Raw genomic sequence first — 220,057 nt, 5'->3', positions numbered from 1 at the left:
TTAATGAACTAAATATTTTGAATAGTTTTTTCTGTTTATATTTCGGGACATTTTAGTTTGAACTTCGTTATGTGTGTTTCTACTGTAAACTTTTTTCCAAATTTCTTTTTTGTTTTCTAAAATCTATTTGCCTGCGGGCGCCAACCCCTCCCTTCAATTTTTTTTTTTTCGTATTGTAACTAGTTGAATATTTTGTATTGACTTGAAAATAACTTGGTGCCCCATGAATTCTTTAATGAACTAAATATTTTGAATAGTTTTTTCTGTTTATGTTTCGGGACATTTTAGTTTGAACTTCGTTATGTGTGTTGCTACTGTAAACTTTTTTCCAAATTTCTTTTTTGTTTTCTAAAATCAATTTGCATGCGGGCGCCAACACCTCCCTTCAATTTTTTTTTTTTTAATACTGTAACTCTAGTTGAATATTTTGTATTGACTTGAAAATTGATAGCTTGGTGCCCCGTGAATAATAATATTCTTTAATGAACTTAATATTTTGAATAGTTTTTTCTAAATTTTTTTCCAAATTTTTTTTTTGTTTTCTAAAATCTATTTGCTTGCGGGCGCCAACCCCTCCCTTCAATTTTTTTTTTATGAATTTAAATCTAGCCAATTTTTTTAATCATTGTCAATCTGGTGCCCCATGAATAATCATTCTTTAATGAACTAAATATTTTAAATAGTTTTTTCTGTTTATGTTTCGGGACATTTTGGTTTGAACTTCGTTATGTGTGTTGCTACTGTAAACTTTTTTCCAAATTTCATTAATGTTTTCTAAAATCAATTTGCCCCAACACCTCCCTTCAATTTTTTTTTTTAGTACTGTCACTCTAGTTGAATATTTTGTATTGACTTGAAAATTGATAACTTGGTGCCCAAGAATAATCATTCTTTAATGAACTTAATATTTTGAATAGTTTTTTCAAAATTTTTTTCCAAATTTCTTTTTTGTTTTCTAAAATCAATTTGCCTGCAGGCGCCAACACCTCCCTTCAATTTTTTTTTTAGTTCTGTAACTCTAGTTGAATATTTTGTATTCACTTGAAAATTGATAACTTGGTGCCCCATGAATAATCATTCTTTTATGAACTTAATATTTTGAATAGTTTTTTCTAAATTATTTTCCAAATTTTTTTCCAAATTTTTTTTTTGTTTTCTAAAATCTATTTGCCTGCGGGCGCCAACCCCTCCCTTCAATTTTTTTTTTTTTGTATTGTAACTCTAGTTGAATATTTTGTATTGACTTGAAAATGTATAACTTGGTGCCCCATGAATTCTTTAATGAACTAAATATTTTGAATAGTTTTTTCTGTTTATATTTCGGGACATTTTAGTTTGAACTTCGTTATGTGTGTTGCTACTGTAAACTTTTTTCCAAATTTATTTCCAATTTTTTTTTTTTTTTTTCTAAAATCAATTTGCATGCGGGCGCCAACACCTCCCTTAAATTTTTTTTTTTTTTAGTACTGTAACTCTAGTTAAATATTTTGTATTGACTTGAAAATTGATAGCTTGGGGCCCCGTGAATAATAATATTCTTTAATGAACTAAATATTTTGAATAGTTTTTTCTAAATAAATTTATTTCCAATTTTTTTTTTTGTTTTCTAAAATCTATTTGCCTGCGGGCGCCAACCCCTCCCTTCAATTTTTTTTTTATGAATTTAACTCTAGCCAATTTTTTTAATCATTGTCAATCTGGTGCCCCATGAATAATCATTCTTTTATGAACTTAATATTTTGAATAGTTTTTTCTAAATTATTTTCCAAATTTTTTTCCAAATTTTTTTTTTGTTTTCTAAAATCTATTTGCCTGCGGGCGCCAACCCCTCCCTTCAATTTTTTTTTTTTGTATTGTAACTCTAGTTGAATATTTTGTATTGACTTGAAAATAATTTGGTGCCCCATGAATTCTTTAATGAACTAAATATTTTGAATAGTTTTTTCTGTTTATGTTTCGGGACATTTTAGTTTGAACTTCGTTATGTGTGTTGCTACTGTAAACTATTTTCCAAATTTCTTTTTTGTTTTCTAAAATCAATTTGCCTGCGGGCGCCAACCCCTCCCTTCAATTTTTTTTTTTTTGTATTGTAACTCTAGTTGAATATTTTGTATTGACTTGAAAATTGATAACTTGGTGCCCCATGAATTCTTTAATGAACTAAATATTTTGAATAGTTTTTTCTGTTTATATTTCGGGACATTTTAGTTTGAACTTCGTTATGTGTGTTGCTACTGTAAACTTTTTTCCAAATTTCTTTTTTGTTTTCTAAAATCAATTTGCATAAGGGCGCCAACACCTCCCTTCAATTTTTTTTTTTTTTAGTACTGTAACTCTAGTTAAATATTTTGTATTGACTTGAAAATTGATAGCTTGGGGCCCCGTGAATAATAATATTCTTTAATGAACTAAATATTTTGAATAGTTTTTTCTAAATAAATTTATTTCCAATTTTTTTTTTTGTTTTCTAAAATCTATTTGCCTGCGGGCGCCAACCCCTCCCTTCAATTTTTTTTTATGAATTTAACTCTAGCCAATTTTTTTAATCATTGTCAATCTGGTGCCCCATGAATAATCATTCTTTTATGAACTTAATATTTTGAATAGTTTTTTCTAAATTATTTTCCAAATTTTTTTCCAAATTTTTTTTTGTTTTCTAAAATCTATTTGCCTGTGGGCGGCAACCCCCCCCCCTTCAATTTTTTTTTTTTGTATTGTAACTCTAGTTGAATATTTTGTATTGACTTGAAAATAATTTGGTGCCCCATGAATTCTTTAATGAACTAAATATTTTGAATAGTTTTTTCTGTTTATGTTTCGGGACATTTTAGTTTGAACTTCGTTATGTGTGTTGCTACTGTAAACTATTTTCCAAATTTCTTTTTTGTTTTCTAAAATCAATTTGCCTGCGGGCGCCAACCCCTCCCTTCAATTTTTTTTTTTTTGTATTGTAACTCTAGTTGAATATTTTGTATTGACTTGAAAATTTATAACTTGGTGCCCCATGAATTCTTTAATGAACTAAATATTTTGAATAGTTTTTTCTGTTTATATTTCGGGACATTTTAGTTTGAACTTCGTTATGTGTGTTGCTACTGTAAACTTTTTTCCAAATTTATTTCCAATTTTTTTTTTTTGTTTTCTAAAATCTATTTGCCTGCGGGCGCCAACACCTCCCTTCAATTTTTTTTTTATGATTTTAACTCTAGCCAATTTTTTTAAACATTGTCAATCTGGTGCCCCATGAATTATCATTCTTTAATGAACTAAATATTTTAAATAGTTTTTTCTGTTTATATTTCGGGACATTTTAGTTTGAACTTCGTTATGTGTGTTGCTACTGTAAACTTTTTTCCAAATTTCTTTTTTGTTTTCTAAAATCAATTTGCATGCGGGCGCCAACACCTCCCTTCAATTTTTTTTTCAGTACTGTAATTCTAGTTGAATATTTTGTATTGACTTGAAAATTGATAGCTTGGGGCCCCGTGAATAATAATATTCTTTAATGAACTAAATATTTTGAATAGTTTTTTCTAAAGAAATTTATTTCCAATTTTTTTTTTTGTTTTCTAAAATCTATTTGCCTGCGGGCGCCAACCCCTCCCTTCAATTTTTTTTTTATGAATTTAACTCTAGCCAATTTTTTTAATCATTGTCAATCTGGTGCCCCATGAATAATCATTCTTTTATGAACTTAATATTTTGAATAGTTTTTTCTAAATTATTTTCCAAATTTTTTTCCAAATTTTTTTTTTGTTTTCTAAAATCTATTTGCCTGCGGGCGCCAACCCCTCCCTTCAATTTTTTTTTTTTTGTATTGTAACTCTAGTTGAATATTTTGTATTGACTTGAAAATTTATAACTTGGTGCCCCATGAATTCTTTAATGAACTAAATATTTTGAATAGTTTTTTCTGTTTATATTTCGGGACATTTTAGTTTGAACTTCGTTATGTGTGTTGCTACTGTAAACTTTTTTCCAAATTTCTTTTTTGTTTTCTAAAATCAATTTGCATGCGGGCGCCAACACCTCCCTTCAATTTTTTTTTTTTTTAGTACTGTAACTCTAGTTGAATATTTTGTATTGACTTGAAAATTGATAGCTTGGGGCCCCGTGAATAATAATATTCTTTAATGAACTAAATATTTTGAATAGTTTTTTCTAAATAAATTTATTTCCAATTTTTTTTTTTGTTTTCTAAAATCTATTTGCCTGCGGGCGCCAACCCCTCCCTTCAATTTTTTTTTTATGAATTTAACTCTAGTCAATTTTTTTAATCATTGTCAATCTGGTGCCCCATGAATAATCATTCTTTTATGAACTTAATATTTTGAATAGTTTTTTCTAAATTATTTTCCAAATTTTTTTCCAAATTTTTTTTTTGTTTTCTAAAATCTATTTGCCTGCGGGCGCCAACCCCGCCCTTCAATTTTTTTTTTTTGTATTGTAACTCTAGTTGAATATTTTGTATTGACTTGAAAATAATTTGGTGCCCCATGAATTCTTTAATGAACTAAATATTTTGAATAGTTTTTTCTGTTTATGTTTCGGGACATTTTAGTTTGAACTTCGTTATGTGTGTTGCTACTGTAAACTTTTTTCCAAATTTCTTTTTTGTTTTCTAAAATCAATTTGCCTGCGGGCGCTAACACCTCCCTTCAATTTTTTTTTTTATTTTAGTACTGTAACTCTAGTTGAATATTTTGTATTGACTTGAAAATTGATAACTTGGTGCCCCATGAATAATCATTCTTTTATGAACTTAATATTTTGAATAGTTTTTTCTAAATTTTTTTCCAAATTTTTTTTTTTGTTTTCTTAAATCTATTTGCCTGCGGGTGCCAACCCCTCCCTTCAATTTTTTTTTTTAGTACTGTAACTCTAGTTGAATATTTTGTATTGACTTGAAAATTGATAACTTGGTGCCCCATGAATAATCATTATTTTATGAACTTAATATTTTGAATAGTTTTTTCTAAATTTTTTTCCAAAATTTTTTTTGTTTTCTATAATCTATTTGCCTGCGGGCGCCTACCCCTCCCTTCAATTTTTTTTTTATGAATTTAACTCTAGCCAATTTTTTTAATCATTGTCAATCTGGTGCCCCATGAATAATCATTCTTTAATGAACTAAGTATTTTGAATTGTTTTTTCTGTTTATGTTTCGGGACATTTTAGTTTGAACTTCATTATGTGTGTTGCTACTGTAAACTTTTTTCCAAATTTCTTTTTTGTTTTCTAAAATCAATTTGCCTGCAGGCGCCAACACCTCCCTTCAATTTTTTTTTTAGTACTGTAACTCTAGTTGAATATTTTGTATTCACTTGAAAATTGATAACTTGGTGCCCCATGAATAATCATTCTTTTATGAACTTAATATTTTGAATAGTTTTTTCTAAATTATTTTCCAAATTTTCTTTTTGTTTTCTAAAATTAATTTGCCTGCGGGCGCCAACACCTCCCTTCAATTTTTTTTTCAGTACTGTAATTCTAGTTGAATATTTTGTATTGACTTGAAAATTGATAACTTGGTGCCCCATGAATAATCTTTCTTTTATGAACCTTATATTTTGAATAGTTTATTCTGTTTGTGTTTCGGGACATTTTAGTTTGAACTTCGTTATGTGTGTTGCTACTGTAAACTTTTTTCCAAATTTCTTTTTTGCTTTCTAAAATTAATTTGCCTGCGGGCGCCAACACCTCTCTTCAATTTTTTTTTTTAGTACTGTAACTCTAGTTGAATATTTTGTATTGACTTGAAAATTGATAACTTGGTGCCCCATGAATAATAATTATTTTATGAACTAAATAATTTGAATAGTTTTTTCTAAATTTTTTTCCAATTTTTTTTTTTGTTTTCTAAAATCTCTTTGCCTGCGGGTGCCAACCCCTCCCTTCAATTTTTTTTTTTAGTACTGTATCTCTAGTTGAATATTTTGTATTGACTTGAAAATTGATTACTTGGTGCCCCATGAATAATAATTCTTTAATGAACTAAATATTTTGAATAGTTTTTTCTAAATTTATTTCCAATTTTTTTTTTTGTTTTCTAAAATCTATTTGCCTGCGGGCGCCAACACCTCCCTTCAATTTTTTTTTTATGATTTTAACTCTAGCCAAATTTTTTAAACATTGGCAATCTGGTACCCTTTGATTAATTCTTTATTGAACTAAATATTTTGAATAATTTTTTCTAAATTTTTTTCCAAATTTTTTTTTTGGTTTTATAAAATACATTGGCCTGTAGGCTCCAACACCCTCCTTCAATTTTTTTTGTTAGTTATGTAACTTTAGTTGAATATTTTGTATTGACTTGAATATTGATAACCTGGTGCCCTATGAATCAATCATTAATAATTAATCCTATCCTTCTTTAATGAACTAAATATTTTGAATAGTTTTTTCTGTTTAAGATTCTGAGCATTTTAGTTTGTATTTCGTAATGTGTATTCATACAGTAAAATTTTTATAAATATCCCGTATAGGTACTGAGTATAATACTATAATATATAAGTTCTATGGATTTATCATAGTAAATAATATATTTTATAATATATATGGCAATCGTCAATAAATGTCGAAATTCGTCGGCGACGGTTAACAATTCTAATAGTTTCAGCAAATAGTATTGTATTATAAATATTTAATTTCAGTGAACTAAAAAATAATAAGCCACCAATATAAACGGACTGTTTGTTAAACAGTATATATTGTAATGTAAGTTTTAACACAAACTCGCAAATTTCGTTATGATCAGGTTGTTTTCATAAAATATTTCGATACTTTCAAGTTTCAGCTCATCGGTGTATCTGAGTGAGATGATTAGATGAAGATAGCTGTTTCTTCGGCGATGGCGGCACTCTAGCGCGGTTTCACCGGAAGAGTCGATGCTTACGTGTAAGTTTGTTTTCATATTATTACCAACTATTTTACATTTACTTTTTAGACTTAAATTAAATATTTATTTCCACGGAAAATCTGTTAACTATGTGACGTATAGAAGCATTTATAAGTTTAATCCCAAAAGCGCAATGCATAAAATACGCGAGACCGTCTTCGTTTCACCACGCCAAGTTTAATACGCAATTTATAAATATGCCAATTGTATAAAATATTTAATTTATTGCAGATTTGAATTATAGTTTATTTGTATATGTTTGTTCTAGCTTCCCAATGTTTTGACTTCATGAGAAAGGTTCAAAAAGTAGGTCCACTAGTGAAGTCAGAGTTATATCCCGGTTGGTTAACTCATTGGCAAGAATCAGAATCTAAAATGAAAGTAATGTTGGCAATGAATGCTTCGTTTAGCTTTTATATATTTCACGGAGGTACAAATTTTGGATTCACATCGGCATATTTGAAAAGGTTGCTCAACGTATTAAACCAGTGATCAGTGATGTTCCTTTACCGTTTGAGGACTTAGATATTAACTGTGGTTTTGTAATATATGAAACAACATTAACAGATGATCAAAAAAATGTTGAAAATCCAGTAAACCTAACTGTGAACACGGTTAGAGATCGAGCAATCATTACCTGGATCAAGTAGAGTTACATTGCAGTTATATTTTTAGAAACATGGGTATTCAAATTTTTTTTTTAGGTACAAGTGGGTACTATGAATCGGTTGAAAGCTAATACTACAATAAGTTAAAATTCTTCGCCAACTCGGGGGGTTTGAGGGTCTCCCCCAGCGACGCTCGGAGAGCTAGTATTATATAAAATGTATGTAATATATTATAAGTTGAAATAAATAAATAAAAAAAAAAGCTCTATTTAAAGCCGTGGTTGACAGAGAAAACTTATATACCTAAGCCCAAAGTGGATTTATAAATTTATAGGCCATTTATGACTATCGAAAACTATCGATTCTGATATTTAAACTATCGATAGTAAACTATAGTAACAATAGTTGTTGGCATGAACTAAGATAGTAGAAAATTCGTCGGCTACCCAGCAAAACCTCGTAAGTCGTAATTTGAAAATTGTTTTTCTTTTATTGGATGCACTGTACATTTCCGCGCGTTTTGATACATTATATCATTGTTTTTCCCGCTATTTTCATAAGATAATACACAAAAACAAAAACTCGTAACAACAGTATCAATAACAAAACCTCGTAAATCTGAAATCAACTGACTGTTAATACTTAATACTTAATAGGTACTATTATGATTAATCATTATTGGCATACATTATTTACATATCTACGGTTACGGCTTATGAGTTATTATATTATTTTAAACATTTGAAATAATTATAATACATTATTGTATTCAAAATGTTCTGGATAATAACAACTTTTTTTGATAATTTACCTGCACTACCATCACATTACTGCCGATCAAATTCAGACAAAATGTATTTAGAAGCATTTTTTGAAACAAAATTATCTTTGTTTAATGCCTACAATACACCAAAAATTAAAAAAAGTGAAATTTGTATTATTTATACTAGGCATTGTGTATTCCATTATTTAATGTTAATTATTTTTAATTTGTTCATGACGTTTTAATAGTTAAATCAACTTTTTTTTATTTGTTCATGTTTTGATAGTTAAATCATTTTTAATTTGTTCATGTTTTAATAATTAAATCAACATTGTTTTTATGATATTTCTATGGTTATTATAAATAAAAGAATTTTAAAGTTAAATCAAAAACTCATAAGTCAAATTTACTTAAAATCAAAACCTCTTAAGTACATTTAATAAATTACAAAAACTCGTAAGTCGAGTTTTTTAAAAATCAAAAACTTGTAAGTCAAATTATTTACACAATTATATTAAAATGTTGATTTTTTTGTCTTTCACCAATGTGGAGTAATCATAAAAGGAGTTAAAAGTTATAATAGTTTATAATTGTCAAATATTAATACGTGTCACAGTTTTTCGCTTCTCCTGATCAATTTGATAAAAGTGACTTACGAGGTTTTGCTGGGTAGCCGACGAAATGTAGAATCTTAGTCCATGGTGTAAGGCACGATGTAGAGAAGAGATGTCAACTTCTAGGCAGTTGAATAAAGTTAATCATAAGGCAATAAATGATTTGCAATATGAATACCATACGTTAAAATTAACTTATTGAAATACCAATAAATAAACGTTGGTACACACACAGGTATTTTCCATGATAAATACAATATTTATAATATTTAATATTTTTGATTCATTGCAATAAAACACAATACACATGTGTCTAAAATATATAGTGTCTAATGATATTTTCCCGACCACGGCCATACTAATTATTAGTAACTAATATATTATATAATAAAATATTCTAGCTAAAATGTGCATAAAATCAAATTAATAACTAACCTACATGTATACTATATGACTTAATGAGGATCTATTTATTTATTAATATATATTATATAGTAACTATAGCAGTATTTGTATGCTACATTAAATTATTAATTACCAAAATCAGAAAGTGGCTATTTGATTACCTTCATTACATGTGTCTAAAATATATAGTGTCTAATGATATTCCCGACCACGGCCATACTAATTATTAGTAACTAATATAATAAATTATATTAATTGTTGAAAATCTCAAGTCTATAGTTTGGTATTCTTATCTGAATTACCTACAACATAAATACAAAAATAACATTTTGTCAAAAACCTGATTTGCGTTTTTTTTTTTAGATTCTGAACGGAGTGATATTGATGAATGTATTGATTTAACAATGATGAGTTTTTTATTTTTTATTTGTGTCTGTGTACACGATAAGTAGTCAAAATAATGCTTCGATTTTCAACTTCAGTATCTTGTTCGATGGGAAAGGGAATTTAGTTGGTGCGTTGAAGGCGTCAATACTTAAAATGGCCAGTAGTTTTCAAAAGAGCAGGGGAAAAAATATTGAACTATTATATTATATTATATTGAATTATTGAATAATGAATATTATAATATTGTACATTAATACTTGGGTATGATTCCAAGAAATTAATTTTGCAACACTATAATCTATTAATATCTGTTATGTTTCAATAAACTGTACAAATTCCAGAAATAAGTAGAATATCATAAAATATAACTTATAAAAACAATTTGACAGGACAACCCACAGAGTTTATGAAAGTACCTAATGACACCAGTAATTTCCTATTATTATTAAAAGTAGCACATAAGTACATATTTTTATGTTCATTCAATTAGAAGTTTGGTATCCCTAATAAAAATCCGTCTGTTTGATTCAGTAATAAGATAAATTAACAGTGGTATTTAACTTTTCTAGATTGCTATAGAAGAATAGTATGAGATAAAAGTATAATTTAAGAGAAATGTACATTTAATGAATCATACTTAAAGAAGTAGTGAAACTTATAACATTAATTATTTTAATGATTTCTTTTCTTTTTATTTATTAATGGATTACACCATTTTAAACTGTAAGTAATTAAACAAAATGGCAAACACAGTAATTTATTGTTATTTCTTGCAAATGATTTATAGCAAAAATCTAAATTTATTAATTGTATAATGATATCATTTTATCATTATTTTCTTCGGTTAAAACTTTTAGGATTGAAAGTTCTTTAAAAAGGTAATTTTTCAGTATTCTGAAGATTCTTTAAATTATATTGTGACATGAGGATAAATGAATGGCAAGAAACACATCGTAAAACCGTTTGAAAGAATTCTTAGTGGTATGACTATTAGTTTGGTAGCATCCAAATTGAATAAAATTACAATTATATATATATATATATATATATATATATATATATAAATTTTATTTATATATATAATATTATAAATTATAATCCATATATCCATATATTTTCTAATTATGCAAATTAAAATTAAGTTTTGGTAAAGTTATTTAGGTAACATATAAGTCTTGACACACCACTCATTATACGAGTATAATACTACTTAAAAATACATCAAATTCAACAAATTATTAAGAGCCACACAAAAATTTAGAATGGTGATGAAAATGTTGTTCTATAAAAGTTGATATGAAATAAAATCCGTGATCGTATCCTTCTTCTATATTTACAGAAATTTCAATCCCTGCCTTTTCACAAGCGCTTACAAAATTTTCCAATTTTAATTGTTCGGTGTATTTATCATTATTCCCCTACAAAAAAAAAAACACAAATGTATTCAAGATGTATTATAGGTATTTAAAACTATATGCTTTTAAATTGCTTAAAAAAATTAATTAAAACATTTTTAATATAATATTTTATTTAACTTTACTTTATGTATGAGGACATTCAACTCTGGTCCTTTATAATCAGCTACTAAGCAGGTAGCATCCCATTCCTCCATAGTTTTTGTATCATCTCCAAAATAACACTTAAATATAAATTGTATATCGGGTGTTTTAGATGGATTGCAAACCGGAGCTAAAGCCGAGACTGAACGAAACTTGCCAGGATTTTTAAGTGCGCTTATTAATGCACCATGACCTCCCATACTAAAATATTATTATTTATTACATTTTAATACATAAACATCATTTAATAAAATATGAATCTTAATAATGAAAATATAATAGGTACTAATACTGATAACAGTGATAACTGATAAATAGGTAGGTAGTAGATACCTACACTTATATATTATAAATTTATAAATAACCAAATAATTAGTGTTTAAACTTAATTGATCTTTATTTTTCTTAAATTAGGTACCTACATGATTAGCAATAATATATTATTATGCATCTAATTTCCCTTTTTAATATAGTACATAATGCATAGACATTAGAGTTCTATACAAGTGGGGTTTATAGGGGATCAAACCTCTCCACTTACAATATGGGAAGTATATAAATGTATTGGCATACATTTAAAACTAAAAACATACTTTAAAGTATTTTTTTTTTTTTTAACAATGATTGACATAAAAAATATATTTATATTTATAAATATACCTGTGACCCATGATTGACTGTCTGTCTTTGTTGACATTAAAGTTCTCCTGAATAATACTAGGTAGCTCTTCATTCACATATGAATACATTTGATAATTCCTGTTCCACGGTTTTTTCACAGCATTTACATAAAATGACAAGCCTTTAGCTTCAATTTCATTCTTTTCAACACCAAAAGTAACCCCTGAAAACACAAGTCAATATTTGTGATAACAGTTTCTTTATTATTACATTATTGCAATAGTCAATAAGTTAGATATTCTTACTAGGGCAGACATCTGGTGACACTACGATTATTCCATAATGTGCTGCCCATCGTTGAAACCCTGACTTCTGTATAAAAGTTTGTTCAGAACATGACATGCCCCCCAAAATATATAAGACTGGAGCAGGGCCTTCCAAATTGTCTGGTACATACACAGCAAATTTCATACGGAAATTTAACACGGCACTAAAAATAATAAGAGCACATTTTAGTTAATTAAATAAGTAGATATTATCTTGGTCAGAGGATTCCAGGCGTGGGAGTATAATGCTTGGCAACGAAAATAGCACAGTCAAAGCAGTAATGTCCTCAAAACTATCAGGAAAGAGGCCACGAGGACGACTAAGAAAAAGGTGGTTGGATGTGGTCGAGAATGATTTGGAAATAATAAGAGTTGAGTGGAGAAACATAATTCAGGATAGGGAAAAGTGGCGCGAATTTGTGATGGCGTCAAAAACTCCAATAGAGACATAGATTAGTATAATAAGCCAATAGAAGATCAAGAATACTACTAGAAACTTTTTGCTTTTGAATCGATCCACTCAGAATCTAAAATATTTATCGTTACTGACAAAAAAAAAGGTAAAAAGTATTATTAAAAAAGAAGCCAATTAAAAACACGATGTGGAATAAATTGAAAAATAGATTAAATAAATTGTAACGCGAGTAAAAATTATAATATTGTATAAGTAATAGAAAATTAAGGTTTTAAAATAATCAAAATTGTGTCTAATTGTACCATCACTATTTATAATACTTGGTAAATTATAAATTATTATATACAAAATAGTATTCTTACATTTTTATTTGTTAGCAAATTATTTGAAATTTATAAAAATATTTATAACATAATATAGTAATTAGCAGTGTGCACAGACACTTTTAGAAGTGTTATAAATAGTTTCGCCAATTATCATTTATCTGTGTAATAACTAACAACTAATAATTATAATGACGATAATATAAATTTACTTCCGCTATACCTAGCCCAACAATTAATTAATATTTCTCGAAGAAATGCAACTAGAATTGTAAATAATCTAACTAAATCAGTTATACCTACGTATACGGTGTAGGTATAGGCGAGGGTATACTGGTATAGTAGGTAATAATTTATTATATCATGCGTGGCTATACGTATACCACTATATTATTCATCAATAATATAAGCAATTCACGATCAGTTGATGATAATAAACTCGGTTTATCATCAGATTTTGGACATATTTCCTCATCATTGTTCAGCACTATTGTATGAATAGGTAATGAAATTAATATTGGTGGCTGATAATATAAAAGATCCTAAATATGTAATTACAATGAACAAACAAACGAATATGTTCATTTTTTGATTGACACTTTGAATACTGGTTAGATGTCAGTGTTCCTCTTAAAATCTAAAAGTGCAAGAACCGTGCGCTTTTTTTCTAAAACTATATAAATGTCATTACTCATTATCCATCCAGGACGTCTTAATATATTGTTATAACAATACACTCGGTAGTAGGTAACTTTTCAAAAATAGATTTACACATTGTTAAAAATAGTTACTTAAATTATAAGATAAATTACCTATAATATATATTACATTCACTGTGTACATATTATATATATAGGTAACGTTTAAGTGAATTTATTAAATTTTACAAATAAATAGAGACATAATACTTTTTATTTTTTAATATTTTCTTACGTATAGTTATAGCTGATATAATCAGCCAAAAATGTATACTTTCTATCATTAGGTTTAGGTATATGATGTTTTCTATTTTACCAACGAATGTGGAATTGTAAAGTCATATACATTATGCAAGTATGTAAATATGCAACTCAATATTGAGTCATCCACATCAATTAAGTCATTGTTTTATTTTAAGAGAAATCACTAGAACTTAACACATTAGTTAATGAATGACAAATTACGTTTCATTTGGCTTAATTATAGGCAGCTACGACCAATATTATTACCAAGTCAGACAAAAAATGTTAAATGTATGAAACTCGGTTATTTATTTATTACAAAAAGCTGTAAGTATTTTGTATTCAATCAATATTATAAGATCTAAGCGGGATGCTAAAGGTACGAACTACGAACGCCATCTCGTATATATAGGCATAAATAGAGCGGAAATGCGTGCCACATTTTCCCCTTCGATTACAGATGTTTAAACTACAATATTCTGACGTGCATTCAGTTGTGATTCAGTACACCTCTCATATACGATGAAATCGTGCCTCTCACGTGGCCTCGAACACGGATAATAAAGATATGGATAGGTAATCATTATCTATGCCATACAACGGCCTTACGATAAGACTCTTTTTTCCACTTTCCACTTTCCAGAGATCAATCCATTCTGTCTTAGTCCGTGGTCAGTGGTAAATGGTAATAACCAACCATAGTAGTTAGATGTTATAAATGTTAATTTGTGATTGAGAGACAATATTAAGACGGTTCCAGTCGGAATTTTCTGTCTTTGTCTAACACACGCTCATCATAGGATTATAGACGTGTTCTATTGACAACGTACCAATCTAGTGAAGCGATAAAATACCTGAAAACAACTTTGAATTCAGCATAAATTCTACAATGGAATCTACGTACCACTTTTTGGAATTTATCTTTGGTTTTTTTATAATGATTAATTAAATTTTCAAAAATTTTGAATTTTTTTTAAAGTTTTCACTAGATGTGAATTGATTAATCAATACGTTGTCAATAGAACACGTCAAAAATATATATTGCGCATGTGTTGGACAAAGACAGATAATTTCGACTGGGACAGCCTAAGTATATAATTTTCGCCACGGCTATGCTATTTTACGTTATTAGGTACGTTAAAAACACAAATCAACGATCATAAACAGAGTTTATATATGTATATATTTTATTTTTTATTTAAATTTGTTTTAACGGAATTTTATGGACCCATAAAAACATGTTCGTGTGGGGCCCCGCATAAAGACTTATCTAACAATGTTTTTCTAATTATTCCGCTGGGTATTTACATCGATTTTGTTAAGGGGATTCCATACCGTGATTTTCTGTTTTTGTCTAACACACGCGCGACATAGGATTTTAGACGGATTCTTTGCCAAACATATCAATTGATCTAATGAAGTGATAAAAATTCTGAAAACAGATTTGAATTCGTCGTCAAGTCTACTTGAAATCAACTTTCCCACAATTTTGATTTTTTGATTTTAGCTTCTCCAAAAATTGAAATACAAAAATGTTTAAATACTCTTTTTTAATATGACGTTTTCTGGAATTTGGGGGACAATTTCAAAAATGTGGGAAAGTTAATTTCAATTAGACTTGACGACAAATTCAAGTCTGTTTTCAGAATTCTTATCGCTTCGATAGATCAATTGGAATGTTTGGCAAAAAACACGTCTAAAATACTATGTCGCGAGTGTGCTAGACAAAAACAGAAAATCACGGTATCAAATCCCCTTAACATAATACGTATAAGTACCTAGGTACTTTTAATAATATGTTAAGAGTATATAATATTTAATTATAGAATAATAAACAAAATGATATTATTACGCCGGGTTGTATAAACAATTTATAAACATTAAATTATACATTTTTTTAAATTTTTATGCAGCCTGTATCATTAGAGACCATCAGACCATTACAATGATAGAATTTTCATTAAATCCACTAATCCGCATAGCATAGATAAAGAAGGAAGGGTGATAGAGAGGGAAAGCGTGAAGAGATAAAAAAAAAAGCGAGAGTGAAAGTGATAATAGGAACCGACGTTCTGTAATCTTGATGAGGATAATAGGTGTTCGTATATTATCGTAATGTCACTTTGATAAGAAAATATCAACACATTAATATTATTGTCGTTTCCTACGTTGGATGGATCCTAATTTATTACAAAATGAATGTACAATAAACGGCGAAGAGTTTTTCCGTCATCCGATCCATTCGCCAATGGGAAATGTCAGAGATACGCGATACGTGCCAAAAACAAAATATTCCGTCGACCACATACCTAGGTTGGTGCCTATTATTACCTACCTACCTATTATAATTTAAAATAATGATACTACTGCAGCACAGGCGCAAGACAAAATATACTAATAGTGTGCAGTACATTGATAGTAATAATACGACGCAGAGCGTTGCCACCGACCTGTCGTGTTCGTAGACCTTTTGCTGTCCGCCGAAACAGCGGTTGTCCGACACCACGTCCAATTGCTGCTTCATGTTGTTGGACACCGCCGGCGTGACGCGCGCAACTGACGAAAATTCCGGTCCCGTCGCGGCCGTGTGCGCCGGTCGCTGGTCCTTGACTGAGCCGACTGCGCGAACTGAACCGCCGCCTGGCGCCTGCCGGACCCGATGGTGGGTGGACCGCGGACAGCCGATGTCGGCGTCGTCGGGCGGCACCGGCGCGCTGAATCGTCGACTGCCGAGGTCGTGCGAAAAATTATGACGTCGTAGAATCGTAGTTGGGTGACTTAATAATATCGTACCAGCGCGCGCTACCGCCGATCGGTTATTAACGCGATAATGACGTAAGGCCGACGTAGATTAAACCAATAACCGTTAAAAATGAAAAAAAAATCGGCACGCCACTAAAACCACAATAAATATTCAGTAATCGTTTTAACACTTCCGCCGTTATATGACACACAGGCAGCGCAAATTAATTTATCTTATCTGCGGAGCAGCGTGAACGATCCGTGTAACGACATTATTATTATTGTGCAATGTGCATCGTTATAAACTATTATCATTTATCAACGAACGTCGCCGAGTGTCGACCCGCCACGTTGGCCCACGGGGGTTGCGGACGGAGCGGCGGTGCCACGACGATGTTTTCCGGTGACAGACGGCGGGGCCCGACTTTACGGCCTAATTTCTGAGTCCCGCGGTGCACTTTGTAGGATATGTTTTGCCGAATGGCGATATCGCATCGTTCATCGGTGTCGCGGTCTCGCGGGATGCAAAGTCAACGGTATTACCGCCGCCGCCGCCGCCTGTGACCTATAATTTATAATAATAAGACGGCCCAGTTGACCTAGTAGCGTGGTCAGCGGAATACACGATCGATACGACTTTTATGATATTACAAAATAGTTTAATTATATTAATTGTTGTGTCGACGATCGATCATCGTTTTTAAATAACTCACACGTCACTTCGTACGAACGTTTGCAGCCGATATACTTTCACATATTGATATGTTATTATACTTGCATAGCTCCCGTGTATGTTTAAGTAGAGCGGGAGAAACGATGTAAAAATTGATTATTTTTTCGAAATTAATCATAGGAAAATCGTAATGATAGAATAGTTGGTGAAATGTATGTGCATTTTAGAGACTATATTATACTCCTAAAGGTCCGTGGTAACGGTGGAGGTAGTGGTTACGGCAAAATAAGCACGGACACAATTTTACCGCCACCGCTGCAGTGTGTGGCGTCCTTAAACTAGCCATTACTCTATGTTTCTGTATAGATACTTTAATATTACTTCAATACTTTAACTTAATTTCTGGAACGGTTCAGAGGAGGGAGGGGGGCTAAAGACAACAGCGCAAATACCAGATAATATGGTAAGTGTTTGTTTTAATTACAATATATCAATTATTGTACATCTGGTAAACCAATCGTTTGAAAACTGAAAGCCATTTTATTATTTTTATAGTCTCGTAAAGTCATCTCTATGATTTTCTATTATATAATATCCAGCCATCATGTAGCCGTACGGTACCTATAAGGTCTTCCTGGAAGCAACCTATATACTAAGTATATAATATATCCATATAGACGGTGGATTATATTCGGTAAATTCATATTCGTCAACCATATACACCATTTATTGACCTTTGACTAAATACTAATTATCACCATGGCTAAATTCGTCCCGTGATTTGTCCTAACAGTTACCAACAACAATTGAACTACAGAAAGTTTAAATTTAGTTTGCCCTTCAAAAAAAAAATATACTAGCATTAAACCACCACCACCTTACGAAAAAATTCTAGCCATGTGCATGCTTATTTTTTCCCTGCCTGGACGTGTGAACTTTTTATATAGTAGCTATTCAGGTTATTAGGTTATCTCGCCGGCCGCCGCCATCCATATTAATAAATATATCGGAAGAACGGTCCAATAAATAAATAATAATAATAATAACAAATAGTAGGTATATAAGTAAAAATAATTAATTTTGTAATATATGTATACTGTATAGTTATTATAATAATATATTTAAAACAGAGTAGGTATACGCACTGTGTGCATAAAGAAGAACTTACTGTCTATGTGCCGTCTGTTTTTATTCTCAAAAGTGACGGTACATTGTAACTTATATGTACCTTCAAATATATGTATAAGAATAAAATGTCATTATGTTACCGATATATAACTTCTTGCCGTAGCTGTATATGAGAATTTCATTTGTAATATCATATAGAAGTTACTATTGAGAAGTTAAAATTATTGATGATATGTGACATAACCGAGAAGTTACAATAGTTACGTATAAATAATTGTTATATACATTGGCGCAACTAGAGGGGTGGGCTAGGGGGCTTAGTTCTCCCCGACTAAGATTTAGCCCCCCTAAAAATATCCCTTATTGATTTAGATGTAAGCCTCATATGGGTTATTTTAAATAAATAGTTTTGTTAGCCCCCCTCCCCCCCAGGATTTTAACCCTAGTTGCGCCTATGGTTATATATAAATACATGATGATACACCCGATTGTGGTTTTTGGACTTTTAAATATAGGTATTATACATAATATATAATACTAATCAATATATTATCGCACTCATACAAATTATTATATTAATATACTATATCATTTTATTATCTTTTTTAATGTTTTTATTTTTTTACGCTGCATATACCTACGTCCTACATAATATTATTATTTCTACATGACTACATTCATTAATTTTAGGTATAAACATTGTGTAATATCAAATGTTTGCAATTAATCATAGTATAATATGCATTTTAGTCTGTTTTCATTTATTCTTAAACATAATATCGGGCCAAATTATAGTATTGATGTTTTTAAAAAAAATTTTTTACATAGTTTCAAATTGTTGAAAAAAACAACGTTTTTATTAAAAATCTATATTTTTTAATATTTTTACTTTTTACTTTTTTGAAGGACTACATTGATAATTAATTTTATATTTCAAAGCGGAATATTTTTCTAATTATTTTGATTCATAAAAATCGAATTTAGGGCAAGTAGTTTATGAGTTATAAGTATTTAAAGTTTTGGTGGGTGGTGAGGAGTGGTAAGGGGTTACCCCGCAAAATGTTTGTCCACTACTCCGCTTGTATAAACTTTAAATACTTATAACTCATAAACTATTCGTCCTAAATACAATTTTTATGTATCAAAATACTTAGAAAAATATTCTGCTTTGGAATATAAATTTAAAACTCTATGTTGTCATTCAAAAAAGTAAAAAATTTAAAAAAATATTTAAAAATATGAATTTGTAATAAAAACATTGTTTTTTAACAACTTGAAACTATGTAAAAAAATATCTTCTAAAACATTAATACTTTTAATAACGAGTGTTTCATGATAAAAGAATCACCTTGTATATAGGTACAATCGTACAATCCTTATTAGTTTTAGCTGTGGGTACCACAAAATGGGGGGGGGGGGATACGTGAAGTTTGCGATAATGCGAAAAAGTTACCTACTATCACTGTTATATACCTTCTGACTGTTTATGTATTTTATATACACAATATTAAAATCCTCAATTCATCTTGATAGGTATAGTGTCACAATAGGTTTGACGTAGGTCTATAATTGTATAGGGGTAGCTGGTTCGAATCTTTGTGGATTAATCGGCGCACAAGTTACAGTGAATATAATTTTATGCTTTTTTTCCCCTGGAATTTGTGCACTTTATGCGAAGTCTATGCGATATCTCAAATTGATTTCTCATGGAAGTTACAATGTGATGAAACATAGATGATTATTTTGCGACATCTCATGCACTAACTTCGCAAAACCGGGCATTAAGCGTCACGGTATAGTGTCTCAGAGTAGTCTCTGAGTCATAATTATTGACTTCGCATGTCTCAATGTGACTAATATGTAATGTCTATGAGAAAATGTTTTCCACACAGGTGTACGTATACCTATATATTAATGTACGATGAAAGATTAAAATTAGTCAATGACGTCATTGACCAAAATGATCAGATTATTTAATAAGTAAATGTTGTAACAAAACACATTTTAAACTCAACTTTCACCGGCCATTGACGTCATTTACTAAAAATGGTATGGTAAATCGTAAATGATAAAAAATCTCAATTAATGTTGATTGTTTTAGTAAATTAGTGTATTGGTACTGTTTAAAAATTATTCATTGTTGGTGGGTGATCATTTTGTTCATCAGTTTTACAATGATGTGTTTTTTTTTTTTTTGTGTTTGTGTACACGATAAGTAGGTATATAGTCAAAATAATACTTCGATTTTCAACTTCAGTATATCTGGTTCGATAGGAAAGTGAATATTGTTGGTGCATTATTGTGGAGGTCAAAATTTAAAATTCCCAGTAATTTTCAAAAGCGCTGTGAAAAACAAAAGAAAAATTAAGAAAAAACGGGAATTTTTTATACACGATAAAATTTTCAAGATTTTCAAAATATTTTGATTTGTTTTGAACTGTTTAGGGACATTTTCAGTTTCCAATTTTAAAAGTTTTTTTTCTATGAATGTCAATAAAACTTTATTTGTTTTGTGAGTAAAAATGTTTGAAAATTTAATACAAGGCTCTTACTATATTGTTACAATGACATTTGATAAATATTTAGAATCTTTTGTTACAGTGTTTTATAAGCATTTAAACTTTAAAGTTCAAATCTTGACAAAATACGGAAAAATCACGAAAATTATCAAATTATTTCGAGTTGAGAATTCATAAAAATGTTTGTTTTTAAATCTAAGAATTGAAAATGTAATACAAGTTTATTCTTAAGTTTGTCTAACTTTATAAAAAAAAAAAACTATCAAATTTAAAATGTATAAATGATTTTGTAGTTAAAAATGTATAAAATGTTCAACTTTTATAGCTAAGGATTGAAAATTTAAAACAAGGTTCCACGTAAATATGTTATATATAAATTACTTTATTCACTGCAATAATATCATCAAATATACTTAGTAATATCATAGGCTGACTGAACGTTTTCGCTCAGAATTGTTTTTCTTATACAATGATATTATATCATTGAATTCATATTTAACACCATCCATTACGGTGACCCACTTGTAACCTACTGTACAACAGAGCGACATCCACTTGCCCACATTTTTAATAATACAAATAGAGTGTTTAATACATATCAATATAAATTACAGTTTCCGGTATTTACATCGGGCACTTGTCTTGACACACATTTTAAATTCATTTTAATAATATATATATGAAATATAATAATATAAATAATATAAATCTGTAAATCGAGTGTTGTTTTCGAAATATTTTTATTTTATTTTTATTAAATTTATGAACTTATATAGGTACCTAATTATTATTATTATTTGTTATTCATCATTATATTATTAAATTATAATATTTAGTTATGTACCTAATTGGAATTGGTAATAATATAAATAAAATAATAATTAGATAGCCGTCGGTATAATGAAGGTTTTGGACGGTAGTTGAGATAAACAACAAGTATCCAAAAAACTACCTAAAAGCACTCGGCGAAGATCTGAAGAACCTCGAACGAAGACAGTGTTATATGAGAGAGTTATTATAATAATTGTTTGCATTTAACTATTTAGCTTTTCTTGATACACAAAAGCTGAAAAAAAAACTGTAATCGAGTATTTTTGAGAGGCCCTTTGAAGAATTTGACTCTAGGCCCTTTAGATCCCAGGCCGATAGTGGTTTATACTATTTAATAGTTATTTAAACTCATAATTTATTCTTCCTGGCTTAGCGGCTTTTATAGTTTTAAGAGAACTCTTCATAGTCGTCGTTTTACATATTTTATATTTTATATGACGGTATGACATTATACTAACAAAATAAATCAATATGCATAGTAAAGAGGCAAGAACGGAGTGCGGAATCAGCGGAACCCAGAGGGGGGGGGGAGCAAACGAGGAATTCACCCCCACCCCCAAACACCGTATAGTTGCGTAGTATATTTTAGCCTGTGCTTTGCACTGTAATGCCATAGTGGATGTAAACCGATGTCGAAGATATGATATTTCCATAGAGTTTCGTAATTCAGTTTCTGTACAAATGTTTACTGTAAATTTGTAAATTTACTATTTTCAGAATAAAGTTTATATAATTTAATACAGTTAATCATTGCTAGACTACTTTGCATATGAGCATAAACGTGCAAGTTTAGAATTTGTCATATAAAATATAAATATTTGTGTCTGCTAAATTGTGTTAATTTAAATATATATATAGGTATAGGTACCTAACCTAACCTATACCTACCAGGTTTCATATTAGTATGATCTTTTAATTTACCTACTATATATATATGATAAATCGTAATGTGTATATAGAAATGTATCCATTAATTTAAGTGATGTTATTAAACTTTTATAACATAAAATCAATACCTACTCCTACATAGTGTTGTATATTATTATTTCCATATATTACTGTTAGTCAAAATCAATTTTAGTTTTTGGTTCTTTTAGTTCCGGAATAGCTTTAACCTGGTCCGTGTCGTATGTACACAATATATAACACATATAGTAATTGACAATATTGTACTATTAACTGCACTGGTATTATACTGGTATAAATGATTGTTTTGTCTTTTTGCAGGGGGCAAATTTGAGCACTGGATCCGCCACTGCAGGTTGAAATGCTTACTTGTCATCCTTTAATTTATATACCAACAGGATAATTTCAAAAAAAGCTAAAAAAAATAGAGCCTTTGCAAAAACTACAATTACCACTGACCACTGTATAGGTATTGACGCACTATATATATATAGCTACCTACTGCTCAATCATTTACAGGAAAATCGTTTTCAACACTTCGTAAAATAAAAACACATTTAATATAATAACATCTATAGAGCCATAAAGGTCTACAATATCATGAGAAAGACTAAATAGTCCTCCATCGTTAAAAGTTTGATATAGGCGGTAATATAAACGACACATGTGTTTGCATTTGTTGGTACCCAGGTTGGTAGTTGGTACTCAAGGAAACCAAATTAGAACTTTATTTAAGTTAACTATAAATTAGTTAATATTATGTACATAGATTATAGGTACTAATTAGTAATTACTAGCTGTATAACATGTTTATTTTTTATATTTGTTTGTACTTGTCGAGCATAGCGAGAAAAACGTTTTTGCAATAAAAATATAATATAGGTAGGTAAGTATAGTACAAAAATGTATTATACATTTATACCTGTTACCTGTCACTTACCTTAATATTGTAGAGCCCGCAATTACCGTAAATAATATTTATCCTTACAATAAATATTATAAGTATCTATAATATAAGTATAATATAATATATCGTATATGATTTTATTTTTAAAAACTTTTCCTAGTTGGTGTTAATTTGCATCGGTATAAGCATTTCTGAAGGTCCCAATTCTGAATTACCATTTTACATTTATTATTAACATGTTTTATCACGTCATAAACTTGCGTAAACATAATATTATGTACAGAGCCGCATTTAACGGGGGGCAAGGGGGGGCAATTGCCCCGGGGCGGCAATTTTAAGGTGATTTGAGGGGCGGCAGATTTTTAGAAAATATATCATATTATAATATTATACGTTCTCCGTTACGAATTTCGTATTAAATTTTTAAAATAATTATTATTATATTAAAAATATTAATACCAATAATAATTTTATCTATCAACGATTCAATAATAACTAAATGGATCACAGTTGTGTGTCTGTGTTATTTATAGCTTTTAATTTTCGGCGAGTGACTCAATCACATCGAAGAGCTGTCGCCTGTTTGCAGTTGCGGGCAATGCGGGCTGTATGATCTAATAATAATCGCAAAAATACGTATTTGAGGATCATTTTAGTAATCTTATCATCGACTGTCGTCTGTTGACGACCACACTACCACAGTATCGATGCAATTTCGGTAGACAACAGTGTTGTGTTTGTTAAATTTATGTTATTGAGTACTATACCATGTCTGGTAAGCGAATTAAATTAAATGGTGCAGCTTACCAAAAAGCAGCAAAAGATAAAAAGGTGGATAAGTGGAAGTCGCTCTACTGTACAGTAGGTTACAAGTGGGTCACTGTAATGGATGGTGTTAAATTTGAATTCAATGATATAATATCATTGTATAAGAAAAACGATTCTGAGCGAAAACGGTCAGTCAGCCTATGATATTACCAAGTATATTTGATGATATTATTGTGAATAAAGTAATTTATATATAACCTATTTACGTGGAGCCTTGTTTTAAATTTTCAATCCTTAGCCATAAAAGTTAAACATTTTATATATTTTTAACTACAAAATAGTTAATAAATTATAAATTTGATAAATGTTGTCAAAATTTGAACTTTAAATGCTTATAAACAAAATGTTGCCTATGTATTTTTAATATTTTTCAACTGCTATTATATATCAGGAGCTTTATATTAAATATTCACACTTTTTTACCCAACAAATAAAATTTTATTGATATTTATAGAAAAAAAAACTAAAAAATTGAAAACTGACAATGTCTGTAAACAGCTCAAAAAGAGTCAAAATATTTTTAAAATTTTATGGTGTATAGAAAATGCTAATATAAACATTTAGTGAAATTTCCAAGTATCTACAGTCATTCGTTTTTTAATTACAATAAAATAAGAAAATTGTTACATGAGAAATCGAGAAATTATCAAATGTTGTAAAAATATAAATTTCAGACGCTCATAAAAATTTAATTTAAGTTTCTTGTAAACATTTTTTTTTTTGATAAAGTTAGACAAACTTATGAGTAATCTTATATTACATTTTCAAATCTTAGATTTAAAAAGAAAAATCTTTTAAATTCTCAACTCAAAAAAATTTGCTAATTTTCTTAATTTTTCCGTATTTTGTCAAAATTTGAACTTTAAATGCTTATAAATAAAAACTGTGACTAAAGATTTTTAATTTTTTTCATCTGCCTTTGAAACAATAACCTAGGAGCCTTCTATTAAATTTTCAAGATATTTATAGAAAAAAAAACTAAAAATTATTTAAATATTTTTCACTTATAGTAGACTTGACTCCTGATGTAACAACACGAGATCAACTCACAGTGTTTATGATAGCGAATAAAGAGAGGTGAAAATCATATGATATTTTTTTTAAATATATTATAGAGGCGGCAAATTTTATATTGCCCCGGGGCGGCAATTTGGCTTAATGCGGCACTGATTATGTATAATGGTTTTAACTTTTAAAGTCTATACGAGTATGGCTATAAGTACTTATAACATGTTATTATTCAAATCCAAATGACAAATATTAAATTATGTTAATATTCAGGTAAATGTAAACCATATAGTCGAGACCATAGTGTATTAGTGCAGTACACTATAGTGTCTATACTCTATAGTACCTATAAGTATACTTATCTACCTATAGGTATACACTGTACACAACATAATAACATTAGCATAACATAACTTCTATTTACTTCTAGGCGTAATTTTCGGTATGAAACTATTATGAAAGGTGTGCATTTAAATCTCATTGATACCTATTATACTACTCTATCTATTTTACAGATTTTTTATTGAAATTCATAGACGAATATTAAAGTAGGTACCTACTTAAAGTATTTAGGTAGTAAATATATTAGTTATTTATAATATATCTATTATAGCTAGTAGCTGTTTATAATTGATAACTATATTTTATCATACTAATATCCAAAACCACCAAAACGCGTTAGTGACACTAATAATATTTGTGTTAGGATTGCATCTATGGGTGGTTTTGGATATTTGTATGATAAAATAGAGTGATCAATTTATTATAAGTACTAAGTAGGTAGCTATAATAGATATATTATAATTTATAAATAATAAATATATTTACTAGGTACTTAAATACTTTAAGTAGGTAGCCAGGTAGGTATACCTACCTACTTTAATATTAACTATCTAAAACCCTACTTATATTAAATTATCTTATGAATTCTTTTTTGTTTTATCATATTTAATAATTAATTGAAAAAAAGTGGGCAAGTGGGCACAGTTCTGCTGTAAAGTAAGTAGGTATATGTCGAGTGGGTCACTGTAATGAATGTGTTAAATTCGAATTCAATGATATAAAACCATTGTATACCTACGAAAAAAATTAATGTCTTAACGAAAACCGTCTATCAGCCTATATTATTAAGTATGTATACCTAGTAACTATATAATCAATTTCTATTAATGTAATTTATATTACTAGGTATTAGTAAAACAGTAGTCAGTAGGTTGAATTAATTTTTGCCAAAAATATTGCATTTGAAAATGTCATTGTGTAGGTATATAATTATATAAAATATAGTAATATACTTATAATTTAGTGATCAGCCAAAGTACCATTTCTGAATCTCCGACCACTCCCTCTATACAGGGGCGACGTAAAACTTACATACCTACCTAATAATATTATACTTTCGTGTATTTTGATATTATTAGTAGGTAAATCACACCAAACAGTTGTAATTGTCAAATGTGTGCATGTTGCGAACTATAATTTAAATTTTAAAATATTAGAACCTCATTCCATACAAAGTACAAACTGATTTTTAGATTCTGCGCGGAGCGAATTTTTCTATAAATATCAATAACATTTTATCTGTTGGGTAAAAAAGCTTGAAAATTTAATACAAGGCTCATAATATATTGTTACAATAACATTTGAAAATTATTAAGAATCCAGTCACAATTTATTTTTATAAGCATTTAAAGTTCAAATATTGAGAAACCACGTAAAAATCACAAAAATGTGCAAATTATTTTAAGTTAAAAATTCATAAAAATGTTTATTTTTAAATCTAAGATTTTAAAATATAATACAAGATTCCTCATAAGTTTATCAACCTTTATCAAAAAAAAATGTCTACAAGAAAGTCAAATTACATTTTTATAAGCGTTAACTACAAATTTGAAGTTCATATTTTTACAACAATTTTCACTCGAATTGTCATGTAGGTAGCGATTATCTTATTTTGTTGTTATTGAAAATCGAATAACTGTAGATACATGAAAATTTCTCTTAATGTTTATAAATATCTTAAAATCGCTTTGTGCTGTTTACGGTCAATTCCAAATTTCAATTTTTTTAGTTTTTTTTTTTCTATAAATATCAATAAAATATTTGTTGAGCCAAAAAGCGTTAAAATTCAATACAAGGCTCCTGATATATTGCTTGAATAGCAGTTAAAAAATATTAAAAATACATAGGCACAATTTTGTATTATAGGCATTTATAGTTTGAATGCTGACAGCATTTATCAAATTTAAAATGTATAGATGATTTTGTAGTTAAAAATTTATAAAATATTAACCTTTTATAGCTAAGGATTGTCAACTTACAACAAGGTTCCACGTAAGTAGGCTATTCTGTAACCAAAAAATCTCAAAAATATAAAACACAATTATTTTTTATATTATTTTATGTTCTGCAAATTTGGAGGAAATTACGTATTAAATAACCAAGAATAACGATTTTAGTCATTTGTTGTAATTTTAGAATATTAATTCAAATTACCGGCTACCGTATTAATAATAATAATAGTAACAACATTGATTAAATATACAAATATATATAGGTGTATATAATATGTAACTGTATATTTAATTAATGGTAATAAGTAATAATAATATAAATATAATATAAGATATCCACATTGACAAACCGTCAGAATAGTTTTTCATATACAAATATACAATATTATTATATCATTGAATTCAAATTTAATACCATCCATTATACATAATGACCTACTCGTAACCTACTGTACAGCAGAACGACATCCACTGGGCGGTCATCGTTTCCGCCAAAACAAAAAGGTTCGATTTTCATTTCCGCCAAATCTATTTCTACCTATATTATTGAGATGTAGTTTGAGAAACCCGTTTGTATCTGGAGTCTGCAGTGCTATCGACCATCGATGCACCTATGTCGATAAACGATTTAATATTGAAGATAATATCATAAAGAGATAATTGATTTTAAACGTAGAAATACCTACATAATATAAATAATTAATATAAATCGACAAAACCTATATCACGTGTAGATATATCTATAGTGTATGTGAAGATTTTATGTCAATAATACCAGAAGGGTCAGCATATTTACAATATGCTGATTTTTAACTAACATCTATATCTCTGAAAATAGTGTGTTTCCACCAACAATATGGTCAAATTTTAGAGCAAGTAGGTATATCCAAAACAACAAATAATTGTGAATCTTTTCACGCACATTTTAATGAACAATTCTATAAATCCCATACGCATATAAATATATTTTTAAAAATTTTAATTTCGAATTTTTAAAACAACGTATACATTCAAATCAACAGTTGCGACTTAGGTATGTAAAAACCTGTAAGATGTAATATAAAAAACGATTGATGTGTGCAACAAACGCCATAGACGAATACAAAAATAAAACAATTTCAAAAATGACATTTTTAAAAAAGGTATGCCACAATTATTCGAAATAATAAATAACAATTTATAGAATTGTCAGAAATATTTGTTTTACTACCTATGTATATACATTATACATATAAGGTAACACATATTAAATTATAATTAACTTAAACTTCATATTAAAATTTTTATACTTAAATCTGAAAAATAAGTCAAACAATTTTTTGGGGGCCAATGAGAACCACCTCCTCATGGTGGCCCCTGGGTAACTCTAAATGGTTCTCAAACTATAATTTAGACAGGTAGGTAGATATAGATTTGGAGGAAATAAAAATCAAATCTTTTTGGCTGCCCACCTTTTTATTTTTATTGAATATGATAAATATTGTGAAATCATATTGTAACAAAATAATATATGTAAATATTATTTGCTCCGCTCATAATCTAAATCTATTTAGTTCTGATATAATTTGTTATAAGTAATCAAATATGTATTTATTGCATTTTAAAACATGATTCGTTTAATAATTTAAATGCTCATCATGTTAGTTCTTTTTTAGTGATAGTTGCACCACAAGAGTGAATTTTTATTTAACAAGGATTATAAATAGAAACAAATTAAAAATTAATAGAATAAAAAAAAAGTAAGTATTCAATAATAAAAAAAGTATTTAAAATGAAATTCAAGTAAGTACTTCAAAATAAAAAGTATTTAAAAAAATATTCAATACGGTAAAAGGCATTTGAATACTATTACTCAAATACTTTACAACACTGGTGATTTTAATTTAACAGTGAACCACGGTAATATTAATAAATACTTAACATTAAACACTACTCTATACTTCTACAATAGTACAAATGTACAATATACATTTATCTATTTTAAAACAAAGCTTTTAAAAGTTAAAAAAATTAACATATCAAATAATAAAGTATGTAGATACCTAATATAATGTGTATTGACTGTATTGTGTATCAACTACCTACTAATGCAAATCCTATACGTATTAAATTGCCTAGTCTTACTTTTAAAAATTGAACATTTTATAAATTTTAAACAACAAAAACAATAAGAAAGTTTTCGTGAATTTTTCGAATGAGGCAGTATAAACATTTGTTAAAAATTAAAAGTATCTAGAAGTTGCTCGATTTTGAATTAGGTACACAAAAAATAAAATTATTCGTCAAACTAAGTTTGACTAAAATTTGATGTTGTTCCTCATTTTTACTATTTTTCTTTTGTTTTAGCTGACACTTTTGAACTATTAGGTATTTTTTACTTCTGACCTCCCAGTTTGCATAGTATCAACTAGATTACCTTTCCTACCAGAAAAGGTGCCGAAGTTGAATATTGAAGGATTCTTTCTACTGTAAAGTGTACTTTTTTATTGACACAAAAAACATTTTAAACACAAAAATAATACAAAACTAATTATTTATATTTTACACTTGATTTTCTTATAGACTTCTAAATTTCAGATTTGGACAGGAATAAAAAGTTTTATTCTTATTTAATATTGATAAATAAAACAGAGTTTTAAACGAATAAAACGTCAACATTTATACAAGCTATTTTTTACATACACACAATATCTTAATATTATTATACAACTGTCCTATATAGTCATATACATTATACAAGACTATAATGTATCTACACAATAAAATCTAAACTATAAAACTGAATTTTATTTTCATTTATTATGATTAGTATTTCGGAAAAAAGGTACAATCTTTCAATCTACAGTTATAATTAATATGTATACATTATACAATTTATTAATTTTAGTAGAGTTGCTAATACTTGCTATCTACTTATAGGTACAAAAACCTTCTGGATATGATATTATTTTCATTGATAACGTAAACTGCAGACAATATTAGAAGGTTTTGATAACGAATTAGAAAATATCCGTAGCTTTTCGGTAAGATTTCTATAATGCCGTAACAAAATTATCATTTTATGTTTATTGTTCATGAGCTTTGGGTCATAACGGTATTAATAGTAACGAATTTAAAAACATTTTATATGTAATCTCTCAGTATGAGATTTAAGATTAGAATTTTTTATAAACTTTTTTCACACTGATCGTACTCGAATTTTTTTTTGTCTGTGTGCGATCTAAAATGTATAACCAAATTTCCATGCTGCGAAAATGATCGGCCACAAACGTTGCAAGAATATGGTTTCTCACCGGTGTGCGTTCTTTTATGTGTAACCAAACTTCCTTTTTGCGGAAATGATTGGTCACAAACGTTGCAAGCATATGGTTTATACCCAGTGTGCGTTCTTTCATGTATAACAAGATGTTCTTTCCTCGAAAATAAATTTCCACAAATGTTGCACACATATGGTTTCTCACCGTTGTGCGTGCTTATAATATGTCTAACCAGATGTTCTTTCCTCGAAAATGAATTTTCACAAACATTGCACGCATACAGTTTCTTACCAGTGTGGGTTCTTTCATGTGTAACCAAAATTCCTTCTTGCGAAAATGATTGGTCACAAACGTTGCAAGCATATGGTCTCTCTCCAGTGTGCGTTCTTTTATGTCGTGTCAAATTTTCTTTTTGCGAAAATGATTGGCCACAAACGTTGCAAGCATATGGTTTCTCCCCAGTGTGTATTCTTTTATGTCGTGTCAAATTTCCTGCATTCGACAATGGTCGGCCACAAACGTTGCAAACGTAAAATTTCTTATAAGTGTGCGTTCTTTTATGTACATATAAATCATATTCTCTGATAAACGATTTAATGCAAACATCGCACTGGAGAAGAGATTTTTCATGCATAATTATGTCGGTCATATTCTGATATTCCGACGTATGATCGTCCGGAGAATCAAAAAGTTCTAATTTCTTTCCACAATCTTCACCAATATAATTATTACTATCATAATATGTTTCCACGTTCATGTCCACTGATTGAGGGGAATCGTTTTTCAAATATTCTTTATCAGTAGTTTGTCGTTTACGTTTATTCAATTTTTTCGGTGACATTACTTCGTTACGAGTTACCACCTATCAGAAAATAAATCAAAAAAATATATTAGATATTTTTAAATTACATACACGCAATACAAGGTAAAGTTAGGAAAAACTTCTTAAAAGTTATGAATTTTTAACTACAAAGTAATTTACAAATTTTTAAAATTGTGAACCTTAAACGCTATAAAAAAGAAATTGTGATCATTTTGGTATATTTTTAGTTGTAAGAATAAATAGAAAAAGAACTGTTTACCACATTAACATGTTGTTTAATTAATAAGCAGTAAATTTATCATATAGAATTCCAAATATCTATAAACAGCACAAAGTATAGAAAATTTGAATTTAAATATTCCACAGAAAGTTCCAAAAGATTCAAATTTCCTACCACAAAACATAAAGTTGAAAATTTTCACTATTCTAAAAGGATGACAAGTGTTAATAACCATATTAAATTTGATCAGAATCAATAAAGATATGTATACATACATTAATGTAGTAGTTTAAAATAAAGCCATCTATTTTTAAGTTTTGGGAGTAGTTAGTACGAATAATAATAATAATAGATAAATGTATAAGTATTAATGGGTTTAATTGTACCTTGGTACTAATTACTATTGACAAAATAACAAATACTTTACATCGATCGGAGCACTTTTTCAATTTTAGAAAACTCTTAGGGATAAATATTTTAAATTTTAGATTCTAAGTGATGAATGCATTGATTTTACAATAGGTTTTTTTTGTGTCTGTCATCACATTTTAGGTCAGTAAAATTTATTAGATTATCTTCAACAGTATTTTTTCTGATAAGAAAGCAAATCTAGTAAGTACTTACGGGAGTCAAAAGTAAAAATTCCTAATAGTTTTCGAAAGCGAAAGGAAAAAGAAAAGAAAATTAAGGAAAAACAAATTAAGGGAAAACGGGAATTTTTACGCAAAATCGGTTTTCAACAAAATCCGGTTTTGGTTTTAGGTGTAACTCTAAAACAAATGACCGTATATACATGCATTTTTCACTGGTTGTTTATACTGGCATTTACTATACACGATACAATTTCAAAATATTTTGATGTATTTTGAACTGTATACGGACATTAACAGTTTCCAATTTTTTTAGTTTTTTTTTCTATGAATAATATAAGTAGGTACTAGAGAATACCAAGAATAACGATTTCAGTTATTTTATTGTAATTTTATAATATTAATTCAACTTACCGGCTACTGTATTAATAATAAGTAATAACTACTAATAAGTAATAACACATAAATATAATATAAAATATCCACACTGACAAACCATCACTGCTCAGATTCATTAATGTTATTATATTGTTGAATTCAAATTTAATAAAATCCATTATACAGTGAACCACTTATAACCTACTGTACAGTAGAGCAACATCCACTTACCCACCTTATTTTATATTAAATATATTAAAAATTTAAAAATATTGAATATATGCTCCGAAACCTGCAAAATGAACTTCTTTATCAAATCAAAAATTATTACAACCAAAATCATTAGAAGTACCTTAATTTTTGTCGGTTGTAAGGTAGTTTTGATGACATATTAGTAGAGATAGCAGGTTCCTAATTATTCTAATGTGTAAAAAATAATAATAAAATATTAAAAAACTAATACAAACCTTAATAGCATTTTTCTGTTCCTTTTTTTTATTTTTGAATAACTTTTTAACTCTACAAAAGAATAGACCAATTAATTTTTAATACTGCAATACAATTATGTAAAATATATAATTAGATAAGTAGATATATTCATTATACAAGTATACACAAATGAGAATTTTAGTCAAAAATGATTTACTAATTTTACTCAATTTTCATACTCACAATTCAGGGTACTCCGCGTCGTGGACTTTTGAAATTTTTGAATTATAAATAGTGTTAACCATATCAGAATCTGTTTAAATAAAAACAATGAAACATTTCAACACAACATAATACATTTATGAATGTATTGATTTAACAATATGTGTGTTTGTTTTTTGTCTATTTGTCTGTCTTATTTTTGATGCAGTGTAAATGCTCCAATTTTCTACTTCAGCATCTTGTTTGATATACCAAAAATTACATTATTTATCTTATGAGCGTTTAAATTATACATTTTAACGATAAACAAAATATGAATTCCAATCAATCGATTATTGATAATTTGTTGTAATTTAAAAATGAATAATCGTGAGACTTGGACATTTTCACCAAAGATTGTACTAGTACTTTCCATATGTGATAATATTTTCAAAATATATTGATACTTTTTGAGCTATAAACATAAAAATATTCTATCGATATTTAAACAAAGAATAACGATTTTAGTTAATTTGTTGTAATTTAAAGTACATAATATATCTAATGAAATGTATTTGGAAAAAATAATTCAATACTATTAGTATAAATTAATTTTATAGTTATAATAATATCATAAAATACATTTATAGTAGTTTGGGCTGAAAACTGTTTACGCTTAATATCGTTTTTTGTATACAATGATTTTATATCATTAAATTCAAATTGAACACGCCCATAAAAGTGACCCACACATACGACACCATACTAACCGGAGCGGTATGTACTTGTCTTTTTTTTTTTATTAATCAATAGCATATAAACAACTTCTGAGGAACATTATTTTTTTTTTTGTTTTTCAAGACATGAGTTATGACTGAGTAAGAACTTATGTATTGAAAATAAATTGGAAAATATCTCATGCTAATAAATATCTCAAAAATGTCAAAATATTTTAAAAATTATCATGTATAGAAAACGGAAATTTAAATATTTACAGTTATTTGTTTTTTAATCACGCCAATGAAAAGTGGGTTATTAAAAAAATTCTGGTTTTAGTAATATTTTTTTTCCTGGATGATTTTAAACACTAGGTATTACGAATATTTTTACTTTTGACCCGAAATAGTACCAATTAAATTCATTTTTCTACAAGTTGAAAATTGAATCATTTATTGATCCATAAAAAGTGATTAAAAATTGCATACACAAACACACATAATTCATTGTAAAATCAATACGTTCAAAAAATTCAAAAAAAATGTTAAACCAAAAACTGTAGAACTTTTAACTGTTATTATTCTACTATCATCTATAGATAAAATGATAAAATAAATGTAGAGGATAAAAGCATAATTCTAACTGAATATCGTTTATTATTATTATCTACCTATTACGAAATCAAATTGAACTACAGTCTACAGTAATAATGATTGCAACAAAAAAAACAGACCTTTGTTGAAATTAGAGTCCATTGTTTCGTCTTTATACAAATGCTTATCATTGTCATTGCAGGTCTCATTATGAAACTTATCTACCTTCAATGTAACTATATGGTTATTCATATTTTCATAATTTTTTACCTAAAGACAACATAACAGTCTATTAGTTAATAGGTATCTAATTAGTTTTATTTTAATATCAAAACAAACCATTTTTTTATCTTTTTTCTTTTTCTTCTTCTTTTTTTGAAATCTACAATGTGCATAACAATAAAATACAATACCACGTATGAAAAATATTTTAATAAATAGGAACCAAATACATACATTATATGTTTATAAATTTGTTAAGAATTAATTTAAACGTGCTCAAGAGCAGCCACAAGATTAAAATCAGAGAAGGCACACCAATAAATAATGTTTAATGTAAATAAGGCACAAAATTAATTATGTAACTTATCATTAAATGTACAAGAAATAAAAATATGATTGTATAAATAAATTTAATCTTTCATTGATAGATACTTACAACAAGTCACCTTCTGAATCATTAGCAATAGGAATGCTTCTTGTTAATTCAACTAAAAATATAAATAATTATATTAAAACATAATTAAATAATTAAATAATAGTATAATATTGTATAGATCATAAACATCATCGCAACAAAAAAACAGACCTTTGTTTAAATAAGAATTTATTGATTTATCTTCACACAAATGCTTGTCATTGTCATCACAGGTACCATTATAAAACTTCTCTACTTTCAATGTAACTATATCGTTATTCATATTTTCATCATTTTGTACCTAAAGACAACATAACAAGCTTATAGGTAAGTTAATTTTTTTTTTTTATTTTAATGTCAAAACAAACCATTTTTTTGTCTTCTTTTTTTTTCTTCTTCTTTTTTTTAAGACTACAATGAAAATAACATTAAAATACAGTTGCATTCTAGTTGCCTCCTTAAGGGCTGTTTTTACAATGTACAGTTAAAGTTAACTGACACTTAACTGTCGACTTCTGCCAGTAATAAAATCTGTTATGTCGGTTAGTGTTAACCGACACTTTACCGGACATTGTAAGAACGGCCCTAAGTCAATAATGTTGATAATTATACAAATGTCCTCCAAAGTACATAAAAGTTTTCTCTCAACAAGGTACCATATATTTTATCGTAAATTAAAAAGATCTAGTGCTAGTTGCCTCCCAATGGCCAAGTAATATATATATTTATAATTTAAATTTTCCTATTACCAATTGTTTTTATTCATTGACTCATTATATTTTAATTTGTAATAGTTGTGTATTATTTGTAAAAATTAATATAATATTAAGTATATATATTATATAAGACAAATATTTTTAAGAGGACGCCTCACCCGCATATGTTGTCTCCGTCTTACAAGTGCGTAACATAGCAAATTGTACGCTAAGCAAAGCACGTGTAGCTACATTAGTTTGAAAATTTAGAGTGAATTGATCTCTTGTAAAATATAAAGGTAAGATTATTATCTAGTCAATCTCATGGGCTTTTTATTATATTTTGATTTTAAAGCGAGTTTTAAGTATTTTAAGATGAACAAACAATTTACAATTTTAAAACACTCATAAGTCATAATTCGCTTTAAAATTAAAATATAATAATCTTAGCTTCAAATTTTATAAGAGGTCAATTCACTCTAATTTTTAAACTAACGGAGCTACACGTGTTTTGCTGAGCGTACAATTTGCTATGTTACACACTTGTACGACGGAGACAACATATACGGGTGAGGCGTCCTCTTAAATTGTAGATATTACATAATTCTTAATATCTAAAAAAGAATATGTTTAATAATATTACATTATTCTCAATGATTTTAGTAGTAAATTCTTTTTAGACTTAGAACAAAACCACAATCCCTTAATAAAATAGAATAATTATTTCTATATACCCTACAAGACTAATTTTGTTCACTATTATATTATATTTATTTCAAAATAAATATGTTAATAAAAATTTAATTTTTATAACTAGTTATTATAGATTTATTATAGATTATAATATATTATTATAGATTTATAATAGATTTATTATCTATATACATAAAATCACCTATTTACATGGTAGGTATATTCTAGTGAAATGTACGAACTACTACTTAATGCTACATGAACTGCAATTCGTTTATAATTATGAACTACCTGATCATCAGAAGCAATTTTTAGATTTTAGTATATGCTGTAAAAATAATATGATTTAATTGAAAATGACAAAAATTATTTATTTGAAAATTTTCTTTTTACTATTTAATTATTTATTAATCATCTTCAAGAACATAATAAACCCGATTAACAAGTAATTATTAGTTATAAATACAGAGAGGATTTTGAGGTTTTTACATATATTTATTGACTTAATGCATCTCTTACTTTAACAATCAGTTCATAACAGAACTCATAGAAGAAAATTATTTTACACATCAGAACATATTTTTGAGTTACAAAATATTCGGCATATATTTCAAGTTAGAGTATATTATATTATTGTTCTTATAAAATTCATACTTGTGCAAGTTGAGAGTATTTCATGGCAGTAAAAATATATTTATATCTAAAATTGATAGAAATAGTTTAATTAATTGGAAATTGTTTGGTTATATAATTTGTATAATTGTTTCATATGTGACTGAATTTAAATAATTTATCAGAGAAAATGTGTGCAATTATTATGATTAAGTAAATAATAAATATGAATTAATCGAATTAAAAAAAAGCATATTTTCAGTATATTTATAAAACTTAAAGATTATTAAGAAAATATTTTAAGCTGTTTTAAAGTATATTAGAATCATATTTTATACTTTTAACTTTTAAGAACCTAAAAATCCGCTATTAAGTTATAAATAATGGTAAAACAAGTTTTAATGTTACATGGACTTTTAATGTATAGCTGAGGTAGATATTTATATGTTTAAAATAAATTTTAAATTATCTCATGAGGAAAATAGTTATAAAATAATCACAAAACAATAAAAAAAATATGATCATATTATAATAATATAATAATAACAAAAAAGGCGGGCAAGTGGTTGTCACTCTGCTGTACATTAGGCTACAAGTGGGTCACTGTAATGGATGAGGTTAAATTTGAATTCAATAATACAATACCATTGTTTACGAAAACCGTTTCCGAGTGAAGGCGGTCAGTAAATTAGACTATGATATTCCTAAGTAAATTTTATGATATTATTGAGAATAAAAGAAAATTATAAACCTATTTACTTTGAGCCTTGTTTTAAGTTTTTAATCCTTAACTATAAAAGTTGAACATTTTATAAATTTTTAGCAACAAAATCAATTATAAATTTTAAATTTGATAAATGTTGTCAAAAATTGAACTTAAAAAGATTATAAAAAAAACTGTATTTTAATATTTTTCAACTACTATAGCTTTTTATTAAATGTTCATGCTTTTTAACCCAACAAATTTACAGAAAATAAAAAAATTCCCGTTTTTCCTTAATTTCCTTTTTGATTTTCCCGGCACTTTTAAAAACTACTGGGATTTTTTTAGTTTTGATCCCCTAAGTACCAACTACATTCACTTTCCTATCAGAAAAGATGCTGTTGAAGAAAATCTAAACATTTTTACTGTTTTAATAAGAGTTGATAGACACAAAAAAAAACACATCATTATAAAATGAATACATTCATCGCTCAGAGTTAAAATAATATTAAGATATTTATCATTATTTGTAAATTACCTATAGATCATTCAATAAGTTATGAAGATAATATTTATTTCATATTAACATTAAAAAATACTTACAATGGCAGTTCTTTTTCATCTTCTGAAGCATTAAAAATAGGAATACAACTTATCAATTCATCTAAACATTGACACATTATAAACCTATTAGATAATTTATTAATCATATAATAACATTATAACAATAAAAACAACAGACTTTTGTTTAACTCAGTATCCTCTGTTTTGACTTTATTCAAATACTTGTCATTGTCATCACAAATCGTACCAAGCTTCTTCGCCTTCTTGTTATGTAATTTGGTGGTTAACTGAGTTGATGTCTATAATTATAATTTAAAATATAGTTGGAAAGTAGAAACAATGCCTAAAATACATTTATATGTAAATTATTATAAAAATTCAATATAATACACATACGAGGTCTGTTCAAAAATTACCATGATAAATGTTATTGCAGCTAATCTATGCATGATGACGTTTTAGATTATAAATAGATGTATTCCTAACGTATTAGAAAATATTTTGAACAAAACCTGAAGTCGCTATCTTATCTCAGTTAATCGTGGCTAAACCAGTTTGTTTCAATCGCTGCTTTGTCAAAAGGAAAATTGTTTAACGATTTGCAACAGAACTCAAAGCTACAACTTTAGAACAGTTACTTAGGACTTTTGAAAAATGGCAAGATCGCTGGAACCACTGCATATCGTCTGGAGGAGAGTATTTTGAAGGCGATATCTTTAAATAATATGTAACTTAATTTTTGTAATTAATAAAAATAAAATCCTGGTACTTTTTGAATAGACCTTGTACATTCCATTTTCCTGTATAATCTTCAAGATAAGTAAAAGAAATTGTATTTCTTGTTGATAGCTTAAGTAAAATATAAATAATAATTATATGAATGAATATTAGATTTAAGAATATTTGTTCTTATTAATTAAGTCACCTTTTTTTTCTTCATTTTTTTTTCAATCTTTTTTAATCTACAAAATGAAAATTTATTAATTTATTATATCATTTACATAGTATATATAATGAAATAGTTATTCTATAATACATAAGCGTAATTATTTATTTTTTGAAAACTCAACTTTGTAGGGATTAGTTAATTTTTCATACAATAGTACCATAGTCTATTATTATACAATATTATAAAAAAAATATAGTTTATTACATTATGTCATTACTGTGTATAATATTGAATTATATGTGCCTGTGGACAATAGAATTTTTAAAACAATTGTATACTTACAATGAGATATTATCCTCTTCAACATCTTTTGAAATTTCTGAAATAATAGTTGAAGCATTAGCAACATCAATAAAAATCAATTTGAGTAAAAATAGAATTAACATTATATTTTATATAATTAAAATATTAATATAATACCTAGCAGTTATTTATGCAGTTAGTAGTAGTTAGGTGCATTACTATGTAAAGTAAGTTAATCATAATTTATTTTACAATTTAAGTATGAATAAAAGCCTATAAAATGCCATAGATAATGTTCTAACCTTTAAATTTGACAAGAGATCAATTCTATTTAAAATTTAAATGAATGACATAATGTGATTCTGCTGAACACAAATTGTATACTTTATAGCTTCAAGTAAGAGACAAAACATGATTGTATTGCATCTTCTTTCGAATCAATATTCTCTTAGATATTACTTTTAAGTGTTAACATTTTCTTTTGTTTAAGTAACATTTAATATTATACAATCACATAATTAGGTAACACAATGATTGTTTAAATTTTTAAGCAACAAACTAAGGAAACGGAATCTATTAATATAAGTTTGCCTAATTGTAGAATAGATTAACTATTAGGTATCTATTAATATCTATTATCTAATAATAGTAATTATTGTAAAAAAGAAAAATATATAAGAAATTCAAATGATAATATTCGTTATAACACCAGACACCAACAATTACAACTACCTATAGCGGCTATAGGAACAATCAATGGGTAAAAAAATTAAAATATACCTTTGGATTTTTTTTGTTTCTTGCGTTTGTGGATTTCATGTTTAATAATGTTTGCTATAGTTACAAAATCTTCTGTGATTGTAGCCATTATTCCTCATTCTATAAAACATAATCATAAAAAAAATTACTTATAGGTAGGACTGGTAGGTAGGTATTTACTGCTTCTACTAAATAATAAAGAACATTCTAAATTATGACTTATGAAGTACCTACCTACATGAACATTGAACAACATATATAATACATTTTTGTTTACCCAGGTCATAATAACTTGTAATGAGCTGTGCATCGATTTGATTTTTGGTACTAAACTACTAAATAACGAAACTATGAATTCTCAACTCTAAACTTAATATTTCTACACGATATAACAATTACATAAACGTTGTAAACTTGTAACAGTAAACAGAAATACAGAATAATTAGGTACCTACGCTTATATTACAAAATCCAGATAGAAGTTTCGAACATAGTAACATTATTTAGTAATGACAGACGGACGGTGGGTTGATCATTCAATGGGAAACATTTGGAGCCAAATTTAAAAAATATAATTTTATCATAGACTGATAGACTACAACACTGTTTGCTATGCCGGGATTGTACCATAGTCCATGGAGTCCATAGTCCACTCTATGGATTGTAGTATTGTACCCAGGTATTATTCAAGACCACGGTCTTATCATCTTATCGCCTCCGGTGACGAAACAACTTTCAAAACACTTTCGTCCTCACAAAGTCGCAAACAAGCTTGTTCGATTAATGTATCCTATTGGCTATTATGAATTCACTTATTCTGTATTCACAATTCACTATGACCGACCTACCTAGTGGTGAACCTCGCATAGTCACATTGAGTAGATATCCGAGTATAGATAATATGAGTTCAATAATAAATCATTGCATACGAAAAACAATTCTGAGCGGCGACTGTCAGCATCCATTTAACATTTCGGAAAATGCACTTTACCAACCCCCTCACGATTTTTAATTTTTTTTTACAAACGACTTGTTTTTTATGCTTAAAACGGTGGTGTAATTTTTTTTCACCGGAAACTATTATTTTAGAAGTTATAGCCTTCTAAAGTTTGCGATTTTACGTTTAAGCGCTTGCGCGCAACGCTACTTGTCTGCCACGCGCAGCGCCTATTGCTTATAACAAATTTTAATTTTTTTTTTTACGTAATCTTACATATTGTAGGACATTTTGGGGGGGGGGGGGGGGGGGCGAAATGTTTTATTTTGTTGAAATAATATTGTATTCGTATCTTCGTAAAGTTGTACCTATTTAATAAGATAGTAAAATTAAATGCATGGTTTTTTTTTTATGATAACTGATAATAATAGTTATAAGTAATTGAAAAAAGACGCGTAACGTAATTGGGCCAGTATCATTTGAATTGCCTATCTTATATGTGTTAAAAGTTTCTCGCTTCATACAACGATTTACCAACCAAAATTTAATTTACGTCTATATGTATGGTTTTATGTGTTTAAGACGATGCCAGTATCAGAATTTCAATACAACGTTTAGTTTTTTAATATTAAAAATCTTAAGAGATATTTTTTAATTTTAATTTTATATTTAAATCGCAAAACCGCGCCGTTTAACAAAAATATTACTTTTAAGATTTTTAATACCTATTCAGAAAACTAAACGTTATATTGAAATTCTGATACGTTTTATCTACTTAAACACTTAAAACCACTCATTTATCCTTAAATTTAATTATTTATTTTTTTATTCATTATGTGAACAATAATTAACATTTAGAAAAAAATTAAGGAACATTTTTTTTTTTGTGTTTCCTTTAAATCTTAATTTACATTGAACTTATATTTTTGTAATTGTAATTATATTTCTCATATGTTTCTGTTTGATAATGGATCCAAACAGTAAGCCCATTATTGTTCTTTAAAGTATTAAGAATAATACTGAAGTGAGCCACACTTGTGATCAATTATGGGTGTGACTTAAAAATTTAAAATCTAAAATAAATATAATGAATTTTTAATTTTTCTAGAATATCTTATCGGCTTGTTTTTGTAGTACATTCAAAACTATTATTTTAATAAAGTGGAAAATAACGCGATAGTGCGTTACTTCATAGAAATTACTTTTAAAAAGTAATATCGTTGCAATTGCGTTACTTTAAGTAAAATGAAATGAAATTAATGCTGCATTACTGAAAAAGTAATTACGTTACAGTAATTTGTAATTTGCGTTACGTTACTACCCTGCAACACTGAGTATATTGAATTTAAGTAAACTTATTTTGTTTCAATATTTATTTACTTGGAGAGAAATTATTTAGAATAGTATATAAATATTAATAATAAAATTTTTAAAATAATAATAAGTTATATTTTAATAGTCCTTCGCCATTTAATTATTTTGTTCATCATATTTGTCATTTTGTTTCTTTTAAGTAATAATTCCTCGCCAAGTAAATAAATTATTGAAACAACATAAGTTTACTTAAATTCAATATACTAAGCATTTATTAATGATATCATATCTTATTGTAGTGCTTATAAATATCTTATATTTTTTTTACTTAGCCATTTTTACACGTAGCTTACGAAGGGTTTTTGTTGTGATAATATTATCTTTAATTCATACATTTATTATAATGTATTTTTTTATTTTATACAAATTGAATTTTGCAGAGAAGAAAATCGTAAATGTTTCTTGAGTCCCTTTAGCTCAACATTTACAAGATAGGTATAAATGAGTACTTATAACTGTTATTGTGTAACCCGTTTATTCAACGAAAAAAAATTAACCATAGATATACGTAGTTAGGTAGGTATCTAAATAAAAAAAAATATAATAAAATATTTTCTTCATTTACAACTTTAGAACCAACCAAAAGTATATAACGTGGCAGAACACGAACGTTTTACACAACGCCAATGAACCTCACATGTATTTACGTTATTTGAACCGAAATTGTATTTATAATTATTAAACATTACCATATCTTTGTCTCTTTTACTTTTTAAAAACACAGCCACTTTAGTAAAATTCGTGATATGTTTACGCGTCGACGTTGCATATAAACACTACGCTGGTAATCTTTTTTGTTCATTACTTTTATAAGTTTTAAGTATGTAATTTGTTTTATGGTTAGGTACCTTTTTAAATTAGATAAGATAAGCTTCGGTGATGATGCAGCACATCGATAAATTCGCTTTATAGATTTTGATCGATTTCAATTCGATAACGACTGGATTATTACTATATAGGTTTTATAACGTTTCCTAAAATATAATATTTGACTGAACTATTGCCAACTTAATTTTAAATTGGTCTAAACTACTCTAGGCGAAACGGGAATCATATAAAAACAAAATTTGGGCAAAACGGGTACGGTCATTTTTGGGCAAAACGGGCTTCGCCCAAACTTTTGGTTTTTTGTCAGCGTCTTCTAAGCATTGTTTCAAAATCAAGTGCAAACCGTACACTGATATTTTAATTTTTCAATTTTAAGGAAATTTTTTTGCAAACAAGAATTCCTTCAGCGTCACGACAAGTATATAAAAATATGATCCGCAGTAAACGTATTAAATTCCCAAATTTAATACAATTATTAGTTGTTATAACAATTGTTTTCCATTTCTGCATTATGATCTAATTAGAACACTTTCAGTAATGACAATGTCGCAATTTAATATTTAATGAACTTACTATTTTTCAAAAACATTTCCATTTGTATTATAAAACATATTTTTCGGGGTAAAAGAGGACAATCAAATTTGTTAATATGTTATCTGTGGGGTCATTTCAAAATATTTGTATATAAAAAAAATAGTATATATATAGTAGTTTATAGTACTCATATTTTCTTTTCCCCCTTAAGGGCCAAGGGGATAATGAGAATTTTATCATTTTTTTATGTGATATTATGACGCTATGACGTGTTGGTAAAAACTATAGATAAGAATAAACCATATTGTAAATTTGTAAAGATAGTTAGATTCATTCTGAATTTACATTTATGTTTATAAGTATTGCTTTTTCAAAAATCCATTTATTATTTTTTATTCACTATTTGTATGGATTCAAATTGACCAAATTGGGGTGCGTTGCAGTGCCACAACTAGGTTTTGTGGGGCCGTTGATGCGAAATATTTTATGGGCCCCCCTCGCCCCTATAGCCTATAGTCTATAGTCTATTTATATCTTTTACTCCAATATAATAAAAAAAAGGTGGATAAGTGGATGTCGCTCTGCTGTACAGTAGCTGGTTACAAGTGGGTCACTGTAATGGATGGTGTTAAATTTGAATTCAATGATATAATATCATTGTATAAGAAAAATGATTCTGAGCGAAAACGGTCAGTCAGCCCATGATATTACCAAATATATTTGATGATATTATTGTGAATAAAGTAATTTATATATAACCTATTAACGTGGAGCTTTGTTTAAAATTTTCAATCCTTAGCCATAAAAGTTAAACATTTTATACATTTTCAACTACAAAATAATTAAAAAATTATAAATTTGATAAATGTTGTCAACATTTGAACTTTAAATGCTTATAAAAAAAAATTGTGCCTATGTATTTTTAATATTTTTTAACTGCTATTAGAACGATATATCAGGAGCCTTATATTATGTGTATAGAAAATACTAATATCAACATTCTGTGAAATTTTCAAGTATCTACAGTCATTCGTTTTTTAATTACAATAAAATAAGAAAATTGTTACATGACAAATCGAGTGAATATCAAATGTTGTAAAAATATAAATTTCAAACGCTCATAAAAATTGAATTTAAGTTTCTTGTAGACATTTTTTTTTTGATAAAGGTAGGAAAACTTATGAGTAATCTTATATTACATTTTCAAATCTTAGATTTAAAAAGAAAAATTTTTATGAATTCTCAACTCAAATAGGTCCATTTCAATGGCCCCCCAACTTTAACCTAGTAACTATTAGTTGTTACATCTTATATAATACGTATTTTGGGTATAACATTTAATTTTACACTTTTAATTTAATTCTAAATTGAAAATGTATCCATCATACAGTTTTTTACTGTTACTAAAATAAACATTATTATTTATATGTAATATTATACCCACTCAGCACTCAATATTTTTATAATTGGCAAGAAAACATACATTTGCACCAATAAACACATTATCTTTCTTGAATTACTATTAAAAGCAATCATAATAAAATATACAGCAAGTTTATAATTTAAGTTAATTTTTTTAAAAAATATTAAAAATATTATCGATTTCTTGTGTTAAATTAACAAAATTGTTTTAATACTATATTATTTAAACAAACAAATCTGAATTCTTTCAGTACACACTATACCAGTGGTCGGCAACCGGCCTATTATTCATAGGCCACCAAGTTATCAATTTTCAAGTCAATACAAAATATTCAACTAGAATTACATTAATAAAAAAAAAAAATTGAAGGAGGGTGTTGGCGCCCGCAGGCAAATGCATTTTAGGAAACCAAAAAAAAATATTGAAAAAAATTAACTGTAGGAATACACTTTACGATGTACAAACTAAAATGCCCATATTCTTAAACAAAAAAAACCATTTAAAATATTTAGTTCATTAAAGATAAGGATTATTCAAGGGTACCCGATTGTCAATGTTTAAAAAATTTGAGTAGAGGTTAAATCCTAAAAAAAAAATTGATGGAGGGTGTTGGCACCTGCAGGCAAATGCATTTTAGGAAACCAAAAAAAAACTTTGAAAAAATTAAACTGTCGGACTACACATTACAAAGTACAAACTAAAATGCCCAGAATCTTAAACAGAAAAAACTATTTAAAATATATATTTCATTAAACAAGGATTATTCAAGAGGTACCAGATTGTCAATGTTTAAAATATTAGGCTAGAGGTTAAATCTTAAAAAAAAATTTTGGTTTCCTAATTTTACAGAAGAAAAATACATTTCAAAGTTCAAACTAAAATGCCCATATTCTTAAACAGAAAAAACTATTTAAAATATTTATTTCATTAAACAAGGATTATTCAAGAGGTACCCCAGATTGTCAATATTTTAAATATTTGGCTAGAGGTTAAATCCTAAAAAAAAAATTGAAGGAGGGTGTTGGCGCCCGCAGGAAAATGCATTTTAAAAAACAAAAAAAAAAAAATTTGGAAAAAATTTTACAGAAGAAAAATACAATTCATAGTTCAAACTGAAATGCCCATATTCTTAAACAGAAAAAACTATTTAAAATATTTATTTCATTAAACAAGGATTATTCAAGAGGTACACCAGATTGTCAATGTTTAAAGTATTTAGCTAGAGGTTAAATCCTAAAAAAAAAATTGAAGGAGGGTGTTGGCGCCCGCAGGCAAATGCATTTTAGGAAACCAAAAAAAAATTTTAAAAAAATTTAACTTTAGGACTCTACATTACAAAGTACAAACTAAAATGCCCAGAATCCTAAACAGAAAAAACTATTCAAAATATTTAGTTCACTAAAGAATGATTATTCATAGGGCACCAAGTTATCAATTTTCAAGTCAATACAAAATATTCAACTAGAGTTACATTACTAAAAAAAAAAATTAAAGGAGGGTGTTGGCGCCCGCAGGCAAATGCATTTTAAAAAACAAAAAAAAAATTTTAGAAAAAATTTTACAGAAGAAAAATACAATTCATAGTTCAAACTAAAATGCCCATATTCTTAAACAGAAAAAACTATTTAAAATATTTATTTCATTAAACAAGGATTATTCAAGAGGTACCCCAGATTGTCAATATTTTAAATATTTGGCTAGAGGTTAAATCCTAAAAAAAAAAATTGAAGGAGGGTGTTGGCGCCCGCAGGCAAATGCATTTTAAAAAACAAAAAAAAAAATGTTGAAAAAATTTTACAGAAGAAAAATACAATTCATAGTTCAAACTGAAATGCCCATATTCTTAAACAGAAAAAACTATTTAAAATATTTATTTCATTAAACAAGGATTATTCAAGAGGTACCCTAGATTGTCAATGTTTAAAATATTTAGCTAGAGGTTAAATCCTAAAAAAAAAATTGAAGGAGGGTGTTGGCGCCCGCAGGCAAATGCATTTTAGGAAACTAAAAAAAAATTTTGAAAAAATTTAACTGTAGGACTCTACATTACAAAGTACAAACTAAAATGCCCAGAATTTAAACAGAAAAAACTATTTAAAATATTTATTTCATTAAACAAGGATTATTCAAGAGGTACCCCAGATTGTCAAAGTTTAAAATATTTAGCTAGAGGTAAAATCCTAAAAAAAAAATTGAAGGAGGGTGTTGGCGCCCGCAGGCAAATGCATTTTAGGCAACCAAAAAAAAATTTTGAAAAAATTTAACTGTAGGACTATTCATTACAAAGAACAAACTAAAATGCCCAGAATCCTTAACAGAAAAAACAATTTAAAATATTTTTTTCATTAAACAAGGATTATTCAAGAGGTACCCCAGATTGTCAATATTTTAAATATTTGGCTAGAGGTTAAATCCTAAAAAAAAAATTGAAGGAGGGTGTTAGCGCCCGCAGGCAAATGCATTTTAAAAAACAAAAAAAAAAAAATTTGGAAAAAATTTTACAGAAGAAAAATACAATTCATAGTTCAAACTGAAATGCCCATATTCTTAAACAGAAAAAACTATTTAAAATATTTATTTCATTAAACAAGGATTATTCAAGAGGTACCCTAGATTGTCAATGTTTAAAATATTTAGCTAGAGGTTAAATCCTAAAAAAAAAATTGAAGGAGGGTGTTGGCGCCCGCAGGCAAATGCATTTTAGGAAACCAAAAAAAAATTTTGAAAAAATTTAACTGTAGGACTCTACATTACAAAGTACAAACTAAAATGCCCATAATTTAAACAGAAAAAACTATTTAAAATATTTATTTCATTAAACAAGGATTATTCAAGAGGTACCCCAGATTGTCAATATTTTAAATATTTGGCTAGAGGTTAAATCCTAAAAAAAAAATTGAAGGAGGGTGTTGGCGCCCGCAGGCAAATGCATTTTAAAAAACAAAAAAAAAAAATTTGGAAAAAATTTTACAGAAGAAAAATACAATTCATAGTTCAAACTGAAATGCCCATATTCTTAAACAGAAAAAACTATTTAAAATATTTATTTCATTAAACAAGGATTATTCAAGAGGTACCCCAGATTGTCAATATTTTAAATATTTGGCTAGAGGTTAAATCCTAAAAAAAAAATTGAAGGAGGGTGTTGGCGCCCGCAGGCAAATGCATTTTAAAAAACAAAAAAAAAAATGTTGAAAAAATTTAACTGTAGGACTACACATTACAAAGAACAAACTAAAATGCCCAGAATCTTAAACAGAAAAAACTATTTAAAATATTTATTTCATTAAACAAGGATTATTCAATAGAGTAACCCCAGATTGTCAATGTTTTAAATATTTAGCTAGTGGTTAAATCCTTAAAAAAAATTGAAGGAGGGTGAATGAATTGAAAAAAGAATTGTTTGAGAAATCTGTGTGAAATAACACTAAACAAAAGAATACGCTGGAAGCTAAATACTGCAATACATATTAACTACAATCCAAAAACTAGGTATTGTTTACATTATAATAATACGAACAGTTATTATGATCAGAGGTGTATCACCGTAATATATGTATTAGAAAATGTATAAAAACGAATGTAATTTATAAAGGATGCAAAAAAATTAAATCAGAAAAAGGTCCTGCGCGGACTCTATTAAGTGATTGTAATTTATGAAGGACATAAAATAATGTTTAATTTAAAATAATATTGTGTTTGGCTGGGTCTACAGTCAATATTAAATAACAAACTATAAAGTCTAAATGCAAATAAAAACATAGTCAGATATCTGTTTTAGTCTTTGTAAATATGTGCGGAAAAAAATGAGATATAGTACAATGTAAAAAAATGTGGAAAGAAAACCCTGAGAATTCTTTGACAGTAGGATAATAAAACACAAAACTATATATTAAATTAAAACTATTGATTTTATACATTTTCTATTTACAAAAGCTCATAAGTATTGAAAACCTTATAAAATCCTAAAAAAATTATATTTTGTTATATTTTAAAATACATTTTATAATTTGTTGTGTTAAAAAAATCATTATTTAATGTTGGCTGTATTTAAGTTTTTAATAACTATACTGGTACAACTCTAGCTGACAGTCTTTAAGACCGTGTTAAAAACTATAATAATTAGTTAACGTCTAATTTACTGTCCTATCCTAACCTAACCTAACATAACCAAATTAATAATATTTAAATATTTTCTTTCATTGTTATGTTTACAATATCGAATACCACCTTTATAGTTAGTAGGAAAAGATCATCGCAAAGCTCTCGACTAGTGATTGTAGTCGTCTATCATCACCATAGCTTCAACTAATCTTAGGTTTACCAAACTAGCCTTCTTATAGTATTAGGACACTTTGAATAAAATGATCCTGAATTGCAGGTTGCCGAACTTATAAGTGATTGATTATCAAGTTGATCCTTAGATTGTTGACACCTTAATCCATGCTATGGATGAAGCCCATAGATGATAAAGATATGGATAGTCCACGCCTATGTTGAATACACTTGAGGCCGCGTTCCCGGATTGAGGCTCATTTATATTGATAGTCGATATAGGTATACTTTATTTGGCATCAATTGTTCCCCTCGAAGACCGCTGATAAGACCATTATGTTATATCTTTATTATCTATGATGGAGCCATACCCAGCTCACTCGTGTAAACAATTTGAAGTTCATAACCTTGAGGCATTTCCTTTTAGGAAATTAATTAAATCCTCAAACATAACTCTTAATTCAAGAGCTTGTAACTAATACAATCATAATATAATATGAGTATAGTACATTCGTAATATTTTTTTATAATATTTACTGTTAGTGAAATATTAAGTTTGTATTTCTAATATAATATATGTTATGATACGACACTTGCACCATCCCAATCGGGAAATTGTGACTTACGCCGACACTCACGAAGGGCGCAGTACTATGACTTTACTGGAAGCCAACAGTTGGTTGGCCCTTACGGGTACAGTACTGGCCATAATTTTATCCAGTACTGGTGTAGTACTGGAAAACCAGCACTGGTAGTTTAGTGCTGATTTAGTACTGGCATTTTACTGGCTCTGTTTCAATGGCGAGCAAGGGCCAGCCAGTGTTTGTCGTAGTTATGCCTACATTGGCAGAATACGGGCATATTACGGGCTTCAATCGATATGCTAGTAAAGGCTAGCCACTGTTCCTCGTAGTTGAGCCTAGGTTGACTGAGTACTGGCATTTTACGGGCTTTGTTTCAATGGCGAGCAAGGGCCAGCTAGTGTTTGTCGTAGTTGTGTCTATAACTATTATTGTATATAGTTGACCCATCCTAGTCCGTAACTCGTTCTTCGGTTTTGGCGGCGACGCTGTCACGGTCGGTGTCGGTCAATGGTTTCGACGGTGAAAATATAGCTTCTCGTCCCACAGCCAGTGGATGATTTTTTTTTTGGGGGGGGGGGATACCCATTCAAGTCGAGTACCAGATAATGATTAGCGGCAATTAACTATAGAAGTAAATATAATGGCAGATCAACATTAACTTGATACTTGATACTGACAGTATATAAGTATAGAATATTACGGGCTCTGTTTGAAGTTTTGAACTTATAATACTTAATTTATATTTTTTATGAATAAAATGCTTTTTGGCACTTTTTCTGATTTCGTAGGTATTTAATATTACAGGACAAATATCCAGGACACTAATAAAACCAACCATCCACAATGATAAACTTTTTTCAAGCTGTTTAAATTTTCTAAATTGATATCATACATTTTATCAGTATACCTATTCCCATGCCAATGTTCGGCATAGCGCTTAGGCCTTAGGGGTAGGTATAATATAGCTGTGCAAATAATATAAATATACCGGCGTATTCAGACATCCTAAATATATAGGTATCATGTACAGCTGTTTTTTACTTACTGTGTTATAAAGGGTAATCGTTTAAGACTGAGTAGTCTGAATATCTAATTGTGTGGGTATATTACGAGTTACGATATAATATTGGTAGGTACATATTTTTGTAAAGGTTTGTTCTAGTTCTACTCTATAATGGTAGCTATTTTATAGTTTTATAGGGGTACCTTCTGATTTTAATTTTATTGTTTTTAAAACAGTATTTTGCCTTGTCTTTGTGTCAGTGTATCAAAGGTATTTCGTATACTCGTATTTGACTATAATGATTTACAATTAACTTGGTTAATATTTAAAAGCGATTTGAACCACATTTGTTTTATTTAAATGTATGTGTAACAAAATACTATTACCTAAGTATTATATTTGTATTAGCCACGATTCACTAAGTCGTACAAATTATAATATTAGTATATTCCAATACAAATATTCAAATTTCAGTTACACAGTTTCATGAAGATGACAGTTTAATAAACAAATATATTATAATATAGTATTGTATTATTAATTATTATATTGTTTAGTATAATGATTTCTGCTGTTGTTAATCAGCCAATTTTCGGAGAAAACCATAATATAACGGCTGTATGCCCCCGCCGTACGCCGCACTGCCAATGTATTATCGTTCGATCATTTCACGGCGTTCACACACTCACACGATATATACGAATACGATACACACATACGTACTACAGCGTTCACTGAACAGTGACTATAAAAAAAAAATAGTTACTATTCTCTATTTTATTATACCGTCTACGCCTGTGTAAGTGTTATAGCGCAATACGTCTTGTTAATGTTTATGAATATTGTTAAATTATGTAAACTATATTGTGTCGTCGGTTTTTAAATTTTTTTACTAACCACCCAGCTACGACGCACGTGTTGACGTAACGTACCACGTACCTACATCAAAAAAGTTAAGTTGTGCAGGTGCATTTTCGGTAAGTACATACCTATCTACTTTTTTAATTATTATCGTTCTCATTATTGTTATTAATATTATAAATTGTAACTTCGTACTAAAACTCACTGTTTACATGAATCAGAATTAATATAAAAATAATAGGTTACCTATGCTATAATATAAAAAATAGGTATTCAATTTTGTATACGCATATTGATTATTTTCATTCAATGTAATAGCCAATAGGTTTGTATAATTGTAATTAATATTTAATTCGTAGGCGTGCGCAGTCCTTGGCAGGAGGGGCAGTCATATGGTAGTTAAATCATTTTTTAAAATTAACATTTGTAATTCTTTATAATTTGACTTTATTAGAGCAAAAATTGGATTCGTAGGAGGGGCAGCTGCACACGCCTATGTTTATACCAAAATAAAAAATATTTATAAGAGTAAAGCATAATAGTTTTTTAAATTACATCAACAATTAATGTGCAGTAGGTAATTGAAGACTAAAAAAAGTTGAGACCCCCCAACCCCCTTTAATGGGTTTTAACTTTTGGTATACATGGGCATACATTGGTATGCATTTTTATATTATGTCGTCCAGTCACATATGTTAGCATGCTACTTCTAATTATATTTTAATCAATAAGATTAAGTATCATTGCATGTATGCTCATTATTTTTTCACTTTAGTATCTCTTCACATTTTTACAATACCAAGCACATTATAAAATATTACTTTATAAGTATACTTTTTAGTGATTATCTACAAAAAAAAAATAAATATTTGTTATGCCACTTACCAATTTCACCTAATGTATTTTTTTAAAATTAGGTATGCCACCTTCAGAAACTTATGTTTCAAAAGCAAATTTAGAATCGGTCAAAAGAAGCTTAGAATATAAAATCACAGAAGAGGCCAAACAAACAAGGCACTTATTTGCATCCCACAATAATATAGGAGATATTAACAAAATCATGCAAGAAGAAAACTTAGATGACATGCCCAAATTAAACTTAGAAGATTTCCAACAGTTTGATAATGAATTAAAACATAACTTGGAGTTAATAAAAAAGCTGGTAGAATTACTACTGAAACTGCACAGTTTTATTTGATTTGTAAATCTATTTTTTTATTTTTTAGAAATGTTTTATGTTGATCACCATTAAAAGTGGAGATAAATTATCTGAAAGTTTAAAAGCAGTTATTCCGAGAATAATTTCGAAGGAAGTACAATTATTATAATAATTATAATGCTTTTGGAAGGGAAACAAATGGAAGCAAGAAACTGAACTTTTCTGGGACACAATCATACTTATTAGGTATATAATATTGTTCATATTTTGTATTTTATTTTTTTAAGTGTTATTTATTTTTGATTTCAGAAACCATTACTACCAAAGACCCTAATTTAAAACTAAAGGATATTTCAAGCCAACTAAGCCGTTGGTTTTCGGGTGCTAAGGATCGTGAAGGTGGGAAGAAAGAAAGGATTTTTAAGAAAATGAAACACAGCCTTAGTAGAGAAGATAAAAGTGATTAAAATGTATTAATTGTATTTTAAAAAGGTGTTGTTTAATAAAGATTTTGAACAACTAAATTGAATTATATTTTATAAATTATTTATATCTTAGAAATACTAAAGATTGATCACTATAAGAACATTTTATTTTTTGAACTAGGCATAAACATGCTAAGTTATGTATTAATTTGGAAATTGTATTCAACTTTTTTATAGTTACCTACTATATTCTACTCATTTTATAACATATTTTTTTATATTTATACATACATAGGAATAGATATTAATATATTTATCATTGTTACATTGCATGTTGGCACAATACATAAACTGACAATTATAGATCATTAAAAATATATTATAAAATATTTATATAAGTTTTATTAGTAAGGGCATGCCAGCACAGAACCAGCAATGGTAGACCAGTCACCAGTACAGAATATTATTGCGCCAGTAATATTACTTAGTACTGCACCAATAATGTTATTCAGTACTGGTCTAAATCTGCCTGCCAGTAATATGCCAGCATTAGCCAGTACTGGCGGAATGCTGCGCCTGTTGTGGATTTCCGATTGGAATGGTCCCTTGATATAGTAATGTGGCGACCCGGCACATCTCTTTTAGATAAATGATTAAATACTTAATCAAGTCTTCCAATTATCTCCCTATTATTACAACACCGTTACCAATATGCGTTTTTTTTTTGGGGGTTAGTTAATATAATTGCATGTTTTCATGATTTCGTATTTATGCTTATTTTCTTAAAATGTTTTTATATTTTCGGTTCATCCGTTACCTACCTACATACCTACCTACCAAATGTGTAAATAAAGAATTTTTTTTGTAGACCAATTTGAATTATAATTTATTAATTTAAAAAATGTTTAATAAAAACGTTTTCATTCAGTATTTTTTTTGAATTTCAAGTGCATATTTTTGAATATTTCAGTGCATATATTTGACTGTTTTTAGTGCATACATACAGGCAAATATTTAACGCTTTTTCATTGCATTAAATTCACAGCCCTGCTAATTACTTTTACTTCCAATCATAATACCTACCACAGTTAATGTTAAATGTCAAATTGTCAACAATCAACTGCTTCTTCAACTTGATAACACTAAGAGGATGTCAGATTTTTAGCGCACCATTTATTTCTCTCTCTGACCCAATCATTTTAGTGTTTTCTTAATCGTACATTTGGTATGCTACGCGTGGGTCAAAGATGGAAAACAAATAGTGCGCTGACATCCCAACCGGCAACAAGTTTACACGAGTGAGCTGGGTATGGCTCCATCATAGATAATAAAGATATGGATAGGACGGTTGCACCCAAAAACCGTACACTTTTGATTTTAGCCAAAAACCGCACAGCTTAACGGTCATTGTATAACAAATTACCGTACATTTATAGTGGGTTAAAACGGCACGCTATTTTTAGTAAAAATAGTGAAAAGATAAGATTATATGATATGTACTATTGTTTCAATTTTGGGAAGAATTTTTACGTGACGGAGATCGTATAAAGTTTTTAAAAAACGTCGGCAGTCGGTTTCAGCCAATCAAACTTTGAAAGTTTTAATTTTTTTTAAAATTAATATTTAAAATTTTTTAATATACCTATACATTTTTTGTTTTACATTTTTTTTAAATTAATATTTTAAATTATTGAATTTATACATTTTTAAGTTGACATTTTTTTAAAATTTTTAAATAAAATTTAAAAAAAAATAGAACAAATTATTAATTGTACATATACACGTGCGTTTTTTGTTTATCGATCTTTTTGGGGTCAAAATCATAACTGTGCGGTTTTTAGATACGACAATTTCTAAAATTGTGCGGTTTTGACCTATTAAATGTGTGCGGTTTTAACCTACCAAAAGTGTGCGGTTTTGACCTGTATTTTATCAAAAGTGTGCGGTTTTTGCAGTCAACGGATAGGACATAATGGTCTTATCAGCGGTCTTCGAGGGGAACAATAAATTGAGGCCAAATAAAGTATACTTATATCGAGTATCGACTATCGACTATCAATATAAAGGGGGCCTCAATTGCCTTCCCCTCCGGGAACGCAGCCTCAAATGTATTTAACATAGGCGTGGACTATCCATATCTTTATTATCTATGGGCTTCATCCATAGCATGGATTAAGGTGTCAACAATCAAAGGATCAACTTGATAATCAAACACTTAAGTTCGGCAACCTGCAACTCAGGATCTTTTTATTCAAAGTGTCCTAATGAGTCATAAGAAGGTTAGTTAGGTAAACCTATGGTTAGTTGAAGCCAAAGAGTCAATAGGGCCTTTGCAATTCAAGATCTTTTCCTACGTAGTCGGCATTGTTAACATAACTATTCTACCTTTAAACTTTTTCGTCCCCCGTCTATCACAGCTATATACAGGTTCAGCCACTCTCATTCCACACCTCCATATGATCGGTATTCTGTCTATCAATCTCTTCTTCAGTCTTCTCGTCCATCATTTCTCCCCTAAATTAACTTCTATAGCCACTCTCACTATCTCTTATCATACAGTGGCCGAACCACCTAAACCTATTCTCTCTTGTTTTCACTACAATATGTACACTAACCTACACTACCCTTAATTAATTAATTTCTTATTCTATCCTCTTTTATACCTTAACACCTTACTTATTATTCTCATATCTGTTACTCTCACTCCACTTACCTACCCTAACCTTACATTTCTTTTTCATCTTTCCCTTTCATACACCAAACATTCTGAAATCCTGTTGACCCATTTCCTTATCTTCGCCATATCACACACTTCCTAATTCCTATTCACTCAGTCTCTAGTTACCTACAAGTCATCGTACTTGATTATCGGTGAAAATATTTAAATATCATTGAGCGAATTCCCTACTCGAAAGAATTGCTTAAAAAAATATCATACCTCACCAATTTTCTAATTTTGAACACGACTTTATTGATAGCCCGAATAGTGTTATACCAGTATAGTTACAATACAAATATTGAAAATTTTCGGGCAATACATCCCCTGATCAATTAACTATAATAAAAAAAAAACCTACTGAGAAATAAGAAAATACATACCCCGTGACGGAATCGAAATCTGCTACGAAACTTAGTCTTCGAAACACTGAAACGTTCACACATTTCAATCTGCTTATGATATATTATTCCCAGTTTGAAAATGTTCACTGACGAATACCATTTCTGAAATAACACGCATCTTGCAGTAAAATGTTCTACAATATTCTAATGACCTATGCGTTACAGTTTACAGATATTATATAAACCTACCAATAAATACCTAATATTAATTTTTATTACACAGAGTTTGTATTTTTAAATGTTGTATTCAAGGATTTATTAGTTTTATTTTTATACCTAACAAAAATTACATTTATTCACAAGTCAGTTATCAACTAGAACTCGACTACGAGTAAGACAGTGTTTGGATTGTTCGGACTGGCGTATAATTTATTATTATTATACATTGCGCCTTTGGTAGGCAGTAGTAAACGTATATGCTTCTACGTTACTTAGTTAACAGATTTTTCGCGACAATAAATATTTAATTCAAGTCTAAAAAGTAAATGTAAGACCAAAATAATATAAAAACAAACTTATGCATAAACATCGACTCTTCCAGTGAAACCTAGCTGTACTGCAGCACACACTGTCGTCGAAGAAACAGCTATCTTCATTCGTCTACATCTCGCTCCATCTCCATCTCTCTCTACATCTCGCTAATTGAAACCTATCTAGTATACAATACTAGTATCTTTATGATCTGTAATATATTCTGGTGTTCGATGAAAAAGATTGAAATAAGATAAAAATACATATTTTTTTGGTTTTGAATATGAAAGTTGTGAGATGATCGATATGAATTTTGTGAGAAATCTAGAGGTACTAGAAAACTGAGACGAGTGTGTTGAATTAAATAAATTTAAAAATTGATTAATACAACAATCGCTTAAAAATTAATTTAATTCAAATAATGAGATGAACCTTATTAGATCATTTAAATTTTCCAGAACAAGCCCCCAGTTGTTGGTCGCATGCCAATTTTAACCATATACTAGACCACAAGTTTATAGACATTCTATAATGCATTCTGCTGCCGGTGGCCCTGGGCCTAGACACTGTTGGGGAAATTATATTTCTTTAGTAATTAAATTACGATACGAATTATAAGTTACGTAGGTCCTTGTCCAATACTCGACTACCAGAATTTAAATTAAAGAATGTGATGATATACCTAGGTAACATATCGATCGATTCTAAAACAGAAACTTAACCTAGGTACAAATAATATCACAATATCAAATAGTGAAATGTGAAAATTTGAAGAAAATTTCCTATAGGTATATCCCGTAAAACCCCCAAAATAAAACGTACGTTTGAGGTGTTCTCTTAAAACCCAAATATTTAATGCCCGTATCCCGTATGCATAGAAAATGTATGTTTCACATTTAACGAAAACTAAAACTATCGTAACGGAACTGAATTACGAAGAACGTATAAAACAAAAATAATCGTCACCAAGTGATAGGTATAATCTGCTATGTACTTACAAATCATATTAAATAACATTAATCGTTATATATTTTCTTATTTTGTTAGGTAGGTATAAAAACCTACCTTCCTACTTATAAAAGCATTACCTAATCATTAATAAATAAATTAATAATTTTTAAAACATTGTGTTCAAAAAAATAAAAAAAAAAATGTGATTTTAATTAGAGTCTTATAATGTACCTACCTATATTTAAAAAATAAATAAATATAATAATAACTGTTGAACTTTTAGGGACATAATAGGTAACACATTCGTGTATGTAGTATTACACTATTTATATAGGTATATTATAGAGTATATGAGTAGGTATATTATTCATAAGTGCGCACACGTCAGGATAGGCAGTTGACCATTCCGTGAATATACTTTTATGTGTACATGGTTATACATCCCTAATCCCTATGATATAGAATATAGATATTAGGTGAACAATAGAAGTTAAGTATGTGACACTAAATTAATAGTTACCTATAACTTATAACGTTGTATTTTAATAACCTATTAATTAATATGTATTACCTAAATAACAAAATAACTAAATTAATTCGTGTTTTTTTTAAACATTTTCACGTCCCCTCCCCTTACGAAATTGTGTCACTCCTCCTTAGAGTGGTGCGCCCCTTAGGTTAAGAGCCCTTGAAATAGTGCATGTTAAAAAATCAGCCATATCCTCCCCCCCCACCCCTTGACAAAATCATTTGACTCATTTAGCTACTTTATGAATTAAGAACGATACATTGAACGTACAAAACTGTACCTACCTACATAATAGTTATCAACCTATTAACCCATCAATAATATTATATTTTTTATTGTGTACACTAATCGATTGGTATATACAAAATAACGTTAAATTATAAATAGGACGTGGATTTAAATGCATTAAAAATAAGAAAAATGCCTTAAAAATACGAATTAATGCACTTATATTACAAAGCATAATAAAATGGCCAGAAAAATTAAAAGTCCAATTTAAACGAATATAAAATAGAATTTAGATAAGTGTATAGGTAGTGTATTCGTTATATTTTGAGTTTCATTATAGCACATCAGTCGATCAGATGCTATTTAATATTTTAAAATAAAAAAATTCGACAGTAATTCCATATTGGCAAGTGTTGTTTTCTATAACTGAAGACTGAAGTTATAGTATCAAACATAATGGGTACGTAAAAAAATAGAAATATAAGAAAAAAAATTACCTTTATTTAATTGTATTTAATTTTTTTCTAATAAGTTTTTTATAAATTGACTTTATCCCATATAAATGTTCTAATTTCATTTTTCAATTCGTTGATAATATATGAAACGAATTCTTTGCTTGGAAAGCAATGTTTTAGAAAATGCCGTTTATATTTAAATAATAAATAATAATTTCTGATGCATTGATGCGGAAGAGTGAGGGGGTGGACAATCAGCCGAACCGAAATCTAACATCTTAAACACTTAATATAAACAATTTTTCACACACGCGTCATGGTATGAAAATAAAAAAATATTTATAATTCATATTTATACCGATTTTCTACCGAAAAAATAAATTACTTTAATCTCAATATTATTTATTAGTTAACGATATATTTGCTCAGAATCGTTTTTCGTTTGTTCGTTTTGTATTTTAATAATTTAACTTTTAGGGACATAATAGGTAACACATTCGTGTATGTAGTATTACACTATTTATATACCTATACGAGTATAAGTGCGCACACGTCAGGTTAGGCAGTTGACCATTCCGTGAATATTACTTTTATGTGTGCATGGTTATACGGCCCTAATCCCTATGATATAGAATATAGATATTAGGTGAATAATAGAAGTTAAGTATGTGACACTAAATTAATAGTTACCTATAACTTATAACGTTGTATTTGGAAAAAAAATTACCAGTTATTAATTAAAATTGTATCTTATGACTATTATCAGTTATAAGTCATAACATATATTTCTATAAATTAAACCAAAATATTTATATATTTATATTAAGTACCCTGTATAGGTATGCACCTATTAATTATAGTTATTCTACAAACAGGGACTGGAAAAACGACGACGGCGTTTATATCTCGCGTATTTTATACATTTCTAGTCCGGAACTAAAATATGCGCCTACAACACATGGATAGCACATTTTTCGTGACATTAAATATTTGTTAAGTCTTAAAAGTAAATGTAAGCCCCAAAAGAATATAAAAACAAACTTACTTTAATTATCGACTCCTTCGGCGGAATCCGTGACGTGTGTGAACTGCGACGCCCAAGAGGAAACGCTCCATAATACAGCCAGAACTTAGAATATTGTGATTTATGAAAAATAAAATTATACGAAATGCACTAAGTTTTTTGCTCATATCTTCTTTGCTTATTGAAATTTTAGAATTTTTAAGCGACTGTGTCTTCTGCAACGACTTTGAGATTTGCCATAGATTAAATAAATAAATGATAGATATCATACTAGGTACGTCAATATGATGAATCCACGGATATAATATAATGCAACTTTTTAGAATATTTTTATAAGAGCATATTATTGTATTTAATGAATTATTAAATAAAAATGTGATTACTGGATTTTAGAGTTAACATAAAGCCATAAGCGTATACAGTAAATTCATCAAATACTATAATACCAACTATATTTTTACAATGATGTGTGTTTTTTTTTATTAATATTTTTAATTATTTTTTCTTGTGGTCTGTGTAAACGATAAGTATTTGTAATAAAGATTCAATTTTCATATATAATATTATATTATAGGCACTCAGTATGTAATCATATGTTAATTTTTAGCTTAATTTAATTGTAGGTATTTAGTAAATAATAATAGTTACCTATATGAAATTGTGTTTTCGAATAGCAATTTATTGTTTGTATTAATACCTACACCATAATAGGGAACTAAAATTTTGTAAATGATGTACAAATGTATTTTTGGTGTTTTAAGGCTGCTGTAAGATCAATTTATGAGAATCCTTGCATTAAATTGTTATGAGGTGTATAATGTATTTATGTATATAAAAATATAAAATATAAAGATTAATAACATTATATTGTTTTAAATACTTCGCGCAAACCTAAGGTGATACCCGGCGTATAGTATAACATGCAAAAAGGTGCGTATTAAACTTGGCGTGGTGAAACGAAGACGGTCTCGCGTATTTTATACATTGCGCTATTGGGATTAAACTTATAAATGCTTCTACGTCACGTAGTTAACAGATTGTCCGTGGCAATAAATATTTAATTTAAGTCTAAAAAGTAAATGTAAAATAGTAGGTAATAATATGAAAACAAACTTACTCGTAAACATCTACTCTTCCGGTGAAACGCAGCTGGAGTGCCGCCATCGCCGAAGAAACAGCTATCTTCATCCATCTTTATCTAATCATCTCACTCCGATGAGCTGAAACTTGAAAGTATCGAAATATTTTATGAAAATAACCTGATCAAACGAAATTTGCGAGTTTGTGTTACAACTTATATCCTGTTTAACGAACTGTTCGTTTATATTTGTGGCCTATTATTTTTTTGTTCACTGAAATCAAAATATACAATATATTATATTTATAATACAATAGTATTGCTGAAATTATTAGAATTCTTAACCGTCGCCGACGAATTTCGACAATTGACGATTGCCATAGATATCATAAAATATATTATTTACTATGATAAATCCAAAGAACTTATATATTATTATATAAATACTCAGTAAACCTATACGGTATATTTATAAATCGTATGTTCTTTTACAGAAATCTTTGTCATCTGCAATGCACCTATTCTGGTTTTCTATTTCAATTATAGTTCGCATGCCAAATTTAACTATACAAACTGGTCCGCAAGTTTATAGACTTTCTAATACATTCTCCCGCCAGTGCAAATAGACAAAGTGTTTGAGAAGTTATATTTTTTTGGTACCTAATTAATTTACAATATGAATTATTATAAGTTACCTATGTAGGTACTTGTCCAAAACTCGACTACCTGCAAATCATTGGTTTTTATGGTATAGCCTTACGAAGTTCACGATTTTCGGTGTTTTACGCACCCGTACAACGCTTAAAGTTTACCGAGCTTAAGTATTACAAATTAATTTTTTTTTAATCTAGGTAAATCAACGTTTTAAAATTGATAGTGCAAAAATAATTCTGACACCCACCCATGGTGGTTTTACATAACAAGTCGAGGGATGTTTTTGATTTTAATTGTTCGAGCAAATACAGTGTGGTATACCGGGTACATATGAAAATACCAAAAATTTCAATTAGTTATAAAACATATAACTTAAAAATAAGATTGACCGCCAAGTTCAGACTTCCCTGTCGTTTTCAGTTAAAAACTAATGATTTCCGGCAATTATTTTTTGCAATATCGATCTTAATTCGTTGTAACTTGTAATTTATATACCTATTTTAAAAATATTATTCGTGGGTAATTGAAACGTCTAAAATATATTATCATATACAAATACGATAATAAACAAATAATAATAATTCAACTTAACCGGCTACGGTATTAATAATATTTAATAATATCAATATAAATATAGTATACAATATCCTAGGCTGACAAATCGTCTCCACTTAAAATCGTTTTTCGTATACTATGATATTATATCATTGAATTCAAATTTAACACTATCCATAACAGTCACCCACTTGTAACCTACTGTTCAGCAGAGTCACTTCCAATTTTTTTTTTTAGATTCTGAGGGAAGCGATGAATGTATTAATTTTACAATGATGTGTGTTTTTTTTTATTTTTTTTTTTTGTGTCTGTCATTACCTTTTAGGACAGTAAAAGTGCTTGAATTTTCTTTAACAGTAACTTTTCTGATAGTGAATCTAGTTGGTACTATGGGGGGTCAAAAGTAAAATTTTCCCAGTAGTTTTCAAAAGCGAACGTGAAAAACAAAGGAAAAACGGGAATTTTTTACGCAAAGTCCGTTTTCGAGAAAATCGATTTTGGTTTTAGGTGCAACTCTAAAACAAATGACCGTAGGTACATTAAATTTTGACTGAATGCTTATATTAGCATTTTCTATAAACCATAACATTTTCCAAATATTTTGACTATTTTGAGCTGTTTACGGACATTGTCAGTTTTCAATTTTTTTAGTTTTTTTTTTCTATAAATATCAATAAAATTTTATCTGTTGAGTAAAAAAGCTTGAAAATTTAATAGAAGGCTCCTAAGTTATTGTTTCAAAGGCAGATGAAAAAAATTAAAAATCCTTAGTCACAGTTTTTATTTATAAGCATTTAAAGTTCAAATTTTGATAAAATACTGAAACATCACGAAAAATAGCAAATTATTTTGAGTTGAGAATTCATAAAAATTTTTCTTTTTAAATCTAAGATTTGAAAATGTAATATAAGATTACTCATAAGTTTGTCTACCTTTATCAAAAAAAAAAATGTCTACAAGAAAGTCAAATTAAATTTTTATGAACGTTTGAAATTCATATTTTTACAACATTTGATATTCACTCGATTTCTCATGTAACGATTTTCCTTTTTTGTTGTAATTAAAAAACGTATGACTGTAGATACTTGAAAATTTCACTGAATGTTTATATTAGCATTTTCTATACACCATAAAATGTTGAAAATATTTTGACTCTTTTTGAGCTGTTTACGGACATAGTCAGTTTTCAATTATTTTAGTTTTTTTTTCTATAAATATCAATAAAATTTTATTTGTCGGGTAAAAAAGCGTGAAAAATTAATGCAAGGCTTCTGATATATTGGTACAATAGTAGTTGAAAAATATTAAAAATACATAGGCTCAATTTTTATTTATAAGCATTTAAAGTTAAAATTTTGACAACATTTATCAAATTTATAATTTAATAATTATTTTGTAGTTAAAAATTTATAAAATGTTCAACTTTTGTAGCTGAGGATTAAAAATTAAAACAAGGTTCCACGTAAATAGGTTATATATAAATTACTTTATTCAATATAATATCATCAAATATACTTGGTAATATCATAGGCTGACGGACCGTTTTCGCTCAGAATCGTTTTTCTTATACAATGATATTATATCATTGAATTCAAATTTAACACCATCCATTACAGTGACCCACTTGTAACCTACTGTACAGCAGAGCGACATCCACTTACCCACCTTTTTTTAATTGACCTCCCTTTTTATTTAATTCCTGATAAACGAGTTTTGGATAAGTACCTATACCTACATAATAGGTAGGTACCTGTCCTACCTATAACCTATATTAATTAAAAACTATTTTTAACACGACGTATTTACTTATTATTTTTGTCTTTTAGTTTATCTAATTTTGTATGATTAAAATATGTTTCCTTTATACCCAAATAATTTTTAAGTACCTACAAATAATATAGAACTCAATTTTATTTTAACAATAAATACTTTTATTAATACAGTGTTGACTTTGTAGATGGGTAGTAATAAATTAACTGTACATTCAGGATTACATGCATTCAGGTGAATAATTATAAGATTGCAATGATAGATGTAAGATGTTAGATGTATTGTTGATTCATCAATACGATGCTGGGTGGACTTGAGGACTTCCCATGTTCAGCGACCGGCGTCGACCCGTTTTGTGGCACAGCGGAAACTTCGTACAGCTGACTGTTCGACAAAGACACTGTAATATTATTTGAAAAATATTATTTCTACTTAATCGTAATAACTGGGTATAATGAGTTTAATATTATATTATATTACAATAAATATTAAGTACCTATATTATTAGCTTCTAATAATTGGGACGTCATTTTTGTAGATATTGATCCGGACAAAATGATCGCTAGACGCGCTAGGCCACGGTTTATGGCGTACCTATCCGATGAAATTGTTGGAGACTCTTTCAAACTGGGCAATCTGATAAACGGTGACGTGATCGTTACTTCGCCATCATAGGGTAGACCAGAATACACAAAAATGTAGGTCATCGGGCTGTCGGCTGTATGTATGATAAAGTCCTGGAAGTGGGAATTACAATAGCCCCTAAAATGCTGTTACACCTCAACCTTAATAAAAACAAAGAATGATTAAAAAATGGCAACGGAATTGGCCTACAAATCTGAAAATAAGTTTATGGACAGATAACTTCTCAACGTAATATTATGACCGATCCAATAATAACTTTCCATAGGTACATCAGACCTATGTGCGACGGCTGCTCACCAACGTATCGACATCCACCAGATAACTTTGGTAAGTTTTCAAACTATACCGCTCATTCTTGCGGAATGCTAAAGAAAATTCATTTATTAGATAAATATTATACTATAACAATTTTTAAATATAGACGTTTTCAACTCACAGTTATGCAGATGGATGTCGACCGGTTTGGGAGCGACGTCTGATACGCCACTGTTCTAATGAATTCTAACATAAATAATATATTATTATAATATTTTTATATTTTTATATAGGTACGGTTAGGTATATTAAATTAATTAAGTAGGTACTATATTAATATAGTCTATTAATTATTTTTTTACTATGCTTTTATTGTATTAAAATATACACAATGAATTATAACTTACATTATTGGACTGGACATACAGCAACGTCGAGTTGAGGTACCTGTCCATAAACACATTTTCATCAGCAAAATATAATATAAAATATAAAGTAAGGAAATGCATAAAGAAAAAACTGTATTTATTCATACAATTTTGAAATCAAAAACATTAGAACAAGATAATGCTTTCTTGATAAATTAAAAATATTTGAAGATTTTATTTGTCATACGTTTACATGGCAATAGTAAAATTCTATTAAACCTATTAGGTACGTAAACAACATTTATTAATATGACAAATATTTAAAATTTCAAAAAATGGGGACCCTTGTGTAACCCCTCACTTTGTTTTTTTGGTTAGCGCTGGGAGTTTTTGTGCAAAAACGTCGGGACCGGGTGCACATTTCTGCACAAACGATGCACAAACGTTTGGCACATTAAAAATTTCAATTTTCCAAAAAGAGGGTGTATCGTTTCAATGGCCCCCCCACTTTGTTTTTTGGATGGCGCTGGGAGTTTTTATGCACAAACGTCGGGACCTGGTGCACATTTCTGCACAAACTATGCACAAACGTTTGGCACATTCAAAAATCCAAATATTCAATGTGGGGGGGGGCTGCCGTTTCAATGCCCCCCCAGATTTTGTTTTAGGGATAGAGCTTTCAGTTTTTGTGCACAAACGATTGGACTTGGTGCACATTTCTGCCCAAACGATGCACAAACGTTTGTCGTGGTCAGAAGTTCAAATTTCGAAAGTGGGGGGGGGGGGCATTGAAATGGACCTACTCAAAATAATTTGTTAATTTTCGTGAGTTTTCCGTATTTTGTCAACATTTGAACTTTAAATGCTTATAAATAAAAAATGTGACTAAGGATTTTTAATTTTTTTCATCTGCCTTTGAAACAATAACCTAGGAGCCTTCTATTAAATTTTCAATCTTTTTTACTCAACAGATAAAATTTTATTGATATTTATAGAAAAAAAAACTAAAAAAATTTAAAATGACAATGTTCGTAAGCAGCTCAAAAAGAGTCAAAATTGTATGGTGTATATAAAATGCTAATATAAACATTCGGTGAAATTTCATGTACCTACGGCCATTTGTTTTAAAGTTACACCAAAAACCAAAATCGATTTTCTCGAAAACAGATTTTGCGTAAAAATTCCCGTTTTTCCTTAATTTTTCTTTTGTTTTTCACGTAGCTTTTGAAAACTACTAGGACTACTTTTTATTTTTGACCCCCCAAAGTACCAACTAGATTCACTTTCCTATCAGAAAAGTTACTGTTGAAGAAAATCCAAGCACTGTCCTAAAAGGTGATGACAGACACAAAAATAAAAAAAAAACACACATTATTGTAAAATCAATACATTCATCGCTTCGCTCAGAATCTAAGATAAATAAAAAATAAAAAATGAAAAAAAAACACAAATCATTATAAAATCAATACATTCGCCGCTCCGCTAGAATCTAAAAATGTCAATTATTTAATTGTTTGATTTTTTGTTTTTCGAATAATATCAAAATAATAAAACATATATCTAAAATAATATCAATATATTATAGAAGGTATATTTTCCATTTTTTTTTCGAATAATAACTTATTTAATTTTTTTTTCTTGTTGATGGGCCCCTCATTTGAACATAAAATCTAGCAAGGGAATGCAATGCATACCTTGCTTACCCTATTGTTGCGGCACTGGTGCGTTGTAAAAAATGGTTGAGAAACCAGAAACACTGCACTAGGCAATGTAATTTTACATTTTTATAATCTTCATGCATATTCTAAATGGTATAGGTATGCTAAATTAATTTTAAAACCACAAGCAATTAAATGCAGTTTTGTATAATAATATAATCAAATTTGGTTTATATATCTTGGACCCCCTATATTAGATCTTTAGATCCTTTATATTTAGTTCTGTCCAGGTACTTAAATTGCATATGTATAAATGGTTAAAAAAAATTGTAAAAATCGTCTTTTGATGTTTAAAAATGGGTATATAATTTTATACTTATAGGCTATATTTAATAATTTATTATATTCCATTATTTGAATTAAACAAAATATAACCTTGCTTATGGTTAACAATGCATTTTATAAATAAATTTCAAATAAATAAATTTTACCAGGTAAGTACGTATATGAATAATTTTTTTAATATGCAGGAAAAATATTTAATAATTTTGTAAAAAGTTTGTCTACTTGGTAAATAAATTAGTACGTGGAACATATGAATAGTATTTTTTCCTACCTTTCCATACCGATAATGGCGTATTTTCAACTGTCGTAAATGGACATCATTGCCAAATGTTAAGTCTATTTCTAATAAGAATAAGAAATCGTAAATTTTACATTATGAATTTGCCCCTAGTTCAGTGGCACAACTAGAGTTCAAATCTTGGGGGTGCTACAATTATGAACCTCACTTAAAGTAGTGGCATACGCGTAAGGTGGTCAAATTTTTTGGGGGGCTTTAGCCCTTTTAGGGGCAGACATGTAACGACTTGTGTGCCCCCACACCCTCCAATCAGCGTACAACTGCAAATATACATCATAAAATACAAATAACGTGTGACAGTCTAAGGTTTTATTAAAATATTCTATTTTTTTTTTTACTTATAAAATTAAACGTCTATTTTTTTTAGAGATTTTAAAAGCGTTTTGAAAAACAAAAGAAAAATTACAGAAAACAATTTTTACGCAACATACATTTTTGACTAAATCGATTTTGGTTTTTGGTGTAACTCTAAAACAAATAACCGTAGATACATGAAATGTTAACTGAATGTTTATATTAGAATTTTCTATACACTATAACATTTTAAAAATATTTTGACTTATTTTGAGCTGTTTACGAACATTGTCAGTTTTCAATTTTTTAGTTTTTTTTTTAATAAATATCAATAAAATTTTATTTGTTGGGTAAAAATGCGTGAAAATTTAATGCAAGGCTCCTGATATATTGTTACAGTAGCAATTGTAAAATATTAAAAATATATAGGCACACAATTTTTTCATAAGCATTTGAAGTTCGAATTTTGACAAAATTTATCAAAATCTCGAAAATTGTCAATCACTGTAATTAAAAAATTATAAAATGTTCAGTTTTTATAACTAAGGATTGAAAATTTAAAACAAAGATTCTCATAAATAGTTCATACTGTAACCAAAAAATCTAAAATATACATTAACACAGTTATTTTTTATAGACATTTTAAATTCAAATTTGGACGAAATTACATATTAAAATCAATATTAACAATTTTGGTTTTTGTTGTAATTTAAAAATATTATTCGGGGATATATGAAACTGAAAAATCAAAAAATTAAAATATGTCTTATCCATACAATCTAGTAAGGATTGAAACAAGGTTTAAAACAAGGCTCCACGTAAATATGTTATGTAAAAATTACTTTATTCACAATAATATCATCAAATATACTTGGCAATGTCATAGGCTGACTGTCCTTAAAAAAATAAACACCATTGTAAAACCATAAAAAATAAATAAAAATAACGATTTTAGTTATTTTGTTGTAATTTATAATATTAAATCAACATATAGGCTATAATAAAATATAATAGCAATATAAAATATCCAGACCGATGAACCGTCCCCGCTCAGAATCGATTTTCTTATACAATGATATTATATCATTGAATTCAAATTTAACACCATCCATTACAGTGATCCACTTGTAACCTACTATACAGCAGAGCGACATCCACTTACCTACCTTTTTTTAGTTTTTTTTTTCTACAAATATCAATAAAATGTTATTTGTTGGTTAAAAAAGCGTGAAAATTTAAGATAAGGCTCCTGGTATATCGTTCTAATAGCAATTTAAAAATATTAAAAATACATAGGCACAAATTTTTTTATAAGCATTTAAAGTTCAAATATTGACAAAATACGTAAAATTCACAAAAATAATGTGAAAATTATTTTGAGTTCGAAATTTATAAAAATTTTTCTTTTTAAATCTAAGATTTGAAAATGTAACATAAGATTCCTCATAAGTTTGTTTATTTTATTAAAAGAAAAAATAAATATTTACAAGCAAATCAATTTAAATTTTTATGAGCGTTTGAAGTTCATATTTTTACAAGATTGGATATTCACTCGATTTCTCATGAAGCAATTTTGTTATTTTGTTGCAATTCAAAAACGATTAACTTACAATACATGAAAATTTCACTGAATGTATATATTTTCATTTTCTACAGACATTGTCAGTTTTTCACTCACTAACCGTCTTCACTCAGAATCATTTTTCTTATAGAATGATATTATGTCATTGAATTCAAATTTAATACCATCCATTACAGTGACCCACTTGTAATCTACTGTACAGTAGAGCGACACCCACTTGCCCATCTTTTTTGATATGAACTTATTTGATTATTAGTTTCTGAACCCCTGTCTTTAATAATTTATTAGTAATAGGTATTCGGTACATTTCGTTTCTACCACACTACCACGTGCACATAGCGCTTAGTTAACACTATTGAATTTTACAACATAATAATAATAACACAATAAAATAATAAATAGATGACGTATTTCAATGAAATAAGCACAATTTAACCTTAACGACATAATATCGACAGATGAAAACAACGCACTATTGTATATTTGTATAATATTATAACTTATAAGAAATGTGATGGATATAAAGTCGCATATAAAACATTATTTTTATCGATATTTAAATATCGCAAAAATTATTGATTTGAATATTTTTTTAATTTAGATGGCTCATAGTTTTTAGGGGCTGAGCCCCCCCCCCCAAAAAAAAAACTACGCCTATGCCATCGTGTGATTTATCCATGAGGACCTAATCGTTTGCATAAGCCAATAATGTCATGGAGGACACTTGATATATAACTAAGTATATTTTGTCAAAATTCGAACTATAAAATGCTTATAAAAAAATGTTGTGCCTATGTATTTTTAATATTTTTCAACTCCTATTGTAGCAATATATCAGGAGCATTATTAGTTATTGTATTAAATTTTAACGCTTTTTAACCAATTACATTTTATTACCATTAATAGAAAAAAAAAACTAAAAAATGTTTAAATTAAAAATATCTGTAAACAGCTGTCAAAATATTTTGAAAATTTTATTACAGAATTTATTCTGTGTTTTTATCAAGTATAGGAATTTATTGATAAAATAAACATAATATGGTATATATTTCAATTGTATACAGTTATTCGTTTCTGAATTACAACAAAATAAGAAAACGAGTGAATATCCAATAGATATTGCAAACATTTGAACTTCGAACTCATTAAAACTTAATTTGACTATCCGTCGACCGTAGACATTTTTCTTTTGATAAAGTTAAATAAACTTATGAGAAATCTTATATTACATTTTCAAATCTTAGATTTAAAAAGAAAAATTTTTATGAATTTTTAACTAAAAATAATTTGCAAATTTTTGTGATTTTTACGTATTTTGTCAAAATTCAAACTTTAAAAACTTATAAAAAAAACATACGTGAAATTTTATTTTTAATATTTTTCAACTGCCATTGTAACAATATATTAAGAGTCTTGCATTAAATTGTCTAGCTATTTGATCCAACCAATAACATTTTATTGACATCTATAAAAAAAAAACTAAAAAAATTGGAAACTGAGTAGGTTTATACTGTATACACTCCATGATATTTTTCTGTGTGCGTTGTGTTTGTAATTAGTAATTATCAGTTAGCTATTAAAAAATTATCAAATATAGGCAATAAATTTGAGTATATGTCCAGATATTACACACTACTATGATTATTTCTTTTTAAGTAAAGTTTAAGAGACCTAATGTTTACGGTTAACGTCCTCATTATATCTAACAAAACATCAAGCTTTCATAGTTTCATTTCAAAATATGGTTCAATGTATTGGACCGCTAGAAAATAAAATTTAAAATATAATTAATGCAGATACATTGGTGATTTGTAACTGAATGGAGATTTTTGTTTTTTATTGTCTAAGAGGTACTCTTGTCGTATATATTTTAGAATTACCTGATTAAAATATAATATAACAAACTGCACAGTACAGAAAACCCACTACAGGACTACACTTGTTTCACAAAAATTACAATTTGAATTTTATTTAAACTGAACATGTTCATACAACACACATTATATAATATTTTTTATGAATACAATATATTGGACAGCACATGTGAAAAGAAAAACACACACTGCAAGTATTGAGCACCTGATGTTTTAATACAATATTAGGTATTGTAATATATATAATATATAATGTCTAGGTAATACAAGGTAATAATAAATTATAATATATAATAATAATATTCATAAAATATTTTTGTCATCTGTATGAAACAACAGTGCATTCTAAAAGATTAATCATACATATCATGTTTAATGTAATTTATAACAATTGTTTATGGGTAACTTGAATGGTGTAAACATTATTATTTTTTACAATTAAAATGACACAAGTTCAATACAAAATTATTAAATAAATATAATGCTGAGAAATATAATCTAACATATGTATATTAATAATTTATATATACACAGTTGTCATGGAATTTTAGACTGTTTTGAGTGTAATTTTGTTTGCATGCACTCTTTTACCATCTACTTTATTATGAATAAATTGCTTTAATATTTGCACACTGGACAGTAATATTGTACTGTTCATTATATTAGGACAATCAAATAAATAACTATGTACAAAGTTCACATAACATTTTCTGTATAAGGTTAAAGTTATTCTATTTATAATTACATAAGTAATTATGTTTAAGTAAATAGCGCACAGAAAGACTAAAATAAGATTTGCAAATATTTTATATAGGTATTAGTATATATATATTAGTCAGAGCCACGAGAAGGGAGCAGTGACCAATGGGGTCCTAGTTTACACCAGGTCCAGATTCAAATATCAATAATGGGTACTAAAAATCTTGCAATTTATAAAGACATGTGCACTTGACACTACAAGCACATGCCAGATTAACATGTTGAAAACTCATGGCTACAAATGGAATAAGGGTTGTGGTATGGCGTCAATCACCGAATACTTTTTGTGGCCGCCACTAACCATTATAATTATAGTGAATGTTATATTTTCAAAAAGTATTGAATCAAATAATCTTAGACTAGTGTAGAATGATAGTGAAGTATTATTTTCTTATTTTTTTTTACATTATTATTATTGTTATTAATATTCCTTTTTAAAGTTATTTATGAAAATTATAAGAATATTACCCAAATCTTAATCTTTACAATATAATAAACTTAATAAATTTTTTAAAAGCAACAATTTTAATACTTAACAAATTATATCATATTGTAGAGTTACCTATTACAATTGTACTAATAAAAATAAAAAAATGAAATATTTATAAAATAATATATAATAAACATAATAATAATTAAAATAAAAAAATGTAGATGCAGTTAATGTACATAATTAATGATGGTATAATAATAACTTTGTCATTATGGTAGTATGGTATATAAAATGTCAAAATTGTATTTCTATATTTTAATCAAGTTTGATTAATAAATTATTTACAATGTTTTGCTACCTAAATTAAACAAATTATATGTAAACCCATCACAGCCAAATAAAGCATATTTTTTTCATACAACCATTGTTTGCACATATTATACCCATTACCCACACTGCAATATGTTAGATATTATTAATTTAATTTATAACATAATATAAGAAATGAATAGCATTATACTATGATACTAACACAGCAAGATAAAAAATGTAACTTTATAATATACACTTGGATTACACAGTTTTAAACTGACGTCAAAACATAAAAAAGTTTATCAAGTGTAAATAGCCAAAGCTTAGTTGATCAATACAAAATTTTAGTAATGTCTTCAAACAAAATTAAATAACAAATGTTTGATAGTGCATGATATTGTAAAATTTTTAACTTTAAACTTATCTTTATAATGATTTTAATGGTGTAAAATGTGTTATTTAAATATAGTTTTATCAATGCTTAGTTTATGATTGTAAATACTTTTTTTTGTGACATTTTCACTACTAAAATATAAACCAAAAAACACTGGAAATCTAATTATTTTGATAAGTATGAGTATGACTATTGAATAATGATAACAATTTAACAAATTTATGGTTTTAAAAAGGAATAATATATTTTATATTTATAAAATAAAATAATCTTAAATTTCAACATAAAAATTTAATTATAAATACATTTTCAATAACAATAGCTGATTTAAGAATAAAAATGGCACTAAAATTGTAGCTATGCAATCAGTATTATTACTGAACTATAAGATGTAAGTATGTCTTTTAGTTTTTATAAGTGTATTATATAAATTTACTACTCACAATTTTAGTTTAACTCATAATGACCAAAAGTAATATTAGGTATTACAAAATAAATAATACATTTATATTACAAAGCATTCACATTTGATATTTAACCATTATTTTTTGTACAACAGTCTGCTGACGACTTTCTAGTTATTTACATTTTTGCAAATACATTAGGTTTACCTAGTCAATGCATATTAAATAAAAAATATAATTTCATTAAGAAAATCAATAAAATGTAAAATGGCAAATGATTACACAATATTATTTATTACATATTTATATTCTCCCCCAGAAATTTATTAAGAATGTTGGTTAACTATTTGGTCTTAAATAAACTTATTTATTGAAATTGGCAAATACAGCCCAAATTACGTCATTAGTAGAACCTTTCATTGACTCAACTTCTAAATCCATGTCTGATAATTCTCGTAATCTTCTAGTGGCTAATTCATAATCTTCATCATTTAGAGGAGAAAATGCACTTTCCAGTACATCTGATGCTTGAGCCAACAATAATAAAGCCAACAGTCGTTTATCCATTCTATGTGGATCATTAATCCACCGAGACAAAACAGCATCTTGCACCTAATATTTTATATCATAAAATCATAATAAGTAAATTAATATGTCAATAAATTAACAAAGGAAAAAATTGTTATGTAAAATGCAGAATACAAAAAACAATGCAATACTGAATTTATTACCTTTTTAACTAGCCTAACTTTAGCTTCATTATCTGTTAATGGATGCGTAGTCATATCAAATAAAAGAAAGTTTTGTTTTTCAGTGGTGAGAACACCTTTTTCTACTAAGTTTTTTGCTAATCGTTCTCTCACATTTTTCAGTTGATATTTGATTTTCAAAGGATTCCACGTTTCACCTGTAAATAAAAATTAAGTTAATTATGCTGCTATACTAGTTATAAATGCTGATTTTTAAAAAAAAACTTTTATATTATAACATACCACTCAAATATTCAATCCAACTTTGTATTGTTTCAGGAGGATTGGTCTCTTTGATATGTTTAAGAGCTTCATCTAACAGAACATCACCTGTAGGTGTCTCATTTTTTATAATTACTTTCCTCATTTGTAGGCTTTTTCTTCGCATTCCAGCTTTTTCTAGTTCAATTCTTTGACGAAGTGCGAGTTCAACAAGTATACATCCACGTAAGCCAGATGAAATTGAATCATTCCAAAATGATGTATACCCCTACAATATAATTATAAAAGTGAATAACATTTTGTAAATATGTAATAGTAAGCTAAATAATTTAAATTATAATTTATAATAGGTATTTAACAAAAGTGTCACTGGAATAGTTGTACTCTAATGATAATATTATTAATAATGTGCCTATGTTTGAATGGGTAAATATAATAGATTAGAAATAATGATAGGTACCCCGAAAGGTACTTAAAACTAGAGATGGGCTAAACACTTTTAATATAATATGTAAGCATAGACTTTTTGAAGTAAAAATTATGAATTTTTAAATTTAAAAATGATTTTTGTGCAGGTATCACTTTAATTTATTTTATTACTCTCTTTATCATAAATTACAGTTATGTATTAATATTTGATATATGTAAGATTATCACAAAATATTAATAATGTTGTTAAGTACTCTTGTTACAGCTAATAGAATGTCGACTGGAAGGTTAAAGATATTTATTATATCTATTACTTACACTTATCATATTAATAATGTTTAATAATTTCTTTGAACATTATTATACTTAAACTACTAATATGAAAATTTTTTCAAAAAGTGGTTGATTTAAGATTTCAGTGATATTTGAGTACTTGACAATTGTAAGATTTAAAGTTCTAGGCTACGTATAAATTTAAAAATTATCTGTGTAATTATTGTGTCTTAGACTTGTATAGTAAATATTACAGTAAAATGACATAAATTTACAATACAATGTAAAAAAATGTATTATTTATTTTGTTAATCTAGCAATTAGTACTTGTATTCAAAAGGTTAGGTAAGGTCCTTTAAATTAAAATGATCAATAGGTTAGGTCATTATTTTCCAAGTAAACAACTGTAATCAGTCTACCACTGTCAACAATACTTAAAGCCAATAAAAATATTATCATTATTAATTCATAATAATAATTTACCCATTTGATTAGAAGGAAATGTTTTTAAAAATATAATTAAATCTAACTATATAAATGTGAAATGAAAATCTTTGTACAGGGTAAACTTTGGAACTACTTATCAGATCTTCTTGATTTTTTTTTTAAACGAAAGAGTATATTACGGAGAAGGTTTCTATGACAGAAAATTTTAGGAAAATCCAAAATGTCAAAAATACAACAGTGGTGCCATCCGTCTAGAAACAAATAAACTAAATAATAAAATAAAAATTTAGTTTATTGTTGCAGATTAAAATAATAATAGTGTATTATATATTGGTTGCTATTGGTTAATCAGGCCCGGGGTATTGCACAGGGTAGATTGCCTACCTGATAATATACTGGTGCAAATCAGGATTTTTATTCAGGGCAACAGAAAAGTTAAGATAAATTTTGAACACCAAACACCGAATAGTAAAACGAATTGAACAAAGTTTGAGTCATATAGAGTTGGTACATTTAACGGGCAACTAAGTGCACGGGATCAGCTAGTATAATATAAATATCAAATATAAGTAGTGTATTGAATTATGAATTACTGAAATATCTAGAATATAGTGTACCAACATCAATATTCAACGAATATGGTGATTAAATAAGCCATACAGAATACTATGTTTGTACAACTGTTTGTAACTGGCCATTAGTAATAAATGTATGTTAAAAAGTATATAATATTGAAATGGTCATAACTCATAAGTTATGTCACATAACAAATAAAGTTATTTTTTTTTAGTACCTAAGCCTATTTGCACCAGTATTACAATATTATTATTTAAGTTAATCCTTGAGTAAATCTTTTTATTTATGGGACTACTGCCTACTTACTTTGATTGTTAAACTTAAAATAGTTTTTATCCTAGAAACAAATTGAAGTAGTATAAAACATATTAATTCTTAGCAGCATTAATTCAGTAATGAAAAGAATAGGTACTTTTATTTTGTATTCAGAATACATATTCAAATATATAAGCACATTAGTAATATTATTATTTATTACTATTAGGTAGGTACAATACTTTTTAAATAATGTAAAATAATTATTACAGTTAAGTTATAAACATTTCAATTTTATTCTGAAAAAAGTAGATAATCTAATATACAAATCTACCTAAATAAAAAAGATTATATATTCAGAATATGTATTTAAAAAATATTTTTCTAAAGTATTTAGAATTGCATTTAAGTATAAAAAAGTATTTACCTACCTAAATAGGCTTTATGCAAATACTGTACAGATTGTCTAAAATAATAATAATTAAAGAATAAGTACCTAATAAAAGTTTTAACACACATTATTGGGTACATTATTACCTATACAAATAATTCTGTATAAAATGTCACTTAATATATTTTTATTTATTGTATAAAAATAAATTCATAAAAAAAACCATTTATATAAACATTAAATAATATGCGAAAGTTATAAAATAAAATAAGTATATACCTTAGATTTTTTATTTAAATGAAATATTTTCTTTAGAAAAATATTACTATGCTAAATATTTACATAGTATAAAATGATCACAATGAATATTATGCTACCTAATAAGTACCCAACTCGACCCAACTACAATAAGCAAATATTATCTAAATTTAATGTTTTTCTTTTTTATTGTTTATGGTATTTTGAGCAAGGTAGCTATAAAAAAATACTGAGAATTATAACCATAGAAATGTGAAAGAAATTATTAGTAAATACATAAAATAAATATAAGGTATACCTATGCCTAATCTTATGCAAGTAACTAGTAAGCATAGGTGGTAATTTTGTGAAATTTTAACTGCAGAAAAAATAAAAATTGATGGTTGCAAGCTTATAATTAACTTAGAAAGTATCAATCAATAAAATCAATTGCTTTATCTGCAATTGTAAGTAATTTCTTCACAAGATATTTTTATCAATATGGGGCTACCAACCATTTAATATTTTCTATAATTGCATAAAACACGTGATATTAACTTTGATTAGTTTAAAACAAATACCTACCTAATAGAATTTTAATTTTTAGGTCTAAACTAACCAGCTGACTTGTGGCTGTTGGGCTGTAGTCGATTTATGTTGATTCATGTTGGAAAAACTTATCATAGTATCTACAACCTACAACTAATAAAAAATGATTTGGGTCAACATTGAAGCAAAATAACACATTACATCGCCTAAAAAAAATGTACTTAGACCATGCAATTTACAAAATTGGATCCATGTAACGGGATCTTAGCACAAAAGGATAAGAGTCAAAAAAAAGATATAGTTTCAAAAAAAAAATATTTGATTATTAGGAGGTACTTATCAAAAAATAAAATAAAATGGACGACAATGTTTTTGTAGGTATATACTATCGATGATTGCTTACTAATCATTTTTTTAATAGTAATACAATGTTCAATAGTGATTAGAAAAAGAGTATAAGTTCTTAGTCTATTTGATTTTTCTGGGTAGATGATACTTCATCTATTACCTTTTTGCTTGAAACAGTATTATGACTTTGGTACTCCTAGCCGGGTATTCTTATAAACATTTCAGATATATACACCTGACGAGGACTGTGAATCTTAATAGAAGTGAATGTACACCTACAAGTGCTACAACATACTAATTTGTCGTCAGTTGTCTAGCCGGGTATTATTCGTGTAAACATTTCAGACGTATACACCTGACGGGGACCACGAATCTTAATAGAAGTGAACGTACACCTACAATATACCTCTTTGTCTTTGAGACCAAGCAGCAGCACTTCTTCCATTAACGTGAGACGTGTCTCTTTAGAGTCACCGTCGTCGATGTCTTCCTCGTAGTCGAGTTTGTCGGCCGCCGACTGGCCGTTCTCCTTGGAAACGCCGTCCGCGCTGTCTCTGTTGACGTTGCGCCTTTGCACCAGACCGTCGGCGCGGCTCATCATCTTGGCGGACCGTTTGTGGGTACTCGTCTGCGGTCACCCGGAAATCACGTCGGAAACGAAATTTCCGCGATAAAAAAACCCAAACCCAACGTCCCGAAAAACGTACGTCGCCGTGCAAAAGTGTTAGACTATATCGTGCGTTTTCACTTTTCGACGCGAATGCGAATTCCGCGAGGGCGAGAGCGCACAATTATTGATAAGGAATAGTTGGATTTTTTTGTTGACGTCTACACAATTGCAGCAATGGCATATAAATTATAATAATAATAATAATATCGTACGGTGATATCACAATAATATAATACGTTTTTTCACCGCCCCTTCCCCTGCGCACAAATACCAAAACTGAAAACTACAGTCGTAGACGGACGGTTGTTGTTAGATCGTTCTGTGCTTCTGTTTCTGTGGTTCAAGCGAGATGATAACACATTAACACGGCGTGGAAGACGTCTGTTATCACAATATCGCATTATCGCGTCGTGCAAACTGCAAACGACTTCGAATGTCCAGACTGCCGCGGTCGCGGAACGTTTATTATTATTATAGCTGTTATTTTATCATTATTTACAGTAGAATTTTCGCGGACTACGCGATCTGTGATCGATCATTTTCCACGAACATGGCATGGAATACAATTATGAATGTAATCTCACGCGTGATTATAATTAAATTAAATAATACAGTATTATATAATCAATCAGGCCTCAGGGTATTATTGTGGTATTATAAACGTTCAGATATTTATATTGCTGACACCAAGGCTGGGCATTGGTTTTTTTTTTAACTCAGTTAAGTTAAGGTAATATGTAACAATAACAAAAAGTTAAAAGTTAAAGTTAATTTAACTATAGATTAACTCAGTTAAGTTAAAAGTTAATACACACTTTTTGTTAACTTTTTATAAAGTTAAAAAAAAGTTAATTTGTTTATACAACGCTTGGGTACTTAATTTTTTTCCTATACAAAACTAAATTATAGACTATAGTGTTTATACTTTATACAGTATCATATAAGTTAGATTAGATTTTAACTTTAAACAATTTATGGTAAATTTTTTTTGACATGAAAACAAAATAAATTAACTTCACTTATTTCTTAAAATGAAAAAATAACTCGTTAATTAAAAAAGAAATTTAATAAATTAACAGTTAAATTAATGAAAAGCCAAAAGTAACTAGTTAGGTTAAAAAGTAAAAATAAAATTAACTCTTTAACTTAACTTTAACTTTTTACTCGTTTATGCCCAGCTTTGGCTGACACCATGGTCACGACGAAATAAAGTATAAACAGATATAATTATAATTTACTATATTATTGAATTATTGTTGTTTATTGTATATACAGATTACGGGCACAAAACAGCTGCGTCCGTGTGATATTATGGAATAGAAATGACATGGTGGGCGGGTGACGGCCCGCAAAAGGTTCCACTGTTATCATAAACACTCATAATTTAATGTTTTCAGCGCTACCAGTGGTTTTATTTAGCGTCACATTTTGTATCTCAGTCCAAGTTTTATACAGATGGCGCTGTAAACTCTTAATTATGATGGCGACCCCCCGCATTTGCCTCTTGCACGGTCTTAGAAGATATCTAAGACCGTGGCCTCTTGTAAATACTTTCCAGGCCACTGATAAGCTGGCAAGCTGCTCGTTTACACTTTACAGTCCATTATATTATCTTAGTCCGTGGTGTGCAGCTGCAGGCTGCGACCCACAGTTATAGATAATAAAGTTTACTTTAAATATTTATTATCTTCAGCCAGTGGCGTACGCAGGATTTTTCAATGGGGGGGGGGGGGGGGGCTTCAAAATTAGTTACAATTTTATTTTTATTTTGTCCAGTCTAATAATTTCAGACGTATATTCGAGGTATTTTAAAATGTTTGTAATTTCTCAACTTTTCTGGTAGAAAAAATGCTCTGATCATAAATTTTGATGCTTGATGTATCTTTTTGGAAGCTCTGCAGTGTTTTTCAAAATAATTGGAGAAAAAAAAATGAAAATTTATTAAAATTGTTTGGTAACCAGCTTGGTTATACCGTCCTCACTTGGATTATATTTGATTTATTAAAATTTTTTTTTTCTAACAATGTCAATAAAAAATTATTTATCCGGTCAAAAAGCTTAAAAATGTTATACGTAAGTTTTTATTAAAGCTAAAATATTAACATAGGCATTATGGTTATTTTTTATAAGCATTTAAAGTTCGAATTTCGTCAAAACCACAGTTAATTTGTAGTTCAAAACTTATAAAATATTAAATGTTTATAGCTAAGGCTAAACAATTTAATACAGTCTTTCATACAAGTAGTTCATACTTTTACCGAAAAATTGCAGATCATTTTAGGAAATTTGGTATGCAAATACAATGTTTTTCAAAAATGAATTCATTCTGGTAAGACGTATATGAAATTTACGTCTTTCTTACTATAGTTGACAGTTGAAACTTGATAAATATTTATTTTTTTAAGTAATAATAATACCGGCAATGGGGAGGGCTTCAGCTTGTTAGCCCCCCCCCCCCCCCCGCGGACGCCACTGTCTTCAGCCGAGGACACAACTTACTACTAAGTAATGACAATATTACTGAGTACAGACCTTAGATCATATACATTGTATATGATCTAAGGTACAGACAGTACAGTGACCAGTGATAACTGACAAGTCGAAAAACTTGAGTCTTAAATCGGCATTGATAACACATTATGCATTTATGCCCGATCCAAGCTGGTGTATCAATACACCTTGGCCCGATCCACGCACATAGATGCCACTTGAGGCTGGATCAGTGTGACCACGTGCACCATCGACAGTCCTCCTCCCAACATACAGGCACACACATAGTTTTTTTTCGAAATTATGGAGAAGAAAAAAAAACAGAACGAACAATAAATAATAATCAAAATCAAATAGCAAAAATATTTTAATACAATTATGCAGTGATAAATGATAATTCCGGGATGATAATAATGATATTATAATGTTTTTGTAATCCTACTAGAAAATACTCAATACTCCTCCAGTAATCCGAATATAATTATCGCCTTACGTTTTTTCTTACAATTGCGTTGACTGACACCCTATAAAAAGACTTCTTAAAAATATAATAATAAAATTAACGTGTAATAATGCATGCAATAATGAATCATTATTTTAGTAAATAAGGTGAGTTGCATACATCTCAATCATCTCGTATTGGTTCATTACCGATTTGTCATGCGTCATTATTATTGACTCTTTTGTTTCTAATTTTATTTTGTTGCTTTACATGGCCTTCCAGGATAAAGTCGCGAAGTAGGGGACGTTTAATAATTATCATTATGGTGTGAACAGTCATTACAAAGCAATTCATAATGGTGTGTGAAAATCCGGCTTTTAATTTCGATTTTTGGAATGAGATCAACCATGATTCTGTTGTGGAAGTCACTTGTTTAATGCCCAATAGTATTTCAATACCATTAACAGTTTCAACAAGCACATCTTTGCACGAGTTAAAAGAGGTTTGTTAGTCACTATACACATTTAAGTATTTAAGTGTCACAACACACACTACAATGTCATTTTATAGGAATTATGGGAAGAGGCAGTCAAATATCCCTTGCACGGTATGTTGCACGACTCAAGCAGTTACAGTATATCTTATGTCAATGCTATGGCCCAACGAGAAATGCTTGTGGATGAGAATAAGAGACTGTGTGATGTACGACCATTTTTAGCAGTCCTCAACATTGTAGAACGTCAAGAAGATAAAGCAGACAATGTACTTAATGCCCAAATAAGTAATCTCATTGGGAAAGGTATGTGTCACTATCATTTTACCATGATACAAGTACAATGTATAAATCTATAGCATTTTATTATTTATGTAGGTCTAATGGAATTTGATTCATTGAAAAGTTCAGAAGTAAATCAGTTTCGTGGAAAAATGAAAGCATTAGCTGATCAAATGCAAGCTAATCGAAGACGACAAAGTTGGTTAGAACGACTTTTGTATCAATTTGCACCACGCTTAGCTGCTTCTACTTTATCTTCTAATGTCTTGCCTACTACAGTAACAAGGAGGCTAAGAGATGATAATTTTTCAGTTGTAATAAAATTTGATAACACGGAGGTATATTTAAAAATTAAATGTGTATTTTAGTGTTACATAAATCAAAATATTTTTGTTATTTTTAGACTACATTTACATTTAATGTGGGTCTTACAACGACACCTGACCAACTGATGATGCAAATACTAAATAAACGTGCAATGACATTAAAAACTAGAAATGAAAAGTGTTCAGATTTTACTCTTAAAGTTTGTGGCCGAGAAGAATACATTGTTGGTCTACATCCTTTAATAGATTTTGCCTATATACAAGATAGCCTGTCTCAAGATCTCAACCCAATTTTGATTGCTGTTTCTAAGTTTAATGTTCCAGGTAGTTAACTATTATTATTGTTACTGTTGTTGTTAATCATAACAGATAAAATATTTTAGTTCCAGAAGAAGTTAACAAAGACCAGACTGAATACATTGAGCAAAATAAGACTCGTACTACATTAACATTACGTAAAAAGACTAAACACAAATTGTCATTTGATATTGATGAGCAATTTAAGTTCAAAGTGAACTATATTAGTAAATTAAACTGTGATGTTACCAGAACTGTTGAAGTTGGAATCGAAGCGGCTTTGTTTCATGGGGGTAAAGCGTTGTGCGAGTGTGTTAGGACGTCTGAAAAGATTGTTAACAACGGTGACTGTACATGGGACGAAGAACTAGAATTTGATATGAGTATAGCTGACATACCACGGATGGCTCGTTTATGTTTAGTAGTATATGAAGTCTCCAAAACATCGAAAGGACTAAGAACTAGACGCATTAAAGAATCCAAACAAGTAAATCTAAATTATAATAAATAAATGCTTGAACATTTTTATTTAAATTATGATTTGAAGGAAATGTTTGTAACACCAATGGACTGGGTCAACACAACTGTATATGACTTTAAAAATCAGCTAAAAAGTGGGTCAATTACGTTGTATATGTGGACATATGCTGATGATTTGCAAAATGAAGACTTGTTACACCCACTTGGTACTGTTGTGTCTAATCCAAATGTTGAACAAACAACAGCATTAACTATAACTTTTCATAGGTTTGAAATTATTTTTTAATATTTAATCTCAAAAACTAATGTGGCTTTAATCATTTTTAGTTATCAACCAGCTGAGCACGTAATAGTGTATCCAAGTTTGGATAAATTACGAGAGTTAGCTGATAAAAAAGGGAAAGATGACTTAAAAGATCAAGCAGTTGGAGATTCACAATCACTAAAAACTTATTTAGATCAAATAAAGTAAGATAAAACCTTAAATGTTATTATACTCTGTCCAACGAGAAAGTGCAACTCGCTCGCACATCCATATGAACGCGCTTCACAGTCTCGAGATCTAATTTCCCCCACCATGCGGTCACTGCTGCCGCCTGTCGTGTGTCGTAACATGTTTACTAAATATACCATGTGCGGCGGTGGAGCGTGCTCGTTGACAGATCAACAGCTTGTAGGTGGCACTACGTGAGTCTGGTGGTGGAAGATGAGCGGACTACAACGAGTTTTGGTCGCCGCCTAGTTGCGCTCTCTCGTTAGACAGAGTATAGTAGTTAATAAAATAATATTCATTATACTATTTTAAATTAATTTTTAGGACAATGGCCGAGCGTGGGGAACCTTTAGATGAAATGCATGAACAGGATCGAAAGAAACTGTGGCGGCATAGGTATCATATATTGCAATCAGTACCTGGACTTTTAGCTAAACTTTTAGACTGTGTGGAATGGGGTATACGGTGGGAAGTAGCTGAAGCTACCTCATTGGTCTCCAGGTGGCCTCTTTTAGGACCACAGCAGGCTTTGGAATTGCTAGACTATGCTTATGCTGACCAAGTAGTTCGAAGTTTTGCCGTTAAATGCTTACAAATACTAAGGTAAGTAGATATTCCCTAAAAATTAATAGTAAATCAATAATACTGTTATTTTAGTGATGAAGATCTTTCATTGTTTCTTTTACAACTGGTCCAAGCTCTGAAACATGAATCTTATTTATGCTGTGACCTAGTAGAATTTTTGCTTACAAGAGCATTACAAAATCAAAAAATTGGCCATTACTTATTTTGGCATCTCAGGTATATAAATTATGAACATTTTTATTGATGGCGTGACACTAGCATTATTATTTTATTTATTAGATCAGAAATGCAAGTGGCGTCTGTGTCTGTACGCTTCGGTTTAATGTTGGAAGCATATTGCCGAGGATCCATTGAACATATGAAAACATTAATTAGACAAATGGATTTTTTGGAAAAACTGAAAAAGACCACAGAGTTAGTAAGGCAGCGTCGCGACAAAGAAAAAGCTCGGTCTTTTTTACAAGAATATTTTCAAGAAGGACATTGCATTGAAGCTATGTCATCTGTGCATAGTCCTTTAGATCCCAGTTATAAGTGCAAAAGAGTTAGGTATGTTGAATTTGTACAGTTAATGGCTATAAATTATAGTATAAAATAATTGTCTTATCTAATGTCATAATATAGAACTGAAAAGTGTCGCGTGATGGATAGCAAAATGAAACCTTTATGGATAGTTTTTGAAAATGTTGATTCACATGGCGATGACATTTACGTTATATTTAAAAATGGTGACGATTTGAGGCAAGATATGCTTGCTTTACAGATGATACGTATTATGGACAAACTATGGAAAAATGAAGGGTTGGATTTGAGGTAAGTTCTCAGCTGTGTAAGAACAGGTTAAAATATTAAAATTTTAGGAAACGTTTTTTTTTTTTAAATTCCACTAGTATATATAATAATAATAATAATTATAATTAATATTAATTATAATATGGAACAGACATTTTAAAATATAGTTATAGATTATACTTATTTTATTATAAGCTAATGGAGATTAAAATATAGGGAATATCCCTAATACCATCGTTGTAATATTTATTTACACAGGTGTTTTAATTAATTGTTTTGTCCATGTCAAAACTTTTGCTGCTAGTTACATCACACCAATAGTATTTTATGTAAACATTTTAAAGTTCCCATGTGATTAGAATTAAAATAAAAAACTAACAAAATATTACATATTATTCAATTAAAAATGTACACATAATTAATCACAATTGTCAGATTTTAAATATACTCATTTCTTACAAATATGTGTTACAGAAAGTTCTGAGCCCTGGACTTTATACGTACTATTCTATATTACTACATTTTATTTAATACTTTGTGAACTGAACTTGATGATATTTAATTATATTATTAATTAATAATTTATATATATATGTATAAATGGAGCGTGAAAAATGTCGTTACCTCATCAACCGAGTCCAATTTGGCTCAAATTTTTCTTAAGATATTTGTAAATGCCAGGAGAAGGTTTTTACGAAAGAAAATTTTAGGAAATCTGGATGTAAAAAATACAACAGTTGGTTAATGGGGCATGTTTGTTGATTTGTATTATTATATTTTGTCAATATATATATATTTAAATAAATGTTTGTGTGTAGATTAGACCTCTGAGAACACAGGCTAATTTAAAAATGGTTAAATTTGGTTTTTTAGTTTGGATATTTTATTCATAAATATTTTAACAAAATACCATATTACATTAATCTTCATTTATCAATTTACCTACAATTTAATTTATTTCAGGATGAATCCATATCAATGTATATCGACAGATAACCGTGTGGGTATGATTGAAGTGGTGTTGAATGCAGAAACCATAGCTAATATTCAAAAAGAAAAAGGAATGTTTTCAGCAACATCTGCTTTTAAAAAGGGATCGTTATTAGGTAAGATTGTATAGTAAAATGTAATTACCAAAAATGTAAACAATTTTTTCAATGCAAATATTATCAGCATGGTTAAAAGACTACAATCAAACAGAACAGTCATTGCAAAAGGCAATTGAAGAATTTACCTTTTCATGTGCTGGCTACTGTGTGGCTACCTATGTATTGGGTGTTGCTGATCGCCATTCCGATAATATTATGGTCAAAAAAACAGGCCAAGTATGTATATTTAAATATCATAACTTAACAAATATTTCTTAATATGTTTTATTGTACTTTTTCTAGCTATTTCACATTGATTTTGGTCACATTCTTGGTCATTTCAAAGAGAAATTTGGTTTCCGTCGCGAACGTGTACCATTTGTGTTGACCCATGACTTTGTGCATGTTATTAATAAAGGCCAGACTAGAAAAGAGGCCCTCGAATTCCAAATGTTCCAGAATTACTGTGAAAAGGTAAATTTAGTACCTAATAAGTCATTTTCAAACTATATAACTAAAGCTATATTGGTCATAAAATGTGTTTTATACATTTTTTTGTTTCAGGCCTTTCTAATATTAAGGAGACATGGCTCATTAATACTTTCTCTTTTCGCAATGATGATTTCAACTGGTCTGCCTGAATTGGGTTCCGAAAAAGATCTCAATTATTTACGCGAGACACTTGTAATGGACCTATCAGAAAATGATGCTAAAATGCATTTCCGATCCAAGTTTGAAGAAGCATTAGGCAATTCGTGGAAGACATCACTTAATTGGGCATCTCATAATTTAGCAAAAAACAACAAACAATGACAAAAGTTTCTAATTGGCTTGGAGCTGGCCATACTGCCGTAATTTCAGTTTGAGCTTATTAATACTGTGTTTTCCTATATAATAGTAGACAAATTGTATTTAAATTTTAAAACAAATGTTTAATTTGTAAATGGGAGAGAAAGACGTAATTGATATTATTATGGTTACCTCAGTACGATTTTTTTCTAAGTACATAAGTGTATAAATTATTTTTAATACATTTAAAAACATGCAATATTAATATATTATTATCAATTATTATAATAGAACTATACCAATATAGGTAAACATAATTTATTTAATTTGTGTAATATATTCAACATTGAACATTGTTGGAATTAGATTGAAGTAAATTACAACTGTCCACTGGACTGTTTTTCTTGATAGTATTATTCATATTACCACAGATTATAAAATCTGTGATATTACCATAAGTCCATAACTTACAGGTTAGGCAGGTCTGCAAATCTGTATGGATTTCAGATCTACTCACCGTGTTAATAAAACTAAATAAAAGCATACATACTAATTACTAATATGTCTTAATTAAAAACAAAAAGAAATTTAATTAAAATATTGTAATATTTTACAAAATATAATAGTATTAAAATGATAAATCTTTAAATTTTCTAGTTGTTTAATAATACTTTTATTCTGTATATTTGTCTAACTTTTGTGGTTGATTAATTTTGTTTTCAAATTGAAGGTTAAAATTAATTTGAAATTTACTTTTTTATTAATATTTTATTTTTACAATAATATTTTTACGTGAACAGATACCATTGATGTTTTAAGTATAAACAACTAAAGGGTTCGTCCCGCACTGTAAATAAAAATAAAACGAATACAAAATATTTCCTACTACCACTTTTATCACAAATTGCATCTTCTAGGCTATAATATATGAGAGTCAATAACCATAATATTTGTTAAAAGAAATAATTCAAATTATTAATATTTATTATAACTTAACTACTCTTCTTTAAATAGTTTAAATCAACTCCCTCACATGAATCCATATAAAAATACTAATTTTTGTAAGCCAGTAAAATGGGTCGGTTGCCGTCCCATTATTAATTTTATAGAATTGAAACTTTGAATAACAATTAACATATTTAATATACCTACAAGATACAAGGCTACAGTGGGGATGGTGATTATACCATGATAATATACAGATTTTTAAGTTTGAACTTTGATTAATATCTTTTGTATCAGTTATTGAATATTGTTTAAAAATGTTTGGACATAGCTGAAATCTTAGAACCAGTACCTATCAATTTGGAAGTCAATAGATTAATTCATGACTTTATTACTAAATTTAATGTAATGATTACTAAAATTTAGGTTTGGTGAATTTAAAGTTGAATAATCTAAATATTATTACAATTTAAATCATTTACCTGTTCCAAACTGTTTATATTTAATTTTACTTTATACACGCTCTTCATTTTTATGATGGCATATTTTTAGCAAGCTAAAGATTTGAAACTTACAATATTATTAGGATTGGTGGTTTGAGGTAACTAGTGCAGCACAGCATAAAAATAATTTTAATCTAAAAATCCTATATCTTTTTTCATAGATGCATTGTAATTTTATCTTGTAAAACCTTCACATTTTTTCATTTTCCCCTCCCTGTTGGTACCGGTTTTACTATTTTATGCTTTTTAGGCCCTTGATTCTAGTTGATCTAGTAATAAATTGGCAAGTTCAATTTATTAGTTATAATATATTAGTTACCTACACAGCAAACATTATTCTCATTTTCAAATCTTTTAATTTTCGTTTTGAAATATAAAATCAATATTATTTTGAGCGATTTTTAAATGGAAATACTCATTGTTCGTGTGGTACTGCAGCTCATGATATTATACTAATTAATTAAGTTTATTATGTTATGCTAAAGGCTATAGATGACGACCGCGATTAGGAAGTCAACAACTGTCAAAAAGTACTTTTTATAATTGTGCTGACGACGGACAAGTTACGAGTTTACGCTTCGATCTTATTAAATAATTAACAATATTGTTCGCTGCAGTGCTACACTGTATTCTTATCAAAGCGATAATAATATTATTGTTTTACATTTTTTACCTACTTTGTCTGATAACTGATACCGAAAATTTGAATAATAATATATTATATTATTTTCAATTTTGCAAGTGAAACCGCGTAATTTTACTGACTACTGTTTCCATCGTTTAGAATCCAAAATTTCCAAATAACGCGAACCACCTATATGTTTACGTAACATCAACATGGGTGATGTCCAATGGCCGTGGCAATACAGCTTCCCACCATTCTTCACGTAAGTTCGTTCGATAAGTGTCCAAATACGACAATATTTATGTAATGTTTGATGTATTTGTAATTACTACTGGTCGGTTATCGTTAACAGTATCCAGCCAAACGCGGAGACAAGACAGAAGCAATTAGACGCTTGGAGGACATTGCTATTGGATTATTGTCGCACGCAGAAAGTGTGTGTTATTGATGTACGCGAAGGAGACCTATTGCCTGTTTTCAACAATACTACCATATCCAGTAGGTGTATATTTCACATATTGTCACTATAAAATTCCAAGAGCAGATCTGAATCTAGACCCAATGGCCAATAAGGAATGGTGATTGATTTCATCCGTTTTTTACAGTTAATACTGCTTGTTATATTAGGATCCAGTTAAACACTTGCATAGCTGTATCCCATTCTTTTGACAAATGTTAAAAAACAGTTACAATTGCATTGAATTTGAAACAAATGAAAAAAGAAATTCAAATGTTTCTTATATTCACAATGATTTTAAAGTTTTATAATAAAATAATGATCAATAACATTATCAACATCCATTACTTATAAATTATAAGTCATATCAGCTAGTGTCAACTTAAGTAAATACTAAATACATCTTGACATGAATTAATCGGCTCTTAAATCATATATAAATATGTAATACAACAATATAAGATATCGCAGCGGCTTGCGCTTCTTGTTTTTACCTAACTACCTAAGTAATTTTAATTTTCATGTTTTGTTTTGGTTTTCTCAAAAAAATTATCATTAATTCATTGAATACAAGTTTATCCGCGTTGGATCATTAAATACTCGTTAATATACTCGTACCTATAAATTATAACCTATATAATACAATAATGTTCATACACTCTTTATTTCATAATTAATTAATTTGTAGTTCTTGCGTTATATCAGTTTTCCATACACCTACCTATGGAAAGTAGATAATAACCATTATTTTAAGTGTATACATTAAATTTCAATTAGTGTTTTGATTTTATCTTTTCGTATGTTATTAATTTTTGTTATACGTTATACTGTTACTCAGCACTCAGCACTCATTATAAAATTATTTGGTATATATATAATATATATATATAGGTATGCTTGAAAACGATCACGTTTACCTGCATAGTGCATATAGCTTTCGTCTCGTAGGAATTTGCTTAAGTTTTCACCAACTATTTTTTCAACAGTAAGTAATATACTAACTAAAGAAAATTGTTGCCCGTTGTACAATGTATTTTGTACTTTACAAAAAACATGATATTATGTTTTATATGATACATATCTAAATTATCATCATGCGTTTATTTGACACTGACTTAGGTATAAAAATAGAAGGAAATTGATTTTGAGTGTAATTCAGCTTGTTGTTTTATTATTATATATGAAAAAGATTCTCTTCACACAGTTGAAAAATATATTATAACAGTAGGTATTATGTTTTAATGAATTTATGTTTGTGTTTATATTTCTACAGCACGCTTTTTTCGTTAAGTGTATATCATATACATTATATTATATCAAAGCTCTTAAATCTGATTGAAATCATTGGCTGCACTCTGCATTAGGCAATTAACTCTGTTGACTCAATTTTGAATTTTGTAATAGAAAATATTTATCAAGTTAATGTTGTTTCAAACCAATAGCTATATAATTAATTGTAAGTACACCATTTTATTCATATTTTTATACGAAAATATAAATCAATTAAAAATATTTTCAAATTGCTACTCATTATATAATATTTCTATCCATCCGTTCGAATGAGTCGTATTACTAACAAACCTCGGTTGTGTACGATGTAGGTACCTCGTTAAAATATGCGACAAAAGTATTGTAATATTATATTTCAGTAACGCCCATAATATTCTTTACCATAATTTGCTGGCCTTTTATTTTATCTTCGCCAGTTTATAACAAATTTGTCAAAAATGTTTTACTTTTTATCTTTAATACCTAACACTAATAACGGAAATAACGATATGATCGCGTGGAAGGCTATAAAATGTTGGAAAATCATAAAGCTGAATTAGTATAATAATATAATATTAATGAAAAGTATTTTTCGTCTTCAGGAAAACTGTCACCTGATGCGATCATGACGGTTTTAGGCGTTCTACAGAAGACGGGAAATGCCGAACCGCTTGACAAGACTAGAACAAGGTACAAAGATTTTAATATTAACATTGATTAAGTATACTTAATAAATTATATTACACAGTATGGTGATGCCTACGCACTTGTGCCTACAAACAAGTTAGAAAAGCTTTTAGAATGACGTCTTGCTTTTTTTTTGAGAACGAATCGGTTTATCGTGCACAACTTTCCATCCATTCCGAGTCCATATATTAGTAATAGATTAATTCGCTGGTTTGCTTGATTCATACTGTGTATTTATATGCATACGCGTAAAATCTACGAGTGTGTGACTAAGTGACTCTAATGACTCTAATATACTCTATATGTATATTGGTCTACTAATATGTTATATATTTACTCTACGGTAGGTATTACCTGCCCATGGCTTATGTCGAGAAAGTTTGACGAAAATAAAATCCGAAATGATCCTTTTGAGAATTCGACTATTCGAGCGTCATGCGTTAGAATGTTTTGGCCGGTCTCTCGGCGAGTCGTTATACGAAATTTTTGAGATTTCAAATCATTGTGACACGATAACACACGCGTTGGAATTTCACGCTCGCAGCAATACAAATGCCTGCTGTTTAGACTTTTTGGAGTCGAAAGTCAAATTATCGGACCAGTATTGCCTATATCCATATAAGTACCTATACTAAATATACTCACATTTTATTAAATTATAGTCAGTGTTGATACTTTGCGGAGTGAATATGTTGTTTGTTTAAAATAAAACATTTCATTTTTAGGTGGAATGTTTATTGGCACACGTTGGACGAATGGGCGTCGATAGTGTACAAATGGGCTCAGGACAACGCCATGCTCAACACGGTGTGTACGTTCTACGAGATAGCCAGCGACAGTGGTGGTAATATAATATTATAATCAAACTATCTGTTTTTAAAATTTAGGGAAGCGCGGGATTATAGTCTGAACTTTAAATCAAATCTGAGATAATATTATAAACTATGATATATTATATTATAACGCCGGGGGCGTAATTAAGAGGATGATGATTGTGATATATTCCCCCCTCCAGAGCCTTCATAATATATACAAACCACTGTACTTGAAAATTTAGTATTTTGTGTAAAAAATGTATCACATGACAAATTCCTAATTAACGCTAAGTTTAAGACTTTTTTGCACGTATGCAATATACACGTATGGAAATATAGATATATATTATACAGTGGCGAAACAAAATTAAAATGTCTCAGTCTCACAATCAAACGTAATATTTACCCGCGTGTAGACACCTTAGACAGTTGGATCTGTTATAGTATTTTACAATTTACATGCGGTTGTTCGTTGTCCGTCAAAGTATTCAGTTTTAATTTTTTTTTTTTGTGTCGACAATTTTATAGATCTGAACGGTATTGATGACGGTGTACTGACCAAAGCTTTGCGGGTGTTGGAGCGACGTCAACAGGCGGAAATACTTACGCTGGACGGAGGATCGGGCGTGAAATTTTTCTCATAGACGTGAAACTCCGGGATCAGCTGCCATGTATCACACAGTACCGGCTATATTATACCTGAACAATATGCCGTATATGTATCTGTGTGCGACGATAATATAAGTACCTATATAGCGTATGCGGTGGAGCATATTGTGTTGTATAGATATATAATAGGTATGTTTACGATGATAATAAGATAATAATATAATATAAGACTATACGCTGTATAATAATCGATCATGTTTATTTAGTTTTTTTTGTTTATCCATCGATTAATTAAAAAAAAAAAAAATTAACAAACCACTTTTCACTATGTGTTTGAGTTTACAAAATGGTACTCACTAATATGTTATGTATATTATGTAATCGTATAATAATTAATTAAATATATTTAAAAACAAAAAAATCACAGTTAAATAATAAAAACTATATTTATCTAACGAAATGTTACACATACATATAATGTTTATCATATTTTTACAACCATGATGACAAATTAATGGTAATTGGTTTTCATAACATATATTTTTAAACCGAGACGCGAGTGTGTGTTTGTGTACACATTCGTTAGAAGAATGTGCGTTTTTTTAGCGAAAAAACAATATACAGTTTTCGAATGAAACAAATCCAATACGCTTATCACTATCTGCTAAGCTTATAACTGGTTCCTTTATATGTACATATATAATTAATTATATTTTATATAATATCCAATTAAAAACACGATTTGTTTGATATATAATAAGACGTTAAGCTTACAAAATATCTTCAATATATATAACGGAACTATAGTATATATAATTAAATATAATTAGCTGCTAAATTGACTACTCAACAGTAATGGCGCTAAAATAAATATATATATTTACATATATTGTAAATTCCTTATAATTACAATAATTATATCATATTACTTTTCCAAACAAACCAGAAGGGACAATAATTTACCGATTAAAATAATTGAACAACGAGCGAACTGATGCAGATCAAAGGATTCCTACTTTTGAGCAACAAACAATAATAATTTAAAACAACTCAATTCATAATTTTTGGCACGTACACCTCAGTCGTTAAAGGCAAACCGCAGAGCTTAAATAAAATATTATTATTTTCTTTTTTACACAAACATTAATAATATAACTTAAAAAAAAAAATATACAATAGGAACTGTTTCGTTTAAATATTGGCGTGAGGAATAATTAAATTATTACATGTATACGAAAAACACTGGGAAGACTCTGAACAAAGTTATACAACATGAAATTAATAATAATAATAAAAATAATAATAAAGAAAGAAAAAACACGGGGAAGATATTATATTAAGTCGTTCGGTAAGTTGAACACTATTTGAGCGCATTTGCGCATGAAATTGGTAACTCGCCAGACATTTCGTCGTGTGCTGCGCACAAATTGCGCTCCGTCGTGAACAACGCGATTTGTAATTTGTTTATTTTTATTTTTTCATTGACTAGTGTTGTGTGCAGAGAAACTATAAACGGTCTATGCTTTAGACGTACTCGTTGGTGCCAGGACGAGTCAACGGCTCTTCGGCCTGAAAAAAAAATAATACACAAATCAGATAAACAACGCGTAGGTAGCGTATGTTATGTAAATATAAAAATTGCACGTGTGAGTCGACACTATTACTATACTACTACTACTACTACTACTACTATAATATAGTACTATAACTTGAATGAATGCGTCGTGTATACATTTATAACATCACATTTTAATATTATTGTTCGGTGGACTTACCGAGTTGTCGTTAAAGAACTAACACGCAGCGTGTAAAAATGCAAAAAAAATTAAGAGCAGAAAAGATCGAATCGTAGCTTAACGGCGTTGCATCGACGATAGTACATAATAATATTATATAGGTATTTGGCTGGGATTTTCTGGCGGTAGTGGTTGTGTGGGGTCCATTGTGGGGAGGGGGGTGATGGGTTGTGACTGACGGGGAGGTGTTTTCGGGTCTTTAAATGATAACGTTGAAGTTTACCTCCTCGCCGACGGACGTGGGGTATACCCTCGCCGGCTGGTACTGACTCTTCTCCAGCGTGAACTGGTCTTCGGTTGTTTTCCTGTAGATGGGGTTGTCGAAGTTCATGCTGGTCACGTTGCGGTGCAAGTAGTGCCGGTACAACAGGAAAGCGCCCTGGAACAAAATTTGCAAACCGAGCATACATTAGAGCGGTATTAGACGTTACGTCACGTGATGACGTGCGGCGCGTATACCGCGATATCCGTATGTAGCCGAAGTATCGCGATACACCACCTGATGGTCCTAGGGGGAGGGGGAGGGGTTATTGGGCGGGATGTAGGCTCACTCACCAGGGCTGCGAGAGTGATCAATAGCGAACCGGAGAATATTATTATGGCGGCTATGAGTCCACTGTCCTCAGGTTCGTTGTGGTCGTTGACGTTTATCTCCGTCATCGTTCTGTTCGTATCTGCAACGAGAGCGAACGGGCGTTAGGACGTATTTCCAATGGATGTACGGGGAATCGCAAACATGATGATATTATAATACATGTATAGTGTATATAAATACATATATATATATAAGTCAGTAAATATATCGTAAAATATATTATATGACCTGCACCGCCACCAAAAGAAACGCATAAATAATAATAGAAATATTATAAGTATAATATTAAATAGTGCACTAAAGCAGCCGCGAAGACGACGGACACGTATAGGAACATAATATAAATAATTATAACAGATCGAAGTAAATTAATATAATTTACTGGTCTATATCGTCGGCAGTCGTATATTATAAGAGACAGGAATTGCATAAAACTGATTGCATTTGTATATTATAATAAAACAATAAGATCAGCATAAAATTAATCGCATTCGCATTATAAAAATAAAATATTATATTAATGAAACAATATGTTCTATAAGGCCATAAACAATGATATGTATATTTAATACAATAGGTAAGTGTATGGTGTATAGTATACGACATGCGAGAAATCTCTGGTGGGCATCATATTATAGAAAATTTCCGATGACGGGACTCGCGCGTTTTTGTGAAAAAAAATTGTACAAAATGCCTCGCAAGGACACGCAGGCCTAGCGTCTCGACGTATAAAACACAAAATACTTAAACAAATACCATATTATACGTACAGCCGACGACGATGAAAAGCCGCCTGTATAAAGGACGAGACTCGTTGCGTACAAAAGCACTCAGGTACTTACCTTTTTTTTTGTTTTTTCGCCGCAAACGGCGGAAACAGTGTACCAATGCAAAAAAAAAAATCTTTATGCCTAATATTATATCCTAAGATATAATAATAATTTATTATACTATCGAAGTTATATTACAATGTTGTTATTGTTTTAGTGTTATTGCTGTCGTTACTATACGCGCGGGTATATCACTCAAAAACCAAACGAAATAGATCTCCCGACGGATTATTATAATATTACAATGTATAGCAATAATATATTGTTGACGATGATTTCGTTATGCGCACACCGCGACTCGGACGGAAAGAATACACCAACTGCGGGCGAGGCTCGCGTATATATAACGCGTAAGACACGACAATATTCATATAATAATATCGCATAATATACTGCACACGAGCGCGCCGCATCAGCCTCGTCAAGGACTCCCGCGCGAGCGTTCGATTTTTATTTTTTTACTTCCCGATGCTGATTCCAAGGGCAAATAATAATGTAATATTATACTAATATAGCCGATACGTGTTTCTCTCTCTCTCACTGTGTTGTTGATCTTTTTGAGCAGGTAACGCATAAAGCCTCTACCTATTCCGAATAAATTATATATTATACCGTCGCGGCCGGTACGCGCACAAATTATGTACGTAGGAAATAAGTATATTATATTATATTATTATTGAAATATATTATATACGACTGTGGACGTCTGCGGTTACACACGATATTATAATAATATTATACTATGCATCATACATCTACGCGTATTGTTATTATGCTTAGCTCTACTAGTGCGCCACCACCACCACCACCACCACCACCTGCAGAAACGCGTAAGCGTAATTATATAATATAATATAATAAATATTATTTTTGACATAATATTATCCATCGTGTATACAGCGAACGATTTAACGAAATGTAACGCACAGTAATAATATTATTATGTCATATATTATATATATATTATCTATACAGTGTCTCTTGGTGGACCGTTTTGAGAGCGGCGCGACGCTCGGACAAATGACATCGCAGAGGCGCCGTTCGGTTTCTATTTCGGTACAATGCGTGCGACGTGTATTATAACTTATGCATATTGGTACTGTGCGTGCTCGTGCATTTTCAGAAGTGCGTATACTATGGTCTGTGACGTCGTATTATACTATACGTTATGCATTATAATATATATGTTGTTATTATTTTTTAAAGAGTATAATATTATTTATACAATATTTTGTACACAGGGCGCGCGGAATAGAGCCGAACGACGCCAGATTCGATATCTACACAGCAGTGACGCAAATAGGTGGGGAGTTTGGGGGAGAGGCTTAGCCCCCACAAAAAAAAAAAAAAATATTTATTTTATAATTTAAAAACATTTTTTTTTTCGAGCTTGAGCCACCCTAAATATTTTTCCTATTCGCGCCACTGTTACACAGACTCCCGTCGAGTATAGATGATACCTAAGTATGATCAAAATAATAATACAATATAACAAAAATTTATTTTGAATCTCTACAAATAATATGTAGGTACCACAGTGAATAAACATATGGTTAATTATACTTAATCAACTTGATTGCAAAGTCATAGTGATTGTTATTAGCTTATAATATTAATTATATAAAAAATTATTGGTCAAACTGTTATTATTATTTTGACTGTCCCGTACCGTCACGTCCTGTATATTGTACATAATAATATTATATATTGCGTGTTCGATTCTGTTCGCACGATAGTATCTATATATAGTTACATGACCATTGTAGTAAAGTTATATTACAATATAACATTATTATAATTATTGTGTGAACCTAAGAATTATAACATGTACGTGGTAAATACAACTAAATACGACGTATTAAAATAGCGTGTTAACTGTGTGCATGTGAGTTTCGTCCTTGCTGCAGCCTGCTGGTTCAATTTATAGTAGGTAGTACACTAGTACCATAATATAATATTATTATATTAAAATATTTAATATGTGCGCAGAGCAAGGAGATATTTCGTGGTCCACGTGGTAATTAATAATTATATTAATTCTTAATTATCGTATTTTGGTGCGTGCGTGCGGACAGCGAAATGATTTTCTCGGTAGGTTTTCAAAAAAATTGTACCTACCTACAGGCCCCCCTATATAGGTACAGTATTTCCCATTTTCCCAGCCATTCGATCCTAAATGTTTTTTTTGTTTTTCAACGGTCGCCGAGCAGATGAAACCTATACATAAATAGCGTACCTACGATCCAACCCAATCAATCAAAATTCGATTCACATATAAGTATATAGGTGTATCGTAGGAGAATTCTTTATGCCCAATGAAGAATAATGAAATCCTTTACGGTTGATGTTTTATTTTATCCTACATTTCAATAAATCCGCTTATATTTTTGTAATTGGATATCATATTGGGTTTTTGACTTAAAAGTTGAAATAAATTATTTTTGAATTGTGGCGAATCATATTATTATAATAATATTATAATAATATGAAACGCGATTTCTTTTTATGAAAGCCAAAGTCAGTCGCAATGGGAAAAAAATATCGATGCTAATAACATGTAAATTATTGAACAACAAATCATCCAGATGAAATTCACTTATTTAACATCCTAAATTATAATATATTACTGTACAATAAGCATATACTTTTCTAATATTTAAAAGTTATCTTTCTAAAGTGCAAAGTTTTAAGTGAATTCTTTAAATGCGAAAAGAATTTATAGTTTCTTTTTTATCTTAACGGAAAAATAAAGTGACCCTCAGGGTGATGAAAATAAATAAGGCTTAACGGTGAGAGAGATCACGAGATCTTAACACGCATTTATTACTTTCTCGCGACTCCGCAAAGTTTTCTGATTGTTAGGGAAGGTGTGTACCGACAGAGAGCTAAATAGGTATAATATATATCCTATGAAACTCATAAAACAAAACCCACAGCAATATTGCCGCATATTGATCAGTTTAATAATATATAGTAGGTACTATGGTGTATAGTCTGCAGTTATTATTGTCACGTATTTGGTTAGGAGGAAAATATAAAGTTTTTTTTTCACAATTGCATTGATGTGGCAAACTTTTAGCAGCTGCGAAAAAGCGTATACAAAACACTTTTGGCCGTTCAATTTCCGATTTAAAATTTATTGAGAAAACCCAAACCCACCGGCGCGGCGCGACGTGACGTTATATTATAATATTATATAATATATGTATACGAATTTATTTCGAACCGCGGTCTTCCTCAATGCCATCGGTTTTGTTTTAACCGGACAGTAAACACATTATAGGTAATAAAAATGTAATATTTTTAAGTGGTAAACGAGAAAAACGACGTGATACGCGTATATTATAATGTATAGAGACAGGCGAAGAGAACACAAAAATGTACAAGGTATAACCAACCACCGCAAGCGTGTGTATATTATAACATATAATATGTATATATAGTATATATTATACAGGGATGAGCAAGTACAGTATTTTGAATACATTTTATACATTTAAGGCGTACATTTACATTTAACAAATTTTCATTTTTTTTTTAAAAAAATGTTACAATACCTACTTAATAATGTGTATCTATACATAATTTCTTTACTGTTTTAGTCCATTATGGTAGCATATACAATTAATAAATACAATGTTTTCAAATTAAATCTTTTCTTAGAAGCTGTAATGGTAAACTTTTTTATTTTGTTAAAAACTATGTGATATGTTTATTTTGCAACTGTTAGTAGAATTATGTTTGTTTTATGTTTAAAAAAGGCACCTATCTTATAAAAACATAAATTATTATTTATTTAATTGAGTATACGTAGGTAGTTATTTAATCTTTTTTTGGAAATATGTATTTGTAAAATTTTAAACACATGGAATAATATGTAATAATTTTATATTTTATGTATGAATAGTAAAATATTTTGCTCATTCCTGTAGTATAATATAGGTATACATATTATATTATTATAACAGAAGTTTTGCACAGAAGAAAGAAGAAGATATACATAAATATGTACACAGGTTTCGTCCACGGATATTGATATATGTACTCACTTAATAGCGTAATATTGAATTTTTTATAATGTCTGTGTTTGTTGTGTTTCGCTAAAACCGTTGAGTTCTTAGCTGTAAAATTATTCAACCAAAAAAAACAAAAGACGGTGAAAAACAAAGACAAAAAATAAAAAACGATCAAAATACAAAACGTAATAATAACTAATAGGTAATATAGGTAATTATCATCACAACAATGTCCACTCGGAAGAAAAAATCAATCAAGTATTATTAAAATTTGATTAGGTATAGTGTTGCAAAAAAGGTATAAAATATAATAAAAATGTATGGTTGAAAAAAAACATTACCGTAACCGCGCTCTGGGCGGCCGCAGACCTGCATGGTCCGACGAATAATATATATAGAGGTACTCATGTCGCATCGCGAGTAGTACAAATTATGTTAAAAAATATTATGTAATCATATAGAAGTTGCGGTGCTTACCTTCTTCGGCGCACATCAAACCGTCGGACATCAGCATCAGGCCGTTGGGACAAGCGCACGAGATTTTCGGCGACTTGCTGTTGATTTGCGGTGCCGGCAGGCACAGATGGGAACAGTGGCCGTTAACGGCGGCGCAGTAGTTCACGCCGTCGGGTTGCCTGTACGGGTGGTAAACGTGCACCACCATCGGGTTCTGAGTCTGAAACGGCCAAAATGTTTGTAGTATTATTGTTAGCAGTCACATTACGCACACATGATATTGCCACCGTCGTTTTAATACGTCAAAGGTCACCGCGGCGGTCGTACCTATATATATAATAATACGCGCATGCGATTCGAGGTCGCGACATTTGCAAGAGAGTATACCTCCGAGGACTTTTGAGCAGCGATCGTGACACGTTTATACATGTATCTATATGGTATAAAATATATATAATACCGATGCGGAAGAGGAGGGCGTGCGGTAAGAGAGGAACTCTGCCCACCACCATCCCCACCAAAGATATTCGTCGAGAAGTGTTCGGCTTTGACGGCTATTTTAAATTCACCACGCCATCGAGTAAAAACGCAGTTATCGGAGGATCAAAAAAAAAAAAAACACGCCATCACTGAAGTTAACACATCTATCGGCCGCTGTGGTGAAAAACAAAACAATATCAACACAACCTCAATAACAATATTATTTGATGATTGAGTCGATCTCAACTATATTTTGCGATGATCAAATCTCAAACTCATACCACTTGTTCTATTATAGTCTATAGTTCCTGTCATATTACCGACTATAATATCGTACGTTAGTCTATAGCGGGCTCTTGTTTGGGAAAACTTTGCACACATTTCCTCGTAGCGGGTTTCAGTCAAGAAAATCAAAGCAACTATACGCTGCAGCGACAGATCGTCGTATGCTGGTTTTGACTTGTTTCGATGTCGTAAAAATAACGATTATTTTCAAATGTCAACGATACAATGTTATGCAATAATATTGTTTGTGTACCATGTGCAGGGCGGTGACCGTGGTGATGTTGGAACCGTTAAACTTGTTGGCCTTGATTATCGCCTTCTGGTTCCAATCGGACCAGTACAGCGAGTCCTCGAACGTGGATATGCTGAACGGGTGCGGTAGCCAGACGGGGCTGAACAGGACCAGACGCCGTTGGCTGCCATCGAAGTTGCACGACGAGATGGTGTGGAGCTTGGCGTCCACCCAGTACAGCCGCTTGGACACCAGGTCCAGGGTGATGCCGTTCGGCCATTTAACGTCGAACGAGGCGATCACCTCGCGGTGCGTGCCGTCCATGCCGGCCCGTTCGATCTTCGCGTTGCTGCCCCAGTCACTCCAATACAACCACCTGTCAACGGACGCGCGTTTGTTGCGCATTAATAATAATAATATTATGACATTATTGACCATAGATATCTGCAGTCGATATGATATTATGACGGGAAAACGGGCGGCGTTAGGGTTTTTTTTATTTTGTAGATGGGGTGTGTGTGGGGGGGGGGGGGGGTGTTGTTGTCGCAGTAAATTACCCGTTGAGTGGGTCCACGGCTATCGACCTGGGTTCCTTCAGTTCCGATTTGAAAAGCGTTTTTTGCATGTTGCCCTCGAAGTTGGCCAATTCGATTGAGTCCTTGTCCGCGTTCGTCCAATAAATGTGTCCGTAAATCCAGTCCACAGCCAAACCGTCGGCCGACGACAAGCCGCTTTCCACTACAATTGTCCGTTGTCGGCCTTCATCGATCGGCGCTCTGCAGGGAAAACAATACAAATTAAATCCGCGCATAGACGCTCAAAACAATAAATTATTACTACCTATATGTCATACACTACATCGTTTTTGCAGTGATACTCCGACCGCAGGGTCAATCATAAATCTCAAAAAACTGTATTTAAAAACTTAATTTATACGCCGGTGCAGTATATAGGTATTATTTTCTATACATTTCAAACCGGTTTATTTGAAAATAGGTTTAAGAATATCGTGAAAGTATGCACCTATATATTATAGTACTATATTACTTACTTGTAAATTTTCTTTTCGGATACGTCTCCCCAGTATATCATTCCGGTGCGGAATACGAAATCGATGGCCGTGGCCGATTTCGTGCTGTTGATGATAGCGGACATCTCGTGATGATCCAACGAAATCTTCCGTATGTTGTGTTGCATGGAAAATAAGAGTGACGCGTGTCCTTCCATCGCCTTGCACCTGGTGTGATCCTGAGGGTCCCGCAGGTATCCCGGTTCGCATTCGCATTTGTACGTGCCCTTTTCGTTAATACATATTTGCGAACAGCTGCCTTCGATCTCGCATTCATTTACATCTGAAAATTTTAATATTGCGCACGATTAATAATGAACAAAGCACTCCAGTAAATAGCTTTTTTATGGATTGATATAAAAATATTTAGCGTTGCACCTCGCACACTGCAGCAGCTTAAAAATATGATCATGAAGCCCCTACCGTTTAGACTAATAAATTATGTGCATAGGTTCGACTTTACCACTTTGATATACTATAAAACATATTGTATCGGATCTATAAACCCCAGTATCATCATAATATTGCATATGGTTATTATTTTTGCTTTTACAGTAAAAAATGAAATTGTGGTCTAGAGTTTAAATTTATTATAATGAATTCCGATTTTCCATTTTTTTGCATATTTGAGACAAGAATTAGTCATTTATTTTCATTTTATCTTCATATGACCTCTATATAAATTAATAATTAATATTATGAATATATATTATTTCACGTCACGCAAATTCATTTACAAAAATAGAGATAACCCAGTTTCGCTTGATGTTCAAATCAATATCTCGGACATGAAAAAAAAAAAATTGAGTCTGTAAAAAAACCAAACATCAATCTAACGGGTATCGTCAGCGCTATCATAACGAGCACATAACGTATGCTTGGACGATATCACAAATTATGTATATTATGTTATTTATTAGGTACTTTTTTCCGTTATAAACCTATAATATCACTCATATTGACACGCATGAACATGAACCTATATACATAAGGGCCCGATACAACATTATCGACTCCCATTGCCGCAATCAAAATATTGAGGGCCCTGCAGTGTCTAAATATTTAGGTGATATAAATAATATTCTACATTTCTATAAATTCGTATAAAATTTGATTTTTTCAGACTACGTTTACTCGTACAGTATATACTTACCAACTTATATTCAATACTCTTATAATATCTAATATAGCTAATAATTTTAAAGGAATTGTTGTAAAGTGAACTAACTAGGTATACAATTTTTTAAAACGTCATAGTAAAATAATATTATTTTATGTATTGTATTTTATTTTATTTAAAAAAATGTATATGATCCGATACTAAATCGAACCGCAGCAAAGGCAAATGTAGTTGTGGCACATTTATTAGATAAACGAAAGTACCTACGCGATTATTTTATTATTATCCTAGTATCTATGATGTACCTATATCGATAGGTAACCGTTTTAATTAATTTTATTGTCATTGGGTGTTTTTATATTCCAGATAATAAAACCGATGTTGTTAACAATATGAGATTTCATCCCTCGTTTTCTTCTCCGGCTTGCAAGTTCCCGAAATCGTGAAATCTACCTATATTTGGAACGAATACAAAATCGAAATAAATGAAAACGGCACCGCCGAAACGCGATAGCCGTTGCCCACGTCTGACGCCGTTCGTGCTGGCCATCAGATTTCTTGCGGCAATGCTTCTGTGTAAAAAACCGATGTCGTTCGGCCGCATCGAGTATTAACGCGTAATTTAGGAGTGGCCACCTGTCGATTGCACTCACGCTGGGTAGGGAAAATAAATAGGTATAGGGATAAGTACCTACTGTGGAAAATATCGGATGAGCGTATTATATAATTAAATTATACCCCACTCGAGGTATAAATAAATAAGCCGACGATTATACCCGAGGGGTGAACTTATATTCACCATTCACGTTATACCATAGGACGACGACGATAATAATAATAATAATAATAATAATAATAATAACAATAATAATACGATAATTATTGCTATGATAAAAAAAAATCACGATACAGACCGTCACACGTGTTGTTGCTGATGAGCTTGTAGCCGGGCTTGCAGGCGCAGCGGAAAGTGTGCGGCAAATCGACGCAGATCTGCGTACAGCCTCCGTTGTTGATCAGACACTCGTTCACGTTGCACGACTCCTGTTCCTCGTCCTCGAACCCGGGACAGTCCATGTTCTTGTCGCACACCTTTTCCATGGGTATGCATATGCCACCCGTCTCGTCGGTGCCGCAGTCGAACTCCGTGTACGGGTCGCACTTGTGCACCGGTTCTTCTGAAAACGACGAAGGCCGTTTGATGTGATTATGTGTTTTAGTAAAGCGTTATCAGCCCGCAGGTGGTTGTGAGCAGCGTACACGACGTGATGGACCTTCGATTTGACCTACACATAATTTTCCTCGCAGCGAATACCCAAACTATTGTTATAGATATCGGCCGATTCCGTTTAGGCTTTTTTTTCAAGCGCATTACGCGCGTTTTGGGTTATGATATTATTATTCAGCCAGTGCGGTTGTTTAAAATTATTTAACTGATAATAAAATAAATTATATAATTTCATTTAACGAAAAATTATTTCTAAAACTATTTTTGAGAGATTAGTTAATAAAATATTTTTTTTTCAAATCATTTGTGTGCATCGATTTCAGGTAAAGTGATGACGGAAAAAAAATAGTTTGCATATATCAATTTCAAACCATTCATATACTGAGAAACCAAGTTTTTAAATTGGTTTATTATTTTTTAAATGAATACGATAAATAATTTTTTGATAGAATGGTTTATAAAAATTACTTTGATTAAAGTACCTCGTAAAAATCAGTTTGAATTATTTGCTCAAACTAATTGTAATCCCTGTTATTAGATAAATATTCTCTATATATTATTTTATCGTCCGATTCAGCGCATACAATATATTTATACGAATCATAGGTTGTCATTTTTGAAACGAACAAAACGTTTCATCAATAGCATATCCGCTGCACAAAGCGATCTTTATACAATTTAATATTTTAATGTGCATCATAGGTAGTAGTTTTTTTTATGTTCACTTTGTTCATCTCGAACAGAAGATGACATATAAAATAAAAATATTTTGTACCTATTGTATTATCCTATTGTTGTATCCTCGTGCATGTCGAGTTATAAGTTACTTGCAAGTGGTGCAGGTATTGTATAGAATATATTATTATTTTCATCAAAAGTGAATTTCATAGTTTTTGAAATAGTAAAATATAAAATCTGAACAAAAAAGTTAAAAGAAGCAATATACGGCGCACTCTACGTATACGAAACTCCAGTAACTATAGTTAAATTTAAATTATGACGTCTTTACACATTTTTCATATTTTAGGCAACAGGGCGGATTTTCAAAGTGGTTATCGGAATCCAAATTCGTAATAATTGGACCAGGACAATATTATGTCCATTGAAACGATTTATAAATATTTTATAATGGAGTTTGACTGTATCCACCAAACCGGTACGGAGGTTCGGTTCTTTGTGGAGCGTGTCGTTGGAAATATAACACGGAGGGAGGTGCGTGGCGAGGACAGTATTGACCAGACCTGCGACGCGACGCGATTTAAATGTTATTTTATAACGTGACTTACTGCAGTTTTCTTCGTCGCTACCGTCGGCGCAGTCGGGCGTACCGGAACAATGGAGGAATCCGGGAATGCACGTGTTGTCCCGACAACGGAACTGGTCGGACCGACACGTGGTGTTGTGGCACCGGTGCGGCGCTTCGTCGGATCCGTCGGCGCAGTCTACGCTGCCGTCGCATACCCACGACTGTATGACGCAGTGGCTGTGGTCGTCGCACTCAAACTCGGAAGAACGGCACTGCGACGATCTGGTAGATTCGGCGCAACCCTATATATCATAATATATATTATATTTAAGTATTATACTATTAAGTATATGCATGTACACCGGGACCGATCGTGACGCAATACGTGCATCGTAATAGTATAGCGGTGTATCAGTAGTACAGTGATGTGATTTATATGCATGCATTAGACATGCATACACACAATGCACTTAACCTAATCAGATGGGGGAGTTCAAGAGTTTAAAAAAATAAAAATAATCTTAAACGGTGATGTCGAGCAAAAAATATTTATTGAAAACATTTCAGAGGGAGTTTGAACTTTAAACCTCTGTATACACATGGATGAGTTGAATCGGCAAAAATATACATATATTTTTCACTGTTTAAATGGTATACTCACTCCCCCGCAACACTCACACTACAGCTTACATTTTAATTTTCAATAAATCTATTTTGGTCCGCGATTGTTTAAAAATTAATACTTAAAAATATTGATTAAATAAAAATATTTTTGTCCCAAGTTTTAGTAATTTATTGACACTTCTAAATAACATTTATAAAAACCCTCATTATTTATTAGATCGTAACATATTGCTAAAAATTGTAATGAGATTAAAAAATGATTATAAATCGCACAAAAATACATAACATATGTAAGTTATTTTAGTTATTATAAAAAATATTTTTTTAAGTTCAAAGCTTTGAAAAAAAGTGTAATTATAATATATTCTAATGTTTTTAATACTTCAAAATAAAATACAAACGTTTAAGGTATAAACTATGTTACGGTAAAAGTTTTATTTAAGATTTCATATAAATTGTGTGTAACATAAAAAATAAAATTAAACCATAATACGAATATGTTTTTTTTAAACCTTACATTATTTATATTAAAATCCTAAGGACTCCTAAGGGAGTTTTTTCGAATTGTTAAAGTTTAGATATCGCGAATTCGGTATGTTAACATAATATTATGATTAATTATGATAATATTCTATAGTTATTAAACACATGACATGACAATAATATCGTATTGTTCAAATAATCTAATTGCATTTCATGGTATTTGCATCTACATTAAGGTCGTGGGATGCACTCACTTTCCGGTACCTCATAATTTATTATGATACTACAGTTGTAGGTAATAACATTAATTATACCATGTCATTAATCATTAATCAATGGTAATAGGTATCTAATTTATTGTATCAATATTCAATTATGAGATACCGAATGATGCACCCACGACACCGGTGTAGCGAAATAGCCTATCCAGAACACCGTTTTATCATAATAATAATATTACGATTTTTTGAAATGCATACCGCCGGCGTACTTTCATATTATTATTTTAACAGCATATTCTATTATATTCCCAGACGTTTCGTAAATCGGAATCGCCGTTATTGTGATTGGGTTGCATTATTACGTGATGAACAAATATCACACGATCGTAATTATATACCTACTAAAAACAAGATTTTAGTCAATAAATCTTGTGTGAACAGCGTACCACTCAATTTATCGTCTACGAAATGCGAAGCGTCTTTATTAATAGAAACAGTCTTCGAGAAATAATTATTGTACGTTCTTTGAAGTTTGAACTCTCGCATTTACGATCATTAGAACTTATGCACACATCAAAAGAACAGCACCTACCTACTTCACATACCTACACAATAATTTAAAATATGAACTTGGGCCGAATGCTGTGACTTGCGGTCGGAAATCATTGTAACGAAAATGTACATATCCTAAATTTATAGTACGTAGAATTTTCATAATGTTAATATTTAATTAACACTCAAATAAGCATAACAATTGCGTTCACTCTCGCTAATATGATAATATTTATACCTGGCCGTAATTCTCTACAAAATTGTTTTTAGGTTTTAAAATAATAATGAATACAAATTATTCATTCCGTTCCATCATAATAATTATTGTTGTACCCCCGCCATCGTAATGAATATTAAAACAAACTCTTGTGTCAAATTACAATTTTTTTACAGTTTTTCACATAACTCGTAGTAAAGCGGGTAGGTATAGGTACGAAATGTTTGTATAGAAAATGAATTTGTTATTTAAACATTTCAATGAATATAATATAGTTTTTATATATATATTTTTTTTATTGAGCTTAAGCCCGGCAACTATGGCCAATGTCCATTAGTTGTTTTTTTGTTACCTGTAGGGGGAGGGTGGAGTAACGGTTGGAGCGGTTGGTTGAAACACGTTTGTATGTGTGGCAAGGATTTGTAGCTAAAAATCCTGGGTGGTCACCCATCCGGGAGCTAGTAACACCGGCCCCGGCCGATTCGTACACTCAGAGCATTTACGCAGTTGAGTGTACGGACCGCGTCACACCAAGCAACTCCGTTTTTATAATTATGTTGAGAATTATAGTTATAGTTATTAAAAAGTCAAATCCTCAAACAAATAATAATAATACTTAATAAAAAACCTATAATATAATATCTTATATGACGATTACGATTGTAGATATCGTATGATTATTGACTACCTATCTATTCTAAATTATATTATACATATTATTGATTGACTTCTCGGTCGAGCTGCAACTATATACGGCCACCTACCAGCACACCAATATTGGTAGTTAATAGTTATTTTAGGAAAACATTTTTTTGGCAACCATATTACAAATGTGAGTACACTCATGACTTACGATTTCGTCAGTCTGGTCGGTACAGTCGAAGTCGCCGTCGCAACGCCAGTTCAACGTTATGCAAGTGTTGTCTTTCACGCAAGCGAATTCGGACTCGGAACATGTGATGTTGGGACAGTTGAGCTCGTCCGTGCCGTCTTGACAGTCGTCGTCTCTGTCGCACACCCAAATCTTTTGAATACACTTTCCGTTGCCGCACGTGAACTCATCGTCTCTACATGTTTCGTCTGCAGTGGACGGACGAACGTGAAATAATAATAATAAAAAAAAAACCAACGATCAGCGGCGGCGATTATAATATGATATACACGCTCGGTAGGCATATATTATATTCTGGTATTATACAATACGAATATATTATTATAATTATTATTATGATATAATAGACAATAATATTATATCGATATAGTTAGCAGATATTAATAGCAAATAACAAACTGGTATATCCAACCGACACCGAGAAGAAAAACTAATATCGACAGTGTTACTATATTATAATAATATTATATTCGTACAATGGAATACAAACATAAACATAATGATGGTATAATATATATTAAATAGGCAGTGATGAGTATGTGATATGATATGTAAAAACGAATCGTCCTATATAAGAGGGGAGGAGAACGAAAAATAAAATCAACCAAAGAGTCGCTTACTGCACTCTTTTTCGTCGGAGCCATCCGAACAGTCGGGATTGCCGTCGCACATCCATGTCAGCGGGATGCATTCGCCTTTGGCCTTTCGGCAAGTGAACTCATCCGTGTTGCACACTCGTTTCTCTGAAATCACAATAGAACAAGACTTTCGTATACAGATTCATGCAAATAATGATGATGGTAAATGATGGACGCCGATGACGATTCGATAACTACAAGACTATAATATGATTATATTATTGTCGAATGATTTATTCGACTATGCATGCGTGTGTTATGCGTGTGTGTAGGTGTGTGTGTGTGTGTTATTGCGTTACTTTGATTTAGTAGGTATATATTGTACATAAATGTTTTTATATTCAATAAAATATATTATATCATTATAAGAGTGCAATGTGACGAATGAAATTTATAATACAACTATACATTCACATTGGATATATTTTAATTGTGTAGGTACCTACGTAACAATAATAATAATAATGCACAATATTGTTACATAAAATCGAAGTGTTTTGTCGGGATGTCATTATATTATTTTATAGGTTGATTATTTACGTGTGTTTTTGTACGTAGTATTATAGGTAGAACTCACCTCACTATTATAATACGTATATTTTTTTTGTATGTCGGTAATGTTTTGTAAACTATCAAACAACTCAACTCTGGTTCACATTGGAGTTTTTAACGCGAATTATTGTCTGTAAAATGTGATTCATAGAGTTTCTCATTTCTGACCGAATAAAATAAAATAAAAAAATATAATATGTGGTAAATATACCTTAATATAGCTAAATGTTGAAAACGATTAACCGCGGTCGATACCTTATATCTATCTACCAATAATATATATGGCTTTAAGACAGCGCAAACGGTTTGTTTAATAAGCACTGCCATTTTACAGATGATTTACGATAAAACTTTTTTTTATTAACAAAATTAGTAAGAACATAAATTATATTTTATCTCTGAAAGGTTTTTTTTTTAAATTTTTACAAAAATTACGAATATTTTTTAGGTAAATAAACTGTACATAATTTTTCACCTGATTAGCGTTTAAAGAATGCCGTGTATACCTACCTATATTGTAAGAATTAAGAACAAAGATAAAAAAAGTTCATCGTTTACATTATTACTCCTGCTTATTATGCTTAAAAGATAATAATTACATTTATAACTATTAAATTAAAAAAAAATATGGCATAATAATATTGCGCTTGTTTTTAAAACTTAAGCCTTGTTAGGTAATACAATTTAACAGGAATGATATATTATACAAAAAATAATATAAGACTTATTTGTGGAATATTTCCAGGTCTGAACGGGAAACATCGTACAAAATAAGATTCGAAAAAGATAAATTGACAAGAAACAGTATAATAAGGTCGACGTTTTTTGAGAAAAAGAAAATAGTTTATTGCTGTGTTAACAGGGACATACCTAGACATATTTTTTTTATACAATTTCGAACTTTCTGACTATATACACCTATATTCTCCCTTCGGAGAATAATGTGGCTATAGGTATAGGTTGTTTTGGTGGGGTACGACGAGTTTTGGTTTGTGCAATTCAAACTTCTATGGACGATCGAAGAATATACGATTGAAAAATAATACGGTTAAATTGTAGTTATTCCTAAGTTTTTGTTGACAAACATTTTAAGATGTGTCGTTTTGTCGAAATATTTAAAGTGTATAAAAGTATAAAACCATATGTTTGTGTAGTTATTTAATTACATTTCGATAATCATATACCTATACCATCCCTAAAATTATTAGATGAGAATTGTTTACACAGAGTATAGATAGTAAATAACTACGCATAATGAATTATTGTATTGAGATTAAAATTAAAAAATATGGTTCTTAAATGCATACGCATATGCTAATAATTTACAGTTTCAATTAAAAGTCCAGGGTCCAGCTAGAGGGACCAGGTAAGCGAAAAATGTTTGGGGAATAGTTATGCACAATGGGAAAATACACCTGTGCATTACAATTAATACGACCCATTAAATTAACTAATATTAATATTATTATACATAGGTATGGTTTGGATTAATAGAACTTTATACTCAAGTGGTAGAATGAAATTGAATTCTAAACTTTCCAGTAGTGTTGTGGGGAAATTTGAGTAGCAAAAATATCAGTAACCAACCAGCACAAAAGAAAAGTTTTATTATTATAAAGGCTTTTTGTTTGCAACAATTATATCGTTGTTGAGGAAAACAATTGGAAATTGCCGTATTAGGTTTCAATTGGAAAATAAAGCGACGTGTAAGCACAAGAAAAAAAAAACTCAATATTTTAGGTAGGTCCTCTCCAAAACATTCGATTCTTATACAGTTCACCTATACAGTCACGAACGCGGTGAAGGACGCTTTGAGAATAACGTATAAAAACAAAAGTAAATAAAACCTGTCATAATTTCATCAACCATTGCGATGAAAGGTAAAACGTGTTTGGAGTCACAAACTTACAAACTACAATAGTTTCAAATTATAAAAATGTTTTTGGGGGAAAAAAATATATCTTTTTTATCTACATTTTCACACATTGATAAATGGTTAAGTTGTGATAAATGTAGCTAAAATAAACAATCATGATAAATGCAGTGTAAAGATAGAGCAACACATTACACATTACATTACTTACAATAAAACATTACAAATTAGAATTAATAAAAACCATTAAAAATAATACGAGATTTAACTCTTTAGTGCGCATAAAAAATTATGTCCAATAAAAAATAATAATTTGGTTAAAATCGTGTGTATTTGGAAATGCATATAGGTCGGTAGTTGAAATGAACGTTTAACGATAAAGCTGGTAATAAAATAAACCTAAGAATTGTTTTCAATGGAGCATTAAAAAAGAAAAATTATAATCACACACGCAACTACCCGGTTATTGTTTAATATTTTTGTGATTACGTTTGAAATTTATATCTCAGAAAAATATCAACGAAATACGGTAAAATATTATAAAAGAAGGGCTTAATGGCTTAATGGATTTTTCATTGCAAAAACGTTAGGTATTTCAAAGGAAAAAATATAAATTTTTAGAAAAAAGGTAGATTATTTTGGTGTTCAGAAATATAATATAATATTAAAATATGTACTTAATATATATATAACATCCAGATAAGATTTAATAATAAAAAGTAGTTAAAATTATTTTGAAATTCAATTAAAAACGAGGTGAGTTGTGAGAAGAAAATACAGAATAGTTATAATGTAATACTATGTATTATGATAGGCCAATAATGAGTAATTACTATATTATTATAGTGGGCAATAGCGGGTAAGAAATAAATAGAATAATCATTATAATAAATATATAGGTACCTAAATAAATTATGAAGTCTATAAAATATATATTTAAAAAATTTTATTGTGAATGGAAATATATTACAATTACCTATATTGACTACTTTAATATTGTCTAATTGTATTATATCTATATTTTTTGTACGCAGTAATAAGCTATATACTGTCCAACAACTCGATGACAATGTAAAAGCACTCATACGACTTTACGTCGTTACTGGTATAACAATGTCATAGTCCATGTAAATATAGTGTTTTTAAATTCTGTGTACGATGCAAAAAAAATTAGTTAAGACTATAAGAGTAGGTATGTATTTTTTACGTCAATTGCTATTACGTTTTTACCAATATTAAGGCAATATTATGTTACAGTATATAGGTACTGACATTCCAATTAAATTATATCATGAATTTATAAGGTATTCGTTTAGATCCTACACCGGTTGAAATAGAATATATTATTTATAAATAGATGTATTTGCATTTAAAACAATTTATACACCTAATATTATTTATTTATTAATAAGTCATCATCTCGTTTGAAATAAAAACTTTACATTTCATAATTATAACTATACTAGTTATAATTATATATTACCTAATATGATGTGTTATTTCGAATAAACTTATTAGGACATTACAAATTTACAAATTACATTTTATAAATATGAGGAATAGATTATATTAATATGTATTCTTCTTTTGACGATATAAAAACCTAACCTGACTATGGTATATGTTAAGGTTTTCAAAGTAATTTTTGAAAAAAACTGCTAAAATATAATTGTACGTACAAAAATTAAGGATTTATAAGCCTTAAACAATAACAGATGAAGGAAAAAATTAAAAAATTCCAATGCACCTACACAATATCCTAGTCTGTGATGAGGTGAACGAACTCAGTAGACGAGTGCCCAGTATAGGAATGGGTAGAGTTGTCAACATTTAAAACGTATAATTGGTTTTATGTAGATTTATACGATATACATAATAATAACTTAATTTATATACAGAAGCGTTGATTATAAATGGTGATTTGTAATTTATTTATAATCAATGATAACACTATGGAAAGTTAAACGATCAGAGAGATACCTATAGATTTTCGTCAGCGTAATAAATTATTTTGTTCGTCCAGAATAAATTAAAATTGAAACGATTTTTTGTGGTTTCTGCAGTATTTTTTCTCCGTCTAAACATCTGCAGATAGGTACATAATATTATAGTACCCCTAACCCCTGTAGTCGTTGATGCGTTATAGTATCGTTATTATAGTGTTGTGAATTAATATTATTTTAATAACGTCATAATAATATTATTGGTGAGTAATGGGTACAGGTACTTACGGCATATTTTGGGGTCTTCGTCGCTACCGTCTTTGCAATCTGATTCGTTATCGCATTGCCAGTGGAGCGCTATACAGTGTCCGTTTCTACATTGAAATTCGTTTTCCGAACACGTGACGTTTGCCTTTCCTGCGAAAAATATAAACCATTAATATCTACTCGATGTAAAGGCGTCGACGAATCACTCAAACGATAGTAAATTTAAACCGACATTTGACCTGGTGCACTTTTTCGGGGAAACACAAAGTGCGCGCGCTAAATCCGTCATAACCGTAATAATATGTGCGTTCTATGTAATACGCGTTTCGTATGTTTTATGTACAGTTTTTCAAATCGATTCCATTCATAAAATAGTAAATTATAATATACACGGACGTCGAACACTGCGTTGTCCGCAGGTTTTATAAATAATATACCTATGTCCTATATATATAGGATGTATCTCATATAGATGTATACAGATATCTTAATATCTCTATATGGTGTAGGTATATACTATATAGGTTCCTATACAATATTCTGTTTGAGCTGATGTTTCATTTAGGAACAACCGTACAGCACGTATATTGTATATTTATATTGTATATTTATACTATACAGTGTGATTTACCGAGCATGCTCATCTATAATATTATGATTTCAAAACTATGCTAATTAATATGACTATTGAAGATTATTCAACCAATCTATATTAACATTTTATGATTTTATATTGTCCTAGTTTAATAACCACTACCAGCGGCGTGTATCAAAAAAAAAACTAGTGTTGTTCAAATAATTTTAGGCGACCTACTCCTCATAATACTGCTATACCTACCGATAAAATTTCCTATTTTCCTTTTACCCAATCCACTAATACCCATCCACTAATACCCATCCACTAATATTTAAGGCGTTGCCTGCAGAGTAATACTTAAACTCCACTGCATCACCACATTAAATAGGTTAGGTATATATCATATTTTTATATTGTTGTTAAATGATTTATAAGAACTATTATCTTTGATACACCTATACATTTTAATAACTTAGAAACTACTATTTTATAAAATATTTAAGTTAAGTTGAATAAATTCATTATTAAAGAGAATTTTGGGGGTGAGCATGATTGGCGAGGGACAGTATTTATCATCAATAGGGGGTCGTATGAGAAATACGTTTTTATCGGTAATCGTCAACGGTTTTGTCACACACTATTTGAATGGTCCCGTAGACAGGTACATTCTATATAATAACACAGAATATAACAATAGAATGTCTATTATAGGTGGACCCAAATTTTTCGTCACGAGCCATTTTTATATACTATAATATTATTAAGTAGGTATTAGTAAGCCTACAACGTATAGACTATAGGTAGTACCTACTTGTAGCTATGCAGCAGCATGGAAATCGTATTCCTACCGTTCGGCCGTTTTAAAAATCGATTCGCCCGAACGAATAAAAAAGAAAATATAGTATTATCGTTGGTATAGAAAAACAATAATTAAACGGTGTCGGCGGCCATAACACAACAACAATAACAATATATATACGTATGCAGGTATACGCTATTATCGTATATATATACCTAGGTACCGGGCGTCCGAAACGAATTCTGGAAAACTCTGCAGCACACACACACAATTTTCGACCACCTCCTCTGCCTTGCCCAGCCACCCCCTCCACTAACGTGGTCCGTAATCTCGTTTACCTCATTTCGCGGCACCTGATTTCCCCAGGGAACCGCGGGCGCAGTCGATTGAGCGCGCACACTCGCACATCACACACACTCACGCACGCACGCGAATAAAAATAAAATAACCTCCGCGGACTTCGTTCGACCGCGGCGGAGGCGGCGAGAGAGGAGGGTTTTAAGTTTGTGACTTTTGCGCGAGGCAGTGTTTGTAGCAGCTGGTAGTGGTATACTATAGCTGGTAGCGGTATACTCGCGACGGTGAATTTATGGCGGAAAGGAAAAAAACACCGCGGGGACCGAGTCACCCGTTATGTTTAGGTAGGTACACCTGTGTGTGGCTGTGTTGTTCCGCGTATAGGTAATAAATCATATTATTATCATAATAATATATTATTTTATTCCCATCACAATAATATTACGATATAATTAGCCATTGTTACAGGCATGCCTATAAAATATGAACATGTTTAGTAATATTAGTATAAGAATATGGTTAATACCTATACAAATACCATTAATATTTGTCAATTTTTGGTGTGACTCAGTGGCGTATATAGGGGAGTGGCCCCCTAGGCCCCCAGAGCCCATAGTGAAATTGCAAGTTCGATCAAACCATTGCATGTATAGTGTATACCTACACTGTTTTTACAGTTTTTCACCATGATTAATTTAGCCGGTTGATTAATTAATATCGTTTTTGAGGAATCATAAAGGAAATTATAGATTGTCAGGACTTGCTTTGATGACTGATGTTAAACTCGTAATAAGATAACATTAAAATATATATACCTATATGAAACTGTCAATATTTTTTAAAAAAGAATTAAAAAATTAATTTTACATAATAATTATAAAATTAAATTGCGCAATTTTTATTTGTATTGTATATTATGTCAAAATTATGACAACCACGCTCCCTAAAAAATGTAAAGTTATGGCTATGTTAGTCGTGCTATGCTTGACTAGTGATAAATCGGCCAATACTGAAAATAATTTGTATATACGCCACTGGCACTGTGACTTCCATAATTCCATACAGCCTAACGTGTATAATATATAGTCAAATTGGTACACCTATTTTTATTTTTTGTATTTTTATACTTCGTGAGCACCACGCCATTAATATTTTCATTAAAACGGCGATATATGGTACAAACTTTTTTTACAAATACCTATTACCTATATACTTTTTAACGCTAATTATTTTTCTAATTTTCACTTCATAAAATACTATTGAATATAAGATATTCAAAAATGTTTTGATGAATTGATCATCTTTTAATATTATTGTGATACCGCAATGCAGCTAATTCGATTTTTTGCTACCGAAATACTATATTGTATAGGTAATGGTAGAAGGCACGGATCCAGAACAAATATCTAGGGGGAGCAATAATTTTTTTACAACTCAAATACAATTACAAATTACAATATACACTTTATTCTAAATTAAAAATGTTTTGCCGATACCTAAAAGTATAATCTTCTAAATGTAATAAATCAATTAATGATTATAATATATTCGGTAAGTAACAAAATACAAACGTCTTTTCATATTGCTTTTCCAAAACAGTAAATTATTAGGTCAATGTTTATGTAAATTTCCCTATGAAAATTGTAGAAATAATATCTTTGGGGGGCTGGGCCCCTAACACTGGCCCCCTGGACCCGTCACTGATAGGTACATACCACAAATTAAAATATATTTTAATTCGTGGTACATACATAGTACGGCATTGTCGTATTGATATATCAAATTATTTTTCAATTCCAACATATTCTCTACTCTCGTCAATATAAAATGTCATCGAAACAATAAATATTTGTCGACTTAAAATATAACCTATGCTATAAAAAGGGTAGGTAGAAGGTACCTAATATCGTTACACTCGTGCCAGCAGCGATCTATCATAGTGTAATATAATATACATCCTATATTCCTATTACATTTTGAGAAAAATTGAAGAATGTTATCCTCGATAGAAGGATGTTTATTGTGTAATTGAACGATCGTTACGATATTATATTATTGAAATATATTTGGATTCGACATGTCGACGACACACATGCACACAACATCCATATATTATTATTAAATTACACGTCGGAAGTTTCTTTTTTCGGCGTGCAAAACTGTCGGTACACACGCACACGCCGGAAATCAAATCGAATTTCGATGACTTCCGCTATGATTGTCCACGCATTCATATTATATTATGACATTTGTGTGCGTTGTATATATTATTATAATATTATACCTATATGTACTTACGACAGAAATGCTGCTGTCGCCTTTGTCGATCCCATCTAAAGCGTGGTAATAATTGTATTGTTGTGTTGCATAATATATCTATACATATTATATTATAATAATACCTATTTATAATATACGCGCGTGCGATAACCAATGGCGATAATTTATTACAGCAATAACTTTGGCGGTAACTGCAGTATATGGAACAGGAAGAGCCGTTTAAACGAAAAATCGGAAACACCAGCGAACACAACACACATATATATAAATCTATACAGACGGATATAACGTCGCGGTCCGACATTTCCCCGGCCTTTTTACAATAATTATGATCATAATTTCAGGTAAGTATGTATACACAACAGGTATGTGCAATAACGACCGCGGCTATATATAGCTGTAGACCTAAGTTCAGTTTGCCCGCGAGTGGCTATCGATGAGCCCTCGTCACGCGTATATAACTTATATGCGACCGAGAGTAGGTAACGTCCGGAGCTACTAGCTTCCGGATGGGTGACCACTGACCACTCCACATTGGCGCAACTAGTCATTTGAACTAGGGGGTGCTTAAGCTCCAGGTTTTTTTGTGACTCAATGGGACCTAACACCTAACGATTTTTTAGGGGGTGCTAAGGACCCAGAGCACCTCCCTCCCTAGTTGCGCCAATGGACCACTCGGGTGTTCGTAGAAGTTAAAACCTTACCACACGGCACACGTGTTGCTTACGTACCGTTACAACACTTTACCGTATACCAACCTTACCAACCACAGATCATAACCCCTACAATAGCTAATGGCCATAGTAGCTGATAGACTTGAGTTCAATTAAAAAAAAAATATATAATATCACGCTTTGTTACAAAATGCAATCATTTACGTATTAGGGTGAGTATTTAATAAACAACAAAAATAATAATATAGGTCATCGGATAGGTAGTAACAATTTTAGTTTTTATTTTTATCATATCCCTACCTATACTTACACAACAATAATATAGACGCTCTCCATCAAACTTTGTTTGAAGCGCAGTTTCCTCGAAAATAATAACATCATAAAAATTAAAAAGAACGCGCCGGTAAGTACAAGACGAAGTATGACTATGTATAATACATTTTATGAATACAAACCTACTATTATATACTTCATACCCCATAGGTACTTACTATATATATATATTTATTTTGTTCCTGCTGAATTTAATTATTTTCATCCATTCATTAGCATCTTAATGAACATTTTATTATGCGAAAAAGGAGTGAACTTTCTTCTTATACTTCTCTCTTTCTAAATATATATATATATATCTTTTTTTTTTTCTGGAGGGTAACGTACGTCTTAAATAAGAAATTAATGTCTTAGGTCATTAGGGAAATGTCTGTTACGCGAAGTAATTGTATTTAAACGCAACGACTTTTATAGTTTACATTATATTATTATACGCACGGCGAACTAATAACGATTCGAATTCGGACCATAATTTTAATTAAACAGAATGGAAAAAAGCAGCAGATTATACTGCCGTAATAATTCTAAACGGTCGGTCGATTTTGATTATTCTTTAAAGAACAATAACAGACAGGCAGATACATGGCGGTACATGTAGCAATTGGGTGTTTTTTTTTTTTTTAGAGCTAAACTTCGAAACTTTAATGTAGTTCAGAATTTTTTGCTATCTAATAAAAAAAAAAAAAAACGTAGAATAAATCAACCCCGAATAAGAAGAATAGGACCTACTGTCCGGGTAAATTGACCAAAATGGAAGCGCGTTGGTGGTGGACGGGCTGGGGACCGATGTTTAGAGAAAACGTTTAAAAAAAAAAAATAACGGTGACTTCGATGTCTAAAAGTAAGTGACTGGGACGGCGAAGGGACTAAACTTTTAACGTTTCTCTAGGGATTGCGTTTGACAAGTGTTTATACTGCCTAAAAAAAGTTTTTCGAGCTCGGCTATACGTTTCGAATGATAATTATAAAATACTTTCGTCCTTTATTGCCATAGTATTCAAAATATATCCCAAAACTAGTAATTTTTTTTAAAAACAAAGCACAACTTAAGTGAGTTAATACTGATGATATATTTTATAATCTTTAGATAAATAGATGGGTCAATTGTGAAAATTGTCATATAATTTTGAAAGGTTAATGAAATACAGCAAGCAAAAAAAAAAAACTGAGCATTTTACTTGTAAATAAAAATAGTACTGTAAACATGAACAAATTATTTTTAATTACTAATTGGTATGTGCTTAACACCTAAGTAGTATAATTCATGTTTACATATTATATTACATTTGAAGTATTTTTTTTTTATACGATTTTGCAAGTTTGTTTTTATTTTATTAAGTTTGCAATTTGAATCTTGGAATATGTATTACCTAAATACTAATAATTGTTAAAATATATAATTTTAATATCTTATTATAATTTAGGAAAAGACCAACATTACAAATTCTGAAAAATTAGCATGACATTTATAAAATTTACAAAATATGTAATTTTATCTTCATATTTTTTTTTAATTCAATGTTACTATTATGATATTCGATAGTGTACTTAATTGATAGGGTACATTTTAGAATCCTTATAGACACATCTTATTATGAGATACTAGCACTTAATATTCTTCTCTTAGAAGTGATATTCTTACTTTTACATTTTACAATAGGTCATTTCACTTGTATGTTTAAAATGACTGAGTAAATTATGTCATATTTTAGTCATGTCATTGATTATTCTTGAACTTAAAGTTTGCTGTTATGCATTAGTAAGACAGAGACAACACATGTAAGTGTAATACATCCTCATAACACCAATGACTAAACATTATTTGATTTCTGAAGCAATGTAAAGTTTTTATTTATTCACTATTTGTAAGTTAGATTGAAACACAAGTAGTTCAGACTAAAGACAGTAACATGCGTTTACTTTACTTGTTATCATACCAAAACTTGAATAATGCATATGTTAATGTGACCAAATTGTATTTCCATTTTGTCAAAGTACCATTATTAAACATAATAATGAATATTTGATTCTACCAGTATAATACATATAATTTTAACCTATGTCATTAGTGAGCCTTCCAAATCCACAGACACAATTGTAAGCGGAAGTTTGTCACAATACAATTTGTGTATTGTGATTCTATAGAAGCAAACAGAAGTTTACATTTTATGACATTCATTTGTACACAAGACACATTTACCAACATTCTTCATCGTTAGATGTTTTAAGTAATTAAAAAAGCAGTAATAATAATTACATAAAAATTTAATTAGATAGTAATTATTTTACACTAAAATAAATAACAATATATTGTTAAGTTTATCCCTTTATTATAACTCATAGATAATTTGAATACTAATATAATATCTAAGACTCTATTAGATATCTACATTTATTATGTTAACCAGTTTAGAACAATATAAAATAAACAATTTAATCTAGCTCAACTATTCAATCTGACTTACAATCAATTAGATCTTATACTTAAGAAATTTAAATACATTTTTTTTTCCATAATAGTATGAGCTTCACTAAAAATAGTACTATGTATATAATTATTTGGCATTAAAATCAAGTCTTAAATTTTTGCCGACATTTTCATGCATTTGGAAATATTTGACAATGCATCGATCCAAACATACACTTTCTCCTTTATTCAGTTCACCCGCCTTATGTTCTGGCTTGACACATTTCTTTCGGCATGTTTCGGTCATACGACCATACATATCAGCCATCATGTCTAATTCTACTTGTTGCAAGGTAGTGAGGTTCTGTGGTATTTGTACTTGTGTTCCAGCCATGATTGTATAGGTATTTTTTCAGAAAAATGTAATTAGAATTTCCTCGAACTCGGATCGTATTCTCCTATATTTGATAGTCGTATACGTTCTCTAGCTTTCATACTATCATAACGTTTGGAATCGACATATCGCTTTGATAGGACAAATGAATAAAGACCACCAGTAATAACAATTGACCTAGAAAAAAAAAAATATATAACTTCCACAACATTAATGATTTAATATTATATTTGATTAAATAAAGAGGGTATAGGTACAATTGTCACAATAAAATATTGTGGTATCTAACAGTTTAAGTTTTAATTAATAGGTACCATAATGAATAAGAGGCAATCTAACACAATGGTATATTTTTTCTATACTAATAAAAATGACCGAGCACAGCAATTATTACAGAATTTTATTTTATAGATTTTAAAATGTAATGTTGAATGTAATTTACTTTAAAATATTATTCATATTTTTGTTTTAATTAATATTTTCTACATTTTTAGCATCATTACTTGTTACTATTAACATAAGCCAATCACGTTTTTATTAATTTCAGTAAGTAATACAATATTATCTTGAAATTAAAATAAATAACCCACTTTAGATTATTTTTTTATTTTATTTATACCCGCATAAATATAATAAAATTAGGTGAAATAATAGTTTGCTATTAAAAACATAGGTTTACAAATAGAGTTTGGAATTTTATAAATGAATAAACTGTTTTACACATAGTAGCCAGTAGGTAAATGATCCAAGATGTAATTATATAAATTAACTATTAAAAATTAAGAAATAATTCATATTTAATTAGAATTTGTGTGGGTTATAAGTATGTATATCAATATAATATTCTTATGTTATCACTGTATCTTAACTTTGATATTGATAACAATCGTATTATTCAAAATTGATTAAAAATATGTGCGAAAGACAATCACATCCCACATAATTAACTTATTTTATAAATACAATGCAATATGTGTACATAATCGAACTACCTATACAATAATATGATTATAGACCATGATAATAATAATATAATTTAATACTATATTCAGGTACTTAGGTAATGTTAAATAAAGTATAAACGACTTACCATCCAATGAAGACTTTCTGAAAGTGATTCAATTTCATGCTTTCCGAATCAACATATTATCACTGACCGCTTCGATGAAAGAACTGTTTTTATAAAATAATGTATTAAAGTTATAACCAAAAACAGTAAGAAAAAAATTGTAAGCTTTTAACACGTGTTTAAGGAGTAAGGACCGTACGAATCGGGACGATAAGGTTATCTGTGTCAGTGGCTATCCGGAATTCCGTACAAGCGGCACCGCCCGGTTACGTCGACTATCGATTTCTCTTACAGTGTGACCATGCACCGCAATATTTACCGTACAACACAATATAACAGTGACGGCACCAATTTTATTCCACCATAATAATAATATAGGTAATACTAATAATACGATAGGACGTACTACCACGATGTAGAGTAGATATCATAATCTTCTCTATATCGTGGATACTGCCTACAATAAAATATAATTATGATAGTGTGGAATACGGGAGTCGGGAGAAGATGTTATGAATGTCAAAGAATAATGTAGAACTCAACGTATTGTGCACACCTACTGGCTACTTATAGAATATTAAAAAAAAAAAATAATAATAACGAGCCCTTCATATACAATTTTAGTTTCACTTTCACAAGTTCTAAATCTGGCAAACGCACTATTCCACAACGTCGACACGTTATTATTATTAAACGTACATTACGTACATACTGGCACGAATGATCAAAAATTATTTGTTCACGTGAAGTTGTTCCAAGGCAACCCATTGAAATTAGTGTATTGGGTGCCTATATACTTATTAAATTATTATTTATTAGGACCTGCTGTATATATTTAATGTTTTATGAAAAACTGGTAAAACTGTAGAAAGTTTAATTTATAACACAAAACATAAATGTGCAATACTTAAATAACTGAATTCCATGTATATGGGACAGGGGTGTTTGTGCTTACTTAGTGAGTCGTTTCCTTTTCACTACAGTGAGGGTGGATTTATATACACCTACATACACATTGAAATATTGTATTTAGGATTTTGGCATCCAGAAGCAGCACAAGTTATAACTTATATTTTTCCGACTTCGGGTATGATAAATTATTACCATTTGCCCATGTACTTATTCCTATATAGAAATTTATGATCTTCATAAAGGCCTCTCTTCGAATAGACATAGATACAACCGCTATTAAAATGTATTAAAAATTATTTAGGTCTGTGTAAAAATATCATTTTTTTTTTTGTTTTTAAATTAATTTGTATTTCACAATTCTATGATGTTAAATCATAGAAACACAATATTACATAATATTAAATATCTATCAAATAAAGGTATATTGTCAGAGTCTAGTAAGTTGGTAGGTAGGTCGTATAGGTAGCTACCAAGTAATAGCTACCTATTATTAATTTTTAAAAATTAACCATAAACATGAAAGTTATATCTTTAGAATAGTATAATATACCTATCTAAGTTTTTAAGGTTCTAAGAGGCAGTGGTTCTTCAACTTTATCCCTCTCCATACGTCTCCCGCCTTTCCGCGGGCGCTCAAAGAGTCTGGTCATCGACAGCTTCAGTAGCTTGAGTCCGCCCGTCCTATTATACCTATTATATTAGGTAATACCTACGTATAACGAGTTATTATCAAATACGTGATATTATATTAATCCGATAAGCTACCGAACACCAAGCCTCCCATCGTGAACTCGCCACCGCCTGCACCTATATATAGCTATAACCACATTGTGTATATTATATATATATGACATAATTTATTACACGAGCAGATCGCACGGTGTATATACTATACAATATATAGTACCTACACATACATATGATGTAATACAGCTTCAAAAATTCAATATCGAAAATACACGTACGTCATATGTATTCAATACATATATTGCTCGTATACACATCGCTCGATCGACGTCGTACCATTAGTCGAGCGATATCTCTATTTTTCCTCTGTATAATAGGTATACGTATACTGCTGTTATTGTTGTATACACACGCGCACCCACTCACACTCACACATATATATATTATATATACTTACATATATATATATATAGTTGGCAGCAGCATCAGCTCCTCCTAATATTTATATATATATATAGTATATTATAGCTTACATATACGCAGAGATATCGATTCCCTCGCTGTGCAATGTACACGCTGCAGCCGCGTATTCGAATAATTGTGTTATCAAAACGTTATCAAACTTTGGACACGACCGTGCAGCCGCGGTCTCTAATTTACGACGAGGGACGCCACCGCCACGCGATTTATTGTTGCCGGTTTATAGATAAACTCGACCGCCGCCGCCGTCGCTCGTTCAAAAAGCAAACAACCGCAGCCGCGCATCCATTACTCTTTCGCGGGCCACCCTTCCGTCCGTCCGTCTTCCGCTCCGCGTCGCTATCGTTCTCCGCGGCGGTCCACTTTTCGGTTTCGTGGGTGGGGCGGGTGGGGGGGGGAAGATGAGGGGGTTGTATTTGAAAAAAAATATACAGACCTATATATTATTATATATGTGCGGTAAAAAGGGTAACTGCGTTATACTGCAGGCGCACAAAAACTGGATAAAAATACACACGGAACGGGGTTGATGGATGTGCTCGCGCGTGCGCCCGCAGACCGAATACACCACCGCCGCACAGAGATGGCAAACAAAACGAATGCGCCGCGAGCGTATTATACCCAAACACACGTCCATAATATCGCCCCCGCGGTCATGATTCGGGTCCGATAGCCAAGGAGAATATAACAGTGTATTCGGAAAATGCGATAGAACATATAGCGATTCGGAGGGCAGAGGTGCCTTTGTACAATATTGTACTCACCTACATAATATTATATATAGTACGTATATACGTCGTATATATATATATATAGTCTACAAAAGAACGAGCGAGAAAACTCATTGATTAGAATTTCGATCGAAATCTTTTCTATGGATTGTTATTATAATACGTAATTTATCGCTTTGCTGCCAACGATATTATACATACATGTATACTTATATATTACCTCAAGTATCGTATCACGTATACATATCGTATTATTGTACGAAGTTTAAAATACACCGTAATGTTAATGCTCGTAGGTATTGCAGTATTATTTGGCATAATTTGTCGTTTGAATTTTTAAATTTCGTGTATAATATTATATAGATTTCAAGGTTTCAGATCCATATAACTGCAGTAGCGCGTCCTATATGGTTTCACAAACCTTACACGCTAACCATACTAAAATTGCAGTAGATAACTTACAGAGTTATACCAAAATACGATATTATAAATTTGTGTTTGCATAATATAATATAATTAGTAATTACTCACATATAATATAATAATTAGTTATAAATTATAATAGTTGTACCTACTAATTCCAATTCAGACTACTTATAAGTATAAAATTAGAAAACAATAACATTACTTATTATTTATTATTAAATATACGATTTTCTAAATTATAATTAAAACATTTCAAAGCACTATACAATAATGTTTGTGTTCATGCGGACAGATGGAAGAATACAATTTACAAATCTAATTAAATTTCGTACTTGCGAGGATGCTAAAACTCCCTTATTTGCCTGCTAGCACTTAGTTAATGGCCCTTAGTTGCACCTATGATAAAATTGGTTTCCTTTTAGTAGGTACTCCTTATGGTTTATAGTTTTCCTATATTCAATTAGGAGCTATAATAATTACTAGTTGCAGACTTACACTTAGTACCTACGAGCTACGATTGGTGTAAGAAGAAATCAATGACGAAAATTCCGTGATTGAACGTCTGCTACACCGATGTTAACCGACCTGCAATTACTCGTCTGTTGTGGAAATCAGTAAATATGGTCGTAGAGAAATTGAAAACAATTATAGATATATATATATATATATTAGTATATTACATAGGTATATATACGATTCCGGTGAAGCTATATTAGCTACATAACCTTTCGATACTGTGCTATGTACCTATATATAGTCTCCTTGATCTGAGACGTTCCTTCACTGACAGTCACCATTGCGGTAGTACGATGGCTATATTGCTATAATAGGTAGGTATATAAGATATATAATATATAATATAATACTATATTACTATATGTCTATAATATCTATGAGTATAACGATACATACCTACGACGACAAACGTTTACAGAATAAGAAAGTAGGGGTTGGTCAGCGACCATGAATTTTTAATTACATCCTTTTGTACCTAAGTACCTATACAGTAGATTTTTTATAATAAACTCGTTTGCAGGACATATTTTATTTTTTTTTACAATGAGTGGTGATGATAAGAAATTTCAGTTTAATTTTATTTGTTTTTATACATTCCATAAATAATAATATAATAATATGAGTTAGGTACGTTTTAATTAAAATATTAAATTATAAATAATAAAATATTACGTATTTAGGTTTATTAAAATTATCAAATTCTAAGTATTCCAAAAGTCTCTATGGATAACATGTGTAGATTTAATACTATAAACTTTCTGGTAGACCTAAACTTTTTAGTAAGAATAGTTTTAAACAACAAAGACACAAATATTTATTAAACTAAACTGATATTATAAGTACGCTGCTTATCACAATGCTCAAAGTTCATGCTTAAATGATTTGCACACAAGGTAAATAATTTTTCCCGTGTATTTATATCAGGTTGTACGAGCGTATAACGTGTTGTAATTTAGTTATTTCTATAAATGGTTTTTAATATTTTTAAAAGAAATGTGCGGGATTAATTTATCAAAAAAAAAAAAAAATTAAAAATCAGAATATTAAACTGTCAGTCATGTAATAATACGCGAGTCACAAAAACATTTTTTTCTCCTCGATAACGTGTTTTAGATTTTTTTTAATACATTTTTACACAGTATCATAAAAACAACATCACAAAATGTCTGAGGAAATCACTCATGTCGGATAATGTATATTAAAATGTCGTCGAATATTTTTTGTACAATCCTATGGGTCAAAAAGAAAATTGAGATAAAAATAATAACGTCAATTTACGACGTTAATATATTAATCGTTAATATTGCTGTAATAATCTTCATTATATAAAGGTGAATTTTGAAATTACTATACTATTTTAAATTATGCACTTGAGTCTTATATAGGCATCATATAAATTATAAAATGTATATTACATAATAACAGCCTCGGTAGCTGATAGGTATTGCCTAAATAATTCGTTACAAATCGAAGCGTTATTTATATTTTCAGGGTAAAATCGATTTTGGAAGTTAATATTATTATTATTTGACTTTTTTGTAGCCACACACGGTTGATTGTTTTTTACGTATTATTATTGTTATAATGTAATAATAATAATAATAATAATATATAGAACTACGCATTGTTTTTTTTCTTCACTGACAGTTAATGATTATTTCTCTACACATATACATTATGCACACATCGCGGAAGTGTTTTTGGTTGTGGTGAACACGCCTGTGTGTGTTGTTTACGGTGTGGTTGTGTAAGCCACTGCCGTCACCGCCACCTACCTACCTATCAACCAACCGACCTACCAACCTATATATACCTACCATTTTTGTGGAAAAGTGTAAGGGGCGACTGCGGTGGATGTGTCGACAGAGAATTAATTATACGAACGGCCGACTCGTCGCCACACAAAGGTTCTAAATATAATAACGCATTATAGCGTGTTGGATAAGTCTAAAGCGGATGTTTGTGAACGGCGTCTATATTATATATTATTATAATAGTGGCTTTTGTATTAATATATATACAAGACGAGTCGGTTTGGTAAACACAAAAGGATTTGACGATGAGATAAAAAAATTCAAAATTTCAATATTTTTTTACCGACACTTGTATATTATTACATGTATTATATTATTTAGTTGCACGCGAAGGCTCGTTATAAGTATTGCGAAATCGTACGTATAATTTCAACGGAAACTTACTAAAAATTAGACGTAAGTACCTACCTAAATTTTTACAATGGGCATTTTCGAAAATATATTCTCGTTGGGATCTGAAAAAACTCATTATCGTATAAACATATCGCATTATTGTTTCACGGATACGCAATACGGTGTCAAGACGAGTGAAACACAACAGATAATTTCTCAGATGGTCTGATGATAAATATTACCTATGTCCACAGATATATATAATAACTAGATAGCCGACTCCATATACAACAACATTATTGAATTATGATGCCCAACGCCATTTGTCACTTGGGCAATGCTTACAAATTTTTATCATTTTTTAATCGTTTTGATTGGCAACGGGCTTGTTAAATATAAAATGTTGTTGTTTATTATCATATTACCTTTATAACAATAAGTAAACATTGCCCAAGTTGTAAATGGCTGCCAGCGTCATTGATAAGAAGAAGGGGTATCTAGTTATTATATATATTTGTGCCTATGTCCAGTGGCGTGGCGAACTAAAACTAAATGCATAATAATGTATTTATATATAATATAACTAATTAAATTTCAGATCGTTTTTAACTACCTATTGAGTATATCATATTACATTTACTTGGGGGCCCACCGGCTACCACCCACCCCTCTATATAAGGAAAATCTCAGAGGAAATTGCCTCTGAAATTACCGTTAACCACGCCACTGCCTATGTCCTATAATGACGTCCTAATAGCACCTAATTAAAAATGATAAGACAATAATATTTAAAGGTATCGATGTGCGGTTGATAAAAATGACAAAATATTACTCAGGTTTTGAACTTGTCAACTTAGTCGAATTTACTATTTATTGAGACGTCAAAATATTAAATATTAAGTGATCAGTTCATATCAGTACCTACTATATAGATATTCCATAACTGTAACAGCAGCGACAATCAATTACTGACAGATCTGAGCTTCTACGAGGATTGTCAATGTGTAGTCGTCATATACATATTTTTAGTGAACAAGAGTAGGCTGTATGAAATCCATTTGATTCATTAATGAACTTTAAACAATATTAGATATCCACGCTAAAGTGTGAAACAGTTTAAACAAAGTTATGAATGTCTACTTAATACCTTTGTTATTGAAACATATATTTTTCATTTTGTCATCCTTATATAGTTATATCAACATATACATGATCGACTAATCCCGCTATATACACGTATAATGTCTATAATTAATTATATACGAACCAAGAATTACGAAATTACAATTATTTATTCGAATATTTTGTTCTAACTCTACATTTCTACCCTATGCACGATGATCACAAAAGTAATATTTCAAAGAAAGTTATTTTATCGATAATCTTTATAGCTCTGCTCGACGCGGAATTTAATTTAAAATTTATATTTATTTTTCATCAGAATATATGGAATATTCAAGGTTATGTGTACTTCTATATAATGCTTATATGCTACCATTGGATCCAAGTAATATGATAAAAAAAATGTTTACTCACATATATTATTTATTTTTTAATAGTTTTTATTTGAGTTTTTAAGGGGATTGAAGTCGGTGATTTAATAAGGGGTCGCGTATAGGCAATTCGATGTCTAATATTCGTTACGCAGTGTGGTTGTGTGCTAAGTAAATGATCATTAGTGTGCGTAGATACGTCGTGTGCCACTCTCGCACGCACACGCACATGTCAATAAATCAAGAACAACGAAATATATTCTTCTATGCATCACCTATAAAAACTACCAAAAGCGGTAGTAAATTAAACATACTTCTTGAAGTTCGATTGTAATTTCGAAAAAAGGGTTGAATTCGTAAGCTCCTAGACTATGATTTGTAGGAACCACTTTTTTGATATAAAACCCAAAAAGCCCAAAATAAATACAAATGTAATGCAATTAATTCATGAGATTTTTTTAATAAAATATCCAAATTTTATGGTCTTTTAAAATTGAAAATTGAAAATCGAACATTCAGAATTATGTGTAATTTACCACCGCTTATTGGTTTAAAACGTACGAAAAATACGTGACATGCGATCCCCTTAAGGAAAAATACCGGATTCCTGTGTGATGCATATGGACAATTAGATATACTGGAATCTTTTTATAAATCCAACGGCTTATGTCGTAACTCATAAGGGTATATTATAATAACGAGTCATCAACAGTCACACGAATCAGATCCACGGTAGTTTAAGTTATCAATAGACAATATTAAAATTTGTAGATATATGTCGGTATATCGTATATGCGTGATATCAGTGAACAATATTATAAATGTATTATACACAACATTATATTACGTTAAAGTGAATATTCAAAACATACAACAAAATACTATATTACGCTATACACCTTTTAGTTATTATTTATATAATTGACTTTAACTATAATTAAAATTCCCAATTTAGTCCGATTATGAGAACATAGAATTTTCAAATAATTAAATCTATGTCTGGTTATAGTTTTGGCCGGGGATATGTAAAAGACATTTATATAGTATAACTTACTTTATTACACGAATTCAGAGTGGTGTCATAACCTTTTAATAACAACCAAGTGTGAAATTTGAAGTTAAAGTACATTCAATTTCCTATGTTTACTATGTACATAAGAACGGCAAAAAGGAAAAAAATCTTATGGCGTAGAAAGGAATCTATAATCTAATACTAGTTATACGGGTGCTCCGGGCAAAGGTTTACAAAACTTTTCAACCAAGGGTTATCGTTTGTAGTTCAAATAATCCTTTTAATTCGTTTTTAATACTACTCGTATATGTATAGAAATATAACATTTAAACCAAAATACTAGAAATTATATTCTAAAGTATACATGAATACACATGGTTGTACCACTGTATTCAAATATTCACTTTGAGGTTTGAGTTTCCGTATTTCCCGCCGTTTGAAAAGTGCACATGCATTACAGGAAATCCAGTATAATAAATTATAATAGTTTATACAGTATAATATATACTCGTGTATATTATATCGTGCAGGTATTTGGAACTTTTGAAAATAAACAATATTTTTATCATATTTTAGGGGTAACATAATTTCATTTCGTTTATGTGAATTGTGAAACCTTCTAGGAAAATACCCAAACACCAGAAAACGCCAGCGTCAGTGTTTTTTAGAAACAAAAGGTTTTTCGAAGGGATAACCTCTTAAGAAATGTCATCAATTTAAAATGTCAATATTATAGAAAAATCACGTTTTTTGGCGATGTAAAATATTAAAGTTACACTGAAAAGCAGTCATATCTGTAAGACATGCTTTAACAATTTATATTACTGCGCTTTTGCAAACACTATTTCCAAATAGAAGGCACTATAATAATTACATCACCAATCAAGTACAGATGTAGACTGAAATAGCGCCAAGTGTTTTTCAATGAAAAAGTATAAATATCTTACGCCATTTTAGCACAATTCCATTGTATCTTTTACCATCGTATCTTTCGTATAACATAGTACACACACTTTTATATTATATACTATACGATATATATATGTGCCTATTATAGTAGACGAACGTGCAGGGATATAATATATTTTAGGTCCATGATATATCTGTCAAACATCTCATGTTATCTTTCCAATAATACGGACCCATGTTCTCCTTATCCCCAGATACCTGTGATGACCTGTCACTCGACTCACGAGCAGCACTTCACTAAATTATAAACACTCACACGTATATCTCAATCCAAATTTCTCGAGGCGCTATAATTGGAGCGGCGTAGATATATAATAATAGTTATATACGCAGCGGCGAGAACGACGGGTGGGCGATGGTGGCGTCCTTACGGGATCCTTTCCCCGGGGATGGGTGGCGGCGTGTAATATTTACTGTATTATATACTGCAGTGTGGTTAGAAAGTGACGAAGGATAATGGTGCGAACCCATGTGCATATGTATGTATGTATGTATGTGCGAACATTATATTATAACTCCCATCTATACATATATGACGGGTACGCGGCTGTATATAATATGAAATTGACAACTGTAACCACCGTATTCCGGGTCAAATGCGTCTTGTCAAAATATAAACGAACATGTTATTATATTATTTTACGATAAACAACATTATTATTAGTACGTGGGCGGTGATAATATATTATAATATAATTTAATATAATCGGTGCAGAGCGATAAGCATAATATTATGTAATTACGTATACGTCAGCGAACTACGACGAGTAAATACACGTCGTCGTGCGCGCAATATATACTGCAGCAGCAGTGGCAGGACCAGCCTGCAGAATAAGACTTTGGCGGGTATATTATACGCGGGAGTTATTGTACATATTATACATGGGTTTTCGGCTCGTCGAGAGGATTATGAGTTTCCAAATACCCGAAACTCATACGGCGAGGTCCTTTATAGTTCTATACATATGTCTATGTATGTGCGTATTGCGTACACGCAATTCATACACTCCCGTCGCCGCCAACCTCTTGTACATATAAAGCGTACGAGTTTCTCATAAATTATAAGCTTATTCGCCGATAGGAACTCCGATATATATATATATATATACAATATAAATGTATACGTGCAGGAGCGGGCTGGGACGTGTGCGCTGCAGCGTGTGTGGATCAGCAGCGAAGGGCAGGACCATACGGGACCGCCGCCGCGGAAGCTGCGTGAAACGGATGGAGATGGAGAGAAAATGAGCAGGAAAGAGATGGATATGGAGAGGAGACACTGAAAAAGACAGAGAGAGGGAGAGAGAGAGAGAGAGAGTTTTGGAGGGACTGCAGAGGGTGAATGGGAGAAAGTGATGAGAGGGGAGAGAGGAGAGAGAGACTGTACGCCATCGTCATGGCAACCGATGGTCGTGTGGCTGGCTGCTGCTTTGGTCCGCGAAGAGCGCGCACACACAAAATATCGCGCGCGCCCGATGCGGGAAAAATAAAAATAAGGTGAATATATATTTCGTCTGTCCGTTATTGATTGCGCGACAGCGATTTTTTATTTTTATTATTTTTGAATACCGAAAATGGTGATCTTTATCGAACTGTAGCTAATACAGTTAACCGACCCACCCAACCCCGCCGCCTCGTCCCAAGCTGCACCCGAAGACGAAACGTTCGTTAGTAGAATAGTTGTCGTAGAAAAAGTTTTCGGGCGTAGTTTATACCTACGCTTTATAGGCACTATTATATATTAATAAATGTACTCGAGCATTTGTTGTAAATTGTCCGTAGGGCATTTTCGGGCAGCGCTGCAGGTAGGTATATATGATGCTACTTAATAATCCATTTATAGTGGTCCCGATTTGAAATGGACCGGAATGCTTCTTGTATTAAATACGGCGGCCGAGTATTACATCGTAATAATATAGTCGATGACGTCGTCGACTAAGTAAACGGCGGGAAAAAACAAATAAGACGCATTAAAGCCGATAGGAAGGGAGTGAACATAATTCGTGACACCATAATACACAAGAGTTCATTAAAGCCGCCGGTTGCGACTAAAACTTTTGTCCATTTGATTATTTGTACACAAATAACATAATAATTGAATTATATAAGTCTGTATATTTTTTAAAACCATAAAAATTGAATAAGTCCAACACACCACGATACGGATTAGAACAGTTTTTTCAAACTTTAGATGGTTTAAAATTCAAATGAACACATCATTATTTTAAGTACAAATACTCAAGTAAATATAACATTTACCCAGTTATTATTTACAAAAGTCGTTAATATTATATAATACTGCAATGTTTTTAATTCTTTATTCTTAAACTTGGATAATTGGATATATTATGTTGATTTTGTTTGATAAGTAGTTAAGATTAGTATACTGTTTCATTTTCATATTAATGTGAGCAAATACTGTAAAATATAATACAAATACAATATCTGGTTAACGAAGATAATACTACTGTCCAAACAGACTAATTAAAATCAATGTGTCCTTAAAACGATTGGTATTCAAAGGAACGAATAATGCCTACCTGTTATACTGAAATTATTAGTATACACTAGCCATTAGGCACCTATATTACAGCTGGAATGGGACGAGGCGTATTATAAAAGTAAGTAGAGTCTACCTTAAGCTTGTTATTTTTATGGCTATTATATATATTGTAATATCCCAATCATTATCAATAGATTTTTATTTTATTGTATGGAAAGTCTTCAAGAACAACGGTTATTGTTTATTACATATTAGGCTTCTATAAGTTCCTGTACAGTCTCATATCCTTACGAGAAACAGCCAACGAACAATATATTATATAAATGTGCAATTTATTATTGTTAATAAATTTATTACACTATATACACCTATTGGAGTCATGCATTAATTTGTCATAATAAAAACAGTGATAACTATAATAGTATTAAGCTCTTGTGTACCTATATTAGGTTAGGTTAGCTTGCAAATTTGAAAGTATATCTCATAAAATATCTAGTAAACAAAATACTATTATAATGAATAATAATCAAATAAAATATATCTTAAATTTAACATGTAATTTTACAACGATTTATTATTATAAATTATAATTACCTAATAAGAATAGTAATTTGTACATTATTTGTAACTAATTGTAAATAAATATACATTTTCATATAGATTTTATACTTATTGCATTCTCTTTTTTTTTTGATACCGATGATGCAAGTTCTAAACCATTTTAAATTAAATTTCAATTTGTAATCATCGTGTAAACCAAGTTAATATGATATGACATCTAGTCAACAGATTCGTCACAAATAAAAATATAATATGTACTACTTAATATTATAAATAAATTAAATATTAGTAATTATTATGTCGTATAATTTTGTAATAGAAAAAAGTTTTAGCTCTAGTATAATAATAAAATAGTAATGATATTATTATGTATTTTGATTTTCGTTACAACCAAATGGCTCTAAGTTTTTTTCACTAATTTATTTATCAATCAAATTACTTATGACCTCATCGTACTGAACATATTACACACCATCGCTACGTACAAAACAAATGAACCGTCGCACTGAATAACGCGCAAAATTTTTCAAATCGTTTTAGACGCACAAAATAAAGAATAATGAACCGAAAAATCACGAATGAAAGGGGAAGTAATGGGTTACGTTGCAATTCAATCGGAGTTTCACCTTTCATATATACATACATGAATTCAATCGTTTAGGTTTTTTTTTATCGTACGATTTACACTGGGGAAATTATACGAATATATATAGTAGGTATGTATTTTATGTATTTTATAATTAATATTGTCTGCAGTATACGCTAGGGCCGGAATGTCGGTCGACACGGTTGCTTAATTAACTTTAATAATGATAATAATAATAATATTACAAAATATTTATGTTGTATCATAACACCATCATATTATTATCTGTGTCCAACAATTAGCGAACTGATTGACATTGTACTATAATATAATATTATAATCGTTCAATATGCACCTAAATGTTATAGTTTGTGCACATTTATCGATTTATCGGGTACTTATATGTTTTACCGTCGTCGTTTATTTGGCGTTGTTAACTTAAAAGACAAGACATATTATTGCTCTCATACCTCCCTCTGTAGGACATATTTTAGACGATATTTTTCTTTTCGATTAATGAATTATTTACGGCGCGTGTCTATCTATATTATTATTATGTAGCCGATATTTAAACGGCACTCGCCACACATTGCGTGCGGACTCGATCAAAAGCTAACACGTGTATCACACGCTGCAGCAAGCTTACCCATGTACAATATCATTATATAGTTCACGTCGGGCTAAGTACAAATGTACAATATCGGAATGTTATTATGGTTTGCGGACAACGGTTTTTATTACGATGCAATAAAAACGTGTTTCATTATAAATATGATATTATATACATAATGTATAGTATATGCAATAGTAAATCCATACAAAATATACGTTCGATTTGTTACGGATCGCCTTGAGACTATATACCCGTAAACGACAATGATATAGTATATTGTAGAAAAAAAATTGTTCTTTGGAATGCCAAAATACGATACCTATCTTAAACACGTTCGCAAAATAAAATAAAAAACGAAAAACGTGCATATACAACACTTTTAAGTTTTAATAAATTAAAAATACGCGGTGGTTAGCTCAGGTAGGTACTTATACAGATTAATGTTTTAAATATATATTATTTACCTAATATTATATAATCCATTAGGATAAGATACCTGTATAATATCACTTAAAAAATTAAACTCTAAAAGTAAAATGTTCTGTTTTTGTCATATAAGAATTTTTAGTGTTAATATATACATATTTGATAGGCCTATACGTTACATAGGTATTTAAAAAATATATATTATATTTCAATTATTGGAATAAGAATTTTTTTAGGCCATGACGTTAAATGAAATAAAACGTATACGTTATTATGGAATCGGAAATAATTATAATCTAGAAATGTACGGTTCGAGAATCATATTCATAACGAGCTATCATTATTTGAGTGTCTAACTAGTAATTAATGAGTTCCGTAAGGATGAAGGATAACAATATTTTATCCAACTGTAAATTCTCGTTTATTTTATTTTCCCGTCATTCGTCTCATTCATAAGTCCATAACCCAAAGTTTCGAAAGTACCACAGGTGATTCGCTAATAATAGACTGCAGAGCTATACACAAGCTATACTACTGTAATACTTTCTGTAAATAATAACCAGCGTAGAACAAGCGTACTTTTTTAATAGTTCATTCAACAAAGATACGTTCAAAATCATTATTGTTTATATTATTTTAATTATGTAAGTATGCAATATAATGTAATAGGACTATATACATATTATACAGTTGACCTATATGTATATACGATATAACAACTGTACGGGATTCGTATTGATGTTAAAAAATGTTACTTTGTAAATATATTATAATATTATTAACTCAACTATGTATGTACATATTATATAATATATAAATATTATTATACATTTCTGTATATTTATATAAAAATAGTTGAAAAACGGAATTGCCCACGCAAATGTTTATATTATATTATACACGCATTGTTGAAGCCTGCAGCTGTACATTATTTGCTGTTTCACTGAAATTATATTTGATCTAACATCGCTGGCTATACATTTTTGTATGATGTTGATGTACAACGGCACAATGCCAGAAAAAGCTTTTTTCTAAAAGAGTATTTAAGCCATTTTAAATTTAAAGTTTTTCAATTGCAGTGAACGTTTCCCAAGTTGTTTAAAATGTATTATGGATTGACTTTAATTGTGATTCAATACTATAATAATATATACTCGTACATGCCTTGCATACCCACTCGGTTTGGTTGAAATAATATTGTACCTACCTATATAGTTAGCTAGTAGACGGTAAATACTAAATACGTTTTTCAAATGAAAACTATACGAATCCAATGCACGGTAGTAATATTTATTTAGGACATCGGTTTCAAACTTATGTATGAAACGGTATACCTACTGTTTTTCCCGGGAGACGAGGAAAAATGTTCTCGAAAGGAAAAACTGCCACGCGGATATACTTTCAGCTGAACGATACACACGTACGCGTATATACTATTATAACAATACTTATTATCATATTTCAGGTAATATAATGTACTCTGTTTTATTACATAATGCTCTATATATACTTATTCAATTACAACGAAGTGTATGATAAATTATGTGTGTGCGCATCGCATTGAATCATAATAATATGTAATAAACAATAAATAAATTACATTTTCAAAAACCCGTCAATAAAAATGTTGGACTACTCTAATGACTGTAACGTCGAGATATATTACTAAATATTACAGCGCTTCACAACGGAGAAGTCCATTTTCTGCGCAACGTGTTTATGTGCGGGGGCAGGGGTTGGTTTTACGTCAAAATATCTCTAAAGCCAAATATTCCATGACAAAATGTTATCATAATAATGTAAAAAATTATTACCTATTTAGCATATTTTTAAACTGAATAATGTTTTTATTTATTTAAATCAGTAGTTGAGCAATAACATTTTATATTATGCAAATAATTGCCATTTAAAAATGCATTTATATAATAATATATAGTAAAACTAATTATTTTAAAATTTTTCAAATAAAATATACCTACAGTCCAAAAATCCATATTATAAAATAAATTGAATAAAGTGAAAACGGTTACTAACACACGTTACCATTATTAAAATAACGATTAAAAGTTTAGATAAACTATGATGATTAGTAGGTAGGTAGGTACTACTAATACTAATCACAACTTTAATAAAAGTGGTTAAAGTTTTGAATTAATATTCACGCGAGATTAAACCGGGATATTTAGACGTGTATGTTATCGGTTTCGTAGGATTTGAGTGTACCTATACATCGTTATTAAGCAGGCCTCTAAAATGGATATGTTCAAATTTGAAAAAAGTGATATTTTATAATTAATTTATTTATATATTTCTTTTTTATTTTATAAAGATATTTACCATCTGTGATCTGTTATATATAAAACAATAGGTAAATTTGGTATATGGTAAGTAATAAAAGTTTCACGTGAATAATGCATGAAGGAAACATTCACTAGATAACGGCACTAATTTTTGCCAAAAACATCGCATTATACATGTATATTATAAAACAGTTTATGATTATTATAATATTACTGTTAACGATATCGACGTATACGTTGAATAATAGAACGTTGTGAATAGGTTCGTGGTATAAATAGCTAAACATTTGTCGAAAATTAAAATCACATTGAGTATAGAAAATTATAATTTAAATAATATTGGAATATTTAAGCTTTAAAAAATCTACGATTTAAATTTTTGAACCACAACATATAACAAAAAAATATTAAGTCTTAATCAAAATAACTTAAATTCTAAAATAGTTTATACTATATTATTATTATTATTATTTTTTTATTATTAGGGTTAAGGTTTTAACTACTAGGTTATTAGCCTGTGGTCTGTAGATTTGTTTACACGTGTGTGTTTGTTTTGGCAGAATTTTTTATTTGGGCACCCGTAAGTATCTGCCATGCCCGGGTGGAGGATGGCGGCACTTGTTCTCCGGACACCGTGACTTGCCCGAGAAAAATGCCGCCCGCGACCGAGGTATCGAACCAGCGCCGGTGTGCATCGCAACCGACGCCTTAGTCCGCTCGGCCACTCCGTCCCCCTATATCATTATTATATAGTAATAATTATCGTTATATTTGACGACAAAATGATATTATTTTAATACGATGTATGCGCTGAAGAACATGTGAAGCGTGTAATTACATCGTTTTATTGGATTTTCGTGTACCTATCTAAAGTCCGTACGTATTACGCAGCGACGGCCTAGGACAAGAGGACAAACACTTTTGGACCGTTACACCGCCGAATATATACGAATATAATAATATGTATAATATTATGTGTATCATATCGTGGACTACATACTCTTATTATGATATATTATTCACTATAGAGTCGTTGCTGCATTTAAAATAATATGTCTGGTGCAGTAGAGCGTCGGCCACCGCACCACAGAGGATCTCTCGGCGTTATTTAAAAATAATTAATCTTAATCAAAGAACACTGGAGCAGCAGCTAGTCCCGGCAGATTGTAGTAATTAGTAAAGCTGTGCCCGGCGCCGTCGGGACTTTAATAACGTGTTTGACGGACGGACGGACAACTTAATGACGACAAAAACCCTTTTCGCCTCCACCGCCGCAACAGCCCACGGTCACCACTGACGCCACTGCGACCCGCGCGAGCGTGTCAAATATACATATAAGCGACGCTGCTCGCCGTTACGTTTACGGCCGCACAATGGACTTTCTTAATGGCCGGTCCCACGGTGGTGGCATAAAGTTATTATTATAATAATATTAGAAATGCGACCGTACATAGTATTATTATTATTATTATTATTATACTTCTTGCAGGGGTAACGTCGAGTTGGATATAAGCCCAAAGTGGCGTTTGTGACAACCGCGGTATAACGCGGATGGTATTGGCGTTTATATATTATATGCGGCACGCATCCCCGAGCGGCGACAGCGGGGTGAAACCTTCTCGCACCGAGTTAGTGTGTACCTGACATTGCAGTTCATCAGTTGTAGTTGTCACCGATCGGATTTCAATTTTAAAGATGATTTTTTTTTTTATATATAGTATACATATTTTTTTTTTTAGATCCTTTGAAGGAACAGCATTTCCCCGAAGCTCAGTGAAGCCATTATTTCGCGTTATTATATATTATACTGCTGCAAGCGCGCGTACACGAGCTTTGTTCGAAAACGCCATTTGTTTTTTTTTAAATTGATCAGAAAATTAAAAACCCATTAAAAAGGTCAACGCCGTTAATATACCACCTATACCTAATGTTATTATGATAACATCGAATCGATGGCGTATTATTATCAAAAAATATGTACCTAATAACTAATAAATAATATTATTGCACGACGGTAGCAGAAATGCACTATACGCGCTGTCTATATCTCTTTTGACCTTAAAAATTAATTAGACTAAAATATAATATTAATGTATTTTAATACTATGAATCATTAAATTCATAGCGGGATAATGTCTCAATACGATTAAAAATAAAAAATATTATACAGTGACCTATTCATAAGATATAGTAAATAAACATAATTGTCTGTACAATAATTACCTTTATGCATATAATATGTACCTATAGGTACTCATTATCGATATATTATACTTATACTTCAATATGTAATTATAAATAAGTCTTGTGAAAAAGTTTTGAAATTAATTTAGCACAAAATAAATCGTACGATTATAATATAATATAATATAATAAAATCACGTAGGTATTATTAAAATTATATTATATCGTTTAGTTAAAGAATATTATATTATATGTAGGTATACCTAATATAATAATTTATAATTCTCATCAAACTAAATCAACTCTTAAAGATTTATATTTAGTCATATTTTAGATTATTTGCTTTTACCCACGTAATCGCAATATAATAAATATACGTTTTGCAAATTACGTATTACGTGTACAAATTAGGTGAGTATTATATTATTTACATAAACATTCAAAGACGTGTACCTACACCTACATACACCACTTTTATAACATTTTAAAAATGCAATAATAGTTCAAATTATTACTCTACAAACGCATTTATACTTGTATAACGGAACCGCAAATTATTCTAGTACTAAATAATAGCATTCAAAATTATGTTAAAAGAAGCAATTAGATAGAGTTTAAAATAAAATTAAGAAACACTTATTCCTTTAGTAAATGGCGCTGGTGATGTCCCCTTTTACGACTTCGGGACCACCCGGCTGATGGCCCCTTATTTATTTTGTAGAGCTTCTACTTTTTTACCCTCGGAAAAATGTTGATGGATCACTTGTACTTATTCATCCTGTATTACTGTATATACTACTCCCGAGACCGATCTGTTCTAAGTTTTTTACAAACTTTATGTCGTTTACATAAACAAAGACCCGTCGTAAAGGGAAGAAGAATAAAATGAAAAAAAATCCACACTAAAAATATATGTAGGTAGATTTTTGATTTTGAAAACGGAAAATCTGCAGTCGATAAAAACTATAATATGAACGAAATTTATACGGTGGCAAGTACGCATATATTATGGTGTGATACAACATGACACGATAAATTCTATTCATCGTGTAAATGTGTAATATTTAGAATTAAAATTGAAAAATGTAATAATTAATATTATTGTGTAGGTATTATAATATAACAGTGTTGCTATAAATAAGGGAGGCATATGGATTTCGTCAAAACGGCAATATTTACGTGTTTTGTATTTTATCATTAAATTATTAAAAAAAACAATAGTTATAAACTGATACATTTTTAAAAATTAGCGAATAGTGCAGCGTGTTTCCGAACATTAGTACCTACCTATTTAGTATTAAATATCATATTTTTTTTCAAATTATTAAGCACCTAGGTATATTATTTACAATCTTTTTTTACGAGTTATACAATGAGTAAATTTGATGAGAGTTTATTGACCGGAAGGGGAAGCCGCCTATCGAGGGCACCTCGTAGTTTAATATTATAATATAATATACATTTTAAACGAATCTTTGAAGTAATAGTTTTTTAATATATTTAATTAATCGGCATGGATAATGGTGCCTACGTGCGTTACTAAATGCACGGTGTACATAATATATATTATTATATGTATAGAAATTATAATATATAACAGTTTAACACCAATGGTTATCGGCCGATGCCGGAAGGTCATTGTGTGTTTAGATACTTTTGCAGATGAACAACAACGTTATATTAAATAATATAACAAAAAAATAAAATATATTTCGACGTTGGCGTAGCTATGGTACCTATATGTAATATAAGCTCAAAAACTACCGAGTACAAGAGCGCACAAAAGATAAATGAAAAGTTATGACTTATGAGCAACGATGAAGAGTTTGAAACCTTTCTTATCTTTTTTTTTTACCTCTTTCCCTGGGCATTTTCCCGACCACCGCCGCGCTCCGTACGCACTCTGTATAGAAGCTAAATGTATTTATCCCCGAATTGTGGTAATATAGGTGGTCCGACGGTTAAAGTGACAAAGGTCTGCCGCCCGAACACCACCTATATATATATATATATACACACCGGCCTGTATACGAGCTATAAAAGATAAACTCGCCACGTGTTTTTATATTTCGAGGAATAAATCTCTAGTAAATTTTTCACCGTAGGGGTATAACAGGACTATAGGAGTGTAAGTATAATAACGATAATAATAATAATAATAATAATAATATATATTGTACGTGTATAAAAAAAAATTTTAATACTAACGCACTGCATGGTTTCGTTTTTAAAACTTAACGATGTTTACCATAAAATAATGTACTTCGCCAACAGTTGTAAATTGATGACGTAAAGATAAAATTTCTTTTTTACTAGGAATTTATAATAGTATTATATAGGATAATACCTATTAATATGGTGCGTATAAACTTACTCATTTGACCTTTATAATATATTATTAAATTCAGTGAATGAACGTTAACTAAACAAAACCGATGGCAATGTAAATGCTATAGGGCATTTATTTTCTATTACATATTATTACTGCAGTGGATACTTTAATATTGATCGAATCTAAAACAGTTCAATGCTCACTTTAATTAATTGTCTTTCAGAACTCGTTACGAAAACATAGAAATAAATATTTGTACTCGATTTGCGTTTTTTTTTTTACGATTTTAGCTATAGTTTCTATACTCAGAAGTACGTATGTAAGTATATTATTGAAAATTGGAAACCGTAGATAAAGTAAAGTACTAAGACTATAAAGTTATTAATACCATTGACATATTTTTTTTTTTTTTATTTGTTTATTTATTTGTTTTTAACAATAAGATTAACTATTTTTGCAATACAATTTAAATTAAATTAAATTTTACAATACGAAATCGTTTACATACTAGCTAGTTTATGCTTTTATAGATTATACCTATCTACTTTAATAATTAATGGCATTTTAATTAGGATAAGGTATAATATTATAATAAGTTTGTTGCTGATTTGAATACAAACTATTTCTATTTTATTTGTTTTAAAACTTAAATCAATATTTACATACAAGTGAAATTGTATTTTTAATTACAAATGCATTCGAGTACCAACTGTGTTATGTATATTAATGTTAGTGGAAAAATGTTCACGGGTGAATGGACAACATGATGTTAGTATATGACTACAGTACATCACATATTACATTTTTATATTTATTTTTGATTTTAATTTCATGCTCATTCTATGTACAATACTTATTTATATTCCTGCATATGTAAAAAAACCTGACAAGTAGAATGGGTAAAGCACAGGATTTACATATAGATGTTGTATTTCCCATTACATTTTTTCATGGTAATTATGTTTGTACTTACAATTGTATTACAATTTAAAATGCCAAAGTTGTGTAGGTATAGTGTATATACCACGTATTCATATAATGCTAATACATTTATAGGCAATAGACTGCATAGAGCTATAATAGGTACATTGTACAATAGAAATAATATATATATATATATTTATTATATACCTATATTGTATTATTTTAAACACCAATTATTATAAAACGCAATCTATAAACGTTAATAACAACATTATAATAATATTATTATTTTAATGTTGTTTTAATTGATCATAAATGTAAAATATTCCGCAAGGATTTTCGATTTACAATAATTGCATAATATAATATTATATTAATTACAATAATAATTATGTATAAGCTGCGAGCCTAGTTTCGTCATCGAATTGATAAATGCGGCGCACATTATAATCATCCGTCGATAAGTCGATTACGGGGTATTTTAAACCAAACCAATACAAATCGTAACTTCATACATGCATTATATGCCTATATACTAATTTATTATATTTTATATAATACAACTATTATATATGACGAACTTCGTCATAATTCTAACTTTAAACACTTATTACAAAAAAATATTGTGACTTTATAGGTATGTATTTTCGATATTGTTTACTATTGGTATATGAAGAACTAATGAGAAAACTTGTATTAAGTTTTCAAGCTTTTTGACTGAACAAAATTTTTTTTATTGAAATGTATTAAAAAATACTAATCAAATTGAAAATGTAAAAAATCTCTAATAATAGCTCAAAATAATTTGAAAATTCTCTCATGTATAGAAATTGCTAATATTATAAATATTTGGTAAAAATTTGAAGTATCTATTACCTACAGTTGTTCGTTTTAGAGTTTCTCCAAAAATAATGGATTTTGCGAAAAAATTTTCGTTTTACGTTTTTATTTTTTACTTCTCATTTTGAAATATACTGGGAGTTTTCACTTTTAACCCTCCAAAGTACCGACAAATTTACTACCAAAAGCCACCCCTAATGTCAGTAATCGAAGCATTTTTTCTACTAGAAAAAGAGTCTCCTGCAGCAGACACAAAAAAAACCCCGCACACAAGATTGTAAAATCAATACATTCATGGCTCCGCTCAGAATCTAAAACACACGCGTATGTTAATAATTCATAATACAATAATTTGTGCGTAAATATTCTTAATGCCGGTGAATTTATAATTATTATAATTTCCGTTTCGGGCATAGTTATATAGAGGGTATTCTTACGATGACGAACGCGTGGAGGGAGCGGATACGCCCTGCAGAAAAGACAACCTAAATATTATCATAATAATTATCGTCGTAGAACGATATTACAATAAATAATAATATATGGTAAAATAATATTACACTCGTAATAATTGCACAGTACTATTTTAAATCACGAACGATCTCGTCGTTCGTGGATGACTCGCGGCGCTTCAAAATAATAATATTATCGTATTCAAACAACGAACGAAAACGGAAAATTACCATAAAATATTGTATAAAATGGACGGCGAGCGAGCGACTTCAGCCGTCCTCCGATGACCGACGACGTGTGCAGTATTATACCACACGTCCGCACAGTCGTTTCAATATTATGTTATCACAGGTAGACTGACTTATATTCCTCTTCTGCACGACGATACGTGCACACTAGGGACGACGAGTGGTTCAAAGAATACGGTCGCGGAGTGCAACGCTGTCCGCACGCACACGTCATCGTGATAATAATAAGACGCGTACCTATAATATTATAAGACGCGCGTCGCTGAAAACCCCCGTGACCTCTTCCATAATATTAAACCGTATATACGCGTTATTTATATCATTTTATCACACGCGTTGCATTATAGGTACAATATTATTATTAAAATACAGTTGTAGGTACGGCGTATACCGTACACGCAGTCGGTGGTATATACCTAATACCTGTGCTGCGCTGCTGAGTGTACCGCACATGGTATATTATGTTATTTCGGGATTTCGTCGGCCGCGCAAACCGCCGTGTGTGCACAAAACATAATATTATATTATTATCGCGGGGCCCATGATACTTATAATTACCGTCGTGTGCGCACGCGGGCCCCGGGAAATTGAAAGTACACACAATAGTCTAATCAAATGAAAATGTTTGCGCCGTAATTTGATTATACTGCGCGCGTGATCATATTACGTTATGCTATTATTATTATTATTATTATTATATACCTACGCGCGTTTTTCACCTCTCCGGTTTTTATGCCGCGAAATACGCGAGCTCGTCTTGTCCGAACCACCCCCCCCCCCCCCCCCCACCCGCAATATATGGTACCGCACCCCCGCGCGCCCTTGCCGTTTTTCATTTAGGTTTTAATTGTAATAATATTATACATCACGCGCGCGATTCCTGTTTTACCGCCACTGCCGCCGCCACCGCCACCACCGAAGCCTAACGCACGTGTTGTGAATTAAAACGCAGTGAAAAATCGTTAAAAACTCATGAGATGGAGTTCGAGGAAAATTGTTGTAAAATCCACGAGCGGACGAAAAAATTTATACGAAAATCTCCGCATCGGACCGTATGCCACCGCGTCTTTCTATTTATACAATATTATTATAATATAATATAATACTGTAGTGTTATTATCATTTATCATACGACGTATAATAATATAGGTATACTTCAATACAATTCGCGTGCGGTCGTTCGCGTTAAGTATTCAACGAGCATTTCCGACTCCGGCTGCGGTATAGGCGATCACTCATGCACACCCGTACATACGATGGCGCGGTGTCTGCGCCCAATATATAACGGTGATAATATAATATCCCAAGCTCGTAAAATATTGTGCGTATCATAATAATATTTTATTTCATACGCGTTAAGTTTTCCGATCCGTTTTACAGTCGCAGGCGCAACGTGAATAATGGCAGGACGCTTTCGCGGCACAGACGCCTGCAGAATAATATTTGTCACGATCGAATATCGTCAGATATTATTGTTCGAAAACGATTTGTCCGGAAATGGCATGAAAAATCGCTTCGACAGTGTATTTTGTCGCATGTTATACCTATACAGGGAGCTTTTCGGCGTTACCGCGAGCCTAACCGCAAAACAGCGAATAAAATGATCGATCTGGTTCGCGTTATCGGCTAGACGAGGTATATACAAAGGTATACAAGAGGTATACAAGAGATATATACTAATATTATTATCATTAATATAGCATAATATTTTTGTCTTATGAAAAATATAGGTACGTAGAGCTTGCGCGTATAATGCAACTGCAGTCATCACATGCTACCGATATTATCATCATGCCGAACAAAAAGAAAAGTTTAAAATTACAATAAAATCACAATTACAAAAGCTGTGAAATATTAAATGTTAGATATTTATCAAATATTTGTGCGAAAATCGTTGGATTATGTAATTTTGTAATTTCGATTTTTATCGTAGCAAAGAAAAGTGTACAGTGTCCGAGTACGTAATCATATTATATTATATTGCAGTCTCGCAACATTTTTCGATAGAGTCAATTTAAATATGGTTAATTTCGGTACATTAATGACGCATTAAAACTGCACGTAGATTGAACATTAATTTTACAATAATATTATTATGCATTTGAATTTAATAATAATTGATATGGACCTAATCTATAATGACGTGGGTAATTATTTAAAAGTATATAATATTGTGTATGAATTTAATTTTTCGAGTGATATTTTTGTGTTAATTCATACGTTATGATTTCAAAAGTCAATAAATTAGGATATTATGACGTGTACAATGATATTTATATAAATATACAATCGAATGCCAAAAGTAACCGTCGATATTTAATAATTAAAGTACTTATAAATACATATTGTCGATATCCGATGCATCTACGTCTGCATTTTCAAAAAAATACGCTTAAAGTTATATTTTTAAATACAGAAAAATGTTTTCATTTCTAGAATATAAAATTATAAACGAACGCTCACTGTTTTTTTTTTTAATTATAGTTTAATGGGAATTTGTATTGAAGTCTGAAGATGTACGTCTTCACGGTATTACGACTTCCAAGGGCAAATTTATTAATTATAAATATTCAGCGAGCCAAATTACATTGATATACACATAATAATATTGTTATTTTCTTTATTAAAATATATTATATCCGATTGATTGCCACGAGTAGAGGGACACATGTGCGAGTTCAAAAAAATAAATAATATTCCTAATTGATCATTGTGATAATAGATAGAAAACAACACATTATTATTATAATACACTCGGGGCCAATGGTAATAATCGTAACAGAGATTGCTAAATACTAGTAATAAAATGAATAAACATCACGCATCGAGAATTGTGTAAGGTGAAATTGGGTTAAAGTGTATCGGAAAAAAACCCAAACTGACTTCGACGTTTATTATGAAAGTTAATGATGCTGTGTAGGAGTTAATTAGTGAAACACCAAAATGTAAATAATATATTATACGAACTAAAGTCTGAAGCAGCAGCAAATAACAACACTATACAAGCACACAATCGGCATTCAGTGTTTAATAATAAAAAATAAAACGAATGTAATAACTAATAAGGACACGCCATTGCACTCTGATATGGCCATAGGCATAATATGATATATTAGTAATGAAAATATTTTTAACAGAGTTCAACGCGGTTCACATACCTACCTAATGTAGTAATATCTATCAATTGATGTTATGGTACCTGTAGCATCACACGTGTGCTATAATGTTATAATACGTGAACGATTTCGGAGAAAAAAAAGAGCAGGAAATCCGATTACGGGTCCGGAAGCATATTATAATATTGATGCACAGCTACCATAATATTATAGCATATTATCATAGGTTTCTACCTACTTATAATACACATTTTAATCCTAAGTAAAAATATTTTACTGAACGCGTTGAGAATTAGAAAGCTTTTCGTGCGTTTCATACCGTTTGTTACAAAGCGAGTTGCACAGGTATAGATTACCTATATAGGTATAATCTTGTGAGGAGCGCGTGTGACGGCGACTGTGGTACTACCTATATTTTGCTGTGTTCGCACGAAAGCCTGTTAAGATTTGATTCGATGGGAAATAAAGTTTTAAGTGTACATCATGCTCTCAAGTACAAAGCCAAGATTCCGGTCCGAGTGTTGGGGACTTTTGGGGGTTTATTGCCTGTTACCAGGTAGTGGTTTAACACCTTCTTAATGCGTTGTGCGTTTACCGGTATATATTATATATAGGTACTAGCGCGCAGGGTCCTATGAGGTGACTTCGTTGGTTATAAACCATTACGAGACCCAAACAGCACCGTATATCAGTACAATATGCTTCCCAATATACACTCCTTGACAGCCATAATGAACACGTAACCCTGGAAACTCCGGAAATAATTTGTCCAACGGCATAAAACGCAGCCTAACATCGGTAATGTCTGCAGCTATGATATGTCATACAACTTAAATTGTATAGTTGTAATGAAATAATATTTTTATTTCAAAAATGTTTGTGTTGTGTTAATTTTTGATACACTAAGTCGTAACATATTATAATAATATGCAGTATATTATTATAGCATTCAACAATAATAATAATAATATAATATTTATAACATTTTTAAAACTATACTGTATTTTTTTGTACCAACATTTTGTAAATGGAAAACAAAAATAAACAATTTTTTTTAATTTTAAATAGTAGTATTACTGAATTCGATGAAGTGTTTTTTTTTTAATAACACGCAAAAAACTAACAAAATGATTCATTTAAAATAATGTTTGATAATCCAGAATTGATTTTTATTGAAACATTGACGGTTAAAAAAAAACTTAAAAATATACATTTTTTATTTCAAATATCTGATTCAAAAACCGTACCGTTTATAGTTGATAAAAAATAACATTTAGGTATCACATACCTATACAGTATACATGTCACATTATATTTATATTATCCAGATTTGCATTCTCATTGCTTTTATTACTTTTTCGATGATATTTTTCATTGTATTATAGATAAAAATGGAGGTGGGTACCTATATTTTTTAGATAAATCCAAAAGTTTTCATTTATTATACACCACGGTCCGGTGGCCCATTAAGGGATCCAACGATGGGGTATTGGATACCACGGTACAATATAATATATTATAGTCGCTGCATAGTACAAAGGTTAAATTAAAACAGGTAACACGATAACAACCAGATATGCTCATATTTTTATAAGCAACTATAACATAATGTCAGGATGGATTGCGTGACAATTTACTACAACGTGCATGATATAATATGTTCTTCAGCAACATAACATAATAATTATATACCCTTTTCATTTGTTATCGCTAAGATGTTATTATATACCATCAATTTTATGAGTAATAAGCATACATTTTATATGCAAAACAACTCTTATTCGTCTATTAAATATTTAAATCCTTATGATGTTATAATTGTTGTCTTTCGCTTCGTTCGAAATCCGATTTATATTGTAACACATTTTCGCGGGTAATGAAATAAACTGACTAAGTTGTACGAAGCCCTATACATCAAACGAGCCGTGCGTTGGAATAGAACAAAAATTATTAATTTTTTTAAAAATTATTATTACGTCTAGGAAATTGAGAAAAACGCCGAAGATAACCATCCGCAGTACCACACCCATTTATAGATTGGTAAATTTTTTGGGTAAGCCAAATTATTTGTGTTATTTTTTGTTTAATTTACCTACGATAACGCTAAATTACTGTCGTCTGTTGCGGTTGATCTAATGAGCAGATTATAGTAATTTCAATTCAAATAATTTGTTAATTGTATATATTACTGACCGCCGTCGATCACTTAGGTATACGTCCTTGAACTACAGTAGCATAATTACTGAGTGATAACATAATATGTATGACACTATGAGTATAGGATTTACGTATCGATTTATATTTTGATATAGTCTAACATTTTAGATTCAGAGGAGAACAAATACCTATTAATTTAATACTTAATATGATTTTTTTTTTAGAAATCTCTAATTTCAACAATAAACAGTGACAGTCTTAGGGTGAATCAAACTTTGCTTAGAATAATGTTTGAAATTCGATGATTTATTAATTTCATATATTAAAATACCCGCGGTAAAACTTCAGTTTGTATTTTTGATTTTGTGATTTGTGTTCCAATTATTATAATACTTACAGATAATACAATTTTAATCAAAATCTATGTGACGTATAGGGTTAAATACTTACAACTATCTATTGAACGAATATGTTTTATCCCAAAACAGTTTAAACACACTGCTTTGTTGAAAAGCACACGAACTACATGATGTCCCCGATATATTGGAATCATGGTACATGACGTGTGTCATAATATTATATTGTACAGCACCGAACAAATGTCCGTCAATAAAGGTTTCATTAGGAGTTTTAACTGTGCATAATATATTATATATTTTGATAAACGTAGGAAACAACGTGTACAATTATACCCAAACCACAATAACTCGATACTGTTGAATTAATATAAAATAGATGATGATTAAAAGAGTTCCGACTTGCGTCACAATAGATAATGATGTACTTATTGTTCGTAATTGTATTTTTACAACTGAAACTTATACCTACTTTATTTTTGATTAAGAGAATTAGATTTTTTATCAAAAATATATTCGTTGTTTATTGATTTCAAACCTGCAGATTGGTTATAATGTTATATTTATATTTCTATACTTACCTATATTAATTAAATATATTATATTATAAATTTATGACTATATTTATTCAAACAATGTACCTATTGATGTAGGTACCTACATATATTTACGAGCATAAATATATTATATAATATATATTGTTTAATGTAAAATAGTTTTAAAATGTATCTACATAGACACTGCGGTCATCTATAAATTACAATAAAAACACACGCAAGACATCAAATATTTGACAAGATAATAATTATATTTTATCGATTTTACTTATCCGCGTTTATTATAGGCGCTAAAAAATAAAGGCATAAAATTACCATAAGATCCGTGAATGTTTCGTTCAAAAATCACCTTGTTTATTTGTACTTATCGAGATTGCGTCAGTGAAATATATAGCAAAGCCTCGACAAAACAGATAAAAACTGTCTGCATATAGTAAAAAGAATGAATACGTTTATCGGCTGCCCAACGTGGGATTAGACATGAAATATATGCGGTTGAATATAAACATTTCTTTATTTCTTTTTATTTTTTTTTTTAACCTCCCTGAAGATATAAATCGGTCTCTTTTTTATGTATAGGTACTATAAAAACACACACATATATATACACCCTCCTAACAATAGGTACCAAAAAAGTCATAAATTGTGGTTTAATTGTTCTAAGAAGCGGGACTGGTGAGAAACAAAACAAAACAAAAAAAATAAATTGTTGTTTTTTATACAACTGGCAGAAATAAAGTACCTACATTTATAATACGTATAATTTTCATTCAACGTAAAGTGTTGTCGTATTGACCTAGGTTATACACAATTACAAACGATTATATCTTTGTGAATCGAGGAGTACTTCTTTCCGCGAGTTACTTCGAGGGGCCTTTATATAACTACAAGGTATATAAAATAAGCCAATGGCTCGCCGACCCTTTTGAACGGACGCCAATATCACCGATCAATGGGGGCTCGGAATATTTTTAAACCGTAGCCATTTAAGTGCCGCGCTGGGTAAACGTCCGAGCCGAGTCGATACAAGAATATTCAAATTTCGAATAGGATACTACCGTATATACGTCTACGCGAGATCCTTACGTTATAAAAGGTATAAAAACAAAACGTTTTAAGACAATATATTATATAGAATGTGCGTCATTTATTCACATATATATACATTATATACTGATGACTTCTTCTAAACTTTTCCAGAAAAACTAATAATTCAAAACGTAACTTTTACCATATAGGTATTCAAAAACAGTCTTGCACATACAACTTACAAATACATTTTTAGCACTGCGACTTATATTTTGGATAAAACTAAAAAAATGTCATACAAAATGCAAATCTCGCAATTTTATAAAGTACGTGTCAACGACCAGTCAAATAAGTCAAAACCATCAAAGGAATTATGAATATAATATGCTAATATATGACAAAAAGTACATTATATAGATGTTAATTCAAAACTAGGTACATAAATAATTAATTTATATAAAAAAAACTTTTTATACATTGTAAATGCGTTATTAGATATTCAAATTTAAAATTCAAAGGATTTTTAATGTCTGTGTATATGTTAGAACTTTGTAATCCTACATTAAGCTTAACAAAAAAAACATATTTTAAAATAAACAATAATATTATATTAACATAAAGGCAGGTTTTAGGTATTAAACATTTGGATTTTCATCAAATTATGTTATTTGATTTTATGGTCATATTATAAGACAAAATAATTAGTGATAATTAAAGAACAAACTAATAAATAAATTAGTAGTTATTTAAGAATAAACTAATGAAAAAATAAAAAGCAATATTTAAGAGTATTACAGTTGCTTGCTTTAATTAAGTATTTTCAAGAAAGTAGATCAGTAGATGTAAGAAAAATTAAAAATAAAAGAATTTAAATCCACATAAATGAAATTCCAGAAAACTTGATATTATGGTGTTCACTATTTGAATAAAAATATATACTCTACTAATATACTTATACTTCATTTTGAGAATAATTTAGTCATTTATGGTTATTCAGTTTAGGAACCCTATGCCGTACAGTATACATTTCAAAACAAATCTTTATGACTAAAATATCAATAATATTATGTTACTTTGATATAATAATTTATATAATATTGAACTATTATTACCATAATTATTTGTACATACTATACGTGTGCGATTAAATGATTTAAGAACTATTATTAGAGTGATATGTATTTAATATTTTAATTATAGTTTATAGGTGTATTATCAAAATGTATTATTTGTAGGTATAAGTTTGCAGAGAACTTGGATTTCATCGTATAGGTACTATTATAATATTATTATCGCGTAATCGTTTTCAAAATGTCAAAACGAGACAGATGCCTACGACATAAATAGAAACTGAAGGGTGTTAAACAATTAGACACACGGATTAACACGTCGTTATAATAGCCAAACAATTTCACACGTACGTGGTTCCGTACTACAGAGGATTTAATTATTCATTAGAGGAAAACTAGAAGCGTCAGATCTTCTCGTTATAGATGGAATGCCTCATTAAACCCACACCTTTTCACATTATTAGATTTCTTGAAGACAATGCGTACAAAAATGAGTGAATGGTGAATCGTGAATGGACGAATTTTTATTCCTATCCCCGTGAGTTATTTTCATTATATATAGGTATTGTAAGTCATTGTTCATATCTACCTATGAACTTCGGTCAATCGTGTCATCACAAGTACAAAAAAAAAATGTAACTATACAAGAGACAATACACGATTTTTTTTAGTAACGTTATCTAAAATATTCGTCTCTTACATAATATTGTACACTCGTGTAAGTAAGTAACCTTGGTTGGACTGGTATATTACCTACCGATGATAATAATAATACATTATTATTTGATAATATGCATAATAAAATATCGATCGAGTGGTCAATAGAGACTAATATTATAGGTAACACATAATTTGGGACTTAACGTATAAAACAATGGTGGGGGGGGGGGTGAGAGATGGCAATATGATAAAAATTCAGAAAAATGTTAAATTTTTCGGAGTAACATTTTTTTTTTCCGTTAATGATGCGATAATCGAATTGTGATAATTACATTTTTAAATTCCTAATGACATCTATAAAACATTATAATTACTTAAGGACTAACGTGTTTGTTATTTTTATAAGTAGGTATGTACTTATCGTCAAGATCCAAATTGCACATTTCTCAAAGAGTTAATAAATCTATATGAATAAAATGAAAATAAAAATGTAAAAAAGGTGGATAAGTGGATGTCGCTCTGCTGTACGGTAGGTTACAAGTGGGTCACTGTAATGGATGGTGTTAAATTTGAATTCAATGATATAATATCATTGTATAAGAAAAACGATTCTGAGCGAAAACGGTCAGTCACCCTATGATATTACCAAGTATATTTGATGATATTATTGTGAATAAAGTAATTTATATATAACCTATTAACGTGGAGCCTTGTTTTAAATTTTCAATCCTTAGCCATAAAAGTTAAACATTTTATAAATTTTTAACCACAAAATAATTAATAAATTATAAATTTGATAAATGTTGTCAAAATTTGAACTTTAAATGCTTATAAAAAAAAATTGTGCAAATGTATTTTTAATATTTTTCAACTGCTATTAAAACGATATATCAGGAGTCAAATATTAAATTTTCACGCTTTTTTACCCAACAAATAAAAATTTATTGATATTTATAGAAAAAAAAACTAAAAAAATTGAAAACTGACAATGTCCGTAAACAGCTCAAATAGAGTCAAAATATTTTCAAAATTGTATGGTGTATAGAAAATGCTAATATAAACATTCAGTGAAATTTTCAAGTATCTACAGTCATTCGTTTTTTAATTACAATAAAATAAAAAAATCGTTACATGAGAAATCGAGTAAATATCAAATGTTGTAAAAATATAAATTTCAGACGCTCATAAAAATTTAATTTAAGTTTCTTCTAGACATTTTTTTTTTGATAAAGGTAGACAAACTTATGAGTAATCTTATATTACATTTTCAAATCTTAGATTTAAAAAGAAAAATTTTTATGAATTCTCATCAAAATAATTTGCTATTTTTCGTGATTTTTCCGTATTTTGTCAAAATTTGAACTTTAAATGCTTATAATTAAAAACTGTGACTAAGGATTTTTAATTTTTTTCATCTGCCTTTGAAACAATAAACTAGGAGCCTTCTATTAAATTTTCAAGCTTTTTTACTCAACAGATAAAATTTTATTGATATTTATAGAAAAAAAAACTAAAAAAATTGAAAACTGACAATGGCTGTAAACAGCTCAAAAAGAGTCGAAATATTTGGAAAATTTTATGGTGTATAGAAAATGCTAATATAAACAACCAGTGAAAATTTCATGCATCTACGGTCATTTGTTTTAGAGTTACACCAATAACCAAAATCGATTTTGTTAAAAATCGATTTTGCGTAAAAATTCCCGTTTTTCCTTAATTTTTCTTTTGTTTTTCACATCGCTTTTGAAAACTACTGGGAAATTAAAATTTTGACCTCCCCAATGCACCAACGATATTCACTTTCCCATCGAACAAGATACTGAAGTCGAAAATCGAAGCATTATTTCGACTACTTATCGTGTACACAGACACAAAAATAAAAAAATAAAAAAAAAAATAAAAAAAAAAATAAAAAAAAAAAAAAATAAAAAAAAAAAACACACATCATTGTAAAATCAATACATTCATCGTTTCACTCAGAATCTAAAATGTTACATGAAATGAATTAAAAACATAACAAAATTAAAAATATGTTGATTTAAATATGTATACCAATATTTTACCTACATTATTTTTTTAAATTAAAAAATTGTTTCTCATTACCTTTAACTACCACGGTTTTTTTATCAAAACATGTTATAGGGAAAAATTGATTTGCTTAACTTGGAATCCGAGGTCGTTTACTACCGGCTTTTTATGCTATGAGAATGTTAAATTTAAAATCACTTTTATTATATTCAAGACTGCTTGAATAAAATTTTACATTATACCTATTACTATGCATAATATTTTACTGGGCGAGTAACTTATATTTCTTGTTTGAAATTTCGGAAGACGATAAGATTTGTCTAAAAACATGTAGGTACCTATTTATTATAATACTTACGTATAGGTATACTTATTATTATAATACATTGGTACCTACCAACTGTTTTATCGGTTGGGGGATTGCTGGTCCGCCTTATCTGCAGTATAGAATACAGAAAAACCAAACCAAATCACTTGATAAATAATAATAATATAATTTACGTGAAGGTGAAGGTGTACCTTACACTCCGACGCGGAAGTTCGTCTTGGGTACCTACTACTAACTAAATCGTACACCACTATACCTACTTATTGTATTATATAAGTATAGCGGAAGAAAAAAAACCATAACAAATCTTACCGGTGTTCGTTATCGATATAATTATATGGATATATTATTATTATATAATTTATTTCGATTAGATTGTTTTAAAGGTTTCGGCGGTCCTGGCCGCAGCGGTTCCGATTACGGATGGGACGATGATGCGACGCCAGTCACCAGATAAGTACTAACAATTATTATAATATAAGATTTAGAAGTCACAGTGGCGGCTAGAGGCCAACTGAATCAAAATCGATAAAATAACGTATGATAATAATGCATGTTATAATAATATTATTATTGTATTATAAACCGTAGGGACTGCATAATATGGCATGTGCATACAGAGTGATTGAATAAACACCTATACATTTGTTTCTTATAAGTAGGTGTTCCAAATGTTCTCGAGGCCGGGTCATAGCAGGGCGACTAAAAGGCAGTGGAGACATACCGTCTAGTCTCACCGGGAAACAATAATTAAAACAACAGTCATTCAATATTGTAATAATATATAACGGTTATACGTCGCGCAACGCTCGGTGCGCTCTGTACACCGAATAAGACGTATAATAATATTATTATATGTGTTATAAAATAAGAAAAATGTTCTTTTCGTCAGAATCGTGCGCGGCAGGTATGGTAAAAATATAATATTTTATCATAATATTAATTATATTGATAATAAAATAATACAGAGCTGGTATGTGTGTAAATTAATATGTGTCTCGTCGGAGCCGTCACCGCCACCGCCGCCGCGAGTTTTGTATACGTACGCACAAACTACATCGTTGTAGTCGTCGTCGTCATACACTCACACATACGCGCGGCCGATTCAACATCACGCCATATCACATGACCCATTGCTGACCAATCAGCGATCACGTGCGTAGCGCCGCCGTCATCGTCGCCGGTTTTGGGTCGTCGTTCGCCGTCGCCGCCGCGCCGCATTGTTGACGTAGGTACAATATAATTTTATAACATAATAGTATAATATAATAGGCGCGTATTATAATAACTAATAATAATAATAATAATAATAATGATAACAATAAACAATGATAATAAAATACACCTGCCCGCGGTGGCGCTCGCAAAACGGTAATCGGTCGGATACGTTGTATCATCATCATCATAGGTTTAACTGCTGCAGGTATATAAGGTACATAATATAATATTATTATTATTATGGTTATCGCCGCACGTCGGTAACCGGAGCGTCGAGAAAATTACGAAGTATTATGTACTTCGTTGGTGCGAATACCGAAATTCCGTAAGTACATACACGGCGCATCGTCCAGACTCCCGCAATCGATCTATACCTAGGTTTACACGAAGTTTAGAGACGAAACTTTCAACCAAATCAGGATTTTCGTTCGACGTGTATCGTTTGCAGAAGTAAGTGGGTAAGACGTATAACTTCGATTATTATTATTATTCGTTCGATAATTTTTTATACCGATGGTTGATTTCGATGTTGACCTATCCACGAGTCGCGAGTCTCCATATAGGATGATAGTCGTCTTTCAATCGGTAAATGGTATAAGCTATATTATAATATGTTATGGGTAATAATATAATAATGCAGAATAACGTTTCGAATAACATTTCCAGCTGTTACAATAATTTATTGTGGTCGTATTGAAAGTTAAAACGTAAATACTATAATACTATATTGTTATAGTATATAGTACATACTGTCTACTTATCTCAGCTATGTATACGACTGAAGTAAACAAGTCATGCGTAATAAGCTAACTAAGACTTCCAACGACACATGACAGCTGCAGCAGTAGGCATTGCCGACTGTTTTGGCGGTCGTTATAAACCTGCAGGCCAGTTTCCCCTGTCCGTTAGAAAGTAATACAGAAAATTGCACGTACGAAATTAATGTGGAATGTGCATAATTATCAAAATTAAGTGCAACACACACTTTGGATACGAGAAAGCAATTATAGCAGTATAGTCATAAACGTAAACAAGTATAGAGGGATATAATACGCATGTCTGCAGTATTTATTATTTTTTGATTTTATTGCCAAGTATAATAATTTGGCATTTTGGCCCGTGAAATTGAATTTGTATATTGTTTAAATATCGTTTATGCTTTTTCAAAAAAAAAAAAAAACTTAAACAGAAGGTCAAATGTCTTTACGATTAACAACAATTCTATATGGTTTTGCGTCAGTATTTACCTGTTTTGCACATGTCGGGCAGCTCGTCAGTGTTGTCGCCGCAATCGTCATCACCGTCGCATGTCCACGCTAGTGGCACGCATTTCCCATTGCCGCAAGTGTGTTGTCGTAGTGTACATTCGACATGGGGTATTGGCCGTCTGGTGGTGGTCGAAACCAATGGCTTGTCTTTGGAAACTGTAACCAAACAATTATAATGATATTATATTGTGCATTTGTGTCGTGATGTAGGTAATTACAATTTTCAAAACGCGGTTGGGGTTAAAGTTAAAATTAATTTGAACGCCATTCGAAGGGTATTCGTAAATTGTCTAAGTACTTATTTCTGCTTTCGTGATTCGCCTTTTGGTTATAAGTTATAACGAAATCGTGGGTAGTGGGTACCTACTATATACGTACGGATAAACAGTTTTGGTTTTTAAATTATATAGCTAACAATTTATACAGTAAAATAATAAAGATACTCGAATATTTCCCTTAATAATTTTTGTACGGGTTTAGACTCTTGAAATAATGCAATATATTATATTATACATTAGATACAGATTATACATACACATAAACGGTAAATGGACATTTCCCCCCCATTTTTTTAAAGTTTATTATTGACTAATAATAACATTGAATTTAATAATACAATATTATTATTTTTTAAATAAAATATAAAATATATTAACATTTTTTTTAGTTTCATAAATATAATAGATTATATGATTATATAGATTATATTATTACGTCAAAAATCCACATCAAAAATATATCGGGGGGGGGGGGGGGGAAATGTCGATTCCACATAAACATTACATTATATTTTATGTTTTGTATGGACTATACAGTATACACTCATTTGATGACGTTGGCACTTTGAATTTGGCATGATTATTACAATTTTACATTATACATTAATATCATTCTATAAATCATATAATATAGTATGAATAAGTCCTCTGTGTGTGAACTGGCCACTTGAATAAGTTTATCAGAGTAGAAAGGTGTTGTAATTTATAATTTTAAATCGATGATGCGTCATCGTAATCAAATGATGACTCTTAAACCTTAAGTTGCTTATTAATGCGAATCCTACCTACATAGATATATTGTTAAAAGATAGATTAGGAAAAAAAATCTCCAAAAACCTACATTATAGAACTAAAAAAATAATGATTTCAATGTTATTATAAAACTAAAATCACTAGGTACTAGAAAGACAATTTAATATTATACATGACCTGTTTATTTATATTATAATATAAGAACCATTTTGCAGTATGATGAATATCGATAAACTTGTAATCTAGCTTTTGTATTTAAATTATAATATTCCTGGTTTAATTAAAATTAAAATTAAGTAATAAATTATATTTTTTTATACTAAAAGTTAATAATTAGACTCTGGAATTCATCTATTCTGTATATAACTTGGGCTTACATACTTATTGCTTTTAATATGCCTCAAACTAAAGTATCCATCACAAAATATGACTATCACAACATCTTCATTCGATCTAAAATCTCAACCTAAATCTTCTTAACGGTAAACGGTACAAGAGATCCTGGAAATCGACGTGAGTGTAAAACGAATAATATTTAAAAACATTAAAAATAATATTTAAAACACATAACATTTCTTCTCCACCGTACTGTATATATAGCAGTATAGTTAGTAATTTTATTAAATGTTTCTAATAAAGAATTTAATAAACGTAAGCTTTTTGCAAAAGTTCATTAAAAAATGTGAATTAGAATTATTCTTTACTGTTAAATTAAAAAATCTTAAAGCTCCGGACCAATATAGTTATTCAATTAGAAATAGACAAACGCGTGTAGGGAAATTCTAATTAAAATAAATTACATTATACTATTATAGAGGTAGGGTACCTAAATCCTCAAAGTTGCAGTTTGGATGCGATATGTTAAATTATTGCTAATGTAATGGTAAATGCTTAGATAAAAATCACAGGAAGAGTAAAATGTGAGTAGAAATAATTTAATGATTTTAAACGAGTAAATGCTATCAGTTACAATTCATGTGACGTAATCATAATGTATGCTAAAATTATGCAAATAAAACAGACCATTGTAATTAGGTAGGTAGAGACCACACAATAAGTGTATACGCATGATGCAAGGGATACAAGTAAAAATATCAGCTGATATCTGATATCTATGGAAGTATAAAATGCATGGTACGTCAAAAATAATAAAAATATAAAATTAAACTTTTAGGTAGGTATATGCATATTCTAATGTAGATTATTTGTTTGTATCAAAATAAATAATTTTGAGGCAACTTTAACATAATATTCATTTAATCCATTAGTTTTATTTAAAAATTTACACTTCAATACACAATAACATTAACACTACAATATACTGGTTAGTGGTTATATATTTAATATCGGACTATAAAAATAATTATTTATTCATACCCGATTTCCATCACATTAAATAATTAAAATTATGTTTAAATAAATAATGTAAGTAGGTATAATAGGTATTGTAGAAGATACTTATTTCCTTTAGTATAAATAATAAATTATATTTTCTTAATAATAAAATTAGTATTGACCAATTATAGTCTATAGACCACAAATTAGGAAAATTCAATTACCTATATTCGGCTTATTTTAGATTCTGAGTAAAACGATGAATGTATTGATTTTACAATGATGTGTGTTTTTTTTTTTATTTTTTTTTTTTTTTATTTTTTTTTTTATTTTTTTTTTTATTTTTTTATTTTTGTGTCTGTGTACACGATAAGTAGTCGAAATAATGCTTCGATTTTCGACTTCAGTATCTTGTTCGATGGGAAAGTGAATATCGTTGGTGCATTGGGGAGGTCAAAATTTTAATTTCCCAGTAGTTTTCAAAAGCGATGTGAAAAACAAAAGAAAAATTAAGGAAAAACGGGAATTTTTACGCAAAATCGATTTTTAACAAAATCGATTTTGGTTATTGGTGTAACTCTAAAACAAATGACCGTAGATGCATGAAATTTTCACTGGTTGTTTATATTTGCATTTTCTATACACAATACAATTTTGAAAATAATTTGACTTTTTTTGAACTGTTTACGGACATTGTCAGTTTTCAGTTTTTTTAAATTTTTTTTCTATAAATATCAATAAAATTTTATTTGTTGGGTAAAAAAGCTTGAAAATTTAATAGAAGGCTCCTAGGTTATTGTTTCAAAGGCAGATGAAAAAAATTAAAAATCCTTAGTCACAGTTTTTTTTTATACACGTTTAAAGTTCAAATCTTGAAAAAATACGGAAAAATCACGAAAATTTGCAAATTATTTTGAGTTAGAAATTCATAAAAAATTTTCTTTTTAAATCTAAGATTTAAAAATCTAATACAAGATTCCTCATAAGTTTGTCTAACTTTATCAAAAAAAAAATTTCTACAAGAAAGTCAAATTAAATTTTTATGAGCGTTTTAAATTCATATTTTTACAACATTAGATATTTACTCGATTTCTCATGTACCGATTTCCTTATTTTCTTGTAATTCAAAAACGAATAACTGTAGATACATGAAAATTTCACTGAATGTTTATATTAGCATTTCCTATACACCATACAATTTTGAAAATATTTTGACACTTTTTGAGCTGTTTACGGGCATTTTCAGTTTTCAATTTTTTTAGTTTTTTTTTCTATAAATATCAATAAAGTTTTATCTGTTGGGCCAAAAAGTGTAAAAATTTAATACAAGACTCCTGATATATTTTTACAATAGCAGTTGAAAAATATTGAAAATACATAGGCACAGTTTTTTTTTATAAGCATTTAAAGATCAAATTTGGACAGAATTTATCAAATTTATAATTTAATAATTATTTTGTAGTTAAAAATTTATAAAATGTTCAACTTTTATAGCTAAGGATTGAAAATTGAAAACAAGGCTCCACGTAAATAGGTTATTTATAAATTACTTTATTCACAATAATATCATCAAATATACTTGGTAATATCATAGGCTGACTGACCGTTTTCGCTCAGAATCGTTTTTCTTATACAATGATATTATATCATTGAATTCAAATTTAACACCATCCATTACAGTGACCCACTTGTAACCTACTGTACAGCAGAGCGACATCCACTTATCCACCTTTTTTAAATTTAAATCAACTTTTTGGTAGAAAACTAAGGTGTTTTACTCATTTTACGACTAAATTGAAAATCCTATATAATATACTTAAACAGAAATTTAGTTATATTTCATAAAAGTGTAACATTGGAGTTCCTAAATGGATAAATAATGAACACAATTTTATGAGTTTAACATATTTTACTAAACAAACTATTATTTAACTTTGATAGGTAATGGAAAATAGGTTTTTTAAAAAATGTTAAAATAATTATATTTACTTATATTTAATATTCATGTAACTTATAAAACTCACTGCCAACTGTTAATAATAATATTTTTAAAATGTTTACCTTTATACCTTTCTTATACTAATAACTTGTTAATTATAGTTAGTATTTAAGTAGATTTAAGACGTATAATGTATAAACATCATACAATTTTTAAATATGTAATTAAATATTAATAAATGAATAATATATAACTATCATAATACTATTAATACAAATAAATGGCAATAGATTATATAGTACCATATTATTGTATTGTTATGTTTAATTAATGTACATTTGTTATAAAATCTACTATTCATACAAAAATGTTATTACAAATAAAATAATATGAGTTCCAAGTTGAGACAAAGAATTGCTAATTTAATTTTTTGTTTTAAATTTATAAGGAGAGGAAGCTAAAAAAAAATTTAAAAAGCATAGTATCTTTTGAGTGTAAAAAATGTGAAATCTTACAAATTTAAATTGAAATGTACCAAATCCCTTCTTTCAGTTAGTTATTTATATTATGGAATATTTTTTTTTATGTTTAGATGTTACAGCAATGATTATAATAGTTAAAGAATTAAAAACCTATCTTGAAATTTAAATTATATTATTATTATTAAGCTATATATTATTAAACAAATGTACGGTTTAACAAACGGTGGCTCTTAGTTGGTTAAATTTTTTTTCGACCATGTCTTGTTTTGTACCTGTTGAAAATGTGCCAATAGAAAAATTTCGTCTACTTTTGTCAGCAGAATCGTAACTGCAAACTAATTGAATGATTTGGCGACGAAAGTAATTTTTTTTAATCAATGACTCATTTGGCTCATGCTAGATCGATTTTATCTTTATTGCCATTTGTTATTAAAGGGTGTAAGTGTGTAACATGCATTGAGCTTACTTTTTATTTATTTAAACATTTATATCTATTGTTATACAATAATTATTAAGGTAAGTTTAATTTTATTTTACTTCCACATTCCACACTATAACTGTCGTACTAATATAGGAACAATTGCAGTTGGATAAAAACATTAAAAACAGCAAAGCATGTTTTATTTGGAGTGTGTAAATTTAACATAGAATTACCGAATCACGCTTAGCCAAAATACTACATTGTTAAAATTAGCTAATAATAACAGAAGTAAAAAAATTAAATACTACGATGTTCTTGTATTTATATTCAATGTCCTCGATCGAATTAATCATATTTTGCATAGGTTAATTAAAAACGATAACATTGATTATACGGGACAAAATAATTGTAAATACTCACAATAATAAAACATACGAAAAAATATAAACAGGTAGATAAACCAGTTCAAACGATTACGCAAGGTCGATCAAACCGAGTTTATTGTATTGAAGGACGCCTTACGTCACTATAAACATTATATTAACCAAAGTATCAGGTGAAGTACCTATAATATGTCTATCAATGAATTATCTCATAACTGTTTACTGCACAGAACCCATCACATTGTTTCAATTTCCAATATTATTAATCAACAATGAGTATGAAATGTCGGTACGGGATATTTCGCAGGTATAACGTACGCCTGCAATATCAATAAAATAGAAAAATCACAGGTGTGGTATGAAATAATAAATATTATATAGCATTAAAACTTTTTCGTTGTAACTATACATACTGTTACATGGGATTAAAAAAGAGCGATGGGGGATTTTATAAATCATAATCCATCAAAAATACAATTTTGACAAATCGGACATGTTCCAATTAAACCTACTACTTTGAGCTTCACTGCAGTACACCAGTATACTATACTCTTTTTTGAAAATTAATTATACGCAGGGAAGGGCATTAATTACTAATTTTGGACTACGTGACTCAGTTTGTCGAAAGAGATATACCATAATGTGTTTATTTATTTAATGGTAACATTATTTCATAAACGATGAACGCAATATTACAACGGATCAATGGAAAATTATTTCATTTCAAGAGTAGGTACTATTTTATATAAAGCTGTTACACATTTGGGTTAAAAATAATATTAATTTCAAAATGTTTGAAACGGTTCAGCCTTCTTATCAAGAAAATTGTTACATAACAATATATTATAATAGGTATATTATATTATAGAAATAATGAAAAGTGATGAGGTCAAAAAAATAAATATTAAATATATGTGGTAGAAAAGGAGGTATTATGTGGTTTTTTTTATAAATTAAAATAAATACAAAGTTTTTCTGGATATAAAAGAGTTTATGAGAGTTTTCAATACTAACCAAAAAAAGTTTTACTGCCAAAGAAAGAGGGAGGAAAAAAATGAAAATTGCTCATGTTCAATTGTTTTTCTTTCCCTTTTTGCCCACTAGTGTGAGCCGAGGTTTGAGTATCACTCCAACGTAATTTGGCGACAGCAATTCCCGAGTGTCCTCCAATACTACAATACAGAATACTATGTCATTGTGTTCAACTACCCCTGCCAGTTATTTTGATGGTAAAATTATGCTAATCACTATGCGAGAAATCATACCCTTTGTGGTCAAGATATACAAATATTTCTCTTTTTTGTTTTATTATTATTATTATTTACAGAGTTATTAATTATTAAAAACAATAATAATTATTCTGTTAAAGTGTTAGTATTTTACATGAAGAAAAAAAGAGAATAAATATGACTGTTCTTTTTAACACTGTTTGACTACAGCGGAATTGTTGCTAACAATTTATTAAATGCTTCAAAAAGAACGATTTTAGAACTCCGTTGAAGTTTGAATCTAGAGTACATCTAAACAGGAAATTTAGGAACAATTAACGACGTGTTACCATAACGACCTCGGCAAAAGTGATTTTCAAATATTATTATTATATTTTATAATTTCTGATTCGAATAATTTTCTCTAAATACCTAGTCTAATTTATAAATGTTGAAATTAGAATTTTAACATGGACGAATCTGAGTCGAGTGTACAAACCAATAGTTCAGAAATATTTACTGCATATGATGATAATCAGGAAATAGCAGAATATGGAAACGGCTTGTTTATAAAGCTGAGAGATCGTGATATTAGTGCTACTGCTAATTTAATAGGTAAAAAGTTTTCTAAACGTGACTGATAGATACTATATAAAATATTTGTCATATAATATTGACGATTGATTGTATTTCCGTGGATTTGGTTTTGAATAATAAATTCCAACTTTTGTTCATAAAATATTACTTGTATTATATTTATTTTAAGATACAATTTCACATTAAACCGTTAAAGTTTAATTAGCTCAAGTACCCACTAGTTTATTTTTAATCAACAGATTCATCTGGAGCTACTGACCAGATTACTGACGAAGAAAACAGTATCGCAGTACCAATAAGTATAGATCTGAGCTTTAATGATATTATGGACTGTGCTTGTCTTCAAAAACTATTGAAAGAGACAGAAATAAATGCACCAAAAAACACATACATTCAAGTTATTCATTTTCTTTCATACATAAAAAAAGTGTTAAACACTAAATTTATTAATAGGAATTAAATCTAAGTAACAACAGCATAAAAGGTGAATGTGTCAACAACATAATTTCTTTTTTAAACATTAACAGTAGACTACAAAAATTAAATTTGTCTGGAAATTGTTTGAATAAAGAAACTGGTTCGATAAACAATATGCAAAAATAATATATCTAATTATGATTATTAATTATTATATAAGTATTTTCGTTTTCTATTAAAGCCTTGTCAGCTCTTACGAGAGCTATAGGAGATTCAAACGAAACCTTACAAGAGTTGAGTTTGGATTGGAATGGGATCTCTGGTGAAGTTTGCGCAAACATGTTTAAAAACCTCATGATTAGATCGAAAAGCTTAAAAACATTGGATCTCAGTTGGAATAAGTGAATATAACACAGTTATAACGATCACTTTGATTAATACGAATTATATTTCATTAATTTAAAAACTAGATAAAAAGTGGCAATTAAAATTGTTGTATAGTTTCAGTGATGTTGGTAAAATATTAGGTCAAGGAATAAATCATACAACCAGATTAGAGCATTTGGATCTAAGCAACAATCCGCTTACAAATGAAGATATTGTTGATATATTGAGTGGTATAGTGAATCCGACTTCATTAAGGAGTTTGGGGTTAACTCATGTATTTGTCGATGAACAAGTTGAAAAAGTGATCAAGTCAAAATAAATGCATGCCATTTGTAATAAGTTTTAAGAATTATAATATGTCAACTGTAGGCAATATCAAAAGTTCAAGCACGAGTACCAAATTTTAATGTTAAAGTGGCCATTTATACGGGCATGAAATCTGATCCTGACATCGATAAGAAAACATTGTATTTAAAAAGAATCCACTTTTTGGGGGTTACTAAACCAAAAAAAAAAAAACAAAAATTTGATATTGGGTAAGTTTTTCATGTCATTCACTAAAAGTATAAAAATTTGTTTGTATATCAAATCATCCACTATTTATAACGTTTATTCAACTTAATAATTTGTATGATTCCGTAACATATATTGATAGTTGTAACTTTTATAATATTTTTAAATACATGAAAATTGACATGATAATACTAATGTATTCTCAATGATAATAACCTTTATATTATAATTTATACATATTTCTCTAGTAAACGTTTAAAAATAAGTATTGCACTTACATATTTATAACTTATATAATATGAACTTCAGAATGTAAACAGTAAAATTTAATTGACTAGTGACTTTTTAAAGTAAAGTTCTTTTAATTTATTCATTTTTATTATAGTCACGTGTTGCTAAAAATGAAAATTGATGGAAATTTAGAACCTATGAAATTAAGCTTGTTTATTTCAACGTTTGAAAATTTAAAAGTTAAAGAAGTAATAATGGAACTACTAAGGGATTTGGCTAACCAATTTAAAAATGCAGATAAAACGATTAATGTAGCTCTAATGTTGGACAAGTACTTAGATCTATATCCAAACACTACATTATAGACTAATCATTATTATTTGACATTAATCATTTAAAGACAAGAATGACAAGAATGATGAAAAATATATGAAAAATAAACAATAACTTAACATAATTGTATATTATAGTAAAATAATTATGGAAATATTTAGTTTTTTATGTTTCGAATGTATATTTTTCTAATATTAAATTAAACTTAATAATGTTTTTTAAATTTAACTAGATTCATACCTTTAACCTGCCAAAACAATCTTGGATATTTTTGTTAAAATTATTCAAAAATTTACGGAATTTCCGTAATATGCATAAATGTTAAACTATTTAGTGCCTTTAGCCTAACCATATGTATTTCGAAAATATCGCTTTGACTAAATAATATCTAATGCATTTGTTTGAATATAATAAATGAAAACAAAAGTATTGTAAATATTATGTGTTCAACTAAAAGTCCATTAAATAATAAAATTAATCAAAATATATTAAATAGATACATTTTTACTTGCTTTTGTAGGTTAGGTTAGGCACCTAAACCTATAATATTGATATTATATACAAATAGTTAAAGCAATTATGCATTGATAGTATGCTATTTATATTTGAAGGTTACCATTATCGGATTATCCCTGAAATACGTCTTTGCTAATTTAGTCATTATTAATATTATTGCGAATCTGTATTTCTAACAGGAAGAAACTGTCAGTAATCATAACGATTTTTAGGTTATCACGAGATTTGATAAGACCATTGACGTAATGGTATTACAAGACATTTGCATTAGATACAATACGCAAAAATATGAATGTATTATTATTTATTCCATTGAGTGTGACGTATCTACATATATTATTATGTATATTGTATTCCAATATATTTATTAAAATGAAATAGGCTTATGTATATGCGTTGTTTATTAGTTTGAATAATATAACATACTTTAAAAATAAAATATCATTCATACATAAGGATATAGAAATAATAATAATATAACGATATTTATGATAAAACTAACTCTAAATGTAAAGATCAAAGCCAAAGCGTTAGTGCCGATTTCTTGATCAATGTTCATAAAATTAAAATATCATAGAATAATTAGGTATACATATACCTATTATTTGTAAATATAATCAAATAAACATAGATTACTTGAGAAGAAATACATTTGATTACTAAAAATCAATCAAAATTAAAATAAATTGAATATAACATTTTACGAGCGGTAATCTTGTACAATGGCGGTGGCGGTGAGACGTTTAACACCATGAAATTGGTTAAGCTACATAGTAGTGTAACTTTTGACAGAGTGTAGAAAAATCCTCGCCTTCATAGAAGGGACTAGACAGTATAATTTAATTAAAACCATCTCTTCCGACCATTAATCGTACGCAAGCTGTGGCGATGGAGACGGCTTTTTGGAGAATAAAAATATTTTGGCGGGATAAAAATTGGACAAACGAAGAGGGGTGGACGATGAATCATTTCTCGGAGAAACTTGCTAGAAACGGCAGCGACGACGAATAACTGTTCGAAATGTCAGAACAAATTAATCATCCCTCGAGACGCAATTTCATCCCCTGCAAGACCGTATTTTATAAACGTAAGTCCTATGATAACATGTATAACGACAATAAACAGAGGAGAAATATTGTGAGGGGGACGTTAAGCATAATTTTCGTCCTAGGCACATTGGAGTGGAACATATAATTTAGCCACCCAACATTACGTCCGAGAAATTTCATCAAATTTTGATTTGAATCTTTATTATAATAAGGTCTTGTATTTCATTATGTATTATAATATTTAGTACAACGAGATATCAAATTCAGTCAACAATATTATACAAAACTATCGCCTATTTCAAAATGTATATTCTAAACGAAGCGAAAAAGCAATTTGATTTTTAGCGGTGTCTAACATATGTGGGTCGTGGGTGTACTCCTAGAAGTACAATAATTGTTTAGTCAGCAGATGGTTTAAAAATACAATTTTTACTACGATTATTTTCCTAATAGTTTTCGAGTAAAATGTAAAAAGTTACTTCGTCCTATTTTGATATAGGTATAATTGTATTATTCATTCAATATTATATAATATTATATTATTATATCTACCTGGTAATTTTACGAGAACTTCTTTATTTAACTTGTTTATTTTTAACATATTTATCTATAGGTACTACAAACTAGAATGCAGTAACGGGTCATACCACGCATTAAACTTAAAAAAATAAGTTAAAAATAACCAAATATTCAAAGTCGATGTTTGTTATGTTTATAATTATTACGTTTCGGAAAATAAAGTTATCGCATCAACAGTATTTTTAGTAAGGTTATTTGTTAAACAAATTATGTTCATACTAAAGTAATATAATATTTAACATTGAAAATATTTTAATGTTTAAAATAAAATAATGACGGAAAATATAATTAATAGGGTGAAGATTGGATACCTAATTTACTGAACACTAAAAAATGGACATATTTTAACCTAATAAGTAATAATCTACTATTATTTTAGACAGTGGCGTACGCAGGGTTCTAGGATTCTGACCCTCCTAAAATTTATTTTTTCTACAAAAAAATCTTATTTACCACCATTTTGGTATACACAGATCAATTGTTGGTAATTTTTAATAGATATAAAATAAATTGTTAAATATAACAACGACGTCGATAGAAGATATAGAAGGCGCTATAGATGATCAGGTTAAATACTGTAAATGTAGCCTAAATATGAGACTAACTATAATTTGTTACATAAAAACTGTTCAGAAAAAATAATGTAAATTTTTTACTCAGGAAAAACCTAACAGCACTAAAATCCTGCCTACGCTACTGATTTTAGATATTTTTTGAGAACCCCTGAACCTAAATCCATCAAATTGTAATATTATTACGCCTCACCACACCTCACATCGTATAGTCTCTATATCATATCAAGATCACTAGTTAAGCATCGTAAAACATTAGATTATAAAATTATATAAAAAGTACAACATTTAAACATTTTGTTAATTAGTAAGTGCAATGTTTTGAATATGTTGTCGCGGTGACGCGATCGACCGACTACTGAAGCTTTTGTCAGCTTCCACGGTAACACGCCCGGTAACGGGTTCCGGCCATGATGTAATAATAATAATAATAATAATAAAAAAATCAATAATATCAAAAATATCAGAAAACGGAATTAGTGATCAATAGGGTCACTTATAAAGACTCACTTTGGCGGAAACCCGAAACCCCCATCCAACCCATATAATATTATGAAATGGACATGAACAACAAAATATATCACGCCGATAGTATACACACATCAGCTGTTAAGTAATCGTTATTCAATTATATCTACCATTCATTTGTGTATAATGATAATAATATTTAATTATCATAATTATTTTTTTCTGTCGGACACAATTATCATAAACGTCATGCGTGCTCTGCGGGCCAAATTATTTGTAAGCGCCCAAAATATTGCTGTGATGATAGTAATCTGTCTAATTGACTATTTACACGTGCGTGTAAATAACGATTTTTCTGTCACGTTTCATATAACTATTATTGTTATTATTGTTACGGCCCATCGATCACTAAATGTTAAGCCACAAAGTTCTACAGATATGATAGCTGCATGCTGATCAATACGTTTATGTCGGGTACTATATTTTAAGTTAGCCCCACCGTTGCAGTCTGCGATATTATTACTTTATAATGAAACCGAAAAAAGTATTGATAACTTATTTTCTTTTAAATGTATTGATTTAATAGCTGATTGATAACGAGATGCAATAATATGATTGTATAAAGCCGTTCGTTTGAAAAGATTTTCATATGTTCGCGACATATTTTTTTTAGACTCTAGTACTTGTGTTATTTTATATACATATATGTGTATATTTTTCATACCAATATAACGTGTTTGTTTTGTTTGCCTCGGTTTGCACCTATATATTTCAAGTTTGAAACATTGAGTTTTAGATAGTAATTTTACTACGTATCCGACTTGATACAATGATAACCATTATATAGTTGATTGTCAGGTAAGTAAATATATATATGATATAAAATCTATCTATGTAATAATACCTGTGCAAGGACTAAAACATAGGTGAGGGAAATATTTTGAATATTAAATTATATTAATATAATATTAACAAATAAAATACCTATATTTACATAATTTGTAAACTCGTAAAATTATAATAATTCTTATTATACCTACATGTAAATATACCTGATGTTCAACGATTTAAAATGTTTAAATTTTGCAATAATAATAAGCAAACACTAAACAACTATAAAACCAACAGAAGAAAAGTGCAAGTAGTATAATATTATATAAAAAAAAAAATGGTATACTAATATATTTCTGGCTATATTGAATATTGATAGGCGCCAATTACATAATATTATTATTAATTATAGATAATGCAGTAGTAAATTTAAAAAAAATGCTTTTGATGATTTTCGACATTAATACGTCATGTTCATTGGCTACCTAATGTTTCCGTCCATAATAATTAGTAAATACAGTTACAACAAATGGTTATAATGTTTTATTATATATAATTTAAAATTGCAATGTTACATCGAAGGATAACAACTTTGGAGATTCCAACGAATCCGAAGTTTTAGCTTCCGTGATTTTGTATTAAGTGATGTAAAAAAATAACTTAAGGAATTTTCTGACATTGTTATAATTTTATATATTTGACCGCAAACATTATACTTATTTTATTATACAAGTATTGCTTGTTACCAATATGTTTATACATTTGATACAGAATGCATACAGTATGCACTTATTAATAATGATATTGTTTATATTTGCATAGTATAATATATTACTAGGTTGTAGTGAAAATTATTTTTTAGAATGAATATAAATTATAATAACTAATTGTATTTAGGTACAGAGTTATTATATTAATCATTGTATACAAATAAGTAAACATATCACTATAGTCTTTAATAGATTTAATATTATAACTATAGGTATGATCAATATAAATTATTTTCTCATTTAAGTTAGTGTTTATAATAATTTAATGGTTTTTAATTTAAATATATATACACACTAATGGGAAATTAACAACGATCATAGTTGGACAATATTATATCGCTTCCAATAGAAAATAGAAACATAAATCACAATACTAAGCACTGAGTCTTTAAAGACGTTTTTTTAAATAATATTCTTTAAAATAATGATTTCAAAATGATACAAAGTATTTTTATTTTTAAACTGTTTAAAAAGCATTAATAATAAAAACAAAAAATTTTATATAGAATTTGGCAATGATCATTTGAAATATTATTTATGACCATGAATAATAATAGGTAATTATAATGTTATAATAATGTAAACTATGATTATATTTTTTTGACTCAATTACAATATACTAATTCCAACACCGAATAATATTAGAGTTTTTAATGATATCCAACACCCATTCATGTTGTGCTAGAAACAATCAATAGGAAGTTCTATTTTAATATTTTAAGTTTTCTGTTGTGACACGTATGACAAATATTTTTAGTGACCTGCGTTTTTTTGGCACTCATAAGAGACGCGTAATTCCTTATCAGATTTAGTGATAATATGGTTACAAACAACACAAAAATAGACGAATAAACATTATGGTGGTGCTATAATGCACGAGAAATATCAGGCAATTACAAAAAAATACTACTCAATTCACTGCAGTATACGATGGTTAGTATAGTTAATAGTTAATATACATTGCTCAGCCACCAAAAACATATATAAATAGATTATTTAAAAAAAGTTAATTTATTAATATTACACTGTAGTCATATTATATAAAATATGCTGAAATGTTTATATGATTAATATTATATAAAATTATTAAAATTGACAAATGTCATCATAATATCAAGTTAAACTTAATATTTAAAACAAGAAACATAGTATAGATGTTCCATCGATGCGTTCAATAATTGAAATTATGTTAAATAGTCAAGATTTTTATTTCACTCGAGTCGTAAGTTAAAACGGGACGGCGATTATCAATTATAATGCGCTGCTAGTCAATTGCCTATTTACACGAAAACAAAAGATCGGCGTTTATGGATTTCATCCTACCCATCTTAAACACGTGTCCATATAAAAATGTTTTTAAAAAATTTAAAAGAAAACCAGCAGACTCAAAAATATAAGATCCACCAAATAAGTAATCGGATTTTCCGCGCGTGAACAAGGAAAAGTTCAACGTACATTGCGAAAGTTTTAACCGCATTAAAATGTAATTCACCAAAAGCTGCGCGTAGTCAACGGTGGCGGCAATCTTTTTCCCGAGGGCAGGAAGCAAACGACATTCGACGACACCTTCACCGATTTAATCAAAGGTTTTTCCTTCGGAATTCGATTTTATCTCGGTTGATTGTTTGGAAAAAAAGCCTTACGGAAAATACCAAAATTGCCAAAAAGTCATTAAAATTCTACTTTATATTTAAATATATATTATAGGCATTAGAAATATTTTGTTCTTTATCATGTATATTGTATATATATACAATCTAGGTAGGTACGTTGTTTTTCAAATAATGTGTTGAAATTTGCGTTGTGTTTGAATCAAAATCGTCCTTTTTATAAATATTATTCATATACTATATAGTTATTAGGTTCTTAGTTATGTTGTTTACTATAAATAAAAATGATAAGCTTGAATGGACTATAATAAACTATTTAATACGCACATAGTAAATTTTAATACATATTTCTTATCTATATAATGTTATTTTATATAATACCTGCCTATGACATAACATTATATAACTAACGTACGTAGTAAATTAATCAAAATTATATTTTTATACTTTATATAAATCAGTCCAGCTGTATCTGTTAACACGTACTATGTGTGTTTTTATTCAATCCATACTAGTTTTTAATAAAATCGTGTAAATGTTTCTGTGATTATCCCAAAAGATATTACGAAAATATAACCAAACATGAGTTATTTATCGAATTGTTATAGGTATATGTAAATGAACAGATAGACGAGTGATTACATCTGTATAATATAATATAGTATTTAGTATTTACATATTATTTCACGCCTGCACCGCGTTTTTTTTTTCATTAGAGACTCGTTAATATTTTTGTGGTTGTAATAAGGACTTATTCTAAATTAGTATTAATAAATTTTTCTTTTAAACTAAAGCACACTTAGCTGCTTATATTGTTGCGGACGACGACAAGCTACTTATGAACTTCGTTAGTGAACGGTATTATTATGTATATCACATACACTTTTTAATATTTTTTAACTAAAAACACTCGTAAAAACCAGATAGTGTAGCACATATTAAGGGACAAATATTATCTTAATATTATTTTCCTGAATGACCTGGGGCGTGTTCAAACTTAGATTAAGAAGGTATAATTTTTCAACACAATCCATTAAAACAGTTACTTACATACTAAGGATAATTAATTTAAAATTATTGCTTATGGATTTCTAAGGTTTTTTTTTAAGTATCCATACATGAATAATTGGAGTAATATCATCATAGTAATTTCATATTTCATTAAATTTTTTTCATCAATGTAAACGGGTTGAAACCAAGTGATTTCCCAACCAAATATGTTTGATGTTCATCGACGTGTTGATAGAGCTCGAGCCGTAAATTATAAAGGTTGTGAATTATATTAAATGCTCACATTAAAATTTAAAAATAAATCCAATGTCAATAGCAAGATCCAACAATTTTTTTCGTAGGACGTCATGTCAACACCCCGAAAACTGTTTACCATCATACGACATACATGACAAAATGTTCATTACAAGTACGGGATTTAACTTCAACTTATATAACCTGCCCTACTTCATTTCTTTATTTTCTCAGTTCAAAATTTTAAAATTACTTTATTTTATCTCAGTTTCTTCATTTTTTTAAAAAAATAATAATTCTTTAGTGTGTTTATCTTTTCCATGATCAGTTCCCAGTTCTCCCTCTCTTTATAGTTCTTCATATATTGATAAAAAAAAACAATCAACTTTCCGAAACTTATCAATTACAATGAATAAATTACCTAACCTAACCTGTACCTATTAATATGTGATATTTTTTTTAAATGGAAATTGTTCTTAATTTATATATTTATAGGCATTAATAATATTATTGATTAACACTATAGTAATATTGAATTGCTGATCAGGAATGTCATTAATAATATCTACAATAAAATAAAATACAATTCAATTAATAACTCGACTCAAAGTAAACAAGAAAAACAGATTTAATTTTTTTTTAACGCATCATTAATTTAATGGTTGTGACTTCATAAGCATAACAGACAAAAATAAATATCTCAACAACTTTTATTTTCAATATTATAAAACATTATACCATCGTCAAGATTGAGATTTCGTATGATAGACACAGGTGCATTAAAACGTAAATATTATTCGCACTCCATCCGGGGCACACGTTTAAATATTATGAACGTCAAAACAGCTAGGTAACGTTAGTTCATTAGGTATAATATGTCAAAATAAAATATTTAGTTTACTCAAAAATGTCATAAATATCACATAGTCGTACTAAAATACTTAATAAAATATATGGGTAGGTGGGCATCATATTTAATGTTCACATGTAGGTATAATATACATTTTAAATAGAGTAATCGTTTTTATTATACATTACAATTTGAATTAAAACATAATTACTAACGATCAAATTTCGACGATTAACATATTTTTTTATTGATAGTCATAAATATTACCATTGATTATAAATACTAGTATTTATAATCAATGATATTACTAAATCAAAAACAGTGTCAACTAATCACTTTCAATTATAATATATAAAAATATTTTGTACATTTCAAAATATGAAGATAAAAATCGAGCAAATTTGAAAGTTATCATTATTATTTAGGAATATTTTAGGAATACTGTTGTGGAATAAAAATAATTATTTTGAATCCTTGTTTACATTCTCGGTTTTTAGTACAATTTAATATTAAAATCTACTAACTGCGTTTAATACGTAAAAATGCGGACAAATTGAATAGTTTTATAAATTATTAAAAATCTGCGCGTATGTATACGTTTGGAAAATTTAAAAATATTTATCCAACTGTGTGCCTACCTTTTCCGATATCCAGATGCATGGTTTATATGCACTTGTATAGTAATAGACTTAGACGTAAAAAGGAAAATTTAAAATTGTATAAATGGAATTTGCATTTTTTAACGGGACAGCGCGTACCGGAACACAAGAGGAAGTGTGTTTATAGGATGCCAGAAATGCGCGCAGCGTTTATTTCGTTGTACCATCCACCCCCCAACCACCACCACCAAAAAAAAAAAAAAAATGTCACGAAAAACACTAAAGCTTCTGAAATAGAAATTTCTACTGGGTGGACAATAGGCGGAAGGTTGAAGAAAGAAACTGTGCATTAATTATTGATGTATTTCCCAAGCGGTTTTTACCTCACCGCATCGATATTGCAGGCCAAAGTATATAAGGTTGAGGAAGCTGTCGGGTTAAGACGGTGATTGATGAAGTACTTACCGATGATCTGTGCCTGTGCAGGGTGCGTGTATATTATATAGGTATATATTACGATATAAGAAAAGAACAAAATAAATAGGTGTTCGCATATACCTGGGTCACGGTTAATGGTATATGTGTCAAAACACCCCGATTCCTCGGTATGTCACCCCCTTTAGCCGACCTTGTGACAAAAACATTTCGACCATTCTATACAGTTCATATACAACAGATACATGTATTTTATTTATACTCCTAAAGATACGACACTCTATATACCTAGGCAAACTTTTCAAACAATATCCTATATAGGTATTAGGAAATTGACCATACAGAGAGGATATTATTATCATAATATATACCTATTATAATATTATATTATATTTGACGAATCAACGTGTAATAATCGTGTTAAGGCAATATAATATTATGGAATTCCATTATAGTCAAGTGAGTGGGGACGCCAAGTCCCCTGTCATATGCTAAACGCGTACTGTATACCTATTTGTTATTGGGGCTCGGTGAATAATTAGCTCAGTATATAAACGATCATTCGATGAAAATCATATTTCATATCCTTTTGAACAGACCAACAAAAAAAAATGTTCAACATATTTGCTAAGTGGGCATATTGTGCATAGGAAGTATAAGATTATTAAATCATCGACCGATAGGTACTCTCAAAGATATTTTTCACGAATAATCTATAGAACTATTTGAAATCATACAATGTGATAACCAAATTATGATACATTTCTCAATTAAACTCCAAGAAACAAAAGAAAACAGTAGGAATAATATTATGTATTTAACTTTACATTTGAGAACATTTTCATCAACTTATTTATTCATGATTACCTATTTAAACTGATTGTAGTTCTACTGAAAGGGTTTTAAATAATCAATAATTTATGAAGTACAAATTTTATACAATTATTGTTGTAATTTTTTCCATCACATAATACCTATTTGTTAAATATAATTTTCCCTAATGTACTCGCAAATGTATTTACTTATATAATTAATAGAATTATGAATTACAGACTACTGAGCACCTAATAAGTAATGAGTAATGACATACGAGATTATAATTAAATTAAAGCTAGAAAGGCATGATAAAAACGTAGTTGCTGTCTAAGCACTATAATATCTAAGTACCTAATGTAGTTGTTTATTTAATAGAGATCAGACTGACTTTATAATGCAGCATCTGAAGGTTTAAACATAATATTAAAAATAAATATTGAAAAAAACTTTAGTCAAATAAGAGGCCTATTATAGTACCTATAGACCTAACCTAACCTAACCATGGATCGGGGCCCACTTGTGGGCCACCAGCAATGTGGCTCTGCAGGGCCGCGGATGCTGGTCGAGAGTCTATAAGCCAAGGATCAGCAGATTTTAATTAGTATCAACATAGAGATTTCTATATGATTTTATAAACGACTTTATTTCTTCTATCGTATTCGGTTTATGTGCTTGTTTATATTTTATACCTGTAAGTGGACATCGAAGTTGTTTATATATAATTGGTGGTCCGCGCACAATTAAAAAGGTTGGGCCACGAGGCTATAACATTTAAATTTATTTTAAAATTGTTCTACCTAACAAAAAATAATTAAAAATATTTGCACTTTATTAGTCTGTTACAACGGGCATAGCCGGTTTTCACCAAAAGTGTACCTTTCCCTTTCCCCCCAATTCATTTTTCCGCCAAATCATAAATGGTACGATTCCCTTTTCGCCAAAATCGTATTTTTCCCTTTTCCACCAAAAAAAAAAAAAATTAATCTAGTATTTGTATAATATTTGAATATTTTATATGCATGGTAGTCATATCATAATTTACATATTTTTATTTTTTTACGGTATATACAATCTGTTAAGAATATGTGATAATAGAAAAAAAATATATATGTACATTAATATATGAAAACTTGATGGGAGGAATCACCCAGTGGTAACACTCCCCTTAGATACTTGATGAGATTTACATATAAGATTATTTTGTAAATTAAATAAGTACATGGTTCATAATAATAGTTTTTCTTACCACTATTAAAAAGTGTTATACCGACTATTTATAAATCAAATTAAAATCATATTTTTATTTAAAATTATTTTGTAAATTATGTCACACTACCTGTCAAGATCTCCATTTGTACACTCAGTTATAAATATTGTTCATTTCGATTTTGTCTGTCTTGAACTTTAAACTTTAACTTTTTTTCATTCGGCGGAAAAGGGAATCAAACAATTTATGATTTGGCGGAAAAGTGAATTGGGGGAAAAGGGAAAGATACACTTTTGGCGGAAACGGGTAACTCCCGTTACAACTTGTTAAAATTGTTTTACCTAGTTGGTGCCTACGCCTAACCTACTACTACTACAAAAAAAGAAAAATAATTTAATCGGATTCCGCAATTCAGAGAATTCTGTGTTACGTTCGTACAACGTAATACATTTCAGCAGTGATTTTCATACTTCAACGCATTATTATTATATTTCGATAAGATGTAACGAGTGTGGCGTAAGTAATTTTTCGAGACGCGTTTCGGCAAGCCCGCGCCAATTCATCACCCGCTGATGTGACTATCTGAGGTGGTAGCGGATAAAATTTGAATTCCGCGTATGTAGTCGAGAGGCGTTAATCTAACCTCTTCTCGTATATATAATATAATAATATATCGTATACGTATATAATACTTGAGGTGTGTATATACCTGTGGTGTGTATAATATATTATAGGGAACCATCAATTTCACCCACGCCGCACACGCCAAATCCCGAGTTCCGCTGTTTTGCCCCATTAGACAGCCATCGGGTGTTTTGCCTAACGCACCGCCCCCGTAATCAGCAGAATTGCACCGTCTAAGCTCTAACGTTCACCGAATTTTCTCGAAATGCATACAGAAATATAGAATAATATGTAGGTTTATTTATTCACGGGTAAATAACATGGCAACTATAAGGTATACACTTATCAAAACTGCACGCTTTTGGACATAACAATTACGATGCCTACACATGGAAACATTTTATTTTTATTTACTTTTACTAAACATTTTGAAGAAAATAATATAAAATATAATCACTATACCAATAATAATAATAATAATTGAGCACACGCGAAAACCGCGGGAAAACGACAAACGCACGTGTCGATAACTATTATGCGTATATCGTAAAACCTAATATGGCCAGGTGTTTATGCGTTTGTATTCCCACCAACAATTTTTAAAAACATTTAAGCGTTATAACGTACCATCGACTATAGGCATAATATATTGTAACTTGTAAGATGAAATAAAAACCTCTGGTGTACCAATGTGATATATTATTTTTTAATGATATTATATGTGCATGCAATGAATTTTAATGTCACTGTACAAAAAATAAAATAAAAATATGGTCAACGTCTCATTGACTAATAATTACCTATGTTTCCTGTTTGGTTGAAAGTATATTTTTTCCCGTATTGACAACTGACAAGATTCTAATTGCGGCCTACTAGCAGTTAGTATATTATGTATATAAAATGATTTGTGTACATTATGTTTGCGATACATTAATAATTTTGACTTAGTAGTTTCATTCTATACAGAATACATAAGACGGCGCCACGGCGGTCTGGGAATTTTTACTTTGTGTGCCACCGTAAATAAGTCGTTTTTAGATGGTATCCAGGTACCAATTCCTAAAAAATATCTATTGTCATCAGTGATTTTTTACTACCTACCTATACTTCCTAACCTATACGTGTAAACTTTTTGAGCCTTCAACGGTGGAGAAAAAAGCAATTTTTCAACTCGAATTATAATCGCTCGTCTAAAATATTACATCGAACGGATTTTTGATGACTTGACGCAGCCGCGGAGAGGTGGGTCCGAGTCGAAATACCTATTCCCCGATTCCCGTGATACGCGTCGGGCAATAAAAAGGCGACGGTTGAAAATAATATTATCAAATCGTCAAAATTATTTTTATTGGCACGTCATAGAGAATTATAGTGTAGGTACACGATATATTATTATAATTGTTATAATATAAAATTAGACACTCACCTGTGGACTGGGCGAATGTGCCGCCAAAACACAGCAATAATATCGCGTAAACGACGGCTCCGGTGCCGGTCCTCATTGTTAAATAAATAATACGAATTAATATTGTAGTAATCTACTGTCGATGTTTTCTAAATGGATCGCGTACGCGATTTAAGTAAGTACTACGTATAATATTGTGCGTGGTTGAAAAAAAAAAAAACAACACTCCGGGCAATAATATTGTTCGGCACAGAGCGAGATTGCGCGATCCGAACGACGTATGAGTTATGGTATTGTGTTTGTGGCAAATGTATTTGGCGATCGAAACGAACAGCGATCAATCGGTAAAAAAAATGGACAGTACCTATATCTAACCGATTCGAAAAAAAAAAAATGCCGAAAATATTGCGTCCGACGGCGAGAAATCAACTGTGGTCGTCAACTACTATAAACACGCGGAGAGAAAAATCGACAGAAAACGAATAAATATAACACGCAGGAGAGCAGCGCGAACGGAACGCCGCACGACGTATCAGCGAAACGATCGACTGACGACTGGGTGGCTGGACCCTACTAGCTCGCGAACGGATTGCCGGTGACGCGGCGGCGGCGTCGGCGGCAACCGTCGCCGCCGCCGCGTCGGCCGGGAGAGGGGTCCGGACCCCCGCAGCCTACCTTACACGCGCGCCAATTATTCCGTACGCAGCTCGTGTATTACAACTTACTGCCGTGTATTAGGTATACCTACACAGCGTTCTGACGTATGACGACGTATCTGGTGAACATGATTTAATATTATTATTACGGCCGAAACTAGAAAATTTTATTGCGACGGGCCCAACAATCAATGACGAATATGAAAAAAAATTATAATAGTACGAAATAAAGTGTTTTATTTAAACTGTATTAAGTCGGCGTGTTAACGCCAGTCAGTACTAGGTCCATGCCACACACCTATAAACTAATGGACAATCCTAGGTGTTCATAATATCATAACCATATAACTGAGAGGGAAAGAACATAAAGTATAGCGGAGGAGCCCGCACAAGGAACAGTATACATTTTACTACTTTGTTTCTTTTCTCGCTCACTCTGTATCGTACCCCTGACTTCTCTCTCTCCAAGCGTTGTCCATTCGTTTATATAATATATTACCCGTATAGTTTCGCACATGACTTTGAACGATTTTTGATAACGATATTAAATTATATTATTTTCTTTCGCCGTTTAAAAAAATATTTAAAACCATTTGAGATAGGCCTCTTAAGGCCATATTCATAGTCGACGCTTAAGAATAAGCACCTACCTATTGCTAAAGCTAACTTTAATAATTACAAAAAAAATGTGTGTTGGTAACTAAAAGCAATGCTTGAGCTAGGTAGGTCTCAACCATTCTCAACTTAAGTAATATGTTTTCTTTTCTTAAGCCAAAAACTCGTTTGTGAATTTCATTCGAGTCATAAGTATAGCTCAAGAAATACTATAGCTTATTATTAATCATCTACTATAAATATCGTCGATCATCGCACGGTCGTACTCGTGTAGTCGTGTCCGTCGGTCGGTGAGCGAAATCGATTCGGCCAAGATGTACTATATAGGTGATATTCTATAATATTTTATTTGACGCTTATTGTACGGATGAAAACACGACAATAATATAACTATACAGCTATAATATATACCTACATAATATTATTTATGTTGTAATATAGGAAACAATAAATAGATCAAACGAGCTGTAATAAGATACATTTGTGTGATGAGCAATTGATTGAAATAATAAGTCAACTTTACATATTTATATTTAATGAATTATTATCATTTATATATTTATGTATACTGAATAGACGGATTTGTTAACATTACAAAGTTCCAATTATAACGTATTCAGAGAAACAGTAGGTAGCAAAATAATAATATGTTTTTATTGTAAGTTACTGATCAAACAGTTTTTATAGGAAATATATAACTTTAAAATTTTAAAAAATATCATAATATTATCCTTTCACAGTCTTACGATTCCCATGGTACTGCGCTGAACCCTGGCCGAGACTAGCGAGCGAGACGAGTGTATAATTCCAGAAATTTATATTATCCCTCTTTTTTCCGTAAGTATATCATTGTTATGTGCGCATTTGACATTTTCCTTCGGTACAAATCTTCGTCTGGGTACGTTACATAAATTTTATTACTAAGTTTAATGGTCAAAGCCAACAGTATATATTCTTAATACCATTTCTGTCCCGCGTAAAGAAAACACGCGCAATCCTAGTAAAGTGAATGTACCTACACGAATTCATATTTTACATCAGTTAAAAACACTGCTTGCTCTGTTTCTCAAAAGGTTTCTTGGAAATATAATATATTTAAATTGCCGCGTAACTTGTTTACGTTACTTAAGGATAGGTACTTACTATTAACTGTTCTAGTGGTATGATATTTTTTATGAACCGACTATAATATACTGATATAGTAGGTAATAAATATTTATTACCAGTTTTAATTAAAATTTGACATGTTTTTGTTGGTTGATTGGCAGCAAATACAACCCGGCTAAATGGTATAACAGAAAAATAATAAACTATTATACATATAAATGTATTTTTATATTATTTATTTTACTAGTTGGTTAGAAACTAAAAAAATCACATGTGAAACAACGAAAACAAGAACATGTAATGAATCAAATGAAACATTAAAATAATATAATATATATTATATAGTAATCTCTAAAAGAAAACACAATTAATTATGAGTTATGATTTGAGAATGAATAAGTATTTATATAATCATGAGACCTTCTTGTTTTAAAATATATAAGTACCTATAGGTACTTAATATAATATATTAAAAATACAGAATATATATTACCATTTATCACAAATAATAAGTACCTATTTAACTTTAAAATTTCAAAAGTTTTATAAAAGCTATGTATACATATTTCATACCTAATACTATCGTTAAATTTAATTGGTATATAATATGTGAGTCAATATAAAAATTATACCTACCTTTACCTAATAATGATAATAATATTAAAATATAACTGTAAATTATTAAATTTATTGGTTGATGCATTTTGTAAAAATAATTAATATTAAAATTTTATCGTTATTTCAATTTATTTTGTAAAGCCACTAGTAATTACTAATTATTGAAAGTATAGATCTATTTAATCTATATAATATTTTTAAAATAGGTATTATAGCAATAATATACAATTACAAGCATACAACTTATAATTCAAGAAGTTTAAATAAAAAATTATTATACTTATAGATACACCGTTAAGTCAAGCTCGACTTGATTACCATAACATCGTAAAGCATATAAATTAAATAGTTCTAACTCAATAATATAATCTGTATAGAATCTAATTATTTTCATGAAACCGAATTAATCACATTTCATTGAGTACAATTCCATCAGGAATAAGTTCCTTTGCATATATTTAGATTTTATTATTTTAGTTTTTAAGTACTTGTATTTTAGTTTTAACTAGTTTATTAAAATACTATAATTATTTAATGGATTTACAAACTAATTAAATCTTAAATCGTCAACTGGCAAACATAGGTTTACACTATTACACGTATAATATAATATTTAATATGCAATTTTATACTGGGTTTTTAGATATTTTTATACCAAGTAATACACGAGTAACCAATACATTATCTTTTTGTGTATTTAGTTCATATATTTATGACATTTTCAAATGGTTCCGACTAATAAATTTCTCTATTCTATTGACTATTGCGTACAATAACTTTGAACTATATACTTTCAGCTAATGTGGTTAAAATGTTTTATAGTTCTTTCAAATTAAATATATTTTATCATACAGCTAACATTTAATATTAATGTTTAAAGTTACTTATCTCTTTTTACAATCAAATCAATCTAATTTTAAAAATTAAGGATATGTATCTATATTTGATATTTTATTATTTAATTATTTATTAAGACGATTATAAATAAACAGTTTCAATGTAATAACTATGGTTGAAAGCTTTGGTGTAGTTTACTAGTTTTAAAAAAGTTAATTCCTCCTTTACATCATATATCTATAGTATTAAATTATTTAAATTGTTGCTAATAATTTATCTTTGCAAATAATGAATAAAATGAATATAAATATATACAAAGATTATTATAAAAGAAAGATAAAAATTAAAAGCTATAGTAGGTAGCTCATCATATTATCATCTATAGGTTAGGTTATAAATTATAACACAATTCACAATTAACAAGGATAATTTCTAAAATCGCAAATATACATCAGTTAAAATAAATTACGAGCTCAAAGTTAATGTATTGAAGTATATTTGAGCTTTGACGGACTAATTTAGTATAGTAAAGTCTTTTAATTTAACTATAGTTGTTTAATTGACTAATTTATTTAATACATTAGTTAGATTAATTAATCATTGTAATAACTAACTTTTTTCCGTTCATTTGAAAAATAATAGTTTAGATATAAGTTAAAATCATGTTTATACAAATCTATAACAGACAACAGTGGTTAAAACTAAAAAAAAAAATAATATTTTTATATAATAATAAATAATATTATTTATTCATGCTGTAGACCAAGGCTGCCCAAATCTATTCTACGCATTTGAATTTGTACGCGGGTGAAAAAATGTGATTGAAGTTATAGCCCGCTTCCAAAATAAATTGGGCAGCGTTGCTGTGGACAATGGTTTTAAATTAAAGTAAACAAATAAATATTTCTTGGTTTAATAATTTAATAGACACTAAATATAGGTCTAATTGCCTTAACCACTGTAATGATTAGATAAGCAGGAATAGTAGAAGAGAATTTTTTAACATAACATTTAGTTAGGAATTTAAACAAATAATTGAAAGTAGCACTTTAATAATGGCGTGCATATGTGATTGTGCAATCACACTAAAGCGCAAAAAAATAATTTATAGAACTTTTTCTAAATGAGATAAGTTAATATTTTTATCCATATAAACTTGAACGGTTAAATATAAAAATAAACAAAACAGTGATAGTATCTATGCATATAGTAGGTACCTATTTACTATGTGCACTCACTCTACAGGTTTAAAGTTTAAACTAAGTTTAATTAAAAATATCTCCGATAAAAATGGTTTTATTTCTATGTCAAGTTTATGTAATTCAATCACTGTTAAATACCTATATCATTAATATTAATAAAAATAGTAACACTCTATACCTCTATAGGTTGGAAATGACTCAACATTTTTCTTCTTAAAAGACTATTAAGCACCTACCGTTCCAGGACATATCCAACATCATTCCAAATCACTAACTTTTATTCATGTCTAAGCAGTAAGCACCCTACCAATCACCATAATACCATGCACTAAATCCCTTGCACTATCGACCTCAGGTATGGAAACAAAGCAATACTACGCAGCAGTAGTCCTCGATGCGTGGTTCAGGCCTTTGATCGAGCGTCACACGAAAGGATGCTTTTTAAACCTACAAAATTTCAACCTGCTCCATATTATTACTTTCTGGGCAAATATTACATTGAAAACCGAGCACTTTTTCAGTTCGAGTGAACAATAGCTATTCAGTAAATTTCCCGATAGCTAGTAGCTATAATAAGAGTCCTCCGAGGAAGCAACATAGCTCTTTTTCAGTACTCTATTTTTTTTCTCAGAACACGCCGAAATCTTTTTATATCTATACATCAAAAAATAACCCACAGACATTGTCTACAATAACATCCCAACATAATTTAATTATAATGCTGGAGGATAAAAGATAATGATTAAAAATCATCCTTATACTTTATCACAATTTCATTAAGACCAGGATAATTCCCCTTTCCCTAGTCTAATTTAATAATATCTTAATTCCCACCACCTTGAAAATCATATGCTTGGATACCTATGTCGTTTGATAGATAACGTGTTGATTCGAGTTCAACATCTTAAAAATCAGTCAACTCCAGATCTATTTCACCCACTTCATCGATCCAAGTGAAATACTGAGATATAAACTCATAATTGATTAATATTTTATCAGACTATTGTGCTTCTATGGCATTCAGGTCATGGGGATCTGCTATAATTTTCAACCTAAGACAATTCAGGACTTTCAGTCGATTTGCGTTAGGAAACTATGAAATTGTTTGTGACTTTTAATTCTTGGTTTGTCAAGAATAATAATCTCCACAATGACTTGAATGTTCCAACTTATTTAAGCAAATCATATACTACCTAGTACCTATCATTTTATTCATCAAAACCAGCTAATTAATCCATCATCGTCCCGCACAATACCTGATAACCCACAGTGAAGTCTAAAATGGACCTGGCTTAAAGACTTACTAATATAATCTGTCAGCTGGTGGCACTATCATTATGTTAAAACAATTCTAAGCGGAGCGCGGAAGCAATGATTTTATAACGGAAACACGTATAATTTATTATTATTATTTATTTTTTGTAGTATAGAGATTTTATTTTAACCAATCGAACACAATTTTTATAAATTATAGACATCCATCTACCTTTATTATTGTATCACAACCATAGACATAATAACAAACAATTGTTAATAGGTCTAGAATTGTAGATGATTATAATTATTATTCATAGATTTTTTTTAAATGTTATTATTATTATTGATCTCTTGGTGGTAATATAAAATAATAATTTAGGAGCGTTTGTAAAAATAATTGTGTTACATAAGTAAGTTGTTTTAAAGTATATATTTTTATATTTCACGTTTAATAATCTACTGAATAATATATATTTGGGGGACGGAGTGGCTGAGCGGACTTAGGCGTCGGTTGTGACACACACCGACGCTGGTTCAAACCTCGGTTCATGGGCGGCATTTTTCTTCGGGCAAGTCACGGTGTCCGGAGATAAGTGCCGCCATCCCCTACCCGGGCATGGCAGATACCCACGGGTGCCCACTAAAAAATCTGCCAGAACTACACACACGTGTTACACCTACAGTTCTCTCCCTTACAAACAAAAACAAACAGCTAATGGCCATAGTTGCCGGGCTTCACGATCAATAAAAAAAAAAAAAAAATAATAATATATAATTATATGTATACACAACATACCAAAATGTAAAGATGTTTGTAATAAATCTCATCAAAGAGTATAATAATATATGAAATCGTGAATAATGTTTTCAAAAAAATTATTATTTCTTTACCAAATTTTTAAATGTTATAAGACTTTGTGAAATGTTTCTCGATTCAATAATGCTATACGTTACATAATTTATCAAGATGTATAAATTACGTTTATTATTGAATATGAGAATAATCTGCTGTATCTATTGTTGCTCAACTAGCTTGATATAGAAATGCATTGTCATGGGTGCCGTGAATGCATAATCAATCGTGGTAATACAACTCATCAGTACATGTACCTACATTTCAATATTTCATGCTAACATCAAACGAAATATTTACCTATGTAGGTTAGGCTAACCTAACCTAACGCTTTTGAAAACTACTGGAACATTTTTACTTTTGACCCCCCAAAGTACCAACTAGATTCACTTTCCTATCAGAAAAGATACTGTTGAAGAAAATCCAAGCACTTTTACTGTCCTAAAAGGTGATGACAGACAAAAATAAAAAATAAAAAAAAACACACATTATTGTAAAATCAATACATTCATCGCTTCGCTCAGAATCTAAAATCAATCATTCAAAAAAAAAAAAAATTATTATGTAGGTATAATACAATGCAGGATACCAGCTACCTACAAATAATTTAAACGATAAACGATATTTTTGTTATTCACAAGGAATTTATAAATATTTCACGTAGCTCATACTCATATTATGTCAAGTAGATGCAATACAAAATATTTAGTGGATGCTTTAAATTGTTTCATTAAATGAAAAAATAACAATTTTTTAAACGACTATACCCAGTCCATCACTCTCCGGCTAATAGCTTCGGCACCTTGGTACGTAACAAATGAAACCTTACACAAAGATCTAAAAATTTCAATAGTTGACCAACTAGCTAAATTGTACTATAAAAGATTTCACTCTAAACTGCAACACCATCCCAATCCTTTAGCCACTCACCTAGCATCACGTACTCTTTCTGACAACTCACCGCGCCGACTAAAAAGAAATTATTGGTGTCGTGACCTATTAAATTAATGTAGGTATATAAAAAAAAAAATTATATAACTGGAGGGTACCATCGCTGGATGATTTCCCTCATCTTGTGTTTCATGTGTTATTATTTTGTATGTATATAGTGTTATGTCAGTCATCCATTTTACTTATTGTGTTACGTAATACAGATTGTAAATTTTCTAAAATAAAAAAAAAAAAAAAAGACTATAGTAATGTAAACACAATTATTCACTTACTGTTCTAGTAGTGAAACGACAATACTGAATAGTATTAATATTTATGTATTTTTTATTATTACAATAGTCAGTATTAATCATAATACTATTATCATTTGGGGGACGGAGTGACCGAGCGGACTAAGGCGTCAGCTGCGACGTAGCCGACGCTTGTTCGATTCCTCGGTCATGGGCGGCATTTTTCTTCGGACAAGTCACGGTGTCCGGAGAACAAGTGCCGCCATCCCCCAGGTATGGCAGATACCTACAGGTGCCCAAATCAAAAATTCTGCCAAACAAACACACACGTGTTCCTCCCCATACCAATATAAAAACCTACAAACAAAAAAATAGCTAATGGCCTTAGTTTCCGGGCTCAAGATAAAAAAAAAAAAAAACTATTATCATTTACCTACTAATATTTTATTAGTATCTAAATGCTCTTCAATTCAAATAATTTATCTATTCGACATTAATTGTTATAAATTGTATTATGTAAGATGTTTTAATCTAATTTCAGTATAGACAGAATACCCATAATAATCGTACAACATTTGACAATATGTACAAATATCAAATAAGTACCTTACATTTCGTCAAGTTCGATCGATTACGTGCCGAGGATAATATATATTTTGTAAACTATGTACATTTTGAATGGATGCCAGTGAATTGTTTATTAATGATTTGCTATTTTCTATTATATTTATTGATCATGAATATTCATGATATAGGTATATTATTTGCTAATTTTTATTTAGAGATTACTGCATAATCAAGTTGTGTAGTAAACTCACCTTGTTAAATAGATTATTCAAACTAAGTAAATTTACTACATAAATCCTGCAACTCTTTAAATAAGTAATTTAGACTTAATACATGACACGTACATTGTAAATTGTGCATTGGTTTCATTTTAACAGTGTCGCGTGTGAAATTAATTACAAAACTTTATAATAAAATCCAAACTAAACACCGATGGGTATAATATTATGATACTATTATAATGCGAGTATAATAACAATAGAGATTCACAGAAATTTAACTATTCTACATTAAATGTGAAATGCATTAAATCGTTATTTTTCTATTAATCCGCACACCTTATACCACAATTTATCCATCTATATATTATGAAAGATTATATTATTATGTAAACAATAGCTAAGTTTTTAGATCTTCAATAGAATTTTTTATTTTGGAATGTATAGGTAACCTATTATATTTTTACGGTAACACCTGCACGCGTGGTTTAAAGAACACATACTGTGAGTGTCAATTGTTCTTATAAATAGGTAACTACCTATATACTATGTAATAATAAACTACCTATACCTATTGTGGTTGATATTACGATATTTTGTTAAATAATAAAACTGCCTAAATAAAATAGCGATTTAAACTGTATGATCTATGTGTCTTATCATGGTATCCTGAATTTCCTGATTAAAAAAATTAATTAAATTTATACATATAAACGTCCATTTTATTAAAAACATGGGAATAAACAAACAAAGCATTGGCTACTGATAGATGTGTTTATTACAATACGCCTACAATATAATTTTAGATTTTTATTCGTATGCTCATAAGATAACGCATTATATTGTTCTTTACACACTGGAAGTTATTATTTTTATCATTTGTATAAGCTGATTAAGAATTTTTTTACGTTACGTACGTTATACCGATGTTTGTGCGGTTACGTATTCTATATGCACACACAAAAACGGCATATTATTATGTTACCCACAACCAACTGCATGACGTTATGTCATATAATTTTGACTACCAGCGGACTTTGTCAATTCGCAATCATATAATCGAACGATGAGAGGAAGCTTTAGAACAGCACTTGTATAATAATAATCAGACTGTAGATTTCCCTTTTCGCATTTCCACATCATTTCACTCTGTGTGGGCCCGGTATCTGAAATGTTATATTATTGTGTTATTATATAGCCACCAATATTAATTGTTATAGCAATACCATTCATGGGAGTCTTTTTTGATTACCAATAATATAACAATTTATTTTTTATATAAAAAAGTTATAGGTACCTAGTCATTAAATCATATCACCGTGTTGAACGGGAGTGTTGCCCAATAATAATAAATCGTCTCTATAATATTATTATGTAGTACAAAGTATTAGTGTGTACCATATTACGTTTCATGTGGTTTGCACCAGTCGAACTCTGACGAAGAACCCGATCGTTGTTCACGAACTTTTCAGTTGCATAGAGTTAATCAGATGGCCGTTTTGAAATATCAGAGAGCAAGAAAATTATACGAAATGCAATATTTCGTCTAATTACTGTAAGCTATAATAATATAATAATTTATATATTATTGAATTAATTTTTGTATTTTTCAAATCGATAATAATCTTATTTTATTGAAATACCTACTTACGTTAAATCAATTGAAATAAAAATGTACACCATCATAGTATGTTATCCATATCTTATTATTGTAAATTAAATTATATTTCTAAAATTACCATTATGATTATAATATGATTTGTTTTTGGGTTTTTTTCTTTGTATCAAATCTAAGTACGGTTCACAAATAAAATTTTGCAAGAACCGCTTATGAATGAAATCGACTACTGTCGTTCAATATGAGTGACACTTATGTATACAAATGTGTAGTAATGAACGACCATCCCCCAAATCCCAATGTGGAAGACAACGGAAAACCACCACATGTTCCCTAACATCTGTTCTCCAATATATTCAATAGAAGTACAGTCAATCGCCGAGAACGCAATATTTTACTTACATAGGTACCGTAGTAAGTTAAATATTCATAATAATATGGAACTGAATATTTTTTTAACATTATCATATTGGTAATAATATAATATATATTTTGTTGAAATACGTTAGCTAATTTACCCATTACATGTGTGTTGATGGTAATCATAGTGTACAATTAATAGAGTTATATACATATAATATGTTTACACTATAATGAATAGTAATAGTTCCAATAGTGATTAAGTTTACATTTTCACATGTATTTTAAAAATCTTAAAATGCAACAATTTTACTATCAAAACCAAAATACATAACTTCTTTACTTAATTTTTATTATGGAATTATTCAATACTAATAGAAAATATTTTGGTCTAAAATTTACTAACATTTACAACAGCTGAAATATTATTTGAATAAATAAATTTATAACTATTTTGAATACGTGTTCTAATACGATAACAATTTAATTTAATGACTTCCGAAATCGTTAATAATACATACCAGATATACTGAGTAAGTACTTGTGTTACCACTTATACCAGATATTACTACATTTCTGTGTGAAGCATCGAGTAAAATATATTAAACTTGATCGTTGTATAGCATAGCTGCAATAAATACAAATAATTATAAATATTAATACAAATATTAAACTCATTTCAAATAAATATTATTTTTATTTTTTGAAAAAGTAAAACTACCTGCACCGGACTGCTCTATTATACATATACTATATAGAGTAATTACCTATATACTATATTGAATATGCTAATAAATATTGTTCATAGCGTCACTGTTGTCTGTTAATACTTATAGATATAGATGTATTTTTGGCTACGAATAAACATATAATAATATATTTTCGTCTTATTTACAGTTATTCAATATTTGAGATTATACAGTGAACTACAGTTCCAAATATTGAACTCCAGGATGATGTGTCTCGAAAGCGTTTCACAAACACACTGGATTATTCTCGTTTTTAAAATAATTTTTTTTGTTCGATGTTTAATTTTTACTTCTCTGCGGCAACCATTAGAGGTTTTACATTATTAGCTGTAACTGTTATAATATTATTAAATATACATTTTCCAAGTATTTTAGATCTTAGTCAAGTTTGTACTCCAGCCAAATACGTTTAATTTATAAGTACCTAAGGCTCTAAGCATAATTTATAAATGAAAATAAGAGCATAATGTAGCATAAATGGAATTATGCAGTCGTGTGGTCAAATACATTGGCTGCCGGCTGATACCGAGTTTCGAACCGACAACGGATCTTGTTAACACCATTGCCTCATCCAACTTGGACTAGTCAAAAAGGTAGGTACACATAAAATTATCTTTAACGTTTTAAAATGGTTTGGTTCACAATTTAAAACTTACAATTTTTAGTCTATGAAAAAATAGATCAACCCAGCCTAAGCACACCAAATAAATAGCAATTAATGCAACCACTGATTAAGTAAATTATAATTTAATAGAAAATTAAAGTATTATTTCTGCATTTATTATAACTAATGAAATTTAATAATAACACTTTGTATTTTTTTCTGTTAATAAAAGAAAAATAAGAAAAAGTTATTATCAGTCATACATCATAATAGATAATACTCTTTAATAGCTTAGTCACTTTGTATGTAGGAGGTATTGTAGTAAACATAGGCCAATTTAACTCAAATGTTGGTGCTATCATATTATTTTTAAATTATAAAATACTCTGGCGTTTGAAAATAGTTTAACAAATTGTTTCTCTCCATCATACAAAACAGTAAAGTTTTGAAAAACTTTTTCGTCAAATAATTACCATGGTAACTAATATTAGAGTTATTTTGTGCATTTCAAGATTAATTAAAAGAGGTTTCAGTAACTACCTATTAAATGTGTTTATTTACACATTACAAAACAATCGCAATAATATTATATAGGTAGGCACTCTTAGGAAAAATTACCAGCAAACTTAAAATTAATATTGTGAATCAAAAATTTTACTAACCTATAAATAACGTAACTAAACAATATTTTGAAAACAATAAAAATCGATCAATGATTACATATTAGTAAAACGCGTTTAGGTAATACTCAAATAAAAGAAAAAAATGAAATTAATTTTAATCAGTGACCATTGCTCAACTAAAAATAAATAGGTAATATCTAATGTAATGTACTACTGATAATATTTAAACGTATATATTTTAACAAAAGATTAAATGATAGGTTTACCGTGTATCATAACTGTTCTTAATAAAATATAATCATAATTTGAATTTTAGATTCTGAGTGAAACGATGAATGTATTGATTTTACAATGATGTGTGTTTTTTTTTTTATTTTTTATTTTATTTTTTTATTTTTGTGTCTGTGTACACGATAAGTAGTCGAAATAATGCTTCGATTTTCGACTTCAGTATCTTGTTCGATGGGAAAGTGAATATCGTTGGTGCATTGGGGAGGTCAAAATTTTAATTTCCCAGTAGTTTTCAAAAGCGATGTGAAAAACAAAAGAAAAATTAAGGAAAAACGGGAATTTTTACGCAAAATCGATTTTTAACAAAATCGATTTTGGTTATTGGTGTAACTCTAAAACAAATGACCGTAGATGCATGAAATTTTCACTGGTTGTTTATATTTGCATTTTCTATACAACATAAAATTTACAAAATATTTTGACTCTTTTTGAGCTGTTTACGGCCATTGTTAGTTTTAAATTTTTTTAGTTTTTTTTTCTATAAATATCAATAAAATTTTATCTGTTGAGTAAAAAAGCTTGAAAATTTAATAGAAGGCTCCCAGGTTATTGTTTCAAAGGCAGATGAAAAAAATTAAAAATCCTTAGTCATTGTTTTTTTTTATAAGCATTTAAAGTCCAAATATTGACAAAATACGGAAAAATCACGAGCAATCATTAGCAAATTATTTTAAGTTGAGAATTCATTAAATTTTTCTTTTTACATCTAAGATTTGAAAATGTAATACAAGATTATCCATAAGTTTGTCTACCTTTATCAAAAAAAAATGTCTACAAGAAAGTCAAATTAAATTTTTATGAGCGTTTGAAATTCATATTTCTACAACATTTGATATTCATTCGATATCTCATGTAACGATTTTCTTATTTTGTTGTAATTAAAAAACGTATGACTGTAAATACTTTAAAATTTCACTGAATGTTTATATTAGCATTTTCTATACACCATACAATTTTGAAAATATTTTGACTCTTTTTGAGCTGTTTACGGACATTGTCAGTTTTCAATTTTTTAGTTTTTTTTTCTATAAATATCAATCAAATTTTATTTGTTGGGTAAAAAAAGTGTGAAAATTTAATATAAGGCTCCTGATATATCATTCTAATAGCAGTTGAAAATTATTAAAAACACATAGGCACAATCTTTTTTTATAAGCATTTAAAGTTCAAATTTTGACAACATTTATCAAATTTATAATTTATTAATTATTTTGTAGTTAAAAATGTATAAAATGTTTAACTTTTATGGCTAAGGATTGAAAATTTAAAACAAGGCTCCACGTAAATAGGTTATATATAAATTACTTTATTCACAATAATATCATCAAATATACTTGGTAATATCATAGGCTGACTGACCGTTTTCGCTCAGAATCGTTTTTCTTATACAATGATATTATATCATTGAATTCAAATTTAACACCATCCATTACAGTGACCCACTTGTAACCTACTGTACAGCAGAGCGACATCCACTTACCCACCTTTTTTTATTTAACTATATAGTAAAAATATATTACTACCTATTATCAATTTTTTATTATTCTATATTACTTCACACCTTCTTAATGAGATATTACTTCAGGTTTATATATTATTGTTATTATTATAAATAATTTCAGATATTTATATTGTCATGGTCTGCTGATAGTCATTGACCTCCTCGAGTTATTTAATAAGATATTAATTAACTATCTATAAATAGATGTTGGTATATCTGAGATTAATATACTCAAAAAATATGGAATGGATTTTTTTTTGCAAAAATCCGCGTTGTATGAGACAAATTTTAAGCCATTGAAATCTTTGATCCAACCGGCAACCAGTAATAAAAAAGGTTAGAAATATTTTATTTTATTTTATATTTAATTTGAATTTATTACCCTTTTTTATTTTCGTGGATGTCCAACTTTTTTTATTTCTTTATTTTTGAATAATGAATGGATAACATTTTATTTTATTTTGTGGCAAATGCGACGTTATAATATTATATCAGGACAAATTAACCTTTTTATTTTTATTTCTATATTGTTTTACCAGTGATGTCAAAAGACGCAACTGAAACAAATTCGCTGGAAATTTCACAATTTGTTCTTATTAGTGTCAGAAGTGTTAAAAGAGTTATTTCACCGTCATATCTGTTTCCGTGAAAATGAAACTTTAAAGGAAAAAAAACTTTAAAAAGTTTCTTAATATTCAATACCTATTAATCGTGATGATATTTCGCCACGGTATCTCTTTCCGTTATAAAGTTATTTTAACTGCGACTACTGTACATGAGAGTGGTTCGAATTAAATCCGTTAGAAAGTGTTTAAAAACCATTCAACTGACAACTATTGATTTGACAATCGGATTTATTAACAATCTGTTGACAAGATGTTGTAGTTTGTCCATTGTAAGCTGGTTCCAGTACCCGAAAAAGTTTCACAGTTTCTGAAAATTAATTTCATGGTCAATGTGGAGGAAGACATTGGTCGATGATACACATTTAGTGTAGCAACCATAGACCTTTTATTTATAGACCGGCCCATCCTATATCAAATACATTGATAGTCGCGTGCCGACAAGGCGAAGAGATACAGCCCGTTTAGTATAAATATATGGTGTGAATATATAAATATTCTTACCGTATCAGAGTAACTTGATAATCGAAAAGCGCCACCTATCTTGACACGGTGGAAACGGTCTATTATTAAAAGGTTGCAACAGATTGCAAAGACTCGTTTTCACTAAAATTCAATCAACTTCAGATCTTGAAAAGAAGGTTTTTCCGAAATCACGATTGGCTGTGCAAGTGAGCTATCTCAGCTCAAATAATGGTTACGTCGATCAAATTAATAATAAGGTTCAATTGAAAATTCCTAGTGACGTCACGAATTACAAATTCACTTACACAGTTGTGGAAGAGGATCAATATGTTAATTGATCAATCCAGTATAATTTCTCAATTCGTTGGAGTCTCTTGGAATGCCACCGCATAGATTGACATTGGAATTTGCCTCACCAATACTGCTCCCTTAGAACCCCAACTCGCCAAAGTTGCGGAATCAGACTTTCAATGAAAATATGAATGCCGAATGTGATCAATAATTAACGTAAAATGTAAAGAAGTAGATGTGCATTTCCGCGCATCCTAATTGTTCCCATTGAATTTCACTTCACATTCAAGCGACTACAGTTTCCTGAGTGTCTTGCTTAAATTTAGAAAATGTATGTATTTTGTATAGTCAACTATGTGTTCTTTGCTCCAAGGTGGGAGCTTTAAAAATTCTGTATATCTATACACTAAATCAGATAGCCAAAAAATCCACTCAAGTTACTCTAAATGTTATAATTAGTTTAAAGTTGGTTCAATTATATAACGAATAGAATAAGGCTTGTTGATTTTACGTTAGAAGAATTGTTTGTTCATAAGTAATATGTTTGCATACGAGGTGAACTGTTTGAATGTGAAGATCTGTTTACACATGAAGAACTGTTTATACATAGGTAAGTGAACTGTTTGCTCATAAGTTGAACCGATTGCACAAAACGAGGTTGGGGGACATTGCACTGATATGCCGGGAGACTGTTGGACTTTATTTTCAAGGCGAGCCAAATTTACAATTTCTCGCAGCCAGAATCGCAACTGTTTGTTGGGACTTGTTATGTACAAAGCAGTTATTTGTGTGCAATGTGCATACAATTTACTAATGTGCAAACAGTTCTTCATATCCACTGGCGTATCACCCTATCGAATGACAAATGCTTGGACCTATGACACTTTAACCTAGTACGCGCTAAGCTAATGACTCTCTTAAATAAATTAGAGTGTTTTTTAATTAGTTTAGTACCATGGTATGCGCTTGTGGATTTTACTTTGGAGGATGTAGAATGTGAAATGAAGGACTGTTTATAATTGAAGAACGGTTTGCACATGACGAATTGTTTGCACACGAGCTGAAAAATTGGCAACACAAAATTGGAAATAGACCCCCGGTGAAAATAAAGTTAAACAAATCTGAATCATAGACAAGTATAATATATAGTATGATCTGAATGATATTGAATTTATGTCGGCTTTAAACATTCGTTGAATATGTGTCCAGTTTTTTGTGTTAAAAATAAATCCAGATCAGTGGAAAAATCATTGTTATTACGTTTAGGTTATACATTTTAAATAAAAATGATAGAAAAGGTGCTTAGGTAAAAAGAGCCAATAACTCACTTTTTTGTAAAGCAGAGTAAAAAATTAATAGCAGGAGGAAGATTAATATCTTTAAATAATTGCATTATTAATTCACATAATGTTTGAACTAATATTTTACTATGTATCAGTTTTAATAATCAATTGTATTTCTACTTACCTATGATATGTAGGTATGTCTATTTTATTTTATTTTTTTTATGGGGGATTTGTAAGGGTGTGGGTGGTCAAAAAAAATAAAAGATACACCTGAAACAGGAGTTTTTGCACACCTATGGCCTAAAGGTGCGCTTATACGTCCCTATAGAAATATATGGGTCCAAACGTGCTAATGTATGAAAAAATAAAAGGCCCAATCGTTGTATGGATTTATACAATTAAGTGTCGTGTTTTTGGGAAAATGCATCCAAATGTAATCCTCCTAAAATTACAATAAACATCAGAATTCAGAAGTATACATTCTGAGTGGTCTGCACGTTTGACCTTTGATATTATGCAAGGCCGCACCTTTCGGGGAGGGAAGGGGGTTAATGTTTCAAACCCCCTACATCAACATTTTGTCCTGAGTACCTTGGCTATGATATAGTGAGTTAACCTGTAAAAAAATAAACGTATAAATTTGTTTTGGTTTTGTTTTTTTTATTATTATTAAATTTAGGCTTCAACATCACAGGTAATTAGTATAGAGTATAATAACTGAAAATAAATTTAAGTAAAATATATAAAAAGGATGTTCAAAATTGTGTAGCAACTTATAACTAAGATAATAGATTTTTACAATGTTAGAAATTATTTATAAGTTTAGTCTTCGTAAGAAATGTCATGATTTTTTCACGATAATTTGTTTTTCTCTTGTATAAAATACAATAACTAATAAGCAGAGAAAAACATAAACGAATAGGTATAATAATTTGTCTGTTATTGTTATAATGTTGCACAAAAAAAATATTTGGTTCGATTTTTTAATAATTGGTTTTATCAATATCATTTAAATATGTACGTATGATTGTTATACTGATCTGGCGTCCAATTAAGTATTAGTTTACTAATATAATAATAATATTATAATAAACTCGAGTAAAAGTAAACCTTATCTTTATTTTTTTTTGAATTCTTAAGTGGCTTAAGTAACTGAAAAATGTAAGATTTTTTTTGCCGAATAAGGCAACGCATAAAAAATAATTTTATGATTCGGTCTGATATTTGTTTTGGGGTGATTATGATCTCTGGCTAAATATGAAGTTACTACACACAACATACGTTGCAACTCAGAATAATTCGATGTTTTGTGGTAAGTATAATTAATCGAATAATTGTTGTTAATGATTCGCTCATTGGAATTGCTGTTCAGTTATAAATGTTCGAGAAAAATAATAGTTTTAGGCCGTAAACGTCAGTACCGCAGCCAATTTAAGTTTTTGAAAAATTAACAGTCGTATAATATTTACGAAAATAAATCTTTTTTTTGAGTTTATGCTAAGACATCTGATGTCATTATAGCTCGAAGGTTATTTTCAGTCAGATATTACTGTGGGGGAGGGTACGGTTTGGAACACGTGCACATGTGGTGAGGATTGGTCACTAAGAACCCGGTCACCCATCTCGAAGCTAGTGGCACCGTCCTCAGAACACGTTAGTGACTACTGAGGCCAACCACCGTGCCACACCAGGTCTACAATAAATACTTATTAAAAAAAACATACCCCAATTGTTACGAGTTTGCAGTACCTATCATATTTTGTTAGCCCGCAAATAGTTAAAATCGCGTTGAAGTAAGTACTAAACCATAATATATCAATTAATAACTATATTATTATGTCTTTAGTGAGGTACACTGAAATTGAAGAGCCTAAATTCATATTTGAGTTCTGTTAAAAATTTTAATTGGTATGGTAGGTACTATCGAGAATTATTTTTTATATTTTATTATATTTTTATAATTATTTTGAAATAAGTATGAATTATAAGTTTGCAAACCTGGACATAAACGAGTTAAAAAGTTAAAGTTAAGTTAATTTTAACTTAACTTTTAAAAATTTAATTTTCATCAACTTTATTTTTAACTAAACTATTTTTTCATTGATATAAACTTAATAAAAAACGAGTTACTTTTAATCAAATCTAAGTTACGATAATTTATAAATAATTAAATAATAAATATAATACAATTATTATTGATGATACATGTTGCATAAACATTTATTTTTTATTATTTTAAACCATATTTACTGGCTATTCATAAATTATAAAATAAATAAATAACTTAGCTTAAATTAATAAGTTAACTGTAAGTTTCATTATAGGTAACCATTAAACTAATTGAGTTTAAAAAAAAATTAAGATAACTATTAACTATTAACTTTTTTAAATATTTTCTATCAACTTAACTCAACTCAATTAAAAATTATCATTAACTTGCCCAGACTTGTAATTTTGTCACTAAACCAATGGCTTATATCGGTAACTGCCAGTGTGTGTGTTTTTTATAATAATTTCGAATCATTTTTGTTCTAACACAAACATGTAAATAATAATAATAGTAATGCTAGCAATTCAGTTCAATGCGATTGCTGCACGATATGCACGCAAAAGCTATAGAAATAGCGAGCAATTATTAAAACGGACATTGTGGTTTTAGTCCGGTTACAAAGTACACAGGATACATTTATTTTACTTGTGTTTAACTAGCTGTGCCTAACAGTAATTTAAACTGCGATGAGTATTTTTTTTCCGAGAGAGGCAGACTCGTCGACACTATATTTTGTGTCTTGCCGGTCGCGCGCCCGTACATAATCACAGAGCCAATAATACTTCCGGATACTTCCGTTTGTAGAGCTGCTCGTTGGTCGCCGATATAATCTGGCTGCACTTGCAGCTATCGGTTTATATTTTTAGTTGGTAATTAATTATGTTTGAGTGTTTGGTGGAGTCGTATTATGTTTAGTTCGGCGATGGTTAAAAAAAAAAAAGTTATTTTGCCCACTCTCGGTTTAATTATAGGCAGATGCATATTATATTATCAGAGACAGACTTTAAAAGCGAACTGCAGAGAGATATCAGTCATTAAGTCTCAAAGTAAATGATTTAATATTTGAATAAGAGCAGCAATGAATGACTCGTGTTATCGTCCAAAAAACTAACTACAATATAATTATTATTATTGCTATACCAACACAACATTTTAAAATAATCCCCGATATTGGACATGTTTTAAATGCATAGAATAATATGTTAACACTGTAATTTAAATTGTTTTCCAATCGATGTCTCGATGGATCATTAGTTAAGATTTGTGAAATACAGGGTATCCCGTGAGAATATACCAAGAATTAGCCGTAGAGGAGGACTAGCCGCCCGGACAAAACCCGGTCTCTCGCCGTTTTACCTATAAACTAAAAAAATGAGAATAATAAAAATAAAATGTCAAAACTTCAACATTTTCAGAAAATTTAACTCTATAAAATAGCTATTTTCAATTGTTTCTATTGTCTTTTTTAAAACTTTTTTACCAAAAAATTAAATAAAATATAATATGTAGTCTTTATCTCTGTGAGTCTAATAAAAAAAATCAGATTTATGATAAATTGGGCAAATTTTCGCGGGACACCTTGCATATATTTTGTGATAAGTGGATGACTAATCAAGAAATATTTTAACTTTGGGGAAACGATATAATATATCATTAAGTGGGGAAGTACTGAACTCTTGTCTAATTACGAATAATAATTATATACGATTTAAATCGGAGTGCTGAAGCCTGAAACATATTATTAATGTTTACTGTAAGTCAGTTTATCAGACGATATTAATTCTATAATATTGATCTAGATCTATCCCTAAGTGTTTATACATTTATAAATTATTAATCAAACTCTACGTGAATCTTAAAAAATTTAATAAATTTAAAAGAATTCAAAACTTGACTCATAAAACCAATGCTCGGTGAGCACCCATAGGTAGCTACAGTAGCTACTATAGTACACTATACAGTGTAATAGTATACTCAGTCACAAACTCAATTATACAATATTAAACAATAGACGTCACCACTCATCGGGATGTACAAATATCAAATTCGATCAGATTTTGGCTTAGAGGAAAATACGCTTATTGTATCTACCTATTGTTTATATTATTCTATCGTTAATTTTATTTTCGAAAACACTTTGGTTTGTTATTGTTAGTGTTTTAAAATATTATAAGCCGATCGGTGTTCATCAATTATTTACTCAAGTTGGGTACTATGATAGTTATTATGAATATTGTATTGTCGACTGTCGTTAATGCCTTTGAACGTGAGTTGTAAATTAATCATCCAATACTTAATATTTTGTCCACAACAGCAATAATAAACTATAAATTAGTGATATTATGTTTGTTTTGTTTTGATACCTCTATTAGTCGGCAACCATATGAAAACTGGTACCCGTAGAGATATTTTTATTGCGACAATGTTGATCAAAGTATATAATATTATTATTGATAACACGAGCCTCTGCCGACTCGGCCCTGGGTCACGTATAGAAAATAACAGTTGAACAGAATAATATTGTGGACAACGGTCGTAAAAAATGGTTATTCAAGTTGTCTATGCACCCGTCTGATGATGCAGCTGGTGTTGGCGGGCTTCGTTCGTTATCAACGTAACGCCGTTGTATAAAAAACATTAAAACGTGTACCTACATAATATGATATTCGATATTATAATTTAATATTATGACATTATGCGTTTGTACTCGTTTGTTCGTAGGTACAATGTATATATTATCACGGATCGATTTTCAATCTGAACGTAATTATTACTACAAAAACATACCGGAATATAGGTACTTACGTCATCGGGATAACGTAATATACCCATCTCCCATAAACCATGTATGCATAATTTATATCGGGTGGCAGTGAGGTGCTCCCGTAATGTGGTCTAATAGTGCGAGTGTGGGTCACAAAATACATAATATTGTGTAGGCATCATCACATGGCGTGTGTTTTAGTATCAGGATAATTCGACAATTATCACACTGAAAACGCATTTAAATATCATAACGCCATATGATTCCGGCGGAACCACCGTGATGTAGGTATGATAGTTATCATGACAAGCCGCGATCGTTCGGAGGGCCTCCACAGACACGAAGAATTTTGAGTTATTTTGTTTTTAATCCTCGTACACGAATCATGTCGGCAAAAAGAGAATAACGTGTGAAGTATGAATCGGACTGCACCTTTATATCATTTTGTTGTTACGATTGTCGTTAACAGCAACAATAGCCAACAATATTGTGCCAACTAGTGCACGTGATATTATAATATTATTACAAGTCGGACGTATATGTGCAGTATTTTGCACGTGTGGCGGCAACACATCGCGGGTGTGTGTCGAAACGAGTGGCAAACGTGTGTTGAACGAGTAGAATAAATAAGTTTTTTTTATTTAAAAATTGATTTTTTCCCTAAACTTACACTACCCATGTAGGACGACGTATGTGTGACAGGTATGTATATACTATTAAGTGTGGCTCAGCGCGGCGCAGTGGCTGAAATCAATCACGCAACATGGTTGAGAGTAAACAACGCCCGCTGCCGCTAGTTCCCGGATGGGTGACCTCCCGGGTCCATAGCAAGGACTGGAACCTTACCGAAAAGAACCGATTTTGGAACCAGAACCCTTTGAATATTGGGAACTGAAACCTCACCAAAACCCTTATTTAAACTAATTTTAATACCGGAACCTCACGGGAACCCTTATTTAAAAACCAAACCTTAACGGAACCGATACTTTTACTTTACACATTTTTTTACATAAGTATAAAACCAAAACCAAAACCTAAATTTTAGTTTTTCTGGGAACCAAACAAGAACCGGAACCGTAAAAATCATTGCCACACATACACGTGTTGTCAACCAACCGTACCAACCATACCAACCGTTCCAACTATACCAACCGTAAAAAGATGCAACGTACGTAATACTACATATTATGACATATATTATGCTCTCGTAGGATATCAACTGGTTCCTATACCACGAAAATGTCGCATAATATACATAGTTAAAATATTATGAAAAAATTGTCCGATCGTCGTGTTACACTCTGTATATTGTACGGCGGGTACCTGTAGATTTACAACAGTAGGTATGTACCTACGTATGTACTGCAGGTTTGTGCGTCGCATTTAAACCCGTCCAACTGGCTATGACGTGTATAATATTATAATAGTAGTATAATAGGCACTCACCCGATAATTCTTGAGAATTGTGACCATCACGTCATTTTTATATGTTGGTTTTTATTTTTCATCTCGTAAATGTACATAATAGGCGCAGCCACGGCTGGATACGTTCATATAGGTACACTGATTGCAGAGTGCATATCGTTTAAATTCGCCGGAGAACCAAAAGGTTAATATATATCGCTCGGGTACGGCGTGCGAAAAAAGACTTTATAATTTGTTTTACTCCTCTCACTCGTTAGCCGCGTAATATTTTCCCCGCACAATAAATCATTAATCCCAATAAAATTCACCTTTCCCGCGTTAACGTCATTAAAAAATATGTTTACTCTCCTCCCTTTCATTCTCCATAGCAATATAGTGATATAATTACCGATCACTAATCATTAATAATTGTAGCCTCGGATTAAAAACATTGTAATATTTACATAATATGTACATTGTACATCGAACAAATACGTATATTGTTATACATATAATGTAATATAGCACCTTTACGTTACTCCTATTATCTTTAAAAATATTTTAAATATGCGTTACGGACGAAATTAACAATTAAAAAAATGTTCCTATTGTAATATCTGATGAATAGCATATGTATATAATAATACAAGCACGATGGACAAAGGTTAATAGATATCAATGTCTGATTATTTGAAAAATTATATTTGATGTGAGTGATGTAGAGACAAATCCCACGCGCACTGATCTGTCTGACCTATAGGTACAATTCAAGTACCCTCAAAAATTAACCTCTACAAGTCTTTTATATATATAGGTACTTGTTTGCTTTATCCTCAGAAATGGATTATTGACGTCTACTTTTTCTAGTCATATATTATACAGTGTTCGGATTAGATAAGTATTTTTTTATCTAGATAAAGATAAAGATAATGGAACTCAAATATATCTAGATAGATATAAAAGATAACTTAACTCACATTTATCTAAATAAAGATAAAGATGAATACTTATTTATTTAGATAAAAAAAAGATACAATTTTTTTTAAATGGGTTTTAAATTTAGGTATATTTTAGTTGGGCACTAGGAACATAATAATAATAATGATATAAATAAAAATAATTACATTATTTATAAACCATAAACTCGGTTTGAAATTTTTATAAATATTTAAAATGCGTTTGTACAATTTCGCGATTTTTATCAATAAAAAATGTATCTAGATGAATTTATTTAGTTAGTAAAAAAATTATCTAAAATGAACGTTTAGATACCTTATAACTATTTATCTAGATAAAATAAAAGATGAACAAATAATTATCTAGATAAGTCCGAACACTGCATATATACTCTCATCGCTGTCCTCGCACACTGACATAGTATTATCTATTTGAGTTGCAGCAGTGATGTATTTCACGTATAGCCACAATTCCAGAATATGTCACAACTCCTAAAAAAAAAATATTTTTAATCGTAAAATAACACATTATTATATTATACTAAAACTACCTATTCCTCAGAACATTTTACATAAATTGCACAAATTTAAACATAATATATGCACAAATGTTTTGGCCAGATATTAATTAGGTATATTATATAGCTGTAGTTACATTCAAGTTATTAATTTAAAATTGTAAATGTTTTATAAAGATAAATACGTGATAATATATTAATATCAATATAGTTATATTATATAACCTTACTGTTTATAGGTCACTTACCAAAAAAACAATCATGGCATATTTACTTTATGACTTTATTCTTTTCAACTTAATAGCTGTGAAAATACTGTGTTACCTAGTGCAGTTTGTTTAGAAGACAAAGAAATGTATAAAATGCATTATAGCTCTGTCTCTCTCCAACTCTTGTGAAAAATGCCATTGGTGTGTGAGAGAGAGAGAGAGAGAGAGAGAGAGAGAGGGCTCACGTTGAATAATTGCATCACATTCTTATTTTATAATTATTTATCACGTACCAACATCAATAAATATATACATTTATGTAACCCTGATAATAACATTTAAAAAACCGTGTACCTATGTTTAAGTAATATTATATTATATAATTACATAGGTAAGTACCCAAAATATACAAAATAAGATCATATTATACGGACCTGTTACCTACTTAAATGACTCGGCTTATATTTTATTATATAAAATTGAAATTTTAAACTCACCTTTAAGATAATTTATACTTTATGCGTTAATTGGTCTTTTAATCGCACACGTTCGAATGAATTATTTTTAAGAATTATTAACTTCTTATTATAACTAATATAACCACTTGTTTGTTTGTAATTCTAACAATTACAATATAATATTTATTTTCATTTTTAAATGATTATAGTTGTATATACTTGCAATGTAGAAATTTCATATACATAATATACAATTTGATTATACAGCTGAGGTATACCACTGTACATATATGGCTACATTGTTATAATATAAAATGATATATCATAACATCTAAGTTGCGAGTAGGTATATTATTACTATTATTATGATATTCTATGTTTTTAAATTTTTTTGTAATGCGATTAAAAACGGACTGCAAAAATGTTAATTATTTCACCAACGACTTTTCACGTGTATGCGGAACGTTAAAAAATAAATCCCTTTCATACAATCGAGAAAGGTATTACAAATAATAAGAGTGCTTTTTAAACACGTGAGATGTCACCAAAGAATTCAGTACAATTTATTATATTTTCACTACTTGTTAATATTATAATACAATATTATGATTACTTGTAATTGTATTGTTTTATATATTTAAAAAAACAAAAGGCTTAGCAAACTTTATATACATATTTTGTTTCAAAACAATTTTTTAATTAGATATTCAAAATTGTTTTGGTGTTAAACTTTAACATGAGTGAAACTTGTCCGTTATACGAATTATAATATATTTTACTAAATAATAGTTATGCTATGCAAAGTCATTTTATAATTTTAGTAACTTGTATAGTGTAATAAATTATGTACATATTATGGTATAAATAGGTAATTGAAATGTTATCAAGTAAAAGCATAACTTTAATCCATCATAATTAACAATGATTATATAATATTTTGTACAGGTACGACGCAGTACGTATATATTTCAGTCTTCAGACCTCATAGCATTCGAATACAGTTTTACAACACTACATTGGTTTGATATTCAAAAATAAAAGTAATTATGATACGTATTTTCATCATATTTCATCGACGTCGGTCTCGTGAGATTAAATTATATTTACGAAATATTATTAAATTCTGAATTCAAGGAGTAAAATCTAAATATATAGAGCGCATAATATTTTATAGCTTATAGAATTTATTCAAATAATAATTTAGTTGTTAGAAAAAAGTACGCAACTGACAAAGTAAATTTATTACGAGTTATAACCAACACTAATTTTTCATTGAGCGTAATTTATTTTATTTTTCAGAATTTATTATTCAAAGTACTCGGAACAAATTTTCAATTTAATTTATATTGGTATAAACGTTGTCCACGATTCAAAGTTAGAGATTTTAATGCATTATTTGAAATAAATAATACGAATATGAATACATTGATAAGAAGTTGACAAAAAAGTAGCTCTGCTGTACCTATAAACTTTGAGTAAATCACTGTAATGTTAAATTTGAATTAAATGATAAATTAATGCATGCAAAAAACGATTCTCGCCTGAGACTGTCTGTCACCCCTATATTATGTTATTCAATATACCTATTTTATCATAGTATATTTATATTGGTATTAGAGCAATTTATTTTACCAATAAAATAGTTTGGTATAATTAGGTGAAAGTATAAAATTAATCTTTTAAAAAATTATAGCTTACCGCTTATGAAAAAAACCTGTAATTATATATTTTCAATATTTTTCAAATGTGATAATACTGGTTAAACAATTCATATAAAATTCCAAAAATGTCATGTTTAGGAGATATTAATATGAATTTTCAGTAAAATAGGAGATATAAAAGTACCATCTATATATATAGTCTTAATAACAGTACTTATCGGAGTTAAAATTAATTTCCCCACCCTTTCCAGTGTTTTACAGTCATAAATGTATAAATGATAGTATTATAGTTGTACATTTGAACCACCATATTCGATCGTCCAACACGTAGGTATCTTAAAAGTTTTTATTCCATTAGTTTATCTTAAACAGGTACCTATAGCAGCTGTGGACCGAGGACGCACTCTGGCACTGTAATATAATTTATCGATAAGACTGCGGACGCACACGGGATATTCCCAAAATTTCAAGTCTTTGCGGTAATTTAATTTTGAATTAGGTACAACAAAAAAATAAATAAAATTAATCCGGTCAAAAATCTTGAATTGCGTAAAAATTCCCATATTCCTTATTATTTTTTAGTCTTTCCAGATTATGTTAAAAAGTACTGAGAATTGTTATTTTTACCTCTCAAAAATACCATCTAGATCCATTTTACTTCCAGAAACCACCCTCTAAGTTAAAGACCAGGTCATTATTTCTGCTATAATTTGTGTACACTGCAGACCCAACAAGAACCCATCATTGTAAAATCAATACATTTATCAGTGTAGGGATAGGATCCACAAAACTGTTTTTAACTGTTAAAATATTATAATATTCAAGTGCCGTAAAAATAAAAAAATAAACGAACTTCCAATAATTTATTCGAATAAAACGTAAACATTAATTTGCAAGTCCCATGGAATGCCTATAATATTTTTTACGATTTCTCATCATACGATGATTATTTGTCGGAATTACTGTATAATTGGTGTTGCACTTAAACTTTCTAATCTCTCGTGTGTTCCAACCAAAAATATTATTAATTTTATTTATAGTATTGATTTTTTCACTATTGGTGTAGAGGTTGAGACTATCAAAAAAATAATATAATAATGCATATTGCATATATTTTGCATTATGATAATTATGGCAAATACAATCAAACGATTAATCCGATAAACATGGATCGAATGCAATAATTATACTGTGTGACATGGCGAAAAAATTGCACAACAGTCAACAGCACAATAATATTATTATGTGTACTTCAAAACTATTATATATAACGATGATGACATGGAAATGCATAAAAAACTGATATAGAGGACATGCGCACTTTGATAGAGAAAAATAAAGTAGATTTCCACTAAAGAAACTTTGCATGAGTTTACAACTATAGGAGACTTTACTTGGGAAATTTTACGTTTGCGTGCATAAAAGGTTATACAATAGCTTTCCTGCATAAGCCATCCTTGAGAAATGGAACATCATTGTTGACCCTGTACCTACATAAGTCTACGGTGTTTTTTTATATAATTTGTCTTTTTTATCTCAATTAGTTATTAGGTATACGAAAGGTAAACATTACAACATTACAAGAAAATTACAACAAAAAGCATCTATTTGAATATAAATAATTGTATCATAGGTACCATTACTATACTGGCTCATTGAAGTGTCAAATAGTATATTACAATACTTACTCGGAATATTAGGTATGTATAATGTACAATGTATATTACTCATATTATTAAAGCTTAAACTTGTCTATTAAGCTTATATACTATATAGTTATACTCGAAACGTACATTTCTAGAAGAGATTAAAATAATCAATAAACTGGTTAAAAACAAGTTGTATGAGTAGTTTGAATGCATTTAAGTACTATGCATACCCATATAACGGATTAATATAATATTATATTATAATGATACTATATTATAAGCTTCGCGTATTGTGATATTAAGTCGTATTTGATTATTTTCAAGTACCTGCTAAAACCTATTTGGATTAGTATAGAACAATTTTTAATTTAAAACTATAGGTAGGTGCTCATCATTAATAGTTTCATTGATTGGTTTAAAATATGATTTTTAATCATAATTCAATTTTAATAATTTACACGCTATTAAAAAAAGTGATAAGATTTGTTTTACAAAAATGGTATATGGAATAGGTGCACATTGCGAAATAGAACATGAATACAACATTTTGAATTGTATAATAAATTATACTTAAAAAAAACGAATACCTGCTAAGTGTAGACGTGTAATTCATATTTTTTAATAGTTTTTATTTAATATCAATAAGCTTTTTCAATAATATACAATACAATTGTTGTATATACAATAATACGCAAACTGTTAAATAATAATAATAATATGTGATAACACATAATAATATATTGTAGAAAAATTATTTCATGTATTAAATTAGTAGTTATTATCAATTAATTCAACATATACATAATAATAATTATTATTAATTTTATTATTACTTGAACTTTAAATCTGTACCAATGCATTTAATAAAATTGCTTTGATTATTTTTAAAATTTTACATTTAGGGAGCAATGAATTTATTTATTTTACCATGATTTGTGTTATTGTTGTACCTACCTATATTAGTTTTTTGTTTTTGGTGTCAATCAATTAAATTGTTTAAACTGCATGTTATGCTAAACATTTTTTCGTTATTGTTATAAATGACCGCATGTTCTGTTGCAATTTTTTTAATCTATAAAGATCACTTTATTGTATGAAACTTTTGAGACTTTCGGGCGTTTCTTTTAGGCATCTTCGTATTATTCATTTTATATTTTACACCATTAATAATGTTATTACATTACTCAATTATTTAATTAAAACGCGTACTACCTAACTTAAAAAATAATTATTTATAATACTACTATATATGTATATAAATTTATCTTGGATTTTTTATTTAGATTTTTTTTACAATGCACGTGTTCATTGAAATCAACTGTGATGCAGTTTGTATAGAAACTTTTCATTTTCCTGATGCAGAGACTTTCAGACAAGACCGATAAAATCATATTATTGAATTTCAATAGGTAAGACATCCAAAGAACATAAATTGTGTTTTCATAAATTATTTTCGCTGATTAATTTTAATAGTTTTGTTATCGTTGATTTATTACTAATTAATTGCACTGCAATATTAAAATCTGTTTTATTGGTATTTGTTCTTTTTTTTTTTTAGAAGTTCAAAAGTATTGCAAATTTATTCTACCATAGTGAAAAGTTCGTTAAAATTAAAATCATTTTTTCAATGGACATAAATCAATAACATTTCATCGGGATAAACAATAAAATTGATTGTACTAATGTACTATCACATCATTATAAACATTATAGTTTAAATAAAAGAAATGTGTCAATGTAAGTAAATTGTACCTACACAAAATATAGGTAGATAAGGAACTTATTTCATCGTTTACAAACAATAGATTACCTATTGAAAGAGTCACGTGGGGATACAATTCGTGTTCAATTGACACGGAAGTTATTTATTTCTATCAAAGTTGCAATAATAATAAAATATTAAAATATATAATATTATTATACGTTTTAAGCCACGCGATGACAATTCGGGTTATCTATAGTCTATATTTAATGTAAATAAAATTGTGATTTATACTCGTACAGTGTACGCCTAATGTAATATATATTAAACATAAATACATTATATATTAATACATATTACGTTACTAGAAATATGTATATTATCGACAATAAACGAGAAGTACCTACCTATAATGTACGTCGTAAAGTATATAATATAATATATTATGTTTTTCTTATGGAAGTCTTTATAGATCATCACTAAATTTACTTTTTAATATTGTTCGATGTACAATCGTATATTGGTTTTTGTTTTATCGCACAAATAAATATATCCAATTTCAGAAAAAAAAAAAATTATGGTTGGAATTTTATAATTTATTTCTATATAATGGTGACAAGCGTGAGATAAAGTCTTCATTACAACTTTTTAAAAAATGGAAATTTTCTTGATATAAACAATTTGTCATATAACATTAAGAAAAAAAAAACCCCGTCGTTCTCTTGCCTACATGCATACGCGACGTTACTATAACGTAACGAAACGTAATTTGAGCGATACGAAATCAAAATATACATATTTTATACGGAGTCAGTACGATTTTTTTGTAAAGAATTTAATTTAATTTTTACATAATATAAAATCATGCACAGTTGCCATATTAACAGTGTTCGTAAATAACACAATCCAAGGAGTACTATCGCTACATAATAATGTATTATGTTTATCGTACACGAGTGTTAATAATAATAGCGCGTTCGCATAACCTGTGGCCAGAGGCGTACTGAGGGGTGTTCGGCCCAGTGGGAAATCACGGTCACCGGCCCAAATAGAGGTGGCCTGAAGAGTGATTAGCCCCCCAAAAAATAAACACCCCCCACCCCCCCCCCCCCCCCCAAAAAAAATCTTAAATAAATATAATTAATTGTTATAAGGTACCTATAAATAGCATGTACAATTTAATTTAATTAGGTCAAATACGTACTCTGGTGTGTGTTATGTTACATACTGATACTATGGGTCTAGTTTCAACATTAAAAAACATGATAATCAACAATTAGACTCAAAAGAATTTTTTTCATATAATATAATTCATAGATAGAGATAGGTGGCAAAGTTTAGTAATGTCAGCAAAATCTCTTAGAGAGTAGTCATGCCAGAGAATGAAGAAGAAGAATCATAATCCATACAAATTAATGCATTATTATTTATTATAGTTAAGAAAATACTTAAATTATATAAAACAAAACTGAAATGACAATTTTATATTGAAAACATTTTAGTCATTACTGTAAAACTAGCTTTTAAATATTCAATGATATTTGAAATTTCAATTTCATTGAGTAATTGTTTTTCAACACTCATAATTAAGAGTGCTTCTAAATTATCTTGACTTATATTGGCTCTGAGTCTTGTTTTAACAAGCTTAAGTTTGCTGAATGTCCTTTCGCAGTTGACTTCGGTGACTGACAAAGTAAGAAAAAACTCATATGAAGCACATAGTTGAGTATAAGCCAAGACATGCATGTTTAAATTGTATACAAGTTTGTATACACATTGTAAACAATTGTTACATATAAATGTCATGTCATAATAAGTTATGACATGATTGGGCAGCAATTTGTAATTTGATTTTTTTTTTTCACGTTCTTTGGCAGCTCCTCCTTTTTGTTTTTTAGAATTCATATTTATAAATTAAAATGCACAGTATCAATATGACAATATGTAATAAAACATTAATAAACGACAAACTGAACGGGTGCACTGTACTAAAAATGATGCTCTTATGGCTAAATTATTAGTTTGAATATGGGCAATATGTGCTTATAGTTAGAATTGTTTACAGATTAGCAGTCGGCAATTGCGCACGTTCGTAAAAACAATATTGTTATTTTTGGATCAAATAACTCACTCACATTAATATGAATTTACATAGCTACATAGTCGACCACCACCCAGCCTATGTATTTCAATGAAAATACGAAATTATCCTTATTATTTATTAAAAGCTATAAATAGCAATTCCGGGCTGAATTAAATTTATATTGCTTATATTTATATTATTGTTTATTTGTGTCTAGTGACATTGATTTTATAATATACTAATAATATAGTATATTATAAAACCAATGCTAGTGATAACCACATTTATAAAGATTTTAATATCATTATAATTTATTGCATAAGATATGCCTAAATAGATTTATTTTGATAATTATTATTATATTTTGTTTTGTTTTAGTATAAAGTATATAAATTTATACATGATTCAGGCCGGCGGCCTTAGAAAGCCTGCGGCCCAGTAGGACTATTCCCACTGTCCCACCTGGCCAGTCCGCCTCTGCCTGTGGCTTCCTTGTATAATATAGGCAGACGTAGCATATAGGTACTATATATACAGACATATTATTATGGATTATGGTCTACAGCACGGATAAATTTGACCATGGTCTACAGTGTGTTATAATGTTATATACATTAATCTATGGTCGTAGTGATAACAATTATTGTTGTTTTGCCAAGTAAAAAATCCTGAATAATTAATAGCTTACTTAGTATAAATATCAAAACAATGATATCTTGATGAAAGAAAAGTTGAAAATTAAATTGAATAGTTCCATTGCATTCAACTAGGTATATTTCCATTAGAAATTATGTATTTTACTTTGAAAAATATTATATTTATGAAAATAAAACTACTAAACATAAAATGTAATTTTTCTCAAAATGGCATGGAGGGAAATTACGGCGTTTTTTCTTAGGACGGCAGAATATTATTATCGTTTTTACCCGTACGCCAGCGTCAACGGATTTCTCCGTGAATACGCGAACAGTGAACAATCATAATAAATAATAATAATACAGTTACCCGGTGTCATATTGTATACTGCCGTGGGGGTAGGCATCGATCCTTCGCCTACGCATATATAATGCATAATATATTATTATGCTTCACATGTCATATAAGACATAATATTATTATCGCGTATGTTTGCGCAAAATATCAAAACGATCGACCATAGGCGCAATTTCAACTTTTAACTATGGGGGGGGGGGGGTGAGGTGGCTGAATATATTAATATATATAATAAATATATATATTATATATTAAATAATATTGATTATGAGATAACAAGAGACATTTTGTAAAAGAAAAAGTTATTCGATAGAAAATTTCAGTCTTAAGGGGATACGCGATATCTAAAATCCTTTCATCAGGGCACCGCGTTTTACAACACAACAAGTTTAAGAACCACTGGTTGACAGTGGGTGTATAGACTAATCCATGGTCGTAGTGATAATACTATCGTTTTGACCTGTCAACCATGAACTAAGATATATCTTAGTTCATGGTGTCAACGGATTTTCGCGTAAATACTCGAACAGTGACCACACATTATAATATTGTAGTAACACGGTGTTATTGCATATGGCCATGGGAGTTGGCACTGATCCGTCACCTTATGCATACAATGCATATATGCACGTAATATTATATAAAGCATAATATTATTATCGTGTATGTTTGCGCAAAACATTAAAACGGATCGCGATCGAATTACGGCGGCCTTATATTATTATAATAAGTCCGACGAACGCAGTTGACCGTCTTTGATAACGGTACCTAATACTATAGTTTTAAAAATAATAAATAGTCATGTGAATAATATTAGGTACATGGGTTATGAATAGGTAATTACTAAATAATAATATTATTTAGTTATTATCACGAACCAAGATAACATGGACTGGAAACGAAGTGGTTGGCGACTTTGGGAGGGGTCGGGTCCGATTTCATACGGATTTTGTATGAAAGGGCAAATTGACGGACCACCCCGATCACCTGGTGGTGAATTATTATTTTTATTTTAGGGATTTGCATAAATCTATAAACGTTTATATATAGGACTAAATGGGAATTATGCGCCATTATTTCTACGCAAACTAGGACGTCAATACGTGTATCATTTCATTCGTTTCCAGTTCGTATTATACTATTATCTTAGTTCATGGTGATTAGTACCCAGAAGACTTTCAAGACTTTAAAAAACTAAAAATAAATATAGGTACACCTACATATTTTGTAATTTATATTTTTTGGTACTTTCTGGCCATAGATAATAAATACATGGATAGGACATAACGTATTAATTATGTTTTAGTTTTGCGGTCCTACATAGATAAGAAATTGAGGCCGTTTGCTTACATTTTTATACGTATGATACTATGATTGCATCTATATAGATAATCATATAATCGATATAGTTATACTTTTTTGGCCTCAATTC

General features: G+C 29.6%; 9 protein-coding genes, 1 long non-coding RNA gene and 1 pseudogene across 19 annotated transcripts; 4 read left to right on the top strand and 7 right to left on the bottom strand.

The window, feature by feature from the left end:
• Positions 1–10,758: 10,758 nt before the first annotated feature.
• LOC132938041 (S-formylglutathione hydrolase-like) lies at positions 10,759–16,694 on the bottom strand. Its single transcript, XM_061004709.1, has 5 exons — positions 16,311–16,694; positions 12,161–12,345; positions 11,895–12,078; positions 11,216–11,435; positions 10,759–11,093 (listed from the first exon to the last, which is right to left on the bottom strand). Exons 1-5 carry the CDS (start codon positions 16,382–16,384, stop codon positions 10,914–10,916), a joined length of 843 nt encoding a protein of 280 aa, XP_060860692.1. The 5' UTR covers positions 16,385–16,694; the 3' UTR covers positions 10,759–10,913.
• A 13,484-nt stretch (positions 16,695–30,178) lies between these two features.
• Positions 30,179–62,332, bottom strand: LOC132938525 (zinc finger protein OZF-like). 7 transcript variants are annotated; one of them, XM_061005410.1, is made up of 17 exons: positions 62,232–62,332; positions 62,058–62,166; positions 60,962–61,045; positions 57,262–57,384; positions 40,781–40,879; positions 40,040–40,076; positions 39,734–39,770; positions 38,987–39,107; positions 38,848–38,908; positions 35,910–35,952; positions 35,713–35,842; positions 35,563–35,614; positions 35,244–35,286; positions 35,045–35,174; positions 33,637–33,706; positions 33,432–33,483; positions 30,179–31,815 (listed from the first exon to the last, which is right to left on the bottom strand). In XM_061005410.1, exons 5-17 carry the CDS (start codon positions 40,866–40,868, stop codon positions 30,862–30,864), a joined length of 1,818 nt encoding a protein of 605 aa, XP_060861393.1. In that variant the 5' UTR covers positions 40,869–40,879; positions 57,262–57,384; positions 60,962–61,045; positions 62,058–62,166; positions 62,232–62,332; the 3' UTR covers positions 30,179–30,861. The 7 variants fall into 7 exon arrangements, with proteins under 7 accessions (XP_060861393.1, XP_060861394.1, XP_060861391.1 ...); XM_061005409.1 differs by lacking the exons at positions 57,262–57,384; positions 60,962–61,045; positions 62,058–62,166; positions 62,232–62,332 and adding exons at positions 40,994–41,138; positions 41,215–41,333 and having other exon boundaries at positions 30,180–31,815; XM_061005411.1 differs by lacking the exons at positions 57,262–57,384; positions 60,962–61,045; positions 62,058–62,166; positions 62,232–62,332 and adding an exon at positions 43,760–43,850.
• Positions 52,206–54,398, top strand: LOC132939598 (uncharacterized; annotated as a pseudogene).
• Positions 62,333–65,178: 2,846 nt separating the features above from the next.
• Positions 65,179–66,138, bottom strand: LOC132939227 (uncharacterized). Its single transcript, XR_009663962.1, has 3 exons — positions 66,079–66,138; positions 65,494–66,007; positions 65,179–65,397 (listed from the first exon to the last, which is right to left on the bottom strand). It is a non-coding gene; the product is annotated as an uncharacterized LOC132939227 (long non-coding RNA).
• A 6,373-nt stretch (positions 66,139–72,511) lies between these two features.
• On the bottom strand, positions 72,512–80,043 carry LOC132939934 (Golgi phosphoprotein 3 homolog sauron). Its single transcript, XM_061007371.1, has 4 exons — positions 79,501–80,043; positions 75,611–75,857; positions 75,350–75,525; positions 72,512–75,230 (listed from the first exon to the last, which is right to left on the bottom strand). Exons 1-4 carry the CDS (start codon positions 79,693–79,695, stop codon positions 74,982–74,984), a joined length of 867 nt encoding a protein of 288 aa, XP_060863354.1. The 5' UTR covers positions 79,696–80,043; the 3' UTR covers positions 72,512–74,981.
• A 2,365-nt stretch (positions 80,044–82,408) lies between these two features.
• Positions 82,409–88,647, top strand: LOC132939928 (phosphatidylinositol 4,5-bisphosphate 3-kinase catalytic subunit delta isoform). The gene is made up of 16 exons (XM_061007363.1): positions 82,409–82,863; positions 82,979–83,198; positions 83,267–83,495; positions 83,568–83,809; positions 83,875–84,121; positions 84,181–84,581; positions 84,642–84,841; positions 84,902–85,042; positions 85,392–85,670; positions 85,725–85,868; positions 85,932–86,201; positions 86,277–86,465; positions 87,408–87,550; positions 87,618–87,769; positions 87,836–88,006; positions 88,097–88,647. The coding sequence occupies exons 2-16, from the start codon at positions 83,052–83,054 to the stop codon at positions 88,343–88,345; spliced, it is 3,204 nt and encodes a 1,067-aa protein (XP_060863346.1). The 5' UTR covers positions 82,409–82,863; positions 82,979–83,051; the 3' UTR covers positions 88,346–88,647.
• Positions 88,648–90,432: 1,785 nt separating this feature from the next.
• Positions 90,433–94,549, top strand: LOC132939930 (vacuolar protein-sorting-associated protein 25). The gene is made up of 5 exons (XM_061007368.1): positions 90,433–90,656; positions 90,747–90,892; positions 92,723–92,810; positions 93,533–93,651; positions 94,151–94,549. The coding sequence occupies exons 1-5, from the start codon at positions 90,607–90,609 to the stop codon at positions 94,264–94,266; spliced, it is 519 nt and encodes a 172-aa protein (XP_060863351.1). The 5' UTR covers positions 90,433–90,606; the 3' UTR covers positions 94,267–94,549.
• Positions 94,550–94,658: 109 nt separating this feature from the next.
• On the bottom strand, positions 94,659–185,228 carry LOC132939929 (low-density lipoprotein receptor-like). 4 transcript variants are annotated; one of them, XM_061007364.1, is made up of 16 exons: positions 184,678–185,227; positions 161,783–161,959; positions 115,868–115,996; positions 111,194–111,316; positions 110,535–110,761; positions 107,625–107,886; positions 106,025–106,288; positions 103,973–104,273; positions 103,479–103,697; positions 102,943–103,297; positions 101,946–102,144; positions 101,502–101,573; positions 96,583–96,701; positions 96,251–96,406; positions 96,007–96,024; positions 94,659–95,800 (listed from the first exon to the last, which is right to left on the bottom strand). In XM_061007364.1, the coding sequence occupies exons 1-16, from the start codon at positions 184,751–184,753 to the stop codon at positions 95,756–95,758; spliced, it is 2,742 nt and encodes a 913-aa protein (XP_060863347.1). In that variant the 5' UTR covers positions 184,754–185,227; the 3' UTR covers positions 94,659–95,755. The 4 variants fall into 4 exon arrangements, with proteins under 4 accessions (XP_060863347.1, XP_060863350.1, XP_060863348.1 ...); XM_061007367.1 differs by lacking the exon at positions 111,194–111,316 and having other exon boundaries at positions 184,678–185,228; XM_061007365.1 differs by lacking the exon at positions 96,007–96,024.
• Positions 123,054–123,607, bottom strand: LOC132939931 (mitochondrial import inner membrane translocase subunit Tim10). The gene has a single exon (XM_061007369.1). It carries the CDS (start codon positions 123,605–123,607, stop codon positions 123,362–123,364), a length of 246 nt encoding a protein of 81 aa, XP_060863352.1. The 3' UTR covers positions 123,054–123,361.
• On the bottom strand, positions 123,640–124,888 carry LOC132939933 (uncharacterized). The gene is made up of 2 exons (XM_061007370.1): positions 124,698–124,888; positions 123,640–123,784 (listed from the first exon to the last, which is right to left on the bottom strand). The coding sequence occupies exons 1-2, from the start codon at positions 124,733–124,735 to the stop codon at positions 123,640–123,642; spliced, it is 183 nt and encodes a 60-aa protein (XP_060863353.1). The 5' UTR covers positions 124,736–124,888.
• Positions 169,956–171,112, top strand: LOC132938495 (uncharacterized). The gene is made up of 4 exons (XM_061005359.1): positions 169,956–170,017; positions 170,118–170,304; positions 170,373–170,539; positions 170,902–171,112. Exons 1-4 carry the CDS (start codon positions 169,956–169,958, stop codon positions 171,110–171,112), a joined length of 627 nt encoding a protein of 208 aa, XP_060861342.1.
• Positions 185,229–220,057: the final 34,829 nt, after the last annotated feature.

The sequence above is a fragment of the Metopolophium dirhodum genome, chromosome 2 (assembly GCF_019925205.1).
Source record: "Metopolophium dirhodum isolate CAU chromosome 2, ASM1992520v1, whole genome shotgun sequence".
In the NCBI taxonomy this organism is placed as follows: Eukaryota; Metazoa; Arthropoda; class Insecta; order Hemiptera; family Aphididae; genus Metopolophium; species Metopolophium dirhodum.
Note: the sequence above shows the minus strand (reverse complement) of the source record. Positions and strands in the feature narration are given on the sequence as shown.

Excerpts from the sequence above, each read along its gene's own strand:
- LOC132939929 (XM_061007364.1), bottom strand. The coding sequence starts at position 184,753 with ATGAGGACCGGCACCGGAGCCGTCGTTTACGCGATATTATTGCTGTGT. Across the intron at positions 102,145-102,942 it reads CGGTCACCGCCCTGCACATG|ACTCAGAACCCGATGGTGGT; the intron begins GTACACAAACAA and ends TGGCCGTTTCAG. Across the intron at positions 96,407-96,582 it reads TGATCACTCTCGCAGCCCTG|GGCGCTTTCCTGTTGTACCG; the intron begins GTGAGTGAGCCT and ends ATTTTGTTCCAG.
- LOC132939931 (XM_061007369.1), bottom strand. The coding sequence starts at position 123,607 with ATGGCTGGAACACAAGTACAAATACCACAGAACCTCACTACCTTGCAA.
- LOC132939928 (XM_061007363.1), top strand. The coding sequence starts at position 83,052 with ATGGTGTGTGAAAATCCGGCTTTTAATTTCGATTTTTGGAATGAGATC. Across the intron at positions 84,842-84,901 it reads TTAACTATAACTTTTCATAG|TTATCAACCAGCTGAGCACG; the intron begins GTTTGAAATTAT and ends AATCATTTTTAG. Across the intron at positions 85,043-85,391 it reads ACTTATTTAGATCAAATAAA|GACAATGGCCGAGCGTGGGG; the intron begins GTAAGATAAAAC and ends ATTAATTTTTAG.
- LOC132938525 (XM_061005410.1), bottom strand. The coding sequence starts at position 40,868 with ATGGCTACAATCACAGAAGATTTTGTAACTATAGCAAACATTATTAAA. Across the intron at positions 40,077-40,780 it reads GAAACAAAAAAAATCCAAAG|AAATTTCAAAAGATGTTGAA; the intron begins GTATATTTTAAT and ends CTATTATTTCAG. Across the intron at positions 35,953-38,847 it reads GATGAAAAAGAACTGCCATT|TCTTAAAAAAAAGAAGAAGA; the intron begins GTAAGTATTTTT and ends TTTTCATTGTAG.
- LOC132938041 (XM_061004709.1), bottom strand. The coding sequence starts at position 16,384 with ATGAAGCAGCAATTGGACGTGGTGTCGGACAACCGCTGTTTCGGCGGA. Across the intron at positions 12,346-16,310 it reads AAGGTCTACGAACACGACAG|TGCCGTGTTAAATTTCCGTA; the intron begins GTCGGTGGCAAC and ends TATTATTTTTAG. Across the intron at positions 12,079-12,160 it reads GTCACCAGATGTCTGCCCTA|GGGTTACTTTTGGTGTTGAA; the intron begins GTAAGAATATCT and ends TTGTGTTTTCAG.
- LOC132939934 (XM_061007371.1), bottom strand. The coding sequence starts at position 79,695 with ATGATGAGCCGCGCCGACGGTCTGGTGCAAAGGCGCAACGTCAACAGA. Across the intron at positions 75,526-75,610 it reads TTGGATTGAATATTTGAGTG|GTGAAACGTGGAATCCTTTG; the intron begins GTATGTTATAAT and ends TTTTATTTACAG. Across the intron at positions 75,231-75,349 it reads AAGTTAGGCTAGTTAAAAAG|GTGCAAGATGCTGTTTTGTC; the intron begins GTAATAAATTCA and ends ATAAAATATTAG.
- LOC132939933 (XM_061007370.1), bottom strand. The coding sequence starts at position 124,735 with ATGAAATTGAATCACTTTCAGAAAGTCTTCATTGGATG. Across the intron at positions 123,785-124,697 it reads CAGAAAGTCTTCATTGGATG|GTCAATTGTTATTACTGGTG; the intron begins GTAAGTCGTTTA and ends TTTTTTTTCTAG.
- LOC132938495 (XM_061005359.1), top strand. The coding sequence starts at position 169,956 with ATGTTTAAAAACCTCATGATTAGATCGAAAAGCTTAAAAACATTGGAT. Across the intron at positions 170,018-170,117 it reads TTGGATCTCAGTTGGAATAA|TTTCAGTGATGTTGGTAAAA; the intron begins GTGAATATAACA and ends ATTGTTGTATAG. Across the intron at positions 170,540-170,901 it reads AAACAAAAATTTGATATTGG|TCACGTGTTGCTAAAAATGA; the intron begins GTAAGTTTTTCA and ends TTTTTATTATAG.
- LOC132939930 (XM_061007368.1), top strand. The coding sequence starts at position 90,607 with ATGGGTGATGTCCAATGGCCGTGGCAATACAGCTTCCCACCATTCTTC. Across the intron at positions 90,657-90,746 it reads AGCTTCCCACCATTCTTCAC|TATCCAGCCAAACGCGGAGA; the intron begins GTAAGTTCGTTC and ends TATCGTTAACAG. Across the intron at positions 93,652-94,150 it reads GATAGCCAGCGACAGTGGTG|ATCTGAACGGTATTGATGAC; the intron begins GTAATATAATAT and ends ACAATTTTATAG.